This window comes from Onychostoma macrolepis, chromosome 09 (genome assembly GCF_012432095.1).
Source record: "Onychostoma macrolepis isolate SWU-2019 chromosome 09, ASM1243209v1, whole genome shotgun sequence".
In the NCBI taxonomy this organism is placed as follows: domain Eukaryota; kingdom Metazoa; phylum Chordata; class Actinopteri; order Cypriniformes; family Cyprinidae; genus Onychostoma; species Onychostoma macrolepis.
Window position 1 is genome coordinate 34,867,217 of NC_081163.1, and position 215,365 is coordinate 35,082,581.

The 215,365-nt window shown below is 37.7% G+C and overlaps 4 protein-coding genes across 5 annotated transcripts; 1 reads left to right on the plus strand and 3 right to left on the minus strand.

Annotated features, from left to right (window-relative positions):
* Positions 1-48,158: 48,158 nt before the first annotated feature.
* On the minus strand, positions 48,159-63,971 carry wnt10a (wingless-type MMTV integration site family, member 10a). Its single transcript, XM_058787086.1, has 4 exons — positions 63,628-63,971; positions 62,512-62,774; positions 59,169-59,542; positions 48,159-49,027 (listed from the first exon to the last, which is right to left on the minus strand). The coding sequence occupies exons 1-4, from the start codon at positions 63,861-63,863 to the stop codon at positions 48,560-48,562; spliced, it is 1,341 nt and encodes a 446-aa protein (XP_058643069.1). The 5' UTR covers positions 63,864-63,971; the 3' UTR covers positions 48,159-48,559.
* A 9,229-nt stretch (positions 63,972-73,200) lies between these two features.
* Positions 73,201-97,551, minus strand: wnt6b (wingless-type MMTV integration site family, member 6b). Of its 2 annotated transcripts, none has more exons than XM_058787089.1 (4): positions 96,868-97,551; positions 88,514-88,734; positions 77,874-78,178; positions 73,201-75,300 (listed from the first exon to the last, which is right to left on the minus strand). In XM_058787089.1, the coding sequence occupies exons 1-4, from the start codon at positions 96,945-96,947 to the stop codon at positions 74,839-74,841; spliced, it is 1,068 nt and encodes a 355-aa protein (XP_058643072.1). In that variant the 5' UTR covers positions 96,948-97,551; the 3' UTR covers positions 73,201-74,838. The 2 variants fall into 2 exon arrangements, with proteins under 2 accessions (XP_058643072.1, XP_058643073.1); XM_058787090.1 differs by lacking the exon at positions 96,868-97,551 and adding an exon at positions 88,882-88,957.
* Positions 97,552-103,517: 5,966 nt separating this feature from the next.
* chpfa (chondroitin polymerizing factor a) lies at positions 103,518-115,380 on the plus strand. Its single transcript, XM_058788166.1, has 4 exons — positions 103,518-103,998; positions 105,944-106,508; positions 111,969-112,151; positions 112,386-115,380. The coding sequence occupies exons 1-4, from the start codon at positions 103,703-103,705 to the stop codon at positions 113,646-113,648; spliced, it is 2,307 nt and encodes a 768-aa protein (XP_058644149.1). The 5' UTR covers positions 103,518-103,702; the 3' UTR covers positions 113,649-115,380.
* A 2,065-nt stretch (positions 115,381-117,445) lies between these two features.
* On the minus strand, positions 117,446-199,233 carry asic4a (acid-sensing (proton-gated) ion channel family member 4a). The gene is made up of 10 exons (XM_058787162.1): positions 198,241-199,233; positions 128,636-128,780; positions 128,250-128,377; positions 126,398-126,551; positions 125,410-125,463; positions 123,506-123,659; positions 123,311-123,402; positions 122,696-122,775; positions 122,332-122,451; positions 117,446-120,566 (listed from the first exon to the last, which is right to left on the minus strand). Exons 1-10 carry the CDS (start codon positions 198,814-198,816, stop codon positions 120,450-120,452), a joined length of 1,620 nt encoding a protein of 539 aa, XP_058643145.1. The 5' UTR covers positions 198,817-199,233; the 3' UTR covers positions 117,446-120,449.
* Positions 199,234-215,365: the final 16,132 nt, after the last annotated feature.

Below are 215,365 nucleotides of genomic sequence, written 5' to 3' on the forward strand. Positions count from 1 at the left end.
AGAGTATTATCTTTGAAAATATGGCATGCTACAATGCACATAATGTAATAACAAAACATGCTTCAGAACTAGGACACAGGGAACCTGTGAGACTCAGAGGAATTTTCCCACAATGCAGCGTCACACTGGTAGAACCGACAGTACTGCAGTCAGAGCAGCATCTCTGTCTAATGAATATGCAGGGTGAGGGTTATGAATATTCACCTCTTGCAGCAACCTCACACAGTTACTGCAATGTGTCTGAAAAGAAATGTATTACTTTTTTCTCCTTCTCAATCGGTCAGTCCAGTAGGCTACATTTTTACTAAAGCACAATGGAATGATCTGTTTCCATAATGACCAACCATAATCGTATTGACTGTCGTTGAGCATCCATTTTTGATAATTTATATTACAGTCAGATGTGGCATTTGCCAAGTTTGTCAATATTACCTAATTACAGATATGAATCAGCATCACTGTATGGCAACAGTTGAGAGGAAGTACTTGTTGAGTTATACGTGTTACGTCGCAGATTTACAGCCAATTCTTTATTAGAACATTCTTCAATGAAGCCAGATCATTGGATATATCAGTAAATCAAGACTGTTTAGTACCACTGTCCTAATAATGTATTCTTAGAGGTCACTACTTGCACGCTCTCCACCTTGTGGTCATTTATAAAAATGCAGCCTACAAAACTAATAATTTAAAAGTTGGTCTAAAATTGGATGACACTGTCCAGCTGCATACTTCACATCACATATTGTTCATAAATATCTGATCTTATAAATTGGGATACATATATAGGGGTATTAATAATTTCCATACATTGAAACAATGTGTATATTAAAAAGTGTTATATTTGATCTAAATTAAAACATTAAAACTAAAATGATTTGTTTTAAATCATCACAACATCATACAACATACTGTGCAGTATTAAAAGAGATTTTTGGATTTCATTTAACAGTGTATTTATTAGTAAGTGTATTAACTTTAGTAAGTGTTAGATGAAGGCAAACGTAATTTAAATGTATAAATAGGGAAAATAAACATGCACAATTAAATATCCAATGTAGGTACTGAAAAATGCTAATAATAATAATAAATAATTAAATTTTGACCAATAACCAGTATGATACTACTGCTCATGAATTCTGAATTACATAAATATATATCCTGGTTTTCTCAAAGTATCTGAAACTCACATTTCAGTTAATTTAATCACTACATTATGTAAGGACAGAAGAGGGCACCATCTACTAAGTCTCAGGAGTGCAAGCGTTTGGAAGAAGTGCAAAATCCTGATGATAGGGAGAGCTGATGATAGCCCCTGTCAGCAACGCCCTTCAGCACCTCAGGCTAATATTTAATAACCCCAGGCAAGAGTTAGTGAAATTATACACCCCCGGGGTCCCTATCTGTCTAATATTCTCGCTCATGACAGAATCCTGCTTTCAGCCGAGGCACTGCTGCCAACAGCCAAATCTCTGAACAAATGCTGACTATACCTCCCCAGCTGTTAGCGGAGGAAAAAGCTCTTCATGTGAAGGGCAACCATTTATTCAATTTGTCCACATTTAGGTGGAAATACTTGGAACAAGCACTGTAAAATTTAAAGGTGTTAAATACAGTTTATGAACTGTGTAATACAGATTTAAGAATGCTCACACAACTGCATGCGTAGAGTACAAATACCACCCTACCGCAATTAATTAGCAAACATGTTAAGGGATTTATGGGAAAGAATTCTGAGCATATAATCTGTGCCAAGGTCAATAAAGAGAAAAACTCAATGAACTTAACTATGTCATTGTGCACAATAGGCTGTGGCTGTTTCATTTCTCTTGCCCTGTAAAGCACAAGAATCTGTCCACCTCTTTGTTGTGGGTCACATCAAAAGCAAACACAGAGATCATGTTGCTGCTCTTATCACAGGGTTGTCCATCAGGACTCCAGAAAGGGCTTAGCGGCACAGCCAGGGGCAGGTGGGCGGCACAGCACATCACTGATACTGCAGCTGGACAACATTGAGATGATAAGACAGACCGGCCTAAACAGACACACACACACACACACACACACAAGTACAGAACATGAAAAAAGTGTTCAAACAAATACACCGTAAAAGAGAAAGATTCTTTATTTGCATTATTAGGTCTTTAACATCTATGGAAACTTTTCGTTGACTTTCCATGTCCATGTCATTGTGGAAAAGGATTAATTACATTATTTAAACATTCTCCACACTAAAAAAAAAAAAACTGTTCACTGAAAGGTTCCTCGGAAAACCCAAAATGGTTACTCTATGGGATTGCTGTGAAACCCAGTTTCAGTTTCAAGAGCATAGAATGGAAAACGCATAAAATCACAAAGTAAAAACAGGAGGCACTATATACTTGAAAAGGAATAAAAGTTCCGGATGTTGACTTCGATGTCAACCACAGCGTTTCGTTTCGTCTTTTATTTTGGGACAGGGCCACTGACGCATAGTAAAATGCCGAGCAATTATTAGAAAGAACAAAACTGTACAAAGATTGTAGTTTGTATTTAACAATGAAAAAAACATGAACAAAAGCTGCCAGCTTTGTTTAACCTCACCGGGTCTAAATGAAGATCAAACACTGGTTAATACTAATAAAGGCTCAATATGACCGGCCGAGCTCTCTTGAACACAGACACACCTGCCTTTGATCAAAGCCTGCTGCTTGAAAGCCATGCACGGTGCGACGCGGTGTAGTCATGTCATGCAAACAAACCTGACGCTATATTTAACTGGGCAGCTATCACTTGAAAGGCCTGTTTGTTTTTATCTGAGGCTGAAAGACATCAGACGGCATCTTCTGCCTTAGGAACATGAGAAGAGGAAATCTGTAACACTGACTACTAACCGAAAACTACAATTGTCTGGTTATAGCCTAATTATTAAAGCTGTCACACTTTACTGATTATGTTGATTTATATAATAGTTAGTTTCGGTTCTCGAATTTTGGTTTTGTCTCACTCTGCTTCTCTGCAGGTTACATCGGTAGGCCAGTAGGTGATGACAATAACTCTTTATGAGTAATTCAGTCATTCATTCAAAAAAATATTACTGCTTGAATAAAATGGGAAACACTCCTCTATAAACGCAAAACACAATACAATTCCAAACCTCAAAAAAAAAAAAAAAAAAAAAAAAAATATATATATATATATATATAACATAACTATTCTAATTAATTAATTATGACAAAAACAAAAAATATTGCACAAGGATGTAAAATCTGAATTTATGTACAAAATAATTGGCCAAAATCACAAAGAAACGTGACTGTCTTGATGAGTGAGTCATTGAATTATTCACTGAACTGAATCAGTGTTTTTGAACCAAAATTATGAAAAGCAGCTATTACTGGTGGTTAAATGGTTAAATGTATTGTGGCTTTCTGCTGAGATATTTTCCCCGGCAAAGCAAAAAATATACAAACGGTGACTAACGTCTCTAAAATGTAACAGGCTTGCATGTGTTATATTGCTTCATTGTCGTGCCGAAAGGATTTGTTGACTTCAAGAAAATCATTGTGTTGTTTATATCATGTAATCCTTGGTGGAGATTTATACTCAAGACTGATACACACTCTGGTCACTAATTATCCCACTGGAATTATATTATTCAGTTTATTAATAACATAAGGTGGACGAAAGACGCCAAGAGTGAGGTAAGCAATGGTTTGCCTATGCCTACTCTATAGCTTATGATTGGTCAGATGAAGTTAACACTCTTCCTGAAATTTGACTACTAGATGATTAGATTACAAGACGACGGTAGATGTCATAACTACATCACTTGATACTAAATGCAGCTAAATGCAGAAACTTTTTTCGACATTTTCTCCATCTGTTGTCTTTAGTCACTGCTAGTGAAGCTTTGGCACATGACCGAATGGTGCCAATAGGGTGCTGCTAGTGGAACAGAAATCGTTATTGAAGTAGTGAACATGCTATTAAAACAGTTCCAGAAATTCAAGCAATCCGCTTAATATTTCTGGGGATATAATGTGATTTTGTGTATTTAAACTCACAGTAAATCAATATATCTTTCAAAGGCTCAGTGCAAATGCGTTGAAGAACACATTAACAAACTGCCTAAATGTCCCACTGATGAGTTCTTGCTGATGGTCTTCTGGGTGATTGGGTGCAGGTGATGCAGAGTGAGACCCCCCAGCTGGTGCTCATAGAACTAACTACTAACAATGGAAACCATATAATCACATTTTCCTCTTGATTCTACCTTAAGGTCTCTAAATCAGCTGTGCAGGATGGACAAGTTCAAGACGGTGCTAAAAACGAAAACAGCGATCTTTCCTTCTATCACTTATTTCTGATTTGCACTGATAGTGTATCTTTCACAGGACCAGAAAAGGTCTTATTCATAGCTCAGCAATCTTCAAATTAATACCTAGTTAAGTTCATTGTTTTTGCATGATCGTTTGAGGAAATTGAGGAGTTCTGTTTTTGTAACCCTCTGTAATCATATATATTACATAGAACAATAATGTAAAATCAAATATGAATAATGAAGAAATTAAAGGAGTATTTTAACTATTTGAATGTACATAAAAATATTTTAAGAAGTCATATAGCCAATTAAGTAATTATCATTACTGTTATAAATGAAAATTTACAGTACCAACTATTTTGTTAATAGCTGTGTTGATTAAATTCATTACAAATATGTATTTATTTGTGGGAGCTGATGGGTGATTCATTAGTTACAATAACTTTATAAAATTATAGGATAATGGCTTTTTATTATTAATTTGTGCCTTTTTAATGATATTTTTTACGATTTAAAAAATTCAAACAGAATTTCTCTTTGTGCATCGCACTTTTCACAACAACCTAAAATTGAGCATCAAAAGTGTAATTAATTGGTTACATTTTTAATATAACAATTATTTTTTAAATCAAAATATTGGCCATGATCTTTATAGCAGGACATGTGAAATGATGTGAACTTCAAATTTTGTTTAAAGTAGTATGAAGAATCCTCCATATGGTATTATCTGAGTCATGTATTCATTGTCTACAGAGCCATGCAGGCATTTGGAGTAGGCACTAGGTAGTCAAACTGTGACTGCAGTCAAAATTGAGTTTCACCAGCAGATGGCATCGTTGTATGTTTCTGGCAAGCGTGAGTGTTGAGTTCTATAAATCACTAGATAGCAAGGGCCATGTGTTTGGGGACAGGGTCATGCTGAATACTGTGCCACTGCCAGAATCAACAGACGGATCCCTGATTCCATCTAAGTAATGCGGCTCATGAAAGGCCAAAGCCCTGTGATAAATCCATTACCCACAACTCCTGTAGTCATTGTCCCACCTCTTACTGACCTCCCAAAATAAACCCAAAAATCTTCCTCTCCCAGGGCTGGGAAACTCACTCGGACGTCCGATCAGCCGGAGAAATGTTCAACGCTTCATTTCAGGGCAAATGTATAAATACATTTATAAGATCATCACTTGGTGTCCTGTGGTCTTTTATGACACCAATGAATGACAAAGTGAGGGTGAGAGGCACAGTGAGCAGATTCCTGCGCTCCAGGCCCATTTATCAGCACGTTTGAAGTACCGGACTGACATGGAAAGCACATGAAGCACAACCGCGTGTGTCCAGAAGTCAGTCTTCAGCAGAGAATCGAGATAGCATTCTTCTGATGCAACACTAATTTAAAGTAAATGTAAATATGTTATTGAATGCATAATTTAAATAGTACAGTATGGGTGCTGCAGACCTGGGCTGCTATAATTAGACAGTTGCAGGTTCAAACTCTACAGTGGGTCATCCATTATCTAATAAGCCCTTCAGAGAGAAAATCACTTGACCCCAAGTTACTCCAAAGGGATTGTATTTATGGTCTGTAATCTGTCAACTGCTTTGGATAAAAGCATCAATGAATTGACAAATCAATAAACTGTTCAGACTTTCTCTGCTTCCCTTTTGAAAATGTATTGAATGTCCACTTGTTGTATGTACTTTTCAAATTCTAAAAGTATATTTTTAACTAACTGTACTTGCAGATAAAATTACATTGATTAAATTAAAATCTCCTTAAGTTTATTTAAAGAGAGTATACCTTACAATTAAGTTTATTGTGTAATAATGCAAAAATAAAAGTTTAACTTTTAAGAACGTTTTATCATCATATTTTAATATTCTTTTGTCATGCTTTAAGGAATTTGAAGTGCTGACTAAAATACTAAAGCCCAGGTACAGTAACCTACTTAATTATAATTTTAACTGTAGTGTGCTATTCAATATTAAATTGAATTTAAATACATATTAAACATGTTTTAACAAAAAAATTACATTTAAGTTTACCTTGGTTTGCCATTAATGCTTGTCAGTATATTTGACAGCAAAGACAATGGAAGTAATTATGAATTTACATTTAAAGGGACAGTTCACCCCAAAATGAAAATTGTATGATCCGGTTAAACTAAGCCAGGATTAGGCCATAGTTCGATTAGGACATTTAAGTAAGTTTTATAAACGTACTTAAAACAAAAAGAAAAAGAAAAAAACATTACTGGTGTGCATCTTGAGGCAAAACAAAGGCACTGGTATATTTACCTAACCCTTCTGCAGTCAGTGCAAGTTTCTTTCAGTTGAAACAGCTCAGACTTACATGTTAGTCTAGAACTAGGCTTAAGCCTCGTCTGTGAAACCGGGGGATTGATTGGCAGTCAATGGAGACCGTCAACTGTTTGGTTCCTCAACATTTTTCGAAATATCTTCTTTAATGTGTTTTCTATGAGTTAAACACACACTGTAAAAAAAAAAAAAAAGTTGAGCCAACTTAAAATTTTAAGGCAACCAGCTTCAGCAGATTTTTGAGTTTTCTCAACTTGTCGTTTTAAGTTTATACAACAAAAATTTGAGAATCTCCCACAAAAAATTGAGCAAACTCAGAAATCTGCTGAAGCTGGTAAAAACATTTTTTTTTTTAAAGTTCGCTCAACTTTTTTTTTTTTACAGTGCAGTAACATCTAGGTTATGTTTATTAATGCATTAACTAATACATTTTTAATATTTAATGGTGTGTAAAAGAACATTAGGCCCATTTAAGCAGTAAAAATGTCAATTCTGCCATTTACACACATTTACACAAGTTGTTACACAAGCTGTATGACGTTCTTCTATTGAACATGAATTGAAATTTTGAAAAATGTTTGTGGTTTATTTTTTGGTCTATACAGTGAAAGTCCACAGTGCCTTTTAACATGAGCAAAAACAGTTTAAACGTTCTTCGCAATATCTTTTCCACAGAAAAAATTAAGTCATACAGGTCTGGAAAGATATGAATACATGATGACAGAATTTGCATTTTTTTTGGTGAATCATCCCATGTAATAAAGCTTATTGTAAAGTGTTCCCCATTAAGACACCAGTCCAGTCCTAAAATACAGTGAGCACACCACTCATCATTTCATGCTAAGATCAACAAGATTTCCGCATTCCTGTTGTCAGGTGGTGGAACCGACCTCTGAATCGGTTCTGGCTGCACACTGGGTTCTTTCACTCACACAGAGGGAAGGCTGGTTCCCTGGTCTGCAGAGTACTTCAAACACCTGGTCCAAAATCAACAGCACATGTTGAAAAGCACTAACAGCGGCCCGTTCCTCGCTGGGCAATGATGTCACCTGAGCCCGCCATACTGCAACACTATGACTCGTCAAATTAAAGAGAGAAAACCACAGAGATGTGTGCCCCTTGGAAGCGACGAGGCCTTTTTCTCCTTTCCTTCTGGGAAATGGAGATTGTGTGTCGGGAGGCCAGTTTCCAGAATCCACCTGCTGCCAAGCTTTAATGGCGTGATAAACAAAGAGAAATCGTTAGAGAGCATTAAAAACACAGCCTCTAACTCGCATGTGACTTTGGTTTATGAGAAAGAGGCTAAAAGCTAAGAATAGAGGCTCTTCGTTTCGTTTATATATATCGGTTTACAATTTATACAGTGCACTAAAGCGGAGAAATTGCAACCTTGTAAACATTTTTCATTAAGCATCCTTAAAGCAGCTAGAATTAGAATAAACGTTCACAACGGAGCAGCTACACGATACAGTCATAAAACAGCCAGTACAGTGTATGAAATAAGGCTCTAAACTTTCCATCAAGTACTGAAAACAGCTTGTGTTTTGACCCCAAAACTATTTTTTTAAATTTATTTATGTATATTGTCTTTACTGTAGCGGCTATTAGCATTCTTAACGATTCTCCAACAGAGGGCAACACAGGCTCCCATATCAGATGAAAGTACAAAATACGAGCATAAACCAGCTTCATAGACCATAATTGAGTCTCTATACGCACATAAAATGACATTTCTTATTTTAACCATCACCCTTCTGCCCACAAGAATGATTCATCAGTGCGTGAAGAGCTGTTAAAGATTAGGCCAAAACATAATCCTCGTCAAGTGTACGATATTAAATAAAGCCAATAATTTCAGCATCTGTTCTCATTATGCCTAAATGGAGAGTAATTGTTTTCAAATTTGAAAAATGTGGTGATGGAGCTCTCAGCTACTGCTAATGTGGCTGTTGTTATTTCAGAGGGACCCAGAGGAGTATTTAGGCAGCTGCCGAGGCCTCCGTCCCAGCCCTGGTATCATCCCCCCATCAGGCACTCCTTGAAGTGGTTTTATAAGACATGACGAGGGAGCCCGGGCCGAAAGTGATCAGCGGGCGACGCACATCTGAAACCCATTTCCCGCAATTAAAGGGGAGAGACTATCAGCTCTAAACATCGCCTGTTTCCACGGTATCGGTTCAAACATTCGCCTCGCGCACACATTCCCATAAACAGTGACAGAACATTTCCAAATATATTTGTTTAGAGAAAAAACACAGTGGCCGTTCCAGCTGGGCCTGGAGGGGGGCTTCTATGGATCAATAAAGGTCGTGCTTTTGACAGTGGTTTGAAAGTTGAGCGGTCCCAGCATCTACACCTGGGGTGGGACGGGTCTCGATGTGCAGCAGTGTGAGTGTGTGTCCAGCTCGAGAAATGCTTCCCCCGTCGATGCCTTCACTGGTCATTTTCTCTCTATTTATGAGCTCATCAGACTTCAAACACAATAAAACAAATACCAGACATGCAGCTAGTGGTATGGCAGACCTGATTGCTATCAGAAACTGCAATCAAGCCAATTAAACTCGAAAATGCATTGTTGTAATTCCAACACGCAAAGAGATAGTAAACAGCTTTGACTTGGCATTGTTTGGTTCACTGCTCCTCATGCTGAAGTCTAAAAATGCTTTGGCTGAGAGCATAATAACTTCTGAAACTAATGATAAAGAAACATTGTTAAAGAAGATGTGTTCTCTAGGACCTTTAACTTTTGTTTCTTGGCAGTAGCTTTTCCTCATAAATTTTAACATTTGAAAGAGTAGTTGGTCACACTTTTATTTTAAGGTCCAGTATTTGCCAATTACAAACCAGTAACTACGACTGTTGTCTCAATAAACTCCTAATTTGCTGCTTATTAATAATTAGTAAGGTAGACCTAGTTTTTAAGTTTAGGTTTTTATAGAATATGGTCATGCAGAATATGTGCTTTATAAGTACTAATAAACAGCCATTGTGTTAATAATAGACATGCTTAAAGCAACTTGTTGATAGTGATAATTTGTCCCTATTAAAGTGTTACAGAGAAGTGGAGTTTTATGACAATATTTAGTTGTCTCAAATTTTGATTACTACAGATGGCAAAACATGATCTAATCAGTATTATTATGTAAAAATCTTAAACAACTAAAACTATTACAAATTTACATGAATGGAAATAAAGCTGAAATAAAATAAAATATAAATATGAGATGAAACAGTTAAGTTGAAGTACTAAAACTGAAATTAACTTGAATTAAAATAAAAATTGAAAATACAAACATAAAAGCTCAGACTATTGATAACTACTTTACTGTACTACTAAAATAACACTGGATCGAAACCACTTGCAAGTAAAATTAAATATATTTGAAATTTTTCATTGTCATTTAGAATTTATGTTGAGCATACTGCAAACTTTAAAGCATCTGGGACTTGAAATTGAGCACTGCCAGAATGTTAATTGAAATAAAATGATTAAGGATGGCTTTAGCTTTAGCTCAGTCATATGAAACAGATTTCCCTGTGGTTAGACATGCTCTCCTCGGTGGAGGGCAGATGTCTCTGTGGACTCAACCACTTGATAGTGAAAGACAGAAATGTCAAAAGCTAAACTGTCATGGGGGGATGATCCTGGTTCATCTTTGGGGCAAACTGTGCCTAAGCTTATTACAGATATTAGGCAGGGGTCATTTCTCAGCTACCTAGTCTACCTAGTGTCTGGACTCAGTGATGAAATATATAGACATGCAGAGAGGATTTCTGTATAAAGTCTGTCAACTTTCAACTACGCTTTCTTTGTAAAACTGTCATGTATGCCCTGTGTGGTCTCCTGTCATGAATGCGTAAGAAAGCAGCAGAAATTTGAAGCGTATTATGCTCATATGAAAAAGGCATAAATTAAGGACAAAATAAGATATGTAAAGTCTTTAAAAAAATGTATGAATGACATCCATTGATTCTCCACACCGCTTGGCAGGGCTTCTTGAGCCTATCCCAGCCTATACAGTATAATAATAAAATAAATTAAAAAAAAAAAAAAAAAAATTATATATAATATATATATATATAAAATGGAGAATAAAGAACAAAGTAGCATTTAACTTAATTTAATTTTAGTAATTTAATAATAATTAAATTAATTTAATTGGATAAACACATTTAAACATGTCCCAAAAAATAGTTTCAAAATTGAAAACAGTAAATGTAGTGTTGAAAATTAATATAAAAAGTTTTTAGAAACTGGATCTCAAACACTCAAACATATTCATATTTAATGTGACGAAGTGCTCCTACTTTATGTGAACGTGATTTTTATATCCCTTAAATCCAATTAAAAGTCACAGAGAAAAAAAATGTCTTAGAAAAGAGAAAATTTGTTTCCAGATGCCACTTGGTTTGATAGTTTGCATTTAATGTGTATTTTAAATACTTGGTGTACAAATGTCTGTATTCAGACCTTAAGCTTCACTGAGTGTAGATAGCTTTTCCATCATCTTCTTTAAGTCTACAGTCCTGTGATTACATTTACGCCGAAATGACTCTATAAAGACATTGTTGCAGTCCTTGGAGGGCAGTAGTATGTGCCAGTGTCAGCCCATAAAACGGCCAGCAGCGAGGCCTCTGGTCGCTGTAAGGCAATATGAGCATCTCAGCGAGAGCCTGCTAGACTCATCCATCTCTGTCCAGCAGCATTGTCTGCCTGCTGGCTGGAGCTGCATCTGGTGTCACCGTCTCTGAGAGAGTCTGCCTGCAGCCCCATAAACATACTAATCATTAACACAAGCTGCTTCAGCCAAGAGTGCTACACTCCCACAGCTGCTGAGAGCACTAAAGACACACATAAATCTGTCCTGAGAAAAGCGAGCAGAGGCCACGCTCTCTGGTGGGCACTGGGAAAATGGACATTTGTTGCCGTTGGGATGGTTGCCGTTGCTGACGGGAACAAAGGTAACCTTTTGGACTACGGAGAAGGTTAGGTACCTCGTTGGGCCATATGGTTTCATGTGTTTATGCTTACATTGAGCTTTCCAATGAGTTACCAAGCCTATCTGTTCCAGACCAAAAATTTGGAATGATACATGTCGTTAAAATACACGCAGATGCTCCAGATGTTGATTATTTTTGTGCTGGACTGAACTATGAAAAATGGGTCAAGGGTAATGCAGCATTTTGCCCCACTGAGAATTACTTGACTCTTTCACATTATTTGATTGTTTTCCGTATTTTCATAACTCCATGCCATCTTCTGCCATGCTTGCTTGGCAGCCAATACCATCACTATTATGAAACAGCAATAATTGCAGGTGCCCAGAAGGAAAATACAGCTGCATAAAATAGCACAGAGACATGTATATCATCAGCTCATCAACTTCTGCAGAAAATCGAACCAATCAGAGGTGATGAGCTTAAATAGTTTGTTTGTGCGGTTTCTGAAGGCACCAGAAGGCGAAAACGTTTCCAGTCTTTGGCACAATATCAGTAGGATGCTTTGTGCTTCTAGGGTTTCTATGAAGCTTTCGTTATTGAGTAAAATGTAAACTATAGTTTATATATTACTTTATATCTTAAGTAGTGTACATAACACTGAGACTGCTTAATATGTTTATACTTTTTTTAAAGGGCAAACTTAAATCTAATTTGAACAGGGCTATTTGTTAGAATGTCAGCTGGTGATGCAGTTTCTTCTACTAGACCAGCTGTCACCAGTACAAAGGTAAGGATGAGGTTTAGCACTGTAATGCTCATTGTGTCCTGTAGAGGGGGCACATCCTAAAGCTCTACACTAAAAGCCCTCCAGTGATACTGAAACCCACCTGCATGCCAGATGTCATTGTGCTTGTCCTCCATGATTCATAGAGCTTGTGTTTTTTTAAAAAAAATTATCTTTCTGCCCTCACTGCTGATGGTATTTCTCTTACCCTGGTATATGTTTACAGTAGCGTATTAAGCTTGAAAAAGGTGAGGCGAAGTGAGCGAAATTACACCTGATGACAGGGTGACTTTGGGGAATCCCAGATACGTCACTTTGCTGAGGTTACGAGGCTATGGTATATCAAACTCTCCACACCTAAAAGTTTTTAGGGACACTTATATGTCTTTTGGCACATACTATATGCTGTGATTATTGTGGTTGTCATGGAGATCCAGGTGTGTATCATTTCTGCAATGTTTTTCTGTTGGATTTTATAGCAGTTTTGTTTTACAAATCACACTCCATATGAGTTTGGAAGTGATCTAGGTATTGGTTTTATTCATTTAGTTGCACTATGAACTTAGTACCATAAGTTATAAGACTTTCGTTTATCAAGTGTTTTTTTTTTTTTAATTAAGGCTGATTTTAAACAACATGAAGGTGAGTAAAAATCTCTTTAAGTTGTTGGCTGATGTAGTGGTTGTCTTGTTCTCATACTGACACCTATTGGTGTGGATGCAGCATTAAAGGGGTCATGAACTTAGAAATAAAAATTCCCTTGATCTTTTGATATATAAGAGGTCATTGTACTATAAAAACATACTGTAACTTTCAGAACTCAAAACTTTCTTGTCAGTCTAAAAACAGCTTATATTGAGGCCAGTCTGCCAAAAAGACAGCTTGTGGAATATACCACTTTATGATGTAATAGTGTGGCTAAGCACGGCCTCCGCAGAAGATCATCAACGCCTGCTTCTACAGCACTGCCTGTTTAGCCCCGCCACCGATTCGCGCATGTAGTAGGTAAATGACGAGAAAGGCGAACACAGGTTGACACAGAAACCAAACGATAAATATATCTCCAAAGACAACAAGGCACCGTGCAGTGCCATGTTGTGGAAAAACAGTCTTTGCATTGCCTTCCTTCTAATCCCAGCATTAGGAACGATTAGATTAACTTTACTTTTAATGAAGATCCAAACCACATCAGTAAGAACTTGCTCCTTTTTTCACTTCACTTTACCGCAAATTTGTTTACAAACAAAGCACAATTCGAGGCAGGATTTTCAGAAAGATTGAAACTAAGTGACGATGTTGTGACGACTATATTGGATCCAACAGTAATGTTGCAACACACAAGTGTGAGTAACTGTTTTTATTTCGTGATCACTATTGCTTTGTCTGTTATTACAGATCGTTTGATATGTATTGAGTTATTTATGCTTTTTTGACCTAAACCACAGCAGCATCCATCTATGAAGGATGTAAGCTGTCACAACTGTTAGCCAATCATAGCAGTGGGCGTTTACAAACGGAGTGTTCTGACAAGGGGGGTCAAACAGGACCGAAAATAGCCTAATAACTTCTAAATTATGATGCTTTTGATGTAAACATTTTGATGACATTATAAGTGTACCTCAGAAAACAGTACAAAATAATAATAATAATAATAAAAAAGATCATGACCCCTTTAAGCAAGAACAAGTTTTTGTTACATAGAAAATGTTTCCATGGTCAGCCATTCGTAATTTATTCCACTAAGGAAAATGTCCAAAAATGGGGGGGGGTTCTGAAAAATGGCTGCTCCTATGAAGCGACCTGCTCCTGTAAAATAAAACGGCTTCATCTCACGCGAGTGCATTTCTTTTTCAAAGTTATGTTCATTATGTGTAAAGTGACCGTTTAAAGTTAAAACGCCTTGATGGATTTTGCAGATTTTCCTTTAAAAAGATTGTTAATTGGACTGGAGTTGTGCTGTTGATTACTGTGATGTTATCAGCTGTTTGTTTGGCGCCCATTCACTGCATAGGATCCATTGGCGAACACGTGATGTACTGCTAAGTTTCTCTAAATCTGATGAAGAAAAAACACATCTACATCTTAGAAGGCCTGAGGGTGAGTACATTTTTAGCAAGTTTTCGTTTTGGGGTGAATTCTTTTTACACAGCGATCGCAGAATATGTAGGACTGCAGAAACCCCTGCCTGTACAGGTGAAAAACAATTTTGTTCTAGTTGGTTGAAGAACTAAGCACAAGCTCAGAGTAATTATCTTCTGTTTACCAATGAAAGCAGCTCGCAGTACAGCGACTTGGAAAAGAGGCAGAGTAATCCTCAAAGCGTTTTACAGTAGACTATAATTGCTTGCTTACTGTCAAGGAAACAAGCCAAGCACAATACTAAGTTGATTACCTGTGGTATGAAATCACTTAAAGTTTGCTTAACTTCGTTGCATTACCGTCCAGTAAACACTGCACTCACATACAATTTGGCAGTTAGAGTTTGAAGAGCTTACGGGAGCCAGAAGTATAATTCTGACTGATTCACGACAGAAATGGAGCATCACTTAATGAATTGCTTACACAAACATGTTCCATGTTGTTATGGAGACTGTCTTTTTCGTGCCCAGCATATTAGTATTGAGATCCGTTAGTCAGCACTGGCATAATTTTAGCATATGAACAAGTATGCTAATACACATTTTTGTTGTGAGTCAAAAGAGGGGAAAAAAATGGAAAAGCACAGCAGAATGCGGCCAGCGAAAGTATTTCTGCAGCTGGTAAACAGAACATGTGCATGTTTTCTTGTGTATTTTGAGATTTCACTAGATTCTCAGATATTAAACGTTCAAATGAATGAGTCCATGGCAGTTTTTATTTACACAACCACAAACTGGCAGGGCTAGAAAGAGCAGCCCTGTCCCTACGAAAGGAACGGTCTTTAATATTTGTCGAGAAAGCCACAGCGAGGGTGTTCCCCCCAGATCGGTGGCCAGCTGTGGTGGCTGGAGCCTATAGGCCGTTTGATCCCTGGTAAAGCTGAACTTCCCTCTGCCTTCCGAGTTCAAATGCTCCGGGTCGCCTGCTGGAAACGTTACGGTCCTGACAGCAGCAGTGGAGCGGCCCAGCTGCTCGCGGGCCACCGCCGCCAGAACCACGCCAGATACTCGACATGTGTCATAGCCACAATTTACTGAGAGCAGTGTTGTGTAACAGATATATGATACCACAGTACTTATACAGTTATTTTTAACATGGTCAGCCTCCTGCCAGCAGCAATTAGGAACATCACATCTATGGGAAGCCCAAAGAGCCACAGAGGCTGATAGGATTGCTGTCAGCTGAAATAGGATGTTTTCTGTGTTCACTGTGGGACAAACACATGCTTTTCTCACCATCTCCCTATTAGCCTCGAGCAAACACATGATTGGATTTGATCCATGTTCCTGTTTTTCCTTCAGTTTTTCTTTATCATGTTTGAAATTTGCACTAATGATCCCGATGACAAGCGCTGGGTTCTTTTTTAGCAATGAAATGTGCGCCGTGATACATGGGAACAAACACAATGGATAATTCTCCACCGTAATTAAGACAAGCTGTATCAGGGATTTCTGCTCAAGACTTTACGAGTCCAGGGATTAAGCAAAACAACAATGGAATGAATTAAAGAGATTTTGGAGACAAAAGAAGGATTATATCATTATGATAAAAGTTAGGTTTGATGGCAAAATAATAGAACTACATCCGATCGTAAACAGCAGAAAGTAATGATATTGCTAATATTAAATCAATGACACATGGTTCAGTTTGCCACAATGCTCTCTCTTTTTTTTTTTTTTTTTTGTCTGGATCTGTTAATAGCAATTTATACATACAGTGACTTAAATACACCACTTTTTTGATAAGCACGTTTTTAATTTCTGAATTAAAATTCATCTGTCCTTACAGTATAATGAAGAAAAAAGCATAAAACATTTAACTAATTAATAATTAATACAGTGCCCTCCACTAATATTGGCACCCTTGGTAAATCTGAGCAAAAGTGGCTGTGAAAATAAATCTGCATTGTTTATCCTTTTGATCTTTCATTCAAAAAATTCACAAAATTCGAACCTATCATTGAAGTAAAACAACTGAAAGTGGGGGAAATCTCATTGTGAAATAAATGCTTTCTCTAGTTCATATTGGCCACAATTATTGGCACCCAATTATTGTAATGTCCTTTCCCAAGATAACAGCTCTGAGTTTTCTTCTGTAATGCCTGAAGAGTTTGGAGAACACCTGATAAGAGATCATACAGAATCTCTCCAGCTCCATGTTGGTGCTTGGTCTTTAGTTCACGCCACTCATTTTCTACAGGGTTCAGGTCAGAGGACAGGGACAGCCATAGCAAAAGCTTCATTTTGTGCTCAGTGACCCATTTTTGTGTTTGTTTTGGATTACTGTCCTGATGGAAGATCCAACCACAGCACATTATAAGATTTCTAACAGAGGCAGTCAGGTTTTGATTTTTTTTATCTGTTGGTATTTGAGAGAATCCATGATGCCATGCATCTGAACAAGATGTTCAGGACCTCCGGCAGAAAAACAGGTCAACAACATTAAAGATCCAGCAGTATATTTAACCGTGGGCATGGGCTACCTTTTATCCCTGTTTGTACTAAACCCATCTGGTGGGTTTGCTGCCAAAAAGCTCTTTTTTTTTTTGTTTCATCTGACCATAGAAGCCAGTGCCATTTGCGTCTGATAACCGAATTTGCTAGAGTTTGTTTTTGGATGAGCTAGAAGAATTTTTCTTGAAACCCTCCCGAACAACATGCGGTGATGTAGAGGCTGTTTGATATATATATATATACAGTGGGGCAAAAAAGTATTTAGTCAGCCACCAATTGTGCAAGTTCTCCCACTTAAAAAGATGAGAGAGGCCTGTAATTTTCATCATAGGTATACCTCAACTTTGAGAGACAAAATGAGGAAAAAAAATCCAGAAAATTACATTGTAGGATTTTTAAAGAATTAATTGGTAAATTCCTCGGTAAAATAAGTATTTGGTCACCTACAAACAAGCAAGATTTCTGGCTCTCACAGACCTGTAACTTCTTCTTTAAGAGGCTCCTCTGTCCTCCACCTGTCCACAACCTCAAACAGTCCAACTCCAAACTCCACCATGGCCAAGACCAAAGAGCTGTCAAAGGACACCAGAAACAAAATTGTAGACCTGCACCAGGCTGGGAAGACTGAATCTGCAATAGGTAAGCAGCTTGGTGTGAAGAAATCAACTGTGGGAGCAATTATTAGAAAATGGAAGACATACAAGACCACTGATAATCTCCCTCGATCTGGGGCTCTACGCAAGATCTCACCCCGTGGGGTCAAAATGATCACAAGAACTGTGAGCTAAAATCCCAGAACCACACGAGGGACCTAGTGAATGACCTGCAGAGAGCTGGGACCAAAGTAACAAAGGCTACCATCAGTAACACACTGCGCCGCCAGGGACTCAAATCCTGCAGTGCCAGACGTGTCCCCCTGCTTAAGCCAGTACATGTCCGGCCCGTCTGAAGTTTGCTAGAGAGCATTTGGATGATCCAGAAGAGGATTGGGAGAATGTCATATGGTCAGATGAAACCAAAATAGAACTTTTTGGTAAAAACTCAACTTGTCGTGTTTGGAGGAAAAAGAATGCTGAGTTGCATCCAAAGAACAGGATACCTACTGTGAAGCATGGGGTGGAAACATCATGCTTTGGGGCTGTTTTTCTGCAAAGGGACCAGGACGACTGATCCGTGTAAACGAAAGAATGAATGGGGCCATGTATCGTGAGATTTTGAGTGAAAACCTCCTTCCATCAGCAAGGGCATTGAAGATGAAACGTGGCTGGGTCTTTCAGCATGACAATGATCCCAAACACACCGCCCGGGCAACAAAGGAGTGGCTTCGTAAGAAGCATTTCAAGGTCCTGGAGTGGCCTAGCCAGTCTCCAGATCTCAACCCCATCGAAAATCTTTGGAGGGAGTTGAAAGTCCGTGTTGCCCAGTGACAGTCCCAAAACATCACTGCTCTAGAGGAGATCTGCATGGAGGAATGGGCCAAAATAGCAGCAACAGTGTGTGAAAACCTTGTGAAGACTTACAGAAAACGTTTGACCTCTGTCATTGCCAACAAAGGGTATATAACAAAGTATTGAGATGAAATTTTGTTATTGACCAAATACTTATTTTCTACCATAATTTGAAAATAAATTCTTTAAAAATCCTACAATGTGATTTTCTGGATTTTTTTTCCTCATTTTGTCTCTCATAGTTGAGGTATACCTATGATGAAAATTACAGGCCTCTCTCATCTTTTTAAGTGGGAGAACTTGCACAATTGGTGGCTGACTAAATACTTTTTTGCCCCACTGTATGTGTGTGTGTATATATATATTTTAGGCTTTCTGACTCCAAGACTCAACTAATCTCTACAATTCTCCAGCTGTGATCCTTGGAGAGTCGTTAGCCGCTCAAACTCTCCTTCTCACTGTGCATTAGGACGATATAGACACACGTCCTTTGTAACTTCTTTAGTTGATAGGAACCTCTTAATTATTGCCCTGATGGTGGAAATGTGGATTTTCAATGCTTTAGCTTTTGTCTTACAGCAACTTTCTATTTTGTGAAGCTGAACAATCTTGTTCTGCACATCAGAACTTTATTGTTTGGTTTTACTCCTTGTGATGGATGATTAAGGGAATTTGGCCTTTGTTTTCTTTATATTTATAATCCTTTGGAACAGGAAGTCATAGCTGGACAATTTCATGCTCCTAGTCACTTTTCAAAAAAAACGTAAATATGAATGGGAATATACTTCAGTTCAGAGATATTTTACTCATAAGATTTTCCAGGGGTGCCAATTATTGTGGCCAACATGCAGTGGAGAAAAATTAAATATATAAAATATATTTTATCTAAAGATTAAACCTGCTCATGAATATTTTTATCTTAATACATCAAATATTTTGATATTTTATGACAAGGCATGGTTAGTTAATGTTGTAATATCATGTGTTGTGTTCTTCCAAAAACAATATATTTATGAATTAATAATTGAAAATATTTGTAAATTATATTAAACCATGATAAAATGTAAAAACTGTTTTTTTTTTAAAGTAATGTATAAGATGTACACGCTCGCATCTATACAAGCTGTAAGAAAAATATGTTTTTACTTTTTACTTTATGGTTACCCCATGTGACATTTCAACCTTATATGAATCCAACATGATTACAAAGACTACATTTCTACATTTCATGGACACTCTTATTTGTCATTGGCCCACATGTTACTATAATACCTCTTTAAATAGAGAGCTTGGTCGTCTGCACACAGGCTGAGTGGGAAGTGAATCATTCCCTACAGACCACAGTGCATCTCACAGTGATGAGTGTGTGCTCCGGCCCCCTCGTGTTCCCATAGAGTCATCCTCACACACTCTCTGCCCTTAGACGTGTGTGTGAAGCAGTGCTACCACATCAGTGCTGGCCCAGTGCAGCCTGCCTACATTCCCCTGCACACACACACACACTTCTGAATGCTGGATGCCCCACCCAGTTAAAGACCGGAGGCAGTATTCAGACCAAAACACAACTACAGCATGCAGTCGTAGGAAGTTGCGAAGAGCTGCACTTGCATGCAGTCTAAGCTAGGGGCTTGTTTGCTGCTAATTACATAGCGTACGCTTGTAAAACAACCAAAACTGATAGCTAAATGCTGGTCTAAAACACTTGATGTTGTATCATGATCGTGTAAGTCAGTCGATGAAAGCATGGCGGCAAACTGAGATGCCGTCTAGCACTGTGTTAGGAAGAGCCACCTCAGTATGGAAGAGCAGACCTCCGTCTTGTTGCCAAATTCCACGGGTGATAATAAATGACAGATCCTGAGTCACTGGGTGTTTAGACGTGTTATGATGTGAGAGAGCGCACATCTTCAGTACAGCTCAGCTTTGAAAGGCGTTCGGCAATCAGATGATACTTTTGAATTTTGCACAGCTTGATTTTGGAATACTTGATCCTGATTGGTCAATTCTGAGGCATTCTGCAGTCAAATAATTTGAATAGTGGCCACTAGATTATATACAAACCTGTGGCCTCTTTCTTTTCACATTACCATTCAATAGTTTGGGGTCAGTAAGATCATTAATCATGCAATACATTTAAATTAAAAGTGACTGTAAAGACCTTACTAAATATTTATATTTTAAAACAATACTGTTTCTATTTAATACTGAAAAAATGTATCACCGTTTCAACAAAAATATTAATCGTGACAAGTTTGATATTTTCAACTTTGAAATGTTTCTTGAGTAGCATATTAGAATGATTTCTGAAGGATCATGTGACACTGAAGACTGGAGTAATGGTAACTTAATACAATATTTTTCTATTTAATTATTTAATTGTCTAGTTACTGTATAATAAGTGGAATAAAATGTAGTCAGCTTCACTGTAAAAAAAAAAACAAGTTGAGCCAACTTAAAATTTTAAGGCCACCAGCTTCAGCAGATTTTTGAGTTTTCTAAACTTGTCGTTTTAAGTTTATACAACAAAAATTTGAGAATCTCCCGCAAAAATAAGTTGAGCAAACTCAAAAATCTGCTGAAGCTGGTTGCCTTAAAATTTTAAGTTGGCTCAACTATTTTTTATTTATTTATTTATTTTTTTTACAGTGTAGTCATTGCAGCAAAATAACTTCTCTGAGAGTGATGCAAGACCCCCCTACAAGACCCCCTGCTCTGCCTGGGTTTGTTATGTGATAACGACCAGCTGACTGCATTTTATCCCTATGCAGTCTTACAATAGTCAGCGGGCCTCTTATCAGTATAATAGGTAGTCTGAGTACTTGGCCAGAATAAGCAGCAAAGTGGAGCAGCCTTTATGTCTATAGTCAAACGTTTGTCTCAGAAAGGCTAAATAAAGGGTAAAAACTGAATATATAAGGGGAAGATGGGAGACAGTGCCACTCTTAAAAGCAATGTGCATTTACTTCTAAATTGTGTCATATGTAGAGATGAGTTTAGCATGTACTGTAAATGATGAATCATCTAATATATAAAAGATGTGAATAGAAGTTTAGTTGCCATGATAATCATGAAAGGGGACCTCTTGCCTCACAACTAAGGTAAGATGATAAACGTATCCCAACTGTTATCTGAACTGCAATTTGATATCATTGTTAATTTTTTTTTTTTTTTTGAAAAATCAGATATTCTATGTACACGTATGCATTTTGACACTTCAGGTAAAAATTACAAAACCAGAGATACATATGACTTGCACTGTACTTCTATGAATTCTGTACTCTACAAATCTAAATGAATTATAGTTCCCTATGATACATGAGATAACCACAGCTAAAACGGCGTTAGTCTGCTAATCTGACATACAGCATGACTTAAAGTAGTTCCAAGTGGAGACAAAAGATATTGCCATTTTGGGGGAAATGTGTGTGAAAATGAGTGTCGGTTAAATGAACTGCTGAAGAATGATGAACCTCTCTTGAACTCCAGAAGAACAATACAATTGTTTTTTAAAATAGTTCTGGCAGATTTGTAGCTAATAATTAAAGTTATATATTACCAGCTCAGTCCAGCTGAGTGTTAATAGGTATTTTATGAGGCAATAACACGCAGGTGTGCTCTGTGGAGCTGGACACAATGACATCCTCTAAGAAATTTTTCTTCTCAAAGACGCCAACTGTAAATTAAAACTTAATTAACATTAACGTGACAGTCGATCAGTTAACTAGAAGAAAACCTCAGATGTAAAGCTAAGGCACTGCCATTGTTTGCTTTCTCTGAGTCTCCCGTCCCCTCTCGATCTGAGACGAACAGGTCTGCCCTTAAACGTCCTGCTCCGAGCACAAAGCGCTGCCTTCATTTGATCTTTCTCCGCTTCAGACATGACAAAGGAGCTGTATGGTTGTAATTAGTGTGAGGAGGAGAGGACACGCCTCCCTCGCTCTCTCCCTCCTCCCCAGCTGCCATCCAGGAGCTCAGATGAAAGGCTGGCTTTAGTGATTCAGATCTAAGTGATGTGGTCCAAAGCGGCAGCAACAACAGCAGGTTCACATGCCGGCCCCATAAATTGGCACCAAAGTGCACATGGAGCGTGGCGCTGGCTGATGAGTTATAAAAGACCCCGGCTTATCATCTGGATACAATTCTATCATTACAGCTTACTGCTGTCTGTGAGTGTGGGCACAGCTAAACATTCAGCTGATAGCGGTTGGAGAATGGCCCTCGTCCACCCGTGCAGACGAGGGGGCGAGATTGCGGAGCCACACAAGATGCAGTTTGGTGGGAAAACGAGTCTGCAGCGCGAGCCCGTGACGCGACCCCTCCTGACCTCCGGTTCGCCTGTAGGTCGGCCGCGAAATGGCAAAATAACTCACACGGGCGGTTACCGTAAAATCCACTCCCTCATTCTCATCTTCTGCTAATTGAAAAGAGGGAAGTCGTTCAGCTCTAATTGTGTTTGAAAGTTGAGCTGCAGACAGATGGCAGCTGGTCTCACACAATTAGAGAGGACAATGTTTACAAACATAAATGGCAAATCTATAGGACAGCGAAAGGATTGATGTGCTGCTGTAAAACAAAATGTAGGCCTGTTTTAAGGGCAATCAACAGCATTTGTGGCCTCATGTTGATAAAGAACAAAAATCAAGGTTGCAGCGAGGCACCTAAACAGTAACCAAACAGGCAATTTTTGAGGATTTAAAATCAGAAATGTGAAGCTTATGATTTAAAAAAACAAAAAAACAATGCATTGTTTGAGCTGTTGTTCTCATCATTTTACAGTAGCTTTAGACTTTTAGGTGTTATGTTGCCAATGCAATCAAATGATTTAAGTTTCTTAGATTTACTAAAAACATAATTTCCTTATGATCTGGTTAAACGATGCTTTGTTTAGTTTAGCTGAGAAATGGTTATGGTCTGAGAGACTTTGATTCATCTCCAATTAAAAAACTAAAAAATGATAATAATTGTAAACCAAAGGTGTTTTCCATTTGCAGCGTGTAGCTGCAGTACGAACCACCCTGTTATTTCAGTCTTTAATGACCTGACAAATTCAAAATAAGATCCAGAACAGACATGCGATCTTCCTCCCTCAAACATCTCAGGTGGAGAAAAAAGCATCGGTTTCGTTTCTGTTTTGCTTGGAGAGATTTCAGTTAACTATTACAGATGTAATCATAGTCGCATCACTCTTTGCTGTCCTGTGGTTCAGAATCTCACCTGAGCTCAAGTTTTTGTAGGCATGACTTCATCGCAGAATACTGATTCTTTCATCATAAACTCCGCCAACATGAGTCATTTAGCCACTCATCTTCCCCTGCTACACTGGTTTGAAAACTATTTATTCACTTGTACCCAGACATTTGGACAAGCAAATTGGCTCTCTCTAAGCCCGACCTCTGTTTTATCTAATGATGGTTGTGATAATCGTCTTGCTTTATAATCAAAGGCTTAGGCTATTGCGAACAATTGACCCCCTCCTGTCAAGTGTTTGACATCTTACCTCTGGAAGTCTCAGACTAGTAATTTTCTGCCTTTTTAGTTTATTTCTCTCAAAGCACTCTTTTATTTCAGGTCAGAAATTTCAGAGGAAGCCTGTGATAGATGCAGGCTTCTTAAAGTTTAGTGAGACGATGATTGTTCAGATTGTGTGGTCTGATAGTCTCTCGCTGTCTACTGACCTGCGCTTGCTCATACAAAGCTTATGTCTTTGGAATTGCAGTGAGATGTTCAAACAGACCATGATTTTTCCTCAGGGTGGAGGCATTTTATGTGGACAGACATGTATAATTCTGCTCTAAACAAACTCGACAACAATTTTTTTGTCTCTTAATGTGCCACGTATCAGCGTTTTTATAAAAAGTGATTTGCATTGCTCAAGGTGTTGCAACACTGATTGATCCGATAATCTTTACCAGATTTTACCTTTGCTACACCACCCTACTGCTAACAAAATCTAATCCTCACCATACTGTAGGATAGTTAACCCAAAAATACAAACTCACCTTTTACACATTCACAAAACATTATTGGGCTCCATTGACTATGGCCACTTTTCAGAGATTTTTCACAGAAAAAAGAAAGTCAAATGGGTTTGGAACGATTTGAGTGTGAATAAATGATGAACTATCCCCTTAAAGATTTGGGGTTGTAAGCTTTTGAAAAAGTCCCTTATTCTCATTAAGGCTGGGTTAATTTGATTTAATATATATACTGTATGTGACCCTGGACGACAAAACCAGTCTTAAGTGTAAATTTTTCGAAATTTAGATTTCTGAGATTGATCTACTGAATAAATAATGTTTAAGAGCTGAATAAATAAGCTTTCCATTGATGTATGGTTTGTTAGGATCGGACAATATTTGGCTGACATACAACTATTTGATAATCTGAAATCTGAGGGTGCAAAAAAATCAAAATATTGAGAAAATCGCCTTTAAATTTGTCCAAATGAAGTTCTTAGCAATGCATATTACTAATCAAAAATGAAGTTGTTATAAATTTACGTTAAGAAATTTACAAAATATCTTCATGGAACATGATCTTTATTTAATATGCTAATGATTTTTGGCATAAAAGAAAAATCGATAATTTTGACCCATACAATGTATTTTTGGCTATTGCTACAAATATACCCCAGCGACTTAAGACTGGTTTTGTGCTCCAGGGTCACATATATTATTTAAAATAACAGGTTTCTATTTGAATATGACTTAGAACATAATTTATTCCTCATGGCAATTCTGAGTTTATTTGAAATAGAAATATTTTCTAATATTACAAATGTTTTTATGTTTTTTTACTATCACTTTTGATCAATTTCATACATCCTTGCTGAATAAAAGTATGAATTTCTTTAAAAAAAGTATTGGTAGTGTATCTGTAGTAAAGTTCACACTTTACAGGCTTTACGGACACACAATTCCATTGTAATTTCAGATATGATCATAAGAAAATAACTTTGTGCTCGTTGGATAATCTGTGTAACATATATTTTATCTATCACTAAATTGCAAATATTGTTATTCATTTCAGTCGTTATTTAGGCCTTTACAGATGAGGCATTCGGCTTCGGGCATGTCCCTAATGTACCAGAATTCACATGAACCGAACCCCAGACCACCTTTTCAAGCTGACGGGTGTGGTTCGCTGGTGTGTGCACCCGAGTTCGGAAAACAGCTTTCACACCAACCAAATGAACCAAACTCTGACGTCAAACGGACTCGGGTTTGCACCACAAACTCTAGTGTGAAAGCACCCATAAAGTTTACCAAACATTAATAAGTCTTTTCTTCTATTGCCACTTACTTAAGGTGATGACCTGGTTTGGTTTTTTGGCACTTCGGGCCAAAACGCATGGTATTAATGGAAAACACTGGCCAGACACTGATTTAAGTTTAAGCATACATAATACATTAGGATATTAAATTTATAAAATGCATAAGAAGAGAAACTGTCGTCATAGAGTTTGCTGGTCCTACCGTAACATTCAGTGCTATAGTTTGAAACAGATCTTCACCAGTATGACCTTTCACAGGTTAATAGCACTGAGAGATCGCTCGACAAGTCATTAGTTGTCGTTTTAACTTTTAAATTAGCCTTTACCTCAACCGTATCTTCAAACGCACATTAGAACACGTGCTGCTCGCTAATTGGTTTGGAGAGGAGCGAGTCTAAACCTGGCTGAATGCGAGTATGAGACCACATAGGGACCACAGCGCTCTCTCAGAGGCCTGTACATTCATCATCATGGACTCTCATAATGTGGAGGGATGGGTGACCTCAAGAGCAGATGTGCCGGCGGCCCAGCTGTGGTCACCCATATTGATGAGAGCATCTGTAACCAGGCTTTTATTGCTTTATTTAGATCTGTGTGAATCTAGGATACAGTAGCTACTGAGTCTGCATACATCCTGAACCTGATCACATGATGTGACACATGATTTAAGATCAACAATGTGGCCCCAACGCATTGTTTTGCTCAAAAGCCTCAACTTTTGGGGTCAAATCTTAAGTAATCTTTGCGAACACGTTATAAATGAATAACATAATGTTACCATGTCATAGTAATAAATCCATCAAAAAATGTTTCAAACCTTCTAGCAAGCTAACTAGCCTATAGCACAATGAAAACCTGTCAAGTAGAATTAAATTAACGGAGTGTCTATTTACACTAAGTGCAAATAGCCAGTCTTTCTGGCAAAGTCTATTTACACTAACTCTGCCCACAACTGTCTGGTTGAGCCAAATAAAATTACAAAAGATACTGTACCAGTCCAGTATAAACTGAGACAGTAGTGTGGAGACTTTTGACATGAATGACCCGACTTCAAACCCATCTTTAAATCCAACATCCCATTAAAAACGTTTGTTTAAAAAAAAAGAAAATACTCAAAAAGTGGAAATAAAGTGCTTGTTTAATAGTGAGAATAAAGTGTTTAACATGGCTTCTATCCTGGATCAGCAGGTTCAGTATGGCTGGGGTAGGTAAAGGGATAGGCACAAGTAAGGCAACATCCATTTATGATTTTAATAATAATAAAAAATAAAAAAAATTAAAAAAGATTAAAACTGAATATGTTTTATTGAAATTCTCATTACTTTAGTGAAACTATCATTGACCGTGAGAGGTTAGTGAATGCTTACTGTATGATTGGTGGAAGCACTAAACACATTTTTTAATGATTTATTTAAACATTTTAGAAACAAAGAAACATTGCAAAGGAGGGGAGAACAGTTTAATGTATCATGTATGGTTAGTCATAAGAGAATTCTTGGCTATAAATCACTTTTAAGTTTTGACATTGTCGTAAATACACTCATGTCTGCTCTTGGTCCTATGGGGAAATCCTTGAGTCACCAACCACCTCAAGACACTGCTGAGAGAGAGAGAGAGAGAGAGAGAGAGAGATGGGGTCACATGCTGAATGCTTTATCAGAAAAATTGTGAAACCAAAAAACTTCTACATGCATCATCAGCACTCATTGATTTGTGACAACCCAAATTAATTTCACACAAAAAAACCCATAGTATTACATAAAGCAACTGTATGTATTTTTACCTTGAAATATCAGTTGCAAAATCATTCTGATGGTACACTGAGTTGTAATAAGGTGAATGGCTTCTGTTTTTGTCCCAGGCCACCCCCCACCCCCCAATGAATAATTGAATTGCCTATTGAATTTGCAGTGCTTTGCATAATCAACTTGCAACTTTTTGCATCTTTTGGGTCACGGACCACAGGTTGAGAACCACTGGTTTAGAGGTTCAACAGCCAACGGTTGTTAAACCTTTCTGTTTAACAGATGCCAGACAGTACAAGAATGTATGTAGCAGACACTGTTTCTGTATGATCATGTAAATCTTTCAACTGAAAGCAATTACAGGTGCCACAGATAATATGCTCTCCGAGGCATTCTCTCTAAGGTGTTTCTCTTGAAAAACCGTTGATGCGTTTTGATATCTTTCACACCGACCACCTAACAGCATATTTACACATTGACAGTTTTGCTTATTTTTCAACAACCGTAACTAAACGTCATAAAACCAATTTCTTTCAGCATCTAATCAAATATAATTGTATTTATACACCTCTGTATACACAAAGTATGATGTGCGTAAACTAACAGCGGCACGGCTGCATTCCCCTCCTCTGAGTTATGAGAGCTTGGCCGCAGGCGAGAAATGCATGAGTCATTAAACTTGTGAATGCTCCATCGCTGCTATTGTTACATGATACACTCCATTTCATAATCACAAAACATTAAATGTGCACGGCCAATCAGCTGCCTGTCATACTTTTGCTGTAGAAAGATCATAATTTGTCTCAGTAGCAGTCTCTCATGAGCTGTTGAAATGTCAGCGCGTGTGCTGCGCTGTTCTGTCATGAGATGTGTTTACAATACGCCACTGAAACATAACAGAGCATGTCAGGAGGCCCTCGTTTTTGTTCAAACTGTGATTAAAAGACTTGCTCTCTCTCTCTCTCTCTCTCTCTCTCTCTCTACTGTTTCACAGTTTTTTTTCCTATCCCAACTCTGTGCCCTGTCTGTCTCTCTCCCATTCTGTCTCTCGCTCTCTCCGGCTCACAGTTCTGTCTCTCGCTCTCTGGTGGAAAGTCCCATGTGCATTGGGAGTGATGGGGTCAAGGCACGCCACTTGCAGCTGTGTGACCACATGAGAGAGAACGGAGTGGAGGAGTGAGGAGATAATGAGAACCTCTGTGCTGTCAGATGCAGCCAGCTGCTGCAGCCAGATTAAAGACCAGCTTTACTGCTCTCCACACTGATCCGCACTTCACACTGCTGCTGCTGCCCAGGGTCCACTCATTCACTAACTCACTCACTCTCAAACATTAATTCATGGTCATTCACTCACTCACTCACTCACTCACTCACTCATTCATTCATTCATTCATTCATTCATTCTTTCACTCATTCAATTCAATTCAATTCAATTCAATTCAATTCAATTCAATTCAATTCAATTCAATTCAATTCAATTCAATTCAATTCAATTCAATTCAATTCAATTCAATTTGTATTGCCAAAGCGTAGTGTCTACATTGAATCTAGAACAGATATATATGCAACAAAAACATGCATGTAGATACATTTAAAAAGTAGAACAAATCAACATTTTAAAATTCCATGAACAATTTAAAATTCAATGTTGTGAGTGTGTGTGTGTGTGTGTGTGTTTGTTTGTGGACGCATCACTCATTTGTTGACTCCTCCCTCTTTTTGTGACAGGTATCAATGTATCTTGCTGCTAGTAGGATACAATCTTGTTTTTCCCCTAATAAATATTGAAGTTGTGTTTTTTTTTGTTTAACATTTTGAAGTCAGAGCAAAGTGTTTCAAATTTGGGATAAAATTTCTTTCTAATGTCTTGATAGTTAGGGCAGCCGGTGAGGAAGTGTTGCTCTGTCTCCACTTCCCCATGATTACAGTATGGGCAGATGCGGCTCTCTCTGGGCAGCCAGTGCTGGCAATATCTGCCCGTCTCTATAGTGAGAGTATGGTTGCTCAGTCTGTACCTCGTCATTTGTCTTCTTAGTTTACAGTCTTTCACTGTACTCAGATATTCTGCAGTGGTGTACTCTCTGTTTAGGGCCAAATAACATTCAAGTTTACTTTGTTTTTCTGTTGTTTCTTTCCAATAGGTTAGATAATTTTCTTTTTGTGTTTTAATAATTTGGTTGGGCCGAGTTTTGTGGATTAATATTTCAGTGTCCTGATGCTGGATGTTGTTAGTCGTGTTAGTCTGTTTTTGCAGCTTCAGGAGCATCTGAATCAGGGGACTTTTTTCAGGGTTCACTTCATGGTTTTTAAGGGCTTTAAAATGGTAAGAGTTGGGGTCGCTCATTTTTAGGTGTTTCCAAAATTTGATGGCTCGTTTCTCAATGTGCATTAGTAGAGGGAACTGGCCTAATTCTGCCCTGCATGCGTTGTTTGGTGTGTTTCTCTGTACTCTGAGGATGCTCTTACAGAACTCAGCATGCAGGGTTTCAATCGGGTTTTTGTCCCATTTTTCAAATTCGTGATTTAGGAGAGGACCCCACACTTCACTGCCATATAATGCAATAGGTTCTATGACTGATTGGAATATTTTGAGCCAGATTCTAATTGGTATTTCAATTTGGATAGATTTTTTGATGGCATAAAAGGCCCTTCTTGCTTTCTCTTTCAGTTCATAGCCATATCACCCTGCAGCCCAAGACCGGTTGCCCATGGAAGCTAAGCAGGGCTGAGCCTGGTCAGTACCTGGATGGGAGACCTCCTGGGAAAACTAGGTAGCTGTTGGTAGAGGTGTTAGTGAGACCAGCAGGGGGTGCTCAACCTGTGGTCTGTGTGGGTCCTAACGCCCCAGTATAGTGACGGGGACACTATACTGACAAATGAGCACCGTCTTTCAGATGAGACATTAAACTGAGGTCCTGACTCTCTGTGGTCATTAAAAATCCCATGATACTCATCGTAAAGAGTAGGGGTGTAACCCCGGTGTCCTGGCCAAAGTCCCGCCACTGGCCCTTATCAATCATGGCCTCCTAATAATCCCCATCCACTTGATTGGCTCTATGACTCTCTCTCCTCTCCACCTGTAGCTGGTGTGTGGTGAGCGCACTGGCGCCGTTGTCCTGTGGCTGCCGTCGCATCATCCAAGTGGATGCTGCACACTGGTGGTGGTTGAGGAGAGACTCCCCACATGATTGTAAAGCGCTTTGGGTGTATAGCAATACACAATAAAAGCGCTATATAAATGCTTCATTCATTCATTCATTCACAGCCAAATTTAGCTTACCAGCTGCACTTATCTTCAGCCCGAGGTATGTGTAGTTTGTGGCATATTCAATGTTTGTCGTACCAAGGGTGAAATTGTGTCTCTTTCCCTGACATCTGGGTTTTTTCTGAAATGTTAGTACTTTAGTTTTGTAATTAATAGTCAGGGCCCAGGTCTGACAGAACTTGTGCAGGATGTCTAGGTTCTGCTGTAGACCCTCTTCTGTTGGAGACAGCAGAACCAGATCATCTGCAAACAGCAAGAGCTTTTTGTTGGAGTCATGTAGTGTGAGGCCAGGTGCTGCTGATTGTTCCAGGACTTTTGCCAATTCATCAATGTAAATATTGAAGAGGGTTGGTGATAGTGGGCAGCCCGGCCTCACACCCCGCCCTTGAGTGAAGAATTCTGTTAGTTTATTTCCAATTTTAATTGCGCATTGATTGTTTGAATACATTGTTTTTATAATATTGTATGTTTTACCCCCAGTACCTGATTCTAGTAGTTTTGACCGCAGACCTTCATGCCAAATTGAATCAAATGCCTTTTGGAAATCTACAAAGCAAGCAAATATTTTGGTTTTGTTTTGGTTAATATATTTGTCGATCAGGGTGTGGAGGGTGAAGATGTGGTCTGTTGTTCTATAATTTGGTAAGAATCCAATTTCACTCACTCACTCACTCACTCTCAAACATTAATTCATGGTCATTCACTCACTCACTCTCAAACATTAATTCATGGTCATTCACTCACTCACTCTCAAACATTAATTCACGGTCATTCACTCATTCATTCATTCATTCACTCACTCACTCACTCACTCACTCATTCATTTACTCACTCACTCACTCACTCACTCTCAAACATTAATTCATGGTCACTCATTCACCCACTCACTCACTCACTCACTCACTCACTCTCAGACATTAATTTATGGTCATTCACTCACTCATTCACTCACTCACTCACTCACTCACTCTCAAACATTAATTCATGGCATTAAAATCATGGTCACTCATTCACTTACTCGCTCACTCACTCTCAAACATTAATTCATGGTCATTCACTCATTCATTCATTCATTCATTCACTCACTCTCAAACATTAATTCATGGTCATTCACTTCCTCACTCACTCTCAAACATTAATTCATGGTCATTCATTCATTCATTCATTCATTCATTCACTCACTCACTCTCAAACATTAATTCATGGTCATTCACTTCCTCACTCACTCTCAAACATTAATTCATGGTCATTCACTCATTCATTCATTCATTCATTCACTCACTCACTCTCAAACATTAATTCATGGTCATTCACTTCCTCACTCACTCTCAAACATTAATTCATGGTCATTCATTCATTCATTCACTCACTCACTCTCAAACATTAATTCATGGTCATTCATTCATTCATTCACTCACTCTCAAACATTAATTCATGGTCATTCACTCACTCATTCACTCACTCACTCACTCACTCAAACATTAAATCATGGTCATTCACTCACTCACTCTCAAACATTAATTCATGGTCATTCATTCATTCATTCATTCATTCACTCACTCACTCTCAAACATTAATTCATGGTCATTCACTCACTCACTCAGTCTCAAACATTAATTCATGGTCACTCACTCACTCACTCTCAAACATTAATTCATGGTCATTCACTCACTCACTCACTCACTCACTAACTCTCAAACATTAATTCATGGTCATTCACTCACTCACTCACTCACTCACTCACTCTCAAACATTAATTCATGGTCACTCACTCACTCACTCTCAAACATTAATTCATGGTCATTCACTCACTCACTCACTCACTCTCAAACTTTAATTCATGGTCATTCACTCACTCACTCACTCACTCTCAAACATTAATTCATGGTCATTCACTCACTCACTCACTCTCAAACTTTAATTCATGGTCATTCACTCATTCATTCATTCATTCATTCATTCACTCACTCACTCTCAAACATTAATTCATGGTCAGTCACTCACGCACTCACTCACTCACTCTCAAACATTAATTCATGGTCACTCACTCACTCACTCACTCACTCACTCACTCACTCACTCTCAAACTTTAATTCATGGTCATTCACTCACTCACTCACTCACTCTCAAACATTTATTGATGGTCATTCACTCACTCACTCACTCTCAAACTTTAATTCATGGTCATTCACTCATTCATTCATTCATTCATTCACTCACTCACTCACTCACTCTCAAACATTAATTCATGGTCATTCACTCACTCACTCACTCACTCACTCTCAAACATTTATTGATGGTCACTCACTCACTCACTCACTCACTCACTCACTCTCAAACTGTAATTCATGGTCATTCACTCATTCATTCATTCACTCACTATCAAACATTAATTCATGGTCACTCATTCATGCATGTATTCACTCACCCATTCAATTACTCACTGACTCATTTATTTCATTAATTCACTTCCTCAATGACTCAAACCCTTTATGAATGAATGAGTCAGTGAGAGAATGAATGGGTGAGTGATGAAATAAGAGTATGGGTAACAATAATCTTATTTTATTATGGGTGCATTGGATTATGGATGTATTTTGGCCAGAAGTGATGGTTTGATGTTAAAACGCATTAATGAATTGTTTCTTTCAAACATGTAGCTTTTCACTTCACAAGAAATTAATTGATGGAGTGGTGTGGATTACTTGTGGATTATTGTGATGTTTTTATCAGCTGTTTGGACTCTCATTCTCACGGCATTCATTCATTGCAGAGGATCCATTGGTGAATAAGTGATGTAATGGTAAATTTCTCCTAATCTGATGAAGAAACAAACTCATTTACATCTTGGATGTCCTGATGGTGGGTACATTTTAGGCAATTTTTCATTTTTGAGTGAACTATTCCTTAAATTAATTTACATCCAGTTTCATGAAGAAATAATGCACTGATAAAATGATTCTGCAGTGAAGTGAATACTGCTGCTACACTGTTTTATAATTGCTTTTGTTGGTAGGTTTAGTGACTTGCGATTTTTGGTTCCAAAAATGATCCATCAATGTTACCGTCATTGTGTACTGTGTGCCAAGCATTGAAGTCTTTGTGTTGCATTACTAATAATTATGTAGATATGGTGTCTACATGATATCTATTGTATTAATTACTTAGATGTTTCTGAGTAATACATACAGTACACTTTTAAAACATGGTGCTATATTGAGTAAAATCAGTTTTGGCAAGTAGGCTTTGACTATGTAAAAATTACTCTGAATTTTACTGGCCAAGCTAAAGTTTTATTTATAGTTTCTTACTTTCCTTGTTAAATTTTCTTAACTTAGGTAAGTAGATTTTACTTAATTCTATATGTGAAATTTAATATAATTATGCAATATATACTTAATTTCTTTATAAATGTTAAGTTCAATAGTAAGTAGATTTTACTCCACAATAACAGGTAAATTGTACAGACCAGTAGCAGTAAAATTTACTTAAAACATGTTAGTGGAAATTGTTATGAAGATTATATCAAGTAAATCCTACAAGGCGAAACAAAGCTGAACCAGGTGTGACAAAATACCATAAATCTTACTGTAATAAAAATAAACATCTAAATCTATTCTGCAAGGTAGCAAACTGTGCTTTCCAAACTATATCTTTTTTATGGATGATTTTATGATATCAAAGTGTAGTGTAACATAAAACTGGCTGAGCAGACACCTCCAGTGTGAGCACCTCATCCATTTTGGACATTCAGTTTTACTTTGATGCAAATCTCTACACACATAGAGGTCACTAGAGAGGCTTTCTTTTCTTGGTTGATGTTTACCAAACTTGAACCTGATGTGAAATTCACATAGGAAAATGTCTTTGCCACCTGAAGTCCATTGAGCGAAATTCTTCATTATGCTGGTTCCCACTGAAATGACTGTAATTTCTTGTGAATTTTCACGGAGCAATGTCACGCCTTAACTGACGTTTCTGTAGTTCAAGCAGTGCCAAGGTCATGAGTTTGATTCCATTCCAAGACATACGTGACAGAATATATGACTTCAAGGCAATGTAAATCATTTTGGATAAAAGTGTCTGCCAAATGGATAAATATAAAGAGAGAGTCTCATTCATTCACTCCTGCGCTTATGTACTTACTCAAGCTCTTTATGAAAGGTCACTCATTGTCCTATTTGCTCACTTGTTGAGCTGATATAATCCACATTGCTTCATCCACACGTTCTCCATAATTTAGTAATTTGCACACTGACTCATGCTTTTCTTTCAGTGTGGGAAGCCCCACGCATCCATCACTCACACTCCTGTACTGCAACCCCTCACACTGCTTCCGTCCGCTTCTGGCACACACTTCAAGCTCTCCATAATTAAACACATTCCTGTCCATGAAACATTTTTTTGTCTTGCATTAGTGGCAAATTGGGTAAACTGTAATATTCAGAGGAGTAGGAATGGCGGCGCTTTGCGGGATGCCTTACGAGTCTTTCTCCAATACGTTAACCGCTGATTAAAATCTTCAAAGGGCGTCCCCATTCGCCTCTCCTAATCACGTTTTTTCTTTCTTTTTCTTTTCTTGTTTTGGTTTTATTACACTCTCATGCAGGCAGCGTGTCATTACTGTCTGTTTCTTACTGAACATCCAAAGAATGCACAGTGACTCACTCGTCTTCATGTTCAACCACCGAGCTGGCAGGGGAGAACAGAGAGAGAACCTAAAAAGGGAGACTTCCCTCTCAGAAAAAGATTGGACAATTAGCTATTATTGGCAACCACTTGCTCTGTAATGGTTTCGGGGGTGGAGAGGCTTTCCATTTTTTTTTTTTACCACATCATCCAAACAGCTAATAACAGTCATTTCCATGTGTCCAAACCACCAGACAATGAAACCTGCAGAGGTACTGAAGGAGTTGTGGGCGGGATTTCTCCACTGTAATAAAATCCCAGAGGTGACTTCACTGCCTAGCCCTCTAGTCAAAATGCAAAAATGTCAATTAAGACTAAGCGTATCCCATCAGTCAAAAGGACACAGGAGGCATCTGCGCTCAGTTGTGGTTGACACCTGAGGATGAAGCGTATACCTGTGTCACAGTCTGTTTGTAACGCCTTCAAGCTAACTTATTCAGCTCCTTTGTGCTCTGTTTATCTGTGTAAAGGAATACCCTTATGTCATAACCCTGAGAGGTGCAGCTGGCCCTCATACAATGTTTCAAAAGGCACAGCTCATCTAGTTGGTACCTATTGCATTGGAGAGGGAGGCCTGAAACATCTTTTTATGTTTTATCGTGTAAGAATAAATGCTCTAAAATGCACAGTATACTTCAAACAAACCAAAAAAAAAAAAAAAAAAAAAAACCCACCCCACATCACAGACTAAAGAGATTTAAAGGGACAGTTCACCCAAAAATTTTAATTCTGTCATCATTTACTCATCCTCATGCCATTCCAAACTTATATGACTTTATATCTTCTGTGGAACAAAAAAAAAAAAAAGATGATATTTTAAAGAATGTTTTTATCCAAAAAAAAAAAACCTGACATTTTTTAAAAGTATCTTTTTCTATGTTCCACAGAAGAAAGAAAGCCATAAATAAACAATTTATGATAACAACAGAATTTTTATTTTTGGGTGATCTGTCTCTTTAAGAGTAAAAGGTCGCTAGGTTTCTTCAAATTTGAAGGTCATTAATAATCACTGCCTAACCCTGGTTCTGTTTCTGAAGCCTAAGATGGCATTTGTGGCACTTCTGGTCTCTATTACTTTTTGATGTAAGGACAAACATTTAAGATCAGGCAGGTTATAACATTAAAGTACAGAGAGGCACCGGCACTCCCCCTAAGACATGTTCCAATTTGCCCTCTCCTCTCTCTCTTCCTCCTTTTCTCTCTCCATCTTCTTTTATTTTTCTTCTCTCTCACTCCCGTTTTTTTGTAGCACAAGCTTATGAAGCTTAAGAGAGGGTTTGATGTGACACACATCGTCATGCAGCTCCACAGTGAATCAGGGTTCAGATGGGCGGCTCGAGTCGGGAGGGAAAGTTAAGAACATTCCTTGCTAACCCACCTGTGGGTAATGATAGGACGAGCTAATGTTTGCGGCCGATTTACATGAGTCAAAGAGGCATGAATGCATACAGTATGTTCCACTTTAAACATAAATCTACAAATCCAGTGATCCTCATTCACCTTCTCTACAGATGGGTTTTACTCTGTTTGCTGTTTGTTGTTGATCTTTCTCAGATCGACAGCTTCCAGGGAGAAATGGTGTGAAATAATGCATTTGATTTCATCCAGTGCACAGTTTTAGACAGATACAGAAACAGGAGGAAAAATGCCAGGAATGATCCTCATACTCAGCACGGCAGGTCTGTGCACGGCATGCTGAACTTCTGTTTGCGAGCAGAACTGGCCTCGGGCTCTAGCCATTTTTCTTAACAAAGGACTGGAAGTATAACTGATTAGTGTGTATCGAATCTACACTCGCCTCCGCATCCAAGTGACTGACAAAATATTAATCTAAGCATACAGTTGCACAAGTCCTGAATGAATTTTTATTTGCATGCTCTGCTAAAGCAATAATCTGATGCATTTTATAGTAGTTTTGAAAAAAACTGAAAGAAAGTAAATCTAATTTGATTTTGCTTTGTTCAATTGTATCCGTTGGTCTGGTTTCTTGTTTCGGAGGGTTTGATGTTTTAGTCATTTCAGTATCATGTCATAATTTCTAAGTCAAACATACCTTTGGGAAACCACGTAGAGATGAATGGGCTATTCACTAGATCCCTATAATACCAACCCATCTTGTTTGATGTTGCATCAGGTGGCCACAAAAAGAGGAACATTCATTTGTATGCAAATATAACATTTGACTGAAGGAACAAACATTTTCTCTCAAAGACAGCATTGCAGAGGAGTTTTGCATTTTGCTTCAGTATTTGTTTGCCTTTTTAAGTATTTTTGCCACTGCAATGCGTGCATTTAAGATAAAAAAGTGATTTTTATATTGAGGTTATGTATTATACCAGTTCAGTTGATGGTTTTAAACGTCCATTTATTGTCACTGGGTTTGTTTTTTCTTGATCTATCCCATCCTTTGCCTTCCTTACCATCAATAAAATGGCTCAAATGGTCTCATCAAATAAAGGCCTACCATAAAGCTTGGCCTGTGGCTTGTTTGGGTCAGTCACTGAAAAAATGGACGAGGAGAGAAGACAGGGGGAAGGAGGTGGAGAAAAAAAAAGAAGAGAAACGTCTGTGGAGCTTAAGATTAAAGGGTAAGGTTGCGTCTACTTTTTATGTTATTAATGTTGGAATTGCTAATTATACTCTTTAGAAGGCTGGTTGATGATGCAGCAATTTAACTCATTTAGTGCAGGTAACTTTGATCAAAGCTGTAGAGCCCAGGGTCACTGTGAGAGGGTCGGAGCTTAGAGGTAAATCAAGGGGCATGGACAAGAACACTTGATTTCCAGGATGACCATGCATAAACATTTTCAAAGACTGTATTTAAATATGTCAGAATGTGGTGAGATGGTGGGAGGCCCCGTTATTCCAGCCGTCTGCATGCTAACCTCCAGATAGATGCATGGAAATATGTGGCCGAGCTTCTGATAAAGGCCTGTTTTCTGGTATTAGGCCCTTTTGGCACATTAGTAGGTATTTTAGGTATTTTAGAGCAATCAAGGGTGAAATTGTTCAAAAATCTTTGAAAGGCTTTCCCGAAAGGAACAAAGATAACCCTGCTCACCTTACGCACTGGCATTACCTGTGTTTTTCTTTTCATTAAGCTTCAAATATGCGGGGGCGGAAATCTAGAACAAAATCATCTGTATTTTTGTCTATTCTGAAAGAAACGACATTTTAAGCCAGAACGATAACAAGTATTATAATCAGTGATCTGCGGCTACCAAACCTGATGTAATTCTTCTCACAAAGGTCATTCACCTGCAAAAATGGAAGCAGATGATCTCAAAAACGAATGTAGTAGTAAACTGGCAACCACATCTGGTGCATTATATAAAACAGGGCTGGGTAGGCTGTAAAACAAGGAGTCGAGCGACCCAAAATATGTTATTTTCACCCAAAAACATGGACCGCTTTTGATCTGGTCCTTTCAGATGAGCATGTTCCATGTCATGCGCTCATTGATATCCTTCTGTGTGGGCGTGATAAATATTTGGTCAATGGAAATAAAGCCTTTTATAGTTATAGTTCTTTCAGAAAAGGAAGTAAACACTTGCAAAAATTGAACAAATGTGGTTTTGCTTCCGCTAAGTGATATGTTATTGGACTGTTACCAGTCACCATTAAAACCCACAGCTACTATTTTAACATGGCACCAGGCGGTGTATTCAAAGTTCTGAGAAAGACACGAAATCCTTGGACCTGGAGGGGAAGAAACAGTTTGTGTCTCTGTCAGATCGCAGCTCTCCCGCTGTGCGCCTGAAGAACGTGATGTTCTTTAAGACATGCAACAAGTGACTTAAGGAGCCCATGAGAAACAGAGCTCATGCAGTATTCACTACGGCTCAATACAGAGGGCGCACTTAAATAAAGTCCAGATTTGCTGTAAGGACAGGCGGGGGAACCGAGGAACAGGAGTGGGTAGACTGTGAGCTAAAGGTTTTACGCATGGGGCTGGAAGCAGAGCGTCGCTCACTGGCTCAGGTCCATTTATAGCACGCGCGACGGGGAAATATTTAACCCTGTTGATCAATATTTCAAAGAATGGCTTCCAGTGTCGTTCCCCATCTCCGCACTTGTGAGGCAGCTGTCACAGAGCCTAATCTGAGAGTAAAGTGGAGCAGTCGCTGGGGAAAGCGCCACTTCACATCTTCCCTTTCTGAAAATGGAAGTGAATTTGCTGGCAGTGCTGCCTAAGGTCACCCCAAACATGTTGCAAATGGTGTTAAAAGCATGTACTTGCTGGCCCAGTCTCAATATTTCATAAAAACTGTGTGCAAATTATCCCTCTCGCTGCCTCAAAAACCCTGCCATGCTGATGCGGCCTATTAAAATAATCATAAGGATCAAACTGTGATGTTAGCACAGATCAAGTATTTGTAAAGAAGCTGACAGAATGAGGTATGAAGCCTCGGGGGAAGAAGTGCATGCGGCACATATGTATGTATTCAATTATAGTGTGGAGTCTCCTTTCATAAGAATATAACTCAATTAAAGCTGGAGTGACTAGCGTGGCCGAGAATGGCCCAAAAATGAGTTGCAAGTTATTGACTTGTAGTCAGACGTAAAAGAGAGCGAAGAGAGGAAAAATAAAAAATGTAAACGTTATTATAAAACATACTTTTTTTTAAAATGCGGAAGTTTCTTTCATTAGCTGCTTTACAAGAATAACAAAGTTCAGTAAGCGATAAAACTATTTGCGCTACAAACCAGCATGTTTACGATTATGATTAATGAATGAAAATAATATCATAATGAATACCAGGTTGCAATATCAAACGGCATAACCGACTGTTTTTGTACAGATAAAACAACTGGAAGCAAATGACACGGCAACTTACAAAACGCGTGCCACGTAAAAATAAGGTGGATTAGATAGATTTATGGAGTGAGCAATGCAAAAAACCTGGAGAGGAGCTGGAGTGGACTGATTACAGAGTGGAGGAGAGAGTTCATGGAGAAATAAGCAGGTATCTTAGAGCTGGAGAAGAAATGTGGATTACATAGATGCTCAAGCAGAACTGGGTAATCATACAGAACAGGATACTTGGAAAAAAGCACAACTCAAGTCTTCAGGGTGCACTGAAGTGAGATATTGCAATCTAATCTTGAAGTATAAGTCAGGGCTTAAGATGATTAAGTCTGCTGGTGTGTGTGAGTTCTCTTCTGATCATGCCATGGAGGCTCGATCGGTGCTGACTGTGGCTTATCTTAGAGCTCATCCACCAAACCTGAACTCTTCTAATCACCTTCAACTGGATCAGGTGCTTGTATTTGCTATAGTCTGTGACCACCTATACTCTGCCGAATCTGGCTCTGCTTTGAGTATGATTTCAGTGATCAGTATTGCTGCATTTTATTTTAAAGTCCACGTTTATTGTTAGTCTTACACGGATAGTAAGGTTTCCTGCACCAAAAATATGATTATATGTTTGAATCATATTTTAGTTTTGCATTGTCCACCCTTTATTAACCCTAAATTAAACAGGTTTTTTTTTTTTTACATGACCTTTAAGATGTCTTACACTTAAAAAAAAAAGAAGAAGAATTTCAGGTACATAGGAAATTTTGAAGTTGAAAGATTTTTTTATATTTATTTCCTTTCTATGCTGTTACACTTTGCTAGTTTAAATAATATTTGAAACTTTTGCAGGAAGACATTTTGTTCCTAAAACAAGAAATGATATCACAGAAAGAGCCTCTTTAGATCTTCATGACTGAGATTCAAGGGCAAGGTCAGCATGTTTTTCTGAAAAATATTAGATTTTGCCTTTTTTATAGCATGGAACAATTATTTGAGGATGCCAACTGGTACTGTATAACCAAAAGAAAATGTAATGACATTCATGATTCAAAAATGAATGTTAAAATGGCTGTATATTCAAAGTGCAAGGGAAAAAAATGATTTATTTATTACAGTTTTTCTCAATTGCTTAGACACATTTCTTGAAATTATGCTTCTTTTTTTGCGAACACAAATCCATAACTTCCTATATTCAGGTCAAAATGAAGCTCTCCACTCAAAACAACTTATTCTTGCTGAAAAACCAAACTTTGACACACAAACCCTCAAAAACACACACAACACAGTCTTACACACTGATGAGATAAATTTAAAACAATACTACAAAAACCGATAATAAGTTATATTGCTTGTGGTCCCCAAAAAAAAAAAACCACTTTTCACATGATAAACATAACAATTCTGAGGGTAAAATCCTCTTGCATGCCTGATCCAACCCTGGCACACATCAACTGAAATATCCAGGCAGGTTACTTCCATGGCCTGGAGGAGGTCAGCATGGATGTAAGGTTCTCGGTCATATACTTTAAAATCGCCCTGCCGAAAAAAACTCCTCTATTTGGTTTAGAAAGGGAGAGTATGCAGGTAGAAAGATGTTTGAAAACCCCTTGTTAGCTGAAGGCCGCACACATACCCATACAGCAAAAAATAGATATTTTGGAATATATTTTTATTTCAAAATATGCAAAAGAAAAAAAAAAATGGCCAAAAAAATATTTATGTAAATATATTTTCTACCAATATATTTTGGCCATATATAAATATATATTTTAAAAACATTTAAAAAAATATAATTTGACGTCTGTATATTTCATTCCAAGAAAATGCATTTTCTTGCCACAGAAATACATTTAGAAATATATATTTCACTGAGCTTCACTGTTCACTTTTTTTTTTAGCCACAATTTTTATTTATTTATTTCTTTTTGCCACATGGGCTTCACTCCTCCTCTTCCACTCTTCATCTTTTTTCATTTCTTCCTCCACTCCCTTCTCCTCCTCCTCTCTGGTGTCCTCGACCTCTTCCTTCCCATCTCTCTGGATACATTGTTTCAAACCTGAATGAGCTGACTTTGGCCCTTTTATCATCGAAGCTTCTGATTGGTGTGTGATACATTTTGACTCCTAGTGTTTCCACTTGGGTAATTGTGTGCTAACTGAGCTCAAACTTTGCAGACTTGAGTGAACAATGTTGAATGCTATGCTTTCTAAACACGGTGTAAGCACTGAGAAATGTAGGGATTTGTGTGTAGAGTTTTGCAGTAACAGTTCACCAAATCTGACTCGTGTGTCAAAGCAGGGGAATAGAGTTTATAGTTAAGGGAAATGGGTGTGCTTTTTTAAAATTTTAGTTCAAAAGCTTGGTTGTAGTGTTTTAGCAATAGAGAAAAACTGTAACTTGATGGTTACACTGATTACTGTTTTACTTTTGTTGAAAATGGTATCAACATTTTTAATGCATGAATCCAATATGCATGACATAATAGTTTTTTTTTTTTTTTCCTCATTCTCATATTATTTGTCATTTGACCTATATGTATAAATGTGGGTGACCATTTAAAGCATGTGTTTATGCTTCTGACGTCATAACCTTGACAATTTCTAAACTCCCCATTTTCAGCTTTTGTTTTCTTAAAGGGTTTGTTGGATGGGTGGCTTTGTGTTGTGAATGTAAGAACATAGGTTACACTCTAATTTCAAAAGAGCAGGGAAAATCCTGTTTTCCATGAAATGTCCTGTCTACTTAATGAGCAAACACTGAATACGTTGGAATAAATCCATGCAAGTAAATATATTTAATAAAATTACAAAATAATAGGCATTTTTACTTGCAGTTCAGAGGTGGAAAAAAACGACAACTCGTATTGAAATTTAAAGGATCCATAGTTAGTTCTTCTTGCTGTTGCTTCATGTTTGCACCATGACCTTTCTGGTGTTTGACTGTGGAGAATTCCCTGCTTTTTGTCTTCCTGCTGCCTCGCTGTGCGTCATGCTCTAATCCTTGTGAGGCCTATTGCAAATCAAAGGACCTTCTCTCTGACTGAGGCAATTTTTTTTTTGCCTTTGTTTGTGGTTTCACTCTTTCACAGATTTCCAAAATCTTTATGGGTGCCATTAGAGAGCTGAGGAATCTTTACTGGCATTAAGATGTACTTTGCGACCCTGAGATCAGATGAAAAAATGAAAAGAACAAACTGATGACAAATAGCAAATATAGTTGAGAACTGAATGAGTGTATAATAGACAAAAACTGGATAGTGGTGGGGTGGGTGTGCTATACAATAAGCAAAAATCTTAAACAAGCTCAATCCTGCCTGTTCATTTTGACTGTTCACAAAATCACACGCATCACAGAACCACAGAATTTCAGGGGCAGCTGTTGCATGCCGAGTCTGACATTCAAACAAAGGGTGTTACCAAATATTATTACAATGCACGATCACAAAAAAAAAAAACTTTGATTGATAGCACTGATAAAAGAGGAATGTGGCTGATTTCCTCTACATTATGACGTCAATATTTATTATAAACAAATCATCATGCAATCATCATGTTGACAGCAATATTAAAAGGACAATAACAAATAATAGTATACGTGATAAAGACAAATGTTTTCAAAAACATTTTTAGAAATGTTCCTTTTGTATTCATATGGTTTTAAATGTCACGTGGTGCAACTTTAGTGTGGACATAATCATTCTTATTTATTTGTCAGTATTTAAACATATATGCTACCATGCAAAAGTTTGGAGTCTGTTTCGAAAGAAGTCTCTTATGCTAATCAAGGCTGCATTTATTAAGAAATAAATACAGTAAAAAAAAAAAAAAAAATTCCAATATAACCAGTAATACTGTGAAATATAATTACAATTTAAAATAACTGTTTTCTAAATGTAATTTATTCCTGTGATGGCAACGCTGAATTTTCAGCATTCATTACTCATACAGTGTTCATTCTCACATGCTAAAAAATAAAAAATAAATGATAATAAATAAATAATTATATAAATAATATATTGAAAATAGTTGTACTGCTTAATATTTTGTGGAAATTGTGATACTTTTTCCAGGATTCTTTGATGAATAGAAAGAACAACAATATTCATTTGAAATCTTTGGTAACAGTGTTTTTACTGTCACTTTTGATCAATTTAATGCATCCTTGCTGAATAAAATGATTAAATTCTTAAAAATCTTACTGACCTCAAACTTTTCAACGGTAGTAGAAATTTTTAAATTATTAGTTCATTATCATTATGTTTTGATAATTACCAACCCAAACTTATAAAAGGTCACATGGTCTGATATTTGAGGAGACTTCCATCTGACCTTGACACAGCCACGAGGGTCTTCGGGGAACCTCTTTATGAGATCATTTCCTGTTTCTATTTTTGAAGCAAATTTGTTATTTATACTGTAGATATATGAGATATAGTAATAATAGATTACGCCAAACTACCTGTTTTCAAGAATTGATTTCCTTTTTTTAAATTCAAGATATCAAGACGGTTGTATCACCCTGACATTATTTTTAGAATGACATTTATTTTTTTAAGGATGGGTATTTGCGTCAACACCTCTTTTACTGACATGCATATTTTAAATTCACCATCTGAAGCGCAGGGCCTGTTGGTGTGTTCATCTGCATGCACAGGGTCTTTTCATGCTGAATTCCTCATGTATTTGCAAACCAGTACCTGCTCAAACATTCATGTGTGGTCTCTGAGCATGCAGGGAGGTTAAAGTTCACTTGTGTTTGCAAACAGATAATTAAATGAGCCTGTGACATAATTCCTTTAGCATGGTCAAACAACCATGGCCAAATGGTGTTCAGGTCTCAATACATACGGCATGGTCTCTGCCTCTCGCATGTCATGCTTTTGATTCAGCTAACAAAATAATAATGACTTATCTCTGGCTGCAATAAAAACTGTGTCATTCTGAGCTCTGCGTGGTGTGTACAGTCTCTCTGTCTGTTCTGTCCCGTGCTTGTAGAGACTGGCCCATCACATCAGCTTGACGTGATCCACCCTTGGGGAAAAACGCAGAACATTTATTTCACATCAGGCATTGGCACTGAGGTGCTTGTTTTCCATCGGCTGCTTTCCCCAGCTGGCCTCTTTATTTTTTTCTTCCTACTCAGTGTCTTCTCAAACTTCTCTACGTGTCCCTAAGTGTCAACTTCCTGCACAGAGTGCACTCATCAACCACATAGAAAACAGCGTGATCGATATGCAAAACACAATATATGCAAATAAGCTCTTTCTTAGAAGTCACATGGGTATAAAGGTGTCTGCCAATAATCTGACTGTCAGTGCAAATATACAGTAAATACAGTAAAATAAATCATGTTTTTTTCTTCAACTGAGGCCCAAAAATATATCATCAATGTGTAGAATTCTGTAGCAAATATGGGCATCAGCTCTGGTTGATTTAATTTAATACTTGTGGAGAATTTTTGTAAATAAATGTATTTGTGCACATAGTCATATGACATCAGAATTAAAAGGTGGGGATCAAACTGATGTCATTAGACATCATTATCTGCCCTAAATCTGAACAAAATGCAGATGCTTCTTATGTAACATTTGGTTTCAGGCTGATACTTGATACTAAGTTTGATGATGTTTCATGATATGATCATTTCATCTATCTATCTATCTATCTATCTATCTATCTATCTATCTATTCTCTCTCTCTATATATAAACAAATTGACACACACGCACGCTCACACACACACACTTGAATTTGTGTATCTTTGTTCTGGTCTCTCATGGAGCTGGGCAATGTTCTTATTATGTTCTTTATGAGTTATGACTTTACTATGTTCTTTATGTCAATTAATGATTAAAAGGGTTACCTGACTAATTTATGCTGCAACATGTTTATATAAAGGCAGAGATGATCAGTTTTGCTACTCTACAAAAGGCTGTCGACTGACTGAAGCCCTGAGGCCATCTCTCTGCAGGCTGCAACAACATACTTGTCCTCACTGTTGATGCAGTTCACAAATGAAAAATTGTTTACTTTTGCCAGAGAATAGAAAAAAATGATTTATTTTTTTTCTTTTGCTCTCTCTCTCTCTCTCTCTCTCTTTCTCTCTCCTGCTTTCCATAAATTAAAAAACTTGCACAATAGGATATATTGGTGTGTGGTTTTCTTCCTTCCTGCTGCACACGCAAAACAGGTGAAATGTGAAAGATAGTATGCAGGAATGTCAATATCACTCTTCAACCATTTATAATTAAGTTCTTTATTGTTTTACAAATATTAAGTTATCCACAAAATAAAATAACTTATATATTCAAACTTAAAAAAATTATACCATTTAAAAAAAAAAAAAAAATGCATATCTCATTGCAAATGCAAATGCTCAACCCACACAGTATTTCATGTCAGTCATTTTCTCCAGAATAATTGGTCTAAATGTGCAAACAAACTAAATTAAACGTTAACCGGAACTCAACTGTCAACTGACTCAGTATATTTTTACAAATGCATTTCTGATGTTTTGGCATATATTTTAACATGAGAAAAATCACACAAATAAATAAATACAACAACAAAGCAAAACAGAAGAACAGAACAAAATTAACAGATTAAAAACAAACAAAAATAATGTTTTTTCTTCTTTCATTATGAGACAAAGTTTAAAATTACTATATGAAAACAATGGTTGGAGTTCCCTTTAGGAGTAATTATGGTTTATTTTCATCTGATAATCAGAAAAATGTTTCAGATGGACAAAAGTGTACAAAAGCTTATTGTATGAGTAATTGTTATTGATCAAAGTAATGATTTTTGCAGAAACGTAATGATTTTTTAAACTAAAAAAAATCTGAGACTTATAGAAGTTTCTTTCACTGGCCGTGAACAGTTATTTTCATAAAATATCCAGTGATATTTTACTACTTTATGCAAGACATTATAGAAGACTTCAAGCAATCTGAAAAGATGCTAAAACAACTTTGAATGTTGAATAATCATGTCTGAACAGCCACCTGAAGAATGAGCTGGAAGAAATTGAGATATTTTATTTTTATATAAAGTTTGGTGAGTCGAGGGAACCTATAGCTACCACATTATGGGTGTGGTGATCAGGACGTGATTATACATCTGTCTAAATATCTACTGACTGACATTAAAAGCTCTGGTGAATATATTCCTGTTACAGTGAACAGAGGCACAGCCAACAGATTGCAGGGAAACAACATACACACAAGCATCTGTAGAGGTTTAGTCCAGCTTCTTCCATACATTTAGTCTCCTCAGATCCTTTTTATGATCTGTTTTTCATGAGATTTGTCCATAACAAATATCCATGTAACAGTGTTGTCCTTTCAGCTGGTCAGCAGAACTGATCCACAGCTTGCAATCCATTCATTTGACTGTGTTTAAAAAGCCTTTGAAGACCAGTCTACACTTTTACCAGCATTAAAGTGGTTATATATACAATCACTGGAAATTTAAACAAGACATGCTGGCCTTTTTGAATTGATATTAACTGGTATATGATACCGTTTTATACTCAGAGTTTATTTGGTAAACTCTTCTGATAAATGGCTCTGTGCAAAAGTATATGATAGTACTAAGTATATATATATTAGTGCTGGGCAACGATTAATCGCATCCAAAATAAAAGTTTTTGTTTATGTAATATATGTGTGTGTACAGTGTATATTTATTATGTATATATATATATATAGAGAGAGACACACACATACAGAATATATTTTGAAAATATTTACATGTATTTACATGTTTATATTTATATAATTTATATTATAAATAAATATATTTAATATATAAACATTACATATTGTTCTTAAATATATACATGCATGTGTGTGTATTTATATATACATAATTAATATACACAGAACACGCACATATATTATGTAAACAAAAACTTGTATTTTGGATGCGATTAATTGCGATTAATCGTTGCCCAGCACTAATATATATATATATTTGTTTATATTTATATATTTCTCTTCTTTAAGTACCGGAATCCCATGCGTCTGCTTGGTGCTATATTACAGGACTAGGAGCCATTGGTTTCTCTGAAAAACTGAAATAAAACGAACACCACGTAGTGTCGATGAGTGCTTTGTTGGCAATATACTCAACAATATATCCATATTCTTAATTTATTTAAATTAAAAATACTTTCTGAAATTATATGCAGTGCAAGTCCAAAATCAGTCTGAAATCTTGTGCTTGGACCCATGCAGTGTGCAAACACATGCACACTTTTCTAGCACTCAATTCATCTCAGTCTGCTTTTGTGCTTTCCATTCGAATCATGGAAATGGCAGTCCATTGCAAAAGGAAGGGATTTCGCAGTCTTTCCCTGTGTTTAATGTCTGTTTTTGTACATTTAATAGACGATTGCTTATTTCATTTGCAGACGCTGACCCACTCTGTTATCCTGCACTCTTCGCACACAACATAACAGCACCAGTGGAACTTGCAATTGCAGCGTTCGCTGCGAGTCTGCTGTAAGATGTTGTGGCCCCGGCCACAGCACAGGCTCTCACAGTTGTCCATTCCCTGGCTGGTCTTGTTACAGATCCGGCCCTGCGTCCCGGCAGAGTCCGACCCAGGATCCCGCTCGCAGAAATCCGGGGACTTCTCAAAGTAGACCAGATCATTCGCGTTGGCTCTCCGTCGGTGCGTCGAGTGGGCGTGCTCCACCTGACCCGTGTTTCTGTTATGGGCTTTGATTAGCGTGGCGATATTAAAGCGATCCTTCAGCAGCGAGCCCACTGTTCTGAACTCTGGAGTCACCTGCCAGCAGGTCTTGAGCTGACAGCTTCCTGATGTGCCGTGGCATTTGCATTTCCTCCTCATGTGGTCCACCACAACCTGCACACAAGCAAAACAGATGAGGAAGATGTTAATATCTGGAAACCGCAGCATCTGGACCATAGCTTCCAATCTAGACCTGACAATGCATTAGCGAAAAATCATCTGAGCCCTTATTAGATGAATCACTGATTTGTGATGAATAGAAAATGATACAGATATTAATAGATGAGTCAAAGACATTTAAGAATGTACACAGTAGGTTTTAAGATTTTTTTTACATAAAAAAAAATTTCGTTTTTTTTTCAATTTTATTTTGCTTTTCATAACAGAACTGTTGATGGACATGTGTGAGAAATGATTCCTCAGTCGTTGATTCCTGCCCTCTTTAAACTACATCTATGAGAACCTAATTAATACGTAAAGAAAAACAATTATTTAAACATTATGAATAAATTCATAAAGCTCATTAATCTTTTCATTAAGGTCATTAAAAAGATTCCTTTCTATGCATTAGTTCCTGTTTTCTGTATTGTTTTGTTTTCTGCATGATTCTATATGTTGGTTGGACTGCATGACTTTGATTTGGCTGACGACATTTTTTAAAATACTTAATCATTATTTTCTAATGTAAAAAATAATAACGCCAAAAAATATTATTTATAAAATCTGAACAGTTGTACCACCCTGACATTTTTGACTTTATGCACACCAAAAAAAAATTCAAAATAAATAAATAAATTTTAATTCAGAAATTAAAAACATGCACATAATAGAAAACGCATATTCAAGTCATTGTACAGTACTGATTGCACTACTGACACAGAACTGATTGCACTATGTATAATCATTTTCTATTCTTAACTGTTTTAAATTCTTTTTAAATCAATTTTTATATCTTGTTTTTATTATTATAATTTTTAAATTCCTTGTTTTTATTGTTGTGACTTTTTTTTTAATGACTTTTTCACTTCCTTTTATGTAAAGCACTTTGAATTACCACTGTGTATGAAATGTGCTATATAAACAAACTTGCCTTGCCCTGCCTTACAGTATGCACTAAACACATTATTAACGAATAAATTAATATAGATGAAAAAAAAAAAGATTTATTCAGTCTAGTATTACTCATGCACTTTTTTTCCCCCTCTCTGTGGTTATAAGTTCCACCACATGACATGTCAGAGTTGGAGATGAGGATGCCCTACTCACAAGTTCAGACCTCCCATTCTCTCAACAATGCACTTATCTGTCATCCCCAGCTATAAACTTTTAGATCCAATTACCAAGAGGAAGAGGGGCCACCCTCACTACTGACAGATGCCCCAGCACCCACCCATATCAACAACACAAGCGCAAACATTAAGGCTTAGCAATCCCACATTTCACACTGTCTCAGGCTTCCCAGCGCTCACCGCAGGACAAAACACAGTATGAACAACTTTAGAGATAAGTCGAGTTTTGTCTGTCAAAACTCAACGGATTAGGTTTCACTGTACAAAATGAAGCTACGCTATTTCACGTCACTCATGGCTTGTGTTTTTATTTCTTCACTTTCAACCCCTCCTAATCCAGGACATATTTTTTCAGTTTCTGAAATGACTCAAAACAACTTTTCGATCCTCCAGGGCCGCGGTCTGCTAAAACACAATGTTCTGACAACCGCTGCCGTTCACCTCGAGTCACAGGTCACTTTCAGCAGTTTTCAAAAGCAGACATCTCCCATCCCTGAAGATTGTGAATTCTTCAGGCTATACGGTTTGCATGCCGGTGGTTTCTATTTCAAGCTCTTAGCCACCATAGGTGCGCATGCAAATGGAGCAGGTCTGTTTTATATGAATGGGCTCAAAGAGTCGAGAGACAGATATGAAGCAGATATCACAACCTTATTGAGGCCAAAGATAACAACGATCAATCACAACAATACACCCACAATGGCAAATCAGGTACTATAAAACTGTTTTGACAAAACACCAGAATTTCAGGCTGATCTCGCTCCGTCTGAGGTGAACACCTCAGTGGCACTCAAATGAACCCTCAGCGAAGCGTAAACAAAGATTAACCCTGTGCAGCACCAGCATTTTCATCATCTCAAGGTCATTGTTTCGAAAGACTGCAGCCTTTCAAAAGGAAGCCAAATCAGTTCCCTGAGGGCCGATGCGATGCGGGTACAGACAAATAAGGATATTCAAATCCTTTTGCTTTGAGCGCCGAGAACCTGACGGGAATTTAAATGTCTCACCTCCAGCAGTTAGGAAGTGGACCTGCCTGCTCTTGCAATGTGCGGCCCATGCTGAGGAAGCTACAGGCTTGGGATGGAAGATCGCAGGGTCTGATTGCTCTTCTTCCTCCTCTGCCTGGACTCTGCACCTAAGGGCAAGAACGGCGTGGGTGCGCGGCAGCGGAGGAAGCGAGGAAGAGACAGGAAGTGCTCTCTTGGAAGGTGCCGCCCTACTTAAGTGACAACAGGATAATCTATCGGGTGTGTGGAGAGGTGGAGCGTCTGACTGAAGCCTGGCAGACCGTCTAGCCTGAGGAGCTACAGATGAAGTGCAGGAAGCACTGAACAGATTAAAATCCTTAAAGTAAAGCCTGTCAAGCCCTCGCACGGCCCTGCTGGCACAGAACGAAACTTGTGAAACAATAGGCTTTATCGACACATTTGTGTTATTCACCGTATTTTACGTTTCTATAGGGATACAGGGCTTTACATTTAGTCATTTAGCAGATGCTTTTATCCAAAGCGAGTTACAAATGAGGACAATGGAAGCAATCAAAATCAACAAAAGAGCAATGATACGCAAGTCTCAGCTTAGCGCAGTACACGTAGCAAGGTTTTTTTTTTATTATATAATAATATTGTATAAAAAGAAAACAGATAGAATATAAAAAGAATAGAGCAGGCTAGTGTTAGAGGCCTTTTTGCTTTTGTTAATTGTACAATAAATAAAAAGAAAACAAATGTGACTCTGGAGCACAAAACTAGTTTTAAGTCGCTGGGGTATATTTGTAGCAATAGCCAAAAATACATTGTATAGATTTTTCTTTTATGCTAAAAATCATTAGGATATTAAGTAAAGATCATGTTCCATGAATATATTTTGTAAATTTCATACCGTAAATGTATCAATACTTCATTTTTGATTAGTAATATGCATTGCTGAGGACTTCATTTGGACAACTTTAAAGGCGTTTTCTCAATATTTAGATTTTTGCACCCTCAGATTCCAGATTTTCAAATAGTTGTATGTCAGCCAAATATTGTCCGATCCTAACAAACCATGTATAAATCTAAATTTCGAAAAACTGACACTTAAGACTGGTTTTGTGGTCCAGGGTCACAAATAGATAGAATACAAAAAAGATTAGAAAAGCTAGTGTTAGTATTTTATTTTATTTTTTTTTATAAAGAAAACAAGCAGTAAACGAATAGAGTGCAAGTTACTTTTTTTAAGAATAGAAATATTTATATGCAGAGAAACATACATTTATATCACAACCTGCATGCAGTCGAGGGATGTTCTGTAACTCTGAAGAGGGTGTCAGCACAGAACAAACCTAAAGGCATATTTCAACCTTAAGCCCAAATCACTGCACGATTTTAGCAATCCTATAAGATCACTGCATGTCACACTGTGCGACATGGATCTAATAAACTTGGCTACGACGTGTACGCTACGACGCACGTTACTATAAAAGAATAAAACCTCATCAGCATGTGCTAGTGGTAAACACAAAGAGCATGATGAATCACACTTTAGTAGTTGTATTTTTTATGTGAAAGCGGTGAAAGAGGAAGGGATAAAAGCTTGAGGTAAGCAGTTTTATGTTACAGAGCCATGTCGCGTTGATTTCATGTCACATTTTTATTGGTTGGTCAGTAAACGTGGATCGTACCAGCAAACACACTGTGTGATAATCATGCTGTATCGTAGGCTATCTTTGATCGCAAGACTGTGACAACGGTCGTCTTTGAACCTCTCTCACTGTACGACATAAGAGCACCGATTAGGAGCCACTAACACAGAAATCACCACGATTGTTTCACGATGCCAGTCTTGCGTCTGGGACAGCCAAAAATCATGCAGTGTGTTTAGGGCTTCAAAGAGAGCAAATCTTTCTGTGTGACATGTATTTGGCAGATTCGCAGTGGAAGAAGTGTTGCAGTTATTCATCAGCATTTGATGTGTACAGCTACACGTGCTGCTCCAAAAGCTACAGCAACACAGCAGAAGCCACTATAAATGGATCTGCAAGCAAAACATATTAGGGCCTATAAATTTGCACATTTTCTTTTCCGACATGCAGTGGATGTGGATGTTTTGAAGGGTGTGCTGTAATTTCATTGGTGCAGAGCAAATTGAGAGCCACATCTGGGCCACTTTAATTGAAGAAAAAGTGAGACAGGCTCGCCCATAAACTGGCACCAGACTGAGATCAAGTAAAACACATTGGTAGCACATTTGGACCACAGGCAGTATACAGCAAAACAGTTGCAAGTCCTCTCAACTCAGATGCTTTTTCCTTCACAATGCATCAACAATGTAAAAACTAATATTTAAATTAAGCAGCTCTTACTATAATATTCAATGACTCGTCAATCAAGCCATTACTTTCAAGAATACTATTAAACTGAAACAGCATTTGCAACACATTTAACTTTCTTAATGTGCTGCATTTCTGAGTGGGATTTTATTTTGTTCATCCGGATTTCATTGCTGTGATATAATGGGTGAAAATAACTTTTCTCTGTCATGCCACCTTTTAAGAAGTCATTTAACAAGTGGAGAAAGTTATTACATTTTAATGAAAGAAATATTACTACTTTTTAAGAAAAAAAAGTAGTTTCCATTACAAAGTTTCCAAATGGCAACATTTCCCCAAATTTATATATAAAATCGAATGAGAATAATATTCTTGCAACATAATGCTTATCATAGAAAGACAAACTTCCCTCTTCTTGTACAATTAACCAGTGCATGTTATTCTAAAGAAAAAATAACTTTCAAATAACTCATTCAATTCAGGTTTCTTTAATAATTTGAGTTATTTACAAAGTACTTTTCAAACTCCAGTTAAATTGAGTGAATGATTTTTAAAAAACACGCTCAGTGTTAGTCAGCTGTGTGCACTCTTCTTCTTGGTCTTTTCTGTAAAATATAAGTGTGCACATTTTTCTGAACACATGAAACAAATCATTTAATAATGATTTGTTTCATGTGTTTAGAAAAATGAGCACACACATTAATAAATGCGCATCTAAAAAAATGCACATTTAAATAAGTAAGTGCAGTAGTATACTTAATACTCTATTTATAGAAATTCCCAATGAGGAAATACATCACAGCTATTACAATGCCATATAGCAACAAGGCTGTTTTCCTGTCTGATAAAGAGTTTCCACATGGCACTGTTCATATTCTTTCAATTTACTGTAAAACTATTCCAGATAAAGTTGATCTGAGAACAAAAGCATCTATGTATGAAATTTAGATGCACAAAGAACAGCACGGCTTGAGGAGCAGACAAAAGTAAAGCTTGCTTTCACGTGGCTTAAAAATTCTTTAATGTCTGCAATGCAAATTTTTGTGCATGTGAGAGTGAAGGAAAATTGAAAGGTCGATTTCATTACATGATGCCTTCATCACTACATTACAGCAACATTTATATGTATGCCAGTCCAAAAAGCAGGAACATATTAGTGTCTGTCACCACAGACAGAGACAATCGTGTGTGGAGCGCTTTCGTGTTCAGGGCTTTGCAGTCGCAGTGAGACACTGTTAGGTATAAGCTGGAGAGTCCACTTAAGATCTAGGACAAAATGATGACAGGGTGCCTGACAACATGATCCTCCATCTAATGGCTCTTGATGAATTGCTGAATGAGTATTGCTCGGTTCCTTTGATGTTTCAGAGGAGGCGTTCCACCAAAACCTCAATGTCCCAACACACGTCTTCATTAAAGTCTCGGACAGATGCGTGACCAGACTGTGATGTATTTGGTCAATTAAACATGTTTACATTTAATTCATGTGTGGCATATACAGCAAAGAAATGTAGAGGAAATGTCACTAATACTTTTAGGTCAAAACATTGTTCTTATAAACTGTGTTTCTGTACCGTCTCCTGCCCTTTGCTTGCTTTGCTCTAAAAGTAGAAACGCCGCCTGGCTTTCCAACCGGTCTTCATTGAGTGGAAGGAGCTCCAATGAAAACATGCAAAAAATAATTTACAACCCCACTAGACGTTGCCATGTAATCGGCAACTACTGCAAACATAAAAACATGCCCTGTTCTTTTTGCCCTGCCGGTCCGTATGCAGTGAATAGCAAATACTAAAACAATACAATTAAATCGATTCTCTTCATGCAGTTTCCTTTTTTTTCCCCCTCTGCGTTGCCCTGGCCAGTGACAGACTGTTTAAAAGTTGTATTTGGGGAAGGAAGGGCGAATGTCTTTCTACTTCCCGCTGTGTTTGATGTCTAAAATCTTTTGCTGGCTTTAAACATCTGTTTCCAAATAGCCAGCAGCCACTAATTAGAGCTTTTAACAAGACTGAACGTCGTGAGAACCAGAGGGTGGGCATGAGGCGACATGTACATCCCAGTAAAGTCACTACATTCCTCGACAAGCGACTACCTTTCCCGGGAGGGAGGTGGGGAGGTGAGGGAATATTGGGTCGCAAACCTTGCAAATAAAAAAGCTCTGTGATACAGAGCGTGTCCCGTCCTACCAGGCCGGGACCCCTACGTCACATCACCCAGCTGCCAAAATTAAGGGACCCAATTGCCAAAGACAATGGGCTAGGCAGAGAAAAACATAAATATATCATGAATTTTGAGAGAATGAGTGTAATTGAAGATGGAAGATGAAGGATTTTGCCATTTTTCATTTCTCATCCCGCTGACACCGACATCGAGAAAACCTGCCAACAGTAGCAGCAATATTTCAGTAGCAGCAAAGTTTCTTGTCTATCTTTTTTCTGACGATCTGGTTCGGATGCCAAATAGGCTTACTGGCAGGAGAAATATTCCTGAACAATGGCGTCTCTCTCTGTACATCACACCCTCGCTGGCAGCTTGATCAAACGCCACACCTCCGAACTGAGCTTCTCAGACAGAAATCCTGAACTTCCAGCATCCTTTATAGATCATCCAATATAAATAACAATTCATCAGTTTAGAAACTGATAACAATAAAGATCCTTTGAAGTGTCATCTCTGAGTACAAGAATGGGTGACTTTTGCCAGTAAAATCCACAATGATCATGATAATTATCATAATTAATCACGAAACTGTGACATAATTCATCAATAACAAAGATTTTAGAAATAAGTCTCTAGAACAATGCGTCTAAGCTTATAGCACGAGACAGAATTGGGCATGAGAATTAGTAGAAGTACTTTAGATGGCAAACACGGCTACTATCTGTTACTTTATTTGGGACTGACCATGTTTTGTCTGAATAATCAAGGGAACCAGAAAACTGATGGAACGATACAGAGACAAATTATAGAAGAGGAAGCAGCAAACAATGAACAATCTGCCACTCTTGTCTGTGTGAACCTGCCAGTGAAGCCCATCTGAGCTTATCATGGTCATTTACACTTCAGCTCTGTACCGTCCTGATAAAGAGTGACAACAGATTAATCCATGATGATATCTTACCACCCACGTCTAGAATGCACAGCTGATGAGCCACACCAAAAGCAGTTCAAATGGCTCCTACTGAAGTTACAAGCTATAGTGAAACTCTTAAAATTGTGCTCAATCAGTCGAGCATAGCAATAGCAACGCCAAGGTCATTGCTTTGATTCCCAGAGAATGCAAGAGCTGGTAAAAATGTATCTTTTGATTGCGATTGAAGTTAAAAGTGCCTGCCTCACGATCACAAGAAGTGCTGGTCTATAAGAGTAGAAATAGTACAAACACTTCTAATCCAACAGCAGGAACTTTGTATAATGAAGTTGAAAATAGGTTTCAGCGAATACTGTCTAATTCCTACAGTAAGTACTGACTGAAATGACATTTAAGTGTTGTGAAGTTACGCCAACAGCAATGTCAAACCAAAATGACTGCCTTCAACCACTGAATAAGCCAATAGTGGGCCTGCAAGAGTAATATGACAGGAATGGCATTACACTATGCACTCATGATTTATTTAAACTAATTTTATTTACTTAACTTTCATGATCTTATGGACTTATGGACATAAACCTATGTCCCAAATAAAAAGTCAAAAACATTGCACACGCACTCTCTCATATTTTAAGTTTAACTGTAGCTTGCTTTGCTGTTAGACAGTGCTATTTTGCAAAATGGAGAAACTCACATGAGTTGAATTTATAGTATTTATATATATTTACAAAGAATAAATCAGTAAAAAGTAAGTTATGCATAATGGGATGTTCAGGGGATAAACATTTACAGTAAAATAACATTAAACAGCACAAGCAAACTGTCTTGCCACATGAGTTTCTTTGAGAAAGTTTTATATCAGTGCAACAATGAAATAACTAACAGAGGCAGTGGAAAAATTGCAAAACCCAAGATGTCCACATGTGTACTTTTTCACCACCTCTGTCAGTTGTTGTAGAGATAGCCCTTTTCAAATGCTTAGTAATTACCGTCACTCCAGAATAATAAATTATACATAATAAATAAAAAAAGGCCAATTCCAACTATTATTGCATGGTGTCTGCCTCTGTCTGCATAATGCAATCATCTTGCAACTCCTAATCAGGTTAGGATACTCTTTCCAGCTCTCTTACATAATTTAAGAAGTCTTACATTTATGAACAATTGTGCAACAACTGCTTGAGTGATCATAAAAAAGGATACACGTGAGAACCATTTAAAAGTTTGGACATGTTTCTCATGATCTTAATGCAACTGTGATCTATATGTTTATGTTTGAAACCGGTTTTGTAAAAAAAAATAATTAAAAAAAAGCCTATATATGATGTTCTTTACAGAAGTAAACATGTTTTTGGGATTGGTGACTTGGACTGCAGAGTGAAGAAAAAGCAGCGAACAAGTGGCCAGACTACTTAAAAAAATCCCTCAGATCTGTTGGAAAGACAGCTCTGGATGCTCCTCATGAAGTTGGGAAAATATCCAGAGTGTTATCAAAGCAAACAGTAAAGAATCTAAAATATACAGCAGTTTTGATTTGTTTTTGGTCGATAAACAAATTTGAAAAAATATGTGTTATTTCAGATGACCTTGTGTTCTATACAACAAACTGCATGAGTAACATACATGACATGTTTTACTACAGTAAAGCCCATTTGTTTTCTTTGTGAAACACCATTAGGATCCATCAGTTTTTTTTTTTACCTTATCCACGTCCTGTTATTCATCTCAGGGCATTTAACTTAACTGCTCTACAGTGCCGCTAATCTGCCTCTTATTATCTAATTAGTACAACAACACAAAGAGACAACACCTCGATCCCTTACATCACACTTTGCCACCAGGAGGGACTCGCTGATCAAAGGCAACACCAGGGAAGGCATATTTTGATAAAGCTTAAATGCCTTTTAAACATTCCCAAATCCAAAGATAACACATTTCAGAGAAGCACATGTTTGCTTTTGCTCGAGAGGAGTTATTGCTCATTTAAGTGTTTTGCTGTTGGTAGGTGGTTCGGGGGGGTGCGTGGAGATCGGAAAAGATTCATGAGAGCACCTAATTGAGCATAGACGGGGCACCAGCTCGTACGTTTACACGCAGGCAGGAGCCCAGGCAAAAAGTTCAACAAACCTCTCGCAATGCCAGGGCCTCGCTTTAGAAAAACCAAGGATCGCACGACTCAGGGAACGCACAAACAAAAATGTTACGCTTGGCAAAACGGACAGGGATGAAGCTTTCAAGAGCACAGCTGCAGCATGAGCGTCCCTTCATGTTTAACCGCCGCTCGGAGGAAATCTGTAGCTTCTAGGTACATCAAAAGGAGGAACTCAACCGCTATTGTCTCCTATAGTACATGTGACACGGTTATAGTATCTCAGTAGAAAAGAAGCGCTCATCTTTGAACACCGCGTTTTAACGCACCTTAAAAGGGAGCGTAAGATGATCCTTTTGCACTCTTTGGAAATGCAATCCAACACTGCTGATTCATTCAGGCTTAGTGTCACACATCACACAGATCACACACACACACACACACACACACACAGCCGACACAACGCCGTCTCTCACCTGCCTGCCAACTCTGTTGTTGTGAAGTCTCATCCTGGAGTGAATGTCTCTGTACGTCTCACGGGAGTCCAGGAAGTCCTTGGAGAAGCGTTCCCCAAACTCCACGTTGGGACTGCAGCCGCCCCATTCCCAGGAGTCCTGCGGGCCGAGAGCGTCGGCGGGAAATTGTTCCATCACGCCGTGCACCATGCCTTTCCCCCGGTTGATAGCCTCCAGCTGGAGACGGTTGAGTTTGATCCTGAACGCCTCCTCATCCCCTCGGCGTTTCTCATCACAGCCGCAGGCCTTCAGCTTGCCCATGGCGCAGGCGTTGGACACGGCATGCACCACTCCGGCCGCTGCGATGGCATATGCAAACGCGCTTTCTCTGAAACCTGCCAAAGAGACAATGCAAGGGATTATTCAGGCAAGCCTCGCTCAAACGTTGTCTATAAGCTCCCCTGGAATTGTTCTCTCTGTGCTTTGTTGAGAAGAAAGCTATCGCTTTCGAGAAGAAACCGCACAAGCCCTGATGTTTGACAGCAGTACCAGTATATTCCTTCACACAACAACCAACAGAAAGACCTCACAGGACAAAGTTAGTGAATGCTGTGCTGTGCGCTTAAGCATCCAAAGCATGCAAATGAAGGAACAAAGGTGTGGAGGGCTGCAGTTAGCGTGGCTAAGCACAGACATGCTGATCTGTGCACAGGCTCTGCGCTGAGCTCAAAAACGTGGCTGCAATTAACCTGGCTACTGTTAGCGGCTGTTTGATCTGCACTAATGACATGCCGCTCATCTGGATTTCAGCTCTCATCCGCTGCGCTCTTTATTGGACCTGAAGTGCGGCAGACTTTAAGGCTATCCCTGACAAGATTCAAAAAATTCCTCAGCAAATACGTTCGAACACATGAGAGCCACATGTAGCAGTAGCAAGTTATGTTGTTGTTCTTGTATAAAAATATTTAATTACAGTGTTTTTTTTGTTGTTGTTGTTTTTTTTTTTCTCCAGGGTTTCCAGAGTGAAGAAGGTGCCTGCTTGTGCTAAAGGCTTGTTGAAAGCTAATGGTCTCAAACAATAATAAACGGAGGTCTCATAAAAGCAGACTCTCCTGAATCACTTTCAGGGACAGATGGGGAATTAAAGAAGGCCATGCTCAGGAACATGAAAGAGCCCATAAAGGCTAAATAGTTTATAGTTCCTTCTGCCTGCTAAAATCAAAGGGCACTTCTTCAGCATGAAAAAGACCCACTTAAGTACACATATAAAAATTACTGTTTCATATATATATATATATATATATATATATATAATTAGCGCTGTCAAACGATTAATCGACATTAATCACATCCAAAATAAAAGTTTTTGTTTACATAATATATGTGTGTTTACTGTGTATATATATATTTAAGAAAATATTTTACGTATATATTAAATATATTTATATATGATATAAATTATATAAATATATACATGTAAATACGTATTTTACAAATATATGCTGTATGTGTGCGTATTTATATATACATAATAAATATAAACAATAATACACACACATATATTATGTAAACAAAAACTTTTATTTTGGATACGATTAATTGTGATTAATTGTTTGACAGCACAGCACTAATATATATATATATATATATATATATATATATATATATATATCAGTCTGGTAAATGTCTAAGATCTGAAAGAAAATATGGATATATGAAATTATGAAATGAAAATGAAAGCCTATGAAATATGCCATTTAAATGACCACAAATCTGAAAGCATATGAATCTCTCTCTTCCTTTTTCTCTCTCTCAATAGATTGATAGATGGATGTCATACAAAATTTTTATTTTTAATGATTAAATCACTAAAATAAAAAACGTATACTTGGTTAATGTCAATGTTCTGAAAGAAAAGAAATATTAAGAAATATGAGAAATTGAAAGGCTATGAAATTCCTATTTTGTCCTTTAAATAATCAAAAAAGGAAAATCAGCATGGTTAATGTGAAATATAATATAATATACTAACAATGTGTAATGACTTTTGCATCTTTCATAAAATTTCTGCTGTTTGAATCATCAATTTTCCTCTTCAATTTTGTTCTAGTCAAGTCATTAAGACGGAAAAAACTCAGCCTGCTTAATGTCAAAGATCTGAAAGCAACTCTACAAAAATATAAAAGCTTATTACTTCTGCATGACTGGCTGTCTACATTCATATGCATTCGTGTGACCACTAAAGTTGGTTTATTGTAAATGATTATTCAAGAGAAACAGAAATTTCCAAGTTTGAACAAGTTTTAAACTGGCCATGACCCCGTGTCTACCACTTAAAAAGCGTGTTTAATGCAGATTGAGGCTTGTCTTATTAGGCCTGTGAATGCAGCCTCGCCTCACCTCCGTGTCCTGTTATGTCCATCTCTGGCAATTACAAATGACTAATGAGCCTTTAAAACTTAAATCAGGTGTGAAGCAGTCAGTGGAATTCAGTGTGTTTTCCAAAAATGCTTGCTGATGGCAGAGCTGCCCTTGGGCCACGGAGCAAAGATCTAAGATAGCTGAATGATGTTCAATTGATCATTTCAAAACACACAGGAACTCACACCTATTAACCCACCCACCCACAGTGACATACACACTCACGCGGAGGAGACCTGCATGCTGAAATACACACACGACACCAGCCGATGCTGCTTTTTTTTTTTTTTTCGTGCAATCCTCTCATGATTCTATGGGGGGCAAACGGCACTTAGGCGCAGCCAGAAGACACGGACATGGAAATGCTGTTTTAGATTTCCTTCCAAGCCAATGAAAGACCTGGAACAAATCAATCTAACAAATAATTTAAAGTGAGAGGCACGCCCGGCTGCGCTGATGGTGGAGGAAGTGGGAAAATGAATTAAAGATTGAAGGAAACTGTCACTTTGGGTTACAGAAACTAACTAAACAGGTTTATGCTTTTGCCACTGAGGGTTGGGAAAATGCTGAAAGCAAATTCACAGCACTTGCACTGGCACACAGTAAAATGCATTAGCTGGCCAGGGAAGCCCTCTTGCAGCCACTCTTTAAGTGATATATGCCTATGGCTGATAAAGCTTTCCTACTATCAAACATTTGTGTGTGTCTGCAATATACAAACTTCAAGGATTAATTTACCCAATATGGATCAGTTTCTAGCTAGCCAAATAATTTAGATGTTAATGAAATACGTATATTTGAAACTCAGTTTTTGTACTTCTACACATTGGTCCCATGAAAAGCACCTAACCTAACTAAACCAGATTTTCCAAAAATTCTCTCCAAGTGCTCACAAACTAAAGAAGTCGCTATTTTGTTCGTTTAAGTTCATTTTGTCGCTTACCCCTGCTGAAGACAACACTCTCATAGGGGATCTTGTTCCTGGTCTCCAGACTTGAGCAGTTCCAGCGGTGTCCTCTGAACTGATGCTGGCACTCGTGGATGGCGATCTGGATGCCCTGAATGGCCGAGGCTGTCACATCTGGATGTCTCATGCATACGTCCAGCTGTTTCTTTGTCAGGCCGGGCAGGGTCAAACACACCGTGTTAGCATTGAGAATGGGGTCAAAGGGGATCTTTAGTCCCAGGATCTCATTTGAGTCTGCCCTAGAAGAGAGAATGAAACCTTATCATGTATCCAAATACATCTGCACGAGAAAAAAAAAGGTAATAAATAAAGAGGTAATAAATAATAAATACCCTGTGTTCCATTGCATTGTTTAAGTGTTTAGAATATACAAAGATCCTTTATTACTGGATCATACAACACTGCTGTGGCACGTATGAAAGTGACAAAAGTAGGTCTACCGCTGAGGAACATAATGCTCATGACTATTACAAAATACACCATGTGCTGGAAATAGATGCCATATACACGCATAAAATATGGCATCAAATGGGGCTGATCTGAGACCATTACAAATGAGTTTATTTGACATATAGCAGATGCAAAGCCCCTTCCATATAACAGTACTTGTAAGAAAAGTTATGTGAAACTATATATGAGCAGCTACAAACTTACCTCAGTGTATAAACTAACTACTACACAGCAAACTACCAGTACAATATAATAACTTTAAAGGAAAATGCAAACAAACTAATTAAATGAAGCTCTGGTAAAGCCATTATTTATTAGCAAAATGGTTAAAATCTACCAATAAAAACATCTGTGAATGAAAACTGAAGCAAATAACCCACTTTATAACTTTATGCCACTTACAAATAGTTGCATTACAACAGAGTCAAAACCAAACTTTTCTCAAAGATGTAAAAGCATGTACAAAACTTAAAAAAAAAAAAAAACTATTTTGTTGTTTTTGAAAGTTTTAGGATGCACGTAAGTACAGAATATCATGCCAGTTGATGTTTGTGAGCAATTGTGTTCAGTAAAGAAGTATTCACGTGCAGAAGCGAATGCAATCGTTTAAATGTGACACGAAACGACTGAGCAAGTTCTTACCTTTGAACTAGAAGCGACGCCAAAGCCAAAGAGCAGAAGAGTCGAAATAAAAAGTAATCCATGCTGCTGCTGCTGCTGCTGCTCTTCTGCAAAACTCTTTCACAACAACTCTTCTGCTTGAGAAGAAGATCCGTCCAGTACGCGCACAGCTTTCCAGCGATCAGCTTCAGATCGTCCAAATCTGACGAAAAATAAAATGATGCTGGAGAGTGCCAAGCGATGTCTTGATACCTCATTCATGAAATCACTTCACAACTTTTCTGCTGGAGCTATCAGTCTGAGCTTTCAGAATGAATGAAAATGTGAGCCGACGCTGAGATATCATCTGACAAGACACTCATGTACACAGCTATCTACTGTCTTCAGGACTTCTGATGTTTGCCTTATCTTGATGGCACTCAGACTACACTTAACTCTCTGCCAGCCCACCTCTACGTCAGCGCACACACTCACTCACACACACACACACACACACACACACACACACAGCAGTCTGCCCTACAGGACAAGTGCCTCATTAGACATATCCCGATTGAACTGATAAACAGGGAAGTTACGACTCATTGGGATGCGAGGGGACAGATAGAGAATGATAGAATCTAATGAGGTATTTTCATGCTATGAAAATGGATAAAAAAATGAATGTTGAAGGATTTGACTGAGACACAGGACAGGACACAAAGACAGAGATAAACCTATCAGATAAGCATAAGTCTGTATTTGAGTAGGCTACTTAAATGATCTCGAGGCAAAAATTCCATTTACATAGCCTAAATGTTTTTCTTTGGCAGTGGTTGATTAAAAAAAAATTTATTTGAACCCCTCTTCTATTACAATAAATAAATGCAATTTAATATAATTATTTTATATAATTGAATATTACAATAAACAATGGCTAAACTAATTAAACTAAAGTTGTCACGTGTTTTAAATGTTATAAATGTATAAAATGTGCATTACCTTATTATATGAATTGTTTTGTGTTCCGTAACTGTTTAAATTTTGCTGAAAAGCCGATCTGTTCAAACTTCCACTGTTGCCACTGTTGGGGCATGTTGTCACAAAAGGTCAACGTGTGTTTAGTGAACTAATAGTATTTTTCTAAATTGATATTGTAGTAATTTCACAGAGAATGGTCTCTTAATGTTTGTCTAATTTCTTTAAACTTCTATTTTTAATTCCTATAAGACTTCTTTCTTGGTGTTTATGTTACCTGGAAACGCTGAATTTATAGTAAACCCATGACAAATGCAAAATGCAACCACATCTTACATGCTGAGAAAAGAGCCAAAAGCCCATTAAAGCTGAAACCTTCCCGCAGCTTTTGTAATGTTTGAAATCCATATGCTCCTTTGTAATTCTTCATTTCAAGACTTAAATGAAGAGTGTGTGCACAGTGGTATCAATAAAGCGAACCACAGAAAGTTACTTCAATGTGGCAGGGAGGTTTTAGTCACAGTGAGGTCACAAGGAGGGAGTCGGTACGGTTTAAAACTTCAGTCTTGAACAAGGGTGAACGGCCCCCGCTGACTACGAATGAATTGATAATGATCTCTGTCTTCAATTAGGCACCATCACAGCTTAGTTTTTATTGCTAGTTCATGACAAGTTAAAAACATTACAACGGACACATTCCCACTCGAATGGTTACCAGTAAGATGTCGCAACGTTCAGAAAAACAAAAATCCTGCTTCCATCTGGTGTGGATGCTTGCCAAGAGATCTGCGGTCAAGAATTTAACACATGCTGATTTTAATTGTGTCCTAGTGTCAACTGGGGAACCCCTTTCTCTGTGATCTACTTAATTGTAAAGCATTAAGATAATTTAGCAACGACATTTATCCACGGCTGAACAACACATCTTCTGATCATGAGTTAAATGCCTGAGAAAGACATCATTTGGTAAAAGGCAAAATCATTACAGTAATTTTGCATTGATTAATCACATAATGATTTCTGTCTTGTGATGTAATGACTCATATGAGCAAAAAACAGTTTTGTTCATTGATTGTAGTGATTACCAGAAGAGCCCCAAGGCAAAAGATAATGCTGAATTGGAATTTCCCACGACAAAGAGGTGTGCTGCGAGTTGCGTGCACTTTTCCTTGGCGAAATGGCATTGTAGATGGTAATAGCTCTTGTCCTTGTCCAAATGGTCCCACCAGGGACATTTGAATTATTTACAGTCTGTTAGGCTTCAGAAGTTATCCAAGAAAGTCTGATTCAGTATAGACTGAGCACACAGAGACATGAAAATGTCCCAAAAACGTATCTTAGATATGTAACTCATCCCCCCGTAAGAAAATTTACTCGAGCTTTATTTACCTAATTATGCTCATTGTAAAGAGGCTAAGCATTTCCCAGTCTTCCTTTAACAAGCATTTCCTCCTTTCACGAGTGGGCAAAAGATGTGACGCCGCAGGAGAAGAAACAGAGGGTAAAAAGATCAACGCCGCAATTACTGGGGCTCCCGCAGGACGTCTCACTAAGAAGGTTTTTAAAAGAATTAGAAAGTTCAACCCCCTGCTGTGGAGCAATGACACATCTGTGGAGAAATGAGCTCTTGCAGGGAAACCTTTCCTTTTTTCAGGGGAGAATGGAGATGAGTTTTTCCCACAGGAATATTTGTCTCTTTTCTGTCGTTAAGCCATTAGAGCATGATGGGAAAAGGACTTTTTGATTGGCCTAATGGTGTAGGTATTGGCTCCTAAGACACAGAAAGCGAGGACGCTCAAAGAATAGAGGAAAATAAGCATTGCGCGGTTCAACGCAGCGTGCGCAGCTCCCAAGAACCGTTGCCCTCTGATCTGCTTGTTGATATGTGGAATGGTTGCAATCAATTAAATGTTCATTGTGTTGGAGCAAAACATTTGGGGGATTAGAGAAGTTTTGTTATTGACTGTCTTAGCAACCCAAACAAAGAGTGTCTTGTGCTGTTTAAGAGATGTCTTAAATTGGCCGCAAAAGATCTTTATAGGCCATGGAATGATGCGGTCTGTTTTGATCATAGTCACATCGTTTGTAACATTGTTCGCTGCAGTGTGGTATTAGCGGTTATTTATAATGTATATTAGTTGTTGGACTTAATAACATGCAAAACCGCACAACAGGAAGTTTTCTCTTCGATGGAAACCTGTCGGTAATTATTCACTTCAACAGCGGAACATGATTCCTTAAAAAATAAACGTCTCCATTAACAACTGCAGATGTTGTGTCGATAAATATGTAGATAAATGCTTTTTTGAACATTTGCATTCTATGTTTAATCACACTGAACTACATGCCACAATGTACAACTGCACTAGCAATTACTGTCAGTTAGGACACGATATCTGAAGCTCCCCCTACTGGCCCTTCTTCTCCTATTAAATCAGAGGAGATGTTCGGATTGTGCACAAACAATTTCTGCTGGTTCTGATATTCAGAGATTCCCGCTGTCGGGTACTTGCCCAGCTGCTGAGTTGGCTTAAGCCACGGCTATTGAAAAACAGCAGAGCGTTGCTTGTTTTCTTTACCGCTTGGGTTACTGCTCGCTATCACTAATTGAGCAGAATTACACCAGCTTGCTTGCTTTTCTTGGTGCTGTGAAAATGTTTGGGTTACTGCAGCAGATGATATGACTATAAAGGTATGTGAAGCAGGAGAATGTATTAGAGATAAGAAAGTCGTTTGTCGTTTGACAGAAATATGCTCGGTTTGATGGCAGTGTGCCACAATTTAGTACAGCGTACAGAAAAATGCCATTCTTGGAAGTACAGTAGGGTAAAACATATGAGACCACCAGTGAAAATGCTTCTGTTTTTTTCATTGAATATGTACAGTACATATGCAGTAACAAGAAACATTTCTAATTAATCATTAATATTCAAAACAGTTGTACTGAATAATAATTTTGTGTTTTTTTTTCAATCTTAGAAATCTTATGTTACACTGAATGTCTTTGCCCTGCTGAATAATTCCTTTAATTAATATTATCAAATTAAAACTTTAAAAATCATTACAATAAAAAATGAATATTTAAACATAAATGAAAATGAAAAAGAAATAATTAGAATTTTTATTTTAAAACCTTTTGTTTATATCCAGAATTTAAATACATTTTAAATCCTATATTTTCAATGCAGTCTCTGACTTTCGAGCCCCACGGTATATGCATACAACATCGTCCAGGTGGATGCTGCACACTGGTGGTGGTCGAGGAGAGACCCCCCACATGGGTGTACAGCAATACACAATAAAGCGCTATATAAAAAAAAAAAAAAAAAAAAAATGCATCATTCATATACAGAAACAACTGTGTATGAAGTTTGTGGTGTGGGGTCGGCACAGGGGATTTCCTCATATCCCTGATCTGTGCTTCTGGTATTCATTCGTGAGCAAACCGTTTACGCAGAGAAGAATGAAAGCTCCATTCCAAAATGAATTCTGCATGCTGCTGGTTTCTGATCTGGAGAGAGAGAGAGAAAGAGAGAGAGAGGAGAGAGAGAGAGAGAGGGGAGAGAAATGAGACAATGGCCGAGGGAGACATTTCACCTGTGAATTGCGGTCATTAAGATGATGGTGAAGATAACAGAAGCATTCAGAGTTATTCAGAGGTTATTCGCTATGAACAGCTGGACATGGTGAACGCTTCTGACCTTACAGGATGTCTACATCAATGATTCTATGAGTAAACCTCCCACGATGCACTGCACTCACATACTAAATCTGTGTGAAAGACCTCGAAAGGTTCTGAATCAAACAACAGAAACGTCCAGCAAATGAAGAGCCTATTTGATGAATTAAACAGCAGCTTCTGGTCAACTTTTTTTTTTCGGAAATCACTCAAAGCGTCCTGGCATCACCTATAACTGTCTGAAAAAGAAAACGACACTGAATTGCAGATGCAGGCATTCCCTCTACAAAATAAAATTTGGTGCACTCTGGGACACCAAAATAATCTACGATGCCTTTGATCCCTCTGCGCATCAGTTCTTCCAGCTTTTCTCTTGGAATGTACAACAAATCCCCATCCCACCGGTTTTCAGAAGAGTATTTTACCACTTCGACCAAGTGCTTAACCCTCATACTAATCCCATACGACTGTCTGACAGGTGCTGCTGCTCTGCTACTAACTAACAACCGCATCCTCTCTGCACTTTGTGCCCTCGTTCAGTGAATGTACTGCATTGATTGGAAAACACATTATTCTTTATAGATCGTGTTTTCTACACTACAAGGCTCTGTGTGATCACTCTGTAAAAACTGTGCTTGGTTGTGTTTTGCAGGGGTGGTTTATGCATAACGTATGAATTTTGGATACAGTATTTAGAAAAAAAAAGTCACTATTTTACAGGTTACAATATTTACTTCTGAAGAGTTCATTTGAAAAAAAAACAGATAACTCAGTTTTTAACAAATTCATGTTCTATTTCAAAATTGTTATATGTCACATTTCAAAAATCATGTTTTTTTCATTGTGCATTACAATTAATCTCAATCAAACTGCAGTTGATTATTTTGATTAGGTTAAAAAAAATACAGCTAACACAATAAAAACATGATAACAATAAAAAACATGATTTTTGAGTTATCTGTTTTTGCAAATAAACTCTCCTTTTTAAATTCTATGGTTTGACAATCTTGTTTTTTTTTTTTTTTTTTAAAAGCATCGAAAAAATAATAATAATAACATAAAATAAATAAATGTTAGCTGTGCTACTTGTGGTAACATCTAAATTGTTTAATTCAAGTCAAAAAATATTACAATATATAACACCAAATCAACCTACATCGATAACACCAACAAAACTAAATTTAGTTGTTAGATCAAATAAACAGATTTTTAAGGTAATAATCGCAAGTTACCACTTTACAGTAGTTTCTCGATTAATTTGAGAATAACTAGTATTATGTACCAGCATAACACTATTACTGAATTATCAAAATATTGTTTAAAACAGTTTTAGATGGGCATATTGAACATATTTTAGTCCCTTGTGAAAATGAAGTGTGCTTAATTATACTGAATGTGCACTTAGTGTAGCCTACTTTAAATCTTATTTTTACAAACCCTGTCCTTGCATTTAATATGATATTAATTAAATAAAAGGTCAATTAAGTGTACTTGAAGAGAGTAAACTTTCATGACTGTTTCTTAGGTGCACTTTTAAAAAGTGGACTTTGTAATAATGTCAAATTAAAAGAACATTTTAAATCATTATGTTTTAACAATCTTGTCTTAATTATCTTGTAATTATACATGTATTTCAATAACAGAATAGTTTCAAAGACACTATTAGCAATTATGAAATTGCATAGAAAGATGTTATGAAGCGGGTCAAAAAAGAACTGTAAAGTTCAGCTAACGCCATGTAATATAAATTAATCTATATAATACCTTTGCATTTAATTGTAAATAACATGAAATCAAACGCCCGAAAAAAATCACATTCAGCTCACACTTAGGTATATTCTTTTATTTTTATTTTTATTTTTTTTTGTAGTAGGCCTACTCGTTTTAACAGAATGCTAAAGTGGGCCTCTTCTCCACAAACACAAGTGGAATTTTATGCGTGGTTCGCCCTGTTCTTAGGTAATATACTGTCTTTAATTTGGTTGTACTTCTCTTGCTGCTACTGATGATCCAGATTACGCTGTATTGTCTTTCATCAAAGGCACCACATTATCTGAAGGGTTTCCTGTGAAGCATCTATGAAATGAGACAAATAGCTCCATCTTGTGTTAAGTGTCAGGAAGTGTGTTACAGTGTGTGTGTGTGTGTGTGTGTGTGTGTGTGTGCGCAGAGGTTGGCATTATCCACTGAGACCGTATGCATGCAAACCACAAATCTATAAACACTTCATTGCAGGTCCATTTTGGAAAGAGCAAGCCTGATCTAACTCAGGACAGGGACTCAATTTCCATCTGGCGAATCCAGTGCGGAGAGCACGCAAACAACATTGTTTATTGACACAGACTTGCACGCTGGGTCTCTTTACGTTTTAGCCCGTCCAAATAGAGACAAAAATGGTAACTATGAGTAAGCTGTGTTCTGGAGATACTATCAGCACTTAAAATCCTGACATTGAAAGGTTAACAACCCAGTGAGAGCACTAAACTCCGTTTATCCACAAAGAGAAATGGTGCAGGTAATAGTGTTATTTACCGAGCAGAGTCGTTGCCATTAGGTGAGGCTATATATATATATATATATATATATATCACTCTCTAAAAAAACTCCAGGATTTAGCAGTGATTTATTGCAATTAAAAACTGTAATCGGAATTTTACTGTGAAAATTATCCAAGTTTTTGCGGTAACACAAATTATAACTGCATTATGTTGCATATTAGATTTACAATAGCCTATATGCAGCCATGTTATAGTAAAAAGATCATAACTATTATTATAAACAATTCCATCAGGGTGAACAACAAGGAATGTTGTCCTGCGTTACAAAAAGAAAAGAAAAGGAAAAAAAAATCCTCAGAGAAGAAAAAACATCAACTACAAATTAAAGTTATTCTTGCCGTGCGTTCTGGGAACATAAGCGTCAGTATAGTATTACGGAAATCACACTATTACTGTAACGAGTAAAGATTACTGTAATGCACTAGACCTGAACTGTTGTCACGGTAATTGTAATAAAGCACAGCAGCTAGTAGCCATGAACATGCCATAAGTACAGGTTAAATTTTGTACAGTGCACTTTTCCATCCCATCGTGCACCTCACAGACTCACAGAATAGAGTCTGACAGGGCCTAAGTTGTAATTAGACTGATTACCTCCCGATAAAATCTCCTGCGAGGTTTCAGAGCCTTTATTCACAGCTCGACTTTTATGAGTATGTCTTCCTAAAGCAAGCATCTCTATTTAGATAAAGACTGGTTGTCAGAACAAGGGGATGCATGGTGATATTATGTTACAGTTTTATTCACTCAGGCTATCTGCCACACACATGCACCTGTGTACACATGCACATAAAACAATTCCTGTCCGTGCATTCCATAACGAGAGAAGCCACTTTTTCCTCTATACTGATATAAATCCCACAGCAAAATCTCCATTACTGAAAAAATGTTGAATCATAAATTCATTATTCAACAGCTTAAATGATTACCACCTCTTTGCTTGCAACTAGAGTTCACGGCCTCTCGTCTGAGCGTCTTTGCACCTCATTGTCTGGGTGATCAGAGGAAATGAGAGTGTCTCCCATCATGCCGTGTATCCACCCACAGTGGCAGGCTTTCATTAGTGCCCTGTGTGTTTTACTATCAGCAGGCAAAGACAGAACGATTGTCTCATCCTGCACATTCCACAGCAACTGTGTGTGTGTGTGTTAAAGTACATTGAAACACAGCAGCTATATTAACACCAACCGGGCTGTCTATGGTTGTGTGTGTCTCTCTCTGTCTCTCATTCCCTCACCAATGCTCCTGGCACATTCCCAGTCTCCATCTTCCCCGCTATCTTCAACACTGTTGGCTACGCAGCCCAAATTCCTGGAAAATATGAACTTGTGCCGTCTTGCAGGACTCATACTAATACAAAGGGAGTCTTTTCCAACTGCGTAAATAACTCAAAACAACACCTTTCTTCTGCTGAGTGGCAAAGCAATACACTTGAAGCTGAAATCTCTGAATTGCCGTAGCGAGAGAGAGAGAGAGAGAGAGGTGGGAAGCATTGAGCCTTGACCCTGTGTGAAGTGAGCCAGTTAGAACAACAATTGTACGATTTGTTTAACGTCAATGAAAGGAAAGTGTGACATAAGCTTCATTATGATGTCTATATAAATATCTCAGGCTGAAATTTCATGTCTCCCAGTCAAAACGTCATGTGAGAGTTACAACATTTAACCAAATTATCACTGAGGAAAAATGAGAGACAACGACAGACTATAGACACAAACCTTTGGAAAAGGATTCTCACCAGGTCTTGTCTGTCAGTCTGAATATGTTTATTTGTACATTTTATACTAAGTGTAGACTCACTTTGTCAATTAAAAGCCTGTATGTATATATATATATATATATATGTGTGTGTGTGTGTGTGTGTGTGACCCTGGACCACAAAACCAGTCATAAGGGTAAATTGTTCGAAATTGAGATCTATACATCTGAAAGCTGAATATATAAGCGTTCCATTGATGTATGGTTTGTTAGGATCGGACAATATTTGGCTGAGATACAACTATTTGAATATCTGGAATCTGAGGGAGCAAAAAAATCTAAATATTGAGAAAATCTCCTTTAAAGTTGTCCAAATGAAGTTCTTAGCAATGCATATTACTAATCAAAAATTAAGTTTTGATATATTTACAGTAGGAAATTTACAAAATATCTTCATGGAACATGATCTTTACTTAATGTCTTAATGATTTTTGGCATAAAAGAAAAAAAATAATTTTGACCCATACAGTGTATTTTTGGCTATTGCTACAAATATACCCCAGCGACTTAAAACTGGTTTTGTGCTCCAGGGTCACACACACACACATATATATAAGTGATATATAGATAGATTATATAATCATAAATACTTTGTTAGAAAGAAAAAAAACTACTGATAAATATGACAAAATAACTAGGAAACAAGTTTTTGTGAATTTTATTCAGTGATGAGCAGCTATAAGAAGGATTCTCACTTCCAGTCTTCAGTTTTTCAAATCTGAAATCTTCCTTTCAAATGCATTGTGATTAAATATCCAAAATATACAGTTCTGGTATGAATTATTGCAAGATCGCTTTATAAACAGTTGTTTGTAACTGTTTGAATGTTTTGAACTGTTTATAACTTATCTTTCCACCATGTTTTTTTTTTTTCAGATATGAGGTTGCGTAAGAGAGATGAACTACAAATTTAAGATAAATAGACAAAGTCATTTTGTCGAATGCAGTCATTCAAATGACACATTTCATCTTAATTTACATTAAGTGGAAATGCTGTCATTTTTCAGTCTCGAGTCCATTATGCTTATGCGCCTAAAACTAATGCATGTGAAAATGATATTTCTCAATGGTCTGTGGCTCACAAGCGCAAACTCTAGAGTCTAGATGATACCTTGTGAAGGTATTTTCCAAAAATGCAATACATTCCAAACAAAGGACAGGGTGCTTGAGATTAACACTTGATGAAAGTCTCATGGCTGACCCTGTTAGTAGCTTGTGAAGCTCTGCATTCTTTATGTCTGTTTCTTGACATTTCTGTTTTCTGATTTCATTAACTGTACAGACTGCATGAATATTATATTTCAAACATAATGCATTTGGATGACACTGAATTGCTGAAATGATGACCTGACTTGATTAAACCTCCAGTGAGAGATCCATTGAAAAAATAACAAAAACACACAATAAGGTGATAACACAATGACAATTTCTCATACGTTCCTGTGATTATTGTCATTAATGATCAGTTGTAATCGGTGTTGAGGACCGTTGAGCAGTGTTAGCGTACTGAAAGGTTTTCAGAGCATATATATATGAGGTCAACAATACAAGAACTCTTACAAACTGAAACAAACCACTGAAAATGCATTTCACTAAGGAGCAAACCGATGAAAAATAGTGATCAGTATCAGTAAAAGTGCATTAAAAGCCCCATAGATTAAATATCTCACAAAGATAAAGAGTTTTTACATGTTGCTTCTCTTGCATTTGCTTTTTACCTTTGAGTTTAAGAGTAAAACGAGGTTTTACTCTTTCTGTTAAAAGTTCTCAAAGTGCTTTTGAAAGAAAATGACAGGGCATTAATCACAAGAAGTAGTCATGATGATATTAAATGCTTATAAATAACCAGCTTTGTTCCATATCCAGCCTGCTTTACAGAGCATATGCCAAATATCCTTTTCTTGATGTTCTGTCACTTCAGAGCATAAACAGCCATTGCACCCTGGCTGCGGCGCTGATGAGGATGTGCTTTCATTCATCGAGTCTGCACTCATAATATACTGTATACGGGGCTGATCTAACAGAAAATATACACAAAAGCCCTCCGATGAGAAGATTTCTGAATGTCTCGACTTCACAGCTGAAGAACCCCTCCTAAATCTTGAGTAGTCATTGAGACTAGCGGTCCTGGGTGAATCACAAGTCAGACACTCCTCTAGGCTTTCCCAAAGCCTCAGGGTTCGAAATGCGTATGCATGAATCTGGAATGCTCTAGATTCTTTTGTTCTTGTCCTTGTTTGGAATCGCTCTTCTCATGATCCCATTATCAAGGGTTCTCGGTTAGTGACACAAACTCAGTTCCTTCCTGACCAAGCACTTTTTACACTGGACCACGCAGCACCAGTGGAAACGGCAGAGACAGTTTTCCTCCAGGACCACCGTCTCGTCCCGGTGGCCCCGCTCGCAACACAGAAGGTCACATCCGCTCACGTCCAGCGCCGTGCTGTTGCACATCCGCCCCCGTGTGCCCAAAGAACCCGTCTTCCGATTGGGCAGGCAGAAGTCCGGCGACTCGGCCGAGTAGATGAGATCTTGCTTGTCTGGAGGTTTGATGTTCTGCCCCACTGGAATGAGAGTCTTACCGTCATTCCCACCCATCACTTTGGATGCCCCGTTGAAGCGCTCGAGCAAACGGTCGCCCACCTCGCGGAAGTGAGGCATTTTCTTCCAGCAGGTCCTCAGAGTGCAAGAGCCAGACAGCCCGTGACATTTACATTCAGTTCTCATATAATTCTTCACCGCCTGCAGTTCAAGACACAAAGATAGTTCAGTGAGATAAAAGGAGAAGCTATTTAGAAGGAATTTACCCTCGTCTCTCCCCTCCCTCTTTAGCCTCCAGCCACTCGAAAGCCAATCCGAGAGCTTGAAAACAGAGATTCATACAGTTCTATACCTGTTGAAATTAACATCTGATAAATGCGGCGTTACCATTTTTCTAACTTTAATTCCAAACAAGTCGCTGCGGGGCATTTGAGCCCTCTTTGACAGAAGAAAATCACCATCTGCCAAACATATCTATATGCCCCCTTAATGCCTATTTACCTGTGACTGACCCCATGCTAACTGGACCTGAGGCTGCGAGGCAGTGACCCCTGGAAGATGAAGCACTACTGACACTAGTGAACAACTAATCTGAGGATTTGGCCAGTGGCCGACTGATGATGGCTTGAAGGAAACCGTAAATCTGACTTCTTTAGATTTCTGAATAATAATAAATTATAAAGTAGTAAACTGAGATAAGAGTAGTTGTATCTATCACACACATGCACCACAGGTTTCTGCTGTACAGTAGGCATCGTTGCCGAAATAATGGAAATACAAAAATAACGATTGCTTAAAAAAAAGGTCTAAAAGGTCTTAAGGACACACTCCACCTACACTTAAATTTGTGTGTTAAATTGCACACTATACTAAAATGTGAAAGAAAAATGCAAACACACTATAAATTTGGGGTTGGTAAGAATTTTTAATGTCTTTTAAAGGCTGAATTTATTTATGTGAAATATTATTACAATTTAAAATAAGTTGTTGTTATTATTTCTGTAATGCAATGCTACATTTTTACCATCAATACTCCAGTCGTCAGTGTCACATGATCCTTCAGAAATCATTCTAATATGCTGATTTGCTGCTCATTTCTTATTATCAATCCTGAAATGTTGCGCTACTTAATATTTTTGTGAAAACTGTGCTACATTTTTTTTTTTAGGATTATTTTATGAATAGAAAGTCTAAAAACAGCATTTATTTGAAATTTAAACCTTGAAAATGGCTTTAGTGTCACTTTTGATTAGTTTGTAAGTATTAATTAAAAAAAATAAAATAAAAGATCAAATCAAATCTTACTGACCCCAAACATTTCAGTGGCAGTGTAGGTCTGTCGTTACTGTTTTGTTAAACAGTTTATTATATGTCAAAAACAGTTTATTATATTATACGTAAATCTCATTATGTGTTGACACATCCAGCTTATTTCTAAGTAGAAAAAAAGTAAATAATATTAATTTAATATTATTTTGTAATTATTGGGGTCTGCAGTTTGTGTGATTGACACTTGTAGAGTATATGTGCAGATTGTTTTATGAAATGTCTGATCTGCTAGGCACTTTAGTGTGTGAATGTGAGTTGTTTTGTGGTTTCTGATCACACAGAACAGAACAAAACAGTTTCCATGTTAAATAAAACAAATGCATATACATTTTAAATTAATTGTGCATGTTAATACTGTAATTTGAAAGCCCTAGTTTTTAAAATAAAAAAAGACACTCCTGTAACTATTAAATGGATCTAGACAGTCAATAAGGGAACAGAGAGAGTGGTGATGTTGGGAAACCAGTCTCAGCTCAGTTCATAGTGTGTTCTCCAGCCTCTGCCAAGTATATTTCCATAACATTTCCGAGCTTTTCCATGCTTGGGCTTTTGAAGTGCACCATCTGCTCATTTAAGCTTGACTATCTCTTAAGGGTTGTACAGGCAAAACAGCACACGACTGTGCTTGTATCATCTATGCATCGATGCAAAAAATCTATCCACATTGATATCGTTCCAGGAACATTAAAAAAAAACAAACAAAAAAAAAAAAACATCTACGCCAAACCTGCATGAGGGCGACAAGTACTGAGACTGCCTTTACCTGGCTAGTCATCCCAATACCTAATTTAGTTTATTGTTGATGTATAATAAGGGCTGTGCGAACTAAGAACTAAATACCAGGTTGCATTAACTGTTCTCGCACATGCATCGTAGTACAGAATATCGTACTAAATACAGAACTCTGACAAAGTTTCATGTAACTTTTTTTTTTTTTTTGCCAATATATTTTAAAATTCAATCATATACCTGTTATGGCAAATTAGAATTTTCAGCAGTCATTACTCCTGTGTCACATGATCCTTCAGAAATCATTCTAATATGGTGATCAATCATTCTATATTTATTTTTATTATCAATGTTGAGAATAGTGCAATTGTGCTGCTTAATATTTTACTGTGGAAACCATAATGATTCTTTGATAAACATAAAAATAAAAATAGGAACATTTAGAAATCTTTTGTAACATTTTAAATTTCTTTATTGTTACTTTTGGTTAATTTAATGTGTCCTTGCTGAATTAAAGTTATTAAAAAAAAAACTTACTGACCCCAAACTTTTGCACGATTGTGTAACACATTGTTCTTGTTTAATATTGTTATTTAATAGGTCGGATTACATTTATACCACCACTAAAAGACTGTAAAAAGCCTGTGAAAGCAATTTTTATTAATTTATTTTTAATTCGTAGCTATATGTGTCAAGATAAAGATGAAATATCATACCAGTCGACCGGCTTCATTATTGTGAAGGTCTATCAGCGTGCGGATGTCACTCTTGCCCTTCCTCCGCCTGGCGTCCATAAACTGCTTGGACTTCTCATAGCCGAACTCCACGTCGTCTCCGCAGCCACCCCACTCCCACTTGACCCCCTCGGTTGGGCCAACACTGGCTAAACGCGGGGGCGGCCCTCTGCTCCGTGTGGCCTCGCAGCCGCATTGCAGCAGCTCCCCCATGCTGCAGGCCTGAGTCACTGCATGCGTCACACCCGCTGCCGTGATGGCATACACAAACGCTGTCTCTCGGATGTCTGTGAAGACACACACGCACGCACACACACACACACACACACACACACACACACACACACACACACACACACACACACACACACACACACACACACACACACAAAGAGACATCAAAGAGTGCTTCTGATTGTTGGCCAGGCTGGGTTACATCGAACTCTGATAATTATGGCACTTTAGATATGCTGAAGCTGCATGGGCTATTTCTGTGATAAGGTAGTCTCATCCACAACGACAGCATTACTGTCTTGTTCCAAGATCCCAAAATTAAACAAACCCCTTGAAAATCAGGGTTCCCATGAACCTAGAAATATACTACTTATCAAATTTGAACAAAGAGATGGAAACTCTGAAAATTATTCATAAACAAAGGCATTAAACACTTTGTATATGAAATATTTTCTATGCTTTTTGTCACATATACACTACAGTTAAAAAGTAAAACACAACAATAAGTGATTCAAAATATGTGTAAAACAACTTTCAGTACGGAAACACACAATTAACATTGGGCCATATATTTTACAGACTTTCTTTTTTAACAGACAGTGTACTTCGTATAAATTATGTTCTTCAGAGCTTTCTATTTATCAAAGAATCCTGAAAAATCTCAGAATTTCCACAAAATATATTAAGCAGCACAACTGTCTTCAGCAACAAGAAATGTTTCTTCAGCAGCAAATCATTTCTGAAGAATCATGTGATGCTGAAGACTGGAGTAATGATGCTAAAAATTCAGCTTTGCCATCACACGAATAAATTACCGATTTTAAAATATATTCAAATCGAAAACAGTTATTTTAAATGGCAATAATATTTCAAATATTTATTTGTTTTAAATATCTTTTGATTACATTCCAGAAAATGACCTGTTACTCTTCCTGTCAAAAGTTATTTTGAAAGAAAATGACCAGTTCACTAGAAATATTTATTAAATGCTAACTTTTAATAATGTTAATAGAAAACAAATTCTCTTCAATAACAGAAAAGAGAGAAGAGAACGAGAAAAGAATGGAGAAGTTGGAAAGGACTGATGTGTTTAGCAACTCGTAGTAAGGGAGTTGAAAGGAATGACTTTTATCCTGTGTAAACGCTGGATGCAGTGAGCGTGCAGTCACTCTTCAGCCCTGTGCCAATTCTGCATCGCATGATTCGGTGAATGGGATTCATTAAAGCCAGTGAAATGGAATCAGAGCTCAGAGTGCACACACACACACACACACACACACAGATATTAATCCCAGCTGTCCATTCACACGCCCACTGTCGTCTTCATACTGTGAAACAATGTGTGTGTGTTCCTGTTTTGCTACGTGACAGCACCCCACCTGAAAACACCTGTAGCCTTTTGGCGCTTAAAACACCAACCAAGTCTGCATAAACCGAACACTGTTCACTACATTACTATCCAAACATGCAGTGTCCTAAAGAGAAGCAGCCTCTCCGCGACATACATTGCAGATCCTCAGATTATGTGAATACTTATATATATATATATATATATATATATATATATATATATTGTCTCTAGGATTTCACAATGGCAGAATTTTATGCAAAATCAGGCAAACAATATTTGCTGCATGCTTGCATTTTTGTCTGTGTAAAAAATGTTAACCGGAGAGGGGACAAAGCAATATTTGCTCTGATATGAGGCAAGCCCATTTGAACAATGGAGAGCGTGATATTTCATATTTACAAATGATCTCTACAAATCATTCATTCATCACATACACTTGTCTATTGTTTTTTCAATATTTTTGCATCCAAAAAGCACAATAGAGACACAGCTGCATAAGCGATATAATGTCGTTGTTTATATTTACTGTATGTGTTAAGTGCGGAGTAAATTTAATGATATTATTAAACTACTATATCTAACTAAATATAATTAATTGTCATTACATAATGCTGAAATATACTACTTCCCATTATGCTGTATTTCACTAGTAGATTTAAATTTAGGCATTGTTTTACTGGATATGCACTTTTTGTAATAAGTGAATCCAATGACTGAAAATAATACTATAAACTGTAAATAAAAAACAGATATATAAACCCCACATAACCCTGCTGGCATGTTTTGCTGATCTGTTGTGCATTACTACACAGTGCGGTATCTGGTTTCAGATGTCATGAACCACCTGCATGTGTGTGGCAGGAATATTCCATTTTTAATTAATTTATTTATTTAATATTTGATGCATGCCAATATTTCAGAATAATTTAGATTACATACTGCCAACAAATGAACATAAATCATAAATCATAAATCACAAAAGTGTCTACAATACAGTAAAGGTATTTTGCCATGCGATAAAATCAGAACGTATACAGGTTCTAACATACACCGTCTAGTGCTACTTGGACACGTCATCAGTGATGAACGTGTTTAGGGCCTTTAATCAACAGACACCCTCGCCCGGGCGACCCTGCCAGGGGTGATCAGTCCCTGGCCTGGGTCCAAGTGGCATGCTACTCCACGGATCCCCCCTCCGGATCCGCAGCCATCGTGAGGCTTTTTCGGCAGCCTCAGAGATGTTCTTTATGGCTCGTCTGCACAGTTGCCCTTTAACTCCAAGGAGTTTGAGTGTTCGGAGCAACGACTGTCCAGCAAAGCCCCGGCAACCGACCTCCACTGGCTCACTGCGTGCTTTCCAGCCGCCGCTCCTGCACTCCTCCACCAGCTCCGTATACTTGGCTCTCTTGTGCTCATTTGCCTCCTCCAATCTGTCTTCCCAGGGGACAGTAAGCTCCACTATGACCACCTGCCTGGTCGACTCCGATGTTATCACCATGTCTGGGCGGAGTGAAGTGGCCGTGATGTGATTCGGGAACTTGAGCTGCCTTCCCAGGTCCACTTGAAGGTGCCAGTCTCTTGCATTGGCGAGGAGCCCACCTGGGGAGCGTGGCTGCTGTTGTGCCTTCTCCCCAGCTCTGACAAAGGAGATGGTATGCTTGGAGGGATGCTGACTCTTACTGCTCTGAATCGCTGCTGTGATTGTATCTGCCAAAGCGCTGAGGACCTGATCATGGCGCCAGCGATACCGCCCATCCCCCAAAGCCTTTGGACAGCAGCTGAGGATATGCTCCAGTGTGCCGCTCTTTTGGCACAGCTGGCATGCTGGTGAGTCTACCAAGCCCCAGCGGTGTAGGATGGACGGACTGGGTAGAAGGTCGTACACCGAACTGATGAGGAACTTGATGCTCAGTGGTTCAGAGCTCCACAACTCTGCCCAGGTGATCTTGCGCTGCTCGGCGTTCTCCCACCTAGTCCAGGCGCCGACCATCTTGGTCAGGCGATCTTCCTCCACCTCTGCCCGCACCTCGTTCTGCACCAACTGACGCTTCTCCCTCCCTCTTGCTTTGTCATAGCGTGGCTTAGAAAAAGTGCCCAGACCTGCACGTTCCACCGCCACGTTGCCAACCAAGACACCATGCCTCAGCCGTACCTCCGCTCTGTCCACCGCTTTCTGTGCCTGCCACTTCCTTCCCGTCTTAATGCAGATTCCAGCTGAGGAGACTTTGGCATCTGAGGAATCTCGGTACATCAAGACCTCCTGGGCACGTGTGACCTTGAACTCCTCGAACAAGCTGCTGATGGGAAGCTGCAGCTTGGTGGACTGACCATAGAGGGCGAAATTACTTAGGGACCGTGGAAGCCCTAACCACCTCCTGAGGAACTGACTGATGGTTCTCTCCAGTGCTTCTACCATTGTCATGGGTACCTCGTATACGAGAAAGGGCCAAAGAAGCCTCGGCAGGATTCCGTGCTGGTACATCCAGGTTTTATACTTTCCTGGAAGCCCTGACTTGTCGACTGCAGTGAGCCAGTTCGTCACATCGTTCCTGGTTTGTTGGAGAGCGGCTGTGTCCTTCAGGGAGCTGTCAAAGATCTTCCCCAAGCTCTTGACTGGTCTTTCTGTTACTGATGGAATTTGTGACCCCTCCAGGGTAAAGCGGAACCGGTCGGCCACTTTGCCTTTCTTTAAGACCAGGGACCTGGATTTGGCTGGCTTAAAACTCATCCTTGCCCATAGGATGAGACGTTGGAGCCCCTGAAGAAGCCATCTGCACCCCGGAACTGAAGCTGCTGTCACAGTTAGGTCATCCATAAAGGCTCTTATGGGTGGCTGCCGAGTACCAGATCTAGACATGGGGCCTCTACATTCCACCTCTAGAGCGAAGAGTGGTACCGAGATTGTGCAGCCGGTAATGATGCCCTTCTCTAGCCATTGCCAGGCAGATGTTACCGTTCCTGATGAAACTCTCAATCTGAAACTATTGTAGTAGTCCAGAATGAGGTTGAGGATCGTCTCTGGCACATGATGTCTTGTCAGTGCTTCTTTGACCAGCTTGTGGGGAATAGACTCATAGGCGTTGGTAAGATCCAGCCAGAGTACAGCAAGGTCTCCTCTGTTCTCCTTTGCCTCCCGGATCAACTGGCTCACCACTCCTGTGTGTTCTAAGCATCCAGGTACTCCTGGGACTCCCCACTTCTGCACTGAGGTGTCTATGTACCCATTTTTCAAGAGGAACTCCATTAGCCGTTGGGACACAATCTTAAAGAAGATTTTCCCTTTGACGCAGAGCAGCGAGATTATACAAAACTGCTCGATGGTGCTTGCATTCTCTTCTTTGGGTATCCAGATCCCCTCGGCTGATCTCCATTGGGGAGCCGCTTTCCCTCTCTGCCAAAACACCTTCAGGATTTTCCAGAGTCGAACAAGTAGCTTTGGGCACTGTTTATAGACCCTACAAGGTACTCCGCTGGGACCAGGAACGGAATCTTTCTGCCATTACTGCGTCCTTCACTTCTTTCAAGGTGGGCCTGGAGATGTTGAACTGAGCCGCTGGTTCTGGAGGTTCGATGAGCTTCTCGCAGGGGCCGAGGTCTTGTTCCCTTGCAGAGTCACTAAAAGTGATACTGAGGTGGTGGTTCATCTCCTCCACAGAGCATGTGAGGTTGCCGCTTTTACACAGTATGTGATATTTAAAGTCAACATGAAATGTAAATTCACATCTGTTTTCTAAATGCATGTTATAGTGGTGTGAACAATTCATCTGTGTATATATTATATTTATCCATTGTGTACATCACAATACAGAAGAAAGATCTCCTGCTACTTCTGTCGTATCGCAAAATACAGATCAAAGTGTTAGCAAGGTCCCATTAGCTCCTGCTAGTAGATGTCCTGCACTATGGAGCTTCCTCCGGGTGTTTTAGGCCAGCAGTTTTTAAACTCTGGGTCATGAGCCACTCATGGGTCATGTAAGGACAGTGATACCATGTTCACATAATGTCAGAAAAACATACATTTTCAAGTTCAATTAACTAGTTTGTTGATGGCATAACTGGCACAGATGTGATGCAGCATGTGTCACCGATTACAGCAGCGTCTGACTCTGTACTGCTCATGTACGGTAGGCCTAAGCAACAACAAACATGCCGGCAACTTGTATAGCTCAATTCACAAACAAATGATTCTTATCAGCCGGGTCTGTGATGAATGAGTCTGATGAATCTTTCACTGCATGAACACTGAAAAGAATCCATCAGAAAGGCCACTGAATTAATATGTGACTCACTTAATGAACTGCAAGTTCTGTGTCAATATATCATTACTCATAGCCATTAGTCTGCTGGTACTTTCATTTTTGGTAACACTTTATTTCGATAGTCCACTTTAGACATTCTACTGACAGTAAGTAACTTTGCAACTGCATGTCAACTAGCAGTCATTAGAGTATTAGTAGACTGTCTGCTTAATATCTTCTAACACTAGCATGGTCATGATGGTGAAACTACACTGAAATTGATAAGTAGGCCTAACAAACAAGGAAAACTACCACTTTCAAGGCCCAGAAAGGTAGTAAGGACATCGTGACATCAGACATCAGCTACAAGAATACTTTTTGCATCTTGGTACTCTTGTGAATGGGTGTCAAAGACTGACAAGGAAGAGAAGAAATTGTTGAATAAAGTCATTAGTTTTGTTTTCTTTGCACACAAGAAGTATTCTCGTAACTTCATAACATTACGGTTGAACCACTAATGTCACATGGACTGTTTTAACAGTGTCCTTACTGCCTTTCTGGGCCTTGAACGTGGTACACTGCTGTCTTTGCAGGGGTCAGAAAGCTCTCAAATTTCATCAAAAAGATCTTAATTTGTGTTCTTAAGATGAACGAAAGTCTTACGGGTTTGGAACATGAGGGTTAGTAATTAATGACAGAATTTTCATTTTTGGGTGAACTATCCCTTTAAGACCCCCAAAGCACAGACTGATGTCATCATGCTGGCTTGTGGGTAAGATTTATTCTAAAATAACCAGTTGATTAAATATTTTAAAACAGAGAAAATCCAGACTGCTTATAATCATTATTAAAATAACCATTACTTAAAAAATAGAAATAAAATGTACTAATTTCCATGACTTTTCCAGACAGTTAAAATAAATAAATAAATAAAAATCCTGGTATTTCCAGAGTTTCCAACCCCATGGGAACACTTCTATTACCTCAGCATGTTTGAAAGTCAGACATATCATGATCAAACTATATTTTGTAAACAGTGTAACATCCAACATTTGAACTACTACAAAGACAAAATTCGCCCATCTGGATCTACAATAATATAATCCAATACATTCATAAGACGGAGGTTGTCATGACAGACAGAGGGTAAAAAGTCTCTTGATTTCACCTCCCTCTCTTATTTTTTCCTCCAAGACACAAATTCCAAACAAATTTTGTGCAGCTGTCTATGCCCAGGCCTGCCTAGAAAAGAGAGAGAGAACTTAATGCCAGAAGGGGCTTCTGTGAGAATTAGCAAATATTTTTTTAATACTCAATCTTTGAGTCAATGAAGCATGGGGCTGCAGGATGAAAAGAGATGAGAAGGCAGGGCCCCTCCAGCGGCTCCACCAGTGCTGACGGGCGGGAATCATTTTGATTGATTTATTTTGCCACCATGTGCTGCCTGCATGCAGCGAGGGTTGAGACAATCTCTAACGCTGCGCAGATCTTGTTGCATACCTGGGATCCACTTTTATCAACTGAAGGCAACCGCAGCAACACACACACACACACATCCTCATGGATAAATGAGTAATTCTCAGGTTATTTGACCTCAATTTCTTGGTCTAAACCAGGATGTAGAGTATAAGCACAATATGTAAATTATGCATTAATACCGATTGCAAACTATACCAGGGTCCTGAAGCGTAACCTATGCCACCTTCTTTAAGTGGACTTAAAAAATCAGATTCAGAGTTTGAAAATTTGCTTTCACACTAACAAACTGAAGTGAGCTCTGACGTCAAATGGACTGTCTCAACTCTCAAATATGTCCAAAACTCTTGTGCGCACAAGGGATCCATTACAACAGGACTGGCTGTCCCTTTAAATGATAACACATATTCATGCAGTCCTTCATGCTGAGTACACTGGCCTCTGACCTGTTCCAACAGTGGGGTGTGAAATAAAACGTTCTTGAACAGGACTGAAGAATGCCATGTGTGTTATGTGCTTTGGTTTGTAGCATGCATTAGGGGTTTGAAATGGGATTATATAGAGAAAAAAAGGAGCGTTTATAGTCTTACTGCTTGCAAAAATGGTCTGCCTCCGGGCTTGGAGATGTACTGTTGAATTGTTTTCTGATATAAGCTTACCTTTTTATCTTTTCTCTTTCTCTTCCTCTCTCTCAAACCCCTGGTCTTTTTTTTTTTTTCTTTTTCAAATGCACGCAAGCTTACGAGTTCAAATGTGAGTTCACGATCACAACTATCAGAATACTGAAGATACCAAGATACACATCTGCTGAACAAATGGCCGATATGTGGAAACGAGGATGTTATTTCTGATAGTAAAACTCTATCAGAGTCCCATTACAGAATACCAGGGGGATCATGCACCTACTATATGCCACTTCTGGCACATTTGGTGTCTTGTGTGTGACCAAAAACAGAAACACTTTTTGACATATTATATTTCATATGTGTGAGACAAAGAAATTTTAGCCTATTGTTATACACACTACCATTCAAAAGAAAATAATTTTTCTTTATATTTAGCAACTTTTTTTTTTTTTTCATTTATTTAAATGGAAGACTTTTAGATTTTTACCAAAAAAAAAAAATAATAATAATAATAATAATATTTCAAATAAAAGCTGTTCTTTTGAACTTTCTCTTCATCAGTTCATCACATATTCTGAAAAAAAGTATCACAATTTCCACAATAATTTTAAGGAGCACAGCTGTTTTCAACATTGATAATACATTTTCTTGAGCACTAAATCAATCAAATTATATCTGAAGATTCATGTGACACTGAAGACTGGAGTAATGGTTTCTGAAAATTCAGCTTTGCCATCACAGGATCAAATTATATTTTAATATATATATATATACATATATATATATATATATAAATATTAGACAACAGCTATGTTGTAAGAATCTTAAATATTACTAATATTACTACTTTACATTTAAATTAATACGGTATATTACTATTTTTACTTTATCATATATGTGCAGCCTTGGTATGCATCTTTCAAATAAATTAAAAAATCTTGCAGCCCCAAAGTTTTGAAAGGTATAGTGTATATTGAATAAATTGAATTCTAAAAGCTTAATTTTATATATATGTTTAATAAATGAACAAAAGTAAAAACACCTGCCCCTCTCTCACCATTTATGGCATAAATAAAAGTATAATTTAATATAATTCGAATTTAAGTGTGAGTATAGGAGCATGCTTGTTGTCATTCTGAGGCCTGAACCTGAGGTAAAACGTCAGTAACCTCTGTGCATCAGACAATGCGCGAAACCAAACACATTTATTGACAGAGACAGAAACAAGAGGTCTTGACAGTAAAAATAATGAGGCGCATTCCTGAGGTGACAGGGCAAATTACGCACACATGGCGTCTTTATCATTTCTTGGGTTTCTAATTGGAACCGCATATTGTCTCTGAGCGATTTTAACGACTTCATTACAACCTCAGAGACAACATGTAAGAGCAGCCGGCAGCATTTCCAGCAAATTCTGGCATTAGGAGGCCGCTCCCTTGGGCCAAGAAAACAAGCTCTGGTTTACAGTTTGAATAGGGGAAGAAAATAGCCCCCAGTTATTTAGCAATGGAAGAAATATGTGAGACACTTTGTACAACCCTATCACTCGGTGCAGGAAGTGAACCTGCCTTAGCAGAGATCTCAGCTCTGACACGTGGTCATTAGAGCCAAGTCTCACAGTAATTGTGGTAAATGCATGAAAACAGAAGAGCACTTAAGCCTCACCTATAGACACAGAGGAATTTATGATTAATTTCCATTTTGTGAGGCAGCCTCCAGTGCTCAGTCTAAGATGGGCTGATGCAGACAGAGGAATCATGTTGCAATCCGTGTGTGAACACGTCCACACTGGAGGCCAAATCGTGAACTCTCAGCTCCAGACCTGGATATGACAAGCCTGCATCTCTCTACATCACTGCGATATGGGCATGTCTAAAGAGAAATCTCATGTGAAATTAGGCAAAAAATTGTACTGACCGTCTTAATCTCATACCCTGCTGGCTCAGGGCAGACTATGTTCAGCCAAAGTGGCGCCATCTACTGGTGACAATCAATTAGACTGTTTACAAACAGAAAAGGTGAGCAACATGCATCATCAAATTCACTACTGACATATCCTTTAATGATTTGCTCATGTATACTCATCGGAAGCCAAAAAAGATAGACTGTTAGGTTAGGGTCGGTAGAATAAGTTCACATGTACTTGCAAATTTTCTTATAGTTAGTAGAATGTGGCCAAAGTAAACTGTGGCCTAAACTACAAGATGCATTTACTGAGTCATGCCTGTTATGTATCAAACCACCTCTTGATCGGATTGCAAAAAAAAAAAAAAGTTTACAAAATATTAGATAATGACAGACATCTTTGCATCAACGCCGCTGTTGTGAGGCAGAATAATTGCCTCAACTGAACGAGGTTAATCCAACGTGAGAAGGGAGGGGTTGAACCCTGCGGACGGCCTAATAATTGTAGAGGCTACGTTAGTTTATTACTCTTCAAAGGGCTGAAAAATGTGGCGGATCAATGATTATGCAATTTGGGGATCGTTTTTAGAGAGCAATTTAACACAGAAGAAAGGCACTGGGGTAAACCGGACACAACAGCTGTCCTTGTTCTCTCTTGAACTTGGATCAAACGTGCTAAAAATGAGGGCACGGGTCTCTAGGTCTCAGGGCCAGAGTTCATGGCCTCAGAAAGACGTTGCTGACCCATAATCGAGACAAAGATTGATTAACTCCGTTTGGACAAATGCTCACCTTGCTGGAGGATTTTGCCAAAGTACTTGTTCTGGCTGGTACAGTTCCAGCGTCGAAAGCGGAACTGGTGTTGGCATTCGCGCACGCCCAGCTTGGCGCCCTTGGCCACTTCGTTGACGATCTCCGGCTGGGTCTGGCACAGTTCGGCCTGCTTGCCCGCCAGACGTTTGGTCTTCCTGCAGATGCTGTTCGGGTCCATGACCAAGGGACTCCCCACTGCCCTGAAACGAACAAAGCTTCATCAGATGACTCATCTGAACTACACAAGGTTTCACAAGATAAATTGCGGTTATCTTCTCAAACCACACGGCACACAAACCACTTTAAATGATGTAGAGCATTATAAATTTAATGTTCTGTTGCTTTACCCCAAGGTTCACATTAAGGTCTGAGCCGATCCTCATTCGTTTAGGGCTTTTCTTTGGTTTTTAGCCGTACTCGTTGTTCCTTGCAGATGACAAAGAAAATATACAGAAAAAAGACAACTACTAGAGTCAGGCACACTATAATGTCAGCGGTAATCGAATTACCCCTTTGAACATAAACAGATAACATTTAAAGCAAAAAAGCTGCATCTTAATTGCTGGGTTTTATCAAAAGTGATGACAGACGTGTGTTTACACTTGAATCAATTGTTTATTTCAACTGCTAATGGGAGAAGAGGCCTCAGGTCCAAAGCGTTGAGCGGGCTGCCAGAGCTTCCCGTGACAGTCGCTATGACGTAATGTGAGAACGGCACAATCCTCCGGTTCTTTCTTTTTAATAACTCTCACCGTATTGGAGTGGAGTTCAGCGTCTGTGATCCGTGCAGCTGAAGTCGGTTTTTATCATTACGTTGCCGTATGGGGGAGCAGAGCCCTGTACGAATACCTCATTGCTTTTCATTCACCCCTGTCAAGGCTAATCTTTCAGACTAATAACATTCATCTGCCGTGCGAGTTTGTTTTAAAAAGTCAAACCGACACTCTTGCCAGTCGCCTTCCATGGCGGTCTGATAAGAAATATGAGAGGGGAGATAACAGGCTTTACAAGTGATGCATCCCATCTTGATAGGCCTAATATTTCATTTACATACGACCATTCAACAGTCTTTGGACACAGAGCAGCGCGAGTGTGTTTTGCTGTGATATATATGCTAACATTTACTAAAGGATACATTAATCGGAATCATTACACATGAACAAATTACATTTTATATAGTATATTTATTTTACTTTGTTTTAACTCATTTAAATATTTTTTTCCCATTTTCTTAAAATATATTTTTCTCCAAATGACAAATGAATTCATTATTAACTCATTTTTTTTTTTTCTCTCTCTCTCACTAGCATCACATACAACATGAGACATTCCCTATTTCTCTCATTTCAAATGCTCATATTTGTTTTAGTGGTCTAATGTGAGAATATTCCACATATGTCTGGCCACATGGAGTACAATAAACCTATAAACATCACATTTTTGATGGTCAGTGTTCCACTGAGGTAAAATAAGTAGACAGTTTGTAGTCTTTCTATTGAATCACACATGTCTCTCAAATCAGTGAAGGTCAGACTATTGTTTTTACAGTTTGACTTTTACCATGTATTATGTTGCAGTTCCTAATAAAATTACAGGCCAGTTGGCACATGCTCGCCAATGTCAAATTTTACTCTCATTCGGCGCCTGAAGAGTGTTCATTTTGGACCCTGCCTATAGCAAAAAATTTGCTACATTTGAGATGTTTTTTGCAATCACTGCATATTATGCATAACACTACTGTAAAGCAGTATTTATTCATCACAAATACCTGGTAATTTATGATCAGTGTTGGGTAAATTACAAAAAAAAAGTAATCCACTACAAATTACTAATTACTTGTTTAAAGGGGTGGTTTACTGCGATTTCACTTTTTCCATTTTAAATAGTGTGTAATGTTGCTGTTGGTGCATGAACAGTATCTGCAAAGTTGCTGCGCTGAAAGTTCAACGTAAGTGGAGATATCGTCTTTTAAAAATCAGGAAGTTTAATGCCTGCAAAAACGACTCATATGGGACTACAACGAGATACTTCCTGGGTTGCATACGTAACAAACCCATAAATTTGCATCAACACCTCCCTCCGGAACATGCCAAAAAAGGGGGCAAGGCCATGTTCTGCGGCTTTGTCGAAGAGGAAGAGTTATAGTGGAGAGTTGTAGCCATGCCGTCGAAACTGTGTTATTTTCACCCAGCTGTCAGGTCTTCTGTGTTCGGGCTTCCTACGGACGCTGTAGTTCGTCAACAATGGTTAAAATTTATGTTTGATTATGTTCCTGACAATTACAATCGTAATTTAGCTCTCTGTGCTGCGCATTTTACGGAAGACAGCTTCCAGAATCTACACGAGTTCAATGCCGGATTCACACAGAAACTATTACTAAAACATGGAGCAGTTCCAACTTTAAAACCAGAGGCAGCAGTTGTTGGGCCACAACCTGTAAGTAAGATTTCATCATTTTAAATGTATTTGCATGTATAATTTCAGACGTAATGTTTTAGTTTTATCAAGGACGTAAACAAATGCCAACGCTGGCTTTAGTAGCCAGTTAGTTAAATGCTATCGTTTGTCTATGACAAACGCGTACAAACATTTTGGACCCGAATTTGTAATTATGCACTAATTTTGTAAATGTATTTTCCATGTATACGTTATGACGTAATTTTTAGATTTGATCAAGAACGTAAACACAAGCCAACGCTGTTTGGTTATAGTAGCCAGTTAGTTTGATGCTATTTTGTGTGTATAAGACAAACGTGTACGAACTTCAAAAAATGATATGTAATCACAACAGCAAACTTCCATTCAGAAATGTTTTGTAAGAGCCGTGCTTGCGGAAGTTCTGCTTGACTCTCTTCATTACCGCTTTCTGGGTCTGATTCTGGCTCAAACTGATACGGCAATATTGACACCATTATTTACATTTGACCGCAGCACATGCAGCTGTTGCCCCGTGAAGGTAATGGGCGTGAAGTTTCCGGACAATGTGCAGTACGCAGTTTAGCCAATCACAACACACCGGCCCAACTAACCAATCTGAGCCCATCGCCTGTTTCTGAGGGAGTGGTTTCAGAGAATCAGGAAGTCAACCGGTCGTTCAAATGACAGAGGAGAAAGCGGCTTACAATAAAGGTGAAATATATGAAAAATAAGGCGTTTTTTAACAAACGAAACATGAAGACATGTTATATTGCACCCCATAAACACAATCAAGCAAAGAAAAAAAGCAGTAAACCACCCCTTTAAAATTGTAATTTGATTACATTGCTGATTACTACATTTAAAAAGTAATCAGATTACTAATTACTTTACTTTCAAGTTACTTTCAAGTTTACTTTACTTCTCAAGTTATCAAACCTAAAAAAAATACACTACAAAGAGAAACTCATAGTTCTTTCATTAATTTCATATTGACTGAAAAAAAATACGTAAGTAGGCCTATTATTTGTATACCCTGATTCACTCTCAATATCAACAAAACTTTTCTTTTTTTTTTTTTTTGGTTTTGTAAAATAAAGAAAACAAATAGGGTGCGCTTTCTGCATTCTCAGTCTCCGTGAATATCTTCCTGAAATGAATCACTAGAATGAATGAAAATGACATGAGAAATACAGTATATCTAAAGAAAGCTTGAAGTGTCTATTATTAAATGAAGTAAATAATGTCAAAAATACTCCGTATGAAACCAATGCGAAGTCACCTATAATGTGATCATGCCCACGTACATCGCGCGCGATAATCATCCACACGAAACCAAGCTTGAGACACGCAAACATGTAAACGCTCATGTCACCTCTGTAGAAAGAATCAAGTTCATCTCGGCTACTTTTCGTTTTTGGAAGAAGACACGCTGTGAGGAATAAGCCTTGAATTGTGATGCCGACGCGGTTTAATCCAGCGGAGGATCTCATTCTGATTAGTCATTTATTTTTCACTTTATTAGTGTTACTGTGAAATAAACTTGTACACATTCACTTGTTGAACTTTTCCCAAACTATAATACCAGACTAAAATCTGTCGAGTGCAACATTTTAAATATGATGGCAACCTTTCATTGCATCTGAATGTTGTAGGACTCTCATTTTAGCTCGCATTCTCCGGTGATTTATTAAAGGGCATACTGACGTGCAAAACATGATTTTTACTTCATTTTTTTTTTAACACTGCATTTGTAACTTAAGTAACGTAATTTTATTGACATAAGTAACTGTAATCAAATTACATAAATTTAAAATGTAACTCATTACTTTACTGCTTTACCAGGAAAAGTAATTAGATACTGAGTAACGCATTACTGAGAAACACGTTATACCCAACTCTGTTTATGATATTGTTAACAAGCACAGTATTGTATTTCAGAGTATTGTAAAGGCAGCCGAAAGTGAACAATAAACACCAAATAAATCTCCATTAATCTCCTTAAAAATAGAAACAAAAATGTTGATCTTGTTAAGAGGAATATGTGATGCATTGTTTTGGTCACAGTGACCCATGTCTAAACCCTCCGTGACTCCAGATTTCTTTTTCATCTTTTGTTATTATTTACTGGCAACACTTTTGATCACATTTATTGTATTTATTTTATTATGACAGTCAGACAATGTTTCTCTTCAAAATTTTTGAATCTAAGTTTGATTTCAATTTAATTTTGACAGTCTAGCGCCCCACCAGGAATAGTCTGTGGCCAGTGTCAAGGTTTCCATATACAGACAGGCATGTAATAAAGCCTCTATTAGTATCTCTCACAGATCTTGATCTATGACGCACACACCCCTGCGTGATAATAATGTGCAGATACAATGTTCTCCTCTGCAGCCTCTGATTATCTACAAACCTGTGAGCTTCTCAGCGCCAGGATCACTGCTCAAATAATGGAACCAGATTTTACAGCAGGAGGTGTAGACTCGTAAAAGAGCAGACAGTGTTGGAGCGACTCTCTCTTTCCAAGCCCTGTTTCACTGTCAAAAGGGGCGAGGCAAAGCGCTGGCTTTTAAAGGAAAGCTTGAATGTCACAAAAGCGGCCCTGGGTTGCATATGTGGTCACATTATGGCTTGGGTGACACAGAGATGAAGATATTCATCTAGCTCTGATGAACCATCCCTTCCCTGGCTCTAATCGAAACCAGCCACGACCAAGACATAACAAAAGACAAAGGAACATGCCTGCAGAAAGAGTCAATCTGGACATGGTGATGACTATTCGAAGATCACTTCTGCCATTTCTCATACAGTGATTCACGTTAGGATTGGGGAATAAGAATGGCTTCTAAGCAGATGAAGACCACAAGCCCTAGACCGCTATCCTCACGGCTTTATTCGAAGCCACTTTCCTGCTTCTCCTTTATCTGGTGAGACTCCTGGATGTGATAAGCACGAGATGAGGCCTAATCATAACATGGAAAAAGATGTACCCAACTTGTGCAATCAGGAATATCCAAAAACAGCCACACCGTGATGTATGAGAGAGATAATGCAGAGGGGGAAACGGAGGGGGGAACTGTGATTAAGAGAAGTTATCCAAATAATCAGTGCGAACATACACATGCACATTTATCTTTTCGTAGACCTGTCGTCTTCTGCGCCTGCTGAGACCTCAGGTTACATTATGAATCGCATGGTTACAGATAAGTCTCTTCTTTTTTCACTTTGTGAAAGAGCGAAATTCATCCCTACTTAATCCCCCAAGTATGCTGGATATGAAGTCAGTCACGACAGGGCTGGAACTGCACAGAGTGGCTTGGGTTCACTTCTGTGGCGCGTGGCGCAGAGCCATGGCACAATCTCCTCTTGGAGCACGCCACTAAATCATGCGAGTGGAACCACGGCGCTGCGCAACTCCATCACTACGACGCTGTCTGTCACACGCAGATGGGACAGACCCGAAGTACAAGAGAACAGCAGACGCATGCTCGAGGTGAAACACTGTACGTGTGCCAAACGGGCCAAGCAGCTGTCATCTAATCGTTATCTGATCCATCTCTCAAGGCCGCTTGATTGGCTATCTCTCCGTTCTCCAAATGAGATTCGCTTCTCCCAGATTGAACATCGGAGAGCAGACTGTACAGTCTGGGACACACTAATATACATTGGTTAGGTCCAATAGGAGACCTGTGAGTGGATAAACAATTACGAGTCTGTCGTCATATATTTACCCTAATGTCATTCTAAACATGTATGACTTTCTTTTTTCTGTACAATGAAGATATTTTGAAAAAAGTTTGTCCATACAATGAAAGCCAATATGGGCCAGTGTTGTTTTTTTGGACCCCATTGACTTTCACTGTATGGAAAAAAAAAAAAATTTTATGCAGAAGAAATAAAGTTATACATGCTTAAAACTACATGAGGGTAAGTAAATAATGACAGAATTGTAATTTTTGGATGAACTGTCCCTTTCAACACAGTGGTCCTCAACTAAAATAAAAAATATTAAATTAAAATATTGCAATTTAATTACAATTCTAAAATACACATCAAATTGAGGTGTAAAGTAAATAAATCTTTTTAATTAACTACATATAAATTGTATTAAAAATCCCCTGTTTCATTGCAACATTGAATTAATATTGTTATTGCAACCTATTGTTTTGTTAAAGAAGATAGTTCTAAAGAACAAAAATTATTATTGATAATTAATTTAACATATCGAATAATTTAACATTTCTGTTAATAAAAGGTTTGTAAACAAGTAGCTTTGAATGCTGAATTGGATAATGGACTCCTTCAAGTCAAAAAGGTTGAGAACCACTGCTTTAATAGAATAAGGTGAGTGTGCACAAAGATTGGGTCACACATGTGCATTTAAATTTAAATGTTGACTGAGAGTGTATTCACACACACATACACACACACGCGCAGACAGACATAAAAGCGAGAGGGTATGGCGCGTGCACAGGCACACCTGTCCGACAGACTCCTGGCGGGCCGCCAGCACATGACCCCGAAGACTCCAGAAGAGGTGAGGCTTCCCATCGCTTCCTCAAGCACTCAGCTCTCAGCCCCGCAGATCAGAGCACAATCAGAGTCCTGAGAGCCAGTTTATCTGCCTCCGTTTCATCTCCTCTCAGCCTCAGCATGTGAATGGCACGCTGTCTGTCAGAGACCCTCAGCACAGCCCAGCCCCAGACGAGAGGTTTGTGATGGCATGCGTCGTGCCCCAAAGAAAGCATCATTGTCTCTGCAAACCTTTTTAGACCTCCAGGTGTATGAGAGAGAGAGTGTGTGCGTAAAAAGGGGAGCTTGCAGCTGACCTTTTATAATGTGAAAATGTGAAAATTTGATTAGCTAAACAACACCCTTGTTAAAGGTAATGCGTCATTTTGTATTGTCTCTGTTTAGCAAACAATCTCCCTCTTGTCAAACTCGTGCATTTCAGAGTGTTAAGTCAAGGGAAGGAGTAGTTTATGATGACACCCACAGCCCGGAGGTCCACCTAAAATTCCAACTCTGACCCCCAATGTGTCTACCTCTGAAACAGAGTACAGCTTAACCCTTAGTAAACCCATGATAATAGAAGCTATGATCAACAACTTTTATGAAAACAGTAAATATCTCTGTTCAGATTTCAAATGTAGAATGAACTCCTGATCCACCTGTATTTTTTTTTTTTTTTTTTTTTTTTAGAAAGTCATTTTAAAGTTTAACTAAATACTTCTGCCATCTTTCAAATATTTTTGTATCATCTATGCAGTTATTTACTGTGAATAATTAATTCTTATTCTTCTTTTTTTTTTTTTTTTTTTTTTGATTTTGTGAGCAGTGCTCAATGGAAAGTGTAGCCTATATTAAAAATGAATATTTCATAGAGCGAGCAGTACACAAGGCATATTTGAGATATAGAATATTGAAATTCATTTTACGCCTGTAATTCCAATATGCACTCTAAACAATAAATGTGAAACAGAAACGAAATGCTTTACAGCCTGATGCCGCAAAATAACTTTAAAAAGTTCCACAAACAGTTCTTTATAAAACAATCTGTATTACGCTGCTTTACCACTCCAGCAACCAACATACCGATCATATATGTAACATATATGTAACATGAAGAACTTTTATAACCTCTAGAGAACCATAACCATTCTGGAATACAGCAAGAAGTCTCGTGATAAGAAAAGGGGGTTTTGCCGAACCTGAGAACTATTTATTGTTAAGAGTGCCTATAGGGATGTTTCTTCAGTGAATAATTATGTGATAACCCGGAACGGTGTTGTCATATTTTCATATTCGATCATATCTAAACTATCACGCTGAAGTTCCCCCAAAATCCAGCTTTAAATATGGAGCTCGCAGGAATTTCTAAAGGCGACTGAGCGCGCGCCTGAGATATTACTTACCACCAGAGCCCGATAATGTTGACTGGACAAAGCAGGATAAAGAAGAGGGCAAGCTGCGTTCTGGAAAGTGGAATCGTCATGGTCAGATGCCTTTCGAAGGACAAAAGTATGAGGTCTGATGCTGAAGAACTAGTCCAGAGATGAAAGAGGCTTGTCCTGGGAGAAAGTTTGAGAGTTTCTGAGGAGATTCAGCACCCCTGAATAATACACTTCCAACAAGCACATCATCTGGTGAGGACGATGGCAAAATCCGCTTGGAAAGTGGTCAGCATCTTCATTCTTGCTTCTTGGAGATCTTCATCCAGCAAAACCAGATGAAATGAGAGAAGAAGAAAAATAAAAATCCAGGCAGAAGCGCACTTAGATCTGGAGCTTGATGGAATGCAGTCAAACCTCCTGAACTACTAAAATGCCAAAACTTTTAAAAAGAGTTTCCGTTCGGAATGCAAAATATTCAGTTGTTCTTTTGAAGCGCAAAGCTGTAGATCTGAGTGCCATGTGCTGAACCTGTGTGCGCGCGCCCTTCTGTGAGTGCTCCAGATCTCATCCTGATCCAAACAGGTAGACGTCTAGAAGGCATTTCGTGCTGTTTTCCTGCCTTCAGCTGGGGACCTTTTTCTCGTGGTGTTAGAAACTCAGAGCTCATCACCCACTCGCTGACGTCGCCCGGGGCTTGAGTCAGGAACCTTGTCATACAGGGAAAAAAAAAACGGTTCTGATCTACAGTTTCTGGAGGAATCAGGTAGTACAAGACGCATTATGAATGTCCAGTGCTGTTATAGATAGATTCTCATTTATAAATATAGCTATACATACACACACACACACACACTGCTGTAAAGATCTTAAGTGGGAAAAAAAATATTCTTTGTTAAACTAAATGTCCTGCAAATACCTATTGAAGAACTATTATTCATTTATTATAAACAACAACAAAAAGAAAGAAATTATTCTTGATTTATGACTGATTTATGACAATATCTCTGAGAGGAAGTCTACAAACATGTTTGATTCAGTTGGGTGAGCAATGCTGACACACTTTATTTCAGTATTGCTTGTGCTCAGGTAGTATCTTTCTCAACTTACTCCAAGTGGCTTGCTGTCTTGCTTCTTCAGGATCATTATCAAATATTTTAGGATTTATTTAGTTGCATAAAGACAATCCAAAAATTCCATTCAGCTAGTGCTTTTGTATTCCAGCCCCCCATTGTTTAAATAATGATTTATGAGCATATCAGATCATAAAAGCACACTCGTATTTAGCCTGTAGTGCATTTAAAACAAAGCCATGAATCTTACACATTTGGCCTGTGTAATAGCTGTCCTCTCATCTATCATCTGCAAAGATCTGCATTATCACCCTCATTAACTGTCCTCCCAATGTAATTTGTGGCTCTCGAGACAGTTCTTCATTGTGATGTTGTCTTCATTCGCCGTACACGCTCTACCTCATCTATCCGATGGCCAGGGGGTCCCGAATTGAAATCCAAGACCTCCCTGCTCTTTTGAAGTCTCACTTCGCTATTGGATTCAGATAGTGATGTACTGCATCACATACAGGTACGATCAAAGATGGAAGCTCTGGATCTGTTTTCATATCTCGTTAGAGATAGCCGAGAGCAGAAAGGGGATGTGATAGGCTGTTTATCTGTTATCTCAGGGTCAGGTCTTTTTGATTTTCACTCTTTGTTTTCCTTCCAGCTTCAAAGCAGCAAATATGGAACAGTTTTGTCTGAGCTGCAGGTGTGTTGCAGTTCAATTTATCATCACATAAAAGAGGGAAGATAACCTGCCTGTCTTGTGAGATAGTTTAATTGCACAGAAAAGGCAATCAATTCAAGCAAATAAATTTATTGAAAGTTAGTGCGTATGGCATTTTGTTCAAAATTGTTCAATTTAGAAAAGATGATTTACTTTTAAAAAGCATATGAAATCAGTTTAATTAATAGCATCTAATTGCACTGTAACAGGTTCTTGTTCTTGTTACTCCTGTAGTTATATGAGATGAAGAGCCTTCTTTATATTAAAGAAAGTTATGAAAAGTACTTTATCATATCCCATCTATATATATCTGCTGCATAATTGGAAACATGGCTTTGACAAAACAGACTGTGTGCTCTTTCTCCCTTTCTCTCTTCATACATATGTGTGTGTGTGTGTGTGTGTGTGTGTTTTGTTTGGGAGGAGCGATTCTTCATACTTGGCTTAAACTTTATGGACAATAAAGATCCCATTTCAAAGTACAGCAGGGTGTTGAGCCTGGGGTCTTGGCTGAGCGTTCCTGGGAACAGCCCTCTGAAGACCAGGAGAATATCTTCAGCTGACACACGACGTGGAAGTTGTCCACCATACAGACCGTGTGGTCAAACCATCTCTCATTTATTCAGGGCTAAATTTACGTCCGATCAGGTAAAACCGAGCCCTCGCCTTTGCTACTAACATGGCGATCCATTATTCATAAAAAAAACGCTGTTAATTATGATCTCCCCCCTTTTTCCTATTGTTTAACATTCTGATGTCAAACAGGGAGTGAGACAACTCCCTGTTACGTTAGCATCCAATGCGATTAGAAATCCCATTGCACACAATATTTTTTAAGCATAGTTAAAAATTACGTCCAAATCAAAACCACATGACGCATATGTGCCATAACCTTTATAAACAAGCCACAGTCATTTCTGGAATCCCCATGAGAAGTCAAGTTCATGAAATTCCTTCACCACTGGCAGTAGAGTTTGTGTTATAAAACGTCAATATTGCCACACGCTTCTGTGCGTCTGCGAACAGGCTGCTCGGTATGGAGAAAGGACAGTGTCAAGTCATGCGATGACCTAAACAACAGAAGATGGGAGGGGATTCGGCAGACATGCTGTTTCCTGGAACTCGCATCAGATGAGTAAGATTTTGTCTCTTCAGAACATGAGGGCAGAGTAAAACATGTATAATCACAGCACACCGTATAATAATCTGTTTTGTGCATTATAATTTATTCCAATAAAAAAAAAGCTGTTGCTCACCACAAGATTTGAGCCATCGTTGAATCAGTGCTTGCTCTGTAAGACTTTTTGCAGACTCAGTTCCTGCATAAAAGCATTCCCATTTTACAGATCATGAGCTCACCCTATCAGCAGCGAGAGTTTTCAGTAATTAATTCCAGAAGACGTTGCATCCTCCAAAAGTGTCACTTTTAATGCTCTGTAATAGCACCACTTGTGAACTTTGGCCCAACGGAGGGTGTTAGTTTTAGGGAAGATGGCTTCAACTCTACTGGGTGCCATTAAGCATATGAGTACAGTGTGGACGCTCGTATTGGCCAGGTTCATTTAACACTATCTCGTGGAATTTCTCAGGTACGCTGATGATTCATTTAATACGCTTCACCACACAAATGTGCTGAGATGGAACATTTCTGATTTTTGTGGAATTTTCTAAAAAGGAAAATTACAGTCAAAATATAGATTCTAAAACATTTTGAATATTTATGGGATTTTATATATTTGGGTTAGGATTTATAAATTATTTATATTTATGTTTGCATTGTAAAAATATTCTTATTTAATTTGACTTTTGAGACAGATAGATAGAATGCCATAAAGTAATGCAGCATGGAAAAGATGTAGTCGTTGCACGGTCAAAAAGCCACGTTTTCTGGTCAGATACACATTCGCAGGGAGATAATGGGCCACACACTGATTTCTGGTGTGATAAACGCTCTGCAAATTAGAATCAGCACCTTTTTTGTCATGCTGCATAAGTACCTTTTCATCCAGTTCTCTTTCTGTATGTTTACTCAGCTTATAAACGGGAAAAGGAAAATCAGCAATGTTTAAAAAAAGGGAAACTATTTGAAAACTATTTGAACAATTTTGAACTGCTCGCTAGTGATAGATAGTATGATGATGAAACAGATGTTTCCCTGAAACATCCCATTTATTTTATAGGCACATGGTTTTATGAAGCAAAAATCGTACAGCTGGATATGATTTTCATTAAGCCTTGAATTTTAGGGGGAGATTTTGAACTCTAAATGTGTGAGCGTATAGCGCCACCTTGTGTTAAGATTTTGTTGCTTTAGGACTGTTAAAGTACACTTAGCTGCGCTTTCAGAGACTAGATGGGTGTCCTGAAAAATGTCAGTTGTGTTAATTTAGTATAGTTCAACTCAAGATGATTTCGACATGATACTATCAATAAGAATGGATTTGTTTTAATCACAGCCATTCACATGCCAGCTGCTAAATACTTCCAGGAGTAATAACAATCAAATATAGCCAAGGAACACCTGTTGAAAGAAAATGTCAACTCTCATACACACGCCTTTATCCTAGCAGCTTGACATGAATATGTCTGATGACAGATCATGACTGTCAGATGGCTTCTGCAACAAAATCGTTCACCTCCCCTGTCTGCAATACAAAATCCAAAGTATCTGTAATGATAAAATCTCTCCTTCTGACAAATGCAATATTTACATCAAGCAAATTCGGTCTAACATGCCCCGTCATAGTTCCACAGAAAACCAAAGAGGAGTAGAAAAGCCAACATGTCCTGACAGACTTGATAGGTTTAATCTGGGACTAGGCTGATCATGTTTCTCACTCAGATCAGCAGAACTAGGTGAAGTGCTGTGATTTCCAAAGGAAAGGGCTTCCACTGTGATGTGTCGTTCTAAGGTAAACATGCAAATATGCTTGATAACATCTAACACACCCTTGATCTGTTTAGAACAAAGAGCTCAGTGAGGGAAACGTTCCCTCTGGGGTTTTCGTGGCCCGTTAAGAAATTGTTTCCACTCAGTGTGTTTGTGTCTGATGTGTCAGAGAGATTTGGGTGGGTCTTGTACAGTTTTGCTCATGTTAAGTTACTGTAGAGTTCAAACCTCAAATCATGGATATTTGGAAAAAATTATTATTTAATCTGTCTGTCTATCTGTTATTTATAAATTAATATACCTACAAAAATAATACAAAAATGAAATAAATAAAAGTTCAGCTACACTGACGTACAGACAAGGAATGAACTTGTGGAGTCTTTACAGTGATTATTTAAAAAATTGAAAATCATTAGCAAAGATTAAACAAACAAACAAAAACAGCAAAGGCAAATAAATCTATAACTCATTTACAAAATTACTGTGTGTTTTTATCCCCTCCGAGCCAAAAGTACGTCATACAATTTTTCCTATGGCTGATGACTTATGACTCAGAAAGGTTTAGTCATAAATTCAATCTTGGACGTCTCCTCTCTCTTGACCTGCTTTATGCACCTCCAGGGTTATTAAATATATGTTAAGTGTATATATTAAATATATTTTCATGCCCTCGTTATATATGCAATATATATTATTCGCTTATTTTCTCATTTACTAAAACTTACAGAGCTCAGAAATGATTGCATAACAGAAAAGACCTGAAAATACTTGTGTAACTGCCACAGATGAAGCAACTCATGCTACCACGACACAACCTGAGGATGCATGGCAGTCTGAGGAAGTCTTTTTTTTATCTATTTATTTATGTATTTACAGACAAAATTAAGTATCTTATTAGAAACCTCAAATGCTAAGGTATTTATGAAAATAAAAGCTTAACAATGTTCCATTGCAATTACATTCATCGTTGCTTGAAACAGGTCTAATAATTGCTTTTAAATATCATCAGGAAATTATGGCACTGAGATGAGTACCCCAATGCCAATAAAAATAATAAGGAGCATTTATTTTTATTATTCCCATCATTATTCTTGGCACTGGTTGGTAAGTAAATGCATTTCTTATTCTTTTTTCTCTTATTTCTTCTTGGTTTGTTTTATTTAGTTTAGTTATGCTGTTTATTACTATTTTTATATTATATTTAGGCCTGGTTTCACAGACAGGGTTTAGATTAAATCAGGATTAGGCCATATAGTTCAACTAGGACATTTAGGCCTAAATCATTTTTTATAAACGTGCCTTAGAAAAAAAACATTATTGGTGTGCAGTTTGAGACAAAATAAAGGCACTGATATATTTTAAGATCAGTCTGAGAAGTTTCTTTAAATTGCAACAGCTCAGATTTAGATTTTAGTCTGGGATTAGGTTTAAACCTTGTCTGTGAAACCGGGGGATATTTTACTTATAACAGAGTATGGTCAAATCATAGGGTCAAATATGAGCCCACATCGCCCTCTAGTGGAACAATATAATTCATGATAAAAGATTGAGAGTACAAGTAAATATGATCGATTCCGAGCTCATGATTAAAAATGATATGTTTGTTTAAGCGGCACTGCGAGCAAAATTCTGTTACCATTTTGATTTTTCATTGGCTTTTCAAAGGCACCGCTTAGCCTCAAACAGATGTTTTTTTGTTGTTTTTTAAACATATAACATTCACAGGGGATACAGTCAAAGCAATAAAATACATACACAACCGGAATACAAAACAGTAAATGTCTAAATAATAGTAAGAAAAAATAAGGAGAAAAACACACGAATAAAAAGTTACCATAAACATCTTTTAAAATAAATAAAACATAAATAAATTAAGAAACATCAGGTTTAAATGCCATTGGATTTCAAACGGGCCGCTCTGCCCATAGCCCCGCCCATTAAGGGATGCCCCGGCTCTTTGCAGTGACGTTTGATCTTGTGGGCGGGGCGCTCAATTTCCTCTGGGAGGAGCGACTGAGACACTGACACGTACGAATGCCTCAATAATTTGGAGGAAGGTGATACAGTTACAGGAAAGGAATACGTCCAATGCATTTCCGTTAGCAATCGAAACGCTTTCTTAATGTGCGCTACTCTGTTCAGAAGCTCAAAGGAGGTGTGTACGGCACCCGTCGCCGGAGTACAATGAGGTTTTCTATGTTGATCGGTCTGTTAAGGCCGATCGGCCCGGTTATTATCGGCATCTCTCTGGGATTTACTCTGAGTTTGCTGAGTGTGAGCTGGGTAGAGGAGAGCTGTGATATTAATATCATAGGAGATGAAGGAATCATTTTATCCCAGGATGGAAGTCTGAAAGGAGCTCGGAGACCCAACTCCATTTCCACTGGGAATGATGGTGAGGAGGAGGAGGAGGAAGATTTCCAGCCGAGAATAATCCCATATAAACCAGTCAAACAGTCTCAGCCCAAGAAACTTTTCAGGTAGACAAACCACTTAGACTGCTTCATCTGTCTTTTGTATATTGGCGAGTCGATTCCATCCATGCATGTAACAGTTTTGATCTTCCTGATGGGCATTTTTTAATTTTAAAACACCGTTGTGTACGTTTATAGCCTAGTAGTAGAGACAGAAGTTCTCCAAGAAGTGTTCCCAAAAGACAACAAGACCTCTGTTGGGGATAGCAAATAGATTCATAAATTATTATGTCTTAATTAAATCAAAAACAGCCCAAATTTAGTGGATGGACATGGCCAGTCAACGTATAATTACAGTATATGGACAAAGCAATAGGAAGTCATGTGTACAAGGTTCTCTGTCTGTGAGAGAACATTGCTCTAATGATTAACTAGTAAAAACCATAAAAGAACCACACCAAAACATATCCGGTGTGCTAGAATTGGCTGTTTTCATGAATTTCAACAAGGTTACTCTTGCTAAATGCTTATGTTGACTTCGCACGTTGCCTTAATTAACCCTAAAATGTTTACATTATTCATATTAGTAGCAACTGTTTGTTTTTTTTGACACACCTTTACATATTAATGGAATTTTGACAAGATAAGTGGCTTATTAAGTAGTTAAGATCAATTTAGTTTTCAGCCAGTGGAAATATAAACCTTGCTTTATTTTATCCTCACAATGAAAACAAAACAAAAATACTGCTCTTGCTGGAAAATTCAAAGCTTTGAGTTTGGTTTTATCATCTTCTAACGTGATCCAAACCTCTGCGCTTCACTGCTGGTGGTTTAGGCTTTGACAATTACAGATAAATCAAATATTTGCTTTTGCTATTCAGAGAATTAATCAACAAGGTTGTCAATGACTCAGTGCCATTTCACAAACACTGAGAGGTATTTCAATATTGTTTCGTGGGAATTAGATGAAACACGCCTGAGGCAGGCTTGTACTGTACATTTATGTTTTTTCTTTTGTTTTTTCAATCCCCTTCATTTAATATGTCCCATTGGGAACTCTGTAATCCTTCAGGGTGGCTCCCATGGTGCTCATTTCTCTATTTCAGTCAACACTTACAGTGCCCAGAGACTATCGTTAACTAGTCCCGTACACGGAAGGGTCAGTTGTCTTTGGTTATCAGTTAGGGTCACGTTGACCTCATACTGACCTCTTCCTCCAGGCACTGGTTCACAAAGCTGTATCCTGATAGTTGACTGCTAAATTTATCCTATTTTCAGGCTCACACCCAACATTTCTGCCTACAGAAAATAATTATATACTATAACAATTGATATTTCTCATTGTTGCAAGTGCAACGTTGTTGTTTTTTTATAATTGAAAATGCAAATCTCTCAAAATTACATCTTTATCTCACATTATTTCTTGTAATTGCAATTTTGGGTTCAATCTGTTTTTTTATATTATTTATACACTTTTATAGTATTTATTATTATTTTGAATTAGCTTTTATTTTTATATTTTCACATTTTGCTTTTGTGCTTGTGTCATTTTTTTCTGTATATAGCTTTATTTCAGTGTTAGTTTTAGCAGTTTCAGAAACATTTCTAATTTCGTTTAACATAATAATTATACTTCATTTTATTCAGTCTTGTTTAATTTAATGTAAGTGTAGCTATACTGTAATGTGTATACAATTGTAATAGTAGTATTATTTTTAGTTTGTTTAGTTTTAGTTAGAATATTTAACTATTTTTCATAACTGTGACAGTATAAATCATAATTGCATCTTTATAACTTGCAAATGAAAGTTTAAATCTCACAATATGGCCATTTGTTTGCACTTTTTAAAAACTTTATCCCATAAATTACTGTTATTTATTTATTTTTTTTACTCTGATGTGGAAAGAGGCTTCCATGGAGCTGTGTGGTTAAACATCGCAATGACAAAGTTGCAGTCCTGAGTTGCACAATCACGAGTTGTAAATTGTAGTGATCTGTTTGTTTCCTCAGGGCGAAATACATCAGCACAGAGCTGGGAATCCGAGAGCGTCTTTTCGTGGGAATACTCACCTCCAAAAACACCATCAACACTCTAGGTGTGGCCGTCAACCGCACCATCAGCCATCATCTGGACAATGTTGTGTTCTTCACTGGTACGCGAAGCCGCAAGATACCCCACGGGATGGTCGTGGTCACCCACGGTGATGAACGCCTCATCTGGAACATGTTCCAGACCATCAAGTACATTCTAGAACACTACATCACCGAGTACGACTGGTTCTACCTCGCCCAGGACGACACGTACATGCAGGCGGATCGTATCAAGGCTCTGGTGGAGCACTTAAGTATGGACCGGGTGCTGTATATGGGCAGCCCAGAAGAGTTCATCGGAGGTGAGATGCAGGGGCGGTATTGCTATGGGGGATTTGGATACCTGCTGTCCCGCAGTCTTCTGCTAAGGCTCCAGCCCTTCCTGGAGAACTGCAGGAACGACATCCTCAGCGCCAGATATGACGAGTGGCTTGGGCGATGCATCATTGACTACGCTGAGACCAACTGCGTGGAAGAATTTGAGGTGAGATAAGTCCTGCATTCAGTGGAGGTTTACCTTCAGTCTGCCTTGGGAAAATCTTTATATTCTGTGAAATCTATATCTGGGCAAAAATATTGTATTGTGATCTACACAATACACAAAATTTTGTTTCTACGCAAAAATGTGGGGGTCATTAAAATGTTGAATGTTTTTTTAATTTGAAGTCTTATGCTCACCAACACTGCATTTATTAGATCAAAAATACAGTAAAAATGTAATGTCAAATATTGTTATGAATTAAAATAACTGTTTTATATTTTAATATATTTTAAATTTAAAAGCTGAATTTTCAGTGGCCATTACTCCAGTCTCATGATCTTTCAGAATACAGTCTAACATGCTTTTAAGAAGCATTTCTTCTTCTTATTATTATTATTGATGTCGAAAACGTGTGCTGCTTATTTTTGTGAAAACGTGATGCATTTTTTAGTATTCTTTAATGAATAGAGAGTTGAAAAGAACAGCATTTATTTGAAATAAAAATCTTTTCTAACATTATAAATGTCTTCGCTGTCAGTTTTGATCAGTTAAGAATAAAATAGTTGATTTCTTTCAAAAATGCATAATAAATAAATAAATAAAATTAAAAAACTTTTAAAAAAAAAAGTCCCTTTTAGACTTGCACTCTTCATTTACTGCTTGTTGCTTTTCCAATATTTTTGTATTACATCTATTTGTTTTCTTTTTATTTATTATATAATTTGAACAAAAAAAAACTTGCTAGGTGTACTGCGTTAAGCTAACTGAGACTTGTTATAACACTTGCATATCATTGCTCTTTTGTTGATTTTGATTGCTTCCGTTGTCCTGATGTGTAAGTCGCTTTGGATAAAAGCGTCTGCTAAATGACTAAATGTAAATGTAAAAAAAAACACTTTTTTTTTAAAACGGTAGAGTATCTTGCATCATTTCTGATCCTGTCCCCTTCTTTACATCATTTTTTATCTTGTTTCCTGAACTGTCTTAAAAGCCTTAAAACAATAAGTATGTTCACATTGTGCAATTATAATCAAGGTACAGCTGTTGATCTACAGTCTTTCTCTCCAAAAATACATGACCGTGTATAATCAAATATATTTAAAAGATTAAATGCACACCGCACATCACCTCTGTTTTTCAGAGCAAGTGCGTGTCGCTGAGGCCAGCTGTAGTCCGATTAACATGTTTACATCCTGGAAGCTGAGCTACAATCACATTATCCAGCTCTATTAGTCAGACTTCACCAAAACCTGTCTGGTCCAATTTCACTCTGACTAAAGCATTTACATGACATTTTAAAAAGACTAAAATCAACGTTTAAAGTGCATTAACTCAATGTGACCCTGGACCACAAAACCAGTCTTAATTTTTCAAAATTGAGATTTATATATCATATGAAAGCTGAATAAATAAGCTGTCCATTGATGTATGGTTTGTTAGGATCGGACAATATTTGGCTGAGACACAGCTATTTGAAAATCTGGAATCTGAGGGTGCAAAAAAAATCAAAATACAGAGAAAATCACCTTTAAAGTTGTCCAAATGAAGTTCTTAGCAATGCATATTACTAAACAAAAATCAAGTTTTGATATATTTATGGTAAGAAATGTACTAAATATATTCATGGAACATGATCATTTTACGAGGAGTCTAATTCTATGATGAGTATTATCTTTTTTAGTTTTAGTTCCACACATAATAGTCATAATTATGTTTAGTAGATAAATGTCTGTGAATGTGAGATTGGTGCTGTTGCTAATGCTTTTGTGTGGAAAAAAATGCTTGACATATTTTCAACTGCACATTATTTGAACGAGCTATCAGTGTCTGTAATTTCCATCTCTGTGGCCTTGATTGAAAGAGAGTCAGACTCTCGGTGGTAAACCTGCGGTGTTTGATGACAGACAGCTTTATACTTGTAGTGTGTCTCACTCTTACTGCGTGGGACCCAATGGGGCCTTATTCTTGATGAAACCAAATCTCACTGCCTTTCAACTCACCAGCATACGTATACAACAACCAAAGACGAGATTCAGATGTCTCCTTTGAAATACGCTGCTGCTCTCAGCAATTAAAGGGAAGGTCTCTAGTCTGCTGCTTTAGTCTGTCAGTCAGCGCAACGTCTGAAGTTTTCACGCTCGCTGCAAGTAACTGCTGGAATTTAATTCAAGACACGTTTCCAAGGTACAGAAACCGTACAAAACAGCACTCGTTTGGAATGTTTTTTTTTTAATGGTAATATGGCATCATGGCCTTTCTCACCTGAAATAGCTTTTACATGTTTCAGTCTGTCTCTTCCGACTGCCGTAGACAGAGATTGGATCTCAAAGCTCTTAGTTCTCCTGTCTTTCTCTCTCTGGGTTAGAGGTGATGTAAGTCAGCGGCTTTGTTTCTGCATCTACAGATCCCTGTTTGCCCAGAGCCTGTCTGGGAATTCGGCAGCGCGTAAGCAAGAAAGATACACAAGCTTTAAAAATAATAAAGGCGAGAATTCCCTATCCGTCAATTTTCTAGCAAAAATGTCTGGACATCATTCACACTAGTTTACTCCTTTCCACCGAACCAGACAATTTAAAAATAATTATTACATACAAGACAAGCACTACTTAATTATTAATATATACAGTCTGTCTTATAAATGTTGACATTCACTTGTGCATTTTATATATATATATATATAACTTATTTTAGGCTTGTTTATGTGACTGCTTTCGTTTAGAATGTGCAAATTGTGGCTTAGTGTTTTCTCTTGTTCTTTTAATAGCTTGATCAGATTAGATTCACTTTTCTCTGACTGTGGTCTAATCGGCTCAGGTGCTTAGTGTCTGCATCCCACTGGCCATTGCACACCTAGATAGTGTTCTTGTTGTTGTTTCTTTTACTGGAGTTGTAAAGGACTAAAGGAAATGTGAAGCATGATAAAGATTTTTTTCATGTGCTTTTGGGAATCGTATATTTTTGGGTATTTTATAACAGTTTCATCACATCTATGGTAATGTTTATGGTTTATGAAAGTATATACAGAGCTGGGTGGTAACTGATTACATGTAATCTGCATTAAGTAATCAGATTCCAAAAATTAAGTACTTGTAATTAGAGTAAGTTACATTTTAAAATACTCGTAATCGGACTACAGTTACTTGTTTATTGATTACATATTAGGCCTATTTACACAATAGAAATAAATGAATAATTTATAATCCTTTCTAAAATAATCTGCCGCTTATAAATAATTATAATTTACAAAAATCATTTCAGGTTTAAGAAGTGTTTCAACATTGCATCAACTACTGATGAACACATTCATTTTTATTTGAATTATCACTCTTTTATAATATATTATTATGTATTATTGAAAGGCTTTTGTCTTGCAAACTCATTAAAATGCACAAATTCTCATTATTTCTTATTCTCAAACTTGTCTTCTGAACCTCTTTCACCTAATATCAGCAATTCTGTAAAAGAAGATATCTCCCTTTGCATTGAACTTTGAGCATCATAACTTTGCAGATGTTTTTTATGCTCAAACAGCAACATTACACACTAAAGTTAAAAAAGTGAAATCATAATCAGTGACCCCTTTAAGTACCCCTGAGATTTTAAAATACATATTTTAATAATTAAGTATCACATTTGCATGTTCACGGTTCTCTGACATTGGTTAATGATCATATGGCGTGCAGGTAAACATTAAATATTGAATCTTTTTTTTTTTTTTTTAGTAAGTGTATGATTTATTTTAATTTAACATTTTTATGATTTAATTACTTGTTAGCCTTTTACTAAACTCATAACCCCCTGCAGTTCCTTTATGAACCTAAGTTTGGGAAACCTTGATGTAATATAATGTTTAATGCACTTCATGTTGTTAATTACAATGAAAGGAATATATTTTCTCATTCTTTGTATTTTTACATCAAGATTATCCTGTTTAAATCAATGTGATAAACGAGTTAGGTCAAAAGTAATCTAAAAGTAATCAAAAAAGTAATCTGATACAATTTTTGTCATGTAATTTGGAATCAGTAACGGATTACAATTTGTAAGTAATCTACCCAGCTCTGACTATATAAGTGGTTTGTGTGGTTTTTAAATTATGCCTTAAATTATAGGTACAATGCAAAATATTGATATCTGTATGCATGCTCTTTGACTTTTTAAATCCCCCACAAAAATATCAAAATGATTTTATTAATGCAGGACATTTTTTGGTGTATTCAATTCTTTGTCTGTTTGAACTGTATAAATTATAGATCTAGATGTAAATCGAGGGCTGTGTCTTTTGCCCAGAAATGGGCTAAATGCCTTTAATGCAGTCTTTACATAGACCTCACACTTTCTCTTTTTTGTGGTTTAAGTAGTTCTGAAAATCTCTTACAGTATAATTTCTTAGGCTATAATTTCCTACAGTGATCCTTCATTTAGCTCGTATAAACACCTGCTAAAATTTGTACTGGACTTTGGAAACTAGAACGTTCAGAAGAAAACCTGACCAAAGTTACTGCCGTACACATTTCAGACTCCACTCAAGCAGACGCATGCATCTTTTTAAATTTAATTCATCACAACTAAGCACAAGAATTTTAGACAAGTTAACAATAACAGCTTTTTGTTTGCCTGCTCTGTAACCATGCTATTGAGCTTTGGCACCTTTAGCCCAGACAGAATCACAACTCAAAATTGAATCTCACCTTTACAGACTGAGCCATGTGTCACACTTTTGTTTGGAGGGGTCTGGGGTCCTCCGGTTAATATGTTCTTGAAACAGGTACTGAGACCTCTATTAATCCATCAGAGAAGCATTCGATGTCTGGATGTCAGTGTGGAGCTACTGGGGAGAGAGACAGTGGATCAGACACACTAAACATGATGTACTGTCTCCATTTTGGCATTTCATCCAGTTATAAATCCACCTCTGCCTTTGCCGTCAAAGCACCTCCTGTCTCTCAACACATCATTGTAGAGCCTCCTACATCCTTTTATGGAGCAGTACTCCTGCAGGGCCAAAAGTGGAAGCATTTACTTTCCTTAAACATCAATTGTTGCAACCTGGAGCCAGCATTCAGAAGAGATCAAGAACCTCGGCTAAACATTGATTTCTAAAGGAATGCACCGGTATTTGCATTCTGGCTAATACAGATAAGCCAGTAGGCCTACTTATATTTACGTTATGACTGGCAACCGATAAAAATGTTTTGTCTAAATAAGTTCAAAATAAATCATTTTAAATGTTCTTCAACATTCAAAATGTGTTAAATGAAAAAAAAAAAAAGAAACCGGTTTGGAACAACTTAAGTAGGAGAAGACAGAAATTTCATTTTTGGGTTCCATTAAATGAGCATTTTATTCCTTTTAAGTAAGTACTAGATGACAGCAAAGGTCATCCAAATGTAAAAAAATGAAGATGTTCACATGAAATGAAGACGTTTCACTAATCATCCTTTTTTCTTTTCTTTTTTTCAGGGGCAGAAGTATTATTATTATGAAATGGGAAAAAATTCTGACCCCAGTAAGGAAGATAATGTGCAGTTTAAGAATGCATTGACCGTCCACCCAGTGTCTGATCCTGAGCAGATGTACAGACTTCACAAACACTTCACTGAGATTGAGCTGCAGAAGACATACGAGGAGATCGAAAAACTGCAGGTACCCTTATACTAAACCTGTGCTGACTAATACTGAAGCCAAACTGAGAAGAAATGGTTCTTTCCCTTGACCTTTTGAGTACTGTGATTCATTGTGGGCTTTTTGTAAGGGTGTGTAAAATTGCTAGCACTTTCAAGTGTTATGGTAATGTGCATTTTCAAATGGAGGTAATAACCTGCTCATCAAATATTAATCGTATCTCACACCTTGTTCTCTACTTTTTTTTTTTAACAGGCGGAAATAAAAAATGTGAGCGTGGTGGCTTTCGAGGGCAACCGTAGTGCCTTGTGGCCAGTTGGAATCAATCCACCCTTTGAGCCGAAGACACGTTTCGAGGTCCTGCGGTGGGATTACTTCACCGAGGATCAGGTGTACTCCTGCATCGATGGCTCTCCGAAATGCGAGCTCCGTGGAATCGATAAACTGGACGTAGCTGACGTCATTGAGACGGCGATGGGTGAGCTGAACAAGAAGTACAAGCCCGTTCTGCACCTGAAGAAGCAGCAGCTTATTAACGGATACAGGCGCTTCGACCCCACCAGAGGGATGGAGTACACCCTGGACCTCCAGCTGGAGGTGGTTAACCAGAAAGGACACAGTCGCTCCATCACCAAGAGAGTCCACCTGGTCAGGCCTCTCAGTCGTATCGAGATCATCCCCATGCCTTATGTCACAGAAGCAACTCGAGTCCATATCATCCTCCCCGTCACTCTTCAAGACCGAGAGCACGTTCAGCACTTTTTGGAAGTGTACGCCACAAACGCGTTTGAAACCAGTGAGAATGCCATCTTGACCTTTCTCTTCATCTACGATACAATTGAGGCCCAACAAATCAACCAGAATGACATCTTCGCCAGCGTCAAAGCGCAGATCGGTGCTTACGAGCATCGGTATCCCATGGTCAAAATCCCCTGGATCAGCGTTAAAAGCGAAAGTCCCTCTCAAATCAAATTTATGGACATCATCTCCAAGAAGCACCCGGTTGACACGTTGTTCTTCATCGCCACTGTGAAAACCAGCATCAGCTCGGAGTTCCTCAATCGCTGTCGGATGAACTCCATCAACAACTGGCAGGTGTTTTTTCCCGTCCATTTCCAATACTACAATCCCGACATTGCTTATCATAACCAGCCTCTTCCCAACGCCATGGATTTGGTCAAAGAGTCCGGCCACTTTGATCGCAGTTCATTCGCCGAAGCATGTTTCTACAACTCGGACTACATGGCGACTCGGACGCGCATGTCTTCGGACGTCCAGGAGAACGAGGAGATCCTGGAGAACTTGGATATATATGACATGTTCGTCAAATACTCTGGCCTCCATGTTTTCCGAGCAGTGGAGCCGGCCCTGCATCAGAAATACAGCTACCAGCCGTGCAATCCTCGTCTTAGTGAAGATATCTACCAGAGGTGCGTGCAGAGCACCCTGGACAGCCTCGGAGCACGCTCTCAGCTCGCCATGCTGCTGTTTGAACAGGAACAGGGCAACAGTACTTAAAACCAAACCCTGACGATGGAGAGATGAGGTTTTTTTTGTCCATTGGGCTGATGCTTTACTAGTAGCCAGTCTGTGGAGTCACAGTGCTGGGAAATCAAAAATGCTGTCGGTACCAAAAGACTAAAAACATTTGAAATCTATTTAAAAATAGCAGATTTTTGTGACAACAGGGGATTTATGATTTGCTGTCTTTCTCTTCGGAGCAGATTGGTTTATGTTGGCTCTTAAAGCAAGCAGCTGTTAGCTGTTGAAATGATCACTACCGTAACATATCTAAATCGCCGTGCCTTCAAAAATATGCTGTCCTTTCATAACAATCACAGACACTTTTGCTCAAGCAGATTTGTTTAGAAGAGTTTTAATGTAACAGGGATTTTGTTGTATGAAGGAACCGTATCCAGATTCTAACGATGGGTTTATTAATTTTGAAATGCTTCGCTCAAATTCGTTAACCCTCTAATGCTAGCTTGTTAAATCTAAGGCTGATTTGAACAAGGTAAAATCATTGTCTTATTGACCATCAGTGCCAAAAACAAACATCGAGAGTTTCAAACACTATTTTGTTCAAAGCGTTTTAACCAGCGTGGTTCCATACTGTATGTAATTAATGCTTGAACACAGATGCAAATACCTGCATATAAATATTCTTACCATTGAAACCGCCTCAAAGAGATTTCTCTGATGAAACAAGTTAACTTTTGCACTAATACTTTCATTGCGAGTCTGTCTTGTACATCAGTAATGCTGCACAATACGCCTGTCAAAGCATTTCATTCTGTTTTAGATTATAGGGTGCATTATATGGTTACAGTTAGTTCCTGTGCCGTCTACCAGAGAGGAGTGCAATACTAGTGCAATACTGTTCAGATGGCGTAGTAGCGTATTGAGCCTGCTGATGGAAACACTCCAGATGAGTTAAACACATCTATTGAACACATTTCTGAAGATGCACTACAGAGAGCCTCTATTACGTACCATTCCAAACACTTCACAAAACATAATGTGTTTTCATGACATTATCTTGGGTTATATAAGATAATTCAGATTTGTTTGTTTGTTTTGCAAAGTGAGTGTATAAAGCCTGTATGTATTGTGGGTCTCTTAATTTTTTATTTTTGGCCCTATTTCTTGGTACATGTGTTTTACTGTATTTACTTAATTTTTTTTATTTTTTTTTTTTATTTAAACAATCATAATCTTAATGCAGTACACTGACAACATCTTACAAAATTGACTTGTGTTACACAATATCATGATGCTGGATGTCAAATGATTTTGCGTACAAGAGCTGTGAAATAGGTTTTACAACGTGATATGTTTTGTACGTTTTTAAATGACACATGCACAACATGAATGAACGCATCACAAAATGAGCACAGATTAAAGCCGCTACTGGCCTTTAGGGGTCAGCAAAGGAGCGTGGGATTACCTGCTCTCGGATATGTATACTTTCACAGACTGTTTCTTAACCTCACCGTTGTTGATTTTTTTTTTCTTTCCACTATAAGTATTCTTGATAAATCTATTGTATTTTGTTTTATTGTACAAAATGTTTAATAAAGACTTTATTTTAGGGCTCAGATAAACATGAGCGCTCTTCTCTTTTCTCCATTACTTTCTTCAGGCCACTTCTTGATGCTGTTTATATTGCATTTGTTATTTATTGTCAGATTTTCTCACTAAAGCAACCAATAAGACAGTTTAGCGCATATATTTTTTCTATGACTGTTACTGCAGCATAAATCAAAGGAATCAAGACCAAAAGCTTCCAGATTTCAACATCAGTCTCAATGAGATGCTGTAAATTTTCACCTCTATTTATATGTCCTCTCTTTTAGAGCCCTGAACCACACACACACTGCCTTCGGGCACAGACTGAACCCATATAAGCACCAGGCGGCTGAAGTCAGCAGTATCTAATTATATAGCACTCATTTTTACATCACTGGAGTTTTATTCCAGCCTAACTTTTCCACAGCGGCTCACTTTACGTCCAACAATCACTTGTATTTTTGTTACTCCAGACATTGTGATGCATCAAAACGCATAAAACACATCAGCAGTAAAAGATTTGCTATCTAACAGGAACAGTTTTTTCTCTCTCTAAATGCTGTAGGTGGCAGACTCTTAGAGATTCAGCAAAACACTCTCATTTACTAACAAATATAACACATTTATATATATATAAACCCAACATGTTTAACATCTTAAAGTGACAGCTCACCCTAAAATGAAATAATTTACAGTAACACTTTGGATAGGGACCAGTTCTCACTATTGACTAGTTGCTTATTAGCATGCCTATTATTAACATATTGGCTGTTTATTAGTGCTTATAAAGCACATATTCTGCGTGATCATATTCTTCATCCCTAATCCTACCCAACACCTGAATTGAACAACTACCTTACTAACTGTGAATAAGCAGCAAATTAGGAGTTTGATACAAAATTCTCAGTTAATGGTTTGTTAATAGGGAGAATTGAACCTGAAAATAAAGTATAACCTAATTTACTTACCCTCACATTCCAAACTATGACGTACTTTCTTCTGTGGAACATAAAATACTTTTTGTCTGTTGTTCATAAAACAGAAGTCAATGGACACCAAAACTGTTTGGTTACCAGCATTCTTCAAAAAAATATTTTTGTGTTTTACAGAGAAAATTAAAGTAAATTAGAGTATTTTTTTTTTTTTTTGCCGAACTATCCCTTCAACAATTATTTAAAACTGCTTCATTTTGGACTTTGATCTATGATATTAACTCCATTGTGGGAACATTTGATCAATGTCATCTTTCAGATTCAACATTTATATATATATATATATATATATATATATATATATTGCTGCTTGTTTTTATCAGTTTGACCCATTTAATTTTGATTTATGCCCCACTAATGGTTAGGTTTAAGGTGGACCTTCATGTTGTTTATGCTGTAAAGTTGTCTCAAGTATCATTTTAGCCTTCGTGTTATGTATGTAACAACATTTTAAAAATGTCTTGTTTATATAAACTAAAAGGACAAGTCAACATAATTTGATACGGTAACTGACAGCTTGCCATGGATGCTGTCAAGAGTTTAATTTGTATTGAACCCAGAACATTCCTCGAAGATTTCCAGCATCCTCGGTGGAATCATAAACCATCAAAAAGCACATGGTGTGGAGTGACCAGAACCGAAATGATTCATTTATCAAGATTTTATTTTTGGACTCCAGTACGTACCATTGTTACATTTATAAAATGTGTTCTAACAGAAACCACGGTCATAACAGCAGACCTTTGTACAAACTGTATTATGTGTTCTCTGTAGTCTGGTATACAGTCCATTAGGTTCTGGAGTGTAATGGGTAATTAGCCTGATTAGTCTTGATGCCTTTAATCGTGTGGAAATCTCAACAGTCTGTTTGCGCTATATGCTGCTTCAGTGCCTCGTTTTATGGCCCCCTCTCGCAGCTAAATGGTGGTCTGGCTGGCAAAAGCGGGTGGAAAAGAACAGCATGTCAAAGTTAAAGCAGCGTAGCACAGTTTTAAAAATACACACATAGAGCTCAACACTGCACCATTTGGACCAGAATGGAACTGACATCTGAAGATGAAATAATATCAGACGAAGGGATATTACAGTTTTCCGGATTAATTTTCTTTTTTTTTCTTTCTCCAAACTAAGCTCAGTATTTAGAACAACTAATGCAGCCATCCAAACGCCAGGACTGTACAAAACTCACAAATGAAGAATCATAATACAACACTGGTAATGCATTCCAAGCTATAGATCCAAGAAAAGAAAGGCGTAAATATTAAGTCCATTTAAATCCAGTTACTTTCCCTGCTGAAAAAAAACAAACAAACAATAGACACCATCACAAAATGTGTAATGGTTTACTGGTTATAATGGGAATTGTATTGAGTTTAATAGAAACTGTAATGGACCCATGTCTCTGTTAATTGGTCACCTTCTATTGGTGCCTTGTTAAAACCAATAAATTCTAATGGATTATGTCCCGAAACACACTACAAAAAAAAAAAAAAAAAAAAATAATAATAATAATAAAAATTAAATATTTTTAAATAGTTTGTAGTGGAAACCATTCTAAATTTTTTTGTGATGGTTCTATTGTTTTTTGGGGGGTTTTTCAGCAGGGTTGTCATAGAAGTTGTGGTCGAAAACTCTTTCCATCCCCAGATGAATTACTCCTCAACTGAATTTAAAAACTGAGAATTTGCCGGAAGAAACAGTATAACAAAATGTGGGTGATTTTTAATCCACTCACGCTCCAGCGCTACATGGTGGAATTGGACATTGTCCCAAACCACAAGTTGCTACGGTTGTTCCTGCTGTGCCTTCGATATTGCTCTCTCTTATCCCTTTCCGCTTCCTACTTTCTCTTCTATTTCTCTCTCATAACCTTCCACCTGTAGTATTTCAAGGAAATGATGTAATTTGTATGAAATCGTGAGTGGATGCAATCTATTTAGGAAAAGATAGCTGCGTTAATTGCTTGACAATGGTGCAACACTGACCTCAGTTTGGAGAATTGTTTAATTAGTGTGGAAGCATCTATATCCTCCTTCTGATGCAGATCTGCATTTAGATTGCACAAAATCACTGCCATTCGCTTTAAAGAAAACACTTACCACACTAATGGCAAGGACTATGAAAGATGTCCTTTTTGAATAGACCTGCGAGTCGTGCACACGCAATTGCATTTCAACATTTGGAGCAATTCCTTCTGCACAGGTAAGATAGGCCACAAATGCAGAAATACACAACTGTGCATGAGTGCATGAGGTTGACAGATAATGCCAAATCAAATCTGAGTGATTTGTTCCAGTGCAATTCCTGGACATGCACTGGTATGTCAGCTCTTCTGCTTTCACTGCTGACAGCACAGTTATTTATGACAGTAAACTGTATTATTATGCATAACCGGCTCAGTGTGCCATCAAAACTCTGACTGGGAACCTTTAAAATGCCACTGTGATACAGTTTTATGAATATTAAAAGCCCATATTAGCCATGATTACTTTTATATGGATGGAATATATGCGGCATGTTTTTGATATGACATCCAAATATGAGATGCATTCCAGAAGATATGAAAATGCAAAATCTCTCATTAGGAACTAATCTACAGAGGACACACAGCTGTGTAAAAGAATCCTGTAGTTTGTGAATGTAGGTAAACAAAAGAAAATGAGTACTTATGAGTATGAAAATTTAGCACAATATATATGAATAAATATATATATATATATGTGTGCAATGTTATATAAGATATATAAATCATTTATTTGTATATATATATATATATATGACTTCTGCTCATTTTAATAGCACAATCTTTAAACAATGAAGTCTTACACACATTATAGTAAATTATAACACTCATTAAGCTAATAAAATCATCAGACATTAATTATACAAGAAGTGCACCTGAAATGTCTGATTACAAAGTAATGCATTTCCAAAAAAAAAAAAAACAGTTAGGGGTGCTACACGGTTGACTTACAGTAATTTTAGCCATATTTAAAACCACAAATTCATTACCAGCATTCACGCTATTAGGACTGTAGCTAAAATGGAAAAGTTTTTCGTCTTTGAATTGTCATGAATGTCAGTTCTTGCTGAATTTCGCACACAGAAAAGCCGGTGGTTTCTGATTGAAATGCTTTGCACATCTGGCCTTTTGTCAAAGACACCGCTAGACATTTCACAGCTAAGAACCCTGAGAAAAACTCATCGACTGACTTTTAAACATGAAGCCATACGCTACGGTGCATCAGATCTCTCATACTTTGCGAGCGTGCTGAGCAAACCCGGTTCATCGTGGGACCGCTGCACTCCGTCTCATTCAAAAGTGAAGCTAGGAACATAAGGTCTGTTTTATTAAACACTTTTGGGAGAGTCGATCCATCAGCTGATGGATGGATGAAACCAACCTTTTCCATACGGTTACCGCAATGGCTCTGGAGGGCTTTACTGTACACATCATTTGGCTCTCCGTTGGGAAGTTACCTCACAGAAGATTATGTTGTTACTGCTAATGACACCCATTACCACTCACACGTTACAGCTCTATAAATAACATTACAAAATGTTTTGGATTATTCAATATACTTTAAGTTAAACTTAATCATAACCCATTTGAGACAAAGGAAACATTTACCAGACATATCCGGTAGAGATGGATACATATTACTTTTCTGAAACACTTTCTACTATTCTACACCGTCCCCATGATTTGAGAGAAAGAGTATTCCAGAGTACAGTTATTTCTCTTACGCTCTGGAGCCTAAGGGTTGATAGCCATGATTCAAATACATCATTTACATTTGTAGATTAATCTGAATTATAATATTTCACAAGATGAGAACTCACCGAATAAAACTCTAACAGCTGACAAAATATAAAGTAAGAACGTAATGCTTCAAACAGGATCTGGAGTATAAAGTGGCTCTAGATGTCATGCAGTCTATGCCTTGATATAGTCGAGGCCCAGTACCAAGGCATTCAGTGTAGAAATCGTAGAGTTGCCACTGATGTCACTTCCTGCAATAATAGGACGGGGGTGGGTGAGGAGGACAGGATTTCAGAGAGTCTCCTGCTGGACCGCAATGTCCGATCCGTGCCTAGAAGCGAGGGTTTAGAGTTCGGCTTTGGCTGTAGCTTTAACTGGTGACAGCGAGAGAGATTAGCGCTGAGATTTGAGGGTCTTTCATTGAGCCCACCTTCAGCACCGAGAGAACTCTTTCTGTAGACGTCAACAGCACTAGACCCGCCAGACGAGTCTAGACTAGCAGGCAAAGTCTTCGAACACTCGGTGGTGGGTACGGTGGTGGTGATGGTGATTTGGGAGGATGGTGTTAGCATAAGCTCCCTCCGAGTGGCTCCGGCTCATCTCGCCAGAATCCTGACAGGAACAGAGAATGTCAGTCGGGATTCTGCAAGGACACTTCAACTCCTTACACACTGTTAGGTTGGGAAATAAAACGCCTCTTACGACTAAGGCTGTGACTCATTGTTTAATCTGTGTTGTGATAAAGTGAAAATCCACTCGAGGCTGAGTGTTACAGTGGTTTATCCCCTTTAACCGTGGTAAACTCACCGTTATGCACCGCCTTGAGTGGCTTATTGCATCTATAAAAAGGTGGAAACAGTAGCACGATTAAAAGACACCATGCATTTTTAACTAATAATATCATAATGTAAAGTAGTCTGTCACGTAGTCTCATATATGTGACCCTGGACCACAAAACCAGTCTTAAGTCGCTGGGGTATATTTGTAGCAATAGCCAAAAATACATTGTATGGGTCAAAATTATCCATTTTTATTTTATGCCAAAAATCATTAGGACATTAAGTAAAGATCATGTTCCATGAAGATATTTTGTAAATTTCTTACCATAAATGTATCAAAACTTAATTTTTAATTAGTAATATGCATTGCTAAGAACTTCATTTGGACAACTTTAAAGGCGTTTTTCTCAATATTTAGATTTTTTTGCACCCTCAGATTTCAGATTTTCAAATAGTTGTATCTCAGCCAAATATTGTCCTATTATAACAAACCATACATCAACGGAAAACTTATTTATTCGAAAAATTGACACTTAAGACTGGTTTTGTGGTCCAGGGTCACATATAAGGTGTTTATGTGAACTAAAAGTGTCGTAAGTAATTTAAGCTGCTTCTTATCGGACTGAAATGGACAATCTATTTAAGTCCACGAATCCTTGGAGTGTGCGAGGAAAATTAAAAAAAAAAAAAAAGTATACACTATTGTTCAAAAGTTTGGGGTAATACATTGTTTAAAAAAAAGTTTCTTTCAAATAAACGGTGTTCTTTTAAACTATGTTATTCACTGAATCCTGGAAAAAGTATAAAAATATGCAGTTTTACAACTGCTTTCAACATTGACAATAATCAGAAATGTTTCTTGAGCAGCAAATCAGCATATTAAAATGATTTCTGAATAAAACAATGTGACGCTGAAGACTGGAGTAATTCAGTTTTGCCATCACAGGAATAAATTAAATTTTTTAAAATTCATTCAAATAGAAAACAGGTATTTTAAATTGTAATAATATATCACAATATCCCAATATTTTTAATGAAATAAATGCAGTCTTGGTGAGCATAAGAGACTATAAAAAATCTTAAGATTATGAGTTTAAAATGAGCTATTTTAATTCTATTATGGTATTCCATAATGTGACATTAAAAAAAAACAAAAAAACAACATTGTTCAGCATGCTACAAAGGAAGTTAATTAATATAGAACTAAAGGTCACAGGTCAGCATAGCCTATATCTCGGCTATTTTACACTGGCTTCAGTATGATTCTTTATAATGCAACTTTATAATGATTGAACAATCTTGGGTCAGGGCCCACTGGCCATGTGCTGAATTGAATAAGTTTTGAGCGTACTCCGTTTCTCATGAATACAGTCTGCTCTCAACAACTGTGTTCTTCTTCCATGAACAGAAGATCGGATTGCAATAAGAACAAGGGAGATTTGATTCAATCCTGGTCTAAGCAGACAGCCTGGCATCCCAATCATGGCTCAATATCCTGCTGCTGATGTTATATTTCCCTCTGGGCTTTGTTCCTATTCACAGAGTTGATCTGTGCTGCATCCTAACACTAACGCTCCAGAGATTAGCATGTGGCTCACCTTAGCTTTCATTTCCTCCAGCTTTACTGTGGCGACTGTGCTGGCCTGTTGCTGCTGCTGGGTTTGCTTTTTGTCATCTCTTTGTGATCCGAGCAAACGCTCCAACCTGTGTTTGATCACCTAGGAAAGTGAGGGGGAGTCAGGGTGAAGAGGGCAGCAGGGAAAGTAGGACAAATGAGGGCTATGAACAGAGTTTAGCAGCATCAGCAATTCTGCTGCTCAGCTCAGAGGTCCGGTCTTATCGGCTCTTATGAGAAATACTGCTCACAATGTAAAAAAAAAGGAGAAGAAAACACTGCAGGAGCTGTTGGTTAAAATGAATGGATGTGGAATTGGAAAAGGGGCCAAAACAATGCACACTTACCTCATATACATAATCCAGAATCTCCAAGATGGTGAGAATACTGGCTCCTATAAAAAGACCCATCTGCCCGCCAATGTCCCCTGAAGTCAAAAAATAAGAATGAGTAAGAACGATTTGCACATTTTCTTCAACATAAATTATCATTTAAAACACGTCTTCTTTCATGTGCCATATTTCTGACTGAAACGTTGTTGTTATTGTTAACTGGAATAAAGCTAAAATATTAGATGAACAACTTAAAAGTTGAAGTATTAAAATTATTCAAACTAAAAATGAAATACAAATATTAAAAACTAATAAAAATTTAAATTCAAAATATTAATAAATACTATAATGGTATATAAATAGTACTAGAATAACAAGATTTTGGGTGATCCTATAGCCTGTGTGGCCTGAAATGATTTGAAGTCATTTTTGATTTAATAAAATTATACAAAGACAAACATTTTGTTTTTTTGGGAACAATGTGCACCACTAAACTGTTCTCAATTAAGACCAGGAACGTGCATTAAGACATTTAATGTTAATTAAATATTAATTTAAGATCAGAAATGCTTAAGTTCAGGTGCACTGAAAATTACTTTATGATAAAATGAAGTATTAAAATGAACCCACCTAATAATCCGGCAACGTCATATGCTTTTTTCTGTTCTATTGTTTCATAATTTAGAGCTTCAAAGAAAATGTCCAAAACAAGGAAGTTGTCTCTAAAACAAAAGGACAATAAAACATTTATGTGTAAATGGTATATTTTCAGAATCAGTACAGTATCTGTTTCTAACTATATTGAAGGCGGAAAGGTTGTCACACCTGATGTAGTCTTCAGACTTGTCGTATTTTCTAGATAGGTAGCGAGCCGAGCCTTTGCTGGGGATTTTAACCATGGACAGCTCTTTACCATAACGTGTCAGGTTACAGGGAGTTTCACACGTGCATGTGTCACCTGAACTTGTCTGTAGCAGTGCTGCGAAGAGGACACACACGTTAGAGTAGCAGACAGGTGTGTGTGTGTGTGTGTGTATGAGAGCAGGTGCTCCAGCCCACACCTGCACAGCCATTCTTCATTCATCAAACTAATGTGGAGAGATAACACCAGTGCTAAATAATCATCCATAAGATGCTTGAAACACACTCAGCATGTTGTTCAGATTTAATTTGGTTTCTGAAGGGCATCCAGAAGAGCACACACACACACACACACACACACACACACACTCATGCTTATAATTTGTCAGAGTGTACACAGAATGCACTACATATTTAACATTAATTGCCTCTTTTTAGAACAAAATTTAGTAGACATGCCATGACATCGCTATTTGGTTTACATTATGCAGATGTTGCAGTTTTGGGGAAGCTACTTTGATATTTATCAAGCTCATAATTTAAAGTTCAACTACCCTTTTAAAAAGTCTCTAGGCACCATACAAGATACTAGTATAGCTAGCTACACTGAAGTTATTTAGGTGGGCAATATTTTGTTAAATAGCCTTATATAGAAATTAAGTTGTATGTCTTTGTCATCATGTTTCATATTGTGTGTATGTATAACTACCATTCAAATGTTCGTGGTCTGAAATATGTTTTAATGTTTCTAAAACAATCTCTAATGCTGATTTATTTGATTAAAAAAAAAAAATTATATATATATATATATATATATATATATATATATATATATATATATATAAATTTATTTATAAATATAAAAAATATATATTATATATTATAACTGTTATATTACTATTTTAATATAACTTTATTATGTTTTAAAATGTAATTTATTCCTGTGATGGCAAAGCTAAATTTTCAGCAGGTATTACTCTATGTCACATCTAATTTGCTGATTTGGTGTTCAAGAAACATTTATTATTATCAGTGTTGAAAACAGTTGTGTTGCTTAATTTTTTTAATTTTTTTTTGAAGAAACCATGACACATTCATTCCAGTATTTTTTGATAAATAGAAAGTTTCAGTTTTGAAACCGAAATCTTTTGTAACATTATAAATACTTTCACTTCTGATTAATTTAATGCATCCTTTATGAATAAAAGTATTTTATTAAGAAAATCTTACTGATTTAAACTTAATATGAATCTTTACGTGATATATGAATATGAATTTTTTTTTGTGTGTGTGTGTGTGTTTATAGGCTGTTGTTGTGTTGTTATGCGTGTGATATATTTATATCAGAAAATAAATAATTAAAGTAACCTATCATAGTAGAGATTTCAGTTTGAATATTTGAATAGGTCAATCCAGTGAATGGTAGTGCAGTCCATTCTCTCAAGATATATCTGGATTTAGTTCAACCACCCATTAAATGGGGTCAGGTTTCCTTTTGACTGCGGAGATAATTAAATTTCTGGCTTATTAGATAAGGACTATCATAATTGTACCGATACATCTCTCATCATCAACTTTTCATGAGCCGCTCCATTTACGAGTGTCATAAAATCAGTGGAACAAGACACCTACAGCGGGGCGATAACGGCGTGAGGGCATCAGAGGGTAATGCACTGCAGGGATCTCCAGCTCTGTAAGGCATGTCAAAGCGCTGATTCTCCTCCACGGACTGACTGAGCAATCCTGTGTCTTTCACCCCAGACCACGCACAGAAACATCTGTTTATCTGGGATTTAATTATTCGTGCCCACTACCTCCAGAGATATTACACTCCAGGGCGTTAGCAAAAATGAAAAATGCTTGCTTACCAAGTGCTTTGTCCACACATTTGATATTGCTGGGAGTACAGATATCGGCATCTCCTGAGAAACAAAATACATAATGACTCTGATCAATCACGAGCAAAATGATTGCTGTTATTTCACCGCCAGCCAAGGAAGAAAAAGCGTGAGCGGCAGAGAATGAGACAGCGCGCCTTTGCTTTGTTATTCATCCTAAATGATGGAAGGCAGCGTGTGACCGAGGGAGATGGGTTCGCTTTCACCACGCCTCCCTCATGACCATCAGTCTAGGCCTAATTGCACCCAAAATGGACTGATCCAAACCCTCCCCAAAGGCACATTTATAGTCTTTAAAACCCAATCCCCATCGACACACAATACCGCAGGAGGTCCAACTCGCCACCCGAATCCATCAAAAGAGCGAACGGTTCGAGGAAATACATATGGCACCTAAGAGAAAATGGCCTTTGAGTTAATGCTTTTGGAACAGTCTCTCTTTTCAATTTGCATTATGGGAGATTGATTTAGGAACATTAAAGGAGAAAAGCAGAGAAGCAGAGCTTCCATTAGAGCCCGGCCACCAACAGTCACACTGATAACAACTCAGGTGTGGTGGAGTTAATTAGAAAAGAGGTTTCTGGGGACAGAGAAAGCCCACCAGTCTATACGTCGTCGCTTTTCAAAAGAGAAAATGTAGGTATTTGCTTTTTTTTTTTTCGCCGTTTGTCAGCTGCTTCGAGTGGAATGTAACGAATCAGTGGGTCCAGGTTCATCATTGCTGTCGGATTGCGATCATCTGAATTTTCCCTCCGAACGGCAAATGAACTACCCCAGCTCCTCGTATTGTGTGACTAGACAGTAAGTTAATTTAGAGACTTGCATTAAGCTTTCGGCTCCACTGCCTGGAGCAAATTAGATGAGAAGAGTTTATTCATTTAGTATTTTAGCAATTAGCAGAATACATTAGCGTGCTGATTAGGTTGAGTGGGAAATGAATGCAGCGGTGTAGCGTTACCCGGCATGTGCACCATCCTGCATTTGCACACACGCTGAACCTCAAGAGTCTCACAGCGCAGGCGGCAGGCGCTGATACTGTAGGTATCGTAACCCGGGATCATCTGCTCACTGGTGGAGCGGCAGTTCCCCCAAGGCTGGGGCAGGTAGGTCAACTACACACAGAGAGGGAGAGCAGTGAAGAGAACAAGGGAGATAAAGTAGGAGCGAGACAGACGGAGAGAGATTGTACGAGCAGGAGAGGCAGAAATAAAGAGAGAATTAGTACATGCAAATCAAGTATGCAAATAAGCAGCGTTCTCACAATTTTAAAGAGCATAAAAACTGACAAAAGTGACTGACAAAAGAGCACGATTTTATTTGTATGTGGCTTGATTTCCAGAAGGACAGCTTAATGAGCGGCTTGCCTTTGAAACAAGAATATTGCATTCAGCGTTAAGCACAAGATCGATTGTGTAACCAGTCTGACAGTTTCTAGACAGTTTTAAGAATGCATTGCCCTACATTTCAATATTTAAAGGACAACTAAATGATGTGTTTGTAGCGCAAAAGTACTTTTGAATGCACTTCACCTTATCTATTTTCTGAATGCATGTTATTGATTTTATTGTGATTCAACCATGCATACGTTCCAATTTTTTCTTCTCGTAATTGTTTTAATCAAAATGGTGAGTCAGGGAAAAAGCTGGACTTCATTTAGTCCGCTTATACCCACCCTACAAGCTTGCATTCAGATCTGCCTCCATCCAGTCAACTACTGAAGGATAGGGCCAAGTCCCCAACCTACATTATTTCCTTTATGATAATCTGTTTCACTTGGATGTTACAAAACAGAAAAAAAAAAAGTCGCTACTTTTGTATCATCTTTCAGGACTACAGTTTATTCATTTTAGCGATTCAATATGCTCCATTCTCCTGAAAAAATAAATAAACTTGATATCATATAGCACACAGATAGGTCAGAGTTTAGATTACAAGCCAGTTTACTAGAAGTCAGTTAGGGACATTTGAATTGATGTAGAAATACTGTGATATTCACACTTATAGTTCAACTTCACAAGCTTGGTGACCCTTCAGCTGCCAGTCACTTTCTCAACTCTGAGCGTGTTTCACACTTGTGAAGAAATTCTCCTCTGCTAATTGCTTGCTCACTGGCCCCTATTTTATTTCTTCACTTCAATATAACAAGAAACAGCATGTTTTCTCTGGAAATCTGTATAGGAAGAGCTGTGTAGCAATTATTTTAAAAATCAAATTTTGTGCATGAAAAAACATCATATGTCACATATATGGACCACAAAACCAGTCATAAGGGACAATTTTTCAAAAAATTGAGCTTTCCATTGATGTATGGTTTGTTAGGATCGGACAATACTTGGCTGAGATACAACTATTTGGAAATCTAGAATCTGAGGGTGCAAAAAAATCTAAAAATGGAGAAAATCGCCTTTAAAGTTGTTCAAATAAAGTTCTTAGCAATGCATATTACTAATCAAAAATTAGTTTTGATATATTTACGGTAGGACATTTACAGATATCTTCATGGAACATGATCTTTACTTAATATCCTAATGATAAAAATCGATAATTTTGACCCATACAATGTATTTCTGGCTATTGCTACAAATATACCCCAGCGACTTCAGACTGTTTTTTTGGTCCAGGGTCACATATGGTTTAGAACAACATGGCGGCGAGTAAATGACAGAACACTACACCATAAAGCTATTAAAAAAAAAACAAATGGGGGAATGTTGATGTGACTAGATGGTACTGTACATGGATGGCCTGATTTCATTATAGCTGGTACTTAGACTGAAAAGTTTGAGAGTGATTCAAGGGAAGGGTTATACCCTTTGCTCTTGACAGGATACAAAGGTCTGGAATCCCGGAGAGACTCCAAAGCCCAGCTGATGGATGTAGGGCGGCTCATCCTGACTGTGGATCTGAACGCGGATTCCTGCCTCTAAAGATGTTTCATCTGCAAAAAATAACAAGAGAATGAACGAGACAGAGAGAGGGTAAGAAGCACAATAAGCAATATGAACGATAACACAAAGATAAGCCTCACATATCCCGCTATCAATACAAATGGGAAAAACAACATCACAAATAAACCTTGAATTTAAACATGTTTATCTTAACAGATTGTGCAGACGCACATCAGAGAACCATAAAATATGGAATGACTTTGCAACTTTCGGACTAGAAATCATCTCTGTGTTGCGTTATAACTCACTTGTCTCTTTCCAGATAGGTAGATATTCATCCTGCTGGATATCCAACATGATCTCCAGCCCGTTTCCCATCCCTCCTTGCTTTGTCTTCCTGGAGGTGGTTTTGTTGCCGTTGAAAGTATAGCATTTCCCGTATCTTGTGTAGACCTATGAAAAAACACCAATGACTAATTAAAAATTTTATATTCTCTTATTGAGGAGGCCACAGCAAGCTACGATCTTTGGAAACCATAACATTTGTTTCTCTTAGATTTAATACTTTAAAATGAACCTTTTGATCCCTCAAAGAGATGCCTTTTAAGACGCCTATGATTAATTGGGGAAAAGGTCACTTTAAACTTCAAAAGTTCTGAGGCATTCAAATCTTCATAGAGGATTTTCCAACTCACATGAAAAACCAAAAGAGATGCTGATTAAAATTTTTACAATTTATCATTCTGTCAGTGGGCATTTGTATTCGGTGGCATAGCAAACAATGTTTTCTCTGTCTCATTCCTGTCATATTCATTTTGACAAGAGAGAGACAGTTCTACAAACCATACTGCATTATCATGCAATGCGTCTGTTCCTCAAACAAGAGGAAAATGAATAGTCCACATTCTGAGAAACATATCCGCCTCCACAATGAAATCATTACATCAAAATAATTGCTCCACATGGGTAATGTTGATAAGAGAAGACAAAATCAAAAGCAATAACTTCTGAAACTGGACTTAATATCTTTACATAAAGTACAGAAAAAAAAAGAAGAAAATAAATGAATTAATACATTTTAAAAAGCATGCAATTTGTTATTTAAAGACCCTGTCTCTCTTCAAGCAAACGTGACAAAAAGACTATTATTCAGGTATTCTGCAGGCTGAAGCACAGGACTGCGTAATGAAATACTCAAAATTAAAAGACAAAACCACTGACAAATAAATGTCAGGAGGAAATGGATCAACAAAATGCACAGGTGGATAAAGAAGAATTCTGAATTGGTGTCCAGTGACTTAAAAAAGTCAAGAAAAAAAAACACAGACATGAAAGATCTAGAAATCGAGGTTTTTGCTTTTGTCCTCGGGGCACAACTCTCTCTGACCTTTTGTTCAGAATGTTTTTGGTTCCAATCTTTAGCTAACATGCCAAATCGAATCACTACCACAAATAAAAACAAAGCTTAAAATGTTGAATTGACTGAAAACACAGACAAAGAAAGAAAGAAATGTGAGAAAGACTCTTGGCACGGTGAAAAGCCCAGTATAGTTGGGCTCCAGCATATGTTGCGTTTTGGATGCTGGTCCCAACAAGGGATGCTGGCTGATGTCTCCATCAATCTTGTTAAAGAGATAGTTCCTTACAAAAATTATAATTCTGTCATAATTTATTCAGCCACATACAATTCAAAACCTCTATGGCTTTCTTTCATGAGTCATCTAGCAGATGTTTAGCTGCTCTTGTCTAGACAATAAATGTGGATCTGGTGACCAGTGACTACTGCTGTCAAGCTCCAAACAATGTTGTTTGTTAACTAAAACTATAATTTTTTTGTCAATTGAATAGAGCTGAAATAAAATATAAATATTTAACTTGACTAAATTGTAAAAAAAAAAACACGTACATTTTTTTTTAAATGTTGCTTTGGCAACTAACTAACGCTGCAGTCCGTAAGTTTTGCCTCTTTGTCGCCATCTCTGTTTGAAAACCTGGAATTGCAGCTTTTTGCGTAATTAAATTGCTTGCGTGGGGTTGTGAGCCGGCATGGCTCCAGCGCGGATGAATCTAATGTTTTGAGGTGAATGTGTGGCTGTCAGTCACCGCTCCGTTGTGGATATTTACTGTACTTTGCAATCACAGATTCTAGCCTACGTCTTAAATATATGACCCAAATACGAATTTTCACCATATACTGCCATCTGAACAAGTAAGTAACAAGTCTGCCACGTTTGTTCTGACCAACTGAGGAAAAAAGCATTACCATAAATCTCGCTACCAATGGTGATTAAATCTAACGGTCGGTTAGCTCATATCACATCTAACCGTGCAAATTATTATTATTGTTATACTTTATTCTCAAATTATTAATGTTAACAACATCATCATTGACTATGAGTATAGTGTGTATTAGCATGTAGATTTCATTTTCTGTACAGTCTAATCTAATTGTCATGCCATTCGAATTTCATATTTAGAAAACCTTTTAACCCAAAAAGCAAACTATGCTCCCTTCGAACTGGTTTTCTTTAAAATACAAATCTTGTGTGATCCCAGGCTATCTGTAATCAGAAGCACATTTAAAACTAGAATATAATTTAATTTCATTCACGTGCTTCATAAACACATAATCCCTTCTGGATTACAATCCGCCATCAAAATGATAAATTTAATTATTCTAGCTGCTGTGAGAAAAGGCTATAAACGATCCGTCACCTGCAGGACCCTCACATGTGATAGCCTACTAGCCGGGAAAACTTATTTATGTTTACAGACGTGACGTAATGACGCAGTGCCATGCTCGAATTTCCCATAAGGTGATAGTTTTGAACACTGGCTGGTTATGTACTTGCTCAAATATTGATTTTGGATCATTTTTAACCAAAAAAAGTTACAGACTGCAGCTTTAAGTACTAAAATCAAAGGAATAAAAAAAAAAGAAAAAAATCTAAATATTTAGAAAAAAAGAAAAAACTAATAAAAATGAAAAAGCACAACCAAATTACTAAAACTAATGATATTAAAACTGAAAATCTAAAAATAAAAGCTAATATTAATAAATACTGTAATAGTAGTTATAATAGCATAAATAACACTATTCATAATCTACGACTCATACGCTACATTTCAAGCCTTTTAAAATCATACAATAGCTTTATACATAAGAAACAGGTTTAATTTAAAGTTGTTATTCACTGAAAGTCCTGCTTGATAGCACCATTCTCTTTCATTGTATTGAAAAGAGCAGTTTAGACATTATGCTAAACTCAAAAGTTTTACATGTAAACAGTTATCGTGATCCACCAACTAGAAAGAAATTCATGCTGGTATAAGATGATCTTTTCATCAGGCAGACTGACATTAAAATGTATTGTTATAAATCAACCAAATTTCTCCAGCAGCGAGTCTTGTTCTGATGAGAAGGGACCTTTAGGGGCCACACTTGTATGTAACACATGGCTGTTCATTTAGCAGCCTGCGTATGGAGTCTGATCTCAGCTGGCTCCGTGCTGAATCAAAGCAGGGCTCTCTGAGCAATATGGGTGTGCAGTAATTGCCAGCTGCAGCTGTGGACGCCGCACACCATACAGCTGTAATTAAGGCTGGAGACAGCCAGTGTTTTCACAAGCAGACGCTGGTCAAACGGGATAAAAGAGCATAGATATAAACATAATTTTATATAATCAGACTGCAAACAGACAACACACAAACATCACCACTGCTACTGTAAAGCATGTATAAAACACACATAACCGTGCGTCAGCATGTCAAATACATAAATGCAACACGATAACGTAATAATCAATTCCAATATCTTATAAGAGAACATTTAAAAAGGTCAAGTGTTAAATATGACATTTAAAGTAGTCATATTAGTCAGCATCAAAGCCATTTGGTTTTCAGCATGATGCTGCCTTTTTGACTGACATGAGCTATTAATGTGAGACGAGGCAGACGGGAGCAGCAACAATCGATTCAGCCCTGTTTATTGACATGTTTGTTTCCATTGCTGCTCTAATCCGGTCCAATACGAAACCAGGGGGACTGTATAGAAAGAAACGATAGCAAAGACCTCTCATTCCAGTTCTGCTCTGAAACTTCAACTTTCAGGGGACGGTCCACTTTGTGTTCACAAATGATTTTTGGGAGGGCAATGGAAGCTTTCCCATCATGCAGCAGTGGAAACGGCTGCTGGCACAGTCTCCTCTGCCTCATTTCTCTGCTTTAGAGCCCAGTGCCCAGAGCACCTCTGATTGATGGACTATTTTCTCTTGTAACATCTCGCCCCAAAGTCAGCAAAGGTAAACAGTCCAACTTTTGTCTGTTTCCAAAAACAGCCATCCAGCCTAGAGTGTTACCGAATTTCCCCCGATGCACAACTGCCACTATCTGTACATATATGTATGTGCACACACACACACACACACACACACACACACACACCTACATACATACAGTGTATTGCTGTATGGGATTAAAAGCATTTATTCTCCACAAATGTAAATGTATCATCACAAACACTGCTTATGTCTCTATAGAATATCCATTTTGGATAATTTTTTGACAAACACAATATTTGCTTTCCTTCGAAACCCTTTCACAGTGGACCACTACCACATAGGCTTTCAGCCACAATCTTTGTTGGAGAAACGTCTGACTGCAAAGCATTTGCATAAATCTTCCCTTTCTACTAACACCCAACTTAATTGGGCTTAATGTCTGGCCATTAACTGTCCTCAGCTACTATTTCCCTTCTAAATTGCTTTGTTTCTTTCCCCTTCCACTCAGTTTGATGTGTCTTTACTGTCTTTCTCTTTTCAGCTCAAAGATGAAGTAAAACCCAAAGCCTCTCATTTATGGCAGGCATCTGACAGATTCCACTGCTGGCTGTTCTTCAATTATCCAGGGAAGCTACATGAGAACTTCAGTTTTTTAACATGCAGGATGTGAGTTGGTGGTAAGACTGAGTATAAAAGCAAGTTTAAATCCAGCCCTGGTGTTTGAAGGATTTGCCTCATAAGAAATTTGTAAGGATCAGAGTGCTCAGAGTGTAAAATTTATCAGTCGTTCCCTGGTCCAAGTAAATTGTGGAGCGGTCAAACGTGGTGCTTTGACTGACAGGATGGTGATTCAAGTATTAACCCAAGAGACATATCTGAAAGTTAGCTATTGCTGACTGAATCTCAATGTTAAATGAGCTAAATTTGAAGGTTTCCCAAAAGCATTGTTAGCCAACTATGGTCACAATTTCTGTCATTATCAACATAACAGCTCAATGATTTGGCGTTCCCCAAATTCATATTTCAAACGAACCACAAACGGCATTGCAAAGTTGTGTGGTTGGAATTTCAGCTCTTGCCTTGTGCTTAGAAGCATAGTTTCTTATTAGTATCACACGGAATTAAACGTATCATGCTCTTGAGCAAAAGCAAGCTAACATGCAATACAATCTAACATTTAATAGAAGTTTACTGCATCTCTTTTCATTTATCAAAAGAATAAAAGCAAGTTTGCTTGTCTAAATAGTACCCCAGAGTGTGACACAGACTGAATGATGATTAATTGCAGATTATAACTCCACCCCCTGCATGACTATATGGTTTATAATTGCTCTGCACTATTGTAGTTAAGCAGAGTTACATTGTTGTCCAGAAAACACAACCCTAAATAGCAGCTGTTAATGCATTCAACAGTTTTACACAGAAAAGGTATAAACGTTTTTCCACAGACAAACAGAAGCAGCAGAAGTCATGTCTCTCATATTTATTAAAACATAACAAAACAACACCAAAACATGCAAATTCCAAAAGGCACTGTTTTTATTTGAATACAAGCTCTCTGCAATGTATTCTGGGATTGCTACGATGGATTCATGCGAGGCTGCCTTAAAAATGAGATGAAAACTAGGTGTCTTAAAGGGGCAGCCACAACAAGAGTGGAGAAAACTTGACTTGTGATTAATTTTGACATTAACATGTGGCTAAGCTTATTCTGAATTATGCTTAAAAATATATAGCATGCACAAATATTGTCTTATTACTATAAATGATATCTTAAAATACTGCCTCGATAGGCAGCTCACTAGGTTTTCGGACAGAGCCCTAGTCTTTCTTTACCCAACACATCAAAATCTTCAGAGTAAACGGTGGAGACTTTTAAACAGTCAGACTAAACAGTTGAGCCAGAAAGTGCCGTGCTGCGCTACGCTCCATTAGTTCAGCTCTCGTGGGCAGCCACTCAACTCTGCATCTATGGTGTCTCTTTGGCAGGCTATCAAACACATTACATTTATTGTATCAATTCTTAACTTCATTAAACAACTGACTGGCAGTATCTTTTCCTAAGCAGCTTATCCCTCATGCACACCATGCAGAAAAATGGGCCACGTCTTGAGGACTCATCGACACCGTTTTACACTTGTTCCGAGAGGATTATCACAGTTCTTTATCTTTAGGCATCAATCAGAGATAGAAATGCTCAGAGATCCGACACAATCCTACACTCAGATGGGACGTATCAGCACAAAAGCATGTCCCTCTCCAGTGAGAAGAGCCTTTCTATTGTGACAGTTCATAAACTGAAAAATACATCAAGAAATCATAGTAAAGAGGACTATCAGTCAAATGTTTCCAGGCTTAATGGAGCATGGGAGTATGATAAGAATATAATGGGGGAAACCCTTTAAGATAGCATTAAAACTTTCCATTACAGTGCTACGGACTGAGAATACTGACAGAAACATTGTAGCCTACATCCTTACAGGAATATTTCAGGTTCAAAACAAGTCAAGCTCTATCTGTCCATTACCTCAGACAATTATTTTAACTCAGTTTGTGAAAACAAAAATTAGTGTACAGAAATGCAATTACGATGCATTTACATGCTTCTTAAAATACAGATGCCAAGTAAATGCCCAATTTTATGGTATACCTATATAAATAGATTTTAACGTCTTTGACTCGTGCACTCTTCTTCGAGGTGGGATGTCACCATGGCTTATTCTCAAACTGTTGCTGTCCTCCTCAACACTTTCACTCAGACCTCCAGAGAGACTGAAAAATGGAAAGGATGAAACGCTGAAGCATCCCTCTGAGCTGCCACACCATTAAAAGGCACATGCTGATAATCTCAAGGGGCCCCCAGGTAAGTTCCCCTCTTTCCTTTCTTCCTCTTTGTACATGTTGGAGCATGCCAGTTTGTGATAGAACTGCATATCTCTTTAAATGCTAATGAGCTACTGCTTACCCCACCCCTCTCTTCTGTTTTTTGTGTATTAGGTGGCGCATAACAATCAAAACAAAGATTATCATCTGTCTCCACAGTGTCTCATTCAACTACAAAACACCTACATTGCTTACAAGACTTTGTTGACGCTACACCTGCTCAAGCGCGGAAAAAATGGCGGACAACATACAACTATCCAAGGGCGGAAATGCACTAATACGGGACAGTCTGCCAGTGGTCGTGGGCGGGGCCTGAGCAGTATGATGTCATACTGTTTAGAAAATCAAAACGGCATCCGATGTCACCTTTAAAAAAGACTTGCTTTTTTTTTTTACTTTCTCTTCATCAAAGCGTAAAAAGGTAAGATAACAGTTTCCTCAAAAATATTAAGTAGCACTTAATTACAACTATTTTCAACACTGATAATACTGCACTTCCATTGACTTCCATTCATACGCATGCAAATTGCGTCAAACCGGAAACCCAAGCCCGTGCGAAAAGTTTTGCGTTTGGCAAGCTTGGTGAACTCTGACCTGCGAATTCGCGTGAAACCGTGTGACCAACATCAGATCGATACGCCACAGTCAGCATGACCTCGTAACTGAATTGAAAGAACAAAAATTTAAAACTTTATAATTTATAAATTTGTTATATGTTGAATGTAAGTTTTTAAAAAGACGCTGCACAGCATAACATCATATCACGACCGTTGCAGCATACGAAACAATTTTGCATGTTCAAAGTCTAGTGTGACCGCACTAATGATTTCTGAAAGGATCATGTGACACTGAAGACTGGTGTAATGATGCTGAAAACTTTGCTTTGCCATCCATCACAGGAATAAATTACATTTATATATCGAAATGAATACATTAAATACATTAAAAATCAGTAATTTCAAAAGTTTTTACAATATACTAATCAAATAGATGCAGCCTTATTAAGCATAAAAGACTTCTTTAAAAAACATTTTTTTAAATTTCCCAACCCTTTCCAAAAGTTAGAGGCTAAGAGTATTGAATATTATACTGCTATCACATATATCATCTGTTTACTGTACACACAGTCCTGCAGCAATAAGTATTTTGAGACCTGATGATACACTTTCTGCCTGAGGGTGGTCAGATAAACCTTCTGACTATTTTACTTGAACTTTGATATCCTGGACCAGAGCACAGCTGAGCAGGGAAATTTGCAGCTTTGCGGCTTGTGTGTCTCATGCAGACCTTAAAAATTATTTTTTTTAATTTTTATTAGCCATCTACTGCCATATGGGCCACTTTTCAATTCATTTGCACCCTTTTCTTCACATTTTTACTGTGGCGTGCTCAGTGATTGTTGACCATATCTGCAAATAAGCAGCATTAGTCTAACTGTTGCCTGTGTTTTTGAGACACACTTTGTTTCCCTCAGCTTTAATTAAGGTGCCTTTCTTATTAACATAAGCCTCCATTTCCCCTGCTTTCAGTCTCTCTCTGCGGAGAAGCAGCATCTCAACAAAGCTCAGTCAAATATCAGCCCCGACTGACACTACAGAACAGCTCTTTCACTACGATCAGCTGAAAAGGAAAGCAAAATAACTTCCTTACGTTCTATCAGCATGACACCATTATAATGGTAGAAAAATATAAGTGAATTAAGTACCCTGGATGTTCGTGTTTTTACAGCCTCTGGAATCAGACTGCACTGCAAACACTATTTAAACAGGTCTACGTTGTTTTAAAAGTGCTCAGAGTACAATACATGTGAGACAAAGGAATGAATGTCACTCTGCTCATGTAAATAAGACATGCAACACTTGATTTATTCACAAGGTGGTGCAATAGCCACAATATAACATACCATATAAGCAAAAAAAAAAAAAAAAAAAGTATTTGGGATCCAAAAAGCCCAGGTCAAAAGGGGCTGAACACAACACTGTGTAATCAAATGAAATGGAAAACCTGAAAGTCTGACTTGATGTGACAAAGTTCGAAAACTTATAAAATATGAATATCAGCCTGTCCGTCCAGAGCTTTCACAAGTCCTCTATGGGAAGTATGCCTGCATTTCTCTCTCTCTCTCTCTCTTCTAAATGAAGAGATGTATCTAGAACTGCTGGTGTGCTATTAGTGATGTGGAGCAGGGCCATCCTCGCAGATGTTCGGCATGTGGACTCCACGCTTGCCAAATTGGGATCGCGAGACGGCAAGGTTCTCCAGCGAGGCCAGTCCGACTCCCCAGCATCCAGGCCAAGTAGATGGTCAATATTCTCCCTCTATAAAGAACAACTAATAAGCTTAGCTCTCTCAAATACATGACTGCAAAAGTTCCACACTGCTGACTTGCAGCTGCTTGATTTGCAAGTTTATCTGGCAAACATGTCTTAAATAGTTTTTTTTCTCATCCCCTGCTGAATGAGTGACAGATGTTGTTCAGATGCATTGTATGGCAAAAGTACAAGATTCTACATCAGAGCTGCTTACAAGCTTACAAGTGAATCCTGAGTGTAGCAGACAAAATGGAAGCAGAACAGACATCTGTAATATGTTTGCTATACTCTCTGCCTTACATTTTTCTTTCCTTTTAAAATTTTTCTTTTCTTTGCATGAAATTATAATTTTTTTTCATTAAGCAAGGACGCATAAAATTCATCAAAAGTGTCAAACGAGACATTTATAATGTTATAAAATATTTGTATTTCAAGTAAATACTGGTCTTTTGAACTTTCTTTACATCAAAGAATCATGTGGGAAATAACTGTTATCACAAAAAAATATTAAGCTGCACGACTGTTTCCAACACTGTTGATAATAAATGTTTCTTAAGCAGCAAATCAGCATATTAGAATGATTTCTGAAGGCTCATGCGACACTGAAGACTGGAGTAATGATGCTGAAAATTCAGCTTTGCCATCACTGGAACAAATTACATTTTAAAATATATAGATATTTATAATAGAAAAGTTATTTTAAATTGTAATAATATTTTCCTGTATTTTTGATCAAATAAATGTAGCCTTGGTGAGAATATGTGGTAACGCTTTACAATAAGGTTCATTAGTTAACAACATGAACTAAGAATGAACAATACTTCTACAGCATTTATTCATCTTAGTTAATGTTAATTTCAGCATTTACTAATGCATTATTAAAATCACAAGTTGTGTTTGTTAACATTAGTTAATGCAACATGAATAAACAATGAACAACTGTATTTTCATTAACATTAACAAAGATTAATAAATAGTGTAATAAATGCATTGTTCATTGTTTGTTCATGTTAGTTAATACATTATCTAATGTTAATAAATGACACCTTATTGTAAAGTGTTACCAAATGTGTATGTTAGATTTAACAGCTTTTCTTTACTGGAATAATAGACTAGAAATATTAATAGCTTATCCTGCTGTAACAGAGTGACAGAAGCGTGAGGCATGCGGGTCCATGTGCAAGCTTTTTATTGACAGACGTGGTCAACAAACACAGGCAGGGTCGAAACACTAGCAAACAGCTATGGCATGGGCAAAACACAAGAATATTCCTAGGGCTTGCGTAGGTCATCGATCGGCGAACAGAATCCAGAGGGCTTGACAAGAAGAGTAATCCAGAAGAGTGCTAAACGCCAGACCAGTGGTTCTCAATTCCAGTCCTTTGATCTCAATCAGGTGTGTTAAGTAAGGGAGACATGCAAAATGTGCAGAGCAGGGGGCCCCCAGGACTGGAATTGAGAACCACTGCGCTAGACAATACTCGGATCTGAGTGGGTGTTAAATAGAGCGTGTAATAGCTCTCAGGTGAGCGTGTGATTAGTGACAGCTGTGTGATCAGTGCATTCAGCTGTGTCAGTGCAATGGATGATGGGAACTGTAGTCCAGTGTGACGTGCAACAGTCTGTGTGGTGCGAGAGTCAATACCTCCGATGGCGAGTGGACGGAAGACCATGAACCGGATTCGTGACACCTGCACTATACACTTTTTGTCTAGCAAGTCTTTTTCCGCCTAAGATTAAAAATGAAAAAATAGTAATATAAAAAAAAAAAAAACATCAAAGACATTTTAGTAAAATATAAAGACATAATTTCCTTATAATTTATACAGGTGCATCTCAATAAATTAGAATGTCGTGGAAAAGAATAGTGAATTGGTGGGTTTTTGTTAAATGTGAGCCAAAATCATCACAATTAAAAGAACCAAAGACTTAAACTACTTCAGTCTGTGTGCACTGAATTTATTTAATACACGAGTTTCACAATTTGAATTGAATTACTGAAATAAATGAACTTTTCCACAACATTCTAATTTATTGAGATGCACCTGTACAATTTCCTTATTATTATTCCATCCAGAAACAGTCTTCCATACAATGTCCTTTCACCAAGTAAGTAGCGAATCATGGTTTATGGCTGTGACATGACCTATTAGCTCTTTTTAAATGGAATTAGCCCTTTGATATGTCTTATACCCTGTTTCAATAGGAAATACAACGGAGGACAGAAAACTGCTCTTGTTAAGTGATTTCATAAGATCTTTAAAAGAAATGCAAACAGAACACAACTAAGTTTCAAGACTTTGTTTTGGTGTCAACAAAAATGAAGGTAAATACCAATCTCCTCCCATTTACCAGTGTAAAGACTCTTTCTTCCAGTCAAATTCATGTGTTATTAACATGCATCAATAGCGCTGAACTATTTCTAGCCGAGAGGGTGTCAAATAATGTGCATCTGAAAAAAATTGCCTGTTCCTTGGCATTTGCATTCGGCGCAAACATCATTTGAATTTTTCATTTTCTAAAGGTTCTTTATGATTTTGCATATGCGGTTGCAATGACACATTAATTTCCTGCTGGTTAGCCCCGATTCTACCCGTGTCCTGTGCAATCCGGAGAGGTAAAAGTGACACAGATGCCCTCGCTGATGACATAAACCCCATCTTTGGATTTTCTTTTTTTTATTCAAAGACCGACATGAGAGGGAAGTTAATTGATTGATTCACCTTATGAGGCCCAGACGGCCCTGAGCAGAGCGAGCCGGGCAACATGCTTCAATATCTGCCCTTTCATCTGGACTGAATGAAATTAAGATTTTTTTTAAATTAATCTGATGCGCCACTCAAATTCATAATGGAGATGTGAACTGCGAGCAGGGTGAGAGCCAGAGTCATGTGCCATGTTGAATTCCAGAGAGTTTGATCTTGTTTTGATTATTTTTTCAATCAAATCTCAAGGTCGTGAAACAGGGGACCAGAGAAATGGAAATGTATCCGCTGCTATCCACAACAGCAGCTGACAGATTTTCACTCTACCTAGTCGCACAGCTGAACCTAATCACAGCAGAATACAAAATATTGCGTTTCATCACTGAATGCATTAACAATTCCCAATAGCACACATTATATATGTAAAGAGCAAAGCATGTTGGCGGTGAGATAAGAAAATACTGCGGGTTAATGCTTTGAGATTGTAATCTTGATACACAATTCCATTACATGTAATGCGAGGGCATGAATTTGTAAGTAAGAGGGATTTTGTCATTTTAAATGGTTTAACTGTATCAATTAGTCTTTGCTGCATTTATTTTCGGTAATATCCTGAATTTATTCTGACTGGTGAATAAACAATAGGACAGAGGTCTGGATATCCATAAAAAATTTGATTTAGAATGCGAGACAAAATAAATTACCAAGCTGTCAGACAGATGCGTGCTCATCTCTCTCTCAATGTCTATCTCTGTCTCTTGATGTGGACATACTGTCCTGTAAAAGGGGAGCTGGCAGAATTTTATGTGACTGCTTGGTTCCTGAGATGAAAGAGCAGAATTAATCATGGTCTAGAGGTCTAGTATAGCATTAAATTCAGGGTGTGACCTTAAGTTCACCTTGCATTTTTTAACATTTCCTATTAACTCTATGTGATCAATGTGAAGAGTCAGACAAACTATTATCATTTATTTGATACTATTATAGTATTTATTGATATTTTTTAATTTCAATAAATCTCATTTTAGTTGAAGTTTTAGTAATTATGTGCTTCTGTAATTTTGAGCAGTTTTGTAAAATATTTATATTTATTTTTAATGCATTTTAAGTTTTAGTACTTTTAGTACTTGAACTTATTTCAGTTATTTGCCAAGGCAACGTTTCTAAGTTTTTTAAGCTTCCAATTTTTTTTAAGTTTAAGTTTTTCATTATAATTATTATATTTAGTTTCAGATTTTAATATATAGCAAAAGTGGCATGGCATCAATGCATCATGTGTTAGTGTTATGTTTAATGAAAACTAAAATAAAAACTTTTTTGTTAATTAAAATAATTAAAAACACTGAATCTAAATGAAATGTATTGTAATTACTTCAAAAGTAAGGAAAATAAAACATCATGAATAAAATGAAAATTAAACAATTATATTTTAGCTTTTGATACAGAATATATTGTAAAGGTTATACATTTCATAACTCACTTAAAAAAATATATATATATATATAAAAAAATAAATAAAAATCTAAAACTAAAAAACTTTTATAGACTGAAAACTAATGAAAACAAAAATTGAACCAAAAAAAAAAAAAAATAGAAAGCAAATTCTAAAGTAATTTCCTTGATTTGAGGTTGTGCGCGAGGCTATCTGTTTGAGCAGCCGATGGCACATAAGAAAATATTTGTGAAACCTGTTTGAAAACAGCCATTATATTTCCAATTCGTTCAGTGATGCTAGTGGTGCAGAAACAGCACACTTCACCTTTAAAACTGACAATCATCTAGATTGTCATGGCATCCCTGAGGTGAAACGCACAGCAATCAATCTACCTCAATGAATCTTCAAGGTAGGCTACACCTTGAGGTTTACACACACACACACAGTGCACATTTTAGAGGGTATGCACCTCTATTGATGCATTTGAGTGTGTTTTGTGGTTGGGGTAGGTTGTGGGGGACGGTGAATATATAAATCAATGAGGTTAGAGTCCCTGAGTTGCTCTTTGTCTGGTGGTAATGCTTTGTGCAGGGGTGGCAACTCCAGGCTTGCTCCCACCCAGGGGGGTAAGATCAGACATCTGAAACTGATGTCCAGGAGTTTCTGCTCAACCCAGGGATGCCTGTGCAAGAACTAAAAGATTTCTCAAGCAGCCACGTCCACCTCCTCCAGTCCACCACCAGCAGCCGCCCTCCGGTTTTCTTGATGGCTCATTTTTAAACACAGCAGGGCCCAAAAAACACCAGCGAGACCGCTGCCATTTCATTCATCATTCCCACACTTCTCTGTTTTAGCTATAAATCTTAAACCTCTTAACTGACACTTTAAAGTTTATCTTAATTAGCATATATCTGTTATCATCTCTAGTATTTGTATTTTTTCTGGTTTTAAATTAGATAAATAAGAGCTAGATAAAATGCTACATTTCATAGACTGCAAGATTCAAATTCGCCAACATGAACACATTTTAGGAACATTGCTTTCCTTCTATATTTTTCTGCATTTTTTAAAATCTCATCAAACTAAATGTTAACAAAGTGTTTTTGATTCTAATCAACAACAACAGAGGTCACATGGAATATGAGAAATATTGAACAAACTATGACTAAAACAAAACAAAAACATTAAAACTGACTAAATCAAACAATCAAAAACATTAAAAGTTAATATTACTTTAGTAACAGTCCTGACTAAAAATGCTCAATTTCATGCTCAAAAATCTTTCTTTCTTTTTTAAATCATATTGTCATAAGTCAATTATGCTCAGCACAATAACTTAAACCTTACACCTTTCATTGTACAAACCATAGAAAGAGTTGCATCAGTCTTGCTCAAAATTTAAATGAAGTTTGACCCTTCCAGGGAAATCTCCAGACAGAAAATTAATTTACAAAAGAGGTGGGACAAGTGTGTGCCAGTTTCTTTCCTCTTTTATACGTCTTGAAGTTCTCTGTAGGATATCAAAGAATGCAAGTAGCAAATTGGATCAAAGATATTGGACAGCCTGAACCTTTCTGGCTCCTTTGTCCGCTGTGAAGGCTAACATGAACTGAATTTCAGCCATGAATCTCATTATCACTATAGAACATCATCCAGACCACATGCATCACCCATTGATAAAGTTGATTCATTAAAGCAGTTTGTCTTTTGGCAAATCACACCGAATGTAACAGATTGTGATCTGCAGTTAGTGAGGGAAATTTCCTTCCCAGCCCACACAGAATGTACACCGTATCTGTTTTAGTGTGCTGCTCATTTCTCAATGACCTATAACCCCGCACATTAGCTCTGAGTGCGCGATACTCCATAAACAGATCAACAAACTCAACCTTGACCCTTTCAAAATCCCAGTTTAATTAAAACCCAGTCTGTGATACAGTAATTCAAGGTCTCCTTTATTAAAAAAAAATATAATAATGAAAAAAATTAAAAAGTGTCCTCTCCAGAGAGTCCTCCAGTCAGAGGGAAACAGTTTGCAACAATACAGCTTAATTTCCCGTGAGACCGTGGGCATAGCAAGTATTTAACAATGGGAGGGACAAGCCCACAGTGTGTAAGCAAAAGGTAAGGTCTTTTTCAGCTCAACGTCACTTGAGAGCCATCTCAGTATTTTACTGCCGGATTGCACTTTTCATGACACCTGACCATAAAAAAAAACTCTTCGGGACAATACAAACCATGTCCCAACTCTGATCTAAAAGGGCCCTTTTGTGTTAGGCCACAGAGTACAAAATCAATCTGTTCTGCCTTCTAAAACATGCACAGTGTGCAAATATGCTAATGCATGTGTGGAATCACCTCCACTGTACACCGGACCAACCCCTACGTGGTCAGAGTAAATATAGCCTTCATGTGGGAAAATACAGTGCGGGTTTGGCAAAACCGGTTCCTAGCGAACGCATAAACTATGCAGCAAGGCTTTGCACCTCAAGCACAATGGATCCTTTGAAGAGCTTTGCAGTCAGAGCCTGACTGAGATTTGGTGCTGAGGGAATAGACTCCGTCGGAGCAAGCCTGGGTGCTTTTGTACGCAATGGCAGCACACAGAACAAACTGTTAGAGCTTTGTATCAATGTATATATTATACGAATATAATTTATATTGTGGGTGGTATTGTTCTCTCAATCTTCTACCAGAGGCTTAAGAGCTTTGGGACTTGGCACTGTGCTTTTCCTAGGATTGTGGATTTCTTTTGGATCAAGATGTTCTTGTTTTTCCATGGAATGCACAGAAGACATTCCTCCAGCTGGGGTTTTGAAGTCACGATTGGATCTACCTTGACATACTCTTTCTAACTCTTCATTCAGTACCTGGTGTCTCCAGTTTCTCGTACATCTACTCAATGTTAGTGTCAGTTGGGACAATCACATATATCATCCATGTCCCGTCTTTGATCACTATGTTGGGTTGGTTTGCCTGTGCTTGCTTGTGACTGGATGCTGAAGTCCCACCGGATCTCAGGCTTGTCATTTTGGACTCGGCACTGACGTATGCCAGTGACTTGTTTGCGCCATTCACTGTGTATGTTGTTCCCACCTGCATCAAATTTCCTGTTGGAAGGTGTTGGATGGTCTCAGGGGCTTTCTTGCACAGTCTGGGGTCTTTTGTGGTGCTGTAGACCCCTGTCACTATTGATCTGGTGATTAGTGCTTCTGCGCTTTCCTGGTTCTGCCGTTTCGAGTAACCGGAGGGATTTTCCAGTGTCAGTTATCTTTGTTATCTGCTGTCATGCCATGGCACGTCCTGTGCTTCCCCGTCCTACAAATCTTTATTAAATAAACCGATTGACTTCATTAAAGAGACACAGAAAAGAAATTCTTCTGTGAGCTACATTTATTAGCCAGTAGGTGGCGATTAGCGAGTGTATTTCTGACTAAGTCATTTAATTTCTTCACATTCACTTACAGATTTATTCAAATACACTGATTCATTCCGGAACAAAACAAGTGACTGTCTTTTGAATTATTCAGTAAACTGATGTGTTCAACAACACTGATTTATTCAGGAAGAAAACAACTTCTGTCATTAAAAGTGAGTCATATTAATCATTCACTGAACTGATTTGATTCATTCAATGTTGCTCGCAAACACAGTGTGGTTAATTCTGAGTTGACTTTGTTTGAAATCAATTTTTGAGCAAAAAAAGTAATTTTCAACATTTTGGTTTGAAATGTATAAAAGCCATATCACATTGACAAATACAACAACGTTCTTGCTTTTATTATATTGCTTACATTTTTAATTATTTGGTCAAAACTTGTCTCTTCTTTTAATAAAGACAGACCAAAAAAAATCTAACTTTCAGTCTGGCTTTCCTGATAAATCAGACTGATTTATTCAGCTGAAGTGATGTGATCTTCTAAAGAAAGCTAAACATCCCGTAACTGATCTTGTTCAACCTGAACAATGACTGAATATTAAATGTGCTCTACTGTGTGGAGAAAACGAACTAATGCTCATGGGAAGAGGGTCATTTAGGGTGTTATGCTCAGATTTGAAATCCATCTTCACTAGAAGAACATCTGGTTAGATAGAACACCAAGCAGAACGCAATATTGGCCCTTTAGGAGAAATATTGTTTTACTCAGAGCAGCTAGAGCTCTTCGTTTGATGCATGTATTTCATGAAGAGCGCTTGACTCCTCTGGGCCTTACGTTGCTGCTGTAGAACAGAACGGTCAATTACGAAGGCCCCGGCCTGGTGCATTTTTTATTAATGCGCAGAAGCAAATATCATACTAAATCGATCACGAGACTTGTGTTAAATGCAAACAGCACCTCATACATAGAGCTTATTGAAGAATTCATGTGGGGATTGAGGTCTGAGGTGTGTGAATGATATGTATACAAGCTGAAATTCATGCAATTCACAGAGGAAAGCTTAGCCGCTCCAAATCTTTGCTTTTCATGCAGCTTGTGTTCTGACGGAGGCTTTCTATTCTATTGACAAACAGCATATAAAGAAAAAGATTTCATGCAGTTCACCCACTCAGTGTGGATCTTTTTGAAGAGATCAGCGGATTAAAGCAATATCCTGCAGAAAAAAAAAGCAGATGATCTTACATTACAAAATATGTAAGATATCTTACAAAACACACACACACACACACACTCAAACTCTTCTACTTAAGAAGAACTAGGGATAAACTTTTACTTGAGCAATGGGATGTTCCTCTATGGCTACGGAAAAATATGCAAACCAGCAGTGAGTGAAAAGAGGATGGGAAATATCAAATAATTTGAATATGCATTGAATATGTATTTCATTTTTTTCCTCATTGTGCCTTGCATTCTTCCGTGAACGTTTTTAAACACAAAAACATCATATAACGTCCTTAGACATGCATCTGACCTGGGTAAACCTGGTCCCAAGTACCGATTAGTCACCTAGTCATCCACAACCCATACACTGCTCGATTTTGATATTATGTAGGTTTTATACATTCCAAGCTTTAGCAAAATTACGAAGCTTAAACAAATAATAAACCCTGAAGTACCTGTTTAGTCATTGGCAGATAATGTCTTAATCTATGTGTAATGCACTGCATGCTGTTAGCGATGACACTAATCAATATGTTCTTATAGGACATTCTAATCCTTAAATATCCAGTGGGGCATTCTTTTATCCTCCAGTTTGCTCCTTACCGCCGTGTGCTGAGTGGCAATAGAGTGGACGTCTCACTCCCATCAGCTGTAAAGAGGGATTAAGTGATAGATTTAGAGCCCTAGCCTCTACAAGACCAGCCAGAGGATCTGGAGCGAAACAAGACAAGTTTTGTACTGAGAGTCCACTGGCATTTATGAAAACAACATGAAACCAAATAAAAATAGCTAGTAAGGGAGAAAAAAATACTACAACGTTAAAAAAAAAAAAAAAAAGGTCAGGTAACTGCTTTGTGTGGTTCCAAAAATAATCAAGTCTGAGATATAATTTAATATGATTGAATCTAAAATAAGTTACACAGACAAAATTAAATTTTTAGATTAAGTCAAGTGGAAATTGATTCTTAAGGTAACAATTGCACCAATCTTACAGTATATCAAACTGGCAGATGAAAGCCATCTGTTATACTTAACGCTGACATTTTTCCAATTGTGAATATGTAAAATGATTCACTGGAAGGGAAACTACTCCACTGTACCTGAATACATGAGGATGGGAATAAGCAAAGCATTCCTGCCTCAGTAGAACTAACATCTCTATCTGTATTTACTGTACAACAATTAATATATTATGCAAACTATATGCCATTTTAAAATTGCCTTTATATAATATAATTAGTGCGGTCAAACGATTAATCATGATTAATCTCATCCAAAATAAAAGTTTTTGTTTGCATAATATATGTGTGTGTTCTGTGTATATTTATTATGTATATATAAATACGAACACATACAGTATATATATTGAAACTATTTACATGTCTATATTTATATTCATATAATTTATATTATAAATAAATATATTTAATATACAAATTTTTTTTTTCGGAAATATATGCATGCACAGTACAAATATATATATATATATATATATATATATATATATATATATATATATATATATATTATGCAAACAAAAACTTTTATTTTGGATGCGATTAATCGCGATTAATCGTTTGACAGCACTAAATATAATATAATATAATATAATAACAGCTATTGTTAAGAATGTGTGTACCATGGACACTGTAACGCAGTTTAAACATTGTTGGTTAAAAAATAGAATTAATGCATAACAGAGTTATATAACTAATAGAAATCATGAACCAGGACAATTACTCTTAATGCCGAGTCTGAGTTTGAGTTCAAGGTACAAAAGGGTTATTGTGCATCTATGGTTCAACTTCTCAACAGCTGAGATTTTACACACTCCTTGAAACTATAATGCTGAGCATTTCTCAAGGAAAACATGAGGCGAGCGGGTGGGGATATTGTTGAGAAGAAAAAAGGCAGAATGTGTCTAAAAATTTCATTTCTCTGAGTGTGCTCGGTAATGGACATGGGATGATGAAAAGGCAGGTTTTTCCTAGATGGATGTGGCTTGAGTTGGGCATTAAACCCCACTCAGTTTGCATCAGTAATCCTCTTAGGAGCACTTATGCCACATTAGCCCTGTTTTCAGCCCAGGAAACCCAGCTCACCAGCACCTCCATTTCCCTTCTATTTTAGGAGACCAAAAATGGGCGGAAAAATAAAAGAGCATAAGTGACGCTGAATTATTTCTCCAGCCGAACACCGCGAGTGCACCGGGGCCGCAACTGTGTGTGACTCAACACAGGACTAACAGCAGATCTGAGGAGAGAGATGGCATATAATTGAATCGAAAAGCACGAAGCATCGGCAGATCGCATTCAAAACTACACGGAGCCTGCAAATTTGCAAGCAAGTCACGACCCCGGCGAGCCCTAAGTGCAATTCTACGTCAAATCTTGCTTCTCTGCTTGTGTGTCTCTCTGTCACACGCAATCCAAATTCCCCCATCAGCTGGGTGGCAGAAAACACGATCCCTGACAACTTTTCACATCAGCCAGGGATTAAGGAAGAGGGGTTTACGCTGGCCTTGCCAAAATCAGGGATAACATTTTTTGATTCAGCAATTTAAACTAATTTCAAGGCTGGCTCCGCAGCAATTTTCTGGATCAATGGAATGTCATAGTTGGCTTGGTCACTAGCCCTCTTATCGCAGGTGGCTGCAAGAGAGCGTGCCTATGCTAATAGCTGACGTTTGGATGGTGAAGTGCGGTGTATTTAGCACAGCACAAATTGTCCTGATTCGAAGTGGAAGAAGGTTTTTTTTTTTATATATATATATATATATAAATGACGTTGGAAAGAATATTACTTGAGAGTTTATTTCGGCAAATAGCTCGAGTCGTTCTCACCAAAACATGTTAAAAAGGGATCCTATGCGCAGCTGTGATCTGATTTTCTGTTTCTTTGATTGCCTTTTTGAAACTAATTACATATTAGCATTACGGCATCGTTTTGTAGAATTAAGCTGTCTGATAAATCGCTTGCATAGCCCACAAGCTGCTCTAAAAATGTCCAAGTAATATCCTCATTAGAAGCATTTAGAAACTATAAGTATTGTGAAGCTATGCGAGTCACAAAGTCTTGACTGATGAAAGTAAAGGAACCTGCAGAGGAAAAAGGGAAAAACCTAAAAAACTTATTGAAATTATTGCCATATTATCATTGCTATTTCACTTCATATTTTGATGGCATTCCCAATACCAAAGATGTACTTGATTATTGTAGTTTTAAATATAAATATAAATATATATATATATATATATATATATATATATATATATATATATATATATATATATATATATATATTATTATTTTTTTAAATTATTATTATTATTATTTTATTATTATTATTATTTGTTTTTTAAAGAAAGTAGTGTAGCTTTTCTATTAAAATATAGGGTAGAGTGGGGGGACGTAAAAGAAACAAAAGTTAAATGTGTTCAGAAAATGTATCATAGTTTTTGTGAAAATGACAAAGTATGAAAAATGAATACAGACAGTTTTTGCTTAAAAAAAAAAAAAAAAAAAAATTAATAATTATGAATTACAAAATGATAATAGACTATTTGAAACATATTGTTTTGTTGTTGTTTTGAAACAACTGGCTAGCTAACAAGCTACCTGATGCTTGAGGTAATTTTTAAATATAAAATCCAAATATTTTTATTTAACCAACTAGTTAGAATACATTTGATGGAAAAACGAAGGATTTGATGTTCAGAACAGAATAACTACAGTAAGTGCTCATTGGGGGGGCGTTTTACCCCACTAACTATGTTTGAAGAAAAAAAAAGAAAGAAAAAAAAGTCATTCTGAAAATATAATTACATTTTTATTAAATAACACGTACTCTCTATCTACAGGCCCTACTGTTCTCATATCATATATTACTGTGATGTTCTACAAAACCACAAGCTTTAAAACTTTTTTTTCTTACTGATGAAAATTAGATCATTTACTGTGAAATCAGGTACATCAGCAGTGTAAGCTTCATGGTGAATACTTCTACATCACTCTCATCAACGCAGTCCATAGTTACAATACAAATGTGTCTTGACTTTATCTTCTGGTTATTTTGTGAAAAACAGTGTGTGTGTGTGGGGGCAAATATATGCAAAAATATATTTCAGTATGCTTTCAGCATTATTTGCTTGACTGAAGGATCTTTTTCTTTTTTTTTTGAAGTAATCAAAAATATACTTGATTATTGTTCAGTCTTTCTAGCATGCAATGGGACTGAATAATAAAAACAATTGCATCGTTAAACCATTTGTCAGTTTTATGTACACTGCTGTTGTTTAGTTATAACCCGTAGTAAATTATGGTCTTGTGAATTCAGAACGAGCTTGTTCCTAATTAAAATGTTCCATTAGTTCATTGTGACCCTTGTTGTGTTTCCTGTACCAACTTTTGAGGTCAGTGTGGAGCATTTTTGTGGAACATAAATATTTTTTTTAATCCTCATGTTCTGGTCATTTTGACCCAGAGTGGGTTTTCTTTATTTTTTAAATATCTAATTTTACTCAAAACATTTATTTAGATTAATTAAATGAATGAAACTAGAGATTTTTAATGTTAACATTTTTTTAAACATCTACAAACACCTGATTTTATTCGGTGTAGTCACACCAAACACAGTATGTCGCTGTAGTCTGGGACACACATCTTTATGATGCAGCACAAACCACCTCAGGCTACATCATAAACTCAACTATGTAAATAACAATAACTTCATTTCAGTGAATTCACTTCAGATAACATTTTGCATAGCAGACATGAGAGTGAGTATTTTTTTAAAAAGGGCATTCAGACTCTTTGGTTAAGGTTATGGCGGAGAGCCTTGGGGCTGTAAAATAAATAAATATCTACAAATCATTTCAGTCGAGTGGCTCCAGGGTGGTACAGCTGAGGACAGTGTTATAACATTCTCAATTTACTGGAGCTGCCGGCACCTTCATTACTTTGAACATGAATAACTCAAATGTGTGTCGGAATCCTCAAAGTTATTGCATTCTGTGAATATGTAAAAAAAAAAAATGGATATCACTATTGTAATTCAGTAAATGTGTCATTTTAGACACATCAAACGTCCAGTGCTTAAGTCAGTTTTCCTTTCTAGAAGTTAAAAACAAGACCCCTTTTTTTAAGTATGCTGATATACACTTAATTAATTATATTTGTCTGGATAACACTTTACAATAAGGTCTCATTTGTAAACTTTAGTTAACTAACATAAACATGAACAAATAAAGATAAATATATTTGTACAGCATTTATTAAGCTTTGTTAAAGATAGTTAATAAAAATATTCATGCTAGTTCATAGTGCATTATCTAGTATTAACAGATACAACCTTAGATCTTAAAAATGATCACCGAAAAAAATAAATAAATTTGGTGTAGAAACATTTTTTTCAGAAATTGCTAGAAAATTTCACAAACAATTACGGCATGTAACTGTAACTGTTTAAAAAAAAAAAAAAAACTTTTGAAAATTCTTGTAAATTTCACATAACACATTGAATTAAACATAACATTTTTGAAAATTCTAGTAAATTTCATGAACAAAAAATAACAAGTAACACAGAAGTAAAAATAAAACTACAATAGTATCACTGTTCTTGTAAAATATACTCCAATAAATGTAGTTTTAATAACTTAAAAAATTTTTTATTTTTATTTCACAGTTTATTAGTGATTGTTGAGATCAATATTATTAAAGATTAAAAAATGTTATAGAAACTTTGCTGATTGTTAACTAACTCATGTTAACTACACTGTAATTTATTTATTTATTTTAAAGTTGTAAATAAACAGATAATTGGATTTGATAACCGGAAAATACTATTTTAGTCCTTCTACTTCAAAATTTCACATTTAATTCAGTGTTTCATGCCGTTTCTTTGTTACTGATTGTGAAATTTACTAGAAATTTCTGAGTAAAAAAAATACAGTTTAATGTAACAAATGTCAACAAAAAAGTGGTACCTTTATGCTGTATGTAATACGTGTAGTCATGTACATTAATGGCAAGTTGTTTTTCCCCCCAAATCCGAGTTATCCTATGTTAAAAAGCATTTTTTTTTTTAAATGCATGGTGGCAAATGTTGGTGCAGACGGAGAGGTGGGGGGCAGATAAGGACTGGTGGACGAAGGGGAGTTTAATCCCCCTGTTTAATCTGTAAGGGTATGGGAAGCTCTTATCTCCCTCTTTCTGGTGCCGACACACACTTTCTGCTCAGCGAGGCTGACTGGCCGAGATCACTCAGCGGAGGGGCAGGGGAGGGCTGACTGCCAACCCTCATGATAGTCCCTCCGCCTCAGCCAGGCCCCAGACCCCGGCACGAACAACCTCACTGCTGATGCTATCGGCTGCCCTGCGGGCTAAAAGCATGGTGTTTCTCCCTCGGGCTGTTTGTTTTTCAGCAGGAATGATGAGGGAGTATCTCTGGAGGCCTAAGACTCGCCATCAGCTCACACATGGGCTCCAACAGACAGAAATCAGAGCGGAGAAATAAGCAGCCGCCACTCGGATAATAGGCCGAGACTGTAATGTACAGCTTGTCAATTCAAAGCGTCCAGAATGTCACTTTCAGCTCATCCATTTAAAGGTGCTTTGTGGCCTCTTATGAAGCTTCCTGCTCAAAGCGTTAATGGTAATGCCAACAAAAGATGTTTGAACATTTTTTCTTTGGCTTTTAGTCTGGGAGGAGCAGGAGGATATATCCATCTCCCCTGTGAGATAAAAACAAAGTTTGTGTTGGAAAAGAAAAACTCAGTGGGTGGAAAAATGAGGCTCGATTCGCCGTGTACCTGTTCATTTGTTTTCATATAAACCGAGCGTTCCATGCTGACATTAACCTTACAACTCGGATTAGTGGATGAGCATGAAATATGAGTGTAGAGATGAGAGAGAGAGGGTTTGGAAGAAAGAAAAAAAAGGAAGAAATGAGAAGGAGAAAGAAAAAGTGTGCATGCCTGGTTTGCTCATAAGGTTAATGCTGTGGATTGCCCAAGGAAGAAATGTCACTTCAGCTTTCTTTTAAACAGGCCTGCACCATCCTCTCATTACCAAGAACAATGAGCCAATGATTTTCAAAACATTCGTTGTCTGAGTCTTCCACTTGACCTTCTGCTAAAACTCATAGTTTAATGCCTTTAAAGACAATGTTCTGAGAATATAGTCTATGTCAAATATTTAGCCCATCTTAAAAAGGGATATCTCTGATTTGCTGGATTTCCATTCAAACATGAAATGCATTTCTGAAAATGTGAAATCAATTGTGAAAAATCTAGAAAATCCACCTCAGCCTAGTGCAGAACATTTACTGTGAATCTGGAGTGTTTATCAACATAGAAACCATTTCCATTCAGGATTTCTTAAGCACAAAATCAAGATTCGCATGTGGAAACCCAGCAAATGAAACGAAGAAACATTGAGGAGAATATCGAGGCATTCCAAGCAAACCACCTGCTTTGTGAAAATGCAAACAGCGGGCAAATCATGTTTGGATTTGGTTGGATGCTAATGAATTTTGATAATGAATTACTGGCTATGCTCAGTAGCTCAATTTAAATGCGTTGAGAAGATGGTTCCCAGTTAAGCCGAAATGGCACAGTGTTAAATCCAAACGGGAAATGTTCCCTGAATCAATTTTCGCTACAACAGAAAAAAAAAAACAGAAAGAAAACGGTCACCTAAGCCATTTAGGAACCTTGACCTCAAGCTAAAAAATAAAACCATATAGCATTTCTCTCCATTTACTCAGTAGGGACACTATTATTCTGCAAAAATAATAAAACCTTTATGTAACTATAATTGTGCATGTGATTGACAATCCACACCACATGTGTTATTTACATGCTGTTTTCACCGAGTTTCCCCAGCTGGTGTTTCAAACTTCATGCAAATAATAAAAATCTTCTGTATTCTTCAAGAGTCCTGGGCAATTTATAGCGGTTAACACACCCACAAAGGCTAATGGCTGACATATTAAGTGATCATAAGCTTTTAATGGCCATTAAGTCTCAAACACTTGGAGAGATCATCTATTTAATATGAGCAGCTGAAAATAGCCCGAGCAGCTGTCATCTTGCCAATCTGAGAGACGGCTATGAACCTCCAAGACCAACTCTTCGCAGCTTCAAACACTTTACTAAATGAATACCAATCTGAAACAGCACCATTTCTTCTTTGAAATGAAAGGCACTAGTAAAAAGAGCCATTAGCTTAACATTGGGTAACGACACTTACGTCTACATTTGAAATAGTTTTTGACAGGAGTTGCTGAAGTTTTGGAGAACGTGACAAACAATAGATGCTCTCGAACTAAAACAGACGCTAAAATGAGAATCATTAGCGCTAAACGGCGAGCTGAGATTTATGTTGGCGGTGAACATATACTGCCAGCCGAGCACTTGTTCCTGTCTCCTCCTGTGACAGAGAACACTTCCTGCATCTCAAAGGGCTTCAGATGAAGAGACTCGAACTGATCACACGCCCACATGGTGTAAGTTCAGCACCCCCTGCTGAGAGCTCTGTGGATTACTGTCTCTCACTGATCACTACCCATCGTGCAACGCAACAGTCTTCCAGACTTCTGCTTATATGTCTTTGATGGAGTATGTTTCATTCAGCACTGGTAATAGTTGCCCTCATACATCTAGACCTACAGCAAGTTCAGCTGTTTTCCTTACGACGGCATGTAGGGGGGTAAATATACAACATTCGATTGCGATTCTCGATTCTTTGACCTTACGATCGCAACGCGTTGTGAAATCTATAACGGGGTCAAAATTTCATCTGATTGAATTCAATTACTTTGGAACGATTCGTATTTATTTTCCAAGAATATACTGGAAAGACAAATGACACGAAAGTCGAATATTAATAAAATAATACATTAATGTTCAGTTGGTTGGTAAGATTCGAGGCTGTATTTGATCAAAAATATGGTAAAAACAGTAATGCACACCATTTAAAACAAATGTTTTCATTTGAATATATTTTAAAATGTCATTTTTTTCTGTGATGGCAAAGTTTAACTTGCTGCTTGAATGTTTGTATATATATATATATATATATATATATATTACTACGGTCAAGGTCTGTTAAAGCACATTTTCTTCAAATATTCCAGGATATGCATAACAAATATAATAAAATATATGTGACCCTGGACGACAAAACCAGTCTTAAGTGTAAATTTTTCGAAATACATCTTAAAGCTGAATTAATAAGCTTTCCATTGATGTATGGTTTGTTAGGATCGGACTATATTTGGCGGAGATACAACTATTTGAAAATCTGGAAAATATTGAGAAAATCGCTTTTAAAGTTGTTCAAATGAAGTTCTTAGCAATGCATATTACTAATCAAAAATTAAGTTTTGATGCATTTACGGTAAGAAATGTACAAAATATCTTCATGGAACATGATCTTTACTTAATATCCTAATGATTTTTGGCATAAAATAAAATCTATAATTTTGACCCATACAATGTATTGTTGGCTATTGCTACAAATATACCTCAGCGACTTAAGACTGCTTTTGTGCTCCAGGGTCACATATGTAATAAAATGCAACAGAAACAATTAACTTGCTTTGCTAAAATGGATGCATGCGATGCAAATTATGAATAATAATTGAAAAATCTGAACTCAGCAGCATGAATTTCCTTTATTTAAAGTGCAATTATTTCTTCAACCTTCTGTGTCCAATGCTTGTGTACTATGAGACGACTCCTGTAACACATTGGGTACTACTACAGCCTTCATAACCGATTATTTAATTCTATAATCAATGCATTGTTACACCCCTAATAGCAAGAGTGGTTGTGTAACAGGGCGAAGAAGCATTTTTCTAACTCATTTGCCATTAGTATCTGTTAGGCAGACCTGCTCAGGACCAGCAGGGCTCCAGAGGCAGACAGTCAGAAGCTCGGGGTTGCTGAAGCCGTGCAGACAGCCATACAAGAAGCACATCTTGTGACTTTCAGCTGTCAATATGCTTACTTTCCTGGATCAATTCATTTCCTTTTTCTTGGCCACTTCACACATTTCATCAAGCCTCATTTTAAATGCCAGTGGTTTCATTGATTTCCAATAGGGTGACTCATGTCTCTTGGCCAGAGTCGGGCCGGGGAAATTTTAACATTCACTCCTAACACACTCCATTGCACTCAGATATGCCGCAACTGTACACAGCCCTAGCGAGAGAGTGTAAAATGTGTTTAATTCGACCGTTACACGCCATCTGATATCAAAAATATCCCACAGACCACCTCAAGAAAATCAGACGCCTTGGTGTGACGGAGGTTCAACCTTCTTGGTGTTTTAATATCTTTCCCTGTCAATGAAACATTGCCCTTCAACCTCCCGAAGCTGTCGGGATGGAGTGGGCACCATAAGACATGTGGAGTGCAGGGTCAATCTCTTGACGAGTGCTCGACATCGAAGCAGACCCAACAGCACTCAGAGCGGAGGCTCTGTCCAGGGGACATACTTGGATGTCACATTGTATCACATCACAGGAAGTAAGAGAAGGTCAGTCAGTGCGCGAGCGCCTCAATGCAAGTCTCCGAGCTAATGGAGGGAGGGGGCTCTGCGACTGGACTAAGCCAAAACAATCAGTCCCTTGATGATTAGAGAGTGTGAAAATAGCCCTCAGATCACACCCCGAATCCATCAGACCCTTAGCAGGGAGACTTTGTGCCGCTGCCGCTAGCAGACAGACAAAGCTGCCCACACCATTAGTGTAATTGTCAGATTGAAAGCTTTACCCTAATTGGCCGGCTGGCTACTAATCTCCAAGAGAGTCATCAGAGCTGCTGATTAATGTGTCATGGTCAAATGTCGCCATGGACGATGAACATAGGAAACATGGTCGTGATGCGGTCTCCATGGTAACTCACAAATGTTAATATGGTTCATCTCATTGTCTGGTCCTTCTGTACTGAAGTTGCTCATTTACATTGCTTATGTGAGCAATGCTCATTGCCGATACTGTACATGGCTTCTTACAGTTAATCCTTTTTTTTTTTTTAATCAAGTGGTAAACTTTCTAAAAACTGAATCAGGGCTGTGCTGATACAATCATATATTGATACACATAATATAATAGGCAATACATGTAATAGGCCTACTTTTGCTATTCAGCAAAGATGCATTCAACTGAGCAAAAGTGATAGTAAAGACATTTATAATGTTACAGAAGAGTTCTGTTTTAAATAAATGCTGTTCTTTTAAAGAATATTGAAAAAAAAAAAATAAAAATAAATAAAAATAATAATAATATATATATATATATATATATTAAGAAGCACAACTGTTCTGAACATTGATAATAATAAAAAAACAAGTTATGTTGAGCACCAAATCGGCATATTAAAATTAAAAAATAAAATTGAATTGGTCAATTAAAATAAAAATGTGACTGAAGACTAGAATAAATTAAATTAAATAGAAAACAGCTATTTAAAACTGTAGTAATATTCCAAAATGAAAACAAAAATAAACCATTCAAAACTTGCTTTTGTGCTTGCTTTATGGTTTTAATTCAGTCAAAATTTCATCTAATGACAACATTTGGTTTAATCTGAAACAACAAAATTTTCTTTCAATTCAGACAAAAACAGCGCAAGCCACACAAGAGGTCCTGGATGCAAGATGTTACATTGTTGTAATAAACCATCACCACAGTTGCTACCCAAAATGCTGCTTATATTATCAAACAAATTGACACAAACCCAATAATGCCAGTAACATCCATCTATCCATGTCATTAAAAGGTTTATTCACTAACTGAGGTTTTCAGTTAAGTTCGACAGTAGACAAGAGAATGTTTTATCATCAATACAGTTAAAAAACTGGGTATCAAGTACTTGAACTAATGTACTCTGTAATCCATTCATGGTTCACTGTACTGAACTGAACAGGAACTTTCAGAAAATGTTATTACAGTACGACTGGCTCGATACTGCAGTTGACCTTTGCAGACAGGGTTGGGTTACAGTAATTTGGCAGCCTCTGCCATGATAAGACCTCTGTTTATCACATGGAGGACAGTTACGGCCCGAACATCATTTGACACACCGGTTCCCTGCCCTCTGCCTCGCTCTCTCTCACGTCTGCCTCTTTCATAGCACCAGTACCTCCCTGACCTCTCTGATGGGCCTCTTGTACAAAATAGTCATTGATTGGCTCTTCTCCTTAGAAGTGTATCACACTCTTGATGAATAGGGCGAACATCTGTAATACTATGAGATGAACTGGCAACACATACTTTCCTACAAATTTTCTAACTAAATGTAAATGTTGATACCACACACAAAATTAATACGGATTAAATGAATATAACATAAGATTTAATCATGATGCAGTTTGCTAATTACATACTGAAAACATTAAAAACCATTTACTTTAATGGTTGTAAATTGTGAAACTGTGGTGAAAAGGTTTTGTAAATGCTATATGTGTGATATATCATTGAAAATATGCTTAAATGGATAGTTAAAGCATTTAGTCTTCATTTATTCAAACCCATAAGACAACTGTCCATCTTTAATTGGAACACAAATGAAGATATTTTAAATATTCTCTCATCATTTATGTCCATTCATGGCAAGTACATTCAACCAAAATGTTCACATATTAAAAAACCCAAAATACTTAAAAGTAATTTACTAGACTTTAATTTGCTTAGAGAACAAACCTGTTTTCACACGTCAAGTAAGTATGTTTGAGATTCTGTTGACCACATTTGATCAATGTTTATATGTAAAAGCCTAAATTACATCATATGAAGACTTGGATTAAACTACTTCATTCATATGGATTACTTTTCAACTAACCCTTCAAACATTTGGAGGGAAAATGATAATATATAGAAACTTACCACTAAAATAGAACATAGACATGAAATATACACAATCATTAACTCTTTATCAAATTACACCTGGGTTAAAAAAAAGCAACAATTACTCACTCATCTGACTTCATGAGACATAATGGGTCTAGAGGGGGGTGATATGAGTGACTCAACACGCATGTACGACTGCCATCATGCAATATTCCTCTGCAAAATAAGCCAATAAACTCAGATCAGTGAGCACAGAGCTTAAGCTACATTCAGTGTTAATCTCTCTCAGTGTGTCTCTGACCTTCTTGTGCAAAGCACTGAAAATTATACTCATGTAATGCAAACACTAAATAAGTGACACGCCTGCAGAACTATGCAGATGCTCCTAACTGAAGTCGTAAAATGTTCTGTCTGATAAATTACACACCTAACAACAAAGCACCTGTCATGAGAACATGAAATTCCCCGTGGACAGTTTTAGCTTACCTATGCACCTGCTATGACCACTCAGGTGACACTGATGATGCCCTGAAGATGTGGAGATCAAGGCAAACCTCGTCACGCTCTCACCTAAAAAAAGCAACGGCATTAACAGCACCTTGCTCTTGTCAGCAGAAAGCGGCCAATCCTGACACAACACCGGCTAACCCAGCACTCTACGAGCATTTCGAGGCTGGATGGAAAGCAAGCTTTCTCTCAGAGTCAGCTGGTTCATGTTATGATATGTTTTGGGAATAATTTTGTGAAAGGTAAAGACTATGAGTTGATGATGTGGAGGAACGAGCGCCCCTGCTGCAGCTGATAAATTATTATTGATTTTACAATCATAAACAGCAGACAGAAGGATCAGAGACTGTACACAAGCACAGAAGCGTCTGATTATATGCTCCCTTGACAATTGCAAGATAAAATATAGATTTAACACAGGCTTTCATACAAAAGAAATGCTCTCCTGAGGAGAATAATTTTTTAAAATGTATTATACTCTATATTATTACTTCGTTACATAATGGATATACAGTAAATTGTCCATAGTGACGGATAAAAGCCATTTTGGTGTTTGGGGTCTTAAAACGATTCATTCACAAAATAATAATGTCATCATTTCATTTCAAAACCCATATGACTTTTGTTCATATTTGGAACACAGATGAAGATATTTTGTCCATTCATTGAAAGTTCAATGCAACCAAAATTACAAAAAGACACCGTGAAAGTGATCCATATGAAGTTTTTTAATTCACATAAATAGAGAAAAAACCTCATTAGTTCTCATGCGTCAACAGCAAGCACAGTTGAGTTTCCATTTAGCATATTTGATGTGCTTTTTGTATGTGCGACAAATTCGATCTGTTTATGATATACAGCAATCATATCCTTTCAGAAGATTAAAATTTTCATTTTTGTCTTAAAAATGTTGGTTTGTGTCAGTGCCAATAGCCTCATGAGCAGCATGCCGACATATAGTGCCGTTGCGCTTTGGGTGTCCCGAGTTCAAATCCCGGCTTGCGAAGCTTTCCTGATCCCGTACCCTCTCTCAAAAACGGCAAAAATAAATCTCTCTCTCTTTTTTTTTTTTGAAGTTGGCTTGTGTGGATTTTCAATGGATGGACAAAAATGATGAGAGAAAATTAAAAGTACCTTCATTCGTGGTGCAAGATGAGCAAAAATCACATGGGTTTGAAATGAGGGTGAATAAATCACGACTGGTGTTAAATGCGAGAACCAATAACATTCAATGTTAGTTGACGTTTGAGGTTTTTGTCACCATATTTGATGAGGTCTGTGTATGCGAGTGCTATTCAGTGTTTAAATTTGATTTGAGATTGAATGATGGCATGCAGTACATTTCATCTGTTCAACATAGAAAGTCATATTCAGAATATACAAGAATTAATGGATTAATTTCACACTACGTTTATGTCCTAATGCCCTTTCCTTACATGCTTACCCACTGGCTTTCACAATATGGACAAACTAATGTCAAATAATGTTAATCTCATCATAGATTGAAGGTGTTTGTGGCTGATATTTGATATGAAAAGAATCTCTTTATATAATGCAATTTATTTTTTTGACAAAAAAAATGCATTTAGAGATGACAAACAGATGATAAACATCACTTTGACATGATGAACAGATGTATCTTGCTTAAATTAGGCACATACTTCACTACAGTAAATGATTTTACAAAAATAAAGGTGCTTAAAAGGTTCTTCACAGCGATGCCATAGAAGAACCATTTTTGGTTCCACAAAGAGCCATTCAGTCAAAGGTTCTTTAAAGAACCATCTCTTTCTTACCGTTTTATAATCTGAAGAACCTTCTTTCGCCACAAAGAACCTTTTGTGAGACAGAAAGGTTCTTCAGATGTTAAGGTTCTTTATGGAACCATTTAGACAAAAAGGTTCTTCAATGGCATCGTGAAGCACCTTTATTTTTAAGAGCGTATCACCATCAGAGGAACATTGGTGTTGAGGGGAAAAAAACCAAAACCTCTCTAAAGATCACTAAGCTGTTGAAATTTTTAGGGATGTCCTACATGTGAGCGTCAATTGAAATGAAAGTACTAACAGTAGAAGACAAGAAGCAATCCTCTTCGGTTTACATTAGGAAAGAGAGACTATTTCCATGCTCTGATGAAGCAGCTGTTGACTGTTATAAAGGAGGGTTAGGGACCCAGCGATGCCGTTTGCGGTTGTACTCTCAAGGCATTTCAATGGCTCTCTCGCTGTTCACAGATCCCTTGGCCGAACACAGCAGCCAGTGGAAGCAAATGTTAATTAGCGCTTGTCAGCAGAGCCTTGCCTTTAAAAGGGGCCGTGGAAAAGGTCAATGTATTACATTATTATTTCTTCTGCTTTGTGACACAGGAACTTTCCTCCCAAGTTTACGAGTTAGTAATGATCTGCTGAGCCACACCAGAACTGCGCTGTCCAATTAGCTAAACTCACAAAGCAATATGGCACCTGGCTATTAGAGCTTTACAGAAGTCCTTTAGATGATCTCTGTGTGTTGTGAGTTATGAGTCCTCAATTATGCTTTACTTTAGAAATTTGGCAACACAACAGTCCTCCAAGATAAATCAAATGGACAATTTTATCTTCTACTTTTAGTTGACCTTTGGAAGTCTCTCTTGTGGGCTGAAAATCAAAAGTGTGCCGTCTCAAAATCAGCCTCGGTAATCTCTGTGTGTTTGTGTGTGCGCGATACCTTCAGCTCCATTAAGATAACATCGTCCCAGCTGCATTAGAGACACAACAAAATTAGATCCATAAGAAACAGGTGTTCAAAATCAGCACAGAGCTGAACAGATTGAGGAGAAAGCGTGCGTCTAACGTATTTATTGGTTTTGCGAAGCAGTCAGGATCTTAACGCTTCCAAGTCGCCACATTAACAAGATTTCATAGCTGTCAAATGAGTTTCATGTGAATCTCACATTTCATTTCGAATTCATAACATCGTTTTATCATTTGAAATCCTCTGCCATGTTCGGAGATAACAGAAATGAACAGTTGCAACTGCCAGAGCTGCATCCCTAAGCGTGATCACGGAAAAATCCTCATCCAGGTGAGAGTCTTTACTCAGGAGCGGGTGATTAATCAGGTATCACTCTCGTTCAATACCAGGCGAATGGGAAGGCACAGATTATGCAGTGTTATCGTCTCCACCTTCATCATCATGACATTTGTTACGCCTTACCAAAGAGGGGCAAATATTCCTCTGATGTGATGCAATGTTTCAAAATCATCTTGGGTAAAGAGACAAAGGCTCAGGCACCACGGAGGGCCGGCGGACGTGAAGTCACGCTGGCGCTTTTTTAAGATGCCCGTCCGCTGACAGAGGTGGGGGTGGTGGTTTATTACCATGTCAATGGCAGCCAAAACAGCCATGCTTTATATTCAGTGCGTCCACTCGGCCCTGGCGCAGATCTCCTCCAGTCTCCCTGTAACCGGTCTGCACGCTGGCCCAATCACAGGCTATATATTCACAAATACAGTTAGACTTTTTAAAATGACATTTCTAATCTGCAGCCTCAAGCCAGGTGGGATGATCTACAGCAGTCTACATCATGCCATATAAAGCATAAATCTGACTGGCTCGTAACTTATGAGCATTATAATACAGAGGCTCATGTTACTCATCCGGTGGAGCGGAAACGTGTCTTGCCATTTGCTTCACAAAGTTTAGAGAAAATGTATCTATTTTTTTTCTTTTCAAAAGTCTAATTACACAAATGTGTGTGTTTTTTTTTTTTTTTGTGGCAGAGGTTTAATATGTTGGTTTCAAACATCTAGTTCAACACCTTATTTTAATAACAATTAAACATACAAACATAATTTTTATGTAAAATCTTTTTTCTTTTTTTTAACCAAATGGTTGAACTACATAAAAAAAATAATAATAATGAAAAAAGGATATGAACACAACATTGTTTTGATAATTTTTTAATAATGGAAGTTTTCAATAGGTTTTTGAAGTATATATATATATATATATATATATATATATATATAATATATATATTGCAACACAATAATAAAATAACTTACCCCAGTCTTGTGTATCAGTGTTTAGTATCATGGAGATACTATTATAGCTTTTAAAAATATTTTGAATTAAATTTTATTTTTATATTATATTATCTGTCATGTATAAAATCACAGAGGTCTCCAAAGACTGGTGACAAAAACTAATATAGCCTCTCAACAGCAGAAAGATGGCAACAAAAGAGTTCTCTGAAACACTAAATGTGCAGCTTTCCAGTAAGACGGTTGTTATTGGTAACTGTAAAGTGGATAGTAGTGAAAAAATGTTATTTTTACACAAAAACCAAGAGTTTCTAATTCTGTATAGTATTCATAAGTATGCATGTGTGGTGTGGTTTCAGCATACATGCATGTTCAGGCAGACAACAAAACTTACAAGATCATAATGATTTTTCCCCCATTTTAAATTCTTATTCTCCAACGAAAGGTTAGACTTTTGTGATTTAAAAAAAAAAAAAAGATCAAAAAGATTAACAATGCAAATTTATTTTCACAGCCTTCTTTGATTATATTTACCAAGGGTACCAACAACTCTGACCACGTGTGTATATGTACAGTGGGGCAAAAAAGTATTTAGTCAGCCACCAATTGTGCAAGTTCTCCCACTTAAAAAGATGAGAGAGGCCTGTAATTTTCATCATAGGTATACCTCAACTATGAGAGACAAAATGAGAAAAAAATATCCAGAAAATCACATTGTAGGATTTTTAAATAATTAATTGGTAAATTCCTCTGTAAAATAAGTATTTGGTCACCTACAAACAAGCAAGATTTCTGGCTCTCACAGACCTGTAACTTCTTCTTTAAGAGGCTCCTCTGTCCTCCACTCGTTACCTGTATTAATGGCATCTGTTTGAACTCGTTATCAGTATAAAAGACACCTGTCCACAACCTCAAACAGTCCAACTCCAAACTCCACCATGGCCAAGACCAAAGAGCTGTCAAAGGACACCAGAAACACAACTGTAGACCTGCACCAGGCTGGGAAGACTGAATCTGCAATAGGTAAGCAGCTTGGTGTGAAGAAATCAACTGTGGGAGCAATTATTAGAAAATGGAAGACATACAAGACCACTGATAATCTCCCTCGATCTGGGGCTCCACGCAAGATCTCACCCCGTGGGGTCAAAATGATCACAAGAACTGTGAGCAAAAATCCCAGAAACACACGAGGGACCTAGTGAATGACCTGCAGAGAGCTGGGACCAAAGTAACACAGGCCTCAAATCCTGCAGTGCCAGACGTGTCCCCCTGCTTAAGCCAGTACATGTCCGGCCCATCTGAAGTTTGCTAGAGAACATTTGGATGATCCAGAAGAGGATTGGGAGAATGTCATATGGTCAGATGAAACCAAAATAGAACTTTTTGGTAAAAACTCAACTTGTCGTGTTTGGAGGAGAAAGAATGCTGAGTTGCATCCAAAGAACAGCATACCTACTGTGAAGCACGGGGGTGGAAACATCATGCTTTGGGGCTGTTTTTCTGCAAAGGGACCAGGACGACTGATCCGTGTAAACGAAAGAATGAATGGGGCCATGTATTGTGAGATTTTGAGTGAAAACCTCCTTCCATCAGCAAGGGCATTGAAGATGAAACGTGGCTGGGTCTTTCAGCATGACAATGATCCAAACACACCGCCCGGGTGGCTTCGTAAGAAGCATTTCAAGGTCCTGGAGTGGCCTAGCCAGTCTCCAGATCTCAACCCCATCGAAAATCTTTGGGGTCCGTGTTGCCCAGCGACAGCCCCAAAACATTACTGCTCTAGAGGAGATCTGCATGGAGGAATGGGCCAAAATACCAGCAACAGTGTGTGAAAACCTTGTGAAGACTTACAGAAAACGTTTGACCTCTGTCATTGCCAACAAAGGGTATATAACAAAGTATTGAGATGAAATTTTGTTATTGACCAAATACTTATTTTCCACCATAATTTGCAAATAAATTCTTTAAAAATCCTACAATGTGATTTTCTGGATTTTTTTTTTCTCATTTTGTCTCTCATAGTTGAGGTATACCTATGATGAAAATTACAGGCCTCTCTCATCTTTTTAAGTGGGAGAACTTGCACAATTGGTGGCTGACTAAATACTTTTTTGCCTCACTGTATATATATATATATATATATATATATATATATATATATATAATAGTTTTAAAAATGTAAATCTTGTTAAAGTAAAGATGAATCCTATGGATGGATGTTAGTCTTAAAAATGCCTTGGCATGTTTCTTGAATATACGTCTGTACCTGAGGAGGAGTGAAATGGCCTATAATAATAGCTTACACACTTTGGGTCAATTGATTTCACTTTCATTTCATTTTCTTGACAGGGTTCAAGCTTATGAATTTATTTTAGTCTTAAATGTTTAATCAACCTTGTAAGCTTTAATTTAATAATTGCATACGTGCATGAACGAACAACAAGGAGTATAAATTAGATGCTTTCATGGACTAAACCAGCTCATTAGCTTTAAAGTGCATGAGAGTTCGCCTTGACTAGAAAGTTTTATCTTAATCTTAGTTTAGTTTTAGCTTTTGCATAACTTAAACTAATTGTTCAGAGCTGCATCATGCCGTTAGCTCATCTGGCTCGCATCATTTCCTGTCATCTCTACACTGAAAATACAAGGCAAAAGGGACTAACTCGCTATCTAAGGCTGTACACCTTTAAACACGCTGGATTCCTTTTCGGCCAGTTAGTCATCAGAGGGAGCAGATGGCTAATTTGAGGCACTTGCTGTGTGTGTTGTAGAGGATGTCATGGCTCACGTGTACACGCTAAGATCAAGAGGGTGAATGCAATGTTTTAGGTTCATGCTGCTACATGGAGCCCAGGCATACTTAAGCTCCCTTGGGGCTCAACACGAAAGTCATTTACACTTCCACCGTGCTCAGTGTCACAGTGAGTACTGCCTCTATACACACATCCTGCATTAGGGCGTAAAGATACAGCTGCTGCAGACCTCTCTTCACCCCAGAGGGAGCAGGACCAATCCAGCTACTCATCACGGACGCTTCTAGGGTCAGCCAACAGTCGGGGATTCTGTAAATGCATACACTCTTAAAAATAAAGGTGCTTCACGATGCCATAGAAGAACCTTTAACATCTGAAGAACCTTTCTGTTTCACAAAAGGTTCTTTGTGGCGAAAGAAGGTTCTTCAGATTATAAAAAGGTAAGAAAGAGATGGTTCTTTAAAGAACCTTTGACTGAATGGTTCTTTGTGGAACCAAAAATGGTTCTTTATTTCACCTTTATTTCTAAGAGTGTATGTGGACATCCTCTGATGAGATATTAAAATGTGTTTTATTTGATGATGTAAATCTCTAAATATAACTAAAAAGGTCCTACTAGTCATAGCCTCAGGCATGGCCAAAAGATACTGTAAGAAATCGCCATAACTTGAAACACTAGTTTTGAAGAAACTAAAGAGCTTTGACAATTTTCACTTTTTTATAAACCGATATACATAAGTGAGGTTTGGCTGTTAACAGACTGCTAAAAGTGAGTTAATGGAAAATTCTTATTTAATATTAATATTTATTTATCAATGTCAATAATAAATAAAATATGTTGCAATTGATCTAAATGATTTTGATGTACTATCATCAATGAATGAATATCGAAAATGAATGTGTGTGAATGTACGTATTTATTTGTATGTATTCAATTTCCTCCAAATACACGGTTTTAATAATGATATGCGCTACTGTCCAAAAGTTTGGAGTCAGTAAGATTTTAAAAAAATAAATAAATTAGTACTCTTATTCAGCAAGGATGCATTAAATTGATTAAAAGTGTTAGAAGACATTTATAAGGTTACAACAAGATTTATATTTCCAACAAATGCTGTTCTTCTGAACATTCTATTCATCAAACAATCCTGAAAAAAAAAATGAAAAAAATTGCTGTTTCAATATTCATCATATTAAAATAATTAGAAAATATTTCTTGTGTGACACTGAAGACTGGAGCACTGGCTGCTGAAAAATTCAGCTTTGCCATCAGGAATTAATTACATTTTAAAATTAGGGCTGTCAAATCATTTAATCACAACCTAAAAAAATTAAAGTTTATGTTTACATAATATTAGTGTATACATATATATTTATATGGATATACAAGTACACACATATACATTTATATATTTAAGAAATATGGAGTGGAGTGAAACAAATGGTGAAGTGGTTGGAGTTCTGATATCACTAGAATATCACACTCCTCTCAGCCAATCAGATTCAAGGACCAGAAAGAGAATATTTACACACACGTAAATATTTGTTAAATATATGCATGTATGTGTATTTATATATACATGCATACAGTTCACACACACACTTTTATTTTGGACGCAATTAATCTCCACTAATTGATTTGACATCTCTATTTAAAATATATGAAAATAGAAAAGTTCTGTACAGTAGTGTTATCATATACTGAATCAAAACATTATTCTAGTTATATTTAAGACTAAATAAATAAATAAATCACAAAGCCCACACTAGCTCACCATCCTTACTTATCAAACAAGCCGCACACCTGCCATGACTGCATGCTCTGTCAGCCGCTTACAAAACTGCTTCAGCCTCCCCTGGAAGATCCGCCTGGACCAGAATCCACATTATCCAATATAAAGCAGCGAGGACATCTTCTCAGAAAGCAGCTGTGGTAAAATGGCCATCAGCTTGCTGAGGCACACGTAGCTTCTCCAGCTTGGAAGTGTGTGGAGGTTGCGCTGCGTACAGTGATCTGCTCTACCCTACCAGTAAAGGTCAGGCGTGTTTGTGATGTGCTCTTTATCTGTCTCACAGGCCGGCTTTTCTTAAATTACCTCATTATGTTCATGACAATATCAAGTGCGCCCAGGAGGCCCATGTTCTGTACTACAGATGATGTCGGCAACTTGCTTATGCATAGTCACACGCTCCCGCCTGCGGTGCATTACAGCCGATAAGCCAGACGGGTCACAGGCCCTGTAACCGGTAACACGCAACGCCATGAGTGTCTTACAATCACTGCTATTTACACGATCCCTGTTTTAATTCACCGGGGTGTGTTCATAAGACAGGACATCCCAAGGGTAGAACGGTTATATGGCTTTATTAAACTTCACACCTTTAGGGGAAAGTATGATCTGAAATATGCACATATATTCATGAGTGAACAGCATCAAACAGAGGCACAACTGCGAAATCTTCCGGGCCCCCTGCGAACCACGAGGCAGGGCCTATGCCAAACATCATACAGTGTATTATAAAACAAAATTGTAATATAAAAGCCTACCAGGACAACAGCTACCACATTGCTGAGGAAGTAATTTTCCCAAATGTTATCTCATCTATGAGAAACTGATTCAAAGTTTTGCTTATGGTCTTTGAGTCAATTCAAAAGCTCAAAATGTGAAAGCACCCTCTGAGAGTTAAGGCAAGATTTAAAAAAAATATCAATACAGAAGTCATTGATTTTTTTTCATGCGAAAAATTGGCTCCATTATTTCTGCTGCAGTTCAAGCTTATTGTGATTGCAGCCAAGTTCTTTCATGCCTTGAGAGGTGAACAACATTAATGCTGTTGACCTATGCAAACACAAAGAGATCATCCGACAAACAGAGAGGACGGGTAATAATTACAGGGCGCTGCGGTCCAGACAACAGCTCACCAAAACCAGATCAGCGACTGATGATAACTACCTCAAACACTTATGCAATGATTAGCCTCTCCATGACCCCCATCCAGCACCACAATCCAGGGGATTCCGGGGGATTAATAACATATTTGCATAATTAGGGTCAGAAACTGATGAAAACTTCCTGCAAAAAATGTTGCATTTTATATGCAATCTCTTTACCATAGATGACACAAAATCTCATCTCTAGACTTTTGATGAGGGGCTACACTACTTTTTAATTTTCTCATTTCTTCTGAATATCAAGATTTGTGAGATTTGGTCATTTGAAACAGTTTTGAAGTAACTGATCTAATTTTGTGTCTGGAAAATAGTTAATTTATCACACTGTATTATGTTTGTTAACGAAGGATTCAAGATTCCTATATAAATTAGGGCAGTTCTTACGGTGCAGTCACGTATATAGTGCAAGATGAACATCCAATTTAAAAAACTGAAAGAAAAAAAAACTACATCTACACACACTCTCTCTCTCACACACACACACACACACACACACATATATGATTACAACAATACAAACAAAGTTCTTAGATCAACTTACTACTCTTTTAATATTTTACATTTTGTGCCATAATAACTAAATTAGCAAATGTCTCTTATTTATTTCCTATAATAACACATTGGTCAATGCATTCATTCTGCCAATGCTCAACTTATCTAAATATGCTACAAAAGGGAGGCATTCTCCCCCATCTTTCCCTAACATTGCTGTAAACTTTAGCCTATATTACATAAGCACATTTAAATGACTATTAACTGTAAATTGCATTGAGTATTAAAAAAAAAAAAAAAATGTACAAAGGCTGCATTTATTACGCAGTTATTTGGTTCTAATAAACCAATAGCCTGTGTAGCCTAAAGACATCAGTCAGAAAGAAGAGACAGACCACTTATCAATTTAATCCCCTGCATCAATAACATATCGCTATAGGAACTTATAGTGAATTTCAGCTACTATAAATTCAGATATTCCTTTTATATGCAAACATACTTAGCAATAAAGCTCTCTTTTCCTGATAAAGCTCTTTCTGATTACTGGCTTTGTGGTAAAACACAATATAGTAAGGAAAGTAGATCGGTTAAACAACAAACCTTTGTTCACCATTGTGTCAATACTATTAAATATAAAAGGTCAGACGCTCCTTGAGGATCTGAGGTCTTTAATCATATGTATTCAAGATTCGAGTACTCAAAATATTAGCACCAGTGAAAACAAATGCAAACTTTGACCACAGTATGGTCAAATCATATTTCCCTCTATGACAAAACACATCCAACAGCTAATAATTAGCAGTTTGACGTGTTTTATGATTATGAAACCAGACCACCCACCAACACCTATAAGAGGTATCATTCTCACATTGGCAATCTATCAGTCCATTTCACACTACATATCATTAGAAAACACCCACTTGCCAGGTCTTATACATAATTATATCAAAACAAGAACAGAACAAATGAAGCATAAAGATTGTTTGCACTCAGATGGCTCTAAGGCTGTTCCCCCACTTCTTTTTTTTTTTTTTTTTCTCACTCATTTCACATATTTCATCTGTTTTAGATGGGGAGCTACTTTTATGACTGCTGGTGTTTGAAGAATAGCTTTGAGAAGTCTTGCTTTTATTAAGGACTTGTGAAGGCTCCTTGTGTTACACAGTTATTCTCTAAAGCATGTATAATACCAGTAGCACAAGAACACTGAACCAAAAATCACAAGGTTATAGAATTATGATAATAGAGTTTTTCACATTTACACACACACAGCAAGGTCAAAGTGGGACAAAATGTCAATTGGCTTTTCAAACTACCCAATAAAGCTATGAGCAGAATAATCTCTATTAATATAAATACTGGTAGATATTCATACGTAAATGTTATAATTTTTGTATCAATACATTTACCGCTTTAAGAGATGTGCAAATGTTTATGAATCCTCTGAGAATTAGTCAGAAGTGAAAGAGTGGGAACGTTTGCCAGGGCAGCACCACTGGTGACCCAATTTACTCAGACAAAGCCCATATTTATTTATAAATGAAATCCAGGTGGGACTAATAAAAGTGAAGTGATTTGCACTCTTTGTATGGCTGAAATCAATTATTATGCTCAAAACAAATGACATGCAATTAAAATGTTATTGTATTTGTGTGTATATCGAAACCTCAAGCAACTGCAACTGTTCAAATGAGCGAAATTTACATTTACATTTATGCATTTAGCAGACGCTTTTATCCAAAGCGACTTACATTGCATTAAAGTTACAGCTTCTATTTAGTAACTGCATTAAATAAATGTGATGGTGGTAAACTTTTAATTACCTTTATTCACTACAAGTGCCATAAATTCATATACTAATTTTATTAATTCAATATTCTATGAATCTCAAAGGATTCGTAAACATTTACACGCTTCTAACATTGTATATGCAGTATGTAAAGTGCCCAAATTGTTGATCTTGTAAGTTTTGTTGTCTGCCTGAACATGCATGTATGCTGAAACCACACCACACATGCATACTTATGAATACTATATAGAATTAGAAACTCTTGGTTTTTGTGTAAAAATAACATTTTTTCACTACTATCCACTTTACAGTTACCAATAACAACCGTCTTACTGGAAAGCTGCACATTTAGTGTTTCAGAGAACTCTTTTGTTGCCATCTTTCTGCTGTTGAGAGGCTATATTAGTTTTTGTCACCAGTCTTTGGAGACCTCTGTGATTTTATACATGACAGTAGCAGCAAAGCTGTTTTACTGTGTAAGCTGCCTTTTGTTTTCCTTTCGAAGGTCTTCATTTCTGCTCTTGATTCCATGGACCATAAAAAAAGATACAAATAAAAACAGCACTGCAGTGAGGTCTCTTTACTGCTATGAAATGCCAATACTGTTGCTTTCAGCTGCAGAACACTGTCATAAAACAGAGGCATCAGAACAAACTCCTCTATTCTCTTTGACACTGACATCTTCATGTGCATCCACACTTCTAACACAATCAACATCAATGATGCAATATCTATTTTGAAAAATAGAGACATGCTAAAATTATATAGCAGATGACTTTGTGGTGGTATGTTTTACGGCAAAAGAAAGAAAACAACATGTTTTTAGGGTGCTGAGGTTGTGTTAGAATCATCACAGTATTAAGAAAGGAAGAACTTGAAATACAATCCTTATTTAGATATGGATGTTTTAGATGTGTTAATCATAATGTACTCAATATTATAATTATAAAGTAGTTCAAGAAATAAGCATTTCTATCCAAACATTCCACTTTTGTCATTGTCTTCATTTTAATGGTAAAATTTAATGTCTGTTGCTTTGTATAGTGAACAAGTGATTTGATATTGATTTTAGAGGAAACCCGTTGCCTTAAAATTATTAAGTAAATAGTCATTAAAAAAATAATAATTTAAGTTAAATGTCAGGTTCACTTAACTTTTTTTTTAAATTTATTATTATTTACTTAATTTTAAGGCAACGGTTTTCCTCAATTTTTTTAAGTTAAGTCAACTTATCACATTTTACAGTGACGTGATTCTGGTACCCTTAGGCAAGACATGAAAAAAAAAATAATAATATATAAATAAACATGATTAACTTCAAATAAGATTAAATAATATAATATAAATATAAAATAATAAAAAAAATAAAAAAATACAATTAATAATATAATAGGTCATTAAATTACTTCCCATTGAATATTCTGCACTGTAAAAAATGACCGTGATTGTAACGGTAAAAAAACTGTGAAAAAGCTACGGTAAAAACCTGTTAAATGATTAACGGTAAGTTCCCCTAATATATACGGTGAAAAACTGTAATAGACATTTCAGACAATTTTATGGTGAAATACCGCTTTTGGAAGTGAAAAAGAATGTAAAATTTACAGGGAAAAACCGTAAATTGATGTTCCCAGAATTCCCTGCATTGCATTTTAAATTTTGTTTGAATTTGATGTTTTTTCTTTGAAATAACTAGGTTTCTTAGTTTTTTCTTATCAGTTATGTTTATTAGGGTTGTATGTTACATCTAATGTTGTTAAATTAATGTTTATTGCATATTTCAGTTTAATGAGTCTCACCATAACGAGTCTCACTAACCCTAACCACAGCTGCCGTTTTTTTACCGTAAATTTTTTACGAAATTTTTTTTACAGTGTGATGCAGTCAAAATCACATTACAAAAGTTAAATGTGTTGTGAGTGCTGATGCTGAATAATATTGTTAGAAATTAAAGGAAGAGAGCTTAGTTTGATAATTTTATGGGGGTTGTTTTATTGATTTTTTAAATTAATCAAATTTATCTATTTATTTTTTATTGCTTAATTTAGATTATGAGAGAGTATGTACTGTATAGTGGATCAAACAAAAAACTGGACCGGAACATGCAGGAAAGAGAATGGGTTGACAAAGAAAAAGACAATATTTTTCCCCCCATAATAACCCTGGATTCACAGGCTGAGGCTGCAGATGCATGTGGTGAATGGTGCAGGTGAACAGGCTCCTGACTCTCTTCATTGTTTGACACAGCATAGTTGAGAGTGGCATCTGAGTAAATACATCAAACGCTGTAGTTAAAGTTGCCTGTTGCCCGTGTGCAGTGACTGACAGCCTGGTGACAAGATACAAATGTGAGCCTTCATCACTCTGGGCACACACATAAACACTCGCCACCCCCGGGCTGCACTTTGAATTGCTAATTCATTTGCCATGAAAAAAAAAAATGCGTTCGGAGAGGGAGAGCCGCCACTTTACATGCCTCCCATCTCCAGACGATGTCATCAGTTCGGGTTGTTTTTTGCTGTCCTGCTGCTGGCGGATGGACTGGACAGTCTTCCATTTTCAGTGGCTTTGATAAGCCTCGGTGTGGCACAGTCGGGGATGCGAGAGGGGAAATGATCAGTTAGAGATGCTGAAGCTGGGTGCACTGCAGAGAGACTTTGATTGACTTTCCACCAGGGATAAACTGTGTTTGGGCTGAACATTGATGGTTTACAGCACTGCTCGAGGAAAACCAGGGGAGTTTGATGATGAGAGAAATTATTTACAAGAGAAGAAGTGCTTTTGTTTTTGCCTTAATGTGGACCCACCAGTCAATATAAATGTGGAAAGACAAAACAAGCCCCTGCTAGGAGCTGAAATTTAGCTATCTTCTCTTATACTTCGTGCCAATTTTAGTCTTAAAAGCAACATTCTCAATTTATTCTCTATTTAATTTTAGTCATGTTATGTACTTCTTTTTTTGTGATCAACTTTTTATTTACTTTAAATCAACAAAACAACATCCATTCAAACAAACAACTGGGAGGGGGGAGCAACATACATACACTATATTGAAAAAAGTATTGGGTCACCCCCGTCTAATGAACAGGTTTGACTACTTTAGTCATTTCCGTGAGTACAAATCTTAATGTTTAAGCATATAATGATATTCTAGGGAATTGTGTGCTTCTAATTTTAAAGCAACAGTTTGGACGGGACCCTTTTCTATTCTAACATGACAATGTCTCCGTGTATAAAGGTTCAAAAAGAAATGATAGATTGAGTCAGTGTGGAAGAACTTGACTGGTCTGCAGAAAGCCAAGTCCTAATCCAAGCTGAACACCTCTGCTGTGACTTTAAATGCAGATCTTAAGCCAAAAACTCGTCACCAAACACCAATGACTTGTACATACACTATATGGACAAAAGTATTGGCACACCCCCTTCTTTAGAACAGAAAAAGGCACTTCCAAATCTGTGGCAACAGATGGAAACATAATTCATGTATTTAAAAATTTTATTTCCATCTCTGTTGCAACAGTTTTGGAAGTGTCTAAAATGACTATATCCATATTTACAAGTGATTGGTGTTTGGTGACGAGTTTTTGGCTCAAGATCTGCATTTAAAGTCACACCAGAGGTGTTCAGCTTGGATTAGGACTTGGCTTTCTGCAGACCAGTCAAGTTCTTCCACACTGACTAAATCTATCATTTCTTTTTGAACCTTGCCTTATACACAGAGACATTGTTATGTTAGAATAGAAAAGGGTCCTGTCCAAACTGTTGCTTTAAAATTAGAAGCACACAATTACCTAGAATATCATTATACGCTTAAACATTAAGATTTGTACTCATGGAAATTACTAAAGTAGTCAAACCTGTTCATTAGAAGGGGGTGACCCAATACTTTTGGCAAAATAGTGTATTATCAATAATTTTACAATGTCAAAGAAAAAATAAACCTTTATATGGTCATTCCTTTATATAGTCCAAAATGTACTAGGTTTAGCCTTGTTAATTCGTGCTGTTGTACATTCACAAGTCACTATTTTAAGGAGGCGTTTATTGTTTTCTTCAATATTAGGCTACTCATTAAAGCACAATAAATGACATTTTGTACTTTATTCACTCCAGAAGTGCATGGAGAATGATTTTCATAAGTTTTATCAGTAAGCCTAGACTTTTGTCAAATACAACAGCCTATTGTGTGCAAATGTAACAGGGCTGAAAAAAACATGTTCAGTGCACAATTTAATTGGGATAACTTAGCCGGGTCGCATTATCTCAGTCTAAAATGGCTCATGGGCTCAAGCCCTGATGTTGGAAGAGTCACGCTGGGAAATTTGATTAAATTTAGTGAATTAGCTTTTTCAACGTTTCAATGAGGGAAAATTGTTGTAGTTGTTGTGAGTTGGCCAAAAGTTCCAACTATATCAAAAAACAAGATGGTATATCAGTGCAACCTGGTTTAAATTACAACCAGAGAATTTAACAGAAATTCATCACATGCAGGAAAAGCAATCTGCACTTCTGTACTTGATTGTTTTCTGCTTATGCCGTACACGTTAACATATGCCAAAACAAGATTTTATAATTGATGTGATACCTATGTGGGTATGTTCTGCAACAGATGGGTCCCACCAGGTCTGAAATAGATGGGATTAGCCAGAGAGCAGCCTCGTCCTTTATGGAGAGATCTTTGTGTTCTGGCCAGGGCTCTGTCTGGGGACTTGTGCCTTGGCTAGTGGGGGTAACAGATGGGTTTCCCCATCTGATGCACGTACATGCAGCACTGGCTCGTATAATTCCATGCATCTTTTAAACAAGTTTGGTGAAAAATCAATTTCAGGCAATTCAATAACAAAATGCTTGGGTCAGGAAATGAAGATATGAAGTGGTTGCTAATTTGCTGAAAGGCCTTTTGTACAGCACATCAATAGCATGCAGCATGAACTTCAACAACTCGACGTTACAAGGGTTTGGATTTCTTCATTTATGAACTTTGTGGTTCAACAAACCAGCTTCTCCATATAGAACACTTCAAGCTTTTCTCTGAGAGCATCTCAGGAAGGGATTTTCATCTGCTTGCCAGGTGTGCAACACATCTCCCACGCTTGTCATCTATTGTGAGTCTCTCTTGTGCTCCAGGACGTGTTAATGTTAATGCATAAATGACCAAAAAAAGATTTCCATCAAGCCAAAGACCTGAAAAGACCGAACTACAAAGCACTGAGTGAAACACATCAACCTCTAGTACTAATTTGTAAGGAACTGAAATGTTCAGACAATTGTACGATGGCAAAGTTTCTCTTTTCATCATACTGATTACAGCTCTCCAGTGCATTTGGTCATTTTCTTTGCAAACAGCCACAGTGCAGCCTGTGAAATGTGTCATATAGAAAACATTATCTTGCACCTTCGAGATCACATACGGCCCTGCAGAGTGCACATATGAACTCTGGATAGACATAAGGGTAAACGCCACCGAGGCACCCTGTGATTAAGCAAAACTTGACATTAAAGCGCCTCTGACAGGCTTTAAAGCATTTTAAGCAACTCCAGGCATGGTTTGAGAACCTACAGAGAATGCGAAATGATCAGGCCTCCACACACTCCATAATCTCCATGACTCGCCACGCTAAAGCTGATAAATTGTATTAGATTTCCCTTTAATACACAAGGCTAGGACCGAGCCAGCCTCTGAAGTTTGGGCACATCTCTTTTCCCCAGACGCAGTGTCTGGGGTGACATGAGGAATTTAACTCAAACTCCGATGGGAACACACCAATCACGTAGATGCATTGCAGGCCTGACTTGATCAACAGATCTTGCACTCCGCTCTCAGAGCACCAACTCCACATCCAATTTTTATTTATCTGTTTTTTTTACCAAACGTGGTTCTCTCCCTTCCAATCTAAAAAACGTTTTCACTACTCTATTTTATTTTTTTCCCCCCACAAATAGGCAGGTTGTCTTGCACAGCTCTATAATGATTCAACAAGCACACTCCCTTTAGTGTGGAAGCCACAACATTCATGCAGCCTCTCGCAAGTCCACTAACAGGTGAGTTGATAGAATTCAAAGCAGGTTCCAGTCGAGCTCGGAGTCAGTCGGGACACTGCTTAGCATTCAAATCATGAGGCTTCTGGCTAGTTTTAAAAAAGAAATGTCAGGTCATTATAGATTGCAATTTTTGCCTGAGTAAAATGAATACATGAAATCTTTATTACCCACCAGACACCGAGCAGGGGTGGAGCGACAGCTTCAGAATAACTCGGATTCTATTCTCTCCCGCCTTCCCTGGGCACATCAGAGAAAGTTTTCCCTTTTTTTCCCCCCTCATGCTTCTTTTACAAGTTCTCAGGCCTGTCATGTCAGGGTCAGTCTCTAATCACGCAAGGGCTTGATCAAAGCACCAGGAGTGAGGAAAGGAACACAGAGCCTAATTTCTCAGAGGGCAGGAATTAATACCGCTCCCCTGTCAGTGCACAAACCCCAGCCCACCCTCTCCCACCCCTTCCAGCCTCTCACCGGGCCTGACGGCTCCCGCACCTGTTGTAATCAGGATGATTAAGTATATGAGGAGAATCCCAAACATACTCTCGCCAGATAGATGATAGAGCCGATAACGGATAGAGGCTAGCCAGAGCAAACTGATTAAAAAGCTTCTAAAGTTTGGGACTCTCTGGAATGAGCTTGCTTCGAATCCCGACATCAGTATGTTACAGAGCGCACTCTTTTATCTTGTCCTGCGAGCAAGGACGGTTATCATTGTTGAGAAAGACTTGTGGAAACCAGCCAGGCATGACTCAACAGAGGGACAAACAGAGATGTTAATTGGCCAATTCAAGTAATTCTCTGTAGAACAGACAAAACCAAACTGACTCACATATTCACCTTCTTCCAAGAGTCCAGCTTTCCAGCAAAAGTGTTTTATATTCACATTGCTTTGCATTCCATTAGCTCATAGAAGTGAACATTTTGCATACATTTCTAAGTGGCAAATGCTTAATTAACATGCATATAAAAGGTACACACATACATATAAAGCTTTACAAAGTTCTGCATCTACATTGTAAAAGTTAGATGTACTGACATTATAAAATGTAAGTCTAAAATGTCTAAAATGTAAGCGTTATAAATAAAAGCATTAAAAATTATTACTGCAATTTAAGAAGTCTAAAAAAAGAGAAAGAAATACAATCTTTAAATCTCCTGGACAACCAATCATATTTAATGTTACGTGACAAATATTATAATCTAATATGTGACCCTGGACCACAAAACCAGTCTTAAGTCGCTGGGGTATATTTGTAGCAATAGCCAAAAATACACTGTATGGGTCAAAATTATAGATTTTACTTTTATGCCAAAAATCATTAGCATATTAAGTAAAGATCATATTCCATGAAGATATTTTGTAAATTTACTACTGTAAATATATCAAAACTTAATTTTTGATTAGTAACATGCATTGCTAAGAGCTTCATTTGGACAACTTTAAAGGCGATTTTCTCAATATTTAGATTTTTTTGCACCCTCAGATTCCAGATTTTTGAAAAATTGACGCTTAAGACTGGTTTTGTGGTCCAGGGTCACATATATTATATTATAACACACTATAATAATTATTATTAAATAATATGTAATAATGACATTTTAACATTATTTTTAATATTATTTAAATATATGTATTATTATTATTATTGTTATAACAATAATTTAATTGTGTGATTAATTATTTAAAAGTTGTCTATCACAGTCTTCCAGATGGAATTATAATAAATTACTTATTTTTCGGAGCTGTAATATGCAGACTTTTCCCTTTGTATCTATATTTTTATTTCTATTTTTGGCTGAACACCTACATTTAGATTTGTTGGGATGTGTGTGCTTTTGTTATTTTTAATAGCTAAGCATTTACATTATAACGGCTTCCTAGGTTTAGCTTGAAAGGTTGAAACCTGCATACACAACACGTTCTGCTTTCACCGCTTGGTTTGAGCAGAAACTATTGAAACTATTCTGGGTGCAGCGCTGTATACAGTATGCTTTCAACCAAATGGAAAGATCACATACTGTCTTTGGAGGGAATTTTTAGCCCATGAAACGCACAGAGAAGACTGAGCGAGACATCTCACCTCAATTATGGGTTTTCTGCTAATGAGAAAGGTGAGAAATGTGTCTTGCATGGTCAAATCAAATACTTCAAAGCTTGTTTGCAACATCATCTATGCCTACAGTATCCTTTCGCAGCACACCCTAGAGACGGTCGAGTCGAGTTATCAAGGTCAAAGTAAAGAGTTGATACCACTGGGCCAATCTCATATCCACAATTACTCTCTCTTCATGCCCCACGGTGAGTCCTCTCAATACAGCCTCTTCGGAAGGCCTAGCATGACACGAAACCGCTAGAGACTGGGGTGGACTGACATTCACTTCATCTAGCGAAACGGCACTAATTTGACCAGATGTTGAGAGCATGAAAGAAGCATCGCACTTACAGTATCCGCTCATCTGAGTGTCGATTGCTTTACGAGGCTCTGTGCCCTAATGATGGGCAGGTTATTTGATTCTTGCGACTGTACATGCCCCGCTGTCAACAAGCCCCTTGACTCCTTTCGTTTGCTGCTCCGGTGAGCAGGGACACTTATCTGCGAGAAATGAAATCAAGGGTAATTGCATGTTCATGCCACAGAAAACGCCGACTACCAGACAGCGGGAGACTCCTTCCTTTCACCAAATTATCCTGCTAACAGTCTGCTTCCAACTTGCTCTGTTAAACATCCTGTAGAAGATTTTCCTGGCTCCGTATGTACAATTTAATACAAATCTTTCTCTCAGTCAGTCTCTCCATATCTTTCTCCATTTCTGTCATATGTACCTTCCAGGGGCATTTTCTTTGAGAAGAGATGCAGTGCCTCCTCCGAAAATATTTGGATGAGAAAATAATCAACAGTGCAGAAATAAATCAAAACAAATATTATGAAATTTGAGATGAAATCATGTGTAAATCACTCATTTTTCTAAAGTGACAGGGTCCAGCAGTGATACCGTCATCTGTTTGCGTGGGTGAGGGGGAAATGCATTGTACCGCGTAAGTCACTGTGATCGGTTGAATTTCCCGTCAGTGTTATAATGCCTGCCTATCATTTTCAAAAATAGTCCAGAAATTAAATGGGTCATTAAATAAACATGGACAGTTTAACTGCAACGTAAACAACTCACCCACTTATTTATCACCACTTTCGCCCTAAATGGAAATGACCTAGAAATGATGGTCTGTGAACCACTTAGTTTGGTAAATTAAATCACATCTGTGTCTGTGAAAAAAAAAAAAAAAAGTCAAACAACAGTTAGTAATAATGTACTGAAGATAGAAGAAATATTATTACTGTAATGTTGTATAATTAATTTTAAAAAAGGATAAACTTTCATTCTTTGATACAACGAAAAGTGTGTCAACATAACCAAGCAAAAAATAAATAAATAAATGAATAAAATGAAAAAAATTCCTTAGCATTAATAATATAAATGGTGATCCACATGGCTTTAACCCATAAACATCAAATTAAACTAGAACATGAATTTACAATGGACTCAAAACCCAAACAAAGTGTCCACCAGATGATAACATAGACGCTCAAAATAATTCCACTGAAATTTGGTACATTCTCACACTGTAAAAATAAGCAACTACATATTTTCCAGTCCATAGGATCTTTTGAGTCACAAATACTAATAAATGTGAATTACTTGAAACTATATATATATATATAAAAAATATGTTTTTACTAGTGCTGTCAAACGATTAATCACGAAAGTTTTTGCTACGTAATATATATGTGTGTACTGTGTATATTTATTATGTATTTATAAATACACACACATGCATGTATATATTTAAGAAAAATATGATTCGTTTATATATTAAATATATTTATATATGATATAATTTATATGACTATAAATATATGCATGTTAACACATGTAAATATTTTCAAAATATATGCTGTATGTGTGTGTCTTTATATATATATATAATAAATATACACAGTACACACACGCATCATGTTGTGTTGAACTAACATAACATGACACTAATAACATCACATGCAAAATGTCTAATAAATAATTAAAAAACGTAGAGCAAGTTTGTGATATAAAGTTAATTTCTGAGTCAACAACCTTGTGGACATCCCTAAACGTACAAGAAGTTGTTTCTATTCAGTGTTAAGGTAAAGACTCTGCATGTATAATTCATCGTGAGCTTTTCAAACCAGAGTTCACGGGCTCTTAGATATTCCAAGCAGGCAGACCGACATGGTCCCACTCTTGCTCCGCGGTTCACACCTTTTGTCTGCAAACACTCACACTCCTATTTTAATGAAATGCTAATCCCAGGCAAGATATTCCACTGTTTGGGTTGGAAATGCTTTTATTTATGCAACATCCAAGTACATGTTCTGTCTACAGAGATCAAGCCACATTCCAAGAGCTGCATTCATAAAAAAGAGAAAGAGAGAAAGGTGACCTGGTCGTGAGCTTCATTACACCTGCTGCATTGCTGCCTTTTCATGTATAATCTAAAGCTTTCCACTCAGTTTCACTGACTCGTTTCTATTTCATTATTGGTTCAAAGTTGTCAAAGAGGGACTTTATGAATGCTGTGGTTCCATTATATGTGAAGGCAGCCTGAAATATGCAGTATTTTGAGTCTAAGAAATTTGCATTGGCCTTGAGGTAAAAAAAATGCCTGGCATCGGGCTCAGGTTCATCTCAATTATACTTTACATAAGGACAGGATTATGTGAAATGCACTGAGTGTTGATCTAAAATGGGAACAATTAGAAAACCCTACAGAGATTGAAGGATTCCTCTATACGTCAATGCTGGGAGAACCAACACAAGTAGCAGCACTACATTCAGTGTTATTTCATCTGTCACTGATTGAGATTAATTATATTAACATAATTCACTCAAAATCCTTAATTTTCATAATAATAATAATACATTTTAGGACAAAAAAAGAACAGTATTTTTGACACTTTTATTTAAAAAAATTAATTAAATAAATTAAATCTTAAATTATTTAGCATAGATCTAACAAAATATACGCTTAAATCAAGGAAAAACAATCAGCAATTTTGGAAAGAAAACCTAATTCAAGATATATTCTTTCAAAAATGTCTTGATATCATATAGAATTTTGCTTTTTAAAAGTAAACTCACTCTCTTTTAACTGGCAAACAAGACAAAAATACTGATACACTACTGGACTGTAGCGTAGCTTGCTACCTTACAAATGTCTTTCAACTACAGCTTATAAATTATAAGCAGCATTTAGTTTCAAAGGTCCTTCCTCAGCATTGCTCTTTGTTAGCTGTCGAGGACCTGCTCCCGACCGCTCGGCTCACACTGTGGAATATTAGTTTGTACACTGTAAAAAATTACCATGATTTTAACGGTAAAAAACTGTGAAAATGCTACAGTAAAAGCCTGTTAAATGGTTAAAGGTAAGTTCCCCTAATATATACGGTGAAAAACTGTAATAGACATTTCAGACAATTTTACGGTGAAATAATGTTTTTGGAAGTGAAAAAAAAGTTAAATTTACAAGTAAAAACCGTAAATTGATGTTCCCAGAATTCCCTGCGTTGCATTTCAAATTGGATGTTTTTCTTTGAAATAACTATGTTTCTTAGTTTTTTCTCATCAGTTATATTTATTAGGGTTGTTTGTTACATCTAATGTTGTTAAATTAATGTTTATTGCATATTTCAGTTTAATGAGTGGTGTTTAGTGTTTGTGGGAATGACACTGTGCATGTTATTATTTAAAAGCTGCTTGTGATGGGCTTTGGTTCATCATGTGACTTTCTCATCACCACCTGCATTTGGTGGTTATCAGTGTATTACAAAGGTACAAAACAGATTTCAGTACTTCAATATGTTGGTATATTAACATTATATCAGTTAATGAAATTACGGTATTTAACTGTAAACTTAAGTTAAAACTGTTGCTACCATATTTTTTACGGTAGAATTCCGGCAACCACAGCTACCGTCTTTTTTACCGTAAATTTTACAGATTTTATTTTTTTTACAGTGTAGTATAATATCACCTTCAGAAAACACACATTCACTCTCTACTTGGCAAATGGGATTCTGGGCTTATGCATATAAACGAAATGTTAACATGTTCTTCATTTTCCCAAGAACAGGGCATGAAGGTCAAGGAGGAAGAAAAGAGAGGGGAAAAATTGCACCGTGATTTGTGACTGAACAGCTGTGACATTTATTCCTGGTCTTAACGCATCCTTCCTGAGGTGCTCCATTAGCTGTTCTTTAATCCCAACGAGAATGTCAAGGGCAATTGTAAACATGAGCCAGAGTTCTATCCCTCATTAAAATATGTTTTTACTCTAAATGACGCACTTATCATTCGCCGCGTAACAAAACGGATGCAAATACAAAGGAGGGATGAGGCATCATTTTAGTTTTGCAGTCCTCATTGACATTTTGCTATTTTGGAAATGTGTTTTGGGAAATATGCTGCAGTACATGGATGAGGGCAACTTCTGTTCTGGCAAATTTATGTGGCCACAAATGCAAAACCCACTAAAATGAAAGCAGCATGAAATGCAGAGCTCCCTCCAAAAAGGGCACCAAGCGAAAATCTCAGAACTCTCAGGAGTGGCATTACGAAGCTAATTTGAAATTAATTAACGAGGACTAGACTTCTAGACTTCTTTTGTTTGGAATGATTTCCCATTTTAAAATGAACAGGTGTACTCTGCATGAAACACTTACCAAACAGAAATCAATCATTTGTTCTGCTACCTGCAACAGAAAGTGAGAACAAATTCCTCGTACGATTCTGCGGTGAGTCACGCAATTGTTTGCTTTTACATTTTATATCGAGCTCATAAACGGAGCTCATTCTGCCGGGGAAAGCCAGGGACATGACACGATATTAACAGCCCAGCATCTCTCTCTCTCTGCCTCTCCCGGGACACAAGTGTTAATCGGAGCCATCAGGTCCTTTCCTGCTGGATCAATGTCAGCACAAATTTCAGATTGCTTTCCTGATGCACGCCAACTTATCTGTGATTCAACTTTAATAGGTTATTGAACGGCACAAGCATTTAGGGAGCAGGGCCGTATTTCAAGTTATTGACAATCAAATCCACACAACTTTCTCATTACCATACATTAGGACAAACAGAATTAATCTTTGGGGGCACTGTCAGGTGAAAGGACAACACTATGATTGAAAGAAGTCACAACCTGGGTTGTAGGAAAATAAATTACTAATATCCAGTTGAGTAATGTCCTACACTTTTTCCGACTTTCTATCATACGTTTAGTTGAATATATCTTTAAAAACAAACATACGAATTACACCAATGTCCAAGTACAATGGGATCCAAAAGTCTGCCACCACATTAAACATTTTTGAACATTTAAAACGGAGAAAGATTAGGATGCAAAATAAAAAACATTTAATATTCTACATTATTTATAGGTGAATAATCAAATAAATACAAGTATATGTTCGTGTCAGCTTGAGTGCATGTTGGCACAGCAAATACTCGAAATACTAAAAAAATAAAAAATAAAATCTAAATTTTCACTCAAATTATTAAGTGTACTATTATTTGTAATATTTTTAAAATACACTACTGTTCAAAAGTTTGGGGTCAGTCTTTTTTAAAAAAATTTTTTTTTAAAGAAGTTAATACTTTTATTCTGAAAGGACACATTATTATAATTTTTTAATTTTTTCAAAAGTAAAGTCATTTGTTACAAAATATAATAATAAATAATGTTCTTTTAAACTTTCTATTCATCAAAGATTAAAAAATAAATAAATAAAAAATGTTTCCTTAAAAATATTAAGCAGCACATTAAAAAGTGTTGGTAACACTTTAGTATAAGGACCATTTCTTAGCCATTTCATGCCTATTATTAACATATTAGTATTTATAAAGCACATATTCTGCATGACCATATTCTACATCCCTAATACCTAAACTTAACAACTACCTTACCGATATAATATATCACAGTATTACTATATTTTTGATCATTACATGGTGCCTTGGTGAGAATAAAGCACCATAAAAAAAAATCATACTGACCCCAAACTATTGAATGGAAGTCTATTTTACATTAAAATGAAAAGTAGTAGTATTAAACATTCCCACTAGCGGGAGGCCAGTGTATATAGAAACTGGTGTCTAAAAAAAGTCTAGCTGAATATCGAACACTGAAATGTGTTCCCTCTGTCGGTTATGAACGTGTCAAAAACACTGGGTGGCCGTTTAGTGGGTCCCAGCTGCTGCCAGCAGTTCTTATACTGCAAATGTCCGCCATGGCCTTGAATCACACAGAGCAAATTTCACATCAAAAGCAACAGACTTCACACAGGCGCCGAACTGACGGTACTCTCTCGGAGCTGAGGGAGAATGTGGGAAACCTTTTTTAAAAGAAGACTGAGCTACATGCATCTACTGTCTGGGAGTAAAAATGTATTACAAAAAGGCTATTCGCTAACAAAAAAAGCTCAATTTTCTTCCCGTCCTTCAAACTCGGTTGAATGCTAAAAGAAGAAAATGGGACAGGATAGGTACACACAATTACTATTTACAAATTCAGGGTTGTGTTTTGGCTGGTTCTGTGACCACAAACAGCTTTAGCCTACAGCATGTGTGACTACAGCTTACTGTAGTAAACAGCCTCAGCCATTAGTGCTCCAAAGGTGTCAGAAAAATTTCACTCAGTATGTCAGCGCCCTGATTATCAACACTGAAATCCTGCCGGCTGCTGCAAACTCGCCCGAATTTCTCCTGAAGGTGCTTTACACGACCATTTATTTTAATAACTGAATTCATAACTTGCCTCATTGCAAACACGAACCTTAGCTGCAAAGATAAAAGAAGACATATTAAAAGTTAGCATGCATTCCCGTCTTTGTTTATTCTGCTAAATTACAAAACAATTACGCTCCACAAGGTCATTTCCATAATGCACAGTCATGCAATTCTCATACTACGGGCCTTTAAAGAACACAGCTGAATAAATAGATGCTGCATCACTTCATTTCACTGTGCGGCATGAATCTAGTGGCTTCATTACAGTCTAATGTGTTCTTCAGGACACTTCATAACCCGAAATGTACTTGGATGGGAAAATGAGGGGTGGCGAATCAAGCAGAGTTTGATGAATTAGATGACATTTCCATGCATCTGAAGGTCGAGTGGTTTGTCAACATCGGTGAAACCTTGAGATGAATGACTGGCTGATGCACCGCGTACATCGCTGTGAACGTCATTGTCCGCTGGGAGGAAAACACATAGGGATGTTTGTGTACATATAGACCATACTGTATATGATTTCTTGCATTCAAATGGCCTGAGTGTATCCAAATGCCTCTTTAATCGCGTAAAATAATCATTTTGTGTGTGTTTATGCGTGCCTAGGGCCTTTATAGATAGTTAGTTGTCCAAAGTGGCCCATTCTAAGCTCCTCGTTAAGACTCGCTTGTTGCCAGATAATTACAGTCACGCAGGAGCATTTTCAGTATCATTTACCACACGCAATGCCGCTTATTAGTTGTAACAAATAAACACACTGAATGAAATTACTAGAGAATTATTGGAGATTATTTTCAGCCAGATGGATCTAGCTAAGTTTACAATACCCACACCAAACGTGTTTGCATTTACAAGCTAAGTGCCCTGAACAATTTTCATAAGCCCCATCGAATATCAAATAAAAACAGTTCTACCAACGGACCAATGAAAGTCCATAAAGAATGAAATGAATGCAAATTAACTAAAACTGTTAATCCACAAAGTGTATCCATTTCACTGCTGCTCGCAGAATAAAAACAAAATGACACTCCCCTGTGGAAGCTTGTGTTGAAGAGCCTTCAGCTCTGCTATCTGTGCTGAGAGAGAGAGAAAGAGGGTGAAGAGGTGCGGCGTTCTGCATTCGTCTCCTGAGGGAAGGATTAAAGCAAAGGGGTTTGTTGCTCAAAACAGAGATGAACATATTCGCTCTTTGTTTGACTAGGAAGGTTTAGATTCATTGTGCACGCACAAGATGAAAATACTCAACGTTTGTTTGACTGCAAGATTTGGATTCATTGTATACAGTTGATTGTTTGCTCATAGTTTCATAGCAGTTTGACGATTCTATTTGCTTTCATTATAACGAAGGCCGCAGCATAATAGCAGCTGCATAAATATATAAATAAACAAAAAACAAACTGAATTCATGTTGTCATTGCAATCCAAAGAGAACCGGAGATGCTAAATTCGCTCTTCGTATCAGACCCGTCTGCACAAGGAATTCTGGGTATCAACACAAATTTTCCGAAACAATACACTCTGCTTCGTAATGCGTGCAAGTGTACAAACAAACCCCAAAGATCAGCAAAAGGCAGTGCCAAGTGTGTGACATTCGACATAATTCAGAGCACAGGGTAATCGTCCAACCAAGCAAACATGCCAGCCCTTCATGCTCTGCTAGACCGCAGACCAGAATACACTGAGTGACATTTATGTTCTTTTATTTTCCGCTTTAATGTTGCCTTACCCTCTCCGCAATGACATTTCCATGCACTAAGCAGAACAAAGATTTTCACTTGTGCGATTCATTTGATATTTAAGCATATGCTGCTTTTTCACACAGTAATTAAACCGTGGCAGTGAAGACAGAGGAGGAACGCACATCCATTACCCGGACCAGCCCGCTCGCAAAGGCCTGATGAATTTTTAACATGCATTTCTTGCTGGTTAGATTTTAGGATTTTAGTCTCCAACAATATTAACAAATTAAAACATCTCAGTTTGGCCAGCTGATATAAATCTGTAACGGCAGCATAACTGAAAGTAAAATGTGTGATACATAACCAGTATATTTGTGATAAGCAATGGCAACATATTTGGAAGTACAATGTGTTAAACTTTTTGAAGTAGGAAGTAATTAAAAGTTTTGTAACACTTTACGCTTTAGTTAATGCATTAGGTGTCATAAAACAGCAATGAACAATACTTTGATTATCTTCATTATAATTTCTACACACACTGTTCAAAAGTTTGTGGTCTGTACGTTTTTTATAATCTCGATTTTATAGACTCGAACGGATTTTATTTTATGTAAAAAAAAAGAAAGTGAATTATTATGAAACAATGCAACTGCATTTTCAAGCACTTTATCCAAAACCCAAGCATTTTTCAAACCTTGAAAACACAAGGATTCAAGCATTTTCAAGGATTTCAAGCACCTGTACAAACCCTGTTTAAAGAAAGTCTCTTATTTCCCACCAAAATAACCTTTATTTGATCAAAAATACAGTAGAACAGTAGTGACGTGATATATTATTACAATTTAAAATAACTGTTTTCCCTAGTGGAAAAAAAACATTTGAAATACATTTATTTTGTGCTAAGTGTACAATGAATACATGTACATATTTATGTGCTTAATAAAAATACCCTGCAATTGTGTTTTGGTATGCTCGCAGATGAGGCTTAAGCCTAGTCCCAGACTAAAATGCATGTCTGGGCTGTTTAAACTAAAATAAACTGATCTTAAAATATGTCAGTTCCGTTGTTTTGTCTCAAGATGCACAGTAGTGTTTTTATCTAAGGCAAGTTTATAAAAGTTACTATAAAAATGTCCTAATTGATCTATGGCTTAATCTAAACCCTGTCTGTTAAACCAGGCCTATAAGTTTGCAAAAGTGAAACTATTGAACGCACTGTATACTTCAGGTACACTTTAAATACCTTGCATTTAAAGACTGATTTTATACAGAGATCATACAATCCTTATTAATAGTGATCTTAAAACGCATTTTAGGCATACTATTAAGAAATTTGCATTGTGAAATAAAGAAATACTCAAAATAAAGTTTAATTATAATTTTATAACAGTACGTCTTAAGTGATATGTTAATAAATAAGCTAGTATGAAATAAATGTAATGATGAAATAAAGGTTTTTTTGAATATACATTTTTTGAAATGATGTAGTTTATTCCTGAGACGGTGCTGAATTTTCAGCATCATTGCACCAGTCTTCAGTATCACAATTAATCAATTAAATTGGGGAGGGGGGGGAATTAATAAAAAAGTAAAATAGCATATATATATATTTTTTAAATATACTAAAATAAATCAGAATATAAATACATCATAAAATTATTTAAAGGATGCTGACATTTAGACTTTTAGAGAGGCTGAGATAAAAGACAGAGATCTAAACCTCTCCTAGACGAGGCCTAGCAACAGCTATGATTTGTGGCGACATATTTGACGTGTGGCTCAGAAACTGGCCGCAGAATATCATCGTGCACCCCGATTAAAATCCAGTCAGATACCAAAGACAGACGAGCGCTGTGCTCCTCTTCAGGGCTTATCACTTTCTTATTGCCTCTAAGCCACGGGGAAGAGGAAGTTCTGAATGAAAAATAAGCTGGAACAGAATTTCTTGCGGCATATGTAAACAGCGTGCCAAAGAGTATATCCATCTTACTGCATTAGCTTATTTCATTGGTAAGCGTGCATTTAGCTCTATGCAATAGTGCAAACGTATCCATACGGATGGGTTTCTCCTCATTATCAAACACAGCAGACTTCCCGCCAAAACCAGAGGAACAAGATAATTAGTCATGCCGGGCTAGGGCCTGGGAAGCAATCTGACAGAGGAATATATTGATTTAGGAGGGAGGGTGAAGCAAACAGCCGAAGTTAGGGGTTACTATCAATCTTCTCCTCCAAGTCTATCAGTATATGATGAAGCACGTATGCGCACTCGCTCACATACACTCGTTCCAACAGCTCGCCGGACAGCTTGTCAGAAAGAGACAAATGTAAGTGGGAACTAATGTCTCTGTGGACTCTGGAGGGAGTTTACAGCCTCTAAACATTAGGGCCCTGCTTTTTTCGCCAAGTTTAAAGCTATCCCTTGAGCCGAAGACTTTTCGGATGTAATCGGCTTGCTAAATCGGAGGATGATGAGAGGACCGGTAACGGGAAAAAAAAATAAAATAAAATCCCTGAGAGTGAAACGCCGCCTCTGCATTCATAATACAGCGATCAGTCTCAGGTGTGGGTTGTCTTATGGAATGCCGCTGCTGATGTGTTTAGCGTAAAGAGCGCTGATCTATTTACCGGGGATTCGAATAGTCCCGCTGTGATTGGTTGTGTGTGTGTGTATGTGTGTTCGCTCCGTCTGTCCTTGTCTCCTTCACACAAACATAAACACTCACAATAGTCCCCACGTCCCCTAAAAGCAGGAGTGGCTTGAGGATAAGCATGTTTACAGCTATGCCTCTCACATGCAATTGCGTCTCCGTGCATCAGCAGGCGTGCTGAAGGAGAGATAAACTTATGCGGGCAGCTGAAGGCTGAGGCTTTGAGCGCAGGATTTTAATGTATCGGTAGTTCAGCGGTTCAATAATCTGTGGAGACCTGCGACAGCGGAACTGGGCGGCTAATTGACGGGCTGTTTGGACAGAGCCGCGGGAACGCGGTCACTTTCACGCTCCCTCAGTCCTGTGTTTCTGTCAGGAAGACGGAAGGAGGAGACGCCGAGAAGAGCCAGACGTTGAGCCCGCAGGGGGACCTGATGTCACTCACACAGCACAGAGCTCTCGGAGAGAAAGACATCCTACCTCAGGAGCGGAGAGAGTGCCAGCTCCCCGCTAACACAATGTGAAACACCTGTTACTGCCAAAAGTCCTCACATGTCTCGTACCTCAAGCAGACTCGACACCGCTCCATCTCCAGAACTTTTGGCAGCTTCTGCAGCTACTGTACTCGTGCTTCAATTTTGCACAACGCCTCAACAAGATGGTTTTTGATGTTTTAGTAAAGTAGACAGATGAAACTGTGGGATCGGGGAGCATGACGCGAGCAGGATTCAAACCCACGTTTCTCACATGAGCGCCACGGCTCAATGTGTCTGAAGCAAGGAGGTCTATAACACTATAAAAAGTCTGTTCACATGCAGCAACGACACTTGCTCGGTTGGCATCCGTAAGCAGAGAAGTATGCCTTTTAAAATCTGCCAAACTCTGAAACATTTCATTAGCAACCGTCCTGAACTGTAATATGAAACGCTCTTTTAAGAGCCCTCCAAAAATAACTACTGTAATATAATAAAATATTTGTGAAATAATATAAATTCTTTTTATTTAATTTTTTTTTAAGGAATTAATACTTTTATTTAAGAAGGACACATTAAATTGAGCAAAAGCAACAACAAAGACATTTTAATGTTACAAAAGAATTCCGTTTTAAATATGAAATAATGACTTGCTTTTTGGATTTGGTGTTCCTGGTCAAAAATGACCAGCCTTTCAAAAAATTGCTCATAAATCTCCTAATATGCTATAGCTATTATCACCAAAACTTGGTTTCAATTTCAGTTTTGACCAACACAAGTGTAACAATGTAGGGAAAAAAAAAAAAAAATCTCAAAAAAGTACAAAAATGATACATTTTCCAAAAATGATGGTTAAGCAGCAACTGTGTTCAACATTAATATTTATAAATGTTTCTTGTGAACCAAAATCAGCAAATAAGAATGATTTCTGAAGGATCATGTGATACTGAAAACAGAAAATTCAGCTTTGCCATCACAAGGGAAAAAAAAAAACATTTTAAAATATATAACAGTTTCTTTAAATTGTTCAAATATTACTATTTTACTGTATTTTTATTCAAACAAAAATCTTAACCCCCAAATTTTGATTGCTAGTTGCATTTTGCAAAAAAAAAAAAATTATTTAAATGTATTTTTATTAATAAATAAATTATGAGAATCAACAAGTCCTTTTAAATGACGGTCAATATAGAGAAAATATGCTTTTTGCTTCCAGATGTTGGACACTAGTCATGACATCTACCAACACATGCTAACCTTGGTCTGGAGCATATGTGCTAACAATCAGGTCACAGCACTAACCACAGGACAGAAAGATGATATTTGAAGAAATTTACTCCATAACGAAGCAGCAATGCTGCAAAATGCAGACAAGACACCTGACATTTTGAAAACTCTGAAGTGGCTTGTTTTATTAAAAGCATGTCATCATACCCCAGGAGCGTTTCACTCAAATATTCAGTTCTTTTAAATCTATTAAAGCATGCGCCTCACAACACTTCTGTTCCAGACTGACGTGACAAATGCCAACAGTGGCCCTTTAATAATGCCTGTCCTCACCCTGGGCTTTAGATCAATCTAGGTCAGTGTCACTCAGTTATCCATAGGAATATATGCACGAGGGATGTGTCCTTGCTTAAAACTAAATCGGAAAATGCATCTGCAAACACAGCAAGCGGGAGAGCAAACACACACACACACACACACACACAGTGGAGCAGGCTAAAAGAACCAAAGACCTCCGTGTACGTGCTGGACCGAGCTAAACCACTCACAATCCCCTTCACCACCGGGAGCTGACAGTTAGGTGGAAAGGAAAATTGAAGCACAGCCATTTATATTCAATTATGTCTAAACATCTTATTATGATATCTATTGTGAGCAATTATCATGAGTCAATAACAGCTGAGTGTTTTAATTATACCCCATGTCGAGGGGAACAGAAAGCAAATAATGCTGCAAATCACACATACACAAACATGCAGGCGCAACGTGTTTTTCTATCATGATGAGGACTTTCCAATGACTTCTATTGTTTTTATACTAAACTAATACAATTTTGTAACCCCCCCCCCACCCCCCATCCTAAATCTAACTCTCACAGAAACCTTTTGCATGTTTATAATTTTATGAAGACAGTATTTAGTATGATTGTTAAGCTGATTTCAGGTTTTACTGTGCTTGCTGGGACATTTGTTTCCAACTGTGAAGAGTGAAATTCCTAATATTCCTAAATTAATTCCAATTCCAAATTATGTTAGTGTTTTTCTATAAAAAAAAAAAAAAAAATACAAAAAAAGTTAAGTGTTGTAGCACAGAGGTTGCATAAGTATACTTATCCAGTAACCATAATTGCTAACAGTACCATCAATATTCTTGGATTTATGACAGTTTTTCACTGAGAAGGTTTGCTCACAGATTTAAAAACGGCAAACAACGGTCGTGTGAATGAACACACACTTGCTGTACCACACTTTCGCAATACCACGACTGAGATTGCTAAACTCCAACTGAGTTTTCAGATCATCAGCACTTTTTTGTAGAGCTGTGCAGAAAATGTGTCTATTTAAGAGAAAAGCTTTATTTGGGGGATTTCAACTCTGGCATCTGGCAACCCAAGCATGAAAGCTGATGGATTCTTGTTACCAATGCAAGCTAACAGAAATGTCAATAGAAAAAAAAAATACCAGTGTGCCAATATCGCAGACGACTTAATTAATCAGAAATGGAGATCACAGTGAAAATACAACGAATCGTCCAGCCCTACCTTGAAATATGATTTATACCCCTTATAGTAATTCAAAGGCCTACTCATTTTAAATAAATTCAGATTTCACGAACACTCTAGACTGCCGTTCATACAATTTTAAATACATGTCCTGCATGTCTTTTGCAATAAGCTTTCTAGGAAGAGGAAATTCTTATATTCACAAGTGAGACAAAATGCTACATTAAACTGAATGCGGTTATATAAGTAATTTACATCTATGAGGCAAAATGGAAATGCTATTTTTATTAACATCAGCATAAATCAAAGACCATAAATTAAACATTTGTGCTTAGCAACGAACGGATATGAAATGAATATGCACACCCAATTTGAACACTTTGCCTTTGATTTTTTTGCCCTTTTGTTTGATGATAAAACAGTGTGATGATCTATGACGCAGACATTTGAAAGTACCTCTGCTCTTTTGATATAATGATCATTGTTGCAGTGTTTCTGAACGGGAAGAGCTCTAGGACATTGGGCGTGGGAATGACAAATGAACAGCTCATATTACGAGTGCAATTGCTGAAACCAAGTAGTGGGGCTAAATGCCAGGGATGTGATTGATCGAAAATATACCGCTTTCCCTGCTGATGCAGTCATTAAATAAACGCAGCATCTGGAATAGGCTAGACACGAACGCACCGTGTGCTCTTTTCCTCAGGCTAGCGATCCGCATGCACCCAGAGGCCAGCGAGCTCAGCTAAGGTCATCTCTAACACTTTATGCTAAAAATATCAGCTGGTCTGCTGCTAACACGCAGCTTCCGGGATAGTCGCAGTGATCCCGTTTACTCTTACATCTGCAATCTAGTCACACTGGAGAGGCTAAAGAGACGCTTCTCAAAAATCGCTCCTTGTTTTTCTGCCCGGGTTGCGCAGCCCGTGGGATGGAGGAAGTGTCTCGTCATGCGTGGAGACAGCAAGATGCCTGTAACTAATCTAACTGACAGCCTCTCAGACACAGATCACAGGGCTGATGGGAGAGAACGGTGGAGCAGGGAACTTTCCAAGCAGATTAATTCATAAAGAAGTCCTTCCGTGGCTGGCGGGAGGCCAGTGTTGACATGGGATAGCCCATCCCATCTCCCGAAACAAATACTTATTAAAGGAACAGTTCACTTAAAATTTATTTTAAAAAAAACTAAAAAAACTCTGTCCTCATTTACTCTTCCTCATGTTGTTCCAAACCTGTGTGACTTTCTCTCTGCCGTAATACACAAATGGAGAAATGTACGATGAACGGGAACTTAGGCACTGATGGAAGTGACGCAAAAGCACCATAAGAGTAGTACATATAAATAGTGCATTTTGTGAGTGTTGCTATGTAACCGTGGTAAAGATGATTTTTAGCTGAAACCGTGGTCCGTAACAGTGTTGTAAATCATTTTCAGTTTCTTTCACATGCCAATCTATTCACTTCATAAGACTTCAATATATTAGCTATGGTTCCATCACCCAGCTTTTATGCGCATTTTGAAGTATTGCATCAGAAACGAGTGATGGAAACACTGAATTTTGAATAAAAATGCCTTAATTCGCAAAAAGGTTTTTACGCTCGCTTGAGGTGGTTTTTGACTTGTGCGAAAAATGGGAGATGGAAATGCATTTGCTGAATAAATTCCTCCCTGCGCATCAGAAAAAGTCACGTGACTTTGTGCTGTGGGACGGCAAAACCTGACTAACCAGCGGACTGATCTCGTTCCACAGCATCTGAAATGTTATGGTCATTCTGAAATCCACCTCCGAAAGCAATGTCCACATTTTACTGTGTTTCGTCTGCTCGCTCTGAGACACAAGGTAATTTTATATATGAAAATTATTATATTCAGTGGCTTCTCCTACTTTTCTTAGTGATATATAGTGCCAGTTTATTAGGAAGTGACAATTTTGTTCTCTTTGACTCGTTGGATGGAAACGGAGCTTATTCGCAAATGTTCTGCGCACAAGTTAAATTCGCAACTTTGGATGGAAACCCGGCTATTGTCAGGAGCCATGGCAATTCATTTTGTGATGTATGTATATGCTGTTTTTGACTGTCAAGTGCCAGTAGCCATTGACTTGGATTTTATGAATCACCAAGGACCACGGTTTCAGCTAAACATCGTTCTACTGAAAAAAAGTCACCTTCATCTTGGATGGCCTCAGGATGAGTAATTTAACAGCAAATTTTCATTTCTTCCAAAAACAGTTAACCACTGCTAAAGAAACAGTGCATCACAAGAACCAAATCTTACCTGGTTTGTGAATGAATCATTCAGACCATATCAACTGATTCAATGTAAATCTATAACTCATGAATTGTTATCTCCTAAGAACACGTAAAAGAGATCAAGGGCAGATGAATTTAATTCTAAAACAACTTAAATTTTGGTCTGTTCATTTGTCACGCACAGCTATTTTGTGGCTCCAGAGGACTCACAAGGCATACAGACTACTTTTATGACACTTTTATGGTGCTTTCGCATTCTTTTTGAAGCTCAAAAGCTCTTGTCCCAGTTCAATGTTGTTACACTGAAATACATTTTTAAGAATTTCTCCAACTGGGTACCACAGAAGAAAGTAAGTCACACAGGTTTGGAACAACATGAGGGGAGTAAATTGTCTTTTAATGTCTGATGCAGATAACTGGTGCCTCTTGAATTCACCTTTGAATTCTTGAACAAACAGCAAGCACAAACAACTGTGAGGACAACACTTCACATTTGGCTGTCACAACTTTTACTGCTTTTCGCTTCTCTGCTTTGCTTTTATCTTTCTGCAGAAGCGTGGCATTTTCCCTGCTGTGGCCAACGGGGAGAGAGACCGTAAAGAAGGGGTGAAAGAAAGTAGCAGTGGAAGAGAGAAGCAGAGAGAGTCTCAGCCGTCACTTCTAATCTCTTGTATCGCATGAATGGTACTTGGAATCAAACATATGCATCTACCTTGAATAGAGCAGAAGACTAAAACTCTACACCACATCACCCATGTTATCAAGCCAGAGAATGTATCCATCTCGGGAAGCTACGTATGTCCAACACATCCTATTAAGACTTGACAAATGTTCTTTGCCATTACCAAAGCCATATCCATTCATCCATAAGTACACATAACTTCAATAAATATTGCATGATGGACACATATAAGACCTTCCAGAGTGGACTTGGTCAGCTTATGGAATTTGTTTTATTCGTTTTAACCAATTGAGCTAATGCAAAAATCATGTATGATTTCAGACTCTAAATATTTAATTCCAACAGTGACAGGTTTGAAATACAACACTGAGAAAACTTCACTCTTGGCAAAGGTGGTATAAAATGTGAGTGAGAGATTTTACAAAGCAGTATTGTTGCCATGCACTCTTTCAGCGGCTGACACTGGTGGCAGTATCAAATAACAGAAAAGTAAATATAAAAATGCACCATGCTCTTCTCCCATGAGGAGAACACCTGAATCCCCTGCTGCTGTCGGGAATATTATAAGAAATCATGAGTACAGAGAAACAGGACCTCTCCTGTGAACACAATGAGGGTGGCGAGCCAGGTCTGTGCCCTATTTACAAAGACTATGTCCAAATGAATAGTCACTACAGGGAAACCAGAGAAGAAAGCATATCTATCCACCTCACTGCAGACAGTAACTGCTTCCCTTGTAATGATAAATTGAATTTGTTTGCAACACCTGCAGACTCCTCAGTTTCATCTGAAAACAGAACGTTCGCTTCTAAAGTGCGAAATAAACTCACTATTCCAGCAATTCCGATACAGGATTTATTGCTCTTTACACCTCCACCATGTTCTCTATTCTAAAAAATAAATAGCTCAACGTAGTTTTTGCAATTCACTTTTTCTCTTTAAGTTAACTTTCTGAAGCAAAAGTTGCAAGCCGATAACAGAAACTTTTCTCGAGCTTACCACTGCAAAGTCTTCGGCCGAGCAGTTCTGCCCACTGAAGTTGCAGCTCTTCAGCATCTCCTCCAGCTGGTGACCCGTCCGGTTGAAGATGTCCTGCATGTCCGGCGCTGGATACTCCAAATCGGTGGGCTTGTGGCCGTCCTTGTTTTTGGGGGGCAAGCCGGTCAGGTTGGCCAGGTGGTAGATGTCGGCGTCGGTAAGAGCGGAAAAGCGGAAACGGTTGATGTTGCAGATGGTCACGGCGGGGAACACCATCTCCGGGGTGGCCTCCTCGTTCAGCGCCGTGACGTGAGGATGCTCCAGGTAGGAGATGGCACACTTTGCCGCCTGGTATAGAAAGAGAGCCAGGGACACCAGGAACGCGAGAGCCCAGAGAGTCTGTCTGACGCCCAGCCGGCCCGACACAAAGATGTGGTTAATCCCATGGAGCGAGCAGGCACTGGCGAAGCCGGCCAGGTCCTTGGCTGGGGGGCTGCAGCTCTCTTCAATCAGGCTCTCCTTGTCCCCATCCTGGTTGCCTTTCTGTTTCTCATCCTCCTCTGCAAATTTGATTTTGCAAACAAATTCGATCGGCATGTGGGCAGCCAGGTCTGCGTTTGGGATGCTTGGATAACAGCTTGGAGCCCCAGTATCCACTAAGTCCCGCTGCTCTGACGAGCAAGATCTCAACTCCAGAAAGAAAGGAAGGGAAAAAAAGCATGCAGAGCGAGAGCGAGAGCGTAGAGCGGCCGCTGCTGTCGCGTGCAGTGGAGGGAACTGCTTCTGTCTCTCAGTTCCAGCTCTCCAGTGCTGATGCTCCTGGTGCTGCGCTCGGACTGCTCATCTGAGCACTTGTTCGGCACGCTTACGAGTCCTGCTTACCAGCTGTGATACACCAAGAAAACAAAACAACAACAAAAAACATGCAACAAATCTCCTCTTTGCTTTATAGCCACAGAGGAAAATGCAGCATTTAGGCTGGGGGGGCTTCTTAATAATTCATGAGGAAGCAACACTGTGATTATTTCCTCTTCACCGGCACAAGCAGCGGCAACTCAAACACCCCCCACGCTCTCGTCCGCTCGCTTTCTCTCTCCGTCTCCTGCTCTCTCGCTCTCTCTCTCTCGCACACACACACATGCGTACGTATACACTCGCGTCCCTCCTCGCTTGCGCTCTCTCTCACTTAATCCACTTGTTTGAGATGCTTTCTTACCCCTTGACCACAATAAGTTTCCGTCAAAGGCTGCTTCGCTGAACATCCCAGACTAGATGAGAACGTCAGAGGGGTCAGTGGATTTTAATGCCCCCCCCCCACTCATCCACCCCCACCTTAGTCCCACAAGACATCCTAATTGCGACAATAATGAGCCGTGAGGAGTGAGCGTAAACAGCTCACAACTCTGAACGATCAATCTTCAAAAAAAAGCTAAGAAAAAGGGAAATAGAGAAAGAAAGGATATTGATCGTGCAGAAGCATCAGTCAAAGATTAAGGAAAGCAGTACAACGGTCCTTTCTTATCAGGAATTAATGGTAGCATCACCGGGCTCTGGCACGAATTTAAATTAGTGCCTGTCTCCCAATCTAGGTTCGGATGACACCGAAGACACAGAAATAATGTATTGATCTTAACCCTACTTTCACACGTTTTAGCTTCTTTCATAAGCAAGCACTCTCGTGCTGTTAATAGCCTTTTGCTATCGCCAAACAAAATTATGTAAAATGCATCTCCCTAATGCATAGTTTTCTTCTATAAATGCAATTAGCTTTACAGGTCACATCTCTGTGGAATGAAACATTTGGAGAAAAGCAGTATTTTGAGACTAATCGAAAGGTTTTAAAAATTCAAGACCCAAACAAACTGTGTCTTGTACAAACTCTCTTTTACATTTAAGGGAGTATTATTAAGCATAACCAACAAGTTACAGTTTTATGTATATGCTATGAATCACTCAAACATCACATCCAAATATTGTTGATTTTGAAATAAATTAAAAATTTTCTTTCAATTAGAATTTTTAGTTGACACAATCACTGTCTAGAACTCCATCTATCCAATCATGGATAAAATATTGTTCATTTCAAATACCGCAGCCCGCTAAGATTATATAGACATTTAAAAATACATTATTTCCAGCATTTAAACTTAAGTAAGAAAGTCATGCAGGTATGTAATGACACAAGGCTGTGTAAATGATGACAGATTTTTGGGGTGAACTGTCCCTTTAAGGCTTTTCTACATGAAAGCATCCTTTCATATCATCTGTGAGTGGAATTATATCTGTGTATAGTACGTTTCCCTATTATATCCTCAGTATTGTTCTTGGTAAACGAAGATCTATATTTAGACTATCTGAACGTGTACAAGGACACCCTTACTGTGAAAACGTGCATCTATAAATAAAAAAAGCTTACCTCACCCCACATTTACCCCTGCGTGATTGTGTAGGAACTTTAATATCCGTTACTCTGACAAATGCAAATGCATTTTTCTGATTGTAATGAAATTGCTCAGAGTCATCAATTAATTATAAGAGACTTTATTGGGACAATAAATATATGGGACAATAAAGCATTTCCCTCCGTGTCATGGCCCTACGGGCATATACAGCATATAATGCATGTGCATGTGCATTAATTAAATGTGTCATTTTCTTTTAACACCAACATCTATGCAATCCAGGATTGCTGTGAAGCAGTAGAAAGCTGTTTTTTATGTTACATTTCTCTCCAGTCTTCTGTTTTTCAGTTTCCATGCCAGGTCAAATGTTCTCAGAAGTGTTAGTGAGACCTTTTATTTTTAACTCTAGTAAGATTTACTTCAAAAAGCGACTCCACACTGATAATATTTCAGTATTAAAGAGTTTATCATACTCTAACATTCCACTTCAAAGGATGCCCCATACACATACACAGAGGTCTGGGTTATCAAACTGGCACTAGAATCACCCCTGCCTCTGACTTCTGATACAATGGCTTTTTTTTTTTTTTAATTAATGTGTACTTATCTCTGCAACACTTCATATAACAGTCTCTTGATGGTGAGCCTCTGGGATTCCCTTTCCACCTGAGCAGCAGTGTTCTCCAAAGCCATTCAAGCATTATTTATGCATCTATCAAGCTCCTAATGCACCAGTCAGTCAAACATGGGACGTTCAAAGCGTCCAAACTCGCTGCATACAGTTCATAACCTAATAAGGCTTTCCATTTTAAGCCTCATGTTTGAGTTTAATTTCAGAATTTGTTGTCTTTAAAAAGTCTTTCCCAGAGGAGATTGTTTTCAGTTGCATGTTGGAAGCCAAATGGGGCTTCATCATGTTGTTCTGATGGATGCACTGCTGGGGGAGGGAGGACAGGGTGAGGAATGAATTCTAACCTTGTTCCAGTGATATGAGACAGCAACATGCTCAGAGGACACATCTGTCATACAGCATAGGAAAGCTCCTAAACCGAGTTATACTGGCTTTGGTACAAAACATAGACATGTGCCTGATGTGACAATGAACAGTGTTTACTTTACAGAAAGATTTGCAGTTATTAAATTACAACTCTGGAAAACATACAGTACAATTAGTAGGACTTAAATGAAGTATATCACTGAACCAATTAATATTGTTTCATAATATGCAGTGAATATAGCCAAATTCATATGTGCATGTTACTTATTTTACAGATTTGTCAATGTTTTCATAGTAAAAGTTGCATGGACATTTCTATTCTGCATTGGATCTGAAGGTGAGATATTTTCAGATTCTATCAGGTGCAGTAAATTTGGAACAGTGTGAGGGGGAGAATATAATTCTCCTGTGAGGGATATTCATTCAGGAAGTGTCAGGAATACCCCTTCTGTCACTGCTTCCACAGACATCATCTTGACTAGCACATTTCTGCTATAGATCTGTCTTCAGTGATGTTATAGAAGAGAGGATATTAGACTCTTTCTCCCACTTACAGAGAAACAGCACAATGTGAATATCACGTGAATCATGGTAAATATAGAGAAACGGTGTTATTGTTAACTAAAAAAAAAGTTAAGGATCATTTTCATTACTTAAAATCAAGGTAAAATAAAACTAAATATAATTTTTAAATGAACAAGTTAAAAAAAAGAAAAAAAAAAAGAATGAAAATTAGAAACATTGTCTTGGCAACTAACTCAAATAAAATATGTTTAAATTTAAAGGAACACTCCACTTTTTTTGGAAATAGGCTCATTCTCCAACTCCCCAGAGTTAATAAGTTGAGTTTTACCGTTTTGAATCCATTCAGCCGATCTCTGGATCTGGCGGTAGCACTTTAGCATAAGCAGCATAGATCATTGAATCCGATTAGACCACTAGCATCGCGTTCAAAAATGACCAAAGAGTTTAAATCCTATTTAAAACTTGACTCTTCTGTAGTTATATCGTGTACTAAGACCGGCGGAAAATGAAAAGTTGCGATTTTCTAGGCCGATATGATTAGGAACTATACTCTCATTCCGGCGTAATAATCAAGGAACTTTGCTGCCGTACCATGGCGCAGTGATATTACGCAGCGCCTGAAAGTAGTCCCCAGCTAGGTAACTAGTTATAATATAGCTGGGGACTACTTTCAGGCGCTGCGTAATATCACTGCGCCTGCTGGCCTAGAAAATCGCAACTTTTCATTTTCTGCTGGTCTTACTACACGATATAACTACAGAAGAGTCAAGTTTTAAATAGGACAAATATCGAAACTCTTTGGTCATTTTTGAACGCAATGCTACTGGTCTAATAGGATTCAATGATCTATGCTAAGCTATGCTAAAAGTGCTATCGCCAGACCCGAGATCGGCTGAATGGATTCAAAAACGGTAAAACTCAACTTATTAACTCTGTGGGAGTTGGAGAATGAGCCTATTTCCAAAAAAAGTGGAGTGTTCCTTTAAATTGTAGTTCCATTCTCTTGGTTCTTTTGGTCCTTACCAAAACTAAAATAAAAAATGATACATTTAGTCCTAGTTTGCTAAGTGTTCACACTGTTATTTTTAACCTGACAGGACAGCTTTTATGATGCATATTTTGCAAAATTCCCGAAAATCCAAACAATGCAATGTGCTCGTTCTATGGTAATATGGTATTTTTACCAGCTTATAAACCACAAAAAGCTTATAAAATATGTGTCCTAGGTGAAGAACCGGATATGCCTGATTATTTTGTCCATTTTAGGGTCACATCTTGTGACACCACTTCCTGTTTTTGGATTATTTAGATGTCTTCGGTTCGTGTTGCGTGCTTAAAGTCAAACCGCAGCAGGGTTTGTTTGGACGTCAGGGCATTCAACATTCAACTTAATATAATAAAGTGCATCAAATAAACCGCATTATTAGAGAAATCACACTAGAGTTCTTAATTGAACCAAACCAGTCAACCCTAAAATGGAAATAAAATAAAAATAAAGCTAAATAGAAATACCATTTCATTTTTTAAATAAATAAATAAACATTCAAAAATGAATAAATAAATACTTAAAAATGCTACAAATACATCAGATGAATCTCTGATGATATTAATACAATATTTACCATATTCTTTGAGAGGCTGACCTTTTGTCTGCAGTCCTGGCGATATGCTGAATGAATTAATGAATGAACAATTGCATAAATCAAGCAACGAACAAACCAGACGGAATCCTACTTCAGAATAACAAATCATGTCACACAGTCACTCAAAAATAATGTTCCAAAATGTCTAGAAATGGCATTTTGGTGAAAGATAGAAAACAACCTTGGACAAACAATTTTATATCCTGCATACACCAAAAATAAAAAAATAAATAACCAGGTCTGGGGCTCTCCAGTCATTAAGCTGAAGACATGGTGAAGTTTATTTCTGGATACGTTAGACTGACAGTTCCATGAGGTTTCATCACAGAAAAACAGAGCAAAAGAGAAAGAAGCGCTGGATATTTCTCATCTAATACACCTTTTGCACAAAAGTGGTGATGGTTCTCATGCTAGAGCTGGTGCTTGGTTGATGCCAAGCATGATTGTTTTAGGGGGCAATGTGGAGCTGATTTTCTGTACCAGAACTGCCTTTTAACTGGTAAACACACAAAACACAGAATCAGTAAAAAAAAAAAAGGGACAAACTAAATTTTTTTTGTGCAAGCAGACAGACCCTACTGTAAAAACTTCAAAACTGCATTTTTATTTTATACTCTGATGCAATTGCTTCTTCCGACTACTTTTGATGTACTGAAGCAGATGTGGGAGATTTGAGAGGTACATCAGTTCACTTCAGGCATGCTCAGATTCTGCTCTGGTGCTGTAACCTTGCATGATCTTCTGAGGTTTCAATGCATAATAAGAGCTTTCATTGACAGCCTGAGCCCGTTTTCACATCAAGTATGTGGAAACTCACTTTGCACCATGTGTAAATGCATTGCCCCGAAGAGCAGAGAGAGCTTCGGTAGACTGACAAACGGACTCGCTCTGCGAACTTCAGAGGAAGGGTCAAGGTTCTTTTTTTTTCTGGGACCCTTCTGACCCTAAGAACAATGTTTTATTGAAGTGTACAGAAACCACTCAATATATCAAAATGTGATTAGTGCTTCATGTCCAGCAGATGGTCCAGAACAACTCGATTTGGTTCTTACACGCTTTCCGGCTCGTTTGATTTGTGATGGCGGGGAGGTGAAAGGTCATCAAATGGAAAAGCTTGGGGTGGCCCTTGAAATATAGCCAAGGATTGTATCGTTATCTCACTGGCAGTCACGTAAAGAGGAGTTTAGGGGTAAATGGCAGTCCTGTTAAAGACACAGCCTTGTCTTATCAGCAACAGCTATTCAAAATGTCCAAATAGACACTTTATGATGTTGCAAGATTATTACTCCAACTCCATAATAACAAATAACACTGTAAAACTGCTGATATGCAGCAGTTATTTATTTACTTTATTGCACTGCTCTTGATACTTGATTCACAATTCAGAAGTTTGGGGTCAGTAAGATTTTTATAAAAACTTTCAAAAAAACAGCAAAATAAATAAATAATAAATAAATCTTACTGACCCCAAACTTTTCAATGATTTTTTTTTTTTTTTTATATTTTTCATCATTATGTCTCTTGTAAAACTACAGTCTCGCTCTTTCTTGTTTCATACAAATGCAACTACTAACTATTGTAGTGTAAAAAAAAAAAAGACATCAAACTACCGCATTAACATTACTGTAGTATAGGTGCAGTATATGTATTGTCGCTAGGTTGATTGTTTTGTAAATAATAAATGTAATAGACTTTTTTTTTTATACTTAAAGCTTTAAACTGATGCATAAGATATTAAAATAGTTCAAACGAAGCTTATTTGATAAGTAGCTGTGTAATAAGCATACCATCCCTCTCACAAAATAAACCTCTTCATTACTATGGAACTGTTCTCCAATAATAACTTTCAAAACTTCAGTGTCAACTAAAATAACAGCTTTCTCCAATTTTTCAATGTCAGCCTCTATTAAGTTTTGTTATATTATTGACTGAGCAAATCCCGTCCGAAGTATCCCGTCCATAACAATTAATATAACAGACCTCTCTGCTTTGACCTCCAATACAGTGATGTGATCAAATCTGAGTTCTATTTTCCAAAAGGATACAGCAAGAACAAAGCAAATTTGAGAGTAACCTTTCTTACTCGGCCTTCAAATAGTAGGAATTATTTTTTCCCCCGTTTGTTTCATTTCATTTCACTTTGTCCTTCCAAGACCTCAAATGGGAAAGAAAGGCACTCTCAACTGGAACAAAACCTAAATGTCACAGGCTGATTTTTTTCTTTCTTTCTTTTTTTATAAAAAAGAAAAAAAAGAAAAAGAAAACTCATTCATGCACATTTTTTACAACACAGAGCTGCGTGTAAATAATAAATGCATTTCTCTTTTGCAGCACTTCTTAATAAAAAGTATTTTCCATCCCAGGTTCACTGGAAGTCATTGTGTCCCAGTGAGAACTGAAGTGGTTGTGCCCTGCATCCCTCTGGGAGCAAGGCCAGGGCCCTTTGTTTGTGTCCCTTCACTTCACCTCCTGCGGCAATAATATCAATCCTTCTCCAACCAGGCAGGACAGGACAAAGACAACACACAAACAAACAGGTCATGCACCACCAAGAGATTTTTTTTTTTTTTAAAGCAGAACCATTTTATTCCGTCAATAATGTATTGACAAAACGACTAAAACAAGTATTTATGCATATATCCGTATGAAGCCTGCAAAGATGTGAGGATTTTATTTACCAAAGATATCAAGAGACACAGTGACTAAGAGAAGTACCTTAAAAGGCTAATTTCACATCTCTTCCCCTGGTTCAATTATCTATCTGTTTATGTTTGATGTCTTGATGCGGAGTGGGGGGTGGGGGGCTCATTATCGGACAGCTGCTGTGTTGCTCCAGTGCTCACTGGCTGTCAATGTCTGGACAGATGGGTTTGCAGACCGCAGCCCGGGAGGAACCGCTGACCATCAGCAGCACAAACAGCCTCCACCCTCAAATCTCAGAGTGTTAGATTCATTTTCACAAGAAAAAAACCTTGATAAAATGCTGGTGCTACTGTCATTGAAAGACACAAGCTCTGTTCCAAAACCTAAAGAGCTTCCATACTACCACCTACATAATGTAGGCATGTTTCACTGTTGTAAAACCTAATGGCTGCGTACACACTGCAGTCGAATTCAGTTGTCAGTTTACCTTTTAGTGCCTTTTAATCCTCTTTTGTACACACACACTTCAGTAATTTACGGGAGTGGCAACCGCATTCTATAACTGAATTTCTATCATCACAACTCTCAGATGATTTTAGCATGGTAATGGATATAACAATGTTACTGTATTTGGTCTTGGCGGACTAGATCTGCTACACTGCTGCTGTTGGTTATTGCTGTTGTTGTAGATTATTGCTGCTGCTGCAAACCAAGTACAGGAATTTGCTTCTGCCAATACATACAGCAATACGGTGCTGTGAGCATTTAAGACATACTGCTGCTGCACAAGTAGCATATATAATATATACAGGTGGAGCTGGGGAAGGTGAAGGGTTTCAGAGGAACTCTGAAATGCTCCAGTGAATGCTAACCAGCCATTTAAATGTTAATCAGCAAGCTCATTGGCTGCGTATGAACCCAAGTAGTTTAACGCTGTGAATTTAATTAATTTGTGTTAAAAACCCATCAGCCTGCACCATCTAGAGTTTCATGAGAGAACTTTGTACAGAACAGAAGTAAACAACTTTATGTATTAAACGTGTATCAGAGTTGCGGTGGGAACAAGGGACTGTACATCGACCTGTACTCATTTGTGTTAGATCTTGCTATTAAAAAAAAAAAAAAAAAAACAGCAAATAAGAACAAGCCTATAATAAACTTTAATTTCAAACACGTCATCTTGGAAATAAGCCACATACAAAAATCTTGTGACCTGCACCTGCCTACTTCATTAACCCCATAAAATGGATCACTTTATGAACCAAGCTCAAAGATGCTTAATAAGTGTCACTTATAATAAGCTGACATGGCAAGTTCACTTCAAACACTGTAAAGCAGCCTTCCAAACAAACTAAATGCAACAGCTCTGTTGACAGTGGTTTGGTTATTAAAATCACCAAACATAACGAGTCTGGTCGCTATACTTTGGTCAAAAATAGTGGATACCAAACATGGGGTTGCCACAGTGTAACCTATCTATCTATCTGTACATATTATTTTTCTTAATTAATATATGAGCAGTGGAAGAACGAAAGCATGAAGAAATTAAGAAATGAAGAAGTGAAAAAGAAAAAGAAGGAATATATGTAAAGGAAATGAATGTACTGTTAATATAATGCAATTAGATTTGTACTAATTTGGAAGGCACAGTAAAATATATTAAAAAATGTCCAAAATTAGGTATCTTAGGTGGGAGAATAATTAAGTTGCCTACTGTTTGGAACATCTACTGCGCTGTGACAACTTAAAATGCCGCCTCTGTAGGCAGCTCAGTAGGTTTTGGAAGAGAGCAATGGAAACAGCTCAGTTTGAGCAATCTCTCAATCACTGCACAGAGAGCAGCTGCTGGATGTCCTGGTGGAAAAACAGGGTTGATCAGATGGTACTGCCTTGTCCAAAATGCCAGATGCTATAAAGAGCTGTTCTTTTAAAAGTATATCTATGAGATGTGCAATTTGGATGTAGAGCTTTAGGCAAGAACAAATCCACAAACTAAGATCCCGATGTAAGACTTTGTATTGGGTTAAATATAAGTATGCGCTACCAGTAAATTGCATGCACATAATTTAAGGCGTTGTGAATAGATCAGTGAATTTCAAACGTGTGTTGACATCACATGCACACATTAGTCTAAGTGAAATGTACAGCGGCTACCTTTTGATAACTAAACAAGAAGAGTTCGCACTTTTTAATGATCCTCTGATATCCTCAGTGATTAAAGAACAACATGCCTACGGAGCAGTGTCTGGTGGGACTGACCTGCCTCGAGATATTAGAACTTGAATAAATCATGTAATGTTGCTGTATCATCTATGTCCAGATCAATCTCACTAGATCAATAAGTCTGTCTCAACTCATGATATCCTAGAGACAGGAGAACAGGCACCTGGAGCACATTAACATGAGAGAGTGAGTGGTTGACAATACGGCCAAACACACGCCATGTTAATTAGATCAAATGAGTTCTCAGAGCTTTATGAAAAGAGCGATCTGTATTTCCCTATTGTCTCAATATTACACATGCTATATGTAAGCCTCTTACAGTTACTTACCAATGTGTGACTGTAGATGTGTATATGAAGAGTTAGTTTGCAAAAACAGATAACTCCGTTTTAAGCAATTTTCAAAAATCATGTTTTTCATTGTGCATTCCAATTAATCTCAAACTGCAGTTGGGTTATTTTGATTAGGTAAAAAAAAATACAGCTAACTAACAATAAAACAAAAACATGATAATAAAAATTAATTTTGAAAAAAAAAAAAAAAAACGGATTCATGTTTTTGCAAATAAACTCCTCATATATACAGATAAGCTGTGTGTATATGTCTGTTCAACTTTAAAAAAAAAAAAAAAAAAGAATGTGGCAGTACCTCAATCTCAGCTGTGAATTCAGCATATATTAGTTGGCTAAGAGAGGGTGGTGTTATATGTGACACATAATTGGTTGTTTCTTCAACGACAAGGAGACAATGACTGCTATTGTTCTAAAAACACACTTGATATAGAAGTTGCCTTTCATTATCGGAAATTAAACAGAAGAACGGTTCAGGCCTTCCAAGTCAGCAACAGCTCATTGTGTCAATAAACTTATTGAAACTCAGGTGGATTGTTAAGAAAAGCCATACAGTAAATGGGACGGTAGGTAAAGATATTGCATTTACTGAATGTTGTTCTAAGAAATAATCATAAGAAAAATATCAGATGTTAAGTCAATGTGAAATGCTTTAAACAAACACATATACCTACATTTACATATGAATAACATCTAATGTCTATTCTGTTCCATCCCAGAAGAAACCGTCTACTGGAAAATAAAGCTGGAAAAACAGACACATATATACATATATTTTTTAATAATAATTCTCCATATGGTCAAAACTGCTTTGGTTTTCTAAATAATACCTCTAAAGTGATAGTTCACCCCAAAATGATTTACTCTACCTCATGACGAACATTTGAAGAATATCCTGGTCTTTCTTTTCAATGTAACTGAATGAAGACACCATGAAGTGAAGGAAAACATAACTGTATCACAAAAGGTCCATACAATTGTGCTCTATATTGCAAGTCTCCAACAGAAACACAATAGCTCCTATTCACTGGCTCTCTTTTATATGTTTAGTCACATTCTTTTGGGTCAGACTTTAATAAATTGATTCGGTTCACAAAACCACTCTGAATAATTTGTGAATTGAGACTCACTAAGTCAATGTGGTTGTAACAGCTAACTGCTCACTAGAGTGCAACATGTTCAGTGAAAAACTTAAAATTGTATGGCTTCTGGAGACTTGAAATACAGTGCTTGTAAGTAGTGTAGAATTTACGACTTTTATGGTATTTTTATGATGCCTTTGTGCCCATTTTTGAACCTTAAAAGCTCCAGTTCCATTCATTGTAATTGCATGGAAGAGAATGTTTTTATCCTTGAAAAAGTCATGCAGGTTTGAAGTAACATGAGGGTGATCAAATGATAACAGTATTTTAATTTCTGAGTGACTTTGCCCAAGTTCAAAACATGTTGGGGAAAAAAAAGTGTCATCAGCAATGCAAAAAACAAAAAATGTACCACCAAAACCCTGATTCTAAATTAACACGTGCCATCCGGCGGCTGCTTGCTTTAATTAGATGAGCGGACTATATAATACCGGATGACCTTTACCACCATCAGCGCTTTAGCCTCCAGATTGGGACATTTAGTTGTCGCTGTGGACAATTATCTTTCAGGTACTACCTGCTGTGTCGGATAATAGTCCTTAATTAGCACAGGAGCAGGGAATGCAGAAAGAGGTCTCTCCTTGTCTTTCGGACTGCAGCAGGGGATGCAAGAGTGCAGGAGAGTCAATCATGTCCACTCTATTGCCTACTCACTCACCCACCCAGCAGGGAGCTTTCTGCTCAGATCCAGCGCTTTCAGCAGGGTGGGAATGATGGTGCATTCAGAGGTGAGTGAGTTACCGGGGGGGGAGATGATGGTCCTGAACTTCTAGAGCTGCCCCTGACTCTTCGTCTTTCAGAAACGTACAAAGAAACATTGAATGCACCGCTGGAGTGCGGAAGATTTCTCTGAAACTTCACAGTGGCTTACAAATGCTTGGACCTGAATAGAACTCGAGTACAAGAAACGACAGGGGTGAACCATCCAAAAAACAGCAGGGACTGTAACCCCACGTATACAGCGATCTAGCGTCGAGACTGGGTTTCATTCTCACTTTTCAAACAAACATTAAAGAGCGTTTTACGTAATTGCATATCGCTTTATTTCCAGCCTGCGTGTTTATATCCACGCTGCATTTTTAAAAGAGCTTTCATTGCTCCTCCAGGCGTGCTGTGAATGCACCAGGCGGTGAACCCCTGATGAACAGATCAGTAGGCATGGCTCTCGGATGGAGCAACAAACATGATCATTCATCTATCAAATACACTTGGGATGACATCTGTCACCAGGCCTCTTTTTTCTTCCCCTTTCCTTTCCATTTACTGCACCAGCCTTATTGATCTAAAAGCACAAAGCAAAAGAAAATGTAGAGCACGACAGTCCAAAATACTGATGTCACATACCAATGGCTATTTCTTCAACAATCCCAAAGCAAAGTGGATGACATGGCCATCACAAAGAGCTGGCCTATAGTATCGACTATCCTAAATACTGTAAGGCTCGGAGACACCCTCAGACGCAGAGCCCTGAATGTCACACGCACAAAAAACACTGAATAATTCCTGCCACTCATCAATTATCCGGAAGCCGTGCTGAATGTACAAAAGCCCTTTAATTACATTTAATCTACGGTCTGCATGAGAAACAGGAGGTTAACATAATATCACTGAGCCATCTTCATGGTTCAATAGTGCTAAATGACTCAACTAATGAAAGTCAGTCTGCTTCACTAACACCTTCTGACTGGTCATTTTTTCCTTTTTTGTGAAACAAGGCATTCTTGAAAATCCAATTTTCTCTTGGCCCCTTTCTTTTTTTTCCATGGCTGTTCACTTGTCATGTCTCATGCTTGGGAGATTATTATTTTTGTGCCGTTTTGCTAGTTCTCTCCAAATCTATCACTTACAGCAGGTACAATAGCCGAATTTAATAAATCCCTTCTGCATGGACTCCCTCCTGTGCAGTGGGCTTGAAAAACGGAAGGAAAGTCTCGGGCTGAATGAGTGTGTTCTTGGATTTAAATGTGATGTAGGCGTTCAGCAGTCTTAAGTGGTTCGGAGGGGGGCACTGGCGTTTATGCGACTGAGGAAAAGTAAACTATCTGCAAACTACACTTAGCGTGATACTATTCCCAGGGTTATACACTGGTGCATGTCCAACAAGTTAAAGTTATGAGTGCAACAATTCAAATCCGAAATCCGTCGAGAATCATAAGGCAGGGTAGAAAATATCAAGAACAGAATTCCAAGAAAATATCTGATAATTGCAATATAGGGATTTGTTGGTTCAGAATGTACCCAAAAAATGTACAATGCTGTTCAAAGACTAAATCACAATGTGATTGCTGGTAATATCTTATTTCAATGTATTTATTTATTTATTTTTTGCCCTAATATGCAGTTTGTAAGGGCGCTGTGTTTGAGCTGGCTGGAACAGGACAACTGCTATTCACTTTATTTGAAATGGAATTTATTTTACACTCTTAAAATGAATGATCCATTTACAGCCTGATTCCACAGAAGAACCTTTTAAAGACCCACAAATACCTTTCTACTATTCTCTACTTCTTTACAAAAAGAAACTAACTGAGGAAACTAAATGTAGTCTCACGTAGCCTGCCGTCAGTCTGAAGGTCTGGGAACCTTGGCCGCTTTGAATGGCCAAGACCCGCCCAAGAGGCCATATGACTGACAGGTGTGATGCAACCAATCACGTTTAGTTTTGTGCCATGTCATGTTTAGGGGTGTGAAATGTCCCCACAATAACAGAACGTTGTTTACAACTCTTGGACGTATATTAAAGGGTCTATGCACAAATGTTACATATTTCACATACTTTTGAAAATCCAGTGTTTAGTTCATTCTGATAAGTGCGCATCGTCACAGTTGTAAACACTATGGATTTGTTCTTACATGAGGGGGTTTGGCGTCACTGCATCATTGTTTCCCAGCAGAATGTTAAAGGGGTCAAGTTGAATGTTGTTTTGAACATAAATGTGACCCTGGACCACAAAACCAGTCTTAAGTGTCAATCGAGATCATCTATACATCATCTGAAAGCTGAATAAATAATCTTTCCATTGATGTATTTATTAGGATCAGACAATATTTGGCTGAGATACAACTATTTGAAAATCTGGAATCTGAGGGTGCAAAAAAATCTAAATATTGAGAAAATCGCCTTTAAAGTTGTCCAAATGAATTCTTAGCAATGCATATTACAAATCAAAAAGGACGTTTTTATATATTTACAGTAGTAAATTTACAAAATATCTTCATGAAATATGATCTTTACTTCATATACTAATGATTTTTGGCATAAAAGAAAAATCTATAATTTTGACCCATACAGTGTATTTTTGGCTATTGCTACAAATATACCCCAGCGACTTAAGACTGCTTTTGTGGTCCAGGGTCACAAATGTGTGTTGGAAGTGTGTGTACACATCCATCCTATAATGATAAAAATCCACCCAGTGTTTTTTTTTTTTTTAAATCCCTATTTTAAAATCCCCTTTCTCAAATCAGGCTGTTCTGAGATTCCTGTCAGAATGACATAGTTCTGCACAAACCCCTCCCACGATAATTGACTGACAAGGCCGTCTTACCTTAGACCCGCCCTGAGTGAGCTGAGAGCTATAAACAGTCTGACCGACTCCGGTGCAGGGGAAGACAAGAATGTCTCCGATTAAGCGATTGAGGTGTTTTGCTGGGTAATGCTTTAGATTACAACCCGCAACGTACTGCGTAAGTAAACAGAATTTAAAGTGTAATTATAGTGTACTGTGACGGGAGAAGCAAACGACAGACACAGTGGGTGTGGCGTCAGGCCTCGGAGATGCTTTTATTAAACAGAAATAATAAAATAAAGTGTCCAAAGGGGATAAAGTGTCCAAAACAAACAGGGGATCTGGTGTCCTCGTCGTGCTGTGGGGTTTGTGAAGGAAGGACAGTGTTCTGGAAGGGAGGGTCCAGGTAAGGGGCAGAGTCCGGCGGCCGCACGCGCTCCCCTCTAAGGTCCAGGGCGCGAGGGACGGTGGCTTCTCCAGCGACTTCGTCTACCTCTTGGCCCATGGCATCACAACGGGACTTGGTCGGCCCGGCATCCTGGCCCGACGGCCGTAACACGGGTGCAGCTTCGTCCGGACCACGGGTCCGGCAGCTCACATCTTTGACGGCACGGATGTCCCTCCACGCTCCCTTCGTGGACCCACGAGGACACCAGTGTGCATGTACGGGGAAAGAGACCAGTCTCCCGAGGAGAGGCGCGCTCAGTATTTAAACAGCGGCTGTGATGAGGCTCCATTCGGTTCAGGTGCGCCTCATCACACGCCGCCAGCCCTCGCTGTTTCAGCGCCCCTCCTCTCTCACACACCCACTCCCGTCGGGAGCCTGGTGAAGGGCGGCGAATAAGGGACGGGGTGGTGATGATAATAAGGGGGAGGCAACCAACTCGTCACAGTACCTATTCAGTACCTCCGTGTAGGTATAAGGGAATAATATGTGAAGTTTGGGGAATAAAGGGGTAATAACCTGTCAAATTACAAATTATTTTTACAGTAAGTATTTTGAAACTAAGGGGTACCTATTCTAATATTACATGGTATGTAGGCTATACAACAATCTTATATACGCAAGCGATTTAGCAAAGACATACACTGTGTAGGCCTACTTTTTAAACATGCTGGGTTACTGTTTCAATCCAAACGATCGGTTGAGACTGTTGGGTTAGGAAGCGGACTTGATTTGACCCAATTTGGGTTAATATCAGTAATAAGTAACCCGACGGTCCTGGGTTAGGAACAGTGTTGCCAAGTCCACGGTTTTCCTGGGGAATTTTTACTGGGGAAGCCCCCTCCAAACACGATTGTGCTAGTTTTGAGTAGCAATTGGGCGGGTTTTGTTGTGAAAACTTGGCAACCCTGGTTAGGAATGTGGAGGTTCAAACACGAATGGTTCTGTGTGCAACGAAATCCGTGTCTGTGGTGCTTAAGATGGAAACGTGTGGAAAATAGGAAAAAAATATAATCGAAGCGCAGACGAGGGACAACATTGAAACTGTCTGTAGTGTGTTCGTTTAAAACTGGAACTGGAAACAGCTTGAATGGCGTTTGAGACTAGTCTATCCGTGTTTGCGGCGCTCAGTTTTATTTTAAAACTGTATGAGTATGTTCTCTCAACATTGAGCTGCGATTGAAACCGGGAACTGTGAACTAGTAAAAATAGTGCTTGAGGACGTGGATCAAAGCGGTAAAATCAAAGACGGTAAAATCCTGTCAGT

Bases quoted from the DNA above. Each gene is read 5' to 3' on its own strand.
- wnt6b (XM_058787089.1), bottom strand. From the start codon at position 96,947: ATGACGATTCCACTTTCCAGAACGCAGCTTGCCCTCTTCTTTATCCTG. The intron at 88,735-96,867 runs GTAAGTAATATC...TGTTCGTTTCAG, and splicing joins AACATTATCGGGCTCTGGTG to GGCAGTGGGGAGTCCCTTGG. The intron at 78,179-88,513 runs GTGAGCATTTGT...GTGTCTTCACAG, and splicing joins TGGCAAAATCCTCCAGCAAG to ACATCCGAGAGACAGCGTTT.
- asic4a (XM_058787162.1), bottom strand. From the start codon at position 198,816: ATGCCGATCGAATTTGTTTGCAAAATCAAATTTGCAGAGGAGGATGAG. The intron at 126,552-128,249 runs GTATAACCCTTC...CTCTGTGTGTAG, and splicing joins TATCCTGTCAAGAGCAAAGG to TTGACCTACCTGCCCCAGCC. The intron at 122,452-122,695 runs GTAAGTGTGCAT...TCACTTTCCTAG, and splicing joins TTCTGGATTATGTATATGAG to GTGATCAAACACAGGTTGGA.
- wnt10a (XM_058787086.1), bottom strand. From the start codon at position 63,863: ATGAGGTATCAAGACATCGCTTGGCACTCTCCAGCATCATTTTATTTT. The intron at 62,775-63,627 runs GTAAGAACTTGC...TCTCTCTTCTAG, and splicing joins GCGTCGCTTCTAGTTCAAAG to GGCAGACTCAAATGAGATCC. The intron at 49,028-59,168 runs GTGAGAGACGGC...GCTTGTGTGCAG, and splicing joins ACAACAGAGTTGGCAGGCAG to GTTGTGGTGGACCACATGAG.
- chpfa (XM_058788166.1), top strand. From the start codon at position 103,703: ATGAGGTTTTCTATGTTGATCGGTCTGTTAAGGCCGATCGGCCCGGTT. The intron at 103,999-105,943 runs GTAGACAAACCA...TTGTTTCCTCAG, and splicing joins CAGCCCAAGAAACTTTTCAG to GGCGAAATACATCAGCACAG. The intron at 106,509-111,968 runs GTGAGATAAGTC...TCTTTTTTTCAG, and splicing joins ACTGCGTGGAAGAATTTGAG to GGGCAGAAGTATTATTATTA.